The sequence below is a fragment of the Crocodylus siamensis genome, chromosome 1, assembly GCF_052110815.1.
Source record: "Crocodylus siamensis isolate JL-2025a chromosome 1, ASM5211081v1, whole genome shotgun sequence".
In the NCBI taxonomy this organism is placed as follows: Eukaryota; Metazoa; Chordata; order Crocodylia; family Crocodylidae; genus Crocodylus; species Crocodylus siamensis.
The window spans coordinates 369,050,914-369,284,585 of record NC_143395.1 but is presented as its reverse complement, the minus strand read 5'-3'; the positions used below and the strand labels follow the sequence as shown (position 1 = coordinate 369,284,585).

Below are 233,672 nucleotides of genomic sequence, written 5' to 3'. Positions count from 1 at the left end.
CAGAGCAGAGTTCATTCGTTCTGTCTTGCGGAGATTGCCCAGTCTGTCCAAGGTAGACAGTGGAGGGGCACTGTAAGCAGGTAGTAGCTTACATAACATTTCTGGAGTTGCAAGTGACTGAACCTTGAATATTACAATAGTTACAATATATGTATATAAAGGCAACTGCTAAGCTACTTTCCTTATTGTAGAGTTTAGATGTAAATTATAAGATGTAAATGTACTGTCTGCAATACGAATAATTTATTAAGTACAAGTATATAGCACACACACTACTCAGGTGCCTCAACATTTATTTAAATATATAAATGTCTGTTATATTTATAAAGCATCATCTTGCTTACAATTTTAAGTATGTTGGGAGGTGTGGCAGAAAAAGCTTTAGTGAAATTTGTTTTGCCCACTGTTCATATTGATTTTGTGGGAGTTGTGGTCTAGTGCCTTTGAAAAATCACACTGCTTATTTAGGCATAGAAATACAGGCTTATGTTATCTGAGTGGACCAGGAAGATAAAGCATCTAAAAACAGTGAATATCCCTTACCCCACCCAAATACTGAAAAAAAAGCAATAAATTGCAGTTAGCAAGCTATCCAGTGATACCTCTGGGTCCCCCCACTCTCCTTTTGTAAAAGCCACTCTTTTGATCAACTTGCTTTAAAAATCCTTTCCATAGGCTAGTGTTGGTCCATGATGTTTTAAGCTTCAAAGGCAGACTGCCATTTGGAATGCTGTCAAAAACATTCAGGAAAGCTAGATAAACATGTGCATTGTAACTTGGACAATTTTCTGGAAAGCAAAGAATAAAGTGTTATGATATTAGCTAAGCAAACCTATATACATCATTCCAATTTAAATAATCCAGCATAGACATTCCTACTAACATTAATTCCTTTTTCTGTCTGAAACCAATAGGTATGCTATTTCTTTGTGTAGTCATGACCTCTCACTTTTGGGTATTTGTAAGAGATCTTTCTTTGTTTCTACTTTCTTGGTGAGGATGGGGAGGGCGGAGAGGGCAGGAAGGGTATGTTTTGTGTGTGTGTCTAGTTCAGAACAACAGAATTTGAACAAGACCAGAGTTGGCTCAGTTTCACCACTAAAAAGGCAAAGCACATCAAGAGGCAGCTATGCAAGCTGTTCCACCCTTCTGCAGAGAACAGTCATCTCCGGTGATGTGCCTCAACCCTATCCTCAAGGGATTAGAAGATAACATAGCCTTCCATGCCAGGGCAGGCCTTGGCCTGTCTGATTAGCCTGGCAACAAGAATCCCAATTAGAGGCAACAGTGCGGGTGACCGATGTGGTCATATGTGCTGTAGGAAATGGACTCAGGCCACTTGCGGATTTCACATTAGATCACATCAAGCATTAGAACTGATGCGACAGCACAGCCATGTGTGTGAAAGGGATAATAAATCACATCCCACTAACCTTTTTAATACAGAGTTTGTAAAATAATGTTATTAAAGGACTGAGACATTCACAGGCAGTAGCATAACTAGGGGTGGATGAGATAGGCACCAGCCTCAGGCTCCAACTTAGGAGGGGCATCAGAAATGCTCTTGCAGCAACAGCAAGGTGCTACAGACACTGCATTACTGCTCTAAGAGCAACAGCTAGAGCAGGCAGACAATGCTGCAGTTGTGGCAGCAGAAACAGCAGCAGCTGGGGACTGAACTTTCTGAATCCCTGGCCTAGGTAAGACTCCTGTAGCATACCCCACTGCAACCATGTCCCTTCAGCGCAGGGCGCAAACCCTGATTGTTAAGCCTCTTACAACAGAATACTCTCCTGGGAACAAAAGTCCTGAAATTAAAGCTCTGTGGAGTTCCTAATGTTGAAATCAATCTCACTTGTGCCACCTACATTTAAAATCTGAAATATCTGATATTTTACCCAGGCATTTTACCCTCTCTGGGTAAAAGAGAGATAGTAAAACCTGGCTGTTTATTTTACTATTAATATAATATTTTGAACTTCTGCAGTGCCTTTGATCCAAAGCTCCAAAAGTATTTAATGAACAGTAAGAAATTTATCCCCTGAGATTAGGCTCAAGTTACAGAATCAAAGGTAGGGCCAAGAATAGGATCCAGATCACCTAACTCCCAGAGCTATTTTCACATTTCCTCCAAAAACAGTTCCTCCCCTTTATCATTCACCTTCCCAAAAAGGATTCAATCCAAAAGTCTGTGGTGATGACTGTGATTACATTTGTAAGGCACTTAGATAGTGGAGTAATGGCCTCAAGATAAAATCCAAGGTGAGATGATAAAAAATGCTGATTAAATTAGCATATAACAAGCATGCTATTACACCGTGAACTGTCATCTAATTTTTCTAACATGCTGTCCAAATTTCCACAAGAACAGTATTTTTTCATAGGAATATTTTACCAAAGCTGATCTCTCATCAGGCATCTGGTTAGCAGCAGATAAATTGTCTAGTTCCTTTCCGTTAAGGCTGGTTTCCCGGGACAGTATTAAACTAATAACATAAGGGGATGGTGAAAAGAGAGAACAAATGAGCACTCATTTAGCACAAACTCATGATGCTGAGAACAAAATGAACCAAGACATCAAAGGACGTGAGGAGAAGAAACTCTTTAACCACCTATACACCAATGCTACCCGCCTGCATCGTAAACAATGGATTGATGCTCATAATTGAGCAATTCTGATTTGAACAGTGTAGTATTTCTGAAACCTAGTAGGATGATTCACATGACTGGAATGTTAAAATCAATGGTTCTAAGCTATTAAGGAGAAAAAAAAATCAAGGAGGGCACTCCATGTAAAACATGGCATCACTCAGTTCTGAGTCACTGCCAGCTTAAAAAAAATGATCCTGAATGCTTATGATCAGTCTGCAACAGACAAAACACAAGAGGGGTTACTAGCTGGTGTCTACTACAGACCACAAAATCCTACTGGAGAAGAGCATGACTAGCTCCTGAATCACTTATCTATTCTGTATTAGGGAAAAAAAAATGCTGCAGTATGATGGGGCACATCAGCCTTAGTGACATACGCTGGAAATCTCATGCTGGCAGCGTTAAAACATCCTTAAACTTTCTAGGTATTAGAGAATATAATTTCCTAATTTAAAGTGCAGTATCCAATGCAGTGGGAATCCACATTAGATCTCAGCTTGAGCAATCAAGAGACATTAATCACAGAATTAAAGTGAGTGACCATGACTCTATTACATTTGTTATGTGTGGATAGAATAAAGTCCAAAACAGTGGGGATGTCTACACATGTGCTTTAATGCACAGTAGCCTATTTTACTACACATTAAAGTGTCATGTCAAAAATCATGCTAATATGCTAATACACAGTAAGAATAGGCTACTGCACATTAAGTGTCACTAAAAAAGCATATGCTTTAGCTAGTGCACATTAGGGCAGCCTAATGCACATTTATTATCTCACAGTAGAGGTACCAAGTTTAATGTGTAGTAGCAAAAGTACATTAATGAATGTGTAGATGCATCCAGTAATATGTATACTTGGGCCCACGACCTATTTTATCTTTAGGTATCTAATTGCTATTTAGCAGTCTAAAAGGTGATGGGCAAGTGGCAATTAGTGCCACTTAACATAGATTTTAGATCCTGTTTCCAGCTGCATGACTTGACATGTACTTCTGAGCATGCTTATAATCTCTGTGGCAATCCTGTTTTGCCTGGGAACTTAAATTTTGTGTACACTGCTGGGGAAAGGGGGAAAACTTTTAACCCAGTAATTTAGGGATTAGGGGACTTGCCCATGAAGTGAGAGAACCAGATGGGGTTTGAACCTGGAAATCTCACTTCCCTGTACCATATCCCAACTGCCAGACCATGAGTTAGGCAGGGGCAAAAGCACCTTCCACTACTTCTGTTCTAACTGGTCCACTGGACAGCCAAGTGGTGAAAATGTTGGGCCAGAACGAGCGTGGACATGTAGTTCAGTGAGCTTGCTCAGTACTACACTCAATGAAGGGTGCCCTTAGGTCTGGCTCCTACCCCTACCCCAACACCATTTCTGTATTTTGCATTAAATAGTCACTGGATAAAATGAATAGACACTTTATAAAATGGATAGTTTCGTGACTTGGACTTTGTTACAACCCAGCTTTGCCTGGGAAGCACAGAACTCTGTAAATGTCTATACTGAATCTGTTCTGACCATGTTTAGAAGGAAAGGCCAGTAGTACAGGAGGAAATAGGGTCTAAAGTGCCATTTGCAAACCTATTGTTAGCTAAATAGCAGTTAAACCCCTACAGGTCTAAATGGGATTGGGCACTGGTGCTACAGTTCCACAAACATGAAAACAATTACGAACCTCATCAGATGAGAAAAAATATTATCAGAAATAATGTGAATGATAATTGAAAATTATTTAAAGAACATTTAAAACATCCTGAGAAAACAGGCTGCACTGGCTAAGATATCAGCATGACTGAAAGTGGAAGTAAAGCTATAGAAATGAACTATTATATATTAATACATTATACATAAAATAGAAGAAAGGTAAAAATGAGAATAATAAACAAATTACAAACTAGGAATTTTAGAATATTAATAAGGGAAGCAAAATGACACACAAAAAATGTATGGCTAGAAGAGTTAAAGAGTTTTAGAATTTTCTAAGAATATCTGGAACAAGAAGCATCCTAACAATAGTATTGGTCTTACTAGATGGAAGCACCACAACTACAATAATAATGCAAAAAAGGCTCAGAACAAATATTTCTGTTTTGTTTTGGGGGGAAATGACAGACATATTTCAGGATGATAAAACACTTATCATTCCAATACTAAGTCAGATAACATTAAACAGTAGCTATTGAAGTTATTAATTTTTAACTCAGTACAGTCAGATAGCCTGTAACCAAGACTTTTTAATGGTGAATTTCAATACATCTTGGAAAGCTGAAGAAGCTTCAGAAGTCTGAAATAAGCTGATATTGTGCCAGCGTTTAAAAAACAGTAAAGAGCACAATAATTTGGAAGGGAGTAATATAATGAAACTGTGGGCTCATGGATCCTGGCAAACTTATGTGGTATCTTGATCTTGGATGAGATTACAAGTTTCCCTGATAAAAGTAATATGTGGTATATTTAGATTCCTATAGAGCACAATTTTTGGATACAGAAACTAGACCAATATACAATTAAAAACTGGTCTAATACGCATTTTTAAACAGGAAATCTTCATCTAGTAGGTGCATCATGAAGATCAGCTCTTGGCCTCATGCTATGTATTTTTTCATCAGCAACCTGGAAGAAACTGAAAAATCATTACTAATCAAGTTTACAGACAACAGAAATACTGGAGGAAAAGATAATGATTGGAGGGGGATGAGTCACAGTGATCTTGATCACTTGGCATACAAGGCGTGTAAGTGTTTTAATACAGCCAAATATAAAGTTACATTGTTTGAATACACTTATAATACATGGAATTCTATCCTGGATGGCTGTGATACTTGGAAGGACTTGGGAGATCCTGGTGGACGGTTAGTTGAACCTGAACTTCGAATGTGATCCTGTGGCCGAAAAACCTAATGCAATCCTTGTATGGATTAACTGGGAGATCAAGAGTCAGAAGCAGAGACGTATCTGCTTTGTATCTGGCACTTATGGAGCCATTACTGGAATACTGTGTCCATTCCTGATGCTCACAGTTCAGTTATACCAATTGATTGAAAAATGTCTGTAGAAAAGCCACAGGAATAACTAGAAGACTGGAAAGCACATCTTTTAGTGGGGGATCCCAGCTTTCTATCCATTTACTTTGAAAGAAAAGATTAGGAGATGAGTCTGTTGATCTCTCAATTATGCCTATATGAGGAGCAAAAAATTAAGTGCTAGATTGATCAACATACCAGGGTTGAAGTGATTTCCCATCACTAGCAAATTTTAAATCAAGCTCAGATGTTTTTCCTAAAAGACATACACTAATTCAAACAATTAATTCAGGGAAGTCCTGTGACCTGTGTTATGCAGCACGTCAGACTACAATGTGATCACAATAGTCCCTTTTGGTCTTGTAATCTATGATTCTATAAATAGGTTGGAGTCCCTTATGAAAGTCAGCGATTATCCTTATCTTGGGTTTTCCGAAAGAATTACGGGGAAAAAATTGGACTGTAGGAAGATCAAAATTAACCAGTTTGCAAGAATTGTTCCTAGCAAAATTAGGGCAAGATTCCAGAAGCCAAACTATATTTTAAAGCTATTTTGCCATAAAGCGGTTAGAGAGAATACACCTTTGCAAATTAAGGACCTAGATCTGGAGTTCTTCTCCCTTAGGCAGAATTCCAAATTAAGCAAGCATGAGTTTTGCCTGAATGAGAATTTTAGATACTGTCCCTAAAAAAGTGCATTCAGTGAAGGAAAAATATCATATTTTGTCATATTTTGTCAACAATAAGGAGACAATTAATTGCTATACATATCAAAGTAGTGAAATAAGGTACAGCGGCATGGATATATGCGGTGATTTTTTAATGTGATCATTAGAAACCTTTTGGTTTCTATAGGATATATAAAATGTGACTGTTTTACCACACTTTGGCCCCTGCACACTTGCCCTCTAAAGAACATCTAGTCCAATCCCCTACAATGACACAGTATCAAACATATCTAAGTTACCAACTTTAAGAATTGTATACTATAGAAAATCATCTTGAGAACAATAACCCTAGAATGCCGTATAATAGCACGGCTGTAGTGTAACTGAGTGGGGACCAGGGTAGCAGCTTTGGGTGCTGCCTATGTGAAGGGGTGCAAAAATAGTCACCACAGCAGCTGCGGCTGACTATATTGTTGCAGTGGGGGAACAATAGCCAGGCAGAAGCCTGCAGGCTGTACATTAACCCTTCATGGGTTGTATCTAGCCCGTGGGCTGTAAGTTAGAGTTGTGTTCTAAATGAAACTATTCAGTTAATTCAAGTTGACAAAAACGGTAGTTTTTGGTACATAAAGTACTACTCAAATAAATATGCCCAATTTTAATTGAAAGCCTACCGATCAACTGGAAGCAGACTGCCAATTCTTGGTATCTAATCCCATCTTCAGTGAATTCAGTAGCAAAGTTTCAGCTTAATTTCATAATGGGTACAGAATCAAACTTCTGGATAGAGCAGTCTTGAATATTTTTTAAAAGCTTACTGTTAGGGAATTTGTAGATGATAATTTGCATCTTACCACCAACTGTTATGAAAGAGGTATTTCCAAAGACACTGGAAAATATCCAAAAAACCTTTGTGCTGAATGCTAAAGTCAGTGGAAACCATGTCAACCCAGAGAATAGAAAAGCATATAGCTCTGCAGTACCATACGCTTCCCTTTGAAGGTGGAAAAAGGTTACATCACTCAGACAATAGGGCTAACAAAAACACAAAAAGAAGGTAGGTATTAGAAAGAGAGGACACCTCACAGGCAAACAGAGATTTAGTGGGACTGTGTTATAAACATGAGCCACAGGAAAAATAAGACACATGAGAACTTTGATACAGGAATAAGGAGATGCCACACATAGCTAAAAAGACAAAAGGACTGTATTATTGCAGAAGCCTTCTATACTAAGTTGATATGCTCTTCAACAGGGGTCAGTCATATATGGTCCATGAAGCCACGAGATCTGGCTGGAGGAGCTTTGCCCATACTGTACCCAGGCAGCAGGAGTGGGGGTATCTTGCTAGAGGATCTTGCTCTTCCACTCAGGGTCAGTCCAATTAGTCATATCTGGAGTCTGGAATGAATTTTACCCCAATGGGTAAAATGGTCAGATTATTGTGAACTGTGGAGATTTTTGCCTCTCTAGCAGTGCCATGGCCCTTTTCCTGGGATCCCTCAAGTATGTTTTAACAACCTTTGCAACAGTAGGACAGATGTTGGTTGCTGTAGTCTCACCTGCATTATCTGTGGGACATTAGGGTGTTAGGTCTCGTTTTGTGTCTGGCTTGACTGCATAGTTTTGCTAGATTAGATAATAGATTTGTATAGGATGGTCTGCTTAGGGATAATCCTGCCTCAGGAGGTTGGACTACATGACCTGTATGGACTCCTACTTCTTTGATTATATGGTGTTTGATAGTTTGCTCCTACCAGACTGCCAGACCTATGGCTTAAAATCCCATCAAAGGATACTAAGGGGGAGGGGAAATCAAGTTAAGATAAATTTATTTTTTTTTGCTGGCAATTATTTTCTAATACAGATATTTAAGTTCCAAAGCAGTGACATAATTTAACTCACAGACGTTCCTCCCATTGAAAGGGGAAGGTCCTGGGGAAAGGCCAAGGAAGCACCATAAGGCCAAAGCTAATCTTTATGTTGTGTTGTTATTGCTCGGCTGAAACAAATGGAGGGTTCTACCCAAATTTCTCAGTGTAAGGAACACAAGGCAGAAATTTACTTGACATTACCATGTTTTTCCAGAGGGAAACTTGCTGCTTTATGGAGAAGGCTTCATCCTACCAAACTGGTGAATCCTCTTTGACATGTCTGCATACCAAGGAACATGCTAGTAGAGCATGCATTCAAAGGCCCTTTTTGTCCAACTTTCAGCCTCTCAACTCTTCTTGAAGGGACATGGTTTGGAGAAAATTGTGCTAATCTGTACTACGCTTTCTTTTGGAGAAAGTGGGCAGACCAAGAACAAAGTGCAGTTCAACTGGCTTCTTCGCTACCAATAGGTCAGGATCACCATAAAGCCCAAGCAGAGAAGGCACCAGAGGGCTGAGAGGAAGGAGGCGAATTCCATGACTCTCTCCAGTATATTCCTGCTCCTGCCAGATCCATTACTTAGGACTCGACTCTACTTAAGGAAATGCAAGGGAAAACAGTGCCTGAAGGCAGCTTTGAGTGAAAGCTAATTTTTGAGATGCAGAAGACAACAAATTTATATCAACTGTACATGGGGAAAACAGACAAGTAAAAAGTAATAATTTATAAGTTAACCAAAAAACATGACCATGTTTATCTCCAATTGGTGAGTTCAGTAGCATCAAACCTTTAAGACTATCCAAACAATAATAACATTTCTGAAGGTATTCAAACAATTACAAAAAATCTCTCCTTTCTTCTTGGGGGTCATGGGGAAATGTCAAAAGCTTGCTTAAATCCTGTGATCTTCAAGATATGTAACTACTGTAGGATTCCACTAGTTGCAGAAAGTTGGAGCTGTATAAATTCATTCTGAACAAATGCATGAAAAACTATGATATGCAAAGGTGTATGCTTGCAGAGGCACAAATGGAGGAGTAGAGATGTTCTGGACAGCCGGAGGGTCTCCCTGGAGGACCAAGCCTACGTTTGTTCCAGTGACGCTATTGTAGCAAGTACCACATCACTTTTTTCTCTGGGTTATTTATTTTTTTTGCTACTAGGAAATCCCAGTAGCAATTTTTGTCCCCATGCTGCAAATTTGCAACGAGGCACATTTTCGTGTTCCACGCATACAGTTTGTGGTGGCACAAACTGCGCATGCCCACAGGTGGTGACACGACCCCCGATTACTGAAAACCGTGAGAGTTTTGGTTCTATATCAAATTCCATAGCCTGAAGACATGTAAGTTAACTAACTGTTTCTCCAAGACAGACACAGGATGGATGTATCTAAGGAATTACGTTTTATTAAAGTGAAAAACAGTTAATGATACCACTGAACAGGATGGAGTAATGGGTAAACCAACTACCCTCAACCTGTCTAAAGGAGTGGGTGGGAAGTCACAAAAGCAGCAACATAATGAACATAATGAAATGAAGGGGGAAGGACAAAAAAAAAAAGAAGGGAAGAAATCTTCACTCACTGTGGTTCTGGGTCAGTATATTTAGCATAAGTTGTAACATAGTATACACCATGTTTTCTAGATTTTCAGATCATAGGTTATTTGCTCTTACTCCCAGGTTATTTATAAGTATAAAGAACTCTGGGATTCTTAATCCCAAATTTGGGATACTCTCTAAAAATGTTTTTACAGTCTTCGGGACAAGGGATCATTGGTTATTTTGTTTTGTATACCTCAGGAAGTACCAGCATCAATCCTCATTTATGCGGATACGTGTATCTAACATGAAATCACAGAGACACAATATGTGCTGAAGTTGGAGTGTATACAGAAGAATCTCACTTTTTCTGAATTTTGAGAACACACAGGCAGTAAATCAAATGTTCTTCGTGCTCTGTATCTGTCTTTGCAAACAGACCACAGAGGATATTTCCTTCCTTTTCTTGAAATGGAAAATCAAATCACATATCAAGTAAAGTATGTATGACAGCTATCCAATTTGAGATAATAACATGATTCTGACTCTGGGGTTCCTATTACCTGCTGGAGGGCCCTTCTTCATTCCTACAGGATCACTCAGCATTTGAAATACCTGAGGACTGTTCTACCTCACAATATGCATCATTGTCACAGTTTGATTAATAAAACAAAATCTTAAAATCAGGACTATCTGAAGAGCTTTATCTCTCTGATCCCTTGTATTTAGTGATTACATGATAAATAGGCATGAACTACAAAATCATTCACTTTGTGTCATAAATAGATTTGGATAGAATCGCAAGCCTTCCACTGAATCGTCTCTGCAAAGATGTCCCATCTTTTCAGCTAGAAGCAGCCTGGAGAAAAAGAAAGAATGTTTGTAATATCAGTTAAGGAAAACATGCTGATCAAAAAGGTATTACAAATTATCCGTATTATTTACCTCTCTTTGGCCAAAAGAACAGACATTCCCACCAGCTTGGCAAATTCTTCAGCTGTGAGAGAACCCTTTTCAGATACCTATCAAGGAGAAATTTAAAGCATTAAGATTGCATTGATGTTTTCCTCTCTACTACTGAATGAAACAATTTCTCAATTCCTTTATTACTTTAACCCTGTGAACTGGAAGTGGGCTAAATTGGTAACAAAACCCTAATGAAAACTAAGAAGTGTATCTGCATTTTCTGTTAAAAAAATAAGCAGTTTCTTTCCATTATATCAATTAGTGCCCTGACAACTTGTTGAATATGAAAAAGAACAGGAGTTACTAAAACAAATGACATTACAAAGCATTTTTTTTCCAGACTCTCTGAAAAGATATCCTAGGAGAAGTGGGTGGGTAAGTTAATATAGCCCAGAGACAGCAACACAGATGTGCAATCAGTATTTACACTGCACAACCACAGTAAGCAATTTTGTAAATGATGACATTTAGGCAAGGAACTAAAAGGCAGCAGAGTTGGAGGGCTCATCAATTTAGAAATTGTAGTCACTCATGAAGAAAGCAGAAAATTGGAGCTGATTAATTTAAATAGCTCACTCCCAATACCAACTTCTGAAAACTACCATTCTTCCCCAAGTCTCAGGATTTAAGTATAGGAGAAGGGATGGTTTCTTGCTAATAAATTGTTCTGTTCTTTCTCCATTTTTGCAGATCCAAGCAGTTTTCTGTACATAACCAATGCGTCTTCTCCTGGCACCCACATAAAATTTGCAGGGTCTTCTTCTGTAGTATCCTCAACAGTTTCCAATTTTGTTGTAGCCTTCTCAGGGCAAACTGGACCTCAAATCTAGGTTTTGTAAAAGCAAACTGCTAAAAGTCAGTGTTATGAGTAGTTTGCATAACTTAACATGAACTGTGCATTATTATGATTTTCCTTCTCTAAATGTTAGCCTAATCTGGACTGACTTAACCTTCCACGTATTTTTGCCTTTCTACCTCACCTGCTACTCAAAACATTTAACTTCTCTGAAACCTCAGAGTGAATTCCTTTCCTTTCCCTCAAACATTTTCTGTTACTATATCTTACTGTACACTGGGAAGTTAAGCTAGAGCAGGGGTAAGCAACATTTTTAGGCAGGGTGCCAAAAACACCCACCACCTTGACTTGTAAGATGTTGGAGTGCCAGGGGTGGATGGTGAGGGAGCCACAAGGGACCACATCCTTGTTGTCACTGCAGCCCTGGCCTCTTCCCCACGTCCACCCCAAGGCCTTCGCGTGCCATATTCTGGCACCCATACTGGAGGTTGCCTACTGCTGCATTAAAGTGTGCTCCTGGCTACATGTTTTATCACATCTTTTGCTTTCCCTCTTATTTCAAATTATTTCTCCCCCCACTCCTCACATTTGTTCCCTTGGTATCTTTCTACTTTCATTCACATCTTCTCTAATGCTGCTACTTATGTCTGGGACATCATTTACCTGGATACACTAATATCCAGGTTTATTAATTCAAACCTCATGTGTAAAAAAATATTTGTTTATGAATCCAAAGCCTAGTTTTATGTTAAAAATACGGCCAATCCATCATCTGATCAGCCTGTGTATTATATGGCTAACCTTATTTATAATGTGCTGGCTTAAAATGGAAGTTTCTTGACAAGCAATCCATTTTGTATAACACTGAACAATTTTACTAATGCAACAAACAAATAATGAAATTGACTGAAAATCATCTAGGAACAACAGTAAAACTGACTAGGCAATTTTCAAGAAATGAATTAAAAAATAAAAAATATTTTAGTCTAAATTCTTACTTGTATTATGACATTTCTTTTAAAATTTTGCAAATTTTGACCCCCAGATCCTTTTAATCAAGTAATGTGGTTCTGCAGGTTTGTCTCAATACATTTGGAGGAGTCCACTTCCAAGGTATAATTAATACATCTGGTAGCACTAAATGTCTTTATTTGACAGAATTTCCTTCTTTTATATAGAGTGACTTACTACTGTTTTTCATAAAGTGAGCATATATATGAGCCATGCCCAATACCTTGAAGGGAAAAAAACTCTACCGCAGATGATATGGTAATTAAGTATGAAAACAGCATACGTGACACAAATTACGCAAATCGTACCACCACTTTCTGACTAATCCAGATTACTTTTATGAACTGCCCTTTAAAATGGACAGTTTCTTCACAAACTGGATATAAAATATACATTGCACATACAGGGCACATCCAGATGAGTGTGCACATGTGGTTCATGGTGCTGTAGACCTGTCTGCGTTGCTGCAAATCATACGTGTTGCACATGCAGGCATTAGCAGAACTAATTTGCAGCATGGTGGGTTTTTTTGATACCAGGAGATCCTGGTGTCAAAAGAACCTGCACCAGAAAAAAAACCAGGCAGTGCATACGGTAGCAGTGTGCGTTGTCCAAAACTGGAGCCTGGCCAGCCAGAACCAGGCTCAGTTCACTGCCGCTGGAACCCCAGAATGCCCCCAGATAAGGCTGCTTAGGCCAGCCCAGGTGCTAGCCCCAGCCTCTCCTACCTCACCTGGAACATTTCTCCCTGAACTAACGTCACGTGCAGGGGCGTGTTGGGGCAAAAAGCTGCAACATGAATTTGTGCCTCTGCTCCACCCCTCCCCTCCCCTGTGGCAACCACACGCCCCTGACTGTGGGAACAATGGGCTGTTATCATACCAAACCAAAACAAACAATCTATACCTACATTTAAAATTTTTCAGATTTTAAAACACGTGGTTCACAATCGGAAATGCAATTTTGCTAATTTATGGGACCTAACACAAATAAGATGTTCCTCCTATGCAAATGGTTTGGAGAAAGATTTAAGGTAATGAAGTTTGAAAACCCTTCTAAAGAGACTTGCTCCTTAGGCAGTGACCAGTGACTAAAATTAATGTCTGCATAGCAAACTGGAGATGAAAAGTACTATTAACTATAGAAGTATTATTGTTACATGATCTTGCCAGCACAGAATTCTGTACTTCAAAAGATCAAAAGGAAATCCTGAACCTTAAGCTTTACACCTAATGTGCCTAAGTTTCTCTAGCAGACAGATTAGTGAAGGCAATGAGGGTCACATACTGTTTCTAAAGCAGAAGCAACCATTTCCTCTTCATTGTGAGATTGGAGTTCAATTACCATCACACCACTGTCAAACACACAAAGTCTGAAATCAAAACAGAAAGACAACACAGCTAAAAATGTGTGTATTAATGACCTGTAGTATCTTCCTAAACTAATTAAATAAAATCATAAGAATATTTGATATAACAGGTAACTGAACTGAGTAAAGAGATGTATTAATGTTCCACCAAAGTTTGTTTCAGTCTGAAAATATCAAATGTAGTCAATTGGTAAAAGAAAAATAGCAACTTAAAACATATTTTTAATTTGAAATGATCACATAATTTAGCTTTCATTAAATGTGAGCGGACCATACTCAGACTATATACTGATGGTGGAGTTATGCAAGTTTTGGTGCAATTAAACACCTCTTCAGAGAAACCTTCTGTTAGGCTACAGGGACAGCATCTATAGACAGGAAATATGGTCCAGTAGTGAGGATGCTAGACTGAGACAAAGGATCTACACCAGGAGTGCAAAATGCAGCCCGCCAGGCCATTCTATCCAGTCTGCGGGGCCCCTAAAAAATTTAGAAAATTAATATTTATCTGCCCGGCTGCCTGTCATGTGGCCCATTGATGGCTTGCCAAAAATCAGTAAGTGGCCCTCTGCCCAAAATAATTGCCCGCCCCTGACCTACACTCAATTCCCTGATCCTCTCCTCTGCACACTCTTTGTGTAACATGCACAAATAGTTTAAACCAAGTTGCTTAAATGCATTTAAGGTTCCTGCATGCTTCAGGGGATCTGGGCCACAGTTTTTCTGTCTCAGTTCCTCATGTGGAGCACATATGTATCTACACTTACAGTGAAAAAGGAGCAATAAAAATTGAAGAGTGGAACACACTCAAAAACTAGAGCAGTGAGGACCACAGAAGTAGAGTTAACCGTCACTTTTTACCTATCAAATTTAAAATATACTAAATAAAATGCTGATATACGTCTACATTTTGCATCAAAATGATTTTGAAGGACGGCCATTTAAGAATAGCTAATTTTGTTCAAAGAACTGCAGGATTCATGACCACTTTTTTATAGAAATACCTTGAAGACAAATCTTACCGTATGGGTAATTTCAATGACACTAACATCTTACACGCATTTACTAAATCTTCAGGTGAAAGTAACTATTTAAAAAAAAAAAACAACACAACATATTTACTCACACTTTATATGGTATATACTCTTGTGTGCATTAAGAAACAAAATGAACAATTCTAAATACAAAAATAGTAGCATGTACAGGTATGTAGTGGAAGACAGTTTTTGGACTGATTTCTTCATGTCATTCCTTATTTTTTCTAAGCCTTTTAACTCCCTTTTCCAGTTTCTCATTAGTTTTCTTTATATTCTCTCTCATTGTGGCTTCTCTCTTGAAATACTTTATTTCATTAATATTTTCTCCTTTCTTTTAGGATTTAAAAATCTGTCCCTTTAGTGTTCTTTCATATGAGGACAGACTCCCCCTTTTCAGATGTTTTGTTTTCTCACGCTGGCTTTCATCCTCCTTTCTTGGCATTACAATAGTGCCTCTTCAGTATGACATACGATGGAGGAGGGTGAAGAGTAAACAATGGAGGGGAGGGAAAAGGGAAGGAAGAACACACCTCAACGTTTTTCATTACAAGACTGGCAAAACATTCATCATTTTATGTCATTAGGGGGAGAGTCTGATTTATCTGACACTTATTCTTTGAAGTAGTTTAGCAGGCAGAGTTTGTCAAAATAAATATCAGTGAATCAGTTCATTACCTCCAATCCTCGAGCACGATTTACAAGACAGTAAACCTCTGTAAGTGACATGATTCCCCCTCGTTCCTGTGAAAACATGAAACTGCTAAGTGAGGTATTATTTATCTAGAACAGGAATGTCAAAGATATGGCCTGCAGGATGGATCCGGGTCCTGGAACTCTACAATTCAGACTGACTCTACATACCACATACAGAGCATACCAGCCCTGGCTCCGCTCACTACATGTGGTGCATAGAGCTATTCTGGCAAACGCTACATGCAGCATGCAGGGCTGGACCCAGTGCTACAGGCACTGCATGCAGCACAGGGGGCTGGTCCAAGGTGTGTGCTGCATGCAGTGCCCAGCTGGGCTAGCCCTATATGCTAGTTTTGGAGCTGGTCCAGATCAGGTCCATAGATCAGCCCCATGCATCAAAGCCAGTACACAGGACTGGGTTGGCGTGGGTGCTATATGCAGCATGTGCCCTATGAGACCTCTAAGTGAGGTATTATTTATCTAGAACAGGAGTATCAAAGATATGGCCTGCAGGATGGGTCCATGTATGAGCTCTGAACAAACGGGCTGGTGCATGCTGCACACTGTACTGGTTAGGGGCTCTCAATGCACGAGGTGCCCATGCTGACTCTGGTGTGTGGGGCTGGTTGGTGGCTTGAATTGGCTTGCAGACTGGCCATGGGTTGCACCTGATTTAAAACATATAGCATGCTATCTTGCATATGCTTGAACGGTTGAAATCACTAATTGGTGTATGAAAGATCAAGCAGGGAATTTAAATTATATGCTTGAATCAAAAAGCTCCACAGACAAGACCAAGTACTCTGAAATTACAGGTCAGTGTTCAAATTGTCTCTCTCTAATAATTTCCAAATCATCAGCTCTAAAATTCAAGGACTGCAAATTATTTCAAGGTTTAAAAACATGTTAGGCTAAGAGAACAGTGTTATTATACTAAATCTACGAACAAATTAAATCAAGTTTTAACTTTAACGGAAAGTGAAAATCTAACAGGTAGCATGCAAGTTTCTTTCTCTCTCACTCTCTGCCGTCCTCCACACCCCCCGAGCCCTCCAAATGCATATGCCTGTTTTCAGATAGTCAAGGCAGTTTATATTTTTACAGTAAGCTCAACCCAAATTTTGTAGCGAGGACTCTGGGTTCTATGTGAATGCAGCGGAAGGTCTGCAGCAGCTTTAGATAAATTAAAAAGGGAAGCTTTATTGATTATAAAAAAAATTATAAAATCTGTATAGTAGCCTGTGTTGAGACAGAGACCTTTTTAAAGTTAATAGTCTAATAGTCGTTTTTAGGGATTAGAGTCAATATCCCAAGGCACATAACTAAGAATCCTTGTCACTAAGCATATATAACCACAACAACAAACAACAGGGCCTCTTGCCCCTCTGTACTGAAGAAGACAACCCTTAATTGGCTTATATGCTCTTCACATTTTCAAAACTGGTATCACAACCATAAGTTATAAAGAAGGATTAGGGGTCCCCCCCAAAATAAGAGCTTAAATTTGATGACAAAACATGAACACTGCAACTGCAAAATATACAAGAGCCTACAAACAGGAAACAGACTGCTGAGTGCAAATTTTGAAGAAGTGCCCCACATAGTACATCCTTTTTAGGATGAGAAACCAGTACCACAAATTAACTCCATGTAATACTTTAAGTACTCAGCCCTGTAAGAGAACCAGCATTCTAAAGAGGCAAAGAGATGCCTCCTCTAAAATAATAGTATGACCTTTCATATTTTGAAGCATGAAACCTTAGGAGGCATATTCTCAAGATCCACAATCATGGAAACACATTTGCATTGAATATCGTCAACATGCACAGAAAAAACAACAGGTACTTTACCTCTAATGGTGCCTGTAGGATGCCAGCTAGTTGTTTTGCCAGTTGCATATGGTAATATGTACCAGATCCATAGGTTTCCCTGGTGACTGGATTAGCTATACCCATGCTCAATAAATAGGATTTAAACCTGATAGTCTAAACAAAAAGAAAAACAAGTTTCATCAGTAACTGTACAGTTCTATGTTTTTTTACTTAAACCTTTATTCCTATAATGGATTTTGGTGTACTACTGTGAGACTAGAAAATAAACAAACATCAATTATTAGGAACAATATATAATTCATCAAAATGGAAGCAAGCTCAAACCCTGAAGTTTTTAACAATTTACAGGGGACTTATTAATCAGGAAGGAAAAGAACAAAACAGTCACCATCCTCTACATCAGTGGTCTCCAAAGTGGCGACCACTGGGGTGGGCAAGGCCTGGGGAACCAATGGCATAGGCAGCCCCTTGGTTACATCGGTTTGGACACATATTTTAACACAGCTGTCAAATATCTTCTGGGGCTGCCTTCAAATGGTGCTCGTAGTAGGCAGAAGGGCGGACCCAGCTGTTGGGATGGCTGGTCCAGGACATCACGTGCTGTAGTTTGTCACTAGCTGAGCACAGGTGGGAGTTTATGCCGGCTTTGCCTTATTTCAGGCTTGTCCAATATATGGCCCCCGGGGTGATAAAATATGAATATGGCTTGCCAGCCCACTGTATGATAAAACATTCATGATCTGGCCCCACATTCAAAAAGGTTGGACACCCCTGGACTAGAGTCTTCTCTCTCTAATGCCTTGAAACTTTTTCATTAAGTAAAAAGAAACAACTGCACATTAATAAAATGTTCCTTATTTGCATTACAGCTACTACCACAGTACCCTTTTAGTTGATATTTCTTTTAATTCCAAAAAGAAAGCTCGCTTACCTCATCTTCTGTGATGTCACCTTGTTTTTCTTTAATTTTGTTAGCTATTGACTTGGATAATTCCACCATTTCCCTGGCCTATCAAGATACACAAGCAAATATATAAACTTTTGGCAGTGCGCATTTGGAGAATCTGGTTAAAAGTTAGATAACTCATAAATTCAGAAACATAAATGATGCATCCATACCTTTACCATTAGTTTACTGAGGTCTTCAAAAGCCTGAAATGGAACATGGACATTGTAAAGTTGTCTGCCTAAAGAAATAAAGTGCTCTAACGACTGAATTTTCCTAATTCTTTTCCCAATTTTCCCAGAATGTCCAAGAGTTCTGACATATATCAGATCACCTAATATTTCAAACAATATATCATTAATAATAATTATTTATGTAATAATGCATACAATTATGTTATACAATTATGCTCCACATGACAGTTACTTTTCCTTCCCAGGGATCACAAGATCAAAATTAGAAAAGAAAAAAGTATACAAGAAAATATTAAGTCCCTACGATTTTCTGTATGGACGGAATTTACTAAATTTTTACTTGATACTGATGTACAAATGCATATTGGAGGAAAGCTAATAAGAGATCAAATTCAACAAGGTTACTTACCCCTCCCCCCACCAAAAATAGGTATATGATTTATGTTTCCTACAAATATATGTATTTCTGGCCAGAAAAGAGCCAACAGTCCAGTTTTTGAAATGTTCATAATGACATCACAATATCAGCATTAATGGTATGTGTTGCTAAGACAGAAGGACAGCAGTCTATTTGGAATCACCAATGGAAATGGTATGCTAGGTTCATTTAAAAGTACTTTTAATGGAAGAAGCAATCCTTTGAAAATTATTAATTGACAAAAACCCATGCATATATACATCTTACTCAGGGAAGCATTTATGAATACAGATGTGTAACTGAGTTAAATTATATTACAAAAAAAAGTCTCAGTTAAAGCTAGGTTAAACTCAGGTCCAACAAGTGAATTATTAGATAAAAGGCACCCCCTGATAAAATAGGTAATTGCTTGACCTAATAAGACAAATGATGTAATAAAATAAGTGGAAAATAACAGTATTTCTGTGAAATATCAGATTTCCACTGTAATGAGTACTTATGGAATTTGATAAAGAACAAATGTTTGTATTTCAATTATTTTTTAAACACTATGAATTTTTAAAAGGAAAAGTTATTTTAACCAACTTGTGGAAGTCACAAATACATCATTTATGCTCTAAAGACCACAAATCAGACATAGGAGAAAAATGAAATACTTATTTCATTTAAAGGAAATTATATCAACAAAAATAATAAACTACTGTTAACAAGACAGAGACATTTAAAGTTCCATATCTCTTTTTTAAAAGTACTTTTTCAACGATTTACTCATTTGCCAAATTCAGTAATTTACAATACATCCCCCCAGTCACTAGTTAGAATTAGGGACATTCTAATGTATTTTAATACTGTATCAAATAAAAACTCTACCCAGGATTTTAGCAATCTCAGTAATATTCATGGAAATATCACACATCTGAAAAACCTTGGATTTAGCTAATACATGGTAAGTTGTGTATTAATTCCCTCTGACCAATTCACTCAGGGTTAGCCTGAAAACAAAGGGGAATGTGCACACACCTAACAGGAACTTCCTCAGATAAACAAAAGGCTAAAGAACTGGATTCTTATCAGCAGTGAACAGCAGATGCAGGAAATCTTTTTCTGGAACCCAGGGCACCATTTTTAAAGCAAATCATTTATAACATTTAAAGCTGGAGGAAGTCAGGATTTCACAAATCCTGCTTCTTCTGTGCTCATACCACACACACAAAAGGACTTCTTTTAATTCCTGTCAAAGTCACAGAGGAAAAAATAACCAAACGATATCTTTTGAACCACACACACAGCTTCATTCATTACACTGTACATAAAAGAAAAAACATCTTTAATGCTTGCAATAACTGAAGGATCATACTATTCACAAAGTAGGTAAAAATTTCTGGCAAATCAGCTCTGAAAGATTTCTTTTTATTCTGATGTACTGTGAGGATCACAGATGTTTCCTATTCAGGAATTATTTAGTAATGAGTTAATTTGTGACAAACTTTGATGCTTAAAAAGTAATCTTTATTACTCAGACAGATCAAGTCTATTTTCTCTTTTAAGACAGTCTCCTGCTTGGGATATCCATTAGCTGTTTTGTTGAAATGACTTCTGGTACAGAAAGAAGAGTGCAGAGGAGGGAGGATCAACATTCTATTGCTCACTACACATCATTCATATCTTGGCCAAACAGTTTTGCAGAGATTTCTATAAAATCTTATTATTGTTGTGTGTGTTATTATACATATTGCCATAATCATAAAACAGATGCATTTAAAAACTGAAAAATGAATGTTAGACATAAATGAGCTGTAAATTTACTATACTGTATTCTTTGAATATAGAAAAAAATCTTAGACCAAAGGATCTTCTAAATCACTGATTCTCAAACCAAAGTGTTGCAGCACCCTGGAGTGCCTTAAGATAATTTCAAGGGCAACACACAATGTTAGCACTGTTAGGTGTGCAAACATAATTCACAAAATAAATCCAGAGGTTAGGAATTTATAGTGTTAAAAGGACTGTGACTGGGTGTGGTCTTTGAATTATTTGCAGTAGAACTGCTCTTATTTTTCTGTACTAAAGAATGAGTGAAAAATAAGAGTTGACATTTTTGAGGGGCACCCTGAGTCTAAAAAGGTTGAGAATGACTGTTCCAAATAAACATCTAATCCTCAATTAAACTTTAATTAATTAGCTCTTCTTTGAGAGAACAAATAGTATTCTGGTTCCTTTCTGCAGAACACTGTTTGTTCTGCTTCTCCCAATGAAAGGCCATTGAACTCTGCCTTTCAACTCTATTGAAATTCATTTTATAAGCACCCAAAAACATTTGGCTTCTAAGAATGTCTTTCCTGAAAGAGATTAAGTGAAATATTCTTAATTACCTTGGATAAGCCTGTTAAATAGAGTACATAACTGTAAAGGATGCCCCTGTAATTAGTGCAGATTTAAAAAACTCTATATAATGAAATATTCACAGCTGCATCCAGAATAAAGTATGAATGAATGAAAAACACTTCTGACAGGTGGCTGGCCTTGAAACTTGAGTAACATTTACCTCAGAAATATTTTTGTCAGTCTCTTTTCTCTTTTCTTCTAATTTCCTTTCAATGCCTACAATTCCTACAGCCCTTATTCTTCCTGCCTGCAAAAGAAAATAGTTTAAACAATCAGAGGGGAAATATTAAATTACCCACCTCACTATGTTACTGTTTATATTTACAGTGGAGGAAAACTTCCCACAAAAGAACTAATCAAATGTAAAGATTGCCAGTGTTACACATTATATTGTTTCCTGAATGACATTCCTGGAGTCAAGGTCATAGTTTATCAATGAACAATGAAAGCTTAGCATGTATAACAGATGTACTGTATGAAGGACACTATCTTAAGTTTTATTTAAATTGTTAATATAATTACAGTACATAACCTATGTCATGCAATACAGAGGCAACTCAATGGCAGCTCAACTCTGGGATAGGGCCAGAGCCACAGGACAACAACAGATGATGCAAAAGGGAAACAAAGATTGCAAACATGCTGAAGGATGTAAATGCAATTCAGAGGGATCTCAACAAATTGGAAAGTTGGGTGAGAGCTAATAGGATGAAGTTCAGTGCAGACAGAGAGACAAGGTGCTACACCTCAGAAGGAATAATCAAGAACATAAATATAAAATGGGTGACACCTGGCTGCACGGCAGCACTACGGAAAAAGAACTGGGAGTCTTCGTGGATCGCAGGCTCAATATGAGGCTGCAGCATGATACATTCACACAAAATGCATTAATAGAAACATTAGGGCTAAGGACAGAAATTATACGTGAACTGGTATAAGTGATTGGAAACTGGTGCAACCTTGTAACACCAGAAGTTCAGTGCATGTAAACCACTTCCTAAATGGCTTAAATGAGTTTAAGATAAGCCTGGATGGATGTAGGATCAGACTTAACCGATTTAGTAGTTAAATGGGTGTACTGAACTTTTGTCTCAGATTCCCAGATTCAAGTTAACTCACAGTCTCCTAGCATCCCAGGATGCTTGGCACCTCTCCCGCATGTTAATTATTTGAGAACTGAGAGCTTCTTGAGCAAATCTGCAGAGGACACAACACTGGAAAGGACTGAGAACATATTGAGGGACAAGAGGATAATTAGAAGGATCTTGACAGATGGGAAAGCTGTGATGGAGCTAACTGGATGAAGTGCACTGGGAACAAATGCAAGGTGCTACACCTCAGGAAGAATAATCAAAAATACAAATACAAAATGGGTGACACTTGGCTGAATTGTAGTATTACAGAGAAGGATCTGGGAGTCTTAGTAGATCACAGACTGCATATGAACCTGCAGTGCAATTCAACTGCACAAAAGGCAAATGAAGTTTTGGGATGCATCCACAGAAGCTTTACATGCAAGGTACTGGAAGTGATAATGACTCTCTACTCTGCACTGGTTAGGCCTCATCTAGGACAGCGTACCTAAAACTGTGGTTCATGACCCAAAAGTGGGTCACAAGAATATATGAAAGGGTCATAAACAAACTTTAAAAGTTATATTCTTTTAAAAGAGAAAAATGTGGGAAACTATGGGTTTCCCCTTGCAGGCTGCCAGAGTTCCCGCCTGTAAGGGGCTGCTTGCAGGTAGATAAGCACAATCAGGCAGGGGGTGCCACATGCATGTGTGCACACACACATGTACATGGCAGCCATGCAGCATGGACAGCAGCTCCCACAGCTCTTTACAGGTCAGTCTATATTGGGTGGGAGGGGCACAGACAATGCATTGCGGGTACAGGTGGAGGCACATGTACCCTTCCCCTCCAGATTTGTGCACCCACAATGGGCACAGGGCTGCAGTCTGGCTCTGGACCAGCACAAGCAGGAGCTACCTCTGCAGCCCAGCAGGCAGGACCCTGCACAAGGGGAGAGCGGAGCAGTGAGACACAATGCTGGGACCCTTGCACCAGCCATGCTGCCAGCAACAGAAGTAATGGACTGGGGAGAAGAGCGTGTGTGTGTGGGGAGGTGGGGTAAGGGGGAGCTGTGCTGCCCTCGCCTCCTCCCTCTACCCTCTTGCCATGGCCCAGCTGTTGCCACCACCCCCCTCAGGCCATAGCTCTACCTCAGAGGGGATGTGTGGTGGCAGGCAGTGCAGGTGGCCTGAGGGGAGCAGCGGCCAGGCTATGGCAGTGGGACAGAGCAGAGCCCAGTTTGCAAGCAGCTGGCAGTGGGAGAAGGTAAGGGCAATGCAGCTCCCCCATCTGTTACTCCTCCTGCTACTGGCAGCAGTCTCACTGTCCACACTGGGTCTTGCCTGCTAGGCTGCAGAGGTGACTCCTGCCCATGCCAGTCCTGCCAGGTTGCAGCCCTATGCCTGTTGTGGGTGCACGAATATGGGGGGCATGCACCCCACACACCCACCCCTTGCACCACACACTGGAGGTCTGGGGCCTAGGGGTTGGGGGCAGTGGGTCAGGAGTGAGGGGCACCAGCACAGCTAAGGGGCTATTTTCTACTTAAACTATTTTCTGGGTCAGGACTGGCCAATGTTTACAAATGGGTCCTGGTACAAAAAAGGTTGAGAACCACTTATCTAGAAGATTTAGAGCAGTTTTGGGCTCCACATTTTAAAAAGAAGGTGGAAAAGTTAGAGGGAGTTCAGAGGTGGATGACAAAAGTGATAAATGATTTAGAAGGCAAGTCATACAAGGAGAGGTTGAAGGAAACAGGCATGTTTAGCTTGCAAAAAAAGAGCTTAAGAAGGGGCACGAGAGCAATATTCAAATACCTGAAGGACTGTCTGATATACAGTCTGGCAGCTTGAAGAGCAGTATCTAGCTGGTAAATGTGTTGTGATGGAAGGAGTGGGGGGAGGGAAGAGGCACGGGGGGAGGCAGATCGAGGCCTGTAAGGGAGGGAGGGAGTGGGGCTGGGACAGGTGCTGCCCAGCTAGAGCAGAGTGCGGGGCAGAGCCATGAGCAGCTTGTCCAGGGGGTGTGGCTCCTGCCGCTGCATGCACTCCAAGAGGGCATGTGCCCCCAGATCTGTGCATGGGGTGAGGGCGGGTTAAGGCTGGGGTGGTGTCAGTCTCTTCCCAGTGGGGGTCTCGGCCAGGCTGCACATGGAGCAGCGCTAGGAAAGGGACTATGGGCAGGGCTGCAGCCACCCCAAAATTTGCCATAACTCCCCCAAGCCCCTCCCACCACCACCACTGCCCATCCCAGGTGCAGCGCAGTCCAGCCCCTCCCCCCGTCAGGAAGAGCTCAGCACAGCCTCGGCTGTCTGCCAAGGCAGGGGGGCATAACTCTCTTCCTTGGATCTCTCAAGTGTATTTTAACAACCTTTGCAGCAGAAGGACGGTGGCTACCGTAGTCTGCCTCCTTTACCTGTGGCAGAATATAGAGTCTTGAGGTTAGGTCAGGGTGACTGTGTAGTTTTGCTAATAGGTTAGTCAATGTATTTGTATAGGATGTTTTGAATAGGGATAAACCTGCCTCAGGCAGGGGGTCAATTTAAATTACTTTGGAAGTTCATTCTAGCCTACTTCTCTATGATTCTAACTGAGATGAGCAGATTCCTTGCTAGTTTAGATGAAACAGGGACAAAGGCGAAGACAACAGACAGTGAGATACAGCAACAAGGAAAGCAGCTCAGTCAGGGGTATCTCAGTCTGATTATATTTAGTTTGGGGAAGACTTCAAAAGTATGTAGCTGGATATGCAACCAATTTGTAAATTACATCATTTTAGCAATGCATGTGTTTATAAATACAAGCCACACACATGTAGAGGTGAAATTTATTTGGAAAATAGAAAGGTTTATAATCTAAAAATACTCAGATAGATCAAGAATGGAGGTAAGTAATTTAACAGGAACACATCTTGAAGAAATTCCCAATAGTAGAAATAATCCACTTAACACGTAGATAACCATGCACTTGACATGTTGCAAACGACTCTACAGCAATGTTAAAGAGTGTGCCTAAATGAAAGGAGTATACTGTTAAGGCTGAAACTCAATCCTTTCTTCTCGTTATGTATTTTATACTGTTGAAGACTGTATACAGAATGGGTGATTATTTTGTTATGTGTTGGAATAATTAGGTACAATTAAGTGCTCAAAAATGGCCCAAACCAAATACTGTAGTAAGTTTTACACCATTAGGAAAGTACTTCCTTACACAAGGTAAAGAGAAGGTTCCCAGTTGTGTCTGCATATGCTTGGACACAATGAAAGGGGCTCAGACCTGAACAAGTGGGAAATGCATAGACGGTGGAGTAGAGGAAGGACAACCTGATGCACAAAGTGGTTATGTGAGCAGCTCTGAACCAACTTGTTCAGTTAAAAGAATCACAGTGCACAAAAAGATCAGTAAGGTAGCAAATACCTGTGCACCCTTGTTAATTTGAAGGCTCTGAGAAACTGGCATGTTCTCCCATCTCCGTTGTGTAATTTCTTCTGATAAGCGCCTATAGAACTGCACATTAAAAAAAAATAGAATAAGGTTACCCTATGCCATTTAGATTGAGTATTATTAACATTTAATTGATCAGAGAAACAAATTTCCCCAAAAAAACAAACACTATAGTGCTTGCATATTCATACTGCACTTTGTATTCATTTTGGAGATCAAACAAACCTATGCATTATAAAAAAAGTTGCAATAGTTACCAGGTAAGCTTGCCTGACTTTTATTTCCATCTACAAGCGTCTTGAGATTTATAACTCTTCAAGACATAACAAGATTGCAATTTCTCAGGTTCCTTCTCGATTATAAGTATTTTTTAAAGAAGAAACTTGACACAACTGCCACGAGATTATAAATTATATGCAATTTGTATAACAAAGCCTAAATTCCATTAATTTATTTTGGATTAATGCTAGTTGGCAGTGATAGACTTACTGACAATGATCTTCTGGATGCTTAAGATGGATTCAATTCTATCACCATCATTTTTCAATATGCATGAAACTGCTCAGGTTTTTATAAAACAGCATGATCAGCAGACCAACTCAGAGACCCATCAGGGATAATGCAGCTGTCACTCTCCATACCACCACATTCCCGTTGTATGGAGTCTTGTTGCAAACGCAGTTTAGTAGAGGTAGCTTGAGTGGTGGCAGTAATAACCCCCATGACTCCCTGAGCTGACACAGCAGCTCAGGCAGCTTTGGGGGTTAATACTGCTGCTGCTCACCCAATGCCAGAGGTGAGTCCAGCTCCAACCCACAAGAAGCCCCATGGTCTGGATCCAGTCCAGTGGGCCAAACAAGTTTGAGGCCCCTAATCTACAACAGTGGTGACCAAATCTGTGGCTCACAGGCACGTTGCCTGCAAGACCATATACTGCTGCTCATAGTACTGGAAATGTTGCTTTCTACACATACAGGTTTCTTCAGGTTGACAAGGAAAGCAATGTATAAGATTGCTTGTAGTGACCTACTTGCTCAGTACTATTGACCATGAGCCAATAAGGCTGGGGACCACTCCTGTTCAGTGTGTCAGAATCTCTTAGTAAGCATCTATATTGGAGAATTCTCTCTTTCCCTACGTACTCTGGAGTTAACCTGTGGCATTGTTTTAGTTTCCCTTTTAACTTTGTGTATGAAGGACATATGCTAATTTTTGCATTTGTGGGGACATTTTCCCACTGAAGCACAGTTTACCTAGGATACATTGCTCAAGTAAGAATTACGGGCTTAAATTAGGTTTCCTTGGAGTGTTTTGGACTCTCAACCATATTACTTACTCAACATGTATATAGGATACACTTAATTTTTTTCTAGATCTGAAACAATAAAAAGGAAATTGCTTAGAGGTTAAATGACTGCTGAAAAAGAGGTTGCTTGCTCTTATGTTTCCTATTTATAAAATAGGAAAATACAAAAATCACTGACCAAAAGCTTCATTTATTTTGTTAAATAGTCCCAACATATCTTAAAACAACCAAACTATTTTCTAAACTACTGTAATATCTAATTAGAAATCTAAAATGAGACCTAAGATACTTTAAAATAATAACATAAATGTTACTGTGAATTATATTTTCCAATGTTTGGGACAGTATTTCTACAGTATTCATGTGTCTATCAAAACTTGATAATAAGCCTTATTCATAACACAGGATGACAAAGTAAAAAAGCTCACAGCCCAAAAACAAATAGTATCAACAGTACAGGGTGAGCAGAAATATTTGTCTCCCTTCTCACTTATTTGAGTGTATGTAAATTTACCTCAATCTGACCATGTTCTTTGAAGGAAAGTTTGATGTAGGAATATATGCTGCTCTGGAATGGACCAAGATCTTTGTTTGAAGAAGTTGGGTGCAGATGAACCACAATTTTGGCACTAAAGAAAGATATAGGGAGAAAAATGGGAGGAAGAAAAGGTTTTCTCCTGTATTTATAAAAATATATTTCTTAAACATGCAAGTCAGATTTAAGAATTTAACCTAGTTCTGTATTAATTACCCCATCAAAAATTTAGGCTTTAATAGTATTTTATTAATAGATTGATAAGAACAGAATACTTTATATCTTTACCTTTAAAAAGGTAACAACAGTAGCCCCTAAAATGTGAAAGGCTTCACTAATGCTAAAACATACATGCGTATCAATTTTTAGAAAGGAAATGTGACTTAAATTTTACGAGTTATAAGAACAAGAACTTCTGAAAACGAATACAAGCTGCACACTAACTGTCAGGTGGTGCATTTGATCAAGGTGTTGACCTGCAACCTAAGTCCCAAAGGCTTTGTAGTGACTCCTAACAGCTGCCAAAACATATTAACTTTGTCATGTGAAAACACAAAGGTTTCAATGTCATGTTTAACTTTTCTCATCTGTGTATGTCATTGAAGAACACCATGTGAATCCATCCAAAACCAACACTCTAAGTGAACATGTGTTGAAACAACATAGTATGGTACGATACTGAACAGCAAAACAACTCTTGAAACAATGCTGTTTTTGCAAATATAACAGCTGAATCTCATTTTATTATATTAAATCTATTATTCCTGTCCTGTTTTACAAACACACACACTTTTCCATGTTAGATCTCCCAAAGCTGCTTTATGCTTGTAACAATTGGTATATAGGCTGCCAAGGGGCTGAAGCTACACAATGTGAAATTCAGGCCACAGATGGAAGCAGAGGTAGATCAGACATACTTCTTCACAAAAGCTTTCTCTTCTCATGGTAATGTCTGTATTGTTTCATAATACTCTAATTATCTTCAAAGTGAGACAGCTTTCATGAGCCTCCTGTAAGGCCTCAGCTAATGGTTTCCCCAAGCAGTTAGCTGGTATTGGGGTAAGCTACATCAGTTGCCATCTGAGTATGGTTCTTACCCCCAACCAGTTTTAAACACTAAAGCTGCAAATAGAGGTTGCTTTTCTGCCACCATAAACATTTTTATGGAGGCAAATAGATGTTGATGCCCGGTCATGCCACAAAAGCCCATGTGGCTATGACAGTGTAGCTTGTGCTACCTTTTTAAAGAGGACATATGTTTGCTTGTGGCATGAAAGTCCAGGCAGCCTGGGGCTTCATTTATTCCTTGGGCTTCAGGGGCCTAATTGCATGACAACAGCCTTGAATGCCTTGTTTCACCCTGTGGCACATGTCCTAGAGGCTTTCCTCTATGTGTTTGCAGACATGCACCCTACGAATCTCCTGCAGGATCAGGCCCATCCACTCCTGCAGACACACCCCAGAAATTCCCTTGCAGATATGGAACAGAAAACTCAGCGTGTTCTCCTCCTTGCACATGTTGGGCACAGCAGCACGAAATGCCCTGTAGGGGATTCCCAGCATGCATTAGTTTTATGCTACCACATTCCAGGTTAGAGTATAATCTGCAAGCGCAGAGGGTAGGACTTTCATAGATTTCATAGACATTAGGGCTGGAAGGGACCTCGGGAGATCATCGAGTCCAGCCCCCTGCCCAAAGGGCAGGAAGTCAGCTGGGGTCATAGAATCCCAGCAAGATAAGCATCCAGTTTACTCTTGAAGGTGTTCAATGTAGGTGCTTGAACCACCTCCGCTGGCAGACTGTTCCAGACCATGGGGGCTCGGACAGTAAAGAAATTCTTCCTTATGTCCAGCCTGAAACAGTCTTGCAGGAGTTTGCGACCGTTCGACCTCATCATCCCTTGGGGCGCTCTGGTGAACAAACGTTCCCCCAGATCCTGGTGGTCACCCTTGATAAACTTATAGGTGGCCATCAGATCACCCCTGAGCCTGCGCTTTTCCAGGCTAAAGAGTCCTATGGCTCTCAGCCTGTCATCGTAAGATCTGTTTTCCTGACCTCTGATCATGCGCGTGGCTCTCCTCTAGACTCTCTCAAGCTTCACCACATCCTTTTTGAATTGTGGAGCCCAAAACTGGACACACTACTCCAGCTGCGGCCTCCCCAAGGCCGAGTACAAGGGGAGAATGATGTCCCGGGATTTGCTCGAGAAGCACCTATGGACGCAAGCCAGCGTTTTGGTTGCTTTACTAGCTGCAGCATTGCATTGCTTATGGGAACCCCTCACTCCACATGTACAGATGTGTGCTAAGGATGTAAGTATTGTTGAAAAAAATATTTATTTAACCTCTTCTACACATTGGTTAAATGGTTAACCAGTAATACATACTTAGTCCTGGCTGGGGGGTGCAGAGCCCCAGGCCGGCACCTGCCCTGTCCCACCTGACTGGGTGGGGATATGGCTGCTGCTGGGAGTTGCTCCCTGGTGCCTCTGACAGGGCGGGGAGCCCATGTGAAGCTGCAGATAGAAGCAGCAGGCACGTGGCAAGGTGCTTTCCCAGGCCACTTTTGCCACTGGCGCACTGGGAGGGAAGGAGCAGGCAGTTTGGGTTAGGGACAAGTTTAAAATTTAAGTAGCCTGCCTTGTTATCTCCCTCCAGCCAGCTTCTCGGCACCACCTGTGAACAAGCAACTAATTGCTTAAATGACAAGTCACTGTGCTGGCTATTTTCCTCTAACCTCATAGGCTGTAGGTACTAGTCTCCCCTCAACCCATACTCATGTCTTCTCCCTCTCCTCACTCCTTCCTTCCTCCCTCCCTCCCTCTTGCTTGTCTTGCTGCCTTTCTATTCCTGAGGCATCATGCTGCTTCCCTTGCCTGCTGAGCTGTGCTCCATGCAAAACGTTAACTGCTAATGCTGGTATAAATATATTTATTATTTAAACATTTTAACCTTTCACATCCCTAATGCGTGCCCTGGATTCTCTTAGCTGCTATGTGCTGCTGTGTACTGCCATTCTCCAAGTCACGGTGCATCACCCAGGGCCACTGTCCTGTGGGGTTAGGCCCCTGCAGGCCCAGAAGTGGAAGGGTCCCTGCTCTGAAGGACAATGGCCCTGGGTGACGCCACAAAGTGGATCAGCTGTACCAGGACACTTCACTTTGTAAACATCAGCTCATAGCCTAAGGCTAGCGTTCAAATTAACATTTGAGATCATTACAATGGCGTCACTGATAAATCAAACACATACAAATGCTTGTTACAAAGTGCCAGGCTGAAACACAGATGTATTGACTGCAGTGCTTACATAGCCACTGACTTTGATTAGTTACACACACACAATTTTTCATAATGATTCCCCTGTCCACTTAACCCGTGCATCTTAAAAAGTGAATGGATAATCATATCCACTTTTGAATCAGGACATCTAGGTTAGATTCTTGGCTCTATCACAGACTTCTTGTGTTATCTTAGGCAAATCATATAACATACGTGTCTAAGACTCCTTCCTAATTATGAGAAAACATATATGACATCTTACCTTTTTCCTATTCCAGCTGCCTGCTCTTCGATGAAGACAATTTGAGAAAGAGGAATAGCAATGCAGTATTCCTAAAATAATCAACACAATATAACAAACAGAAATTACAGCTATGTTTTGGAGAAGCTTCAAACAATGTATTTTTTTCTTTCAATTAACTAACAAAGTGTTAGCACTGATCTTTCTGGGGCAGGTTCTGCCATAAGCCAGTTCATATATACAGTTATGGTTACAAAAGAAAATTAACTTCTGAAGGGACGTTATACAGAAAATGAAAATGAAGTTGCATGAGTTAAACAAGCAGGCAAAGACGGAACAATATTCTCAACTTAGCCACTTGGGGCTAAATTGAAAAAAGGTCTCCCATTTTAAGCACTTAAATCTGAAGCTTGGGTCCTCAACACCATCACTTAGCTCCAAGTTACTGCTGGAGATGCCTAGAAGTCTATAGGTACCTAAGCTTTTGACTGTGAAGGGCCTTAGGTCTGTTGCTGAGCTTAAAGAAACATCTTGATGATCCTATGCAGTCTGGCACTTATGTCTACAAAGGGGATTTAGGTACTTTTATGCCTACTGAAAGAAATGGTTTAGGTGCCTAATTCCCTTTCAAATTCTGTCCACAGCTAATGTTTAAGCCCTGTGGGGACTGACAAATTAGATATTCCATTGTCTAGCTCCCCTTCAGGGCCCAATTACTAGGAATTCTCTATGCAGACTAATTGACAAATAGGGTCTGATTCTATTTAGATTAGGTCTTATACAAAACACACCTAAACAAAGGAGGTGGTAGTGCCATTAGCAGTGTCCTCTTTTGTACAAGCATTTGTGGATTAGAGCAAGTCTAGCCAACCTGTGGTATGTGTGCCACAAATGGTATCAGCAGCCTCTGTGTGACATGCATCAGACTGGGGAGGAGACAGGCAGCTTAGCAGCTGATAGGGCAGGGAGCAGAAAGAGCAGATCAAATGAGGTGGGGAAAATCAGAGTGGCACAAGGAAAGTAGGTGGGGCTAATTTGTGGCACACCTGCCAGAAAGGTGGGTGAGAGCACTTAGTCACAATGTGGAAGCTTCCCTCCTTTGTGGAGGGAATTTAAACATCTTTTCCCCACAGTCCTTCCTGGAACTAGAGCACAAGCGAGCGATTGTTTGGGCTGAAGGGCTGCTTAACAAGTTGCAGTGAGCTGTTGAGGGCTGGGGAGGGAAGATGCCAATTGATCCTATCCGGCCCACCGGCTGCCATTGAAAGCCTGAGGAAGGAAGGCTACGCCACATGCCACTCCATTCTACTGCAGCCACGGCTGAGCTAGGTGATACAGCACAGACTCCTCTGCTTCCACCCTGACCCGCCATTCATCCTTCCTCAACCTGGCTTCATGCTGGCACAGTGCAGTCCTGGCACGGAAGGTACCAACAGCCAAGCCGGCACGGGACAGGGCACAATGCAGCATGCTGACCGGCTGCCCTGCCTGCCCACCATGAGGAGCCATTGCTACTGTGCCACACCAAGAAAGTTGGTGGAAACCACATTTGATCTAAATATGCATCATAGTGAAGGATGCAAAAATAAGATAGGAGAGTGCTTCACATCACCATAGGTGTGGGCAGCTTTTATAGAGCAGAATCTGACCTCTGAATGACTGTGTCCTTATGTCACACCAGTATTTATGTTTTCCCTTCACATGCCCCTTGACCAGCTTCCCTCCCCTTAGCTGTTTAAACGACTGTTTTTGACAGCTAGTCCCAGTCTGTGCTGTCTGTGTGGGTGGCTCAGGAGGCAGCGGTTCAGGTGTCTGTCGATGCTCTGTGCAGCGTCAGGGACAGCTGCGCTGTTCTGTTAGGAGGCCAAACACTGGTTTCATACGGGCACTGGATTTGTACCCAATGACTAGGATGGGGCAATGCTGCCTCAGGCTGGAGGCTGGACTAGATGACCCCAGCAGGCCTCTTCCAGGCCAGCTGGACAATGGTTCCTGAACAGACGAGGCTGCTTGTAACATCCAAACAGTCTCCAACAGGACAGCAGGCCCCGCTTCGGTTTTTCATCACTGGCAGATCCACGGGGGTCCGCTCCATGCTGGCCCTGCGCCCTGGAGAACCCGAGGCAAGTGGCGGCGGGCAACCTACTTACGTGGTTCTTCTGATCCCGCCAGAGCAGACGGTGGGTGCTCAGCAGCAGCACCCCGGCGTCCAGTTTCACCTAGACCGCAACATCGGGGGAAGTTTAATGGCACGTGCCCCGAGCCGCCGACCGCGCGAGGGCCGGGCTTAGGGGGAGATCCCAGCACAGCCCGGGGCGGGGGGGGAGGGGCAGGGCCCGCGGGGCCGGGTAGGGAGCCCCTGCCCTCACCCTCACCTTCTCGTCGCCGTCGTAAAGGCGCACGCCGCGCTGCTGGAGGACCAGACTCTCACCGATCTCCAACAGCCCGCTGCTCCACACGAACCGATCCATAGCACCGCCTCCTCTCAGCCCGCCGCCATCTTGGGCCCCCCCCCCCCGCACAGCAGACCCAACCCCACCCCCTCACGCCCGGCGCGGCAACAGCAGCCAACCTTCTTCTCTCAGCCCCGCCTCCCCCACGGGCGGCTCTCTCATTGGCCAGTTCAAGTCCGCGGCCGGCCAATCGGGGAAGCGGCGGCGCGGGCGTGATTCGAACGGCACAGTTGCCCGCTCCCCGCATAAAGCACGCAGCCATGACCGCGCGGGTGCCGCAGAAGCTTCCTACTAGCCGCCGCCACCAGCCAGGGTACAGAGGTAACAACTGTCTGATCTCCCCTGGTCCCTGTGTACCTGGTTCTGAAGGGAGTCCCCGTCTACGCTGTGTGGACAATGCTAAGCGTGGAAATAGGACTCCAACGTTAGGTATCTTGGAAAAATAGCCGGGTGGGGGTGGGGACAACAAATAAGCCCTCAAAACTTCAGAGTCCCTTCATCATTGTCTTTTAAATCAAGCTTTCAATAGCAAGCCAATACATCCCTTCAAACCAAGGTGATTTTGTTCATTTAGGCTGAGTAGTGTTTTAGCCAGTTCTGCAAAATCTTAAGCACGTCTAACTTCTATCTTGGGGAAGATCTTAGAAAAGTTTATTAAAGAGGCCATCCTTAATGGACTGGCCAACACCAACATCCTGAGGAATAGCCAGCACGGGGTTTGTTGTGGATAGATCTTGCTTGACCAAATTCATTTACTTCTATGACTAGGTGACCTATCACCTGGACAAGGGAGAAGAGATTGATGTCATATATCTTGACTTCAAAAAAGCCTTTGATCTGGTATCCCTTGATCACCTCTTGGCAAAACTGGCCAACTGTGGCTTTGGGTCCACCAATATGCTGGCTGGGAAATTGGCTCTGTGGTTAGACCCAGAGGGTAGCAATTGATGGCAGTTAATCACATGGTGTCCTGTGACCAGTGGGGTCCCCCAAGGCTCTGTCCTTGGACCTGTATTGTTCAACCTCTTCATTAATGTGGACATTGGTATCAGAAGCGGACTGGCTAAGTTCACCAATGACACCAAACTTTGGGGCAAAGCATCCACACCAGAAGATAGGCGGGTGATCCAGGCTGACATGGACAGGCTCAGCAAATGGGCGGATGAGAACCTGATGGTGTTTAACACCGAAAAATGCAAGGTTCTCCACCTTGGGAAGAAAAACCTGCAGCATCCTTATAGGCTAGGCAGTGTTACACTGGCTAGTGCTATGGAACAAAGAGACTTGGGGGTCATCATTGACCACAAGATGAACATGAACCTGCAGTGTGATGCTGCAGCTAGTAAAGTGACCAAAACACTGGCTTGCATCCATAGATGTTTCTCAAGCAAATCCCGGGATGTCATTCTCCCCTTGTACTCGGCCTTGGTGAGGCCGCAGCTGGAGTACTGCGTCCAGTTTTGGGCTCCACAATTCAAAAAGGATGTGGTGAAGCTTGAGAGAGTCCAGAGGAGAGCTACGCACATGATCAGAGGTCAGGAAAGCAGACCTTATGACGGCAGGCTGAGAGCCATGGGGCTCTTTAGCCTAGAAAAGCACAGGCTCGGGATGACCTGATGGCCACCTATCAGGGGTGACCACCAGGATTTGGGGAACGTTTGTTCACCAGAGTGCCCCAAGAGATGATGAGGTCCAACTACTGCAAAACCATTTCAGACTGGACATAAAGAAGAATTTCTTTACTGTCCAAGCCCCCAAGGTCTTGGAACAGCCTGCCACCGGAGGTGGTTCAAGCACCTACATTGAACACCTTCAGGAGTAAATTGGATGCTTATCTTGCTGGGATCCTATGACCCCAGCTGACTTTTTGCCCTTTGGGTGGGGGGCTGGACTCGATGATCTTCTGAGGTCCCTTCTAGCCCTAATGTCTGTGAAATCTATGTAACTTTTAGCACAGCTTCATATTTAAATCGGTGGCACCGTGGATTCATGTGAGCATATGTACGTATCTGCTGAAATATTTGCAGGGCAAGGGCTTTCCGCTCTAGCATTTTGTTTGGTGCCTCTAGCACAGGGGTAGGGAGTTATCTTGGCTGTAGGGCTGCTTAACAGTTTTGGTGAGGTGTGGAGGGCTGCAAGGGTATCCCCCTGTCAAACTGCTAAGCCCTACCCTTTGACAGGTGCCCTGCCCCCTGGGATCAGGAGTCTTACCCTTGACTCTTGTCCTTTGCCAATGGAAGTGCTTCCTCTTGACCTGTGTACCTGCTTAAACCAAAACAGTCAGTGTTGTTTTCTGCCGGTCTTCCACTGCCTGGGCATAGGTCCTCTGGGCTACTCGCTCACGGGAAGACTCCCTTAACTTGCTCACTATATCTTGATCTCAAAAAAAAAAAAAAGTAGGAGCAGGGAGGATCCTGTGATGGTACAGACTACTGTGAGCGTTCCCAGTCAATGGTGTTTCCTTGGGCTCCGCCTCCCCTACACTCAGTCTACTTGCCAACCAACTCTTGATGGCTCCAGATGTTTCAGTTCTCAGCAAGGCATAGCCAGGGTCTTTCTTTGCCTTTTGTTTTCAGTTATCCCGTTGAATAGAAAGAATATACAATAATTCCAAACTTAAATAATTAGTTCATCATATTAATCTTCACTTGCATCGACTGCCTAGCATCAGTTAAGCAAGAAGGTTAGTAACTGGCAAGGGAGCAGGGAGGAGTGGCTCCCATTTGAAGTCATCCAAGACATTTCTTCCCTCCTTTTCTTCTGTGATGCTGTCGCTCCTGGGTCTGTCTTGCCAAAAAAAAAAGAAGTTTGAGGCTTCTCCTATTCCTTAGTACTGAAGCTTGGAGGGGAGGGGAAGGGGGGAGATAGTGAGGGAGTTGGGGAGGGAGTGGCACCAAGACATGTAGTAGGATGCACGAGGTAGCAGCTTGACCGCCCCCCCCAATGCCCTCCAGCCCCCTGAACGGAGGGGCAAGTGGGCAGGGGAAGGCTCCCAGATGCAGAGTTAGTGCTCCTCAGCCCTACTGGTGGGGGGGGGGTGTCCCTGATCAAGGGGGGGCAGCATGGAGTAGGGCATACACCTCCCCCACACCCTCCTCATCTCTAGGGGTAGGGGCTGTAGTGGGACTGGGACCCCAGGGGACCTGCTTGCCCACACCCATGCACACATCTCCCTGCCCCTTCCTCCCTCCCATTGCTGCACAGAGCATCAACGTTTCTTGTTCTCCTTTCCCAGCTATGGTGAGGGGGGCTGGTGCGGGATGACAGCTTGGCAGGGTGGGCACGAGGGCAGGAGCATTAGGCTTCTCGAGGCGAGCTGGTAGGTGGTGGCACCAGGTGGTGGCGAGCAGGCAGCCTCTGTAGCAAAACGATGTAGGGGCTGGGACTGCTGCACAAGTCTACACATGGCAGCATAGAAAACAGGAGCCCCTCTGCAGCTGTGAGTGTTGGTACCATGGCATTGCTGGCATGGCACCAAATAAAAAGCCCTTTGCATGTTGCAGTATTTCATTTAAGCAAGTCATTTTCTATGCTGCTTAAAGTGACTATACATCTATGCAGCTCCACCAGTGCAAAACATTAGAAGTGTTAATATGGCCTTTACCATTGTATTTCAGACTTCTGATTTGGTGTTGTCGTAACTCCCTTGTGTGCTCTCCATACAAATTCCTCAATCCCTGCTGTCAAAAGCAACTGCATCCATGCTACAGCAACAGTAAAAGATCTGAAAAATCTCAGGCAGGTGAAGGGTACACAATCCCGGTCTCTTTTCCTTACTGAGAAGGCCCTGGGATTTCTTTTGCTTAGTGGTTAATTTAGCAAAACCACTTGTGGAATATTGTAAAAGCAATATTGAATGTATGCAATGCATTTCATGCAACACCAAATGGAAAATGTTCAGTGTTGACATCAAGACTCCTGTGTATATTATTAACAGCAGAATTTCTGGTGTCTGGAGGCATTATTATATCAATTCATCTTTTCATTTCATTTTTTTCTTTGATCTTTTAGAGCAACGACGACAAAAGGTTGAAGAATACCTATCAAGAAGAAAGACTTTTTCTGGCTTGTTCACACAGCAGAAGGAAACGCACAACAGGTTAAGATCACTATTTATAATTGTAGCAGGGTGGCATCCTCAGGGGTGGTCATAAGTCCCTGGAGGCCCCCCAGAAAGTCCCTTTTTTCCCTGCTTGCTCTGAGAACAGTCTCCCCTTTGCTCACCTGCCACACCATGATGTCTTTTATGATTATGAAAGGGAGGCTGCCCCAGGGCTTCCTAGACCTGGTTTTGTTCTAATGACCACTTGGTGGCTGTGGTTCTTTCCCTCATGGGCTAATTGCATTCTTCCGTATGCCCCCTGCACCACATCCCATGCCTTGTAGATAGCATCATCGTTGATGTTTTGCTGCATGTCTATATTCCTTTTCTGGTCTCTCAGCCAGGCTGTCTCTGGGCTGCCAGGCTCTTTGGTCTCTTCATTTGTCACCTTGCTGGGCTACTGGACTCTTCTGGTCCCACTGCACTATTCCCAGCCCCTCGCTAGACAGCTGGCCCCTCTGGTCCTTCCCTTGCTTTTCTTTCAGGGTGTGCTCTCCTAGCCTTTCCCCATCTGTGGCAAGGCAGAGGGGGCTGAGGTTTTAGGGTGCTCCAGACTCGCCTTTCCTTCAGGTTTGGCCTTGGTGGCACTTTCTAGGGGCTGCTCTGCCACAAGCAGTTGCATCATCATGACCCCAAACTCCAGTAGGGTGCAGTTTTTTGTCATACCCAGGATGAGCTTTGGCCCTGGTCTCACTGGCTGTCATGCAGTTCCCTTCTGTGATCAACTCTCACTTTCCTCCAGGCTACCTCTGGCCCTGGCTCTCCTGCTGCTGGGCTCCCTGGTTTCAGTACTGTCTTGGACCCTCCTCTACCTCTGGCCCTGTCCTAGCCATCCTCATTCTGGGCCTCAGTTTCTCCAACCACTTTCTGGCTGTGGACACACCTGTACCTTTGGTTTCTCCCAGGTCTTCCATCTCAGGCCAGTGGAGAACCCCAGGCCCTCTCTGGCTCCAGTAGTCTCCCACTGCAGCTGCCTCTGCCCTTCGGCCTCTCTGAACCCTGGTCCTGCCAGCAGGCCAGTGAGATTCTCTGGGTCGATCTCTCTACCACCTTCTCTTCTGGGCCCTCCTACTCTTCAGATAGCCCTGGCTCGACCAGGGGCTGGGGTGAGTGGGGACAAGCGGGGAGCCCCTGGGGCTCTGCTTGTTTCCACTTACCCCACCTCTTGCTGCAGTGGCCCTGGGAATGGCTGACAGCAGCTGCAGAGGAAACTGTCAGTGGGTGGAGGGTCTGGGAGCTGTGGCTCTTGCTGCTACATGCACCCCGGGAGGGCTGGGGGGCTGTGCTGGACCCTTCCTGGGGGTTGCCCCCAGAACTGTGCACTGGATGAGAGCAGGCTGCTGCCCACCCCGAGCACCAAGAGAAGCCCAGTGCCCCTGCCAGCCCCAGCCTGCAGCAGCAGCCTGCTCCCACATGTAGATCCAGGGGCACGCACCCCATGGGAAGAGCCTGGCACAATCCCCCAGCCTGTGGCCCTTCTGGGGCGTGCATAGCAGCAAGAACTGTGGCCCACACCCACTGACAGTTCTCCCCGACTTTGCTCCATGCTGCATCCCTGGGAGCGGCCAACACCACTTGCCTGCAGCCCTTGGGCTGCTCTGCGCCCCTTCCCTAGCTCCAGTCTCCCTCCCTCCCTTCCTCCCCTACTGCCATGGGAACATCCCTATTTGTTACCTTGTAAACTGGGTTCTCTTTATGCAAACTTGATTTACGTGCAGTTTTCTGGGAACGCATGTACTGCATAAATCAAGGGAAACCTGTAGTAGTGCTCATATTGAATTTAATAGTTCTATTTGTACTTCTTCAGTTAATTTATGCCATGGTTTCTGTGGGGTTCGTTTGTGGGGTCTCTTGCCTATCAGTATAGGTTGAGCATAAGACTGAGACCTAACACTTAGACTACAATTGTCCTTCATCCTTCATAATTGCTGTGGTAAAGTTCCATGACCTGATGTCTTACTAATGTAAAAATAGTGACAGTAACTAGTACAGTCATGACAATATTTGACACATCGACTGCTGCTCCATCTTTTGTTTGCTAAAACCTCATTCAGATAAGTGCTGGTTGAAGGAAGAGAAGGTGTGGTGGATCAATAAGATCCTCTTCTACTTGAAAATACCATGTGTGAATGGTCTAACTTGGGAACATTCAGTTGTGTTGCCAAATGGAACTGTTGCCACTTACCTTATACTCTGTGGCTTGGAATGTTTTATGTTGGGGCTAAATTGCTAGTAGTGCTTCCTTGTTAATCTAAAATTTTTAGTTTTATGATATAGGGAAGCCACCAAAATGTACTTTTAGTGTATCTGATTGCAGTACTCCTTTGAGTAACTCGTAACCCCTTGTTTCCATCTATCTTAAAAGCAGCAACAGAACTGGGAAAGTAGCTTGTGATGAACTGCAAGGAAAAGTAAAGGGCTTAAACTCTGCAAAGCAAAAAATGGTGAGTAGTTTTGGGTTTTTTGTTTGTTTTCCTCTTCCCCCCCTTCCTTCCCTCCCCATTTTAAACTGATAATTAAATCCTAATCGAACTTGTTTGGAATTTGTAGCTGCAAAACTCAGACACTGTTGTATTTAACAGGTAATATTTTGTTTCACAATGTTTATATATAAATATAATACAAATATAATATAAATATAATTTTAGATATAAATATAATTTTGTTTCACAATGTTATATATATATAAAAAAAAAAAGCTTCCTTAGATATGAATTAGATAGCAGTAGAATAGACTAGAAGATGAATAGATAGCATATTCTTTTATGAATAGAATATGAATAGATAGCAGTAGAAACACATTACTACTGCTGTCCAGTTCCTTTAGTGCTTTAGAGCCTTGCAAAACTCTCCTTGAAGATGTGTGTATCTAATGTGATTTTAAAAAAGTGTCCTGAACTAAGAGGTGGGAAGAATGAAGTAATGGAGAAAACTTAATTCTTTTAAGCATGAGGACTGTAGTTCAAACTGTAGAATAGCTTTTATTATGAGTATGAGAAGACGGGGTGCTATAACTGGAAAATTTCAACTAAGATTTTTAACACTTGGCCTCTGACTAGTTGCTTTCTCTATTTTTCTAAGTGTTTCTATTTCTTTAATAATTTATTAAGGAAGTTGAAAGGTCTTCAATTTGACAGCAAACAGGTGATTAAATGAAACTTGGCACTGATGTAACTGTAAAGTGCTTCCAAATGCTATACCGGGTGCTGACAAACGCACTAAGCATGTTTAGAAGGGACGAAGTAAATCTTTGCAAAGCCGAAAGCAGTTTTCCCTTTATCATATTTCTTCATATACCTTTTCAGACCAGATGGGCACAGGTTTTGCTTGCTGCCAGGACAGCTTATGAGAGAGACTTAACTTGCAAATGAAATTCCTTCCTATGTGGTATAGGGGAAGTGGGGAAGTATAGGGAGCCAAAGGCACAAAGAAACACTGATTCAAATTCTAGGGTTTTCAGTTTGAATGGTAGAAATCCCAAGAAGGTGAAGAGAAGATCCCAAGGTAACAAGAAGGTAAAACTTAAAGGTGATGGAACTAATTTAGAAGGAAAGGTTGAAAATGTTAATACTCTGTTTCAATTCATAGTTTCGTAATTGGTAGGGTCGGAAGGGACCTGAGCGGATCATCAAGTCTGACCCCCTGCCATGGGCAGGAAAGAGTGCTGGGGTCAAATGGCCACAGCTAGGTGATTATCTAGCCTCCTTTTGAAGACCTCCAGGGTAGGAGCAAGCACCACTTCCATTGGAAGTTGGTTCCAGATCCTAGCCACCCTGACTGTGAAGTAGTGCCTCCTGATATGTAGCCTGAATCTACTCTCAGTCAATTTATGGCTGTTATTCCTTGTTACTCCCGGTAGTGCTTGGGGGAACAGGGACTCTCCCATTGCCTGCTGGTCCCCCTTGGCAGTTTATAGGCAGCCACCAGATCCCCTCTCAGCCTTCTCTTGTGGAGGCTGAACAGGTTCAGGTCCTGTAGCCTCCCCTCATAGGGCCTGCCCTGCTGCCTCCGATCATGCGAGTGGCCCTCCTTTGGATCCTCTCAGTGCTGTCCACATCCCTCCTGAAGTGCGGTGCCCAGAACTGGACACAGTACTCCAACTGCGGCCTGACCAGTGTTGCATAGAGGGGGAGGATCACCTCCTTGGACCTGCTTGTGATGCATCTGGATGAATCACAAGGTGACTTTGTGACCTTCCTGACTGTGTCCTCGCATTGGCAGCCCATGTTCATCTTGGAATCAGTAATAACTCCAAGATTTTTTCTGCTTCTGTGATGACAAGAAGAGTTCCCCAACCTGTAGGTATGCTGCTGGTTCTTCCTCCTCAGGTGCAGCACCTTGCACTTGTCAGTATTGAAACCCATCCTGTTCTCATCCAGCCACTCCTGTAACCTGTCCAGATGTACTTGCAGCCTGTCCCTCTCCTCCAGCGTGCCCACTTCTCCCCACATCTTAAGTGTCATCACAAATTTGAACAAGATGCTTTTCACCCCCTTGTCCAACTCGCTGATGAAGATGTTGAACAATGTGGGCCTGAGGACTAAGTCCTGGGGAACCACACTGCCCACATCCCTCCAGGTCAAAAATGACCTGTCCACCACCACTCTCTGGGTGTGGCACTCTGGGGTGAAGATCGTCAGGACCTGCAGATGTGAACACGTCGAGTCCCACCAGAAGTTCCCTGACTAGGTCCTCACTGACCCTGAGCCTAGCTGCACCTCCCCTGGGTCTTTTGGGGTTCCTGGTGGGAGGGGAGGGGGATGACTCAGTCCCTGCTCAGAAAAATCAAGGCAAAGAAATTGTTAGAGGTAATCTTTGTTGTCTGGTGCGACAACCAGATTTCCTAGCATGTCCTGCAGAGGAACATTACCCAGTACTTTCTTTTTACCCCCTATTTATTTTAAAAAAGGACTTGTTGTCCTTCTTGTTATCTTTCATCCGGGTTGCTAGTCCCAGTTCCGTCTCCACCTTAGCCTTCCTAACAGCCCCCCTACAGTCTTAAGCAATGGAGGTATAATCCTCCTTGGTGATGGCCCCTCCCTTCCATTGTATACCCCTCCTTTTTAGCTTTGAGACGTTCCTGGATGCTTTTGGTGAGCTGTGGGGGCTTTTGAGTACTCCTCTCCCCTTTGATCCATGTCAGGATTGTCATCCTTTGGGCTTGGAGGATCATCTTCTTAAGGAATGGCCATTCTTCTTGGACTCCCAACTCCCCTCCCCTCTGGGACCTCGGTGTCTCCCCGACTAGTCCCCTTACCTCATTGAAATCCAGCCTTCTGAAGTCCAGGGCTGTTGTCTTGCTCTAGGCCTTTGCCACCTGGTGCTGGATGGTGAATTTCTATAGGCGATGAGTGCTATCAACCAGGTGGTCAAGAACCTGCAGTTCACCTGTGGCCAGGACCAGGTCCAACAAGGCATCTCCCCTGGTGGGACTGCACCTCCTGGGTTAGATGGAGGTCCTGTAATTTGGCTAGGAACCTATGTGAGCGGTCAGACCTGGCTGACTGCTCTTCCCAGCAGATGTCTGGATAGTTTAGGTCACCCATGATGACCACATCCCTTGACTTAACTGCCTCCGCGAACTGATCTGAGAATTTGTGGTCCAGCTCTTTCCCCTAGTTGGGTGGTCTGTAGTAGACCCACACCGTTATGTCCCTTTCCCCCTGACCCCCTTGTATTCTGACCCAGAGCACTTCAGTCTGCCCCTCCTCTGACCCAATGCTGTTTGTTGAGGATGTGTATTGCTCTTTGACATGGAGCACCACACCCCTTCCTTTCCTTCCCGTTCCATCCCGCCTATACAGCCTATAGTCCTTGATGTTTACTACCCAGTCTTGTGTTGGATCCCACCAGGTTTCAGTGAGCCCCACTATGTCTGGATTTGTATTAGCAGCAGGAGGGTGAGTTCCTCCTGCTTGTTCCCCATACTATGAGCATTAGTGTAGAGGCATTTAAGGCCTGAAGGTGTTTGCACCACCCCCGTAATCTCAGGACTATCTGGGTCCCTGTCTCTTACCTGGGTATTATTTGTGCTTGTCGCCTCAAGTTCCAGTTATTGAAGAGGTGATGGAATTTTTTCCTTTTATCTGTTGTTTTAGTCTTAAACTGATAGGGGGATAAGCATAATATGGGTCTTAGATCGCTACTGTCTAAAGAACATGGTTAGTTTTAAGTTCTAAAATTTACTTTTAAAATCTCACTTTAAAACCTAATTCAGCATAAAAAGAAACATATTTTAAATGCGTTAGAACCTTTGCAAACCAAAAGTATCTTGAGCAGTAGTGTGCAGTCCTATAAGGCTGCTGCTTGTGATACTTTTCTATCTCGAAGGTGTGTTAGGGTACTAAAAACAGTGTCTCTTTAGTTGAAGTGACATTTATAGGAATTAATTTTACAAAAGCCATATTTCTAGTATTCCACACAATCTGCTCTTACTCTTAACAATCCTTTAACTAGAAATATATTAGTTAGCAGTCACCTTTTACCATTTCACTACTTCGATCTTTCAACTTTCCATAAATTATAAAGCGTGCACAGTGCTGAATTGGTTGCTGTAGGGAAGAATGCCTCGTCCATTTGGAGGAGAATGTCTATGTCAGACTAAATGAAATTAAACATTCAAAGCTACATATTCCCCAGAATGCACGGGGAATCTCCCACTAATGTCTGTAGGCTTGTATAGAGATTAAGAGGAGTATGCAGTAATGACACGTGATATTGACTGAATGCTTTTATTGCATTTGATAAGGAAAAACTGCTCTTCTGTGTTTCTCTCTGGTCTTCCCTCCCAGCTTCTGCCTTTTGGGGGGTTTGCTTTTACAATGTTAACTATTCTATGACTCACTGTTAGTTCTTGGATTGGCAACTGTTGGCACTGAAGGAGGGATGGGGGGTTTGCATTTTAGGATTGAACTTCCCCCCCCCCATATCCTATAAGATAATTAAATGATAACTCATATTTGAGTTAATTTCAGGTTCCTGGTAGCCTCAAGCAGAAGACTTTTTATATTCATGTGTGCTTAGTTCAGATTTAAAACTCCATCTGTTGCAGTCATAATGGCTACAAATATTACCAGAAGGTTAGTTTCTGCACAAGTCTGCCCTAGTAGCTCTACACTGGCCTCTTCTAAACTGGATCTAGGGCTGCTTTAATTCTTGTTAAGTGTTTGGGTGAGGATTTTTGCATAGTATATTTCTTTTGCATGTTCTACAAGGAGGATTTCCTTGGGTACGATTAGGGACCTACCAAACTTATGATTCATGATTTTTGCAGAAACTGACTTGGGTCCCCACAAAAAAACATGGGAACCATAAAAAAAACAAGGAAATGGGGTAAGGGAGCTGCAAACAGAGGTGGGAAGCCCTGGCATCCTGAAGCATGGTAGGGAGGGGGCACCGTTTCGCGGTAGAGCACAGCTGGGGCCCTCAGAAATCTCACCATCTGTCAATCTCTGAGGAGGGGTGAGATTTCTGAGGCCCCTTGGCCAGTCAGTGGGGAAGGGGTGCTGTCGTCTGCTGCAGAAATGGTGCTGGATGTTGTGCCATGATGGTGAAATATGGAGGTAGCCTCCCTGAATTAGGTAGGTCCCAAGGTATGATGCATCTCCACTTTAAGACCACTTGCGGTGTTTATTTCTTTTTCCTTCCCCCCACAGGCTCTGCATTTCCTTTTAGTGACTTGTATGTTGCATGGCATTAGTGTATTTTTGATATCTTCATGAAAATACTTCTGTTTCAGGAAAATAAAGAAAATGCTGAGAGCTCTCCAGGGAACAAATCAAGCAGAACTTTGGAAAAAGGCATGGCATCTTTAAATGACATAAATGTGAAGGCTACTACCATATTAACAGAATCTAGTGCAAGAGCAAACTGCAGTTCTGAAGATCTTAGTCCAGCTGTTAACGCTTCCAAAAATGAAGCTGTTGAAACCCAAACCCAACTGATGTCATTTAGCCAATCCTTCCTGCACAAAAGAAGCATCAAAGAGAAGAAACTGATTGCAGAAAAGCAGATATCTGATGCCAGCCTTCCAAAGAAACCTGTGCTTGGTTCCTATCGTGGCAAGATTATCCCATCCAAGATAAATTCCTTCTGGAAAACACAAGATGATACAGATGGAAGGAGTTCTTCAGCAAACAAAAAGCCTGTGGTTGTCTCCCAACTAAAAGTGAGACCATCACTTCCAAGCAGTAATAGTGCAGTCATGAAAACCATCAAAGCAACAAACTCAGCTAGTGCAGTGAAGTTGAAAGGTACTACCCCCTTCCAGAACAGGCCACCTGCAAAGGCTTCTATTAGCCATTCACAGTCCACTCAGAACAAGGAGAAACAAACATCTAGTAGTGTGTTAGGAAGTACTACAACTGTCCAAAGAAAGCCTAGTAAAAGTGTGGCGCTGCCATTAAAGACAGCTTTTCCCAGCGCTAAAACTCTTTTTGTGGCTGGGGCAAAGAAAACTGAAGCTTCATCCAAAGATGTAAGATCAGGTGCTTCAGCCAAATCTGTTTCTCTGACTTCTGGTGCCAGTTCCACTCAGGATAAAAAAGCTGTTGGCAACAAACTTATTCTGCCAAAGGAGTCAGCTGAAGACAGAAGGTAATGTAATTAATAAAAGATTAAGGTTTCTCTGATTGCAATAGGCAGGTCTAAAGAGATTTGAATGGCTGTGTCTGTTGTTGTAGGTGCACTGTCACACAGGTGAATGCTCACTATTAAATGCATACTTAACATTTTGATCACTTGGAATCTACTTTCTTTCAAACACTACATTGAAAGCTAAGAAGCTGATGCAATTAAGAGCTGAATTCAGCTCTTTAGGCCATCAGCTTGTCCTGCTTGCAACATCACAAAGGCATATAGTACCAGTGCATCTTTTAGCTCTTTTGTGTGGTGGTGATCTTGCTAAGCATGGCATTAATGTGTATTTAATCAAATTACATATGTGTGTGCAAAATAATAGTTTAGTGTAAGATGTATATAGAAGTGAAAGTAACGTTTGTAATAAACTAAGTATTTTAAGATGGGAGTGATAGGGGGTCAACAGCATGGCTAAATTCAGTAGTGGAAGAGTATCTTTCAGTTCAAAGTGAAAGACTGTTGTTTTTTTTACTTAGATAATTGGTAATAGGCCTTACTGGATACTTGTTTGTGTGGTAGCCTATGTGCAATGGGTTGGTATTCTTGATGCTGTGTCTAGTAGACATTGCCAGTTTGGAATATAGATAGTCCCAGCATAAAAACAGTTGAAGTGGCTGTCGTTCAGATTTGACATGGCTCTGGAAGTTCTTTCCAGATGCAGCCAATGTATCCTGCTCTAGGGAGCATCTGTTGCTGTTGCCTGTACTTTTCCTGTTCTGAGGCTTGGGGGATTCAGTATTCAGACCATCTAGTACAGGGGGTGTCAACCCGGGGTACACTTACCCCCAGGGTTACTTTGAAAGGGGCTAGAGGGTGTGGGCAGGCAGGGATGGACAGAATGCTGCCACCCACTGCCCTGTGCCCCTGCTGCTTCTCGGGAGCAGGGCTGGGGGGAAAGGGGGACGGCAGCAGCTCCCCTCTGCGGGCAGTACTGGCCAGCTGGATGCAAGGGGATGCGGGGGTAGAACTTGTATGCAGTGGTGGCTGCTGCTGCCATTCAGCACCCCGTGCCGCTACCACTGCTGCATGCAAATCCTCCCCCCTTGCCCCTCCTGCTCCATGTCCGGCCACTGCCACCCTTTCCCCTAGTTCGCTAGAAATGTACCCAGAAATGGTATGCTCCTTTAAAGGGTTGAAAACCCTGGTCTTGTATTTATGACAAGTACTAAACTCCAGACTTTTTCTCTAAATCTTCAGGGCCCCTCCAGTAATTTAGAAGTAGTTCCTTTGCACTATACAGAAAGAGGCTGCCTGGTGGTCTTGTGTTTTTGGTTTTTCCTGTCTCTTTTTATCTCAGTCTTATGCTTCTGCTGGGATGGACAAGATGGGCATGTACTGGGTTATTCAAACTCTCTAGCAGCTGAAATAGTGTCCAGAGATTTAAAGCTCCTATCCATGGTTATAGATGTACATCTTGAGGATTAGTGAAGGTGAACAAAGGGTCCTATAAAGATTCTTTTCTTGTCTATACCCAAAGTATTCCTTTGTGTAAACTACTTTGACTGGCCCTAATTTTTGTGTTTATTAAGTGCTACTCTGATTTTAATTCCAATGAAGAATTCGTCTAGCTGAATGGAGGGCATCCAAAGGAAAAGCATTTAAGAAGCCACTTCCTACTGCTGTGCCACTTACCAAACCTGAGGGCAGCACATTACACACAACCTCCCAAAAACCAGTTGAATCTTTTTGGACTACAATAGAAGAGGAGGACGAGGAAGGAATAATCAGTGAAAAAGTCACCAAGACTCTTGCAGAGTGTCTCCATTCAACAGAACAGGTACCAGTTCTGTGGCACGAAGTTCCTAATTTTGCAGACCATTAGGGCCTGGGGATCTGACTGATTTAAAGGGATTCATGTGATCCAGATCTACATAACTATCCACTGAATTATGAAGCAAAGCTTGCACTAAAATGTCGTGACCTCTTTTTACACAATGTTTGTGTTGGGAGGAAGGAATTAAATATGTAGTCACTTCATTGCTTTGTTAGCTTACTTTTTGCTAAAAAAAATGCCTATAACTTTTATGGATTATTAGTTATATTCTGCCAAAGGATTTGCCTACAGTGATTCTGTAGGAGATGGATAGGATTCAACTAATGAAGAAGAGGAACTCATTTTATATTTCAGTGTATAGACAAAAGCTTAATTTGTTGGAACTTGGTACATGTCTTAAGATGTTAATCTTAATATACTACCAGAGTTTAACAGTATAAATATATTTATCAGTTTCATCAGGATAACTCTTGAAAAACATAAGTAAACAGGTTTTCTGGAACGAGTATATTTCTGTTTCTTTGGAGAATGGGTTCATTTGAGACTAAATCTTCTTTGCTATTTTATGTTCCCTGTTAGGGGTGTCCACGGGATAAAATACATGCCACTCTGGACAACCTAATTCAGTGTGTTCCAAAGGCAAAAAAAATTGCTAAGTATTGGGTGTGTCAGATGCGTCTTGAACAGACGGGTCCCATTGAGAAGATCATTGCTGTTTATGAGGAGGCTATTTTGGCAGGAGCAGAGGTGAGGAACATAATTTTGTGGTGTTGTGGAAATGGATGAAAAGGGAAGACAAACTTTGAATTTACTTGGAGCAGAGCTTCCATATATTAACACTAGTTGACTTCAGCAGAGAGGTAATCCAGTCACACTGACTTGACCCAAGCTCCTGATTTTGTATTTGCTAGTCTGCATGTGCACTTCAGTAAATACTCAAACACTGCTCTTAAGAGGGAGGGAAATGATCGCATGTCACTGACATGTAATGTTCAGCCTAGGGGAAATTTCTGACTAAAACTAATAACAAAGTCCTATTTCTTGATGCTTTTAGTCTCCCCTGCTGCCCCCTCCCCTCCCGACACAAATTGTATAGCTTCTTATGTTACTCAGAGTTGCCCATCACGATTAATTTTTTTTTTTTGATTAATAAAAAATTACCCTTTTAGAACACAACTTCAGAATGCAAAAATTCAGGCTGCAGTAGCAATTATGCTATTACATAGTACAGGGAACATCAAAAGCAATAGAACAGTAAATGGTGGTTCAAGCCCCATTTGCAGTATACAAGAGTAAAACTTCATTTTGTGCTATTATGGGATCAACTCTATATACACAACAAAACATATACATCAGGACAAAAAATATATATTTTTTAAATAACATTAAAATAGACTATTGTAAATGTTTAATTTTTAGTATATAATTTGTGTTCTTCTGGTTCCAAAATGGCAAACCTGCTTCCTAAAAGGGAGTACTTCTGGAGGCAAGGGTAATTCTTCCAGTTCCAAGATGGTGACCAAGGGGCAGGACACCTGCTAAGGGATGGGGCCACCCTTGCGGCCCCCAACAGCTCACCAAAACTTGTTAAATGGCCCTCCAGTCAAAATAATTGCCCGCCCCTCATTTACAATAAATAGGGAGCATGAGTGTGTTTAAATGGAAGCTATACTAATACATTTCTGTTCCTTGTTGGAATTTGCTCTCTGGAGTTAACAGAAGCCATTTTTCCCAGCCTAAACAGGAGTTACGGAGTACAGTAGCAGATATTATGAAGAATTCTGAGTGTCTTTCCAAGTCACAGCCTGGTAAGTTTGGTTCCCTTACCATCCCCCAATTAATCTTAAAATACCTGTCTTTAAAAAAAACACCCTGCATTATTCCAGCAAAAGTTGCTTTTGTTAGTCATATGTCAAGAAAACTTGTTTTGGCAATCAGTTTTAATGCCTAAACCCCATCTCAGCTGCTAGCATTTTACGAAGACTGACAAGTAACACCTGTCAGTTCTTCTCATCTTTTATTCTGCAGTAACTCTCAGTATTGTCTGACCTCTTTAGCACCTACTGTTTTAATAAGGTTAAAGGCTAAAGTCAGTTCTTTGGGTTACAGATATTCAAGGGTGCAGAAGTAGCAGCAACCATCTCAAAGTCACTGTTGAGAAAATACCTTTGATCTACTATACTAATTATCTACTCTTCATAAAATATTGAGTGCCTAGAATACAAGATGCTACACAGAGGGCTTTGTTACACCTTTATGCTGTGACCTGAACAAATGTTGATTGGCTTTATTGCTAGTTTGGACTAGTCATACCCTTTAGTCTAGACCTTCCTGCTCACCAGGCCTAATGGGAAGTCACAGCTATGCAGGGACAGCTGCCTGCTGGGTGCAGATGGGCTTCCGGCTGGCAGCAGCTACCCAGAGGCTGCAGTTGGGAGGCTCCAAACAGCCGTGCTGGGCTCTGGTGCGTGCACCCATGCATTGGAATGGTCGGTGGGGGAGAAGCCTGAGGCAGCGCAGGTCTGGTCTCTCCCCTCCTGGCACGGCGCTGGTGACTGGGTTCTGGAGCCTGGCCCAGGCTGACTGCAAACAGCTGCGCCCTGGGCAGCTGCAGCAAGCAGGCTGCAAACAGCTGTGCTGGGCTTCACAGCTCCAGCATCAGCTCCATGCTGGCGGCAACTGCACAGCACCTCACAGCTGCACTGCCCCACTGTCCACTGAGGTGCGTGCACAACTGCAAACAGCTGCATCGGGCTCTTGAACCCTGCTATAACCTCCGTGCTGGGAGCAGGGGAGAGACTAGGGCTGTGCTGCCTCAGACTCCTTCCCCACTGCCTGCTCAGAAATGCGGGTGTACGCACTGGTACGGAGCTGATGCCGGAGCCCAGCACAGCTGTTTGGAGCCTCCCGGCTGCAGCTGGCCCCAGCTCTGGGTAGCTGCTGCCAGCCAGGAGCCTGGGCTGCTCCCAGCAGGCAGCTGCGATGCTGTAAGCCCTGCTGGGAGCAGCCGGGCTCCGTCACTGGCAGCAGCTACCCAGAGCTGGGGCTGGCCGTGGCGTGCCAAGCAAAATGGTCTCGCGTGCCATGCTTGGCACATGTGCCGGGCGATTGCCGACCCCTGGCCTAGAGGCTCCAAATTCTGCAGGTGGCCATGGCCCACGCACCTGATAGCCCAGTGGGCCAGATAAAGATATGGCCCACACTGTCATTCTGACACCCCTGTTCTACGGTATATGAAATTGAACATTCAGAATTGTAGTCAATTTTGAAAAATGTAGGCCATTGCTGTCTGAAGAGACTTGGCATGCTTGTAGGTAAGTGCTCTTTGCAGGGTGGATTACAGTGAAACTACATCACTGAAACAATTCAATTAATTCAGTTTCCTTGGCCATGCTGTAGAAGCTCTAGGATTTCAAAGACTACCTTTAAAAGGGCCCATTTATGGGTCCAACTGCCATATTCTTGATTTCAACTGCCACCCCCCACCCCTTCCCACCATATTGCACACTGCTGCTGTTGTTTACTGGATCTTTAGTTGTGATTTAATCATGACCTGCATTTTTATTCTGATACACTTTTTCAGAGATGTGTGTGAAGGAGGAAGTTGATTTAAATAATGATAGAGACGAAATCAACAATGAAGCTAACTCTTCTATTGGGAAGGTAGAGGAGACCTTCCAAATGCTCAACCTGAATGATGACGAAAAGCCAGAAGTGACAAATGAAGTGAAAAAAGAAGAAAAAATTGTTTTGGTTTCAGAGATGAATGAAGAATACTCATCTAAAGAAGATGAACACAGAAATAAAGAAAAAAGAAAGAAAATGGTAAAATATAAAGATGACCAGGATAATAATGATGCAGTAAGGGTGCTGCCCTCAGAATCTAGGACTCCAGACAAGGAAAATGAAGCATCTTATGTAATTAAATACAGTGTGTCAACTACTCCACACTTAGAGAGGTAAGATGATCTATGGTAAGTTTGGGACATGAATACGTGGCCTGTTTATGCTCTCAACAGCAACCTCAGGATCTTCATGAAACTCGCAAGCAGTTATCTGGTCTTAGCTGCTTGTACAAAGCGGTGTTACAGCATCCTTCTCCTGGGTGGTGGAGAGCATATAATAGACTGTTCTGTCAATTGGCTAATGGGTAACCTGAGGTGGAAACAGATGATGCACCTGTAACCAGTGTAGATTTACTGCAGACTTTTTTCCCAGAATTAACTTGCCCTGAACTAGAGGCATTTATACTAGTACAGCTGTTAAGAGGCAACATGGGTGGCTTTTTTTCCTGGCCTAACCACTTTTTTTTCTCTGAGTGACTTAGCCCAGTCTGTCCTTGGACAAAATGAATTTGGAGCATAAGTCTACGGAAGCATGTGTAAAACTGTCGGTTGGGAGAGGAAGCGGAGGAATGTTTTCTTTCCTTTCGTTGGGAGGATTGGATTGTGTAAAGCGGGGAACATTGCTTTCTATGTCAGTAGGTTTGGGGACTTTCAGTTGGATGGTGCCATGCAGCAGCAGTTTTAACACTGAACGGATGTGTCTACACATTGCCATATGACAACATATGCTACAGCACTGCTTTCTTTTGGAAATTCTATGGTGCAGCGCAATAACTGCCTATACTGCACCGTGCATGCGGCGGACAGTTAGATTTTGCCGCTATGTTGTCATAGCAGCATACTACAACGGGGGAGTGTGCTGCTACGGTAATGTAGCTGCTGATCACATGCAGACTCACATGACTAGTACATCACTCTGCCCCATGTTTCTTTAGTGACACGCTACGTCGTGCTAATGTGTAGATGTTCCCAAAATGTCTCAAAATGTATCTCTGACAATAATGCTTGCTTTTTTGTGTGTGTGTTCTGTTTCTTAACACTTAGAGAGAAGAGAAAGATGCAGTGTGTGGCAACTGGCTCTGCGGTTAAAGATCTAAGATTCCTGACTCCTGTGCGGCGTTCTCGACGTCTTCAGGAGATGAGCAAGCTAAATATGTTTAAGGATCATGATCCCATGGTTTCTTCACTTGAACAGCTGAAAGAATTGGGATCCCAAAGCAATGCCTTTATCTTCAGAAAGAACAGTGCACTATAATCTACTGCAGGAATAGTAAAAGTAACAATAACTTTACAAAGAAGGCACTTGCCCTCTTTAAGAGAAGCGTTGACTCCTTGCTCATTTGTGTAGCTGATATAATACAAAACTTGCAAAGCTGGTTTAATTATATCTAAAGGCTGTAGTCAAGCTTTTAAACTAATAATGTGTGTATACTCTCTCAAGCTGTTGTGGTTTAAAAAAAAGTTTGGTCTGTTTTGGTATTGTAAATTATTCAGGTCTTGTTTAAATACAGTATGGAACTACAAATTAAGGAATAGGTTAACATACTCAGTTATCTCCCTTGTTCCTATAATGAATTGTTAGGACTACCCATTGCTTTACATTGGTGAATCCCCATAAGACAAATGTGTTTCATATTGCATGCAATTTTAGATTATTCAGTTTTTTTTAAAAGTGTTCCTATATAAAGATGAAATATCTAAAAGATGGTCAATAGGAAAGTAAAGTCAACCTCTCTGTTTTGTGTTGGGTTTTTCTGTTTTGTGGTTTTCATCTTGTTGTGACATTTTGTTTTTGCATGGGTTTGTCTCTTTTGGTTTTTAGTACTTGTTTTCAAAGAAAAACAGACTTTCTACAAGTGGTACTAATGGAAGCTTTTCTATTTTAAGAAGCTGACATAGCGAGGGACTTTTAATTCCATTGTCTAGGAAACTACTTAGGGCTTCAATGTTTTGTGCTTTGCATGGGGCCCCTATACACTAATTTTCTGTATTTAATGTTTTAATATAGGCTTGTATTAATCTGTTCCATGGTAGAGGTTTCTATTAAACTGATCAATTTGAGTTACAGTTGCTTTATTTGTATTATTTATAGGTTAAAGCATGGTAGTTATTAGTAGTTATGACTATCCAATTTCCAAAGTTAGAAATTTGGGAAGAGTGGATTTCTCTTTTTAATAGCTGATTCCAGGAAGTTATCAGTAAATGGGAAATTATCAGTATCTTCCAAGTTCCAGGCAGATTTTGCATTATATCTCTCACTTCAACATAATAGTAATAGAATAATAGAAAACTAGGACTGGAAGGGACCTCAGGAGATCTAGTCCAGGGGTTGTTAACTGGGGATACGCATACCCTTGGAGATACTTGGGAAGGCCCTAGGGCAGGGGTGGGCAATTATTTCAGGCGGAGGGCCACTTACTGAGTTTTGGTAAGCCATCGAGGGCCACATGACAGGCAGCCAGGGGCAGATGAATATTAATTTTCTAAATTTTTTTTTTTTTTTTTTTTAGGGGCCTCATGGGCTGGATAGAATGGCCTGGCAGGCTGCATTCAGCCCCTGGGCCACATTTTGCTCACCCCTGCCCTAGGGGGTACATATGGGCAGGTGGGGACATAGTGGTGCCACCCCACCTCCTCCTGGGGGGGGGCATGAGGGCCAGAGAAGTGGTGCCCTTCTGTGGACCCCACAGGCACCAGCCAGACATGGAGGTGGGAAGAGGAAGTTTTCATGTGGTGGCTTCCACCATCCACCACCCCATTCTGTTGTTGCTCTGTGTGCAGCTGCTGTCTGGCTTGGTCATCTGTACAACTTTTTCATACATTAAAAAATCACAACAAAAATGCATAAAGAAGCAGTGAAAAAAAGGAAATCTAAAACTGTCCAGTCTTAATACATCTGCCATAAATTCAAATTTTGTCAGAATATCTGTTGGAAGGCAGAATCAGTCCTCTTTCCACACCCACCCTAAACTTTGAGGCAAAAGAACCATCTCTGCTGACATGCTAACATATTTTGTTAGAGATCTGTAAGTATAAAAGCCTTTTGCCAGTATAAGCTGTCTCCAGTAGGCTTGCTGGGAGAGGTAAGGCCTAAAAGCAGGGTCTCAAACACTTGAGTTGAGGACAGCTAGCTTTAGTTCAAAAGCTGTTTGAAGCTTAGACATAGATTTCATGACTGGAAAGTAAGTCAAGCCTTGCTGTTCCTCCACTTCATGAAATTATTGGTTATACCTTTTCAGATTCAAAACGGCGAGGGCGGGAAGGGCTGCCCTCCCGCGCGGCTTCCGCGTGCGGCCTGGGAACGCCAACCGCAGAGACTGCCGCGCCCGCTCGCCTCGGGGCGGGGCCTGGAGCGGTGTGCGGAAGCTGCTGCTTGGGGTGCGGGTGCGGGGCCTGCCGCCGCGGGACGGGGGGTGTCTGGGCCGCGCTGGTTGCTGAGCCGATGCCCCGGGCTGGGCTGCGTCCCGGTCACTGACCTGCCCCCGCCCCCACATCAGATGTGTTTGTAAGCCTTTCCATGCTCTTAGAGAAGCAAAACACTTGGTTTTAGTCCTCTAGGCAGTTCAAAGAAGGCTCATCGTTCAACTGAGGCTGAAGAAATATCCAGGTAATAGCAGAAAGCAAGCAGGGATCACTGAGCCAGCATCCATTCTGCTTACGGTTTTATTGCTAAATGTTTTCACTGCATCACAGGTGTGCACAGTACACAATTATAAGAAGAGGCTTAATGTTTAAATAACGCTGTAACACAAAGGAGTAACAGCTGCAGCTGCGAAGTGAACAAATACAAATCTTAGGGTTTTAGAACATTTTATTTTATGTTGCAAAATTGTGGCTGAGTCTGAGTCTGATATAATTCCTTCTTTTCCCTCCTTTTCTTTTAAATGAGAATAATACATTATATCTTATAACTTGGGAAGAGACAGAGGTCAGTTATGTTTAACCCAGCATTATACACGCGTTGAGGATAAGAATGCAAAAGATTGGCTTCTTAAGCTTGCCTGGTACTATTCAGTTCTGCTCTCATGCTGACTTTATTTTCTCTGTGAGAATAAATTAAAATCTCCTTCAGTGCCTCTTACTGAAATTGTGATGCCAGTTGTGATGTTTTGAACTGTGTTCCTGCTAGATGTTTCTGTTCTGCAATGTATGCCAAGATGAAATGTGACATGCTTTGTAAGGTGGTTTGTGAACTCTGTTTTATCCCATTTTGTAATAATCTTTTTCAATATTTATTACACAACTTATGCCTTGTCTTGGGAAGGGTGGTTTTTATTTTAAAACTATTATTACAACTACTAATTATTCTTTGGGCAAGTATAAATTGTATCCTTTAGGCCACTCAGTTAACTTGTCAAGCCCTTAAATTTACTTTCTTCATTGCATGATATAAATACAGTTTGGGAATTCAGTTGGCTGTTCTGTGTACATGTATACAAACTGATATGGACATCCTCTGCAGTTGAATTAAGATTGTTTGAACTGTGTATCAGTGAAGTATCAGGGCTATCCTAGGTGAATTCCAATACCCCTTTTGTAGCACACCATACCAGCAAGTTTTTATGAAATAATTTACCAAAACACTGCTACCATGCTTGAAAAAATATGATTGTTTTTCATATCCCTCTGTCTGTAAACCCAGCTGCTTAGGATTCAGCTACAGCAGAGGTAGAGGAAGATGATGGTGAGTGGCAGGAAACTGTAAAAATGGCACAGATCCATTACAGTGTGATGTTCATGGTTTTTAAAAGGATTTTGAGAGTTCTGGGTACAAGATGCTGTTAATGTACAACCACATAGTGAGTGGTAGCACTCACTGAAAATATATTCAATTAAGCCATGTTAAAATTAAACAAAATAAAATTTGGGATAATGCTGAACAGTTGGAACTGCCATTATATATTTATTGCCCATTTATTGTTACTTTGTCATTTTCTCTCATACAGGTAGCACTAAACAAAAGCAATGCTGAAAATTTTAAGCAAATGAACCAAGTTCACAATAAGGTTTGGAAGAAATCCCTGTGAAATACAACATTTTAAAGAACTATTTGAGATCCGGGAATACAAAATATGGAAGAATACACTGTGTTGAAAGTACTTGGAGAGGGGTCCTTTGGGAGAGCTCTTTTAGTCTGTGATAAAACCAGCAGCCAGAAGTATGCAATGAAGGAAATAAGACTTCCCAAGGTAAGGATTCTACTCTACTTCTGTTTCTGTTATCTAAAAGTTATGAAAAACTCACCTTACTCTTTGATGTGGGCAGAGAAAGTCTGTTCTTGAAATAGAAACATTTCAGAATTTAGAACCCACTCTTCAGTGACTCCATTGGGTGTTGAGATGTCTGAGCACTTTTTAATCTAGCCCTTAATAAGTACTCTGGGATCTTACTGGTAATAAGTGAAGACTTTTCATAGTGGTTCATACATTTTCTAATGTATGTCACATAGGAGGACATACCAAGTAAAATTCTGGTTCCACTAAAGTCATTGCCAAAGCTCCCATTGGCTTTACTGGTGCCAGGGTTTCAGCCTCAGCATTTAATTCAATGTAAAAGGAGCAAGGAGTCGGGTATTCCGATTTGTTGCTAGAACTTAATGATTTCAGACTGTTTGCTTTTCATTTAGCAAACAGCTCAAAGCACATTTTTGCTGGAGGTCTTGGTTTCACCCAGATGGAAATCAGTTTTATACTGATATGTGATCATCCTTGGACAGAAACGCCGGTGAATTGTCACCTATTCCAAAAATCATGAAGCGATGCATCCAAAGGGCTTAACAAATAGACGTAAGTCTTTTTTCTAGTGAAACTATTATGGGTAGGTTATATTTTTTTTTAGCTACTTTTCACATCTTGATTTCACACAAGCATTTGGATTGTTCAGGTTTCTAAATTTTTTTTAAACATGTCAAGAAAATAAAATGAAGTACAGCACTTCAAACATAAATCTGATTCTTAAAATAACATTGTATGTATGAAGATTTATTAGGGCAGTATTTATAAAAACTGAACTTTTTCACAATGTGTTTTTAGTCTCCGTCTGATGTAGAGAACTCTAGGAAGGAAGCTATTCTCTTGGCTAAAATGAAACACCCAAATATTGTTGGTTATAAGGAATCATTTGAAGGTAATGTATGTATTTTCAAATAATTATTTGAAGTATTGACATGTGACCTGTTACTTAGCTTGTAAACTCTTGGGAACGGGGACTTTGTTTTTATATCTGTAAAATGCATAGTGCATTGTTACTACATAACTTATAAAATATTTAGCATGCTAACTATTAATTAATCTTAAATTTCCTAAAATTTAGCTGATGGACATCTGTATATTGTGATGGAATATTGTGATGATGGTGATCTAATGCAAAAGATTAAACGCCAAAGAGGAAAATTGTTTCCTGAAGATACGGTAAGAAAGAACATAAGTTAAAAGCAGGCATTACTAATTTTTAATGTGAATTTATAATAAATCACATAGTACATATTTCTTAAAAAGAGATTGACTGATTGCCAGGTAGTCCAAGAGTGTTTTAAATGTGTTCTTCCTTAGTACTCTGTCAAGTATGTGAGGATAACATCTTTCTCTGGTACTGTTGTCCAAAATAAGTGTTTAAATATGGCTTTTGGGAGAATCGCCAATCAGTAGTATGGCAAACTCAGTATGGGAGGAAGCAGTAGTGGTAATATAGCGCGACATCAAAGCACATACATAGAGTAGCTACAGGGGCAACACTATGTTTTTACACGTATCTGTAGGTGTCTGTATGGTTATCTACATAAACTACAGTATTTCCAAGGTTATGGTTATACAGAAATAATGCTGGACTATAATAACACACAGACACACTGTAATTTCTATAGAACCATTCCAAGTCAGAGTGGTACCACTCCAAGGTACAGAATGGTTCTACTGAACTAATACTGGAATTACGTGTGTGTGTATGCATGTGTTTTATTCCAGCATTACCTCTCTCTCTAATCATTCCGTATAACCATAACCTTTGAATTAGTGCAGTTTATACAAATATACATATACAAGAGTGAGTGTGTGTGTGTGTGTGTGTATAATTCCAGCATTATTTCTGAATAACCATTACTTAATGTAGGGCAGTGGCAATAACAACAAAATAAATTGGCAATAATGAGAGTTGCTCTATGCTATTTACCAACAACATACAGACTATAAAAAAAAAAAAAAAATGGAGTTTCATGTTTCTGTTAAGTATCTGAACACACCAGCAAGACTATAAGTTAAAGTTATGAGGTTACATAGCAAATGAATAACAAGTGAAGCATTTTGTAATACAAATGGGTACCTCCACAAGGCCAAATGCTATCGTATCATGAAGTAATAAAATACATTAATGAACTATGAAACCTTTCATATATTCATCATCACTATAATAAAATATATTCCATGCCTCAAAGTAAACCTTTCTATGGCTATAAAATGACCTTACTGCAGCATGAATTTAAAACTCTGTAGTGTCAAGTTAGAGGCATCTTTTTCGTTAAAACTGGACGCCAGAATGTGTTTTTTTATCTACAGTTGCTAGAATACCAGACTATTCCCCAAAAGTCTACTGAGTATATTTAAAAAGAACATTTATTCTTTTAAAAAGAATGTAATATCTTGTTACAGTTTAAATATTCCAATTTACTATGAAATCATAATTTATAGTGCACATAATTTATTGAATAGAACAGTGTTCTCCACTGGCTATACACCTCATTTTATGCTAATAATGAGCATCTTACCTGCCACATTAAAAAGTCACATATATTAGCAGTTAAATCTTTATGCAGTATAGTCTGCAGTCACCTTAAATTTATGACTGGTTGAGTTGGGAGGCTCTAGACCAGTGGTTCTCAGCCATTTCAGAGTCAGGGCACCCCTCCACAACCTTTTTGAATATGGCAGTATCTCCAGTTGAGAACTGTTTTTCTCAACTTAGCTCAGTGGTTCTCAGCTTTGCGCTACTGCATTGCACCTCTTGTGTACAGCCAGACAGGGCATTGGGGCTCTCTGATAACCCTAAAGCAGGCAGGAAAGCCAGCTTGTGTTTTCCCTTGAATCTGCATGGCATTCCGCAGAAACAGAGGCAGAAACTGTCCTGCGCGCCTCTATTTCCAGTAGGAGCATTGGAGGATGTAGACTGGGAAGGGCTGCAGCACAAGCCAGCTCTCCTGCCTGGTTTAAGGTTATCAGAGAATGCTAATGCAGGAGGAGCTCACATATGCCCCTTACACAGGGCTGTGGTACATCATGGCACCCTTAAGTGGGGTCAAGCAGCACCCTGAGGTGCCATCACACCCAAGTTGAGAGCCACTGCTGTAGATATTGTTAATACAGTATGTTTGTTTGCTGTCTCTCATTTTTTATTCCGTCATTGAAGTGTGCATAATACATATCATTTTACTCTTGTAACACTCTTTGCAGATCCTTTGCTGGTTTGTACAGTTGTGCCTGGGGGTGAAATACATTCATGACAAACGTGTTCTGCACAGAGATATCAAGTCCAAGGTGACTGGAACATGTTTAATGGCTGTTAATACAACTTACTAACAAGTCCTCTTCTACTTGAAATCACTTGTTCTCTGCAAGTGCTGTGTTTCATTGCAAAATCTCTAATGTAGCATGAAAACTGTTCTTCCCATAATTTTTTTTTAAATAGACTAACCTTGGAGCAGCTGCAGGCTTAATATCTGTCATTTTGTTCCTGTTTCCAAATCCTTGATAAGAAATGTTTTGCCTAGTTGTAGACAGTTTAGAATGGTAAGGGAAACCAGGTGCTTAGTTCAAAATTCTCTTTAACCAGACAAACGATTTGTGCAGTACAGGTGGGGGGCATCGCTCGGCCTGTGTGGGGCTGTCCGGAGTGGGCACAGGCAGCCCTATGCGGGCTGCAAGCAGCTGCAGCAGCGGGCATGGGCAGGGAGGGGGCTGCTCCCTCCCCCCCACCCCGCCCCTGCACTCCTTCCCTGCCTGGGGGGTTCCCCACTTACCTGAGCTTCCTGCATGGGGCAGCCACGTGTTCCCAGCCCAGAAACCCTGACTGGGGCTTCCGGCTGGGGGGTGGAGCCAGGCAGGCCCACTGTTGTGGGAGCCCACCAGGCTTCCCCTGGGTCCTACTGCCTCTGGTTCCTGTAATTTTTTACAGGAACCAAGGGCAGAGAAATATTAATTTTCTACATTTTTTTAGGGGCCCCACGGGCCGGATAGAATGGCCTCGCAGGCCGCATGTTGCCCACCCCGTACTAGGGAATCTCTGGCTTCAGGAGAGTGACTTAACCTTTCAGTTTCCTCTCTAAGCTAAGCTTAGCCTCTAATAGCGCTTCTAAAGTACTAGTTACTATGTTATCTATATAGCATAAATGCAGAAACATTTGTTAGATATTTTTAAAGTAAATAAACTGTTATCCTTTTTTGCAATATAGAATATCTTTCTTACTCAAAATGGCAAAGTAAAATTGGGAGATTTTGGATCTGCACGTCTTCTTAAAAAGTATGTGGACATTTCCCCTGGATTCAGGGAACTAAATTATATTTTTTCACTATTGCTTAATTACTACAGAGAACCTATTTTTTCTATATCTTTCTTTCTTTTTTATTTGGCAAGCGCAACAGCATATGCCTGTACTTATGTGGGAACTCCTTATTACGTGCCTCCAGAAATATGGGAGAACATGCCGTACAACAACAAAAGGTATGCACGTAATTACTTATGAAAATAACTAAAATGATGAAAATGAGGCATATTATTTAATATTTGTGCTATATAGGGGTGAACCAACAAAGATTTTTTGGGCTGATGCTGATGGCTGATTATTAATGAGCCATAATGGCTGATACCAATCCGATTGCTGATATGCAGCCCAGCAACTTGGAGAGCAGTGTCTGGCTGGTAAGCCTGTTGCGGGGGAGGAGTATATGGGGGGTGCATATGGAGGCCCCTGCGGTAGGGTTGCCAACTTTCTTTGAATTTATTCCAGGAGTTTCATCATATGATATAATAACTTTACATCAGGAAGGCAAATGCACATTATGATTACATTTTAAAAACCCACTGGACTACTATATAAATCAGATTCAACATTTAATATTTATTTTAATGAATGCCCTATCATTTATCTCCTGGGGATTTATATCTAATTCCTAGAGTCCTGGAGGGTTGGCAACCCTACCCTGTGGGGTGGAAGGGAGTGGGGCTGGGGCTGGGGCAGGTGGAGGTGCTGCTCAGCTGGGGCAGGGCGCAAGATGGAGCCCTGAGCAGTTCGTCTAGTGGGGCGTGGAGTGAGATGGGGCAGGGGGTGTCTCCTGCTGCTGCATACACCCACTAAGGGAGACATGGGGGGCGTGTGCCTCCCGATCTGTGCATGGGGCAAGGGTGGACTGCCACTGTGTGCTGGGGCTGGGGGCAGCACTGGGCTCTTCCCAGTGAGGTGGGACTGGGCTGGGGCTGCACTCAAGGTGGGCAGCAGTGGCTATGGGGTGGGCTACAACCACTCCAGAATTTGCCATAGCCCCCCCACACCCCTTCCAGCACTGCTGCTGCCTGCCCCAAGTGCAGCCCCAGCCTGGCCCCACCCCTGGCTCCGCCCTCGCCTCACACAGATCAGGGGGCACATGTCCTCCGTGCCTCTCCCAGGGGGTGTATACAGCGGTGGGAGCCCCACCTTCCTCCTCCACTTGGCTCCATTCCACACCCTGCCCTGCTCCAGCTGGGCAATGCCTGCACCTACCCAAGACTCCCAGCTCCACTCAATTGCTCACCACGGGGGTCCTCTATGCCCTGCCCTCCCCCCCTGCATGGCCCTTCCCCATAACAGACTTACCAACTGGAAGCTGCTCTCCATGCTGCTGAGGCTGTGCCCATGCACGCAGCATTTATCGGTCGTCGTTTTCAACCACATCAGACAAAAGAAAGCTGATTGCCAGTATTGTCAATTTTCCTTTTATTAGTGCCAATACAATGTGGACCAATGTACTGGTGCACCTCTAGTGCTATAGGTTGGTTGGGTGGCTGATATTGGAAGGGTTGATCTTAGTTTTTAAATGAAAAGGCCTAGGTTGTGTGTTTGTTCAGTAATCTAAAGTGTATTTTTGCCAGTTCTGAAAGATCAAAAATCATGAGTCAGGTCTCAAAATCATGAGGTTTTTTTGTCTTTTCCCAATTGCAAACTCTTGTTTGTTTGTTTGTTTTTTTAACCTCCCCCTAGCTTAGCCTCATTGGGTGTGTATACATGTACTAGGTCAACTTAAAATACAGTGACTTAACTTAAGCCATGAGCCCCAAGCACTCCTGCCTGCTGCTGCTGCCACAGGGGGTCTGTTCACCATTGTGGGGGAGTGTGTGGGGGTTGCCACACCCCCCCACCCTCCTTCACATCCCCCCCCACACTTCCCACACCTTGCCATACACATACCCGCACCCTCAACCGCACCCCGCACACAATATACCAGAGAAAGACTTTTATTTTTGAGTTATTATGCAGTCCCCTCTATATATAATACACAAACACAAATCACGACAAATATTTTTTGTAATGAAATTAAAATATGTTAGAGTATGTGTTTGACTTTTAATGTGTGATGTTTGTTTGGTTTTATGGTTCCAAGATGGCACTCTCCCCCCCCCTCCCCCCCCAGAGTACTTCCAGGGGTCAAGGGGAGGGACTTCTGGTGACAAAGGTCAGGGGTTAGGGAGCAGGATTTCTGGTCCCAGTATGGTGACCAAGGGGCAGGGCAACTGTCCAGGGGCGGGGCTACCCATGCAGCCCTCAACAGCTCACCAAAACTTAAGTGGTACTCCAGCCAAAATAATTGCCCACCCTTGTGCTTGAGTTTCTTAAGTTGTCTTCCAGACCAGGGTCAGATAAGATAAGTAGGACCTACCTAAATCGCAGCAGGAGTGCGTGGTAGCAGCTCCCTTAATCTTTATCTTCTCGCCATGTACCACATGCGTGCGCGCACACACGCACACAATTGGCAGAGGGGCCCCAGTGGTCTTACCACTGGCTGATTGGCCTCAAGGGCAAAACCATGGTTTTACATACGCTGCGATTTTTGCCTCTGGGCTGATCAGCAACGAGCAGCAGGGCTGCTGGGGCCCCTCAGCCAATCAGCATCAGGAGGCAAAAACTGTGAAGTGCTTAAAAACTGCAGTTTTTGCCTTCTGGGCAGTCGGCAGCGAACAGCGAGGTGACCAGGGCCACCCAACCAATCAGCAGCTGCAGGGGAGGCGCACATGACAAAAAGAGCAAGATCAAAGGGGCTGCTGTGCAGTGCACTTCCATTACGATTTAGGTAGGTCTCTAAAGATAAGCAAGAATCTTTAGTTTCCTCACCGAAGAAGCTGAATATGTAGCGTAATATCATATAGTCTATAATTCTTTGTCCATTTTTATTTTACATTTATTTTATTTCCTTCATATAGCTGAACACATGCATAATTAATTGAACTGAAATCTTTGAAACATTTCTTGTTTTGACGTGTTTGTGTATTTTTGCAGTGACATCTGGTCCCTGGGATGTGTTCTATATGAGCTTTGTACTCTTAAACATCCAGTAAGTGGGGGTTTTTTCCCTGTCAAGCTTTTCTAATTTTGTTGTGTTTGTACTAACTTCCAAGTACTGAATTCTCCATAACTTCCTAATGGAGTAGGAACTATCCTTTTTCCAATTAAAATTAAATGCAAGCTGCAGAAAAGCCATTGGGGGCTTGGGTCATTTCAGCGCTCTCCTCTTCCTGGCCACACACATTGTCCCTATTCCACCCCACATCTTGCTTTTTCTGTGAAGTTTTGGAATTTATCTAGTGTTATTCATGTGCCTGGCTTGCTTCTGTTCTACCTGGGTGTCTGCATAACCAGAAGGCAGCAAATAGATTCCAAACTGTGCATAAGAAAAAGAAATTGCAGTTACGCATGCATGCTACTTAAACATGTAAAGGTGAAATAGGTTTTAGTCATATGTTTACTGATTAGCAGATTTTAGTTTCTTGGCTTGCTGCTTCTCTGAAATAGGTTAGGAAGAACCCTTGGAGACAATAGGAAACTTTGTCCCTACTGTTTCCTCGTCATTAGTGGGTACTAGTAGATTTCACATCTGCATGGGAAAGTGACACTTTCTAATGTTGGATTAGGGGATCTTTCTCAAGCAGCTTCCAAGTATTGGATCAGTACTTTTCAAATCTCTGTCAGCATCTACTCTCTTGGGAGAGGAGGATTTTGCAACCAAGTTTTATTTTTCTTTTAACAATTGCCATAATCAGGTCTTTTAAAAATACTACTGAGTGCTATTTATTTTGCAAAACCTAAAAGAGGATTGTTACATTCCATTGTTATACACTTAGGAAACCTCACTTATGCTGTTTAAATTAGCTAATTCAAGCTGAAGTAGATAATTACTAGAGGTAGTAATATATATTAATATTGTTCTTGTGTTAAATCAACTTGTAATCCTCCCTTTCCCTCAAGTTGTCAAGACTTTAAAATTCATTTTTTTTCTAAATGTAGTTTCAAGCCAATAGCTGGAAACATCTCATCCTTAAGATATGTAAAGGATCCTACAATCCACTTCCATCTCATTACTCCTACGAACTTCATTATTTAATAAAACAGATGTTTAAGAGAAATCCCAAGAACCGTCCTTCGACCAGTACTATTCTTGCAAGAGGCTGCTTAGCCAAGTTCATTGAAACTTGTTTGCCAGCAGAGGTATAGTATACTTTTTATTTTATCACCAATTAGCAGAATTTAAAAATAGGTCCTAGATTCTAGAAGCTAATTCAGATATCTGTATTGCCATGTCATGTTATTGAAAAATGATGCCAGTACTATTGTATCGGACCGTAATCAAAGAGTGTTAAAAATACAAAATTCTCAGAAAGGTGAATTTTGAGGATGTATTTGTAATAAAAAATAAATCATTCTTCCTGTTCATTTATTTTAGGAATTTTATTTTATTTTGTTAATTATAAGATGAATTTATTTCTGTTTGTTAATTTATTTTAACATAAACCTTGAGTAATATGCAAAATATGTGTAGTGGATTGAATCTGCATCCAATTTTCAGGTGACAGCTGGGATTCAACAAATATTAAAGGAACCAAAGAGGCACAAAAGGGATAGAGGAGATACAAAAGGTAATTTTTCAAAAAAAGATTTTAAATACTTTTAAAAAATCTATCAAAAGTGACTCTGAAATGCATTATTCTAAATCCTAATATTAAAGATGATGTTCACATTATACTGTTGAATCAAAATAAAAACTTGTAAATATGGCATTTTAAAGGCATTAGTGAGCTACTTAGTTTCAGTTTGTAGAGCTGAGTAGGTGTTTTGATTCTGGAGGCTACAATTTTACTCTTTACCATAAAGAGAACCAATATATCAAATATTCTTTAGTACAAAGTAAGAATCACTTATTTTATTTGCAAGCGGTACTCTCCTTTCTATCTCCAATGGTGATAGTATTACTCTCTTCTGAGATCGGAATTAAATTAAGTCCTTTTTGCTAGTTCATAACTTTGAGCACTTGAATTTGTCCCATTGGCTTCAGATCCTGACTTCTGAATTCACAAAGCAGCTGAATATTTTTTCTTCAGGGGTGAGACATTTTGGTTTTGGGAAGGCTAGTTAGTTTACCAGCCTTTTACTGTGAAAGAAGTTGGTTCATATACTGTGATATTTTTCTTCCCTGTCAGTATTCGCCTATCATTTAAATCTCTGATTTAGTCATAGCACAATTGACAATGCTTTTCTTTCAAAGAGAGATTTGGGGGAATGGAAGAGCAGTCGTGTCCTGAATTGGGACTGAGATATATTGATAGAACTGGAAAGAAGCTTTCATAGAATTTTCTTTCAGAATTTCTGTTTCAGAGATGTTAGTGGCTGGCCCTCATGACCAGCAGTTTACACCAGATGTTTGTAAAACATTTGGATTTAATTCTTGAATCTGCCCATTAATTTAGCAGGTGCTAGAAGCAGTGGTGGAGCAAACAGTACTCGGGTAAGTACTCAAATACAAATAGACATACAATTCCTGTTTGTTTTTGTGGGTTTTTTTTAAAGCTATACAAGATTGTTTTTGCAAGTTAGTTAGTGTATTGGCTAATAGCCATAGCCTACTAGATCAGCAGTCAGGTGAATTGTAATGATGTTTACATAAAGATTTCACTACCCTATCTGCTGTAGGTAAACTTGCAAAGTTATCCTATACAATGTAAATTTTACACCCATGTAGCTTGCAGAAGTGCTTGGGGGCTGATATATTCCATGGCTAGTTTACTAAGTTTTACTTTAGTCTTGGTGAACATCCCTTTAATTATTTTTGAAGTATGGAATAGTGGATAGAAATGCATATTCCATTTGCTTCAAAACTAAATATAAATTGACCCCACAATCGCATAAACAGTTTGGCATAGATATGATCCTCATTGAAAATTCATGTCCATGCTTGATTTGGCATGAAGGTAGTTTAATTGAAATAAGTCAGAAGTGGCTGAAAACAACTTCTGAGTAAATTTTAGCAGTGTGCACTTCATTCCTAGTGACTGTATTTTTCAAAGTAGAAATGATACCTCTAGCCAGTGGGGTGCATTTCTTCTCCCTTAACAGAGCTGTCAATATGGGAAATTTCCTATTTAGTGCACCTGTTTTTCTCCAAGCTTAGTGACTCTTTTTTTTGTTATGTTACTGCCTTTTAAAGCAAAAAAGGCGCAAAGCATAAGTTGCCTGAAGTCATTAAACTTAAGCTTTCTGTTAGATATCAAGATAGCCTATTATGAAGAGGCATATGCTGTGAAATGAATATAATAAATGCAGCGCAATTGCCTGTTTATATCACTGTATGGTTGGTTACAATTGTAAATTTACAAATGTTAACTGTCTAATTTTTCAGAATGTAGCAAAATGAAAATAATTAAAAGACATGTATGAATTATTGTTCTAACGATGTAGGTAATGATTAATACTGTTCTTGAAACTTTTAAAGCAAAATGAAGATCAGTGGAGCCACTCGGATCTGAAGAACACTACAAAGATTTTGAGTGGAAAAACACTGAAGGAAAGAGGCTCCAGTAAAGAGGGTAATGTATGCAGTATTCCAAGGCTTGTGAGTTCTCTTCTTTATTGCATTCTGCTGTATATACATCTATATACATAGACATGTACAGATCAGCATCTACATATCATTAATATATATATGCAAAATACACAATACTTTGAATCCAAAGAAAAAGGCATCAGTGCATCTGCATTCAGCTTCTTAAAAATATGATCATTTTACTGATTAGTTGAGCCTAAAACCTCACCTGCAACTTTCAAAAAGCAGTCTGTTGATAATTGATGCAGTAAAAACAAATATTAGATATCACATTGGAGTTGCATCCACTTTGAGCTTCTTGGATCCAAATTTATCAGTGGTGTTCAGTCTCAATATTGATGAGGTACTTTTTTGTTCACTATAGTCATTTACATGGACAAGTTATACTCCTATTTCTTTTTCATGGCGGTTTACGCAGAAAAATATGAAGTCCTCACAAGAAATACTGATTTGCCACATCTCCAGAGAAGACAATGGGAAAGAGGTGCACCCAGTGCAGTGGTAAATGTCTTAGGAAGTGCCTCCTTGCTTTCTTCTAGTTTTACAGCCGAGGAAGAGAAAAGTAAGATCAATTAAATGTATTTACAGTTTATTTGTGTATGTTTTCACACAACTATTATGTGCATTATTTCATGGTCTTGTTTAAAATAACCAAAACTACATCATTTTAAAATGCCCAGTTTGCAAGGGGTGCCTAATAATGATGAAAACCACCATGTCACTAAGCATTAAATGTTGTAAGTGATGAAAAACTGAAAATGTGTGAGAGAAACATCTCAGTCAGGTTACAGCTGAGCTAGAGATAGCCAGAAGTAAAAAACAAAACAAAAACAAAGCAGCATTGATATCAACAGCAGTTGTGGAATGATCACTGTCTCCGTTTGACTGGGTGATTTGTACTCGTACCACAGTTAAGGTGCTGTTACGCAAGGCTAATCAGTTTTAATATACTCTACATTGGGCCAGCCTTACAGGCACTTATAAGATTCAGCTTGGGCAAAATCTACTTGTACCTCGTTTGAGTAGTGTAGTCTAATGGGTGTGGATTGCATATGTACTTCAGCTTCCGAACTTACCAGTTAATTTGCAGGAGTAATTGACAAAGCCTTAAATGGTGTAAACTCTGGACATGTCAGGCTCTTTGGGTGCATCTAGATGTGCAATTAGCACGTAGCAATAAACTCCAGTGCAGTTCATGCCAGAGTTTAGTGCTGACAGGTCCAGCATTTACATGTGCACTTGGGACTACAACACACTGAGCCAGGGTGGAGCAGCCCCAGCTAAAAAGGGGACTGGGGGTCAGGGTCCCAGCTCAACATGCTGCAGAGAGGCTGGCTGGGGCACAAGGGTGCTACAGTGTGGGGCTAGCCCTGCACTGTAGCAGCTTCTTGCCTCAGCCAGGCCAGGTCATCTGCATGTGTGTTTCAGTGCATGCAGCTACTCTGCTGTAGGATAATATTTGTGCTTGACAGTACTCCTACTGCACCCTAATATAGGCGTATGTTAATATAGGCGTATGTGCAGACAGGGAAGCTTTACTGTGGAGGTACTTAATTAGCTCCCCAGTAAAGCACACGTGTAGATGCACCCTTTGTCTTCAAAGTAACATTCTTTAGGAAAAAACACTTCAGCTGAGTGAACATTTTAGAAAAGGCCCTTTTTTGTGAGAATATTTTGATTTAAACTTGCATATGCCATGATGAGGGATGTTACATATGTAAATATGAAAACTATCATTAATATTTATATTAAGAAATCAAGATTTTAACAGACAGAGAAGACTAAAAAATCTCAGGTAAATAATGTCAGAGTAGTGAAAAGGAAACTCTACATATTCTGAATTGTGACATTTTCCCTGGGTTGTTTTGATATGGGAGCGAAATTTTCTCTTGCAGAATTGGCCCTTGAGATTCACAGAGGTACAGGATATCCATTCAGTGAGTCTGGGCCCCCACGATAGGTCATGGCTTCTCCCGACACCCTGTCAGCATCCAAAATTTGATGCTTTTTGTACTCTCACTCTTCTGTATTGTCTATATCATCAGTCTTAATTCAGTATCCTTTAGAACAGTTTCTTGGGAAGAAGATCCGTGTCTCCATTCTCAAACCTCCTGACTTTCCATATTTCTCTATTAGAATCTCTCTAATTCATGTGGATAATATTATTTAATGTAAATAGCGTGTTTCAGTTTATTAATGATTTGATTGTGATTTTTTTTAACTAGGTGGTTGTGTCATAAAATACAGTGAAAATAATCCACGTAAGCAGTGGATCAAAGAAACTCCTCAAACCTTGATGAACATTCTTGAGAGTGCTGATATTAGCTTAGCATTTAAAACATACACAATCTATAAAGCAGGTAGGTCCTTAGTCTGTGGGCAACCTGACTTTTTTGCAACATCAGATCTGTATTATTACCAGGTTTTAAAACTTAATGACATTTATGTAGTTTATTTTCAACATCACAGAAGTTTTATTTTTAAAATATTATTAACATTTAAATTATTAAAAACAAGTGAGAAATTTTGCCACAAAACTGCAAGTATGTAGACTCAGAGCTTTCACCAACAGCTTGATGTGTGGGTATGTGTACAACACCCTTACTTGAACACAGGTTCCTGAAGGAAGAAGAGATAAAAGAATGTATTTCAATAGAGTTGTTTTTTATTTAGCTCAAACTTCAGATTATTTGCACAGAAAACTGGTCCAAGATTCTGATCTATATGGCATTCTCCCTTCAAATGGCTTTGCTAGCTTTGCCTGTTCATTTAATTAAATATGTAATAGCTTGTAATTAAAGCCTGCTAACTATTTGGAGTAGCATTTAAAACTTGAGTTGTAGGAGGGAAACTGGGAAGAAGGCACTTAATTTTGACTTTGAAACACTTTAGTTTTCTGTTTTTTGCCTTTTATTCCTTAAACTAAACAATTTTTTCTTACCTTTTTAATATGCCTTCAAAGCCTCAGGAGACTTACTGAAAGGTCCGCTTTCTGATGAATCCAAAGCATCTGATGAAATAGATGGTGACCTTGAGGCCATTGTCACAGATTCTGAAAGACTTGAACCTAGATCTGATGAAGAAGACACGTATGTTCATACACAGCTTGAAAAATATATCCGACTCTTGTGGTTTTGTTTGATTCTTTAACTTTATTGTTCCAAAATAACTTTTCTTGGTCTTTTTGTGATAAATAATTTTAGTGTGAGAGCATTTAAGTCCCTGAATCTAATTCAGTTAAATTCTGTTAAATCATAAAATCTCTAGTACCGTGTTTATACAGGAGCTGCTGTTTGCTGTTGGTAAATGTGTTTATGTGCTGACTTTCCATCCCATGTCCTGATCTTCCAGTCAAGTCAACAGTGATGGATCCTTACGCACGTGCAGATCCCTGCTGATGTAAAGGATTTGTTGCTGAGGGTCTGATTTGACTTGCAATAAGATTTTGTTTTTATAGCTGCTTTTTGAAAGAGAGTTGTCATATACTTGTTGCTCAGCTGTTCATTGTATTTTTGGTATATGGCCACAGCCTTATTCTGATTGTGCCTATTTCAGCACAAGCATGCATCAACTAAGTCTGAACACGGATGCCTACTGCATTGGACGGAAGTTTGTGTTTTTCTTGTCAGGGGCTCAATACATTCCACTTCAGTTTTTATTGTGTATGTTCCTCTCTTGCTTAGAGAATATTGTGCGAGTAGGTATTGCTATAATTTGTCTGCAAACCAATTCATAGAGTAACAGCATGTGAAATAGGTTTGTAGTCAATTGGATATGCTCCTCATCTTTTTTTTTTCTACCTAGTGAAACTTCTCACTGAAAGTTCCTTAATCTCAAAGGTGTAAGGAAGAATCTTTTATAATTGGGTTGTTCAAAAATATATTTTGCAGTAGTCTGTAGGATAATTGTAAAAGAGAATGTATAGTAAAACAGCATTTGATTGTCGTCTTTTAGCTCTGAAAATTGATTGATTTTTAAAATTTCCATTTTTTTTTTTAGGGACTTTGAAGAGGAGGAAGAGCCAGATTGGGTAGCCGAACTGAAAAAAATGGCCAAAATACAGTGAATGGAAGATTGTTTTATTACTGTGTAGTTGAAGAAGATAACACTTAAAAAAAATTAATCTAATCCCACCCCCTGTTCAAAGAAGGACCATTTCCCAACTATATTATCCCAGCCAAAACTTTGTCTAACTGGGGGTCTTAAAAACCTCTAAGGAGCACTTGTTAAGCCGATCTAATCCACTGTAGGTTTCTAGTTGGTTGATGTCAAAGCAGTGAGGGTGATGTGTATGTTTTCCATACAGTGAGAGGAAGAGGCGTGCGCGTAATAAAATACCAAGCTGAGCCTTTGTTGCTCAGAAATCTGAATTGTGAACATGTGCTCAACCCAAGACTGTCTCTGTGGGCCTGGGGAAGGCAGTGCCGTGGGTATGATGGGTATGGCTTTTTCTGAACGCAAGTTTAGATGTTGGGTACAAGTGATGTGAGCCTGGCCCATGGGCGGGATGAGTGGCATGGCCCCAGCCTGGATTAGACCTGCAGACCCCGTGGGCTGCCTGTGTATGCAGTACCTGCTCTGGCTATCGTTTATTGTATACGTTATGACACCGTTAAAATATCCCCCTGGTTCTCTGGCAGCAGCACCTACTGAAGGAGATGGGGAGGTTCACACCATGGCTATGCTTAAGTGTCTCCACTATTGCCCACTCGCATCCTGACCCCCATCTTAGTGGGACCGGGCATGTTTGCTCCAGAAGGAGCCCGGCCTCCTGGGCACTTCAGTTACTGCTGCAGGGACAAACGTACCCTGCCCCCAGCGCCAGCAGGGTGGCAACATCCCCTAAGGTAGCTAGAGTGGGGGCAGAATTGGGCAGGTGCGACGAGGGGCTGGACTAGGCTCCATGGGTGGGTGCGTGACGCAGTGCTGGAGGGAGAGGAGCTGGCTCTGGCTGAGGGCGTGCGTGCGCTCAGCCAGTTGTAACAGTTGTGGTGGGCGGGGCCGGCCCAGGATCCGCACCGGGCCCTGGCCTCCCGCAGCTGTATCGGCGCCCGGCACCGCAGGTATCCGCGCGCAGTTCCGCACCGCTTCTGATCCCCTCTCCCAGCTGCCGGGGCCGGGGAGCGGCGCGGTGGGGCGGGGGGCCCGGGGCTAACGCGTCCCGTCTCCATGGCAACGGGGAGGGAGGGGCGCGGGGTGGGGGCGGGGCGGCAGCTCCCTGCAGCGCCTGCACGGGCGCAAGAGGCACAGACCCACGCAGAAAGATGGATACCCCCCTGCGTTCACACACATGCACACACCCCTTAGCCCTGGTCCTGGTGCATCCAGAGGCTCCTAACAGCGTCCAGGCCCCGTCAGGGAAGAGGGAGCTGGCCCACAGCAAAGGCAGCCTGTTCTGCCCAGCTCCTGGGAAGCCTGGTCCTTCCCACATCCAGCCTCCTGGGGCTGCCTCACAACTGCAGACAGTTTGTGTTGGAGGGGACCTCAGGAGCTCATCTAATCCAGCCTCCTGCTCGGAGCAGGACTGTCCCCAGCTACCTTGTCCCAGCTAAGACTGGTCTTAAAAACCTCTAAGGATGGAGATTGTGCCACATCTCTGGGTAACCTGTTCCAGTGTTTTACTTCCTTCCTAGGGAGAGTTTTTCCTTGTATCTAACCTAAACTTCCCTCACTGCCACTTGAGACCATTTCTCCTTGTTCTGTTTTTTGCTACAGCTGAGAACACTCAAACTCCCGCAGGGGGCACAGAATAAGCACCTCGCTCCAGTCATTTGCCTCTGGGCGCACTTGAATTACGGTTTCAAGCTTTCCCCTGAACCACAGTGCCCAAAACTGTATTTGGCAATGGCAGCTGCGATTTGCAGTCACTGTGGGGGTTGGGGTTTGGAAGGGGAAGCCCCTTCCCACTAGCATGGGGTTCAGGATGTGAGTGGGCAACACTGGAGACCCTTAAGCATAGTTGTGGTGTGAACCTCCCTGTCTGCTTCAGTGGGTGTTGCTGCCAGAGAACAGCGGGGATACTTTAAATGCTGTCGTTAATTCAGTCGTTCATGTGTACTGTCCTAGCGTATACAGTAGTGTACTTTTGTTAACTCTGTCACTGCTCGGAGGTAGTAAGAAAAGAGAGGACCTGTTGTATTATTACGTTTTTACCTAGTTCACGTTTTGAGATACCACCTTTGCTCATTTTGAGGAAGCCTCTTAGAACACGTGCTGGTCTCTGGTATCAGGGGGGAGATGCAGTAGGTTTTATTCTCCAGAAGGGGACTCAACTGTCTGAAGTCTGAGATAAATTGGTGTAAGTCTGATTTTTCAACCATAGTGCTTTCAGGGGTGCAACCATGGTGTTAGCACTGTTGGGTAGGCAAGCATGATTCAGAAGATAAATCTAGAGATTTCAAGTAGGAATCCAGAGTGTTAAAAGCATTCTGACTTGTCGTGGTCTTTATGAGTTCTTTGCAACAGAAGAATTGTTTTATCATTTTTGAATAGCCAAAAATCAAGCCAAAATTAAACTGATATTTTTCCAAAGGGTGCCTTGAGTCCTAAAAGGTTGAGAACAACTGGTTGAACTAAATACATTTTCCACCAACCCATATTTCTTGATTATGACAACTTCTGTGATTGTAATTGCAAATCTTTGACTTCACCAATAGATGAGAAATTTCTGGGATATTTTCCGAGTTGTGATTACCTGTAAAACACTAATGTTGAGATTTTTTATTTTTATTTTTTTTGTATTTTAGACCCTGCTTTAAGAGAAAAGCATCATGGATAAATATGAAATAATTAAAATGATTGGGGAAGGAGCTTTTGGCAAAGTATTTTTAGCAAAAGGAAAGGTTGATAACCAGAAGTGTGTTATCAAAGCGATCAGTTTAACAAAGGTAACAACAAAAATAATTGTTACTTATTGGTTTTGATACTCTAAGTCTGTATTTAACTACAGTGTGAATTGGGTTATTTTTTTCTGCTTTTGTATAATAACAAGTTGCTAAATAAGCAAGTTCCTGTGAGGTAAGCCAGGACTTGAATTTAGCACCTCAGTTACTCCTTAGTAACTCCCAAATTACACACTGATGCTAAGATAACTGGTAGGCAACTTACTCCTTTAAGTGAAATGTTGACTCTGGGAGATCTTGGGGTCAAAAAAACCCACACCAAAAAACAGGGTGGTGCATGTGGAGATGGTGTGCACCACCCAAAACTGGAGCCTGATCAGTCAGAGCCACATTCCGGCTACCGGCCAGGCTTCCTGCTGCAGCTGGAGGCCCTGAGGCCCCAGGTGAGGATAGTCGCTGGCCCCAGCCTCCCCTGCCCCACCTGGGGTAACCTGCTGTGCGCCAGAGCATGCATGACATAGGTGTTGCTCTGGGAGAAGTAGCAGCAGCCCAAGATGTGCCACTGCTACTTGTCCCTGGGGAAGCAAACATCCATGCTTGTCTGGATGCACCCTAAGAGTATTTTGGAAAGTTTACTTTTCAAGAAGCTGCTCAGTTTGCCTATTAGTTAAGAGAGCTGGTTAGCCACATTAGGCTGAAGTCAGGCAGAAGGTAGAGTTGTTTGGCACCTTTGCAAGCTAACTATATGTTATCATAGCAGCTGACAAAGTATATTGTTGCTTATGAAACCTCATGCTTTTTCTGAACCAGTTAGTTGCTGGGTACCACCCAGCCTTACCTTCTGCCTATTAGTTTAGTAATTTTTCAAGCATGTTTACGTGCATAACTCAAGCTTGGCAAAGTTACAGTACAAGAATGCAGTTTCCATAGACCAGTTCTGAACATCTTTGTACAACTTTCAGATTCAAAACTGAAGGATTTGCAAACTGAAAAATAACCTGTTCTATTTTAATGTACGCTCACAACAATAAAATATTTTATAGACTTTTGATGAACACATTACCAAGATATTGAAATGAATAAAATAGTTTGACCATCCTTAAGTGTCCATAAATTAGAAGCTGGATGCCAAAAAATATTAGATTGGCTTTAAAATTATTAAGGTTTTTTACATAAACAGAATTTAGATTCCTTTTATTTGTTCTCAATTTGCATGCGTTGGTTACATTTTTAAGATTTTTCAACAACCACTGGGACTATAAATTAATTTTTATCTGAGATTCTCATGAAATCATTTGATTCTTGGACTCTGAGCATTAAGAAATACACCTTGGGTGATTGAATTTTAGAAATCCTGTCCCCACCAAAGCCAGTGTTAATTTTGCCAATGACTTCAGTGAGGCAGAGATTTATCTCCAAATATTACAAGACTTTGTATTAAAATGACTCTCTTATATTTTGTTCTTTTGAAGTTAACCATGCCAAGAATGTAAGTCTCATAAGCCCTGATCTTACAGACACTTAAGTGTGTGTAGGGCTTACTCTAACTTGACTTGTGTGAGTCATGAAGTTGTCCTAACAGAAATATAAATGTGTAAATTTACATCTCTTATACACTTGCTTAACTGTTTGTCAGATCAGAGGCTAAAATGTCATTTCTTGTGGTTTAAGTAAAAGGGCCGATACGTTTTCAGTTATTTAGACTGAGCTTGTATTTTTTACTGGCTGTGTTACAGTTTTTAATATTGGGCAATATCCTTTAAATAGTCTTTTGACACATTTAAATCCATTACTATGTATTTAATTTTTCTTCAGGTGGCTTGTTTGATATCTCAATCACTACATATTGAGAGTATGTAATAGGAAATTACCATTTTACTCTTTAACTCACTTTAGATGCCTACAAAAGAAAAAGAAGCATCTCAGAAGGAAGTCATTCTTCTTGCTAAGATGAAGCACCCAAACATAGTAACATTCTACAGTTCTCTTCAAGGTTTTATTTTAGTTTTGGTATTTTATTTATGATTTTGGTATTTAAAAATGAAATATTGATAAAACTCAACCTGTATTCCCTTAGAAATTACATAAGACTAAAATATTACAGTACTTGAGTTACCTGAGAACCGCTGATAAGTGAAAAATATACACCATACATGTTTACTATATAAAAATATCTTCCTGGACTGGATCAAGTAATTATGTATTAATTGTGTATCACCGGATATTATACTGGTTTCCTTTGCTTTATGCTGTTCATATGTTCCTGGAAAACAACACATAACTGAAATTCACATAAAAGGAACCTACTTTACAATGTAACAAATAAGGATTACATTCCAAGACCTCAACTGTACTGACCCCCAGGCCCATTTCTACCACTTTTACAAGACAATTTTGGTACTCACCAACAGTAGACAGTACACATAGGGCACTATGATAAGGGGGATGGCAACTACAGAAATGTCGCAGACAATGAGCGAGGAGCACAGATCCACATGGGATACTATATTTTGGTGCACATCACTCTCACAACACACTGCAGAAAGCAGCTGACTGCAGGCTTCTACCACACTGAATGCATAAGGGTGATTTTACCTCGCATATAGTGATTTTTTTGGCATGAAAGAGTCATTGCATAACAGCAAATTCACACATACAGAACCCACATAAAGCAAAGGAAACCTGTGTAGTGCCTTGTTGACAAATTGCAAAGCCAGGTCCCATTGTAGGGGGCTGCCAACCTCACTGAACTACTGAAACAATAAAAAGAAGCTGCAGAAAATGTATGTGCCAGACATCTTTTTCTTGTTCCCCTTTTTCCTTTTCCTTCGACATGTAGGTTGAGTGTGTGTTTTGTATTTTAAACCCGGAATGTTTGCTGCTTGCTTATGGTTTAGTTTTTGCCCTTGTTTGGTTTTTTTAATTGTTGTCTGTTACCTCTTGTTTCTGTTTCGCTTTGCTTTGTCTGTTCTGCTGTTTCCTACTACAGAGAAATAAGGTTTGTTTGGTGATATATTTTATTGGAATAACCGGTAATCCAACTAAGCAGGGTTGAACTGAGCACTAGCCCCAGACACTGTCTTTAAGGGGGCATGAGAGTTGCCTCCACACCCCAGGAATCTTTGCCTTGGTAGGAATAGCCCTGTTTTGCCTGGCTGGAGGAGCCAGACAGGTACAACTCCTCACCCAGTAGTATCTGTGGGGAAAGAGGAAAAGCAGAATGGTGCTCCCTTGGGGAGTCTTTGCCATGGTAGTCACAATCCTGCATCCAGTAGCATATTGAGTGGGGTGGGGAAGGGAGAGGGAATAGAGCACTAGGGGCAATTCTTACAAGCCCGCACAGTGGGGCTGCTGCAGCGAGCCTGTCCCCCAGGGGCAGCAGTCACAGCAGTAGCATCCGCTGCTTGAGTGCAGGTAGCAGGGACAGTTAAGAACCTGTCTCCTACCCTCTCCCCTTGCTGCTGCTCTCCAGTGTTCAGCAGAATCCTCTCTCCTCTACCTACCCTGGTTGCTGAAGGAGCTCACTGCACCCCTGGGCCCAACTGTATTGTTCGGAAAGATGTTAGATGAATTGGGAAAGATATAAAATGAGCATTTGGATGTAAAGCACGCACATCTGAAGAAGGGTGTTTTGTGCCTGAAAGTCTCAAACATATCTCCCAGTTATACAGATAGTCCAGGAAAAGATATCACTAAAAAATCCTTGCTTCTTCCATATTCCCTTGGACCATTATGGCTCCAATACCCCAGCTCCTCCATTGCAGAGTACTTAATGCATAAATATATAATCTTACATATGATGCTGGAACCTTGCTTATAATCAATCAGATGAGTAAATATTGCAGATTGATGTAGCTGGCAGTATGTTATCTTCTGAGGATTTTTGTGTGGGTAGATGAAGAAGAAGAATTACCGGACAGGGGTAACTATCTGTGGTGTGTTTCTTTTCGAAGTAATATTTTATTGATGAATCAGAAGCATGAGATAATTTACTATCAAATACAACTTCTTCATCAGTTTGATAATACTATGGTTGTTCTCTTTTTCATAAAATCTGTGGTTTTATAGAGCATGTCACAAAAAAATAATGAGATGAATACCTAAGCAGGTATTCATTAAGGAATACAATAAAAAAATTACATGTGGAAAACTCAAGTTAAAATAAATTGGGAAATTCATATCTCAAGTGCCAAGATGCTGTCTTAGAATGAACTACTGGGTTCAGAAGATTTTCTGCGCTTGAACAAAGGACGTACTCATGGTTGTTTTCACTCTTGCAGAGCTTTATTTAAGGACTTGCAGAGGCAGGTGGTACAACAGAGCAGAGAAGACAGTTACTTCATGTTAGCTTTAGGTGGCAGCCGTCACCCGGTATGGTTCCCCTGGCCTCAGAGTGTCCTGATTCCGGGGATACGATAGCCTGCGCCGAGGCTCCGTGCAAGTCAGAACTCTTGCCAGAGCTGAAGAACTTATCGTAACTTAAGAATGTACAACTTATATAGTCTAGAGTAAACATCGTTATCTCGAGCTAAAAATTTAGTTATTACAAGCTAAGAATTTAGAAATAAGTTGTGATCTAACACACTTAATTTTTATTACATTCTACTGTATTACAACATTCTACTATCTAAGTTCATAGCTCAGTCACACTCATGGAGCGAAAAACTTCGTGCCGCTTCACAAGCTTACTATAAAATCAACATGCAAAACTCTTGCTATTAACAAAGCTCTTACTATTACAGATGCCAAGGACAATACTTGATAATTATCGCAATTAACTGACAAGTTCTTAGAAGACTGTGTCCAAGCTTTTCAAATAATTATGCAAGGCACAGATCCAAAGAGAACAACAGACTGAAAAAGAAAACTGATGCAGAGGAATTTAAAATCTCAGATTTTTAACTGGGCTGTATTTTGGACTGGTGATATCCTGATGGGCTAGTGACGTCCACAGTGAAGTCCATGATCTGATGGAGAGAAGGGTGCATTACAAAACGCAGCAGTTGTCAGCACTGTCTGCAGCCTGTACGTCAGCATTAACTTGGATGTTTAAAATGGAAGCTTTCTTTCATTAAAAAGTGCAACAAATATGCATTTAATGCATATAGTGACTAATATGCATTTAATAGAGAGGCACATGCATTTTTTAATTTAACTAATGCATCTGTCTTAGATGTCCTGAATCAACAACCTGCATTTTGAATTATCAGAGCTTTTTAAATGCTTGCTCAGTCTCTTGCACTTTTAAAACACCCTACAAGAATACATTTTTTAAACAAAATGCTGAAGGGGAAGTGGAGTCCCTCTAAAGAGAAGGTTTTGTGGGTATGGCTGTGTGGGCCCAAAGACAGAATAGTTTATTATTTGAAACCAGTATAACCTTTATCTTTGGTTCTGAAACACTGGACATGGTAGGATGGTGGGGACACTGATACAATATGTTTTCTCCACCATTGCTGAGGGGAAAAATTCATTCTGGCACTATGATGGATAGGCATGATCATCTTGAGCAAGGTAGAGGATCAGAAGCTAAGGTAATTTAGTCAAAATAGCATTAGCTGTAACAGAAATAGTTGCTGAATCTATAAATAATGGAATAATTGTGGGAAAATAAAGAACTAGCATGTTTATTTGCAGAAAGGAGCAATCTGTATATCATTATGGAATATTGTGATGGAGGTGATCTAATGAAGAGGATAAATCTGCAGCGTGGAGTGCTGTTTGATGAGGACCAGGTAAAGTGGGTTACTTTTAGAGGAAAGGATTTGTACCATAAAAAAAAAAGTATGAAATACTACTTAATAGGAATATGTAGTAACTTGCTTTAAGTGTTACAGTCACAAGGTCTATGTAGATAAGGCTTTGTAACTGTTTTACAGAAGATGCTTAAATGAATGATTAATGGCCTAAAAGTGAAATATTAACTGTACTTTGACCACTGATTTTTATTTCTTGTCCTACTTTGGAAATTGTGTGCCTTCATACTACTAATTTTCAGTTAAGTTTTGGAGAAAAGATCTTTTAGATTAGAAGCTGCATTTGAGATGGCAGGTGAGAAGTAAACAGGATTGTGAATTAAACCAACACACAAAAACAATCCCAGGGTGCTGGCAGCCTTCAGAGCCTATATCAGCATAGATTAATTCAGTAAAATACATCCCTATTTTAATTGACAGTAAAATACATCCCTATTTTAATTGACAGAAACTCTCTAATATACTGGCATCTTGGACTTAAATACAGAACACATGTGTTAGGTATTCGGACATTGATCTCTGTTTTTGCAGATGCATTTGAGAACTTGGATATTTTATGATCTAAACTTGTTGCACTTATAAAACTGTATCTGCACAAAAATGGATGAAAGTTAAAATGGCTTGAAAAGGTGATTCTCAGTTCATCCTGAAACTAATATTTAAATCAACCATATACATCTCTTAACTTTTTTCCCATTTAAATGAAGGAACCTGCTGCATGGGAAACAGTTAGAAGCAACTTGATGGTTTAGTAACATAGGACTTTATGACCCTCTGGTTCAGACACTTACTAGAGACACAAGGAAGAGAGTAAAATTTATAATAGAGGACAAATTCACAAATCAGAAAAATACAAACCAATAAAAGTAAAAAAGTCCTGACAGCAAAAATAAAAATAGAACCAGACTAACAAGAAACTTGAATGTCAGAAGGAAGTCAAAGAAAGAGACGGAAAAAGGGTGAACAAAACCAAGAGACATATCCCAAAGCCAAGCAAGGGAAGCATGTTAATCAATTACATTTCTTCTCAATTGTACATTTACTTATTTGAAATTTATGTTTGAATGTAATGTTCATAGAAAGACCAATCAGAAAATCAGTCCTATTCAGAGAAGCCCTTAACCTCTGAAGAAGAATGTCTTGTAGTCAAAAGCTTGTCTAACTCTGTCCCAACTGTGCAGTTGGTCCAATAAAATACATTACTCAGAGAAATCCTTGCCTGTTGCTTAACCACTACTTAATTTAAATGTATGCAGGTGCTAGCCTGCTTTCCTGAAGACAGATTTCTGAGTTGCAGAATTTCATGGCCACCAGCTTCTCACAAAACTTCACAAAGTCAGTGGCCCTTGAACATATGCTTAAAATTAAGCATGTGCTTTACTAAATAGAGATTAATTTAAGCACATGCTGATCTGCGTCTCTAAAATAAGGCCAAAAATCCATGTCAAAGAAAGTACAGATTTGTACTTAGTGCAAGCACATGCTTAAAACTGTTTCCTGGATCAGGGCCAGGGTGAAGATTTAATAGACCTTGTTTAAGTCAGGGATAGTGCGTGCAGTTGCCATGCAGTTTCCTTTTACAATTCTGTTATTTAACCACATTTCTGATCTAAACTGAAGTCTGTAAATACTTCCAAAGCTGTATAGTACTTTTATGGCTTCCATCAGTGAAGAGGACTGCACGGTTCTTTTCCAGTTGTGTAAAGTAAAAGGCTGATGTTCTTTTCCTGCTTAGGGACTGATTGTATAGTTGTTACTCAGGCAGAACTCCCATTGCAGTCCGTAAAAGTTTTTTCTGGAATAAGGAATGTAAGATTACGTATTTATTTCCATTTATTTTCTAAAAATGTTAAAACGATGGAAAACTGATTAGTTTAATTACTCAAAATTCTATAAACTTTTCCCCCCTTGATTTGTGTATATGCAGTGTATATTTTAGGTTTGACTTTTGTTTTTGTTTTATGTTTTTAATAAGACAGTGTAACTGTGCATTTTATCTCTCACCCTAGATTCTGAGTTGGTTTGTTCAAGTCTCCTTAGGATTGAAGCATATTCATGACAGAAAGGTTTTACACCGAGATGTAAAAGCACAGGTAGGAGTTACAGGTCTTCATTTTACGCTTTCAAAAATGCATGCCTGTGAAATTCTTCCGTGTTTCATCATAGCACATCATTTTTTCTTTGCTTGCAGAACATTTTTCTTAGCAATAATGGAATGATAGCAAAGCTCGGGGACTTTGGTATAGCAAGAATGCTGAACAAGTAAGCATTTCCTTCTATTTCGTTTGGTTTTTGTGACTAAACCAACCCTGAAAATGTCACCATTCCTGAAGGTTAGGTGCTGCTTGAAACTATGTTGTATTTAGTGAGCAAGTTCAGGGTACTAAGGGTGTGGCTATATTGCTTCCATGACCCTCTCAGAAAGGTATGCTTTCAATAATGCTTTGTCCATCTACTTTTGTTTGTATACAGTATACACCTAACTCAGAAATGTGGCACGGGCTTTCTCAAGACCTCTGTTTCCCATGTGTTTGGGAGTGCCTGTGGAGAACACCCTGAATCAGCCTCCTTATATTTCTAGATTTGGTGTGAGTGGCAGTGAATGGGTGGGGTGTGCTTAAGAGTAGCCTTCTTCAAGAGTGCTGGGGACATGGTTTAGACATACCCTACAGGTTCAGCACTACCTGGGATAGCTCAAAGAGAATCATAGACATTTCTGTCATTGACTTTAGTTGGAGTAGAAACAAACTTTAAGACTTTACATTGTTCTGTGGTGTATTTTATTTTCCTTGCAGTTTCTGTTAAAACAGGGTGTCAAATTAATCTGGCCAATGGGCTTACAGACCCTAGACCCTCTCTTTCCACTCTTTTATGCTGGATCTAGTGCCCATGGCACCTGCTTCGGCTTCTTCAGAAGCCACACATCCTGCAATGCCCACGTTGACCAGACTGCACTACCCACTGTATCCATTCCAGCTGTTCCAGGATATCCAGGGGTCTAATTTTCTCCCCACACTGCAAGTTTGCAGCACAGGGAACATATTTTCATTTCTGCATATGCCTCTTGCCCCGCCTCAAAGGGGTTTGAGGCGGGACAAGAGGCATGCACGTGCTCATCTGGATGCACCCATGAGCTCATCGGGTCTAGCGCCGCCCCCTCCCCCCCCCCCCCCCCCCCCCAACCATAGGCGGGAAGTTGGCTGGGATCAAGTGACCCCAGCAAGAAATAAGTCCACCTGTTTTTTGAAGGAATCCAGAGTAGGTGCTTGCACCACCTCTGGGGAGAGTTTATTCCAGAACCTGGATACACGCACCATAAAGAACTTTTTTCTTATGTCTAGTCTAAATCAGCCTTCCTGGAGTTTTTGGCTGTTAGATTTTGTTATCCCTTGTGGAGCTCTGTTGAACAGCTGTTCACCCAGGTCCTGATGTAATTGTAGGCTGTCACCAAGTCCCCTCTGAGCCTTCTCTTCTCTAGACTGAAGGAGTCCCAAGTCCCTCAGCTTCTCTTTGTATGGCCTTCCCTCCAGGCCTTGGATCATACAAGTGGCTCTCCTCTGGATTCTCTCAAGCTTCTCGACATCCTTCCTGAAGGGGGGGGGCAATACTGGATGCAGTAATCCAGTTGTTGTCTCACCAGGGCAGAGTAAAGCTGGAAGATGACTTCCCTGGTTTTGCTTGAGATGCATATATGTATATATATGAGATGTGTATATTCTCTGTGCCTCAGTTCTGTATCTGTAGAATGGGTCTACAGCAGGGGTCAGCAACCCAAAGCCTGTGAGCTGAATCAAGCCCATGCAGCCTTTTGATTCAGCTTGCAGAGTCATTGCTTTGGCAGCAGGGGGCTCTGCCTGCATTGTGTCATGGCCAGGTGCCAAGTACTCTGGACAAAGGGGTCTTCCTTTGCCATGTCACAGTTGGGTGGCAGGAAGAAGGAGTGGAGGCAGCCAGATCCTAGTGCCTGCCTTCCTCACATCCAAACTGAATAATTCGAGATCCATGCCAGAAAACATTGTTGATCCCAGATCTATAGTACGTCCCTTACCTTGTAGTGTGTTGTGAGAATATGTGCACCACAGATTGTGTGGAGCTCAGATAGTATAGTAATAGAGGCTAAATCGGAGCATAACATGGATAACAGATGAATTCTAAGCTTTGTACAAATGCAGATGTTTTCTAGGATATTTTAATAGCCCTTGTGGAGTGAAAAAACATGGAAAATTACCTGGACGTTGACATTTTTTAATACAGAGTGAGAAAGCTTTAATTTTGTCTCTAGGGGGTTTGAATTAATGCACTGAATCAGTATGAATCTATTTTACAGCAAAAATAATAGCCTCTGTGGGATCTTTTCCTGGTTATAATCTTTTCCCTCAGAGCTAGTGCTACATTAAACTCTTCTGTATAATGTATTCTTCTTTTGTTCACTATTTTCCATTAGCACCATGGAGCTTGCCCGTACCTGTGTAGGGACACCCTATTACCTATCTCCTGAGATCTGTGAGAATCGACCATATAACAATAAAACGTAAGACTTAAAAGATGTATTTGGTTCAATGTCTTTCACTGCCCCAGTGAAATAAAAAAAGTTCAAAGATAGCAACAACCAACTTTTTTGGCAGGAGTACTACAACATCGCCTATCACCCTCCCCATATGTCACTCTGATCCCTTTCCCTTTCCTGATCTGCTGCTCTACTTTCTGCTTCTTGCTTTGTGCTTCCTGCCTGATCTTCTGCTCTGATTGAAGAATTACATATTTTGGATATGATGTACCCTGAAAGGTTTGTCTGCTCCTGATGGGTTCTGATGTAGGATTGTCTCCAGCTTAGATTGTGGCTACTTGACAGGTTGGTCAGGTCCCTTGCTCCCAGTCATTTAAAAGCAGGCTGTCCTTCCATTATTCAGGGATGTAAGGGAGACATTCCCTACTCGTAGCATCATGACCGCCAGAAATGGCAAGGAGAGACAGAAGTATAAGGCAATTGATATGTACAGGGATAGTTTTGGTATGGAAAAGTACACTGAATAATGGGCTCAAGCTTTAAAATTGGACTATAACTCAGTCACCATCTCCATATGGATTAGATTCAGTTAATTCTCTGCTGGTAAACCTGAGTCATTAAACTCTGACCAGAGTCTGCCTTCAGTGAAGAAATAGGTCAGGAATGGGTTTTACCATTACAAGCACAACTGAAACTGGAGGCAGTTTTTTATGTTTATGCATTCAGGCAGGCACGTATGATAGGTGAAGAGATCCGCTACCAACTAATGGTATTTATTACACCTCTAAAATAACAGTTTTCAAAAACTATTTTACTTTGAATTGTGAACTGTTGAGCTAGTTCATATTCTACTCGTCTGGCACACTTAAAAGTAGTTAATACAATTTTGGCATGATTACAATTGCATAGTAATAATGCAACTTAAACACCAAGAATGAGGGGCCTTGTTACATACCAGAGACCAGAAAAATAAAATCCAGTAGTTATTTTTGGCACAGTTTGACAAAACCTTGCCAAAGTATTAACCTTTTAATAGGATATTGTCAGATAGTTGAAGTGCTGAAGTAAGGACACTGCTTATTTGTATGAAAACATGACATGCTTTCCTCTGAAATTTGAATTACTTTCATCCACAGGGATATTTGGTCTCTTGGCTGTGTTCTCTATGAGTTGTGCACTTTAAAGCATCCTGTAAGTACATAATCAGTTAGACCATTAACTTGTTATTGAAAAAGGTATTAAACTAGGCAGAAAATAATTGCAATGGGAATATTTCCTAGATACCTGTTGGAAACAGATATTTTGCAATTTAAATGAGTATGCATTAGGTCCTAATGATTAGGATATATTCATCAGTTCTTTCACTTTAATTTCTCACACTTTGCCTGTTTCCTGCATATCGAAATGAAGTCAAATACACTATATACACATATAATGTATTGTTCTTTCATTGAGCACTGCTACATTAAATCCATATGTGGCTGTCACCTCTCCTCTCAAGTCAGATCTGTTCCAGAGCATTACATTTTAAAATTAATCTTTTAATTAAACCTCCTTCAGTTATAGGAATCAGCCATCAAACTAAAGGAAGAACTGAAGCCAGGTTTCAAACTTAGGTGCTTAAGTGTGGATTTAGGTACTTCATTTTACTTGCCCAGGTTTGAAAATCTTGACCTAAATTTACTGAAGATTTTGAAGTTCAAAATTAGGTAGAGTCCTTGGAAACATTCAAGTAAATGTTGATCTAATTTGGAAGCAATTCAATGCCAGTAGAGTCTTAACTCCGTACATTTCAGAAAGGAACATTTCTGCAATTGGTTCTCAGCACAAACGCTTTCTGTTGAATAGGGAGCAAAGCACAGGCTGGTCAGTGTGTCTATAAGTGGACCACTTAAACTCCCCCTCTGACTTAGCAAGGAGGAGAAAAAGATTGATGGAGGCTGACTTGAGGACACAGGAGTGCTACCAGAAAAAGTGCCAAATTTCTTGGACTGGGAAAATACCTAATTAATATTGATAATAAATACATGTGTGCTTCTGTTTCCTTGTTCAGTTTTCTTTCACTGCCTTCATGAACTCAAAAGAGTGGAATCAGTCAGGAGCCCATGAGTAGCCTAGACAGGGGATGAAACAAGAACTAAGAGATAGGACAATCTTAGATACACCTTCAAAGCAGCTAAGAAAACAGTGGTGTTTTTGTAACAAAATGTTACTTTCAGATTTGTTTTTTTTAGACTTAGTCTCTAAAAAATGAAAAGACTTTACAAAGAGGAGAGAAAATGGTCATCTGTGGGAGGCTAACCCAAAAACTGAGCAAGGGGGCTGCAGCAAGCAGGCTATAATTTCATTCCCAAGAGAGCAGCAGACACTAAGGCTAAATAATCTCCACTAGGGGTTTGGGCAGAATGCCAAGTACAAAAATCTTTGTATACGTCATTTTGGTTTTTAAATCTACCATGTAGAGGTGGTACACCTTTTAGCAAAATGAATCATGAGTTGCTTTGAAGAGACTTATTCTGGGTTACTGCACATCATTACTTATCACAGGATCTCTAACAATTTCTTGCCCAGTGGGCCGATTGAATAATATGGCTGATAACCAGGGGAATGTAAATCTATAAACAGACATTTCATTTGAGGTTTTGACTTGGATCAAAAGAGGGGTGGCAAAACCCTCACCCATAGCCTTCTACCTTGCATTGCTGCTCCTCTGCTGATAGGTGGCCAGGGAGAGCACAGAACCTGATAGACTTTGCCTTGGAAGGAAATACAGTTAAGTTAAATGAGCCACACTCAGACCCAGCTGAAGTGGCTGGGTCACCTCTCCTCACCCTGTCCTAAAAATGAACCAAATGGATACATGACAGGAATGAGAGAGAGGACAGTGTACACCAGGAACTTAGCCATCTTGCTGCATCCCCATGTCATTCATCATTGTTCTTAGCCATTTTAAATAGTCACAGTCCATTACCTCCCATACCAACTGCAGTAACTGTTATTAATTGATTGTTATATTTTTCTGTGTCAGTTTGAAGGGAACAACATACATCAGCTGGTGCTGAAGATCTGCCAAGGACATTTTATTCCTGTGTCTCCAAAGTATTCATATGACCTGAGGATCTTAATTTCTCAGCTCTTTAAAATATCTCCAATAGATCGACCATCTGTCAATTCAATATTAAAGAAGCCCTTCTTGGGGAAGCTCATTGTCAGATATTTACCCCCTGAGGTGAGATTCTGATTTGGTTCCCTGCACTTTAGCATAATCTTAAACAAGATACAGTAAGGCAGTTACATCAGAAACCCTTTTTTGTTGATAGATAATACAAGAAGAATTCAGCCACACTGTTATACACAGAAAAAGACCTTCGGTAGCACAGCCGGTATCCAAGCTGGTACAGGGTAAGACTTGTTTAGTGACAGTAATATACTCAGGCTTAGTCCTACCCTGAGATCCTTATGGGCAATATATACTAGATGGATTTAACTTTTTCAGCGGATGAGAACTCTACCAGCAGAAGCATTCAGCCTAATGAGGAAGACAGGCACTGGATGCACCACTGCTCTATTCATATATTCCACCAGGAAAGGCAACTTTCATTTAAGTCTGGTCACCATAGAAGTTTACTGCTGGAAGCAGCTATAGGAATGTTCTAACCAGTCATTTATAGTTCAACCAGATAGAATTTACTATGGAGCTAATATGATTGCCAAATAGAAATAATTCAAGGTCATTAGTTTTCAAACATCCTTCTTTGACTCTGCTAAAGTACCCTTCATATTAGCCTGCAAAATACATGCAGTTGCAGCCCCCAACCTTTCTGGAGTACAAACTGTTATTTGTCTTAAATTGCATCATGATTTTGGTATATCAACTAATTAATTAGGGAGTACCAAACTCACCCCTTCCACACTGCCCACAAGAGAGTTGTTGTTGTTGTTAATAATAATAATAATAATAAACTCCAGACCTTTAAATAAAGACATTAAGTGCATGTGCCTGAACAGAGTTAACAAAAAATCTTTGTTGCTGTAAAACTTGCCTTTTCTGGTTTTATCCATTCCTGTTGCTATGTCTAATATAAAAGAGTAAGATTGTCAGAGCAGGGGTGGAGTAACGCTGTGTCAGATCATGCTAATGTTCCTGCTCCCTGTACACTCAAAACAAAAATATAACTTAGCTGTTTTGGGGCCATGTCCATGGTTTGCCCAGTGCAGCTATATTACAGTTTTTGGCACTCAGTGCACACAAAATACAAGCAGGCAAGCATGCATTTTGATGGTAGTGCTTCCTAGGATGGTCCAGTGCAGTGTAGATGTGCCAATTGGTTCTTTAGAGTATTAAGTATACTTTTGTGCCCTTAAAAATGCACAGATAATAATCTCGTGTGTAATAATGATCCAGGTTGGTCACTGATACTTTAGTAGTCTGTTATTTTAATAACCCACCCCACATGGAAACACATATCTGAGCTGTGGTAGAGTCTGTTGATCCTGGATAAGCCTCATCAGCCATGTTCAAACACATAGACAAGATAATCTTAGAAGACAATCATCCTCAACTTCAAGGGATTGCCAAGATTTTAATAATTAAATGTCACAGACATTTTAATAGTTAATTATTGAGGACCTTAATAGTCAGCTACATTTTGTAAATTAATATGGATTATTGGACTTGATTTTGACACTCACTGATAAATCAGCTGATGCACACAGAGTCTTCAAAATTGAGATGTCAGTCTGCCCTAACATCTGTGATACTGCAAAAACTCTGTTGAACAAAAGTAGCTTGATCTCTTTCTAATGATCTGTTGTTCTATATATTTGAATTACTCCCCAAAGTTACATGTGGAAATGCAGAAGCAATTTAAGCATTCTTGTGGAGGCAGATCTGGTTAGCTGTGATTTTTATGATTTTTTTATGGGTAAAATTTTCAAAAGCTTCTAATTGAGTTAGGAGCCCAAGTTTCATTTTCAAATGTTGTATTATCCTTCATGTCAAATCAGTTTTTCAGCTTCTTTTTTTTAGAATCAGAAAACAGCATTTCACAATAGTTCTTAGTGGTGATGATTATTAAAGAGGAATGATGTAAATGGGCATTATGAGCCTGCCCAGCCTGTCAGATATATCCGTCTTAATGTAGTTTACAGTGATCACATAATAAGCATTGTTGTAGTAACTGCCATAAAAAAGAGAAGATCCACATATTTTTTATCATTAAATAAGCTCCTAAACTTCAGAAAGTGAGAGTTGAGGAACACCTTTCTCCAAGATCCAAGGTGGCGGCACCTGCCAAGAAACAAGAATTATTACATCGAAATGAATGGAAACCTCCTTTGCGAGTTCAGCAGCCTCTTGTCCAGGTACTGTGTCTATAAGACTCTCAGATCTCCACAACTTTTTGACATCTTTATCACTGTAGGAACTCAGAACCTTCCTTTTAAAGACAGAATTTTGGGTAATTAGTTTGGTATTTGGGAAGGGAGGCAAACAAATGTAGTCTGATCCCATTTAAAAGATGTTAGGCTTATTTCCACTCACAGCTATCTTGTTATAAATCTAAAGCAAGTCCACTAATGCTAGTGCAGTTGTTTCAGGTTTACTTTGGCATAACTGAGATTAGAATTTCCAAAGTATTTTAACCTACTAGCTTGGTGGTGTAACTTTAGCTTCCCAGTTCTCTAGGTAACCAAATGAGAAAATCAGCCTGAAAGGATTGAGGCTACATCCACAATATCACACCAATTTCTTTGACAAATGATATCCATGGAATTGCCACTGAGGGACTTGTTTCTCTCAATTCGCAATCCTACTTTGAATTTGTTCTTTAGTTTTTTATGACCAATAAGCTTCTCTTTGTGTGGGTGATTCCACTTTTTAAATAATTTTTCAATATATGTTCTCCATAACTCTTCTATCAGTGAATGATAAAATGTACGGCTTCTAGTGCTAACAGTTCCCGTGCAGCATTGCAGTGCCATGTGCGGAAGAAAATAGCACTTTAAAATATTTATATGCTGTGACCTGGAATGTACAAGATGGAGATGAGTGGAGTCTTTTTCAGTGTTCCTAATTAGGAATACAAGGAGGTAAAACTTAGCACATTTAACACTTAAGAGAATGATAACTACTAATTTTTCAATTAGTGTGGAGAATAAGTTTAAATATAGCATATTTCTAGCATAGCACAGTGCAGTCTTCACTTCACCTACTTTGTAGCATACAGTAGTTACTTTAGACTATAGCAGATAGATGTTCCTTATTTTTCTGTTCTTTTCACGAGAAACGGAAAAGGCATATATGGTATAAAGCAGAAATAAAGGAATGTTTCTGCACAAAGTTAAATTTGGGGAATGAGAGACAAGTTACTGCAGGCAGGAAATAAAAGAGATGGTGGTTTGAAATAGCAATGTTCACAAGAGAGCAGCAGCAAGAAGATGTGTGTTGCCCGAGTCTCTCTATGATCCCTTTGCTCGCACCTGTCTTAATAAGCCGCTCTTGGAATTTGCTCAAGGCTCAAGTCTTCAGTTATGCAACTGGAATTTATCACAGTGGTTCTAGTGGATTTTGTTTGTTGCTTTCACACAAACAGCGTGAATTGCCTCTTAATTAAAAGAGGCGAAGTAATTGGAAGTGCTGCAATAGGCAGCATGAGCCTCTGGAAGCCTCTGGCTTAGGTGATAAAACATTTGAGGAAATTGTTTTTAACAACTATCATGGGACTTAGTATGAAGGGTAGGATGGGAACTTGCCTTATAAAATGTAACTAATATCCAGTTTATGATACCCTGGTTTAAGAATGAATCATTTATTACCTTTATAATTCATGCTGTTGTATATATTTTCAGCAGTGGAGCCCCAGATTTAAGATGGCTCAAAGGCCAGAAGGAGCCGGAGTACGTGGACATTACGGTCACTATTATGATAAACTTGACAACTTGCAGCAGGAAGCTTATGTACAAGATGACTTTTCTCACTTCAGCCAGAGAGTGGAAGCATATTATAAAGTAAAAGGACAAGTTCCACCCCCTCTGCCCCCTCCTGAGTGGTAATTGTTTTTCTCTATTTAAATATCAAAGTATCACAAATAGCTTGACCCGTCATCCTTTTCCATCACGTAGCAAGATTCAGATGTAGAAGCAGAGTCCCTCATGCAATTTAATCGCTTTCCTAGTCAGCATATGATGTGGTTGTCAACAAGAAAGAAAATGAAATGTCTGTACCGAATGCAGCCCTAGAGATACACTTTTGAATCTAATTTTATTAATGTTGAGATTTGTTTATTGTAGGAACTTCTCCTAGACCTCTGTATAGCTCCTAGTCAAAATTCTGGGACTCAGTAAAACTCATTCTATCTTCACACATGCTATAGAATACTTCTGAAACTTTCAAACCATTAGTCAAGGATGGAGGGACTTTTATAAAATAGGCCAGGTTAAGAATGCTTTGGAGCACCAGGTTTACATAGTGCCTTGTTGGGAAGCTTCAGTTGAAGTAGGCTGTGTCAGAGGGTTTTGCGTAAGAATGGCATGGCTCAGGATGTCTTAATTAAGAGGGATGGATGGCTGAATATAGAATTATTCAGTTAAGGCAAGACTCAATGTATGTTTTCACTGTAGATTGCAGTATAGGGGGAATCCCTTAGCTAGCTTTAAAATGAGCTACTGTGGGTTTTGGTGGCTGTGTGGCTGCAGATAGATGTCAGAGCAGCCTCCAAAGCCCATGCAAGAATCAAGGTAAAATATCCCTCATGGAGGTCCATGCTGTCATGGCTGGGGTGCTTCTAGTTCCCAAACTAGTTCATTTAAAGTTGAGTTGAGTGTCTGCATATGACTGTGAAGTTTGCATTTTGAACTATCAAGAGTGCAGTTTCACTTACCGACCAACAGCAATAGACCAGATTTTTGAAGTCAAATAGTTACAGATCAGAGAACTTTGCTAACTGTTTTGCACTTACAGAAAAACTTCCACACTAATGCACAGTTAAGTAAAAAGTCAGGAAGTTAGGGTTGAACATATAACCTTGATTCTGGCAATTCTTCCCCCTACGTGTGAATGCATTACAAAATAACGTTATTTTAGTAACATTGCTCACAGGCTATTTCTCAAATAAAAAAAGAAACTATGGCAGATTTTACAGACTCAGCAGAAGATTAGTATAATCAGAGAAGTGGAAAGGGCAGAGGAAAAATATAAACTGTCTTTATACTTCATTGCTGCAGTGTTATTGTTCTCTAAGTACATTCTTTTTACATTTCACGTAATGTAGTGACTTTAGTTAATAACATCTGATAAAGGAAGAAAGATGCAAGTGAGTGGGTGGATGTAGTGGGTGGGTGTAGGGGACCTCCCTGTAAATTATTTTGTTGAAAGTTGTTAACACAAATACCAGAGATGAATGGCATGGTTTTTTGTTAGGGCTGGAGAATATCTTCAAAGACGGCTTGAAGCCCAACAGTACAAGATGAAAGTGGAAAAACAATTGGTAAGTAAATACTGGATCAGAGAATAACATTCATATAATGGGAGGTGATGAAGCCCAAGAAAGTGAACCCAAACCTTTCTCATAGCAGAGTATAACCTTGGCAAGTAGAAAATCTGTTTCTGATGTTTTTGTTGATTTACTTTTTCCAAAGTTGCTCAGAAGGTTTTATTTTTTATTGTTAAAAAAAATCTGACAGCGTAGAATGTTTCTACTTATTTTTTTATTTTTCTTATGGCCCCTTCAAGGTGAAAGAGTGAGGATGAATTGGGTGAACTTGCCCAATGGAAATTCTTTTGCTCTGTGAATAATCTTGTACATCAATAGGGGCTGCGACCATCCTCTGCTGACATACATTACAACCAGATTCAAAAGCAGGAAAGGAAAGAAGAATGCCTCAAAGACCATCAGCAGGACCTTGTTAGAAAAAACAAATTAAAGGAACAGGTAAAAGACATGTTGATCTTGGTTGGCCAGAGCTGTATTATGATACCAATTTGTAGTGGTATTTTCTTTGTTAAAAGCCACATACATTCACATGTCCATAAGTATTAGCTAGATTTGTGCACAGGTTATGTAGTACTGCTGCCAGGTTTGATAGGCTAGTAAGACAGATATGCAGGAGCCTGATCCTAATTCTCATGTCACTTCTATTGAACTAAGTGATGTCCAGGGATCCTGGTTTTCTCTGATTTAAAAAAATCCCCAATTTTCAGTTTAAAAAAAGTAATCCCAAATCCACATTTTTCCATGATCACAATGAAACATCACTAATATATGGTGTTTCATTTTAATCACAGAGAAATGTGGATTTGGGGTTACTTTTTTAAACCAAAAATTGGGGATGTTTTTAAGTCAGAGAAAACCAGGATCCTGGGTGATGTCACATCATCGTAAGAATAGTAAGAGAGAGTAGATCCCCACTTTTACAAAGCAAACTAGGTATTAGTTTCTTATCTCTTAACTCAATTTTGCCCTGCTGTACAACAAAGAGGCACGTCTACATGAGATGCTTCATTGCAAGTACTAAATGACTGCCTCTAAGGAGGTGTACTGCTCCCTTACGTGTAGTTCTTTATGTGAGAGAGCAGTACACCTCCTTGGAGGCCGGCATTGGTTCCAAAGAAGAGCAACTCGAAACCCTCCGGGTTAAACTATGGGGGGAGGTGGGGCCTGGTGAGAGAGACCGTAGGTGTATACTACAGACCACCAAACCAAGGGGAGAAGTTCGATCTGCTCTCTCTAGAACTGGCAGAGGCTGTGCACGCATGGGACATGGTCATCATGAGTGACTTCAATTACCCAGCCATCTCTTGGGAGGAACACTTGGCTAAGTTGGATCAGTCGCATTGCTTCCTGACCTGTATTGAAGAGCTCTACCTGCCTCAGGAAGTGCACGGGCCAACTATGCACGAGCCAACCACTGGACCAAGTGCTTGGTCCAGTGCTTTTTCAACATCTTTATTGGTGATGTGGACGTGGGGGTGAAGAGCTCACTGGCCAAGTTTGTGGATGACACCAAGTTATGGGGGAGCATGGTCACGCTTGAAAATAGACTGCAGATACAGGCAGACCTAGACTGCAGATACAGGCTGAGAACTTGGGTGGATCGGAACCAGATGGAGCTCAACATTGTGAAGTGTAAAGTGCTCCATCTGGGGACAAAAAATCCCCAGCATACTTACAGGCTCTGTGGTGCTAAACTGACTAGCACCATGACTGAAAGTGACCTAGGGGTAATAATAGACCATAGTATGAACATGAGCCAGCAGTGCAGTGCTGTAGCCATCAAAGCAAACAATACTCTGATGTGCATCAACTGATGCATCTTGAGCAAAACCAAGGATGTGATTCTTTTGCTTTACTCAGCATTGGTGAAACCATAGCTGGAGTACCACATCCAGTTCCAGGCGCTGCACTTCAACAAGGACATGGAAAAGCTTGAGAGAGTCCAGAGAAGAGCCACCTGTACAATTAGAGACTTGCAAGGCAAGACATATGAGGAAAGACTGAGGGCCTTGGGTCTCTTCAGCCTAAAAGAGAGAAGGCTGAGAGGGGACTTGGTAGCAGCTTACCACTATATCAGGGGAATACATCAAGGGCTCAGTGAACAACTGTTCACCAGGGCACCCTTAGGAAAAACCAGGACTACAGACTCCTGGAGGACTGCTTCAGGCTTAACACTAGGAAAAACTTCTTCACAGTTAGGGTTTCCAGACTGTGGAATAAACTTCCTCCAGAGGTGGTACAATCACCTACTCTGGAAATCTTCAAGGGGAGACTGGATGATCATTGTTACAGCAACGGTTAGAAACAACCTGTGCGCTGCTAAAGCAAGTACTAAATGACTGTGGAGTACCAACCGTGCAGTCGGGGGCATGTGTAGACATGGCCACAGAGATCCTATTTGCTTGATATATTGAAACCTATAAAGTTTACTTTTATTTTATAAATATTGATATTGTAATGAGTTCTGTGATCCTTTAAGATAGATAAAACATTTAATAATACTTCACTTTCTAATCAGTACTCAGAAATTAGTATTCTAATGTATTAAGCATATTAGTTGTCAAAACAAATGTAGTTGTATTATCTCGGAACTCGTGTATGCATCTGTTACATGCTCAAAAGCTGCATGAAAGAAGCTTGTGAAGTCAAATGGTAACTTTTCTTAAGGAACATTCCAGAGCAACCTTAATTTGTCTATTTTGTGCATGTGTATTGTAATACTGTCTTTAATTATACAATCACATATTGATTGTTCCAGAGGAACCGCTGCCTCTTTTGGTGCAAATGATAGGCAGTTCTCAACTAATGAACAGCTATTTGATATCTTGTTTTCATCTCATTGTCCATTTTATGGCCCTAAGTTTTCTTTACTGTGTGCTATTTAAACCCTGCTGTGAAGACAGAATGGCTAATTTTCTCAAGGCTTTTCCTATTGTGCTTTTAGTATGTGAGCATTTCATGAATAATTTATCTTTACAATATCCTTGTGAAGGAGTAGTTTTATCTTCCTTGTACTGGTAGGGAACTAAGGCACAAGATTAAGTTAAAGCATCCACTAATTATGGGTGTCTGGTTTGAGACGCGTATTACCTGATTTTTCAGACTCCTTAGTATTGTACTACAAAGTTCATATGTTGCAAGGACACCTCCCATTGACTTCAGCTGCAGGTGAGAGTGTTCAGCACTTCCTCAAACCATGTCTTTTCATCTCCAGCAGGGACCAGAAGATACAGCTAAAAACAGTCAGTGACGCCTATAAAGTCTGGTTTTAGTGACTTGACTAAGAATGCAGTGGGACAAAGATAGAATCCAGTTCTCTAGGACCACATTCATTACCTTAATATACCATTCCCTGCCCCATTTATTATACATCTTCCAACTTTTGCAACAAAAGAAGCAAGTGTCTTACAGACAACAGCCTCATTTAGACACAACCTCAGGGAAAATTTATCCTGTGGAATGAATGAGGCAAGTGTACGGTGGGGAAAATAATGTGCTCAAGACTGTATCATAATGTATAAATACAAGGGGACTGAATTAAAGTTGTACGGAATCTACTAAATGCTTTACTTTGCAACCATGCTACTTGGGTCATTAGCAGGACTGGAACTTATAGATCTATTGTACATACCTCTTATATTTGAACAAATAGAGTAATCAATAGCAGTAATAGATTGGTATCATCTGTGTGGACCAGCACTAGGGAAGAATAAAACATTTTACTAGGACTTTACTGGTATTCACTGACAGCAAAGAATGGATGACTTCGGCACCTTTTGTTGCATTCCAGGCTTCAGAAGAATGAGAGTTGGTGGTCTGCGTATGTTTTGCCTAAGATTTGACAACTTTTGCACTGTTCCCTCCAATCTGTCCCTGTTTCAATACCTAGCTCAGTCCCACTCACAAAAATTTCCTTGCCTAGCTAGCCTAACATCCCACACCTCATCTTTTTAATTCTAGAGTCCTTGCCCAGCTAGTCATAGTCTCTCACACTCGCTCACTCTTCTTTGTTCTTCCAGCATCTGTGCCCAGCTAGTCCCTGTTTCTCCTCTTCATTAGTCATCATTAGATTACTATTTTCCTTAGGCGTGCACTGATACAGATTTTGGGGGCCGATACTGATAGCCAATTTTTAAGGAGGCATATCAGCCAATACTGATCTGATTTCTGATACAGCTGCGTCCAGCTGGTAAGTCTGCTGTGGTGGAAGGGAAGTGGGGAGGGAAGGCGCGTAAGGGGCGGGGGCCAGAACAACGCCCCCTGCAGTGAGGGATGGAGTGGGGCAGGCGGTGCCTAGTCAGGGTGGGGTGGGGCACAGGATAGAGTCTCAGCTCATCCATGGTGGGGTGGGACACCCCAGGAAGGCATGGTGGGGGGCGTGTGCCTCTGGATCAGCGTGGGGTGGGGCAGGTAGGAAGGCTGCAGCTGGGCTCTTCTCGGCAGAGGCTGGGCTCGGGGTGGGTGGCGGCAATGCTGGGAGGGGGTTATGTGCGGGGGTTATGTGGGGGGGTCTGCAGCCACCCCAAATTTAACCATAGCTTCCCTCTATGCTCCCCGCTCCCAGTGCTGCTGCTGACAGCCCTGGCTCTTCCTAGCAAGTGGGTGGAGATGGGGGTTGAGCCGAGGCTGCACCGGGCAGGCAGTGGCAGCACTGGGAGGGGGGGCCATGGGGAGACTATGGCAAAATTTGGAGTGTCTGTAGCCCTACCCCCATAGCCCCCTCCTAGCATGTTGCCACCTGCCCCAAGCCCAGCCCCTACTGAGGAGAGCCCGGTGTAGCCCCAGCTCCAGCCTGCCTGCCCCACCCAGGTAATCCCCTCTCTGTGCCCTCTGGATGAGCCATGGCTCTGTCCCTGTCCTCCCTCACTGCGGGGGGTGTTGATCTGCCCTCTCCGTGCCCCTTCCTTCCCCCATCCCCTTCCACCACAACAGACATCCTGGCTGTATGTAGCTCTCCATGCTGCTGGGCTGTGCTCTGCGCTGCCTGCATGTTGCATTGCGGCTGTGTATGCACAGCATTTATCGGCCAAACTATCGGCTGCATCAGGCTGATTTCCGATACAGACAGTTTTCTTTATATTGGTGCTGATCTGATGTCAGACCTCTAATTTTCCTCCTTTTTCCAGTTTCTAGTCCTCTGCCTCTCTTTCTCCCAATCTATTACCTCCCAGTCCAAGCCTCTAAATTCTTTCTTCCACCTTAGTCCCATCCCTTTCTTCTACAGCTCCTTGTCTGAGTCTCCCCACAATCCCTTATGTCCTCATCTATTCTCAGTATTTCCTTCTTTTGTTTTGAGTCCTAGTTTCTTTTGGATCTTATTCTACTTCCTTGCCCTACCAGTCAGAGCTGCCCCCAGAGCTTTCAGTGTCATTTGCCTGGTTCAGTCGATTCCAGTCTTCCAAGATGAGTCTCCACCCAACCTCCAGTCACAACTTCTTTCTTCCCAGTCAAACAGATTCCTTGTCATACTTTCTTTCTTTCTCCCAAGTCTGGCTCTTGTTCTTCCTGCCTTTAAAACATGTGCTTCCTCTTCCACACTGCCAGGGGAGCCTTGAACTAGAGCCTGACCCACAGCTTTTAGTTCTAATCCTGGAGTGTATCCAGCCCCATTTAACTATGAGTAGCAGTTACAGAAAAAAATCTTGTTTTGCCTGTGTAACCCCATTATATGTGGAGCACGCTTAATGGGAATGGCATGCGTGCAGTCTGGTCAGCACAAGACCTGTGAAGGACTGGAGCATGCTTCCTGTGCTCAGAAACTTTGGAGCCTTTAGCTGTTAAACTCCACGAAGTCAACTGTCCAGGTGCGAAGTTAGATTTTGTGAAGCCAAACTTAAGTAAATTTCCATGATCAAAGCAAAGGGTATGTCTCTCACACAAGGGTTATTCCTTTTTTCAAATTTCAAGTCCTTACTCTGAAATGTTAATGTGGGTTACCCTACTTACTCTACCCTACTACCATGCTCCTGCCTAGTAGCCAGCCTGTTTCCACCCTTGGCTCTACCATCCCAGTTTGAGCCTTTACATTATAAAGTTCTGGTGGCAGAGCCCTGTTGGCTAGATGTGAAAAGACAAAGCATCAGGATGAATGCAGCTCTTGCTAACAGAGCTTCTGCCATGTAGGAAAGCTGGTGTGACTCTGGTACCAGAAAAACTGTCAGCAAAGCACTCTTTACACAAGGGTTCTCCATGGCTTTAGCTCTCCGACTGCAGTTAAAGCAGCAGCAGCCCCTGTAGAGGAGGTGTAGCCCTACAGCCAATGCCCAGCCAGTCCCTAGCTGTATTTTTGGATATGGCTGCACATGTTGTCTAAAACCTTCTAAACATTCTGCTGCAAACATCTGGCATGGGAAATTTCAACCAAAATTTGACTAAGGCAGGGCTGATCAACTGGTAGTCTGCAGACCACATGTGGTCCCTGAAGGGGTAGCATGCAACCTATGGGCTCCCACCTGCCCATCATTCTCCCTTCCCATTTGCTCCCTTTGCGGTAGCTGGGAGGAGGCTGGAGTGCCAGAGCTGCACACTTGTCAAAGAAGGGAGATGGTTTGTACCACAGGTGGGTGGAGGGGGTGGGACACATTGCTGCATGTCCTGGGGCAGCCTGTGTGGTGCACACCGCTGGGGAAGGGGGAGCTGAGCTGTGTGCAGTCCAGGGTGGGGGGTGTTGGGCAACCAAGCTCCATCTCTCTGCCTGCTGCGCGTGCAGCAACTGTCTCCCCTGTGGCTATGCATGGGAAGCTGGGCTGCTTGCATTGAGGGGAAGGTGGGGAGCCTACCCACATAGTTCACATGGCTGGGAGGTGGGGTGGCACTGTGTGTACAATGGGGTGGGATTGGTCAGCCCCCCATGGTGCATGTGGTTGGGAGTGGGTTGGAGCCAGACTTCTTGCACTGTGTGGGGGTAGTGCTGGTGGAGGAGTAGGAGGGGGTACCCACAGGGTGGGGCTTCTGAGTCTGTGGCATGTTGCCCCTGGCTGGCCTGAAGTTGGACTGCCTTGAACTAAGTTATAAGCAACTGAAAATAGGGTCTTGTAATGGAAAGTATCAGATGATCTTATAATAGCTGGGGCTACCGGTCTGTTTATTAGTAGGCATATATTTGCATGTAATTAAAATTGTTTTGTCTAATAACAGAAATTCATAATCTAACTGAGGTGCTGTTTAACAGGAATACCTTCAGCAGTTGCAGAAAATTAGGCAACAATACCACAATGATGTAAAGGAACTTCAGTGTAGAGCAGGAGCCCCACAGGTAAGAAAACCCACACACAGACAAAGTACTAGAAACGATCATTTGACATTAACATTCAATTTATGCAGTAACTAAAATGACTATTTTGCAAACATGATCATTAGGAGAATCAAAAAATACAAGACAAAACCTACCTTGTGAAAGAAGGTAAAGCTGGGAACCAGTCTGATTCCAAAGAGACTCCTGCAAGAAGAGAAGAACCAGTCCAGGTACTAACAATGAAGATGAACAGTGAATAGTAGAAATCATGGAAATAAGGCATGTGTAAATAACTTAGATCTGATATTGATGCTTGTGCTGTATGTGAGAAACTCTCTGTGCTCTATTTATTGTTAGAAAGGTTCCCTTTATTTGGTCCAAGTTTGTTCCTACGATGTTGTCCTTCATGTATCTGTTATGGCACTGTTTTGCTTTATTTGAAGTCTGATAAATTTTCTTGATTTACTGGTTAAACACAACAGATTGACTTTTATTAGTATATGTTTAGGATTGTGAATCCACAAAAGATGACAAAGCTGGTAGGGAAATACAAATCGCCCGAGCGAGAGACTAACATTAGAGGGATGGGGTGAGGAGGGGAATGCAACTAGGTTACAGAAAATACAATGTTAGCCAACTGAACCCCGGGGTGGCGAAAGGGGGGATGGGGGAAGGGGAGGGACGGAGTTCCTGACAGTGAGAGAGAAAGGAGATAGATGCACACAAACCCATTACAATGGTCCACAATGGTGGAGGAAGTAGTTCAAAGAAAGTGTCTCAGTCCATATAGAGTCTCATTGCAGGGGTCCTCTTCGGGTGGAGCAGGGTCATCCATTGCTGAAGAATCCTCTCTAAGTGAAGTCCATCTGGTGCAGCGGGGGGCAGTTCAGGAGGTCCCCTCTGGGTCCAGTCTGGCAATGGTTTGTCTGGGGTTGCAGTACTGGCAGTGGCCTGTGATGTGTTCCACATAGATGTCATGGGACCAGTGGATGATGTTGGACACCATGAGGCAGCGGATCAGCTTGGCGTAGCGGCAGGAGACACGGCAGGCAGGACGCTCTTGTTGTTGGGGTCCCAGGCTCCAAGCATTCCCATGATGAGTGCATCGACCGTCACATCGTAGACATGGCCCCTCTGGATGTTGGCCAGTGGGGCATACTTCTCCCACTTGTGAGCCCGGGCTTGGCGCCAGTTCTCAAAGGGGATGGTTACCTGACCTTCTTGGCCTCTTCGTTCGTGAAGGCGATGTCGGGTCGCATCTGGCTCTCGCAGCCCGGGACAGTGCGGTTAACAGAGATCTCCCCCAACTGCAGCTGGGACGGCCCTCACCAGGTGGTCCTGGACAGCGTTGTGGTGGAGCTGCCAGGCTCTGGTGTGCGGCTTGCAGCTGCACAGCATGTGGGGGATGGTCTCTACCGCTTAGCTGCACCATCGGTACCTCTTGTCCTGGTAGGTGAAGCAAACAGCCCCATTCAGAGGCAGGCAATTGAGGTGGAGGAAGCGCCAGTCCGCGAAGCGCGTGAAGATCCCACTGGGCATGAAGTGGTTGCTGGAGTCCCACTGTGAGGTGACGTCAAAGACCTTGCCCTGGTGGGGTTTGGCCCTCAGGTCACTGGCGTACTTGTTTCAGATGGCATCCTTCAGGAAACCTCTCCAGGAAGGTCCTCATGTGGGGCGCCGGTCGGCATGCAGGGCTGGTTGCAGGGAAACTCCCAGCTCCCAACACTCCTCAGCCCAGGTTCAGGTGTAGCCAATGTGTTTCCCGAGGCAGTGCGTGGTGCTGTGGGCTTGGCTCCACAGCAAGGCAAAGTCCCCACTGTATCTGCTGAATTTGCCCTCCAGCAGGCCGCTGAGAAAGGTGGCCAAGTCACGTCTGGTCGGCTGTCTCGCGATCCTCTTGCGGGTAATCTCAAGGACACTGGCAGTGATGATGCTTACTGTGGCATCCAGGCAGGTCAGGAGGTGGAAGTCATGGGTGACCACCATGATGTCGCAGAGGTCTCCCATGCGGGCGACATTGGCATCTCCCTATCTACTAATGGGGGCAAACGTTGCTGAGTGCAGAGGACTCTGCAGAAAAGGAGAGGTAGAGTTTTGTTGTGGAGAGGCAAGATTTAAGAATGTTATACTACAACCCTGCCCTGTGGTCTTCTCCTAGGAGGAGGCTTGGGAACAAGCTGGGGGGGCGGGAAATGAGAGACAGAGAGTTCCCAACTGTGTGCACCATTTACTTTTTTCTCACCAGGAGTTGCCATATTCACCTCTTCTGCAGGGCTAGCAGCATCAGTGTAATTTTAGTCTCAAGATAGAAGCAGATGTTGCCTTTCCTCACCTTTTTACCACCAGAAACATTTTATAGCATCACAAAGCAAAAACAAATAAACATCCGTGTATTTTGTTGTGCCCCCAATACCCAAATCTTTCACTTCACAGCTCCAGTGCAGTGGGGAACAAGATGTTTCATCCTTTTTTGCCAGTGGTGTTCTACAGCAGCTAGCTTATTTGCTGGAGATGAGGGTTGGAAAAAGGATTTGGACCATGGCAAAGAACCATGCGTTGAAACAATGTTCAGAGCGAAACAGAATTAAAGTCAATTTGTTTAGCAGCATTTTAGTTTGCAAAGTGCAGCTCCAGTCATACAAAACCTCCAATTTTAGGCGATTTGCTCTCTGAACAATCCATTTGTGTGTGTGTGTGTATGTATGAATGTATATGTTACACCCTGGGGAATTACACAATTATGTGCTCATGCAGTTTTGTGCATAAAATGCATAACTGCACATAATTTTGCATAATTTAATTGGGGTGAGCGTTAGCCTCCACCTCTGTGGGGCTCCTGGGACTCCAGCTGGGAGGAGGCACTGGCAATCATTCCACAGAAAGATATACAGGGTAACTTTTTTAAAATCAATTTCTCTCTCCCTCTCTCTTTCTTTCTCTCTCAAGCAACCTGCTTGTCAGAGCTGTTGTTACCTAAGAGGACATGGGTGGGCAAAATATAGCCCATAGGGCTATCCAATTCCAAGCCATGATTTTGTTCTAAGTGGTTTCCTCATTATGTTAGAGACAATGATTTGTGTTGAAATATTGAAACTGTATTGCAGCTAAGACCTGATCCAGTGCCTATTGGTATCAGTGGCAGACATTCCATTGACTTCAGCAGACTGTAGATCAGACCTGTGCTAAATAGCTGGAGGAAGGGGACCTGCAGATCTCTTGACTGGATAGACTGCAGGATGGGAATACCATAGGCTCAGCCAGTTTAGTGGAAGTGAAGGTTAAAACAGCATGGAAACTTACTTTCTCATGACATTTAATAGTAAAGGCCTGATACCACAGTGCTTGACCTCAGATGAGTTCACGGACATCCTCCATCCACCTGAGAAATTGTTCCCACTTTTAATATTTAAAAATATTAAACTGTTTAAATTGTAATGACCTTTCATTAGGGAGATGATGACATGCCTTCATGCATGGGACTCCTTAAAATATTGCATTGTTTTCATTTTCTCTGTTTGTTTGGCAGTTATCTAATAAAGACCTATGTCCTGGTTCCTGACCCAGGTGTAATTGAATAACTGTGAAGTGTTTCCAGGAGACAAGCTATTACAGGGAGTGATTAGTCTTTCAACAGTTAAGAGGGTTACTAACTTCCATTTTTTTTATTATCTTCTAATATTGGAGCTAAAACACCTTGAAATCTGTTGCACATGATTCTCTTACAGACAAGTATTTTTTTTTTTGGTTTGTTGTGAGTAATCTACCAAAGCTTAGCAGTTTGAAAAATCAGCCTTTTGCAGTCTTTGGAAAGGCTCCTAATTTATTTTGCCAAGTTAGCCAGCATTGTCACTTACTTTGCTGTTCAGTTCTAATTACCAGCGAGGCAATGAGTGAAATATTTCCACAGAAATGTGCTTGTAGGAAGTTAACGACCGTATTTTCTCTATAAGCCAGACATTTTATAGATATATTATATCTAGTCTGGTTCTAAGGAGTGGTTGTATACTTATGCTTCTTGAATTTAGTATACAATGTGTTGTTTTTTCTCATAAAGGACCTTGAACAAAACTTGAAACAAATCAGACTACAGAACTGGCAAGAGAGAAGAGTCCTGGAAAAGAAGCATAAAACGAAGGTAACTGAGGTCATTCTCTAACATTCTTTCCCTTTATCATTTTCCCGTTTGCTTCAAATGGTTCTATTACGGGGTGGGTAATTATTTGGGCTGGGGGGCTACTTAGGGAGTGTTGGTGAGCTGTTGCAGGCTGGATCAGTACCCCTCTGCCTCCCTGGCCTGCAACAACTCATAAAAACTCCCTTAATGGCTCTCCATGGAGATGACCCAGGGTATGGGTGAGCAGGGCATGCTCTGCTGGGCATATAGGATGGGGCTGTGGGCGGGTGGGGAGCAGTGTCTGGGAATGGGATAGGCAGGGTTCGGGCTGAGATCACAGGACACTGACAGCACAGGGCCAAGTCCTGGGGCAGAGCCCCAGTCTGTTCCCAGCATGCCCCTGCCTGCAGAACCGATGCCCGTTATACGGACATGTGGGTAGTGGATCATGGCTCTACCCTAGCTCTGGTCCCACACTATCACTGCCCTGTGATCCTGCTCTGTGATCCTGGCCCTAGTCAGGGTTGCACCTTGGAAATGTTCCTTGAGGGGTGAAACTTTGGAAACCACTGTCCTTAAACAGTGATAACATCTGCTCTTAGGCCTTGTCTATACTAGGCTGCTCTGCTGTCATTATTTCTGGTGTCAGGCAGCAGCTGCTACAGGGAAGCAGTCAGAATTTGTTTATGTTCACATACTTGCAGTCCTTTTTAAGGTACATATATTTTGATAAAGTATTTTAGTAGAGTCTGTGAATATTCTTTTCTTAGGGAGGAGTAAAGTTTGAAATTAATTTAGACGCATGTGTTCCTGAGGAAGACACCATGCAAGAAGAGGTATGTTGTAGTAACTTTAAAATACTTTTACTTCAGTAGACTGAAGACATGATAGCAGCTCCACGATTTAAGTTGTAATTAGGCTTCTATTCCTGTCTCATTTCCTCTGTTGTTAGAATAAGTCCATTCTACCCGATACTGTATAATTTTCTACCTGAATAAGATTCTAAGCGAGAAGTTTGATGGTAATGTACGATGCTCCCATGAGATAAGAAACAGTTAAAGTGGAAGTTATATCACTTCTGTAAAAGTTTTTTGGGAACATATCTAAACAGTGGATTTGTTTATAAACTACACACTTGGCTTGTAAATGACTTTATTAAAGGTACCTTTGAGAGTTAGTGGAAAATATTAATGGTCATTCCTGGAGTTATTACAATAGACATGAATCTGTGGTTGTTCCATGGACTTCAAAAGTGCACTGCATTTCTGAAAAAAATTATATAAAAACTCCTTATCAGAAAAATTCCTATCAGTTTATAAACTCAGTCCCTTTCATATTTATAATCTCTGTAGAGAGAGACCCCCCCACAGGGCGTCAGTTATGTTCAGAGATTATAATTTATGCAGAATCAAGGCGGAGCAGTGGGACCAAGAGCCCATCTAGTTAGACTGAATTTATAGAAGTGAACTGCACAAGCTCCAGGACCTGATCCTGATTGGTCTGTCTTGATTCATTTTATTTTCGCACTATGCACTGCCATGGCCCAGACTCTTGCAGCCTTCGCGAGCTTAACTGGAACAGAGATCATTAGACCTGGTAAAAGAATGAAGCCTATACAGCTTTGCAGAATTAGGGATGTACTCAGGACTGTCTTACATAGCTTTGGTGGGGTCTGTACCAGAGCTACCATACATTTTGTGGTTCAGACAGCTCATGTTCACCAACCTAGGAGTTAAGTCATTTGGACAAGACATCCTACTGTTCCCTAGTTCAGGTACTTGATACTTTTTTCCTAAAACTCTGGTATAAAATTGCTCAGAATGCAAAAAAAAACATATCCTTTTTGGTGGAGGGTTGAGCTGGCCTGTGAACAAATGTAGAGGAGAACAATAATCATTCTTCATCGTTTTATTGAAATAAATTCAAGAAAAATAATATTTAAAAGATGGGCCCAAGTCATTCATTACTTCATTGCTCCAGTTTGCTACCTGAGTGGCTCCATTTTTATTACAATGAAAGCTCGCCAGCACAAAAAAGGAATAAATCAGGTGCGCTATGTTTGGAAGAAATTAAATGATCCTTTAGACAGCATAGGGTTTTCATTTGTTAGAACTTGAACTTTTATAGCCATAAAGTCAAGATGTAGTTATGATCAATATCTATTAATTTAGGAGGTTATGGATATCTGTACTTTAAAAATCCTCAAATCTCAAAGGAAAACTTCTGTCCAAAACATGTCTCTTCATTTATTAGTGAGCCATCCACCAGCTAGTCTTTTTACATGTCTGCAAAGCTCTATGAAAACCAATGTTATACCAATAACAAAGTATGTTCTGCAACTCCTGCTGTAACATTTGTTACATTCTGAATGAGAAAAAAAATGGAAGTGATTAAATGTTTCTGTTCTGATTCTTAGTAAACTCCATTTTGTTTTAGGAACCAGATAAACTTAATGAGACTCTAACTTTTGATGACAGTGAGAATCCTAAGGAGAAACTGGTGAATGTGTATGAAGAGCACACAGACAGAGCTTTGGAAGAACTATGTTGTCAGGAAACAGGTATTTTATAGTGCAGGTTGGATCAAGTGAGTATCTTAATTTGAACATACAGGTTTCCCTTGCTTTATGCGGGTTCTGTATGTGTGAATTCACTCTTATGCAATGACGCTTTTTATACCAACATTTTTTTTATATGCGAGGTAAATTCACTCTTATGCAATCGGTGTGATGGAAGCCTGCAGTCAGTTGCTTTGTGAGGTGCATTGTATGAGTGATGCACACCAAAATACAGTCTCCTGTGTGGATCTGTGCTCCTCGCTCATTGTCCGCGACACGTTTCTATCGTTGCCATCCTCATTGTGATAGTGCCCTGTGGTTGTGTGTACTGTCTGCTGCTGCTGAGTACCAAATTTGTCTTATAAAAGTGGTAGAAATGGGCCTGAGGGTTAGTACAGTCAAGGTCTTGGAACGTATCCCTATTCATTACATTGTAAAGTGGGTTCCCTTTACGCAAATTCGAGTTATGCACCTTTTTCCAGGAACACATGTACAGCATAAAGTGAAGGAAACCTGTACTATGTTCAGTCAGTGACTGCTACCATTTCATAGATTTCATAGACATCAGGGCTGGAAGGGACCCGGAAGATCATCGAGTCCAGCCCCCTGCGCGACGGGCAGGAAGTCAGCTGGGGTCATAGGATCCCAGCAAGATAAGCATCCAGATTTCTCTTGAAGGTGTTCGATGTAGGTGCTTGAACCACCTCTGATGGCAGGCTATTCCAGACCTTGAGGGCTCGGACAGTAAAGAAATTCTTCCTTATGTCCAGCCTGAAATGGTCTTGCAGGAGTTTATAACTGTTTGACTTTGTCATCCCTTGGGGTGCTCTGGTGAACAATTGTTCCCCCAGGTACTGGTGAACATCCCTGATAAACTTATAGGTGGCCACCAGATCACCCCTGAGCCTACACTTTTCCAGGCTAAAGAGTCCCATAGCTCTCATCCTATCATCGTAAGGTCTGTTTTCCTGACCCCTTATCATGCACGTGGCTATTCTCTGGACTCTCTCAAGCTTCTCCACATCCTTTTTTTAATTGTGGAGCCCAAAACTGGATGCAGTACTCCACTTGCGGCCTCACCAAGGCTGAGTACAAGGGGAGAATTACGTCTCGGGATTTGCTTGAGAAGCATCTATGGATGGAAGCCAGCGTTTTGCTCACTTTACTAGCTGCAGCATCACATTGAAGGCTCATATTCATCTTGTGGTCAATCGTGATCCCTAAGTCCCTTTCATCTGTAGTGCTAGTGAGCCTATAAGGATGCTGCAGGCTTTTCTTCCCAAGGTGGAGAACCTTGCATTTTTCGGCATTGAACACCATAAAGGTTCTTGTCCGCCCATTTGCTGAGCCTGTTGAGGTCAGCCTGGATTGCCCTCCTGTCCTCAGGTGTGGATGCTTTACCCCAGAGTTTGGTATTGTCAGCAAACGTGGTCAGTCTGCTTCTGACTCCAGTGTCCACATCATTAATCAACAATATAGGTCCAAGAACAGAGCCTTGGGGGACCCCAGTGGTCACAGGGCAACATGACGATTGTCTTCCATCAACCACCACCCTCTGGGTTCGACCATAGAGCCAGTTCCCTAGCCAGTGGATCATGGTGGCCCCAAGGGTGCAGTTGGTAAGTTTTGCCAAGAGGTGATCTTGGGATACCAGATTGAAGGCTTTTTTGAAGTCAGGATATGTGAAATCAATCTCCCCTCCCTTATCCAGGTGATAGGGCTCCTGGTTGTAAAAGGAAATAAGACTGGTCAGACAAGACCTACCCACAACAAACCTGTGCTGGCTATCCCTCAGAATATTGCCATTGGCCAGTCTGTTATGAATGGTCTCTTTAATAATTTCTAAGACCTTGCCCAGGATAGAGGTCAGGCTCGCGAATAATAATTCCTCAGGCACACATTTTTAGCAGCACCAAAGATGTATGTGCAAATAGGGTCAGGGCAGAGACAGAAAATCTCAGATTACTCTGAACCACCGAGGAAACCCCAAACCGGAGCTTATATACCCTCTCTCCTGAGCACATGGGCAGAAACAGGAACTCTTACAACATTTTCCGGTTCATACAAGCATATATGTTAATGACGTCACGTCATACATCCCATGTGCATTATAATTAACTATTTAAGTATGCGGGGTGGGTAGGCTTATATGCATCAGCTAATTACGCATGCCCAGAAAGCCCTCTAGGTCACCAAAGGTTGAAAATCCCCCTTCCTTCCCCCCCCCCAAGGAGTTAGTTGATTGAATTACAGTGTCTGTATCCTTCATGTGGATTGTCAGGGGAGTGTGATTTAGCATAGAAAGGCTGACAGATTGGTCAATACAGTAGAAGGGAGTGTTACTTTTTAGCACAATGGGTTTTTGATAGTGTTTCCCTTTATCAGATATGAGGCAGAAACTGCAGACCGTGCAGTTTCAGTGACACTCTATATTCATTATGCATTCCTAATAATAATATTTCTAACAATATCCCCCCTCAAGATGCTTTCTGCTCCTCACTGTTATTTAGGCAAATCAAGATAATTACGAGGAATTTTTCTGAGGACCATGACTTTTGCTGCAATCTGTGCTTTAAGGGGGACTGTTGCAACTTGCATTCCTTCTACTGTGGTGGTTATCAATCTAGTGAAACAAGGAATAAGGCAAGGGATAAAAATTAAACCAGTCAGAGCACACAAAAGCATAAACCCTACTTTTCTCCACCAGAGTCCTCCAAATAATTTAAACCACCAGTCTTTATCCCATGTGTTTTCCCACGTTTGTATTGGTACATGGGCTATTTTCCTGATCTCTTTGGCCATCTCTAAGACTACTTTCCCGTTATCATCTATTTGGAGGCAACAATTAGAAAGGTTGAACTTTCCGCAGACTCCGCCATCCTCTGCGAGTAAATAGTCTAAGGCCATTCGATTTTGGTATATGGCTGCTCTCATCTGAGAACTCTGTCGGGCCAGTAACTCGAGAGCAGTGGCAGTCTGGTTAGTAATTATTTCCAAGACTGCCTGCAACCGGATGATTCTATTTAGCATGTATATTGGTGTCCGGTATCCCCAACTCCCACCATTAGCCCATGTAGCTGGTCCATAATACTCAATAATCCTTTGAGGAGGCCACTCATCCTCCTTCCACTTTTGGGAGCCACCCTGTGTCAAACTTACATCAGTGCTTCTCTTGGCCCTTTTCCAATCATCATACAAAGAGACTCCCAGCTTATTTCCAACCTCAGACGGTAGCAAAAAGAAAGCTGGTACAATTACTCCAATATAGCAAGTTCCTGTCCACCCTTGTGGTAGTATTGTATACGCCCATCGTCCGCAAATCCAATAGTATCCTCTTAAGGCTCTATTTTCTCTATTAGTGGCATTTGGAGGGGCCCAACCATAGAGCATCTCGGGAAACCCCAAGCCTCCTTCTGGACCCAAAGGACCAGTGGCTGTGAGGCCTTTTTTCATGGAACATTCCCATAGCCCATCCTGATTCTAGTCTGTACAATCTGTCCGATCATTACTTTGATTTGTGGCACTCCAATACTTATTAAACCATACAATTGTTCCATTAGGATGCTGCCACACTAGCTGATTATACCCTGAGCTGTTAGGATAATAAAGCTGTTCTAATTTTGTAAGGTTCATCCATCTTACTTTTAAAGTCCATATGCAACTGCTGTGTCCCAAACTTTTTTCTGTACCAGTATTACTGATGCAATACTCTCCCAATGCCACTTGGGAAAGCTCCCAGCTGCGGTTCTCATCCCATTCTTGACTAGTACTCTTAACATCTGCCTTACTACTCACTAGCCACTTTGGGGCCAAAGGAAAAGCCCTCCAAGGCCTCCGGCCTCTTGGAGCCCCCCACAGGCCCAGCAGTTGGTAAGATTAAAAGTACCTGCAATTCTTTCCATCATGTCAAGATACAAATTTGTCCCTGGGGGAGCAATTGGGGAAAGCGGGGGTATAAGCCGGCGATTAAGGCTGCTCAATTCTGCTTCTTTCACTATACAGATAACAACAAGGCATATTAAGATTCCCACCATATTTTCCCCTTTCATGAGATCAAATACAGCCTAAATGTTTCCCTTTTTACTTTCTTGTCTGATTTTCTGAACTTTGATTAAGCCGTCTCAGGCGCACTTGGAGATCACCAGTAGGTTCACAGCTCCACTTGCTGGCTTCTTGTTCCGAAGACGACTCAGCTTCCGGAGTGAGCTCGTCTTGGGAGTTGATGTCCTCTGACGCTCGTGGATGTCGTTTCACACGGGTATGGTGTATCCAACAGTAATGGCCAGCAACCTTTACAGCGGTGTGGGTTGTTAGAAGTACCTGGAAAGGGCCACTCCACCTCTCAGTCAAAGGTTCCTTTTTCCACCGCTGCACCAAGACCCAGTCTCCCGGGGAGAAGTCATGTACCGGTACGTCTAAAGGCAGACGCTGAAAGGAGGCTGCATACCTGTGAAGAAAAGACAAGACAGACTGCAAAGCAATAACATACATATGAAGCTCACTATTACCTAACTCAAAAGTTACATTTTCTCGCATCCCAGGGGGTAAGACTGGAGGTGGTTTGCCAAACATAATTTCATATGGGGTCAATTTGAGGCCCCGTCGGGGAGTGTTTCGAATGCAAGTAAGAGCTAGCGGCAATGCTTGAGGCCACTTAAGGCGCGTTTCAATACAGATTTTGGTGAGCAGAGTCTTCAAAGTCCTATTCATGCGTTCCACTTGTCCTGAACTCTGCGGTCTCCATGGTGTGTGTAGTTTCCAAGTGATCTTGAGAGTTTGCGCGACTTCTTGAACCACTTTTCCCACAAAGTGTTGTCCTTGATCCGACTCGATGGACTCAGGCAGGGAATACTGGGGAATGATCTCCTGTAACAACTACTTCACTACTGTAGCCGCAGTGGCAGTCCTGGTGGGCCAGGCCTCGACCCAACCAGAGAGCTGGTCTACCATGACAAGTAAAAACCCGTGATGTCCGGACCGTGGGAGCTCGGCAAAATCAATCTGCCATGCCTGTCCAGGGTACGCTGCCCAGGGTCTACCTCCCATTGGCACAGGGGGTTTCCTTCGAGGGTTTACTTTCTGGCATGTGATGCACTTGGTAGCAATGCGCTGAGCTTCTACATATAGCCCTGGGGCTACTGCTTGGCGAATCACTAGATCACCCATAGCCAAGCCTCCCATATGGGTTCTTGCATGGAGCTGTTGCAGCACCTTCCGAAGCAATGGCCTGGGTATCATGACCTTTCCTCCCGATACTATCCACCACCCCTGGGAGTTCTTTCCTGCACAAGCTTTCTGTGCAAACTTATCTTCTTCAGGGGAATACTGCGGGACTAAATCCTGGACGTATGGCCATATGGCATGGGACATGGCCTGCCTGGATACCTCCTCCGCTTCTCCCCCAATAAATGCGGCTTCTTTTGCTGCTGCATCAGCCTTTGCATTTCCAAGCTTATGCTTTTCCTCAGCAGCCTTCCCATGGGCCCGCACATGAATGACTGCTACCTCTTTAGGCTGGTGGAGTGCCTCTAGTAGCTTGATAATCTGGGGGCCATTAGCAGTTTTATTCCCAGAAGCCATAATGAAACCCCTTTCTTTCCACAATAGTCCGTGCGCATGGACTGTAGAAAAAGCATAACGAGAGTCAGTGTATATATTAACCTGCTGGTCCGTCCCCAGCTGTAATGCTCGGGTGAGCGCAGTGAGTTCCGCGGCCTGTGCCGACCATGAGCTCGGCAATGACTCCCTCCATACTACCTTATCCAAGGTTACCACTGCACATCCTGTTCGTCTTTTTCCATCGATGACAGAGCTGGAGCCGTCTACGAAGTATTCAGCATCTGGGTCTTCAATTGGATCCTCAGCAAGATCAGGCCGCACCTGTGTGGTTTGATTCAGGACCTCAAGGCAGTCATGCGTCGGTTTCCCTGGCTCTGGCAGCAAGGTTGCAGGGTTTAAGGCTGTAGTATGTTTGAAAGTAAGTCCTGGATTAGAGAGCAAAAATATCTCATACCGTGATTGTCTGGAGGGGTTAAGAAACTTTCCTCCCTCAGTCCCTAGGATCTGGGGAACTCCATGAGGGGTGAGTATTTCCATATCCGCACCCATGACTATCTTCTGGGCTTCTTCAACAACCACTGCTGTGGCTGCCACAGCCTGAAGACAGGCTGGCCACCTGAGTGCAACTGGATCTAGAATCTTTGAGTAATATCCCACGGGTCTCCAGGTCGGGCCTGATGGCTGTGTCAGCACCCCTGATGCAACCCCTCGATTTTCATGAACATACAGTCGATATGGCTTTTTACTGTTTGGGATGGCCAGGGCAGGGGGCTGAATTAGTGCTGCCTTCAGCAGATCAAAGGCATGCTGCATTTCTTTATTCCATTTCCATTTAGTGAGACTTTCCTTAGTCAGTGAGTCATACAGTGGTCTAGCCTTTCCACCATAATCTGGTATCCATAGTCGACAGAACCCAGTTAGCCCTAGGAATGCCCGCAACTCCCTGGGTGACTTAGGTGCGGTTAGACCTTGGATTGCCTGTATGCGAGCTGCACTCAGGGCCCTGACTCCTCTTGAGAGCTTATATCCCAAAAATGTGACTTCAGGCTGACATATTTGGGCTTTCTCTCTAGAGACTTTATATCCTTTTTCCCCCAGAGTGTTTAGCAGTGACCTGGTGGCTTCCTCGCAGAGCTGCAAGTTTGGGCTTGCAACTAGCAGGTCATCCACATACTGGAGGAGAGTCACTGCGGGGTGTGATCCCTTCCACTCCTCCAAGTCCTTCTGAAGGGCAAGTCCGAAAATATGGGGGGCTGCTATGAATCCTTGTGGAAGAACTGTCCACATAAGTTGGGCTTTGTGGAAAGTATCTGGATCCTCCCATTCAAAAGCAACAATTTTTGACTCTCTCGGTGAAGGGGAATAGAGAAGAAAGCATCTTTCAAATCTAGCACTGAAAATATTTCAGCTTCCCCCGGTACTTGTGTCAAAATCGTGTGAGGGTTCGGGACTACAGGATGGTCTGAAAGGACCTTCTTATTTACTGCTCGTAGGTCTTGGACCAGTCTGTATGAGACCCCATCTGCCTTCGGCACTCCAAGAATGGGGGTGTTATAGGGTGAGGACCCTTCCACTAGCCATCCGCACTTCTTGTATTTCTCTATTAATGGCTTGAGTCCAGCTCTGGCCGCTCGGCTGAGTGGGTACTGTTTTACCCGAACGGGCTCCTCCCCATCCTTGAGTACGATCCTTACCGGGGAGACCGACTTAGCTCGCGCAGGGGTTCCATCAGCCCATACCGAGGGGTCTACTCCAATCATGTGATCTTCCGGACTTACTGCAGGGCGTCGGTCCTCCAGGAGAGCCATCTGATAGTTCGAGCTTTGCTTGACAGGTAGCTGGACCACCATCTGGTCGTCTCTGAAAAAGATCTCAGCTTGCAATTTTGTGAGTAAGTCCCGCCCAAGGAGTGCAACCTGGCAACTTGGAGAATATACAAAGGAATGCTCGAGCAAATGGTCCCCCACTTTGGTGAGGAGTGGTTTACAAACAGGGAGTCGGGATTGCGTTCCCTCAATCCCTTCCACAAGTACATGCTGTTCACTAGTTCCTGCACAGGGGGGTTTTTCTGGAATCATTGAAAATGTAGCCCCAGTATCCACCAAGGCTTCAAAGTTTTTGCCACCAACCCTAATGGTTACCATGGGATCTTCTCGGGCTCCAACCCGAAAGGTAGTGGTCTTAGATCCCCGTCCCCTTCATTCTGTGTCCTCACCCTTTTCTTCTGCCCGCATGAGGTGTCCTCTCGGTTCCCTCTCTCTCTTCTCCTTCAGTTTTGGGCATTCCCTCTTCCAATGTCCTTTCTCTTTGCAGTAAGCACAAACGTCTGCTCCCACTCTTTCTCCTTTCCCCTTCTGTATCCCAGCCTTTCCAGGGTTACCTCTAGTTATAGCAGCTGCCAGTGCTACCATCTGTTGCTGAGCCTTTTTATCTTCCTTGCGCTCCTGTACTTGCTCACGATTCCCATATACCTTATATGCAATTTCCACCAGCTCTGAAATCGGTTTCCCAGCACCTCCCTCAGTTTTCTGTAACTTCTTACGGATATCAGCAGCAGATTGACCAATAAACATAAGATTTACCATGCGTTGATTATCTGGGGCTTTTGGATCTAAGTCCAAAAACCTGTGAAACACCTCATACAGCCTCCCAAGGAAAGCTGAGGGATCCTCCTCTCTTCCCTGTCTCACTTCATACAACTTAGACAGGTTAGTAACCCAAGGCACTGCCTTTCCCATTGCTTCCACTATAATCCCCAGATACTGTGCACTCAGCTCTCTTCCTCCTGCAGTATGATTATCCCATCTCGGCTCCTCAACAGGGCAGGTATCACGCAGAGTACGACCAGCAGCTCCCTCTGACTCAAGTCTGGCTGCTGAAATACGCTCTGCCATCCCCAACACTAATCTCCTTTCCTCCGGGGTCAGGAGGGTCTGGAGCATCATCTGGACATCAGCCCAAGTGGGTCGATGAGTCTGCCCAATAGATCGAAACAGGTCCCTCATCTTTTCAGGGTCTTCACGAAAAGAGGGGCTCTGATTCTTCCAGTTAAATAAATCTGAAGTACTAAATGGGGTGTAGACAAAAGTTGCATTGCCCCCCTCTCCGATAACCTCTCGCATTGGACAGTTCAGCACTGGCTGTGACTCTACAGGCTTGCGCAAATAATAGCCCTTATTCCCTGATTCAGATGGGGCACTTGGCTGAGGCTCACGCTCTGAATCATTAGGTATGCATTGATACGCCGGTGGTGGTTTCCCTAGGGAGGGAGCGGTGGTGCAGAGGGACTGGATCCCGAGGAGGTGTTTGACTCATCTTCGCTACCTGACAGGGCAACCGGAGCGCGGGTCCGATACTCAGCCAATTCAGAATTCCCCCCCTCCTTAGACTCAGGGAGTACGGGCGGTCCTCCTCGAGTCTTTTCTTTAACAACCATCACATGAGACTTTACCAAATAATTCTTAATCCAAGGTGGCTGATTTTGAACCACCCACAACCAACAATCAATATAAGGAAACTGATTCCAATACCCGTTCTGCATAACTATTTCATGGATAGCTATCACTTCTTCTACCACTAAGGATCCTTTCAGGGTCCAGTGGACCCCAAATGTTGGCCACTCAAGTTGACAAAACTTAATTATATCACCTTTTTTCATTTTTACTCCGTAATCGGCCAGCTTTGCGAACTTATTGAAATGACACAACATGTATTTTAAGGGCGTATTTGAGTTTTCTACACGGGAGCTAACCGTACCCATTTTGCCCACAAGAGTGCGCCCAAGGCACACCAAATACCAAAAGATCCTTACAACAGAAGGTTCACTGAGCCAAACGTTTCTCAGCGATCTTTTACCCCCCTTATTTTGGATCCAGAACCAAATTGGGCAAAGGGAATTCGTATACTCACTCAGATACCCCAGAGATCTCGATCAAAATATCGAAATGTGTACCTGGCGATTCCAGAAACTAAGAATTTGCACAGGAGCCTTTAACGTCCCGACTATCCCGACTCACGTCACAGACTCCAGGGGCGAGCCCAAAAAGTTGGCTCGGTGCGCACTGCCCATGATGCCGGAGGCGATTTGTCGATGGATTTCGGGGTCGTCCAAAAGGGTCCCTTCGTGGTCGCCAAAATTGAAGCAGAAATCGCGGTTCGTTTCTTTTGGAAGCTCGTGAATAATAATTCCTCAGGCACACATTTTTAGCAGCACCAAAGATGTATTTGCAAATAGGGTCAGAGCAGAGACAGAAAATCTCAGATTATTCTGAACCACCGAGGAAACCCCAAACCGGAGCTTATATACCCTCTCTCCTGAGCACATGGGCAGAAACAGGAACTCTTACAACATTTTCCGGTTCATACAAGCATATATGTTAATGACGTCACGTCATACATCCCATGTGCATTATAATTAACTATTTAAGTATGCGGGGCGGGTAGGCTTATATGCATCCGCTAATTACGCATGCCCAGAAAGCCCTCTAGGTCACCAAAGGTTGAAAATCCCCCTCCCCCCCCCCCCCAAGGAGTTAGTTGATTGAATTACAGTGTCTGTATCCTTCATGTGGATTGTCAGGGGAGTGTGATTTAGCATAGAAAGGCTGACAGATTGGTCAATACAGTAGAAGGGAGTGTTACTTTTTAGCACAATGGGTTTTTGATAGTGTTTCCCTTTATCAGATATGAGGCAGAAACTGCAGACCGTGCAGTTTCAATGACACTCTATATTCATTATGCATTCCTAATAATAATATTTCTAACAGGCTGATGGGCCTGTAGTTTGCTGGATTCACTTTCCTCCCTTTCTTGAACCAGTTTATTTGGTAGGATCCTGTTTTACAAGTTCTTGCTTCTGATTTCTGACATATCATTATTAACATTAGAATTGCACTAAAATCTATTTAGAAGGCAATTCAATTATTATTCATCTTTTTTTACTTTGTGTAGCAGGGACCTAAGGTTAACCCCCATTACTTATATGGTGATATAGGCAACTGGGGGAGAGCTAAAAGCAGGTTCTGCAAAGTTGGAGAGAGCAGTTGCAGGCTTGTTGCAGAACTCCAGGCTCCTGATAGTGATGCTCAGGGATCCGGGTTTTCTGTTTCCCATGGAAAAACAGAGAAAACCACGAATTTCCTTATGTCCAGCCTGAAACGGTCTTGCAGGAGTTTATGACCGTTCGACCTCGTCATCCCTTGGGGCGCTCTGGTGAACAAACGTTCCCCCAGATCCTGGTGGTCACCCTTGATAAATTTATAGGTGGCCATCAGATCACCCCTGAGCCTACGCTTTTCCAGGCTAAAGAGTCCCATGGCTCTCAGCCTGTCATCGTAAGATCTATTTCCCTGACCTCTGATCATGTGCGTGGCTCTCCTCTGGACTCTCTCAAGCTTCTCCACATCCTTTTTGAATTGCGGAGCCCAAAACTGGACGCAGTACTCCAGCTGCGGCCTCACCAAGGCCGAGTACAAGGGGAAAAGGCCGGTGCCATAGGAGAGTGGTGGGGTAGGAGCTCACCCAGCTGTGCCCTGCTCCTTTCAACATCTGCCACCACTTCCCACTCTAGGCCCATTCATGAAGGGACCAGGGTGGCCCCTGTGACTCGGGGGAGGTCGGGGGTTGAGTTGAGTTGAGCTGAAAAGCCTGGTTTGCCTGCAGCAGAGCATGCTGCTCAGAATGTGACAGCTGGCAGCGCAGATGTGCTGCAGGTTGGAGGGCAGTAGCAGCAGCAATTCTCAGAGGAGCAGCTAGAGACACCACTGGTTTGCAGCAGGGATGGGGAGTTAATGGTGCGGGGAGGAGAGTGCTTTACTCCTTACACACTAGCTAGGTGCTGCAGAACCCCTCAGGGGATCTCACAGTGTGCCATAGAACCCCAGTTGAAAATCACTGTGCTACATTTTCCCTTAGATGCTGATGTGGTAGATAATTTCCTGGAAAACAGAAAACAATGGCAAGCTGAAGCCCCACAGACTGTTCTGAATTTTTTAGCTGATGCTGAGGTCACATCTGTCTGCCCTACAATGGATGGAGATGAACTTGGTATGAACTTATTTTTATTGCTTACTACATGAATACAAACACCAACTAAATTCTGTCAGTGGGTTATAGGCACTTAGGATGGTGCTTGATTTGGGAGTTCCACAGTAAACCGTGCCTTGGATCTGACATGTTTGATTGGAATAACTGAAGTTATCACATCTTAAATCAAAGGATACAATAATCTTCCATTCATGTTAATGTGTCAAGCATTTTGTGCCTCTCACAAAGAAACCCAAAAGCATTTCACATCTCTTATCAATATTTAACTAATGCTGCAATCATGAAAAAGATTGGGGCTTGCTCTACATACGTGTACAAAGCTGGGACAGAGGGTCAGCAGCTGTCTTCTTTTCCTTTGAAAATGTGCTCGAAAGAAACCAGACTTAGGCCTGGTGTTCCTGGCATATAAAGATCAAGGGGTTTCTATAATAGAGTCCCCCAAAATGGAGTGAGGTGGTCTTGTCTGCACTAATATGCTGTAAAGAGGCCTTCCTGAAAGTCCTTCTGATACCAGTTATCTCACAATGCCAAGTCTCTGCATTCTCTAAATTAGCTAAATATCTGGGACTGCTGCTGCTAATGCCAGAATGGGGCCCTATAGGTTGAATTTTTGCAGTGCCTCTATTAGTTCAGGCACAACTGAAAGCAGTTTCTAAGTGAATGAAGTTCTGGGCTCCCGTTACTTGTACTTGTGAGTGAAAACTCCGTGAGCACCACTGGCTGTTGAGATTAGGCCCAGCTAAAAAAACCAAGGCGTACAAGTTTTCCTGGAAAGACTGCTTATATCAGAGCCTTAACGATTTTCCTCTTCCTTTACCTCCAAGCTTCGCATTTTAAAGACTTGCCTCATACCTACCATTCCCTTAACCAAGGCAAATTTGTACCAGATTTCCATTGGAGCCTGTTAATCTGTAGTTGTCTAGAACAGTGGCCCTGCAGGCCAGATCAGTCCTGGGGGCCTGGAACTGCCACCTCCAACTTCTTGCATGCTGGGAGTTGGTTCCTGGCAGCCCAGTGCTACCTCCTGTCACCAGGATTAGGTCCAGGGTGCCCAGCACCACCTCTCCTGCTGGAATTGGGTCCCAGGGGCCCAGCACTGTTCTTCCCCACCCAGATTGGTTTCTGGGGGCTTGGAGCCACCCCTTCCCATGCCAGGATTGAGGCTTGGGGGACCACCACTGCCCCTTCCTGCTGTTAGGATTGACTGCCCCCTCCCATCCCACCTGCCAGGTTTGGGTCCAGAGGGGACAGTGCTTCTTCTAAACTGAGCATTGCTATCCCTACATAAAACTGCTCCATGTGCATGCTGCACAACTGTCCTGGGAAGGGCTGTGGCATGCATGCACTCCTGCTTCATTAAAGCTTTGTGAAAACCCTAAAGCAGAAAAGTAGGCATTCCTTACAGTATCAGTCTGATCAAATACTTCAGACAAACAAACAATCCTTAAAAAGGAAAAATCCCAGAAGGAAAATGACTTGAACTTACCGGGAGCCAAGGAAATTATATACTCCCATATAAAAATGAAAGAAGTGTTGAGACTGGCAGACAGAATGATGATGCCAGATCAGTCATGGCTTACTGCATACAGTGACCTTCAGTATCTCCTATTTCAAGCTGGACAGATTATTGTCATGCCTGAAGAAACCCCAGAAAGCAGGAAACAGTGGAATCGAGAGACACCAGGGACTCTACTGAATATATTAGGAGCAGCAGAGCTGTCTGAGGACTCCTTTATCTGGACTGAAGGGGAATTTGGTAAACGTTTGCTTTGTGAATTAGAGGAATTGTCCTAAGAATTTCTAAAAAAATGAATGATAAATATATGCTAATTATGTCATAATGATATACATAAGACTTTCAGCATATCCATAAAGAATTTTTCTTTGGTACATTATCCATGTGACAGGTGACTTGTGAACTGAACACAAACTTTTGATCAGCTGGAATGATATAAGAGTCAGTCAAAAATTAAACCCTCCCCCCCCCAAAATTGGTGTCATGCTGAAATATATTTCAGTGTAGCCTGTTGTCACTGATTGCTGGATCTACATAGTCTTGCTGCTTGTTGATTAACATCTGTCCATATTTCATTAAGTCTCTCATTCTAGGTGAAAAGGTGACTTGGGCTGTTCATGAAGCCATGATAGTTCTACATCCCCCACCGCATCTTTGAGTATGAATCTTTTTCTTAGGGCTTCCTTTAGAGGATGTAGCAGGTCACTTAGAGCCCTACGTTTTCTGCAGGGCAATGAGAAAAGACCTCAAATTCAAGGTTTCTGATGGTTACTTAGGGTCATGCAAGCAGAACGTGGAGGAGCTTCGCAATGGAGGGGCAGTTAAAATGGTTGGCTTCATATTCTTGCTGAGCAAATTGCAATTCGTCTCAAGTTTTAGGCAAAGCAGAAGTGCTCACAGCACAGCTCTGACAGATTCCAATGAATCTGCTAAGTACCTTGTCACAACAAGGACATAAGACAAGAAAGGAAAAGAAGTGGACCCCTTGCTTAAGAAGTAAGCCACACAGTTGCCTTTGATACCTCAGAAAACCAATAGAAAGATTTCATTGCCATTCAGTCCCTCTGCCAACCACAACAAAAATAGAATAGAACTGTTCCTTGATGCAATTAAGATTCTAGCTGCCATTTTCATAACTGCTGAAGCCAACTGAGATGGGACCAAAGCTCATAATTACAGTCTGACTGGTACTAACATTCAAGCTAGAGATGGAATATATTGCTAGCTGAATTGCAGCCATAGATAACCTGGGGTTTCTGGTTTTTTGTTGTTTTTTTTTGGGGGGGCGGGGAGGGGTTGACTGACCAGTGTGTTTATAATTGACCTCCTTTCTTTTAACTTTTAATAGATGAATAGTCTTTTAGAGATAAAACTTTAGGACACCGGGTGAAAACATTCAGTGGCAGATGAAATACAGTCTCTTCACAAAACCAGTATAGCTGAATGGAAAGGAATTGATTTGATACACTTGGCAGATTTTCTTAATTATGGGATAAGGACTGGTCATGCTGGGAAATGCAGCCCCTAGTATTTTAAAAATAATGATCTCTGGCAATCAATGTTTTATCAAAGTATTTTCCAGTTTTGAGAAAATTTGATCTACATTACAAACAGAAACCTGTTTTTTCCATATGCTAATATAAATTGCTGTATATTTTTTGTAGCATAACAACAGCTGGCTTTAGGCCCCTACCATGCTGTATCACAGCTTTCTGACATCAGATTTAAACCCTTAATAATCCATATAGCAGCATTATGATGCACTACTTAAAAATTCATAATAACATTTTAAAATGTCTAAATTTTGACAACATGCATTTTAAAGGGTGACTAAAATACAAACTCCTATTCAAAGTAATGCTTTTGTAAAAATACTTTAACTAGGGCAGTGGAAAATAAATAAGTTTTGCATGCACAACTGTAAATGTCAAAACCTAGCATTTTAAATAGATTATAAGAAAAATTCATTCAGTTAAATAACCAAAGAACTTTGATTTGTTGGAGCAACCCCGTTCTACAATAATGTGACTCCCTAACTATAGTTTGGTTTAAGTGTCTTAGAAGTATAAGACCTGACTACTGAAACTAGGCAGGCCCTGAAACTAATGCTCATAGGATAACAACCATACCCAATTTATCAATTTAAACCAGCGAGTACAATATTTTGAGCACACTTTTAGGACTTTTTTTCTTCCAGCTTGCTTACACTTGAGTTACTCAAATGATCAGGTTAACTTCCATCAAATCATTTGGAATCAGGTCTCTAAATCAGGGGGTTTCAACCTTTTTTAACAAGTGTACCCCTTTTGGTGGCAGCTGGATGCAGGATGTTCCTTGCACGTGGTGGCCGCCACCTACTGCTGTACCCTACTTTCCCACAGCTGGTTGCATGTGCGGTTCTGCGGGCTGCTGATGGGCCTCGTGCACAGCCAGTCGTGCACCTCCCATCAGCAACACGCAGAGCCGCTGCTGAGCAGCGCCTTTGTGGGCTGCAGAGGGATACTGCTGCTCTCGCCCTGCCTAGCCCTGCTCCTGGGAGGTGGCAGTGCAGGGTGGTGGGTGGCAATCACCACGTGTGAGCACTCCAGCCCCACATCTGTTTGCGGAGGGGTACTGCTGCCCTTGCACTCCCCCGCTCCATCCCCATCTGCCTGTGTGTACCCCATCACCTTTCCAAATACCCCTAGGGGTATGTGTACCCCCAGTTGACAACCCCTGCTCTAAATAACAGTAGAACAAGCAGCTTTTTCATATTTCAGTATCTACTTAACTTTCAGATTTCTGTTCCCTTCTACTTTCAAACACAAAGAAGAATATACCTAGTTAGTGAGTTACTGGGCATGTCTACACGTTCAGTTAATGTGCTTTTGATAATGCGCATTAAAGCTAGTACCTCCATTGTGAGGTACTAGAAAAATGTGCATTAATTTATTTTGATGTGCTATAGCTAAAGAGCACCATTTTTTTGTGACACTTTAATGTGAATTAAAAAAGCCTAATGCATGTTAAAGCTCATCATGTGTAGATGCGCCTACTGATATTTATATTTTTCTGTGAACAGGAGCAGTGGCAATCAATGAAGTACATTATGTTTTAAAGAAATTATTTTCAAGGTTTTCTGTATTGGCTATAATTCACCTACATATAAAGGTACAGTTTCTCCTTCCTCTCTAGAAAGACTATTAACACCTCGGTTGCCAAAAGAGGATAAGGAAGATAACTCAGAAACAGGCTCTTCTATTGATGTTGATGAAGACAGACTGCAGCCAAGATCAGATGACGATGACACGTAAGTTAGTGACATTGATAAGGTGCCTTCAGTCATGTTATTCCAGCATAGAAAATAATTGTATCAAATGTAGTTTCCTTCTTTTATGAGAATCTGTCTCACAGGCAGCCTTTGCCCTTGTCCCTTTATAACATGAAAGTAAACAGAGACTCTTCTTAGCTAACACCCTGTATTTTTAAACTTGTCACTGTTGCTTTTTAGTTCTGTGGTTTAATTTATTTGTGAAAACCTGCCACTCCTGCTGTCTTTTACACTATTAGTAAACAAAAATACTAATACAAAAGTGATATAATACCAGCTGATTGACTCCCAGGGCATCGACAGACATGAATCCCCCTCCCCCTAACACTTTACTAAACAAGGCAGCATGTTAGCTTGACCCATCTCCCCAGCATCTGTATAGATCTAAAGCTGATTCAATCATCTATTAGATAGAAGTGCAAAAAAGCCCCATTTAAGCGTGTGATATATACAGATGTTGAGTGATCCAGGTCAAACTAATATGATGCCTCTTCTAGGCATGTGCTGCACTCAGTGTGGAGGTACACTGAGCTCAAGTAAAACACTGGGGGTTTTTCCCCACATCTGTAAGCAGCCGCAATGATTTACAAGTAAGAGTAGTGGGGCTTAATCTAACAGTGGCACAAGGACAGGGAAACACTTAAATCTCAGACCCAGCTTTTATCCTTCTCACAAAACAATTTAAATGAAAGCCATGTGGCCTCAGAAACTAGAACAGCATGAGGCAAGGATATAGGTAACTGATATTGGTGTCTCTGTTCCTATAAATGTAGTAACTTTGAAGAATCAGAGGATGAATTGAGGGATGAGCTGGTGGAATCCCTGGAAAAAGTAGTAACTTCACCAGCAGAGGAAGTTAAAGAAGTTCCAGTACATTCAACAAATGAAGACAAACCAAAAGAAAAAGAAAGCCTGGCAAGCGAAACACCTGGAAGCTCCGATGAGGTTTTAGACAATTACCCTGATCTATCTACTGCTACTGTGTATAACAAAGAAGATGGAGACAAGGCAGGAATCAGCTAAAACAAATGGGTAATTGCTGCTTCAGGACTTCAGTTAAGTTACTGGGCGTTACAGGTACCAAGATTTCAACAAGTGCCTAATGTTAAACTCCTAAATAAGTGTCTACTCAACAACTGCTGAACACCCATTGGAATCAAATGAAATCTAGGAGGTGTTCTGCACTTTTGAAAAAGTCAGGGCATTTGTTCAAGAACCTCAACTCATTCTCTTAAAGCCTTATAGATTCATAGATTCATAGATGCTAGGGTCGGAAGGGACCTCAATAGATCATCGAGTCCGATCCCCTGCATAAGCAGGAAAGAGTGCTGGGCCTACATTACCCCAGCTAGATACACATCCAACCTTCTCTTGAATACCCCCAGGGTAGGGGAGAGCACCACCTCCCTTGGGAGCCCGTTCCAGACCTTGGCCACTCGAACTGTGAAGAAGTTCCTCCTAATATCCAATCTAAATCTGCTCTCTTCTAGCTTGTGGCCATTATTTCTTGTAACCCCCGGGGGCGCCTTGGTGAATAAATACTCACCAATTCCCTTCTGTGCCCCCCTGACGAACTTATAGGCAGCCACCAGGTCGCCTCTCAACCTTCTCTTGCGGAGGCTGAAAAGGTCCAGTTTCTCTAATCTCTCCTCGTAGGGCTTGGCCTGCAGGCCCTTAACCATACGAGTGGCCCTTCTCTGGACCCTCTCCAGGTTATCCGCATCCTTCTTGAAGTGCGGCGCCCAGAATTGCACGCAGTACTCCAGCTGCGATCTGACCAGCGCCCGATAGAGGGGAAGTATCACCTCCTTGGACCTATTTGTCATGCATCTGCTGATGCACGATAAAGTGCCATTGGCTTTTCTGATGGTTTCGTCACACTGCCGACTCATGTTCATCTTGGAGTCCACTAGGACTCCAAGATCCCTTTCCACTTCCGTGCCACCCAGCAGGTCATTTCCTAGGCTGTAGGTGTGCTGGACATTTTTCCTCCCTAGATGCAGCACTTTGCATTTCTCCTTGTTGAACTGCATTCTGTTGTTTTCTGCCCACTTGTCTAACCTGTCCAGGTCTGCTTGCAGCTGCTCCCTGCCCTCCGGCGTGTCCACTTCGCCCCATAGCTTAGTGTCATCTGCAAACTTGGACAGAGTACATTTCACCCCCTCGTCCAAGTCGCTGATGAAGACATTAAAGAGTATCGGTCCAAGGACCGAGCCCTGCGGGACCCCACTGCCCACACTCTTCCAGGTCGAAACCGACCCATCCACCACAACTCTCTGGGTGCGACCCTCCAGCTAATTCTCCACCCACCGGACTGTGCAGTAATCCAAGTCACAGCCCCTTAACTTGTTCACCAGTATGGGGTGGGATACCGTATCAAAGGCCTTCCTGAAGTCCAAGTATACGACATCCACCCCTCCTCCTGCGTCGAGGCGTTTTGTAACCTGGTCATAAAAAGAGACTAGATTGGTCAGGCACGATCTACCTGCCACGAACCCGTGCTGGTTTCCCCTCAGCATAATTTGTCCTGCCGGGCTCTCACAAATGTGAGCCTTGATGATTTTCTCAAAGATTTTGCCAAGGATGGAGGTGAGACTGACTGGCCTATAGTTACCCGGGTCCTCCTTCCTCCCCTTCTTGAAAATGGGAACCACATTGGCCCTTTTCCAGTCCTCCGGGACTTGACCTGTGCGCCACGAGCGTTCAAATATTCCCGCCAGTGGCTCTGCAATGATGTCGGCCAGTGCCTTCAGTACCCTCGGATGGAGCTCATCCGGGCCTGCCGACTTAAAGGCATCCAGTTCTTCCAAGTGACCCTGCACCACCTCAGGGTCCACGCATGGAAGTCTGGTGCCTTGCTGCTGCCTCCCTACACTCCCAGTGAGAGACTTGTCATGCCTCTCGCTTAGGAACACTGAGGCGAAGAACTCGTTGAGGAGTTCAGCCTTGTCCCCTCTGTCCGTCACCAATTGTTTCTGCCCATTTAGCAGGGGTCCTATTCGTCCCTGGGCCTTCCTTTTACTCCCTATATATCTAAAAAAACAATTTCTTATTGTCTTTTACTTGGGTTGCCATCCTCAGCTCCATGGTAGCTTTGGCCTGTCTAACTGCCTCCCTACAAGCACGAGCAGAAGAGGTATATTCCTCTTTGGTGATCTCTCCCTGTTTCCACTTTTTATGTGCTCCCCTTTTGGCCCTTAGTCTGCCCTGGATTTCTCTGGTCAGCCAGGGAAGCCTCCTGACCCCTTTCCCTCTTTTACCTCGCACGGGGATCGTCTCGCTTTGTGTGAGAAGGATAGCTTCCTTAAGGCACAGCCACCCTTCTTGGGCTCCCATCATTTCAAAACTACTACTCTGCAGTGCATCCTTCACTAATTGCTTGAGTTCGCTGAAATCAGCTTTCCTAAAGTCCAGCACGTTCACCCTACTGGTTACCTTACCCACTCAACGCCTTATGTTGAATTGTACTTTTAGGTGATCGCTGTCCCCCAGATGGCTACCGATCTGTAGGTCCCCTACTATGTCATCCCCCGTTGCCAATACCAGATCCAGTAAGGCATTCCCCCTAGTGGGACCATGTACCTCCTGCGTCAGGTGGAGGTCCTGTACACAGGTTAGAAACCTGCGTGAGCAGTGGGACTTTGCTGTCTGTGTCTCCCAGCAGATGTCCCGGTAGTTTAGGTCCCCCATGACCACCGCCTCTTTAGCTTTTATGGTCTCTGAGAGTTGCCTCAGGAGCCCCAAATCTATTTCTTCCCCTTGATGTGGGGGTCTGTAGCAGACCCCTACCACCAAATCCTTTTCTCCTTGCCCCCCATGTAGCCTAACCCACAGTCCTTCTACTTCCTCATCCTTTGATTCTGTCTTGATGAGGGTTGATGTATATTGCTCCTTAACATAGAGCGCAACCCCTCCCCCCCTTTTCCCCACTCTGTCCTTTCTGTACAATCTATAGCCCTCAATATGTACCGCCCAGTCGTGGGATGGATCCCACCAGGTTTCCATCAGCCCCACTAAGTCGTAGTCGTTTAGTGCAACCAGGAGCGCTAGTTCATCCTGCTTGTTCCCCATGCTCCTAGCATTAGTATATAGGCACTTGAGCCCTGTGACTGGTGCTTTTGCTACCCCCTCGCTCCAAGTCCTAAAGGGCTTTTTGTCTCTAACCTTCCCGTTCCTTACCTGTGCCGTATTGCTGTCCACCCCCTGTCTTTCACGTTCCCAAAGCTCTCTTTCTTCAGGCTGGGCTGTCCTTGTGGGTGCCACCTGGTTTGGTGGTCCACAGCTTCCCCCACCCTCATCTTCCCCTCCCCCTGATGAGCCTAGTTTAAAGCCTAGACTGATAGGCAATTCCTGCTTAGCTCTTCTAGGTTGCCTCTCTGGCATCTCTGCCAAGCCTTATAGTACATTTCTGAGTATGTGCCTTCTTCTTTTGAACTTTCATGCAAGAATAGTGTCCTTGTTAGGACACTCCTATTTCCTTATCTTAAAACCCATCTGTTGGGAGGTTTCTGAGTCGTCATCAGGAATCCTGTTTTTTGCTGATAAATCCTCCCCCCACCCCAATTTTCAGATTAAAAAAAAGTAACCCCAAATCCACATTTTTCTTTGATCGAAATGAAATATTTATGTAAGTGGCGCTTCATTTTAATCATGAAAAGATGTGGATTTTAGGTTACCTTTTTAAATCTGAAAATTGGGGATTAAAAAAAAGTTAGAGAAAACCAGGATCCCTGCTCATCCAATATAGAGTTGCAACTCATGCTCTTAAGTCCTTTTCTGGCAGAAATTTATATTTTGACATGCCCTGCTCTCAGTGCATATGTCATTGTGTATTATTTAAGTTGTTTTATTTCCATCAAAACAGTGGCAGTAGATTTCCTATGACTGAAGTATAGGGGTGCACCGATAGAAATTTTTTAGGCCGATACTGATGGCTGATTTTTAATGAGCCATATTGGCCAGTACCAATTCAATTGTTGATATGCAGTTGGACAGTGTTGAGAGCAGCCGGGTCCAGCTGGTAAGTCTGTTGTGGGGAAAGGGAGTGGGAGGGAAGGAACGTGGGGATGGCAGATAGAGGCCCTGGTGGTGAGGAGGGGAGGGACAACCCCTGCTGCTGAACACAACGTGGGGGGGCATGTGCCTCTAGATTTGTTTTTAGGGCAAGGGGGCCTCTATCTGTCCTCCCCATACCTCTTCCTCCACAACCCGCTTACCAACATGACGTGGCTGCCTGTGTGCTGTGCTGTGGTGCGGCTGGAGGTACACATGCAGCATTTATGAGCTACATCAGGCAAAAAAAGCCAATTGCCAATACAGTCAGTTTTCCTTATGTTGATGCTGATTCGATATGGGACCAATGTATCGGTGCACCTCTACTAATGTATATGGATTTCTAATTATAAAAAAGTATGCAGGAATGAAACGCATAACAGGACAAAGCACAAATGAATGATTTCCTGCAGAAATAAGAGATTTTATTTTATTTTTGTTCTTTTTTGTTTGGATATAATACTTAGAAGCCCAGAATAAAAAGCACCACGCCACCATCAAATTGACTTCATTGGTTTTTTGCCCTTCTCCAACAGTTTCTCTGTTAAAATATAAAGGGAAAGCTTATATGAAGTCATAAGAGCCTGGGTCTTTGTTAGTATCTTTAACATTAAAAAATGAAATTTGTTACTATAGTATTTTAATTAATTAGTAAATTAACTAGATCAGTGTAGTATTAGCAAATATTTTACAGTAGACAATGTCAAGTCTGTTCCCTATTTAAACATGCTTTTTCAGCTGAGGATTTTAACTTTCCTGAAAACTTCAGTAGAGGACAGGAAGAATAGTCGGGGAAGCACTGAGGTCCTGGAGGGGAGGGGAGCCAGGTGTCCAATAAGAGGGGTCACGCCTTAAGGAGACGATCCTCCAAGCCCAAAGGGAAGTAATCCCAACATGGATCAAAGTGGGCAGGAGGGTGCAGAAGCCCCCATGGCTCATCAAAATTATCTGAGAAAGTCTTCTAGCTAAAAGGGAGGTGTACACCCAATGGAAGGGAGGGGCCATCACCAGGGAAGACTAAACTGCAGTTGCTCAGGGATGCAGGGTGGCAGTCAGGAATGCCAAGGTGGAGATGGAACTGGGACTAGCTTCCCGGATTAAGGATAATAAGTCCTTTTTTAAATACATAGGGGGCAAAAAGAAGGTTCTGGGTAACGTGGGCCCCTGCAAGACACGCTAGGTAATTTGGTCGTCACACCAGATGACAAAGCTAATCTATTTAATGATTTCTTTGCCTCCATTTTCCTAAGCAGGGATCGGAACAGCCACCCCCCCCCAGACCCCCCTTAAACTCCAGGGGAGGCAAACCTAGGCCAAGGGTTAGTGAGGAACTAGTTAGGGAACTTCTGGAGGGAGTGGATGTATTCAGGTCAGCTGGTCCAGATGATCCCCACCCTAGAATACTGAGGGAATTAGCTGAGGTCATTGCAGGACCCCTGGCATGGCTTTACGAGCACTCGTGGTGCTTTGGTGTGGTGCCAGAGGACTGGAAGAGGGCCAGTGTGGTTCCCATCTTCAAAAAGGGGAGGAAGAAGGACCTGGGAAACTATAGTTAGTCTTACCTCGATCCTGTGTAAGTTTTTTGAGAGAATTATTCTGGCACATGTCCACGAGGGGCCAGCAGGGGATTTCATGCTTAGGGGCAACCAGCACGGGTTCATAGGTGGGAGGTCCTGTCAGACCAACCTGGTAGCTCGGTACTCGGGCCTACACTGTTCAACATCTTCATCAGCGACTTGGACGAGGGGGTAAAAAGCACCCTGTTCAAATTTGCTGATGACACTAAGATGTGGGGGGGAAGTGGGCATGCTAGAAGGAAGGAATAGGCTACAATCAGACCTACACAGGTTACAGGGGTGGGCGGATGAGAACAGGATGGGATTCAACACTGACAAGTGCAAGGTGATGCACCTGAGGAGGAACAACTGGCAGCATACCTACAGGTTGGGGAACTCCCTTCTTTTCAGTGCAGAGGCAGAAAAGGATCTTGGAGTCATCATTGACTCCAAGATGAACATGGGTCGGCAGTGTGGGGAAGCAGTCAGGAAGGCCAACCGTACCTTGTCATGCATACACAGATGCATCTCGAGCAGGTCCAAGGAGGTGATCCTCCCCCTCTATGTGGCACTGGTCAGGCTGCAGCTGGAGTACTGCATCCAGTTCTGGGCGCCACACTTCAAGAGGGATGTGGACAACATGGAGAGGGTCCAGAGGAGGGCCACTTGTATGATCAGGGGGCAGCAGGGCAGGCCTTATGAGGAGAGGCTACGGGACCTGAACCTGTTTAGCCTCCAAAAGAGAAGGCTGAGGGGGGATCTTGTGGCCTGTTATAAACTAGTCAGGGGGGGGAATCAGCAGGCACTGGGGAAGTCCCTGTTCCCCCGAGCACTGCCAGGAGTGACCAGGAATAATGGTCACAAGCTGGTAGAGGGTAGATTTAGGCTAGATATCAGGAGGCACTACTTCACGGTCAGGGTGGCTAGGGCCTGGAACCAACTTCCAAGAGAAGTGGTGCTGGCCCCTACCCTGGGGGTCTTTAAGAGGAGGTTAGATGTACACCTTGCTGGGGTTGTTTGACCCCCAGTACTCTTTCCTGCCATGGCAGGAGGTTGGACTAGATGATCTACTCGGGTCCCTTCCGACCCTAGAAACTATGAAACTATAGACCCCCCAATCAAAGGGAGGAGCTGGACCGGGAATTTTTGGGCCAGCTTGCAGAGGCACTTAAGGCGAGGGATGCAGTTGTCATGGGTGATTTAAATTACCTGGACATCTGCTGGGAGGAACAGTCAGCCAGGTCGGACCATTCCAGGAGGTTCCTGGCCAAGATACAGGACCTCCACTTAATTCAGGAGGTGCACAGTCCCACCAGAGGAAATGCCCTGTTGGACCTGGCCCTGGCCACAAGTGACGACCTGGTAAGGTCCTTGACCACCTGGGTGATAGCGATCATCACTTGCTGGAATTCACTATCCAGTGCAGGGTGTCAAGGGCCTGCAGCAAGGCGGTAGCCGTAGACTTCAAGAGGGCCAACTTCAACGAGTTGAGATTAGTGGGAGAAGCACTGGGTTTCTCGAGAGCAGGGGAACTCAGTGCCCAAGATGAGTGGTCATTCCTTAAGGAGACGATACTCAGGGCCCAAGGGGTGACCATCCCAACAAGAAGCAAGGGGGGCAGGAGTGCCCAAAAGCCCTCTGGCTCACCAAGGGTGTCCAGGAATGCCTGACTGCCAAAAAGGTGGCGTACAACTGGTGGAAGCGGGGTGCTGTCTTCAAAGAGGAGTATACCTCCTCTGCTCAGGCCTGTAGAGGGCTGTCAGGAAAGCTAAGGCGGACATAGAGCTAGGACTAGCGTCCAAAATCAAAGATAATAAAAAGTCCTTTTTCAAATACATAGGGAGGATGAAGAAAGCACCGGGAAATGTGGGGCCTCTTCAAGATTCTCTGGGCAATCTGGTGGTTGCACCAGAGGAGAAAGCAGACCTCTTTAATCAATTCTTCACCTCCATTTTCTTGTGCAGAGACTGGGGCTTCCCCACTGTGATGCAAGGCGGACTCAAGGGGAATGCCTCCAGACCTCAGGTTGGGGAGGACCGAGTTAGAGAGCTTCTGGAGGGGCTGGATGTGTTCAAATTAACAGGTCCAGATGCTCTCCACCCCAGGGTGTTGAGGGAGCTAGCAGGGGTTATTGCAGGGCCTTTGGCACAGCTTTATGAGCACTTGTGGTGCTTGGGCCAGGTGCCAGATGATTGGAAGGTAGGCAATGTGGTCCCCACCTTTAAAAAAGGGAGGACCTGGGCAACTATAGGATTGAGATAAGACTGATGGGCCTAAGGAAAGTCTTTGAGAAGATCAAGGAGCACATCTGTGATGGGTGGGCTTCAGGGATGATGCTCAAGGGCAACCAGCATGATTTCATTAGGGGCAGGTCCTGTCAGACCACCTGATTGCCCTTTATAGCTTCATAGTTTCTAGGGTCGGAAGAGACCTGAGCAGATCATCTAGTCTGACCCCCTGCCATGGCAGGAAAGAGTACTGGGGTCAAACGACCCCAGCAATGATCAGGTCACAAAGGCATTGGATTCAGGTGTCACCGTGGACGTAGTCTTTCTGGACTTCAGCAAGGCTTTTGACACCGTCTCCCACCCCATCCTCATTAAAAAACTAGGTGACTGTGGCATTGATGCCTACACGGTCAGATGGATTGCAGATTGGCTGAAAGGTTGTACTCAGAGGGTGGTGGTAGACAGGTCATATTTGACCTGGGGAGAAGTGGGTAGTGGAGTCCCCCAGGGCTCACTCCTTGGGCCCATGCTGTTCAATTTCTATATCAGCGATTTGGATGACTGGGTGAAAAGCAACCTGTTTAAATTTGCTGATACCAAAATTTAGGGTGAGGTGAACACGCTAGTAGGGAGGGAAAGACTGCAGCAAAACCTGGATAGGTTACAGGGGTGGGCTAACAAAAACAGGATGCATTTCAATACTGACAAGTGCAGGGTGCTACACTTGGGCAGTAGTAACCAGCAGAACCTTATATGATGGAAAACTCCCTTCTTGAGAGCAGGGAGGCAGAAAGGGATCTTGGAGTCATTACTGACTCCAAGATGAACATGGGCCGACAATGCGAGGTCACGGTTGGCAGGGCTAACCGCACCTTGTCATGCATCCACAGGTGCATCTCAAGCAGAGCCAAGGAGGTGATCCTCCCCCTCTACGCGACACTGGTCAGGCCACAGCTGTGTCCAGTTCTGTGCGCCCCACTTCAGGAGGGATGTGGACAACATTGAGAGGGTCCAGAGGAGGGCCACCTACATGATCCAGGGACAACAGCAGATCCTACAATGAGAGACTGGGACCTGAACCTGTTTAGCCTTCAGAGAAGGCTGAGGGGGGGACCTAGTGACCCTCTATAAACTCACTACGGGGGGCCAGAAGGGTTTGGGAGAGACCTGGTTTCCCCTAGTGCCCCCTGGCATAACAAGGAATAATGGCCACAAGTTGTTGGACAGTAGGTTTAGATTAGACATCCATAAGAATTACTTCACAGTCAGGGCAGCTAGGATCTGGAACCAACTTCCAAGGGAAGCGGTGCTGGCTCCTACCCTGGGGGTCTTTAAGAGGAGGCTTGATGCCTACCTGGCTGGAGTCATTTAAGCCCAGTTTTCTCCTGCCTGGGCGGGGAGCGGACTTGAAGATCTACAACATCCCTTCTGACCCTAGTTCTGTGATTCAGATTTGAGATTTAGGTTAGATATCAGGAGGCGCTTACTTGACAGTCAGGGTGGCTAGGATCTGGAACCAGCTTCCAAGAGAAGTGGTGCTGGCTCCTACCCTGGGGGTCTTTAAGGGGAAGCTAGATGAACACCCTGCTGGGGTCATTTGACCCCAGTACTCTTTCCTGCCATGGCAGGGGGTCAGACTCCATGATCTACTCGGGTCCCTTCCGACCCTACTAACTGTGAAACTATGAAAAGGACAGTGAACTATTTATACCGTCAGGGAGAAGAAGAAATAGTTAATACAAAGGACAGCTACAGTATCCTACCTTTTGTTTAAAGCACTGTAAGCTGATCCTATATTGAGTACTAAGAACAAGATACTTCCCATTGAAACCTATCTAAGTTTCCTGAGGAACCTTGCGTTAGAAAATGTAAGCAAGAGAGACCCTGACATAGATCAAATTACAATCCTTTGCAAAGTAACTGTACCATACCAATGAGTCAATATAGGAAATATATCTATGACAGTTTCTTTTTGTGTCAAGGATGATTCTGCCATTTATTAAAAAATTAAGGTTTTGATACCAGAAAGGAAACATACATCTTGCCTTACAAGAGACAGCCATCATTGGAAAGTACAGAATGATGTTTTGCCATCCAGCCCATAGATATCAAATAAACAGTTGAAGCATGGGAACATTCCCTGTTTAGATGTTAGCAAAGAAAGAGATTAAATCACTACAAGAGAGCATTCATCTTCAAAAATAGGATCCAGTAATAAGGGGTGCCATAACAGATAAGACAAACCTGAATGAACTTAATGCAAAGTTGTCTTCAAAATGCCGAATGATTTACAAGAGACAAGTTTAGGCTGTTGGCCAGCCCTACTTTAGAAAAATATTATTAGATGATAAAGTCATATATAGAATACTTTTTTATATAAATACACATACAATTTATTTAAATAATTGCTCCACAGATGACAGGAATGCAACTTCAAATTCTTGGTCAGAAAATCTCCTTACAGAACAACGAGCATTTTTTCTTATTTCCAGACTCTTTTCAGGTGACAAAGACAAGATGAGAGCCAGGGTCTCTGCATAAGTGTCCTCATTTTCTGCCAGAAATCCTGTAATATTTCCTTCATAGGGAACCACGATATCTAGTTTGGGACCACCAGAATTGTGAGCCAGGATAATCGTTCCAGCTGCCATACATTCAACTATTCCTGAAAAGATACAGAACATGTCATTATGAATGTTGCCCTCATATACTCTAGAATTATGGATGGTTTTCATTGGAAATGTTTTTGTTAAGATGAAAAAAAAGAACAGAACTGGTCATATAAAATTTGTTTTAATTAACTATTTCCATTTTCTGTTGGGGAAAAAAAACCCTTGATAAAAAAACCTGTAAACTAAAATTGTCAGTTTTTGACAACTGTTGAATGGGTGGGCAAGAATTTTGAATGAAACCAAAAGTAAATGTTTATCTGATATGCTATTTTTCCTCTTTTTTTTTTTTTAAACTGCCAAGGTTTTTTGTTTTCACTGTTGTTGATTTTTTTTCTTCTACGCTCTGGAAGATTTTCTAGAACAACTGACAAAATTAGTTGTTTTCATTTAAACTTGAGGGGAAATACGTCCAGTGAATATGAACATTTAAAACTGTAGAGGAGAGAAACTTAACAGAATATTCAGCTAGAGTTAGCTTCTGATATTTGATGTGTTGAGTTGAAACTCAAGTTTGACACAGTAGGTGAGATTATAATAAAAAGAAAAACTGGAGCTGAGATTTTTTTTTTTTTTATGGTTTAAATGTTAATTCCATCTTCCATGAAACTTGAAAATGAGAACCTAGAATTCCAAGATTACTGGGCAAGCTGGAGTGAATTCATTCTAGCTGGATAAGTTAGACTTAATATATTAGTCTAATTTGTACAAAATGCATATAGTTTTTTTTTTATAGAAATCCCATCATAAAGAAGAAAGATTACACTTTTATTTATAGTATTGCGAATAACTATTTTTTAAAATTTTGCAATAGGGTTGCTGCAGCTAGGCAGTTATGGAAAAAGAAATCTTGGGTCAAAGTGTTACATTCAACCCAAGAGGAATTTTTTTTTTTTTTTAAAGGGAAACAGGGAAATTTTGAAGGGAAAGCCATTTTTACTCGAAACCCAATTTAAAAAACCAAATATTTAGATAAGCAGTTCAGTGAAACAGATACCAAAGAAAGGCTTCGGTCACCAAATCAACATTTTAAGAAAGAAAAAATTGGCATGATAGAATGAAGTTAAGTTTTACAGAAATTTTCCTCCATTAGTTAAAGAGAGCATGTGTCAGGCAGTCACATCACAATACGTTTTGTTTATATTTCAGTGACAATTTAGTGAAACTTATTTACCCTGATATCAATATTAGTTTATGGAAGCTAAAGCCAAGTGAACAATCCCTCTATTAGAATGCAACTGTCTTGCATTTAGCACCCCTTATAAATGAGACTGACTACTGCACAGTTTCGCCCAGGTGCAGAAAGAAAGCAAGTTATAATTGCTGTAACCTGACTCATCAAGTCCTTACCAGCAGTATATTTGAAACCCAAAGCAAGATCCTAATCCTATTCTGATCACTAGGCCAGACTGCTTCAAGTACTCACCAATCCCAAAGTGCTCATTCCACATGGTGTGCAGACCAATTGTTGCATCTGCCAGGTACTTCTTTAACTCCTCAAATGGAATATTGACTTTGAACTCCACATTTCTATTGACACCTAGCTCTTCACAAAGCTTTTTAAGTCCATTCACACGCTGCTCGTCTTCCTGGTTACGACAGCCCCCAATCAGAATGAGTTTCAGCAAAGGCTGTTGCCCCAGAGTTTTCTTTTCCAACAACTTTGCAAAGGCTCTGATTTGCAAGGGATGGTCTTTTTCAGGTCTAAACTGGCCCACAGACACAATGGAATGTTCTGCTGTGCTCTTTTCCTTGTCTAATGGAATATCCAGGTATGTCTGGACATCACAAGGTGGATACACAATACTAATGTAAGCCCCAGATTTCCAAAGGGAAAGGATGTGATTTAGGGTCCATGAAGAATTAACCATAACAACATCACTGCAAGAACCAAACCATCCATACAGGAACGCAAAAAAGAAGTAATAGACAAGTTTAAGTTTGCTGAGAAAAGGATTCTTTGTAATGAAGGCAGTATTGTTGTAGCTGGTATTCTGATTCCTAACTACAGAAAGCATGTCAGTGCTGATAGTGGGATAATGCACATAACACCCCACAGGACAGCCTCCTAAGTACTTAAATAGAGGAAGTGTGAAGGCATAACCCATTGTGTCAATGTAAATGTCAGGAACACATTTTAGTAGAGCTTCCCAGCCAAGAAACATGGATCCTAAACTCTGACCCAGCAAAGTGAAATATGGGTAAAGAGAAGCTTCCACAAGATAGCGTTTTTCTAGAAACACAAACTTCACAGGATGAGTTAATCTGATGCTGAATCTTCTGAAAGCACCATTAACAATCTCTTCTTCAGTGACCTCTTTGTCACCCGTATAAACAACATAAGTTGCATCTTTGTATCTGAAACGGAAAATAAAGAATGTCACTTTTTTTTTTTTTATAGAAGTGTCTTACGTCACTGTGAAACTTGTATTCTTTGGGTAATTTTGAAAATATTTAAAGCATACTTTTAACCTGAATCTTAGATATGTTACTCCTCTTAAAAAATGTATAGTTGTTAGTTTAACTGAACCAATTAAGGTTCCTTCTGATATGCAGAAAATGCACAGTAGTTGTTTTTATTTGAATTAAATGGATTTCAGTGTTACTCTATGCAAGTCGATTTCTAAGGCACAACATTCCCATTGAAAAGAAATGTAGGACCCCAGAACTATGCTACAAAGTCTTTCAAAGGCAAATCACGAGTATGTTGGAGGAAGACTGTAGGACAGACCAGGGGATGTCCCAGTCAGTTTAGGTTGATACTGGGTAGGTTGTCTTCTACAATGAGAAGCAAACGTTTGGATTAGATGGTGCCACCTTAAGTACATGAAATGCCATAGGGCAGTGGTTCTCAACCATTTTAGATTTGAGGCACCCCTCAGAAAATGCCAGCTCTTATTTTTCTGTAGTCAAAAAACCAGCAATTCTTTTGTTGCAAAAATCTCATAAAGATTACAGGTCACAAAGCTTTTTACACAATTAATTCCTATTTGAAGTCTCTGGGTTTATCTTGTGGGCTATGTTTGTTCAAGGCACCCCAGGGCACCCTGGTTCAGAATCACTGCCATAAGGAGTTACACAGCAACGTTCAAGCACTAGGCTGCAAAGTAACGATGTGTACTTTGATAGGAGTGTACACTCACTTTTTCTGCAGTGTCTTTAGGGCACACCACAGCACTCTCTCCCCGCCACCGCCTGCATTGCAATACGGGTGAAAAAAGGCAACCACCAGCTGACGCTTTCCATCCTGCCCTACAGAGGTCGACTGATTTTTCCTGTGCTGCAGCCACAGCCGCACTCCCCACAGCAACACGACCAAACAGAGGCACAGGGCTCCACCGAGAAATAACCCGGGGATAAGCAATGACCACAACAGTCTGGAAAAAAAAAAAGGGAAAAATGAAGACTCCAATATAATAGTCATTTGAAAGAACTGGTGTCTATCCAGACACACCTACTAGGAGAGCCCCCACAACTAGAACTAGCACATGACCCTGTTGTCTACTAGGAAAGCTGGTAAGCCCAAACTTTGCCCATGCTAGTCTCCAAGGAAAGCCTCCAAAACTAGAACCAGTGCCTGTCCATGCACATCTGCTAGGATTGTCCCTAAAGCCAGGATGCATCCACGAAAAAAGCCAGCAAGCAGCGGGCCACATTTCCATGGTCACTCCCTGGTTACCTGGGTGGAGTGGGGTAGTGCTCTTTCCCCTGGGGACCCAGTGCTGCCAGGTGTACAATAACTATCGTACAATAATTCCAACCCTTGACCAGCATATGATCACTAACAGTAAACATGTTCAAAACTGTACAATCGTTTTTAAGGCAGCAGGTGCAAAACCCAAGTCATTCTCTGGGAGAATTAACTGACTTCTGGCCTTGCTATCAGCCCTTTCTTACCACAGCTCGCCTCACAATAGTGTTTCAGCTCTGATGAGCCAGTTCTCACTCGCTCACTGGCAACTTACAGGGAGCACAGAAAGTAAATTAGAAAAAGACGTATTTGCATATTTTTTCAGCGCCCAAGTTTTTCAACAAATAGGATAATCTTGAGCTTCCAATGCGATAATTTCCTATTTAAGACCTGGCAACGCTACGGAACCCCTCCCTGTGACCGCCTCGGGCGGGAGGGGACCTCCCCCCCGGCTCTACCCTGCAGTGCAGCCGCGGACGGTACCGGGGTTGCGGCTGGGGCACGCCCCCGGCGCCGCGAGCCACGGAGACCCCACCCCCCCGCGGGCCAGGCCCAAGTCCAGCGCAGCCCGGGCGGGCGGTCAGCTGCGGGTGAAGCAGGGTCCCCGCCGCTCCGCGCGGAACCCCCCCCCCGCAGCTGGAGCCGAGAGGAGGCGAGCGGTCGCCCGGGAGAGCCGCACCGGATCAGCCTGCACACACACAGCCACACCGCCACCATGTCAGACAGCACCGCATCACCTCCCACCCGGAAGCAATCGCTCGCATCCATTCCGGAACCAACCGGCAACGCCTCTTCTCCTCCATTGGCTGCCGAGGCCAGATTGAGGCTCGTCTGCGGGGAGTGGGAGGGGCCAGAACGCGAGAGCGACGGGGAGGGGCGGGCTGGCTGTGCCGGGGGTGGAGCGTCTCAATAGGGGGCGGGGCTACGAGGGCGTGGCCGCGGTTATCCGTCAGTGGCCCTGTGCTGGCGGCCGCGTGGGGTATTCCCTGGGTGCGGGCAGGTAAGGACGGGCCGGCGCGCGCGGGATCTGCGCCTCCGAGCCTGTATCCCGGGATCCCAGCGCAGCCACGGACGGACGGGCGCGGGGCGCGGGGCTGCCCGCAGAGAGAGCAGGGGGCCGGGGCAGGACCGGGAGCTGCCTCCCCTGCCTTTTCTCCACCCCTGTCCCAGGCTTGGGCTGTCGCCTCACGGCTCTGGCTCACGAGAGGCACTTTCCTGCTTCTGTCCCCGGGGCTGGGGCTGTGCAGGCTCCTGCAGGGCCGGGCGCGGTTCAGGTGGAAGGGTCTAGCAAGCAGTGTTGTGTTTTTAGGGGAAATGTCCGACCCCCTTCCCTCCCAAAGTGATTGTCTGTTGCGGTCTAAAACGTAGAGCGCATAGTGCAGCGTCGCACGAGGGGCTCTGTGCTGGGTCCTGTCCTGCCCAGCATCCTTTGTCATGCCCTGGGGACTGTCCTGGCCCTGGTGGGCAGCATTTCACTAGCCCCTTGGGCTCATCCGAGTGTCAGTGGGCACTGTCCAGTGTGCTCTGCTTGGTGGAGTCTGCATCCTCATGCTTTTGTTATTTAATAATCTTCCTTTCTTGCAGTCATTATTTCCCTGCTTGTCTTTGCAGCAGAGAGACATGTATTTGCTTTCTTTGCTTCAAATCATGCTTTTAATCTTTGACTACCAGATAAAACTCTCTCTAAGCCAACAAACAGGGGTATAGTCTGACTGCAAAGTACACATGTAAATGATGCTTTTAAATGCATAGGTGTGCTAGACAGACAAGGTTCTTTGGGTAAATCTGATCTCTTTTATTAGACTAACTCTGATAATTGGAAAAATTCTTCTTTGCAAACTTTTGGGTACAGATACCCTTTGTCAGGCTGAGGAAGCACCTGCAGTTGGCATGTGCTTTTCCTGGATGGAATGAATAGTAAAGAAGCCAGAGGCTTGTAGGCATGCAAGACAGGCAGACAGTGAAGATGTAACTTGAGGAGTCAGTGGGTGAGAGGCAGGCTGGGGGGCAAAAGGAGGATGAATGTAGCTGGTAAACAGTGGAGAGGTACCTGGGGAATCAGATGTCAGGCAGGTTATAATGTGTCATAAATCCAGTGTCTAGATATGCTAGAATATTTTTGTTTCTGGTCCCCACACTAAATAGATGCACACAGATCTCCAGTGGTGATTTCTATGAAGGGTGTTTTTAGACTGTCTTGTTGCTTGCTGTAGGGTTGGAGTGTGTTTCTTTTATCTTCTCTCCCATTTTGTCTGCATCTAGAGACAATATACACAGATCAAAGGTCAGAAATGAATTGGAATGTGAAAGGGCGGTTGTGCCATTTACTGCAGCAAACTTCAGCTTGCAGAGGAGGAGAGCACTGAGGTCACGTAGCTGTAGATAAGATGATTTATTTTACTAAGTGCAGTCACAGTATGGGTTTATAATAGTCCATCACAAGCAAAACAATCTAAAAAATCCCCGTCTATTTTTTTTTTTTAAAGCACATCTTGAGAAAACTTAGGAAGAGGTAGAATTCTCTCTCTCATAGCAGTGACTGCATGTGTTTGGAAAGGGGCCCTGAGCAGGATACACATGTGTAGCAAAGTTTGTGAGCAGGGGGGCTGGACCTGATGATCTCAAGAGGTCCCTTCCAGCCCTAAACTTCTGTGAATCCCCTGCATTCAGCCAGCCAAAGATCCCTGAGGATTCTTCAAGATCATCACTTCAAGCCTTCACACACAACAGAAAGGCCAGCAACTCCAGGCAGCTTATCATAGGCAATTAATGAGCGTTTGTTAATTATTTCACAGTAAACAATGGGAAAGAATCCTCCCTACCATCTTGCCTGGGGGGTGTGGGAGCAAAGGAACAAAGCACAGTGGCAGAATTCACAGGTAGAATCTGGTAATTTGCAGCATGACTGTTCTGAAGCCCTGTGCTGCAGTCGTGCTGGAGCTCAAGATTTGTTTCTGTGCCTCTCCTGTAATATCTATGGTGGCTTCTCTTGCTGGTAGACCAGTGGTGCCCAACCTTTCTGGGCTGTGGGCCAAATGAGTTTTGTGGGGATCTATGAGCTGGATCCAGTCCCAGGCCCATACTTAGGATTGGGCCATCATGTTGGTTCTGGGTACACCAGATTTGGCCTGCTGCCCCAACTGCAGCCCCAGGATTGGCGCCGCTAGTCTGGCCCTATGCCCCAGCCCCATCCAGTGCAAGGGACCATGTCATCTGTCTGCAGGGTTTGTGAAGTTTGTGACAAGGAAGCAGTGGCAGCATTAATTGCCACCACAGCCTCATCACCAAATTTCCAAACCTGTGGGTGAGATGACACGGCTCTGTGAGCTGGAGGTTGAGCACAACTGATAGTGCATTCATTGCTGTCTCCAGTATGTTACAGAGTCAATTTTTTTTTCATATATTGGAGAGTTTTCATACGACTTTGCAATTTGAATCACTCCTGCACACATTGATCTGTTGCCCTAGATGTAGAAATCGTTCTTTGTCATGACCAATCTAGCTTGCTAGTATTCTGGAGCTGTCAGTGTACTCTGAGCCACAAGGTCAGGAGTTGGATTCAAGTATTTCCGAACTGAAGAAAGACAGTTGGAAAGTACTGAAGTATTGTGACCATTGGCATAGACTAAGTAAGAAGGCTGTGTCCCTACTGTCTTTAATGCAACTGTTTCAGAAGGAAGTGCAGAAGTTCATGTCATATGTCATACTTTGAAGTTTGGGGGAGTCTCTGGTAAAATGGAAATGTCTTAAGTTCTCAAAATTACTAGATTTTTTCCTCATTTGGTTTTTATCTTCAGGGGAGAAGTGCCAGCCATGACTTCACTAAATACTCTCCTAATCTTGGTAGCACTGACAGAGGTTTTAATGGGATATCTCTGGTCATTAGCTTTGCTGCTTCATTTAAGTTATGCTTCCCTTATGCTTATTGGCTTTTGTCATAATCAGTAATCTGCATTTATGCATGAATATTTCCTGTATTTGTAAGAATAAAGTTTTTTTCTGTAACTGTGCTAAGTTGGCACCAGAGTTATAACACTACTGGTTACCGGGTTTTAAAAAACGTACCAAAAAGATGGGACAAATTGGATGATCCTGTTAATGCCTCACAGGTGTATACTGTCTACAGAACCTGATTAGTACAAGATGTCTTTCAGGTTGCTGCTGCTGCTTCTTGTGTCTTTGTCATAGACTAGATGGTTTTTCAGAATCATGTCCAAATGATGGTTCTTTCCATTGCTGCAGTGAGATCTCTCCAAGGAGTTAGCAAACAAGCAGGTGATCCACAGTCTGTGCTTCACCACACTTGCATGTATTCACGTTATTAGAGTAGCCCCATTTGATCATTGTGACAGGCCCACGGTGTGCGCCTGGGCCCATCATGACCTGTTGTTCTACAGTGTCTCTCTGGAGGTGGTGCTCAGTGGTTCCTTTAAGGGCTCAGGAGCACCTCCCTTGGCATGTCTTCTGTAGGGATCCTCCACCCCCCCATCCAACCCCTTTCCACTCACGTGTCATGATGGATCTAGACAGCAGACCCTGACATGGTCTCAGGTTTCTTCATTCACACGGCAGTTTGGCAAGTGTGGAAAGTTCTGAGCTGTCTGTGATTCCGGGGTGTGGTGAAGTTGCAGATCGTCTCCACTTTGTCTGCCAGTGGTCTGATTGTACCTCTTCCAACCAAAACCCCCAGATATTTAGTTTCCTTTTGAGCCAGGGTGCATTTACGGGGATTGGCTGTCAATCTTGTCTTCTGTAATTCTGACAGAATGGCCTTGAGGGCTCTTTTATGCTGCACCCAGGTTTGAGAAAATATGACAATGTTGGCGCTAAGATCTGGTCCATTAGGGGCTGGAATGTTGTGGCTGCCCCGGGGACCGCGAATGGCATTCAAATAAATTTGTAGAGTCCCCAAGGGGTCCTGAAAGCTGTCTTTGGCCATGGGGATCTGCCAGTACCCCTTCGCAAGATCGAGTGTTGTAATATATTGAGCGTTTCCAATATGTTCCACCAGTTCACACATATGAGGCATAGGGAACGTGTCAAAGACGGCCGTCGCATTCAAATGCCCGTCATTGACGCACAACCACAGGGATCCGTCTGGCTTGAGTACTGGGACCAAAGGGCTCTGCCATGGGTCTCCTGGATGGCTGTATGACCCCTTGTTCCAGCATCTTCTCTATCTCCTTACGGACCTCTTCTGAGAGGTGGTGGGGAAGTAGTCACCACCTTTCCCATACTATGGCACGTGGTAGAGTTTTTATTGGATAATAGGTGCCCTGGATCCATCTGGGTTCCTCGCGGAATACGTCCCGAAATTCCTTCACCAATGCCTGTATTTCGCATCTTTGAAGAATCGACAATTCTTCTCCTATTTGGACTTGACTTTCTGCCCTAGTTGTCCCTTCCTCTTTAATTACCCCTTGAGTTCCAAGGTCTTTGGCATCTAATTCTGTAAGAGTGGCCCATCCCTCATGTTTCTGCCACTCCCATAGGAGATTTATGTGATAAATTTGCCTCTCTTGCAGGTGACCTGGCTGGTGGACCTCATAGTCTACAGGTCCAACCCTGTGCGTTACTTCGACTGGCCCCTGCCACTGAGTTAGTAGCTCATTTGTGGACGTGGGAAGAAGCACCAACACCCTCTGTCCGGGTTCCAATTCTCTCTCCTTGACGTGACTCTCGTATCTTTCCTTTTGGTGAAGTTGTGCCTCCTGTATGTTGTTTTTGGCCAGGTCCTGGGCCATTTGGACCCTCTGTTGGAACTCTTGCTGGTAAGCTGCCGGCTCTTTTGAGTTTCCCCGAGTCCTGTTCCCAATCTTCCCTTAAGGCTTGGAGGAGGCCCCTTAGGCGATGTCCTAGTACCAGTTTGAAGGGAGAATATTTCGTTGAATCCTGGGGAGTGTCCCAGATTGTAAACAATACTAGCAGGAGAAGCAAGCCCCACTTTCACGGATTTTCTTGTACGCATCGACGTAGCATCCACTTTATAGTTCTGCTTTATAGTTCCCTGTAGGTGTGTTCTGGGATTGTGGCTACACTGACGGCGTGCAAGGGCCTTTCCTCTGGGGGTCACCCTTGCCCACTGCCTGCGGGACCCACTGGGTGTGCTCTCCCAGCTCCACCTGACCTGCAGATTCCCAAGTGGTTCTTGGCCTGCAGCAGTGAGTGAGCTCGCAGTCAGGCTGAGCCATCCATTGGTTGGGTTGCGTGGTCTGGTGTTATCCTCAGCTTTCTCTCCTCCACTGGCTGACGAGCCCTTCTAGGTTCGACCAGGCCTTCCCATTCCAGGAACTGTAGCCGGTCTCCAGCTGGCTGGTGGGAGTGCCACCCAGGTTTTAACCTCAGTCATGCCTTGCTGGCTGTCATGTCCAAGGGCGCAACACTGGTTACAAAACTCTTTTGCACTTTTAAACCATTTGGTTACTTCTGTGTGGCCATAGAGCGAATGCCTGGTGTCTTACATTTGCTGCAGTATTTCTTTGTGGCTTGCTGCCTTTCTTCTGATATCAGGTGGTGCAAGGCCAGCCAGTAAGTACAGGCTATTCTTTTGGTGTTGGCTTTAGACCGCCAGTTATTTGGTGACAGCTGTCATTTAGAACCATGTCTGTTTTCTTGACATGAACTGGCATAGTAACACATGGCCATAGAAGTGGTTTGTAATGTAGCTGGGTTCACTTCCCACTTTTAGATGTTAGGTGACCAGCATCTGCAGTATCTTCATGCAAGTATAATGGAAGAGGTCATACAGAATTTTGCCATTAGGATAAAGGAGGACAGATTTTGAACCCATGTGATTGTTGCTTTATTGTTAATGTGACAATAAGCCTTTAAAAGGTTTGGCTGTGGAAACAAAGATAGTTGAAATGTCAAAGGTGTTGTGCTGGCTTCTCACCCCCTCCCACAAAAATAGTTTTTTGCCTCTTTTGAACACATGATAATCTAATGTTATCTGACTAGATATAACTGATCTTTCTATAAGCTTCAGCTCCCTAAAGCTCTCATGCTGAAGTGAACTCCCCGCTAGCAGAGTGATCCTTTTGAAATCAGTGGACTTTCATGTGGGTATAGGGATCCGACCCACATAAAGCTGTTTTGCAGCAAATCTATTTCCTAGAGAAAATGGCTATTTTTCCTTAATAACTTCTATAATCCCTGAATGCAGCTCATGCAAATAGCTTGGGAAGAGAGGGCTACTAGCTAATAGTAAAACACAAGGAAATTGGATTAATTGTACACAAGTATATTCATATGACAGTCATATGGTCTTTTAATTCTTGGTTGTATGGTGGAGTGCTTTCTTTCCTCACTGTATGCCTTATATGACTATGAACTTGGACATTTATTCAAGGGTGTGCTCTCAGCTTCTAAAATGCATGGGACTATACTGAACTGAAGGAATTTTAGATAGTTTTTAAACACAGTTTCCCCCCACTCCTCCTTTTTCTGCATCTGTTTTGACTAGGCATTAAATCCACTTGTAGAATTGTTAGGAGTTACACAGCACTGGGAACATTCACAGCATGGGGCAGAAAGAACATCACTGCTAATTACGAGGTCCGTTGCTCCAAAGGACTTCAGTTTAAGGTGTCATGCTGGTGGCAGGCAGAACTGTACAAAGTACAGGACAAAGAAGTGGGAGTATAAAATGTAACATGAGACTTACATAATTAGGATGAAATGCAGTATGGGGCGCGGGAGTTATCTTTTCACTAGTGTTTTGTAGTAATCGTCTGCAGTTGGTCCAATAAAAGATACTGTGCCCAAAAAACATCCTTACCTCTCATAATAATAATAAATTACTGAATAAAATGTTGGTGAAAAGATTTCTTTAGTCAGGTCTACTTGAAGCCAGCCTGGGCTGGGTCTAGATCATGGGGCTCCTTGGGGCTCTGATCCAACCTGGGGCATAAGGGCTGCTGCAGCAATCACCGCAGCAGTAGTGGCAGTGGCAGTATGGGGTCCCATGGTGGTGGCAGCCACATGGGGTCTGGTGGGGTGATGCAGGGATCCAGTGGTGGCAGTGGCACACAGGACCTGACAGTGGCAGTGCAGATAGAGGGTCTGGGGGGGGCAGGGGCACAGGGTCCAGCAGGGGCCGTGTAGGGTGTGGCAGGAGTGGTGTAGTTGCAGGGTCCAATGTTGCCTGGAGCATAGGGTTAGGCAGCAGTGAGCCAACCTTGCTGATGTTCATGCCTAATGGGATGAGAGGTCCAACTTGTAGTGCGCTTTCATAGTTCAGTGGGCCAGTTAGAGCGGCTCCATGGGTCAAATCCAGACTGTGGACTGAATGTCTGACACCCCTGTACTAGAGGATTTAGGACTTGCCATGTATGCTTGAGGTCAGAAGCTGGCTTTTATGGAGGCTCAGAAGTGATGAAGAATTCAGGCATGTGCTTCTGTGTAGAATATTCTAATATTATAAAAGCCTTTGTTTGTCTGTCTGTCTGTAACACTTTATTCGTGCTCTGATTGGCTGTCTAGGCCCGGCCTTGGAGTGGTGGGGGGAGAATGGCCAAAGCGGCAGGGGTGAAGCGTGGGGAGCAGCTCTGACCCTGAAGTGGGGGCAGGGCTGCAGCGGGAGTGGGCAACAGGGTTGGGCCCACGGCGGGGGGTGGGGGAGAGGAGGAGGAGCGGCCCCTGCCTTGAACCCAAACTGCTGGGGGGGACAGGGTCAGGCCTGAAGGGGGCAGAGCTGGACTAGCAGGTGGGGGGAACAGTAGTGCAGGGCCGAGCGCTGGGCTTCTTCCCCCCCCCCCCCCCCCCCCCCCCCCCCGTCATTTTTTTGTGGACAATTTGCTAGTTACAATATTATAAAAGCCTTAATCTGTCTGTCTGCCCATAATGTTCTATTTGTGGTTTGATCGGCTGACTGAAACAGCCAATCAGAGTATGAATACAGCGTTGGGACAGGAGGTAGCAGCATGGCGGAGCACTGCCATGATGGCGGGGACACAGGGGACGGAGCAGGCCCTGTTTCCTAGAGGGCAGCGGCAATGGAGCAGCCTTGTCCTCCCTGCCATGCTCCCTGCAAGTGGTGACGAAGGAGCTGGGGAGGGGGGTGAGCCTACTGGAGCTGGCCTCGCCCCCCTGCCCCTTTACTTCTTGGAGGTGGCGGTGACGGCGTGGCAGGGGGCAGGGTCAGGATGCCACGGGGTGGGAGGGGCTGCGGCGACTGGCACTGGCCTCAGCCCTCCCCTCCCCACTTCTGTCGTTAATATCATAGTAGCTAGGGTCGGAAGAGACCTAAACAGTTCATCAAGTCTGACTTCCTGCCCTGGGCAGGAATGGATGCTGGGGTCATATGAACCCAGTCAGGTGTCTATCCAGCCCCCTCTGAAAGACTCCCAAGGTAGGAGCAAGCACCGCTTCGCTTGGAAGTTGGTTCCAGGTCCTAGCTGCCCTGACCATAAAGTAATGCCTCTTGATGTCTAGCCTGAACCTGATCTCTATCAACTTGTGGTCATTATTCCTAGTTACCTTATGTGGGGCCCAGGGGAACAGGGCATCTTCTATTCCCTGCTGATCCCCCCCGGTGAATTTGTAGATGGTCACCAGATCCGCCCTCAGCCTTCTCTTGTAGAGGCTGAACTGGTTCAGGTTCTGTAGCCTCCCCTTGTAGGGCTTGCCTTGCTGCCCCCTGATCAGGCAAGTGGCCCTCCTCTGGACCCTTTCAATGCTAGCCACATCTCCCTTGAAGTGTGGCACCCAAAACTGGATGCAGTACTCCAACTGCAGCCTGACCAATGCTGCACAGAGGGGGAGGATCACCTCTGTGGACCTGCTTGTGATGCATCTGTGGATGCATGACAAGGTGCGGTTAGACTTACTTCCTTGCATTGGCAGCTTATGTTCAACCTGGAGTCAACAATGACTCCAAGATCCCTTTCCGCAGGGTGGGTGGGGAAGAGTGGACTCGGGCCAATGCGGCTCTTGCAGTGGGGAAAGGGGAGGAGTGGGCCTGGGCCGACATGGGATGGACAGTCCACCTTGTGTTTAGATTTAGTTAAGGACTCTACATTCATGGTGGGGTAAGCTAGAGCAGCTGGGAATGAGCTTCCCTGATATGTACAGATCATCATGCTTTTCTTGGCCCAAACAAAGCATTAATCAAGCCCAAAGATTTAGTTAACCTCTGAATCTCAATGAATGTAGACCTTAATTTTTGTAGGAAGTGAACGCAGTCAGCAAATAGTGGGAGATGGAAATGAGTGAAAATCCTGGTAAGGAGGAAATGGCAATAGACCGTTTTCTGTAGACTAGACCAGGGGTTGTCAACGAGGGGTACGTGTGACGGCCCCAGGGGGTATGTATGGCGAACAGGTAAGCGGCGCATGGTAGTGGCACAGAGTGGTGAATGGTGGTGGCAGCTGCCACATACAAGCTGCCTATCCCCCACCACTACCATTCACCACTCTGTCCTGCCGGCTTTGTGTCTGTCCGGCCGTCAGCCCCCACCCCGCATCTGGAAGGGTGCTGGTGCCAGCTGGGCCTGTCCAGTTCCTGCTGCATCCTGTAGTCTCGGCCATGCAGCTGGGACGTGGTGCTGAAGTGGTGAGCTCATGGGGGGATAGAGAAGTGGCAGAAGGGCAGTGGTGGCAGACAGGGAGAAGTGATTGTGGGCATGAGCATGGGGCTGCACTGGTGCCTGAGGGCTAGGAGCAGCAGGAGCGCAAAGCCCAGGCTGGCAGGAGTGGTGCAGGGGGCTATGCTTGCCATGGGGAGCTGTGGGCAAACCTTCTCTCTATGCAAGCCACAACCCTCCCCAGCCACCCTCCCCCCACCCCACCCCCTCAAACCCAAACCCACCCACACCATTTATCCACACCCCCCCACACCTTCCCCCACATCCCACATACACACCCACAAACCTATGCCCACCTCCCATACCCTCACCCTCCCACAATATACGAGAGTAAGACTTCATTTTAAGCTATTATGGAATCACCTCTGCATACACTACACAAATGCATGTAAATCGGGACAAAAATATTTTTTTAAATCAAATTAATGAATGCTGTAGTAGGCTTGATAATTTTTATTTATTTATTTTTAATAGTCTTAAAAAAAAAAAAAACTGGTATTTTTTTTCTGGTTCCAAGATGGTGAACCCTTGCTAAAAGGAGTACTTCTGGGGGGACAAGAGGGGAGTGACTTGCAGTGGCAAAAGTTAGGGGCTGGGGTGGGACTTCTGCTCCCATGATGGTGACCGGGGGCGGGGCATCTGTCAAGGGGTGGATCTACCTTTGTGGCCCTCTACAGCTTGCCAAAACTCGGTAAGCAACCCTCTGCCGGAAATAATTGCCCAGTCCTGATGCTGTCCTTTTCTGTCAGTGTTGCTGAAGGAGCCCGTTTTGATGAGTCGGTGAGGCTGTATTAGAATTAAAGATGGCTAATTAACTTTTGTAAAAGCTATGTGGAGGTGTTCATCTCTGTCCATGTAACTGCAACTATAACAGCAGCAATTTGACAACCCCACCCAAGTACCTCTGAGTTACAATACACTGTCACTTGCTGTGTGTCACAATGCAGCTCTTTAAACAGGTAGTTCTACCATCTGAAATAAGTATGTGCTGGCATTTTTTTTGTCCTTGTTTTTTATTTTCCATTCAGCTTTTACAAACCTTTACAAGGAACCAGCCATAATGTGTTAATAAGAAGAAGGATTTGAGTGGCTGTGAAATATTTGGCATCTTAAAGACATTTGGATCATTGATACCTGGGCAAAGGAGGCTCAGTTTGTGTTTTCATCAAAGACTGTGCCATTGAACCAGACAGTATGTTGTTCAGTTCTGTAGCCAGCTAATAGGTTGTAATAGTTCTAGCCCAGAGAATAAAGCAGCTGATATTTACCAGCAGATTTTTTGGTGGAAAGATATTGTATAGCTTGGTGGTTTAACAGGAAATGTCAGGGGGGCAGCTTGTGCTCTCAGTATATCATTTGCATCTAGGGACTGTAGAGTCCCTAGGAAAAGGGGCTCCTTCCTCCTCTCCCACCTGTTCTTGCAAAATTGGCAGTGGGTTGGGGTTAAAGAGCTTGCAGACCCTCTGAGATCAATGCAGCTCTTGGGGTGGAATGTGGGAGGAGAAATGTGGCTTGGGCCAGAGTTACCCTTTCCCTCTTTCAGAGGAACAGCTGGTATGTTAACACTGCAGCACAGGACTCAGAGGATCTAGTTCTAAATTAGCGAGCCTGCGGTACCAGTACCAGTTTAAACAAACAGCATGGAGCTCTGTATATGTGCTGTAAAGCCCACCTGGGGGAGCTGTAGCCTCATGCTGTCACAGCTAAACAGCCAGTTTGTAAACTAGCTAATCTGAGGCTGGTGATCTGCTCAGTTCTGCAGGGACTGGAGTGCAGATGTACCTACTGCCAGTGACTGGTTTTAACTGACTTCAGGAGGTTGCATAACCAAGGAGGCCTTTCCATCACTTATCATTTGCCTTTTTGATTGAATAATTTAATGCGGGGGCCGGCAACCTTTTGCCACTGTGGTTTGGCGCTGCAGATCCACCCCTAGAGCACAAGCTTCCTGAGTATACCTTTGCTGCGGAAACCCTGGCTCCTCTGCAGCAAAGGTAGGTGCAGGCAGGAGGGCAGCTGGGAAGGCTGCAGAGGAGACAGGCAGCTGCATTCTTCCTGATTTATCCTCCACCCCCACCGCAACCCAGGCCAAGTCAGAGTTTTCTGAGCCGGATTTGATGACTTTGTGAGCCGGATCTGACCTAAAGGTTGTAGGCTGTCAACCCCTGAGGGTGAGCCGATCATCCCATTTATTAAAAATAGAAAGGTTAAAGTTAAGTAACAGCAGTATAGGAGAACACTATATCACTCAACTGAGCTTTTAAAGATATAAAAGTTATTTGTCTTTGCATTTTGCAAACATCTTTCAAGGTGAAACCTGCAGCTGTGACTCATGTGGTGACATTACTAATTTTCAAGTGTTATATTTGAATAAAAATGTATTCAGAGTGGCGAAAATGTGAGGGACATATTACTCTCCCTTTGCATTTATGTAGCACAAAACCAGCTCTCCCTCAAAACCCAGAAAAAAATCAGCTCTGATCAAAGGCCAAACACTGAAAACTTTAACTGGTGGAAGGGTCATCCCTGGGTTAAGAGCAACTGCAAAAGGGGCAATTATAATGCAAGTTATGGCAGTGATCCTAACTCGTGTGGGCTGTCAGGTGCTTGTTCTAAATGTGGTGCATCAGAATTAAAGAGGTTGGAAAATACTGACTTGTATGACAAGTAAAAATTTGTCATATGCTGAAGGGAACTGTTTTTTCTACTTAAACTCTGACCTTTTCCTGTGGTAATATAATTGTCAGAGATTCTGGAGTTGTAGGATGCAGATAACAGAGATATTTATTAATAGATCGGCACTACAAAAGCAAAGTACCAAGTCCAGGTAATAAAAAGCCATTAATTTTAGGAACAGTAGGACTTCCAGTCACTTTTTTTTTTTTTAACAGCAGTGTCAGCAAAAAAAATTAGATTCTAGCCTTGAATCATCTTGTAAGTGTGACCCTACTACCCAAAAGACAATAACAACAAAAAAACCCTTGGATGTGTCTCATGTCTTGACTCAGTCCTGTGATTTGAGTGGAAGCAGGGGTGGGAAACACTGATTCATGATTGTTTGCATATACTGATATAGTTCAGTGATGTCTCTACATCAAAAGAATGGGTGAACTACAGATTTGGCAGTCGAGGCCCATGTAGTTATATGGCACGTTAGATGAGATATATACTGTAAAGAGTAAAACTTCTCAGCTTCCTATTTCAGCTGGAACCTGATATACAAGCATCTGAGCCTGCTCCTTTTGCCTGTCAGATTAAGGAAACCTAACTCTCCAGTTTGTCCTTGAACCCAGGCTTCTAATGTTTCACTGCTATTGTTCAGGATGTTTTCAGATTCTTTCCATGTGAGAGCAGCCTAGAGAAATTAGAAATTAGACGGAACCATCTTTTTTTAAAAAACAGAGGGTAGCACACCTGGGAACATAATCCACAAGGACTGTGTGTCTCCTGCTGTGTTTAGAAAACACAGCATATAGTGAGTGTCTCAATTAAATATTTTTTTGAGGCATTTAAGAAAATTCTGTGAATGTTCCTTTCATTTTCAGGTATAGGGTTTTTTATCCTCATAACACTGTTAAATTCCTGCAAAGGGTATCCAAATCTTCCATTTGCCTTCTGAACAGCATACTTCCAAAGCCAAATGATCCGTCACTATTTCTGATCAAACTCATGCATACATGTATGCAAAAAGATGGACATTTTGAACAAATGCATTGATCCAAAGCCTGCTTCCATGTAGCCTCAACAATGCACGCCTTGTAGATATTAACCCTTTATTCCTGGTGACTTTTTCATGCACATGTAATGCTTGACAATATATGTGGCAACTTCATGTTCAGATTAGCATTCACTATTTCCCCTAAAGGAAAGAAAGATGCAGACAGTATTAAAATAGCTTGATTTCACTGCCTTAAAGAACAAATAAACAAAAAGCTGCAAAACCCCCCAGTTTTTTTCTTATGAAAGTAATACACAGGTCTTGCTGAGCTCTAGAGGAGGTGGAAGAACAAGATGAATAGTGTGTGTTTAACACTTAATAAAACTTTATGTGTCTCCCCACCGTATGTGTGCAAGGGCAGATTGATGGGGGGTGTAATACAGCCGTGTGGATGCAGCCCCCTCTTCTGCCATTGCCCCTGGCTGGTCGCAGGGCGAGCTGCAGAGCCGCTCAAGCCATAGGCTGCGGCTGTGCAGGGTGCCAGGCTCAGCAGGGGACAGTAGCAGCAGAACTCAAGTTCCTCCTTCCAGTGCTTGCTTCCTGCCTGCCCCTTCTCTGCAGTTGTCCTCAGTTGGCCAGGAGCAGGCACTGGAGGGAGAAATCTGTGAGCTGCCATCAGTGTCCCTGGCTGAAACAGGCATGGGGGGAACCCCAGAGCCACCCCTGCCCCAGGCTGAAGGGAGCAGCTCTGTGGGGAACCGGGCAGTCGGGGACAGCAGTGGCAGAATACAGGTTCATCCCTCCAGTGCCTGCTCCTGGCCAGCAGAGAACACCAGGGAGGGAGCAGGGACTGGAAGTAGGCAACTGCATTTATAAGAGAAATACTGTGCTATTCTGTGCCTTTTTGCCATATTTTTTCTATCAAGTAAGAGTATTGCTTTCTTTTAACATTAAAGGACACACTAGAACAGTGTAATGTTCTAAATGTAAAGAGCACAGTATGTACAGTTCTCTCTGCTACAGCAGCTGTTTTAAGCTGACTTCCAGGGAAATGACTTGCAGATGGACTACAGTGGTGTCTTTGTTCAAAGTGTATAGATAAAAATCAAATTAATAAGGAAAGACCTTGCAGTTGCAAAATTATTGGCACCCTCCCCTTGAATACACCATTCAACAATACTGTTATTATCTGGGCCTGAAAAAAATGTTTGATTTGTATTCCCAAAACTCACGTCTAGGTGCTGTGATAGAGTCATGAACATTTTTTGACCAGATCGGCTGACACCGAAGTTGTATAGTTTCATTAGCCAAGAAAGTTTGTATTTCTAAATGTCCAGGGAAGCTTCTTTGGGTAGATGTGATATATCTTTTATTAAACCAACTTAGTAGTTGGAAAAAAGTTGTTTGCAAGCTTTTGGGCACAAACACCCTTCTTAAGTATTTATAAATGTTAGTCATATGGGCTAGGAAATAAAGAGGGGACTGCATTTCATCTAGGAAATTGTTGGTAATTTAATAATAAAAGGAAGTAGATTACATAGTATTGCCAAAAAATTACTTTCTAGCTTTGATTATGCACATGGCCACAAAGGAGCTGATGGTTGGCTGTTTGAGTTAATTATGCACTGGGTTGCTGCACACAGGTCATGTTTGACAAACTTGTGAAAAGCAGACTTGGCTGAGCCAGCTGAAATGCCGTGTGCAAAGATCAGTAGTGTTGAATGCAGTTTAGTGAGTGCAAGGGATGGCAGTTGGTGGGAAGTATTTAAACTGGGTGCAAGTGTAAAGAGCTGAGTGCAGTGTGCAGCTACATATAAAGCACATGGATTAAAATTGGGGCCTCAGCGTGGCTCTGTAGGGAGGGCACACTGACTTAAGAGCGACAGCAATTTTCAAGCTGTCGTGGGATCGTTGTGCTTTTAATACTTGGAACAACGTCTCTTGGTAAGGTCTGTTTGGAGCCGGGAAAGAAAATGGAGAGAATATCAGACGGTAATTTGAAATGGGAGAAGTCCGCCCTGGCTACTTTAAACAGCAACAGCATAACCCTGGTGGCTGTTCGCAAGCGGCAGCCAGCTACCGATGTGCCTGAACTACTGATTGTCAGTGAAAAGTCCAAGCCAGGATCTCCTGTAAAGGTGCACAGCAGTTTTCAGAAAGAAGAGAGAGTTTCACAGGGTTGCTCCATGGGGGTATCGGAAGTCAAGGCTGAGCAGGTCAGTGTACTATATTTGAGCTTAAGAAAAATGTGCTGAACACCAAATATAAATCAATAGGCTTCAAGGTTTTATGCTCAAAGTTTGATCTTCTCCCAGGCATGTTGTGGGTCATAAATGCCATACAAACAAGATCCTCTGAAAAGTAATCTGTAAAAGAAGGTTTTTTGTTTTTTTTTAAATAGAAGTAGTATTATGCAACTTTAACTAATAGATGTCCTTACGGGCCAGCTCTGCCTATAATAATGTCATATGTGGGTTTCCAGTTGTTAATAACAAATAAAACATGTTAATCTTTCCTTCTTTTAAATTGTATCATTTCAATGAAGTCATCAGATTGTGGTTAGGTTATTCTCTGGAATGAGAGAAACTGTCTGAATAATGAAAAAGATCATAATTATAGGTAAGTAGCTTATCTATCATTATTCGGTTGATACTGGCAAACATTCTTAATACTATGGCTGTGGTAGCAGCCTTCTCCCTCCTGTCTGGTCCCTAACTGTACCTTAGTTTTGTAGATTAATTATTGTTAAGAGAAAGTTATTATATTTTGAAAGATGTGATCTTGTAAAACATGATGGAGTTTACTACTAGTAGGGATTTTTTACTGGAAGAAGATGCAGAAAATTGGTAGGCACAAGGACATTGATCATTGGACAAGGTTTTTAAAAAAAACTGTTATGTTCAATCAGTGATTCTCAACCAACCAGGGTGCTGTGGCACCCCAGGGTACCTTTTAAGATCCTTTCAAGGTGCACTACGGTGCCAATCAGTGTTAGCACTGTTCAGTGTGCAAACATGATTCACAAGATAAAATCAGAAATTTTAAATAAAAATCCATAGTGTTAAAATGACTCTGACCTGCTGTGGTCTTTCTGAGTTTTTGCTGCAGAAGAATTGTTCTATTATTTTTCTGTAGTCAAAAAAATGGTGAAAAGTAAGATCTTCTGAAGAGCATCTCGAGCTGAATGAGGGTGTCTTGCTTCAGTCTTAAAGCCTGAGAACCACTGCTTTAAATACCTAAAAGGTTGAGAACCACTTTACTACTGTAGCTAAAGTGACTTGAATGATTAACACTGGAGTAGAACGCAATGACCAAGTAAACATAGAGCCTTTTACTGTCTATTTTATGGCAAACATTTGTAATATGAGAAACAAATACAACATCAATTCTGAGAACTGATTTCTTTGATGTATAGAGTTCAGGTATTTAACATGTGAAATGTATTACCTTTTGTATCTGAGCTGTGAAAATTGTGTACAACAAAGCTATTATTTTGAATAAGGAATTAAAAAAATTGATGCAGAGGCCTTCTCCCCTAAACAAAGCTACTTAAAGTAGTCCGTATTTAACTACACTGAAAGGCACTGAATTGAGTCTGTGAGATGCATTAAACATGCAGTATGTGGTTTGTCCTTTCAGTAAGACTTGGTAGAGCTACTTAAACATTCCCATTGCTACACTGAGGATGAGAAAAGTCACCTTCCAAAGCTGTTTTGTGGCTTAATTAGTAAAGCTTAGTTAAGTTTCTCCTTAAGTATTAATTCCACTGAACAACAAATTCCTGGTTTTGTTTTTTAAAAGGACCAAGGGTTGTAAAACTGTATTGTTATTAATAGCTACCAATAATAAACCTTCTATTATTTGCTAGTTATGTTTTGCTGTGTGTTTTTAACTGGGGAAGAAATGTCTATCGTGACACTCAGATCTGACAGGTTCTGAAATTGTTGTTGTTCCTATAAAGGATATTTTTTATTTTAAAAGGCTCCTCTATTAGAGGTGGTGCAGCCCATTGAGAGGTGTTGGTGTATAAAGAAAGAGTCATTATTGCAGTTTGCATGGGAAAATTTGAAGATCCCATCTACTCAATTGAGTGAAAAACAGTAGCAGAAAAGAAGAGGGTAGCGGTTGCGCTGACATCTGTTATGAGTGTTGAGAATGGCAACCTTCCTACCTACTAGAGAGTCCCTTTCCCTGGCTGCTCACGGACATAGTAAGCAGCATGCTAGCAGGGGGGAATAGAAGAGGCACTGATGTAGGGCCAGTATTTTGGAAATCCCGTGGCCTCTGTTCTGGTTTTGTTGGTAATGAGTCACCAGGCTGCCTGTGATGAACGGGAAATGTCTGTGGTATTTTTAGTTAATATTAATGAGTGACTCTTTAGTCTTGTCATGTTGCCTATCAAAGGAGACTGTAAAGGAGTTGTTAAAGGACTGAGGGGGAGAGATAAAACAATGATGCAAATAAGAGAGCCCCATGTACACAACTTCAAAGGAGCTAGGAGGACAAGGACTAGCTTCATCCAGACTAGGATGTTTTGCTTTTGTACACCCCTTGGCTCAAAGCTTTGGAAAGTAGGGAGCTTGCTCTTGACACCTATTAGCGAGCAGGGAGAGGAGCAGCTCAGAGCTGCTCGAGGTCTGCAGGTGGAGAGAGTCTGTACAGGGAAAGGAGGCTTTATGCTAGCATTTGCTGGTGAGCAAGAGGAACGGTCTGGGCCAGGCCTTACTTGTATTTCTTTGAGATGATAGCTTGCGACATTTTATTTAAGATGTATATTTTGAGTTTTGGGGCATAAAAAGGCAGTTACCCGTGTCTACTAACAAAAGGATAAGATGTCCACATAACACAGTGGTGCCCAATCTTTTCACCCTGCAGGCTGGATAGGTAATGCCAGGTCCATTTGTGGGCTTGATCTAGCCAGTGGGTTTGTTCTGGTACCTGGGGCCAGCACAGCAGGGGCCTGATCCAGCCACAGAGAAGCTGCCCTGCGGGGGCTGGGAATGGCTTCCCTTTGGCCTGGGGGGAAGGAGGGGGTGGAGAGAGCCCAGTCCCAGTCATGATGCTTGGTGGTAGAGCAGAGCATGTGACAGAGTGGCTCCAATCCAGATATGCTGGGGAGAGGGGAGGAAGGAGAAGTCCAGCCCAATCCAGATGTTAGAGGAATAAGCCGGGCCCTGATCTTGCTGTGTGGAAATGGCCCAGGTGAGGCTGGATCCAGTTGTGCACAGCTTCCATTGCTGCCCTGCTGCCAAGTTTCCCAACCTGTGGAGATCCCTACAGGCCAGATGGCGTGGCTCCACAGGCTGGATTTGGCCTGTGGGTAGGGGGTTTGAGCATCCCTGGTATAAAGCATGGAGAGGTAGTCAGCCATGTTCATCTGAAGCTAGGCAGAAGGCAAGGCAGTATGGTACCTTATGGATTAACTCAGAGTTGGTTTATCATAGTTGTTCTCGACCATTTTGGACTTGGGGCACCCCTTCCATAATTTTCCTGAAAGTAATGGTACCCTGTTTAAAAAACAGAAAATATTGCAGTGAGTAAAAAATAATATGACTAGAAACACACTTTTCAGGAGAAAAAACTCATAAATAACTACAATATTATAATCAGTGATCTAGAAAGTGGATTATTTTAATGTGAAATTAGATTTCTTATAGGAACACGGGCATTGTGGAAAACCCCATGTATGCTGGAACCCGCTCAATCCACCCAGCTTGGTGGAACCCACTCATTTTCAGATCGTTGCCTACAGTGTGGGGGTGAGGAGGAAAATTAAAAAGAGGGACAGGCCTATAAAATAGGGAGAAGGGAGGCTCTCCCTTCAGGATGGGTGGACAGTGAACAAGGGTCTGTGGATGGAGATGCCTTTACAGGGCAGCCAGTCCACACCATGGGAAGGGGCTGGCTGGTGTAGCATGAGAGGGCATGTACAGGGTAGTAGGACCAGTGGCTTCTGTTGCCAGCTTGCCCTAGGCCCCAGCCACAGATTGCTTTTGGGAAGGATGTCCTGGAGTGGGGGCTGCCACCTTGCCTTAGCCAAGAGCTCCTGCCTGACTTACCTTTGCAGTCATGGCTGGAGCCTGTTACAGGAAAGGGAAGAAAGGCGTACGTCACCCCTGCGTCTTAAAGCAGGTTGAAGCCTGTCTCCAGAACTGCGCTGGTTGAGAATCACTGGTGTATAAGGTACCACCCTGTACTTCACACTGTATAACAAATGCTTGAGGTAAGGTGCTACTCTGACCTAAACAGTAACCTGGCAAAGCTGGATCAGCAAGGAATTACTACTGGGAGTGCCTGTCTCCTGGCAAGGAGTTTTAAGGCTTCTATATCCCCCTGACTGTTCCCTGGCCCTGTACTAGGACTGTGCTGGGGCAGAGGGCAGCACTGACAGTCCGGTGGGTTGGCTGGGACACTCCAGGGAGGGTGGTCTCCTCCATCACCAGAGCTGCAGTTACGTCAGCTGTAATAGATGGTAGAGCCCCCAGGGCAGCCCACCAGCTGGTGGTGAGGTCTGACCTGCCTGAACTTTGACTCTTGTCAATCCTGTGAATAAGCAATGCATTGTGTTTGGATAGGAACAGAGGAGGGAAATGGCCTGTCCTGGAGCATGTGGTGACATCAGCCTTTCTCAGTCACGAGAAAGTCTATTGCCGTGACGCCCAACACGTTTGTAGTTCTTCTGTGTTGTCCTGATGGCATCACCAAAATGCCACTCTGCTGCCACTTCCACTCTGTAGGTGCCAAGCTTGGAAAGGAGGCAGCAAAGAGTCCTTGAGAGCATCCCTCCCTGCTTAACCCTCTGTCCACTGTCCCACCTATCCCCCTGCTGTGCTGCTGTCAGGCATCGAGAGCAGTGGAAGGGATACTCTGCTTCATTCCCAGGTTTGGCTCATGCAGAGCAGGAGCTGTGTGGCCAGGATTTGGCTCTGAGCAGTGCCCTTTGCAATGCCAGAAAAGGGGGGCAGATGCTGCATCAAAGTGTATGCATCAGTGGGGGTGGGGGAAGTCTTAGGAAATAGGTGCTGTGGATTTATTAAGTACTGACTTTCATAAGTTTTATTCTGTGCCCCCCTCCACCCATAAGTTGTGTGTTCAAACCTTTGGATTTAGTTGGTGCTTACTAGTGGGGAAGAATTGTGTGAAGGGCACCAGATAAAATAACTTCCTGGTGTTTTTTGGGTTGGGGCTTGAGCCAGGTGGTAATTTTAAGTTTTTAGGAGGGCTTCTTAAACAGCTGGACATTATCCTTTGTGCTGTTGACAAGCCCTGGTAGCAGGCTACCTTCTTTCTGTAGGCTCACCTGCATAAGGGAGGTAGCTGAATGAGTGGCCATTGGAGCCTGTCTGGTGACTGCAGACAGAAGTAGTGTTAGCCATGTTAGTCTGAAACCAGGCAGATTCATAGCATCTGAAGAAGTAGACTGCCACCCAGAAAAGCTCATGCCTCTCTGAACGAGTTAGTCTCTAAGGTGCCTCCCTGCCCTGCCTCGTGCCTGGTGAGTTCTGCATAAGAAGTGAAAAGCTGGGGGAGGAAGTGGTGCTATGAGCAGAGCCGGTGGTTGGGAAATAAGCCAAACCTGACTACACCCTGGATTAAGAGGGTAAATTTCAGGCAGGTAACCATGCATAAGCCTCTGTCTTGTTCTTAAATTTGGCCCAGCTTTGTACCTGTGGGTGAAAGAGTACATAGTGCTTTGCTTTGTTTGGAGAGCTTGTTATTTTTTAAGTTCTTTTAATGAACTGCTGTCCCACGCTGCCAAAAGGAACCCCTTGCTGCTGTAGGCCTAGCTGAGACCCACCACGGGGCTGTTGCTCAGCATCTGATCTAAGAATACACAAACTGGAGTTTCACCCTAGGAGATGTAAACACCCGAACCCTGGCGCCTGCGGGATGCTGTAGTAAGAGCCTAGAAAGGGACATTTGTACAGCTAAGCGCCCTGTGACACCCCCTCCACCTCCACAGCCAACATACTTTCTGTCTTTTTCCCTCCATATCCCCCAAGGCCTGGGCCTTATTCACAATGCTGGTCACCAATATTTCACGAGGCCTTAGCCTTCTCTTACGTAATATATGTGTTGTGGTAGGGCCCGTGGGCTTCAGCACAGAACAATGCTTCAGGATGATTCAAACTCTCAGTATGAGTTTCTCATATGAATATGAGTATAAGCCCAAACAGCTTAGCATTTAAGCCAGTGGTGCTCAACATTTTGGCCCCATGCCCTAGATGGGTGGCACAGGGTCAGTCTGGGCTGGATTGGGCTCCACAAGCAAGAATCAGGCTTCACAGTGCCTCCTCCCAACCCTGCCCACTGGGATCGGGCCCTGCATGGCCTCAGGCAGCTCCTGTATACCTAGGTCAGGTCCTGTGCCGCCCTCCCCTGGCCCTGAGTGCCAAAATTGGGCCCTGTGAGCTTGCTGCCTCTATCCAGCTCCGTGCACCAGGATCGGACCCTGTGCCAGTCTCACATGACAAGATTGAGCCCTGGCACTTTATGCCACCTCCTCCTGGCCCCACATGTGAGGATTAGGCCCCACTGCCCTGCACTAGCTCCTCATGCTGGGTTTGGGCTCTATGCCACCCCACATACCCAATGTAGCATGCAGGGCCATGGCCAGCCCATGAGTCTCGAGGTTTTAGCTGCTGGGTAGCAGCAATTAATGCTGCCACCACTCCCCCGCACCTTGCCTTTCCCCCTTCCCCAGATCCTAACAGGCAGGATCATTTCCTGGGGCTAGATCTGGCCCATGGGCCAGGGGTTGAGCAGACCTGGTCTAAACTAAGGCAAGACTCCCATTTTCTTATGCAGAATTTCCTCAGTGTGCTAGTTGTTGGAGCTGTGCCTCTCCTCTTTACTAGCCTTCAACTTGGGAGTCATGGCCTCCTTTACCTTTGGCGTAAGGTAGCCTCACATTACTTTGGAGTCAAAGGACCTAGAAAACCTGATACTTTGTGGTGGAGTGGTGGTAGAGGGGAAAGACTAAAGTATTGGTCTAAAATCTAGGGAGTCCTTCTTTTGTTTCAGGTTTCTTGTATACTCAGGGCAGGAGGTTACTGTCAAATGAAATAATAGTTTCTTCACAAGCAATGAGGAGGTGACACACTACCAGCTGGAAGCGCTTGCAGATTTTGGCTGAGCATCAACCACCAACACTCCAGGCTACTCCTGTACAGCACATTAGATTCTACATTTGTGGCACAACAAAGGTGATGTCTGTTTGCAACCTAAGGTCAGCAGTGGCTTGTGACAACAGCACTGAAGGTACATTTGGGAAAATATGTGGTGTGACAAAAATAAGCCTCCCCAAGTAAAGCAGTCAGTCTTTGCTAGCCTTTCTTTGTTCTATCTGAAGACCTCAGGAAGCACATAAATAATGTGGGTTATGAAAACACTATCAAACAAATTAGCCCCATTCGCTTGGTACGATTGATGTAGACAACTGGTCTCTAAGGTGCCACCCTGGCCAGCCTTCTGCTTGATTTCAGGCTGGCACAGCTAACTATCTCTCCTTTTGGAGCATTGGAAGCTACCAGGCAACAAACTATTGGCTTATTAAATAGCTTATAATAAATGCATGTAAAGTCCAGAGAGAGAAATCCAATCTAGAAGTTGTTGGCTCATAACCGCTTTTCAACACTGGATACTGAGACCTCTATTTTTTTCCTCCCATTCTCCTAAACTTTATTTGAATGGCTTTTTATTTCACTGGGAGAGAGGACTGAAATTTCAAAGGGAAGGGGGGGAAAGGTGAAATGGCTTAACAGGAGTTTGAGAGGTGGGGAGGACCTATTTTTTGCTTGCAGATTGTTCACAATCATGTTTTTTTTCTTCATGTAAATGCTACAAAGTGGAGCAGGGGTTAAACAGTGTACGTCCCCACCTATTCTGTCATGCACAGTGCTTGGAGGATGTAGCAAATATGTCTTTGCAAGACAAACATTGTCTTCTAAGCACATTTCGGTGTGCAAAGTGAAATTTATACCTCTGATTAGGACTTGCTTAGGCAAGTGAGGGAATCATTTTTTAACACTTGTTTGCTTGACTTTATTGGAGTAGGTCTTTGTAAAGAGGAGAAGATCACAGGAACATGTAAGCAACCATATGCATATATTTTGTTCCTTGTTCAACATGACGCCTCAAGATTGAGCTTAAAAATACCTGCCAGTTTGATCCTGAATCTTAGTAACAGTCCTGCACATTAGTGACTCACTTCATTGTCATATGGAGCTTCTTGCCATATACTTATGGTTGATTTAAGTAATGTGGTAGGGAATCTGGGGAAGCACAACCAGTTGAACTTGGCTTCAATGTTTGAATTGTTTTTTTTCAAAATGGTATTGGCAGCATACAGGTTTCTGAACCTCCAAATAATTTATTGTTATTAGAAAAGTTAGGAATGATTTCATACAGGATTCTTGTTTATCAGTAGCAGGGTCGGGAGAGTAGGGTAGGGGTCTTCTATTCAAAATGGCATACTTGGATCATTCTTGTGAAGTATGGATGTGGACACTTGCCAAATGGACTGGAAGAAGTGGTGTGCACTTGTGTGAAGAGCAGAAGACAACCACATACAATATAAAGAGCAAAACAAGAGCAGTAAGATCCAGTTGTGTTTTCTAAAATATGTAATGTGAAAGGCTACATATGTACAATTTAGCTTCTGAGGCTTAGACAGTGAGCAATACTAGAAGGGCTTAACAAATATTTGAATGAATGGTAGCCAGTTCTTATCTGCTACACTACTACGCTCAGTATAATAAACCTGGATTCTGTTAGTAAAAGATAATTTGCAGGATTAATAGGAACTAAATCAGAAGCCTCTATTTATTTCAGGATTCCTTCATGTCACTTCCAGGCAAAGATTCAGATTGTTTTAAGTAGAACAGTTTTGTGACAGGTCTAGAACTTGCTGTATTGAAGCCTCCTTCTACCTTTGATACTTGAAGCCTGGTGATGTTTGGTTCAAGACTTGGGATCTATTGTGAATTTAATATAACAGACTGTGATAAGCTCCTCTGGATTTAAGGAGTGCAGAGCAGGGACTGAAGTGAAAGTGAATTGCTTGTGTTGTATTTTTTCCGTGTTGGTCTTTGCCCAGACATCATTATTCCCAAGCTGTTTGCCCATAAAACACAGTTCATTAACATCTAATGAACTGGATTCGCTCTTGTGTAAGTAAGTGGCCTAAATGATTCTAATACAAGTATTCATGGTATGAAGGAAGTCTATTTTCCCATGTAATAGAAATGTGGGAATTGGCATGCTGGTTCAGACTCAAACACCACCTGCCTAGTCCTGTATTCTGTCTCCAATAGTGCACAACATCGGAAGGCGTGATCTCCACAACACATGCAGGTGTGAGAGTCTGGCCTGCATATTAACTCATACCCTGAACTTTAACAGTTAAGAATTGGTTTGTGCCCAGAACATGGGGCTTAATATTGCTTCTGCAAAAATTGTTGTTAGCTGTGACAACTTCTCCATATCCCTTACATCCACAGCTTCCTGCAACAGTGTTTCACAGTGGAATTATGTAGTGGGTGAAAAAGGGTTTTTTGTTTTTTTTTCAGTTTTGAATCTGTCACTCTTCAGTTTAATTGGATGCACTAAACTACAGAATCCTGGCACTTTGAGGTCACAAGATTCCATTTATGGTATTAATGAGTGATTTTAAAAAAAAATTGGATATAGCAGCCTGAAAATTAGTATGGCTTTGATTTATGGAGATGTCTAATCTGATATTTGGCCTTTAATAAGTGCTTCAGAGGAAGCTGAAAGAAACCATGTAGCAGACATCCATGGAATGACTTGTACTTTGTGGGAGTTTTTCCATTATTCCTATCAGTTAATAGCTGATTTATCTTCTGAAGCACAGATTTATACCCCTTCTTAAAAAGTGACCCTGCTAATAAGAATGTAAAAAAGGGCTCTTGAACCTATACAGTTTGCCTAAGCTATGGACAGGCATTACATTTTATGCCAGGAGAGAAGCCTTTCTTTTGGCATAAAGAGAGAGTGTGCGGCCATTCAAGGGCTTTTTTTCCTGGAAGAGGACTGTCTCCTGTGAAAAAATGACTGCATCTAATGAGGAAGATCTCTCCTTCTGTGCCAGCTGCAGCACCTGTGCACTTCTGATAGTTGAATACTCCCAGTACCACATATCTTCCCCTCTCTCTCACTCTTCCTCCCTCCAAGAGGGAGGTAATGTGGGAGAGCATAGGCTTCTTGCTAGCCTGCCCAGTGTGAGCTGGCAGGGAACTCTATGGCGATATTACTGCCACTGAACAGATGGGGGGGGCATTCCCCTGTGGCTCCATGGGTCAAGCCTTGTGGCAATGTCCTGTCAATCCAATCAGCTGAGTGCCAGAAAGGGACCAGGAGGCTTTTTCCTACATCTAGACATGTCCTGCAGCTCCAGGATTGTTTTAGCTGTGGGGTGTCTACCTCCCACCCTTGCAGTTCAGGTGACCCTGAGGTGTACTCAGGCTGGGGGGATTCTCCTGCTCCAGGGGAGTGTGCTGAGGGCTTTAATTTTAAATAATCATGTTGAGGATTTCTAGGTATTAAAGTCAGCACATTCAGGAGAAATAGCTGAGGGTTAGATAGTCAGCTCCAGCTCCAGTTATTGATAGCGTTTGATGTTACGTATTTTGATGGCATCCCTTATCTTTGAAATGCTTTGAGCTCTATAATACTGTTGTGTGAGAACTCAAAAGGTACATCATTTGTATGTGTTTGTCTTGCATTTCAGGCTTTGCCTAAGACTAGTACCCCTGCAAGTTGTGTACGGAAGCCAACAATGAAGCAGAATTTTGCCTTTGACAACATTGGCTATGAAGGGAACGCTGAAAACCTGCCCTCTGGGTCATCTCAAATGGAAATGGTTACAGTCAATATTTTGGGTATGACGTGCCAATCTTGTGTGCACTCTGTAGAGGGCAGAATTTCCAAGGTGAAGGGCATTGTGAGTATTAAGGTCTCTCTTGAGCATAGCAATGCTGTGCTTAAATACATAGGGTCAGAAATAAGTCCCATACAGATTTGCCAGGAAATTGAGGACATGGGTTTTGATGCCTGCATAGCAGAAGGAAAATCTATCCCATCATCTTTAAGATCAACAACGTCTATAGCAGAAGCTGTAGTTAAGTTTCGGGTAGAAGGCATGACCTGCCAGTCTTGTGTCAATACCATTGAAGGTACAGTTGGGAAACTGCATGGTGTGACAAGAATAAAAGTCTCCCTGAGTAACCAAGAAGCAGTCATTCTTTACCAGCCTTTCATTGTTCAACCTGAAGACCTTAAGAAGCACATAAATAACCTGGGGTATGAAAGCACTATTAAGACCAAATTAGCCCCACTAAAGCTTGGTAGGATTGATTTAGAAGGCTTACAGAAGGTTGCAGCTGGCCTTAATAGTGGTTATGTGGATCCATTGGTGGACAAGATGAATAATACAGCAACTGTGACTCTAGGGATAGAAGGCATCCATTGCACATCTTGCATCAAAAATATTGAAGGAAATATATCAGAGTTTCCAGGCATACAATGTATTAAAGTGTCATTGGAGCATAAAAATGCTGTTGTACAGTTTAACCCTAACTTAATTACCTTATCATCTTTACAACAATCCATTGAAACCCTTCCGCCTGGTAACTTTAGAGTATCCTTCCTTAATGGAGCAGAAGCAAACAATGGAGAGCTTTTATCAAAGGCAGCATCTTCATCCCATTGTTTTCTCAGCAAGTGCTTTGGAGATCAACTGCCTGTCACAACTGTAATTGGCATTGGTGGAATGAGCTGCAGTTCCTGTGTACAGTCTATTGAAGGCACGATATCCCAAAGGAAAGGAGTACAACACATATCAGTTTCTTTAGCTGAAAAGACGGGGACCATACAGTATGATTCAACTGTAACTAGTTCAGAAGAGCTAAGAACTGCTATAGAAGACATGGGATTTGATGCTTCTATTCTAACAGGTACTGTGCAAATTTTCTTTTAGTAATGTAAGCTAGGTCAGGTGGTATCCTATTAGAATCTCGAGAGAAAGAGAGAGAGAGAGAGTAAAAAAATAGGACTTTTTTAAGGCCAGAAAAAAAAGTTATGGTCTAGTATAGCTTGCATATTGCAGACCATAAATTTCACACAGAATGTGACTGCTGTTGGGAAAACAGTTGGGAAAAGTTACAATATGCAGTGAAAAGCCTGACAAGTGCTATAGTGATTTTTTTAAATAGCAGACAATCTCTGAACTTCTTCAATGACGTTTTCTTCTCTTATTCCTATAGCCTGGTACAGATACAAATCTAAACTGAACTTGCTTGTTTTTCCCTAGGAATTTTAAATGAAAAGCAGACATTTCCCTAACTGGAATATCCTGCTGTATCTCTGGTCCCTCAACTTTTAAGCTGTTGTACAAAGGGCCTGTATCCTGCTGCTCATGAGTTTAGTGCCAAAATGCCTATTGATTTCAGCTGGGGTAGTAACATTTTCTGTATTTGTGTAAGTCAAGAGCAGTGCTATCAGTACATTTTGTTCATGGGTTTAATGGTTTAGATATTGCTATGGACCTGATCCCATTTATTTTGGTGGGGGGGTTTTTAGGAGCAGGGTTAGTTATCTACTTCAACTCAAAACAGTTTTGTTTTGAGCTACTGATGTAGGCTTCAGTTTACCGGGAGTTGAGCAGTTTTAATACATGAGGCCAAATCCTGGTAATCTTTCTCAGGGGAGTAAACCTGCTGAAGCCACTAGGACTACTTATAGATGAAGATGACTTGATCTATTGTGCTTAATTATGTATTTTAAAAAATACTACTTGTTTTACAGCTAGCAGCTGTAATTGCCTTGTGGCATTTTGACATTGGAAATGCTGATCTCCACCAATATTGTCTGCCTGCATAAGTATGGAATTGTATACTACCTAGGGTATTTTTTAAACAAATCCTACTTGCATTACTTTTAAAACATATGGTTATTTAAGATTGAATTCTAATGTAACAACACTGTATATTACCTTATTTAATTCTTTGCCATTATAATTGTAAATATAGCCAGAGGTGGTGCCTCCCTGAAGTCAGTGTATAATTTTAGTTTTCATCACGGTCACTGCAAATTACAGTGGTACCATAAAAACATAAAGAAACTTGTCAATCGGACACATTGGGGAAAACTGTATAAAGCATTACTAAAGATGAGCTCTGCCTAATACTTTGGGATACATCATTTTAGATCAAACAAAGGGTGAGACCCTGGCCACAACCTTAATGGGAGTTTTGCCACTGTCAGGGCTTCTTGAAATAAATTTTCCCTTCTCCGTGCTCTAGAGGGCCCCCTTCTCTATGTTGCTCCCTGTACAAAGCCATTTCCACCTTTGTAAAACAAATCAGAATAGCAGATTTTCAGGGCCACTTTGCACAAGTGAAAATGATTGTGCATACGGCACATGCTATGGAGAATTAAGAGCAGTGGTGAGAACTGTGGTGGGGTATTGTGCAAAGGCTGGCACTTCAGGTTGTGCAGAGTAACAAAAGTCCAACTTAGCTTGTTATGCAAAGTCAAGTGAGTCAGCAAAACTCAGGGACAAATATCTGGTACAAATGAAGCTATTTGTTAAAAGGACTATGCTGAGGGGACTGGTGAAGACCCAGTTTGGCCTGCAAGTACAGTAAACTGAATGATTCTACGAATGGCAGGAAAACGTTTATAGCTGAAACTGCTGGAAAGGATTTCAGTTTAAAGTTAATGGGGGAGGCTTCTGATCTCTTGGGATGCTGTTTGGGGGGTGGGGGGGTGAGACAAAGTAGGGATTAGAGATGAGTGAACAGCAAGAAGCAAATTTTAGCACCACAGTTTTTAAGCTACCTGCACCTACCCTCTTCTGGAACCTCAGGATCCCATATGACACCATTGGACATTTCTCATCCTGATCGTAGTGGGCATCTTGATCTGACCGGGCCACAATGAAGGAAGTGTTGATTTCTGAACCTTCACCAGCTTTGGCTAAGTCTCCCAAAATACCTTGAACACAAAACTTCTAAATGCTGATGCCAGCATTTTGAATAGCTGGCTTTGTAAAGAGGAGCACACATAGCTCTTAAAGCAATTGAGAGCGAGTGAGCCAATAAATGCTACAGCAACTACATTTTTAAATCTCTGGAGTGGAATCTGAAACCCCATGCTGGGTACTGAGATTCCTTACACAGTGCATGGGCACACTTAGCACCTGAGAGAGGAAATGCTGCTTCAGTCTGCAAGGGATCTATAGTCATGAATCTTCTTCTGAGGGTCGGTACGTACAACCCTTTTATGAACTGAGCAAAGCTCTTTCTCAAGTATAGTTCAATACAACATAACAGAAGAAGGAAGAGGTGGGGCGTCACTTGTCTCTTACATTGGAGCCTAGTGGTTAGATCACTCCTAGAAAGTGGGGGAGGAAGAATAGTTTGTGAAAAAGAGGTTGTTTGTGGATCTGCCTGGGGCTAGGGTTTCTTTATTGGGTGACCCACTAGTCTACTGCACAGTGCCCAACAGGAGGAACAGCTGATTAGACGGTGCCTCATCCTGAGAGATCTAAATACTACAGTGTGGACTGAAGTGAGTTCTCTATGCCTATATCCTTCTACATCATTGTTTGGTTCACAGTTTATGGAGAGATGTATCACTTGCTACTGTCATAATGATCAGTTGCTGAGAAGGAGATCAGGACAGCTAATTAGGCTGCATTCTCCTTAGTGATTTAACTGCTGTGAAGTCCCCCTCAAATAGTTTTGTTTTTAAGAGGACCTAGCTACAGATAGTAGTATGTATACAGTTAGGAGGGAATTTTGGTCTTTAAAGCTGGAGCACTGAATAAAGCAAAATAGTCTTGTAGCACTGCAGGCACAAGACAAGGTAAGTCTGGATTACTTTTGCTAAAAGCCAAGACCACAGTGTAGTGCTCCTGACTTGTAGAAGGCTGTGCACAGTTCAGTCACTGACCATGTTTTGTTGCTTTGAAACATTTTATCATGCCATAAACCACATTCATTCTGTTCATGGGGTGTTTTTTTCTCAAGAGACCGCTACAAGCAAGCACAATGATCCACCTATTTCTGAGCCTGCTGAAATACAACATAAAGCTCTGGAGTCAACTTGCCAAAGAGTGGGAAATATTCCTGAACCCTCTCATCGAAGTTATGTCTCAAATACTCCACCAAAGATCTCTTTCCTAGAGGCTCCAAAACGGCCCAGTATACTGACAACTGAGAAGTGCTTTATGCAGATCGCGGGCATGACTTGTGCATCATGTGTATCAGCCATTGAAAGACATCTACAAAAGGAAGATGGTGAGATGTTTGTTTGGCATTCCTACAGAGAGCTTGTAAGGGATCTTTGGCCCCTTCTGAATATGAAGGGTCCACTATGTTGTAATTATAAGGCACAACTAATATGCAAAGTGTGTTCTTGAGGCTAAATGTAATTAATAGTCTTTTTCTTACATATTTAGGTAGTTCCTAATTAGGATGAACAGAATGCTGCTATACAAAATCTACTAGTGAGCTTGCCAGTTGACAAGTATACCTGATGTCTGTACAAATTCCTGGAATTTGATATTACTTTAATATGGTCACCGCTGTAATAAAGCTTTCATTCAGCCTACCTTAGAGCTACTTGTGCTCTTATAAGTCTTTTAAAATTCTTATGAATACATGCATCAATTCTACCCCAATACTGTGAGAGTGCTAAAACAGACTTTCGAGAGACCTTTAACTTTTCGGAGGCCTTTGCTTACTAATTTTTCAGCTCCCAACTCTAACGCTGGAGAAAAAGTTATAACATTTCTATTAATAATTCACAAATATCAAATATTCTATCTTTGCTGTATTTCTTTGCTTTGTGACTCTACACTGAATTGCAGATTCTCTTCTCTTCTCATGCTAGAAGCTTTCCAGACTTACAGGGCCTGATTCAAAACCTACTGACCTGTTGACATCTCACCCACTGGGATCCCAGTCTGATTCTTCTGTTCAAGTCATTCTAATGGGAATTAAATCTCTCTAAAAGAAAACTACTTATATGAAGTGAAATAGATACAGAAGCTTTTGTTCTTTCTTGCTCAGGGAATTATGCTCAGGGAATAACCCTGAAGGGAAGGAGTGAGGGAAATTTTAAAACCATTAAAGGTTCCCTAATTTCTCCACTGTGGCACATGTTGATTATCTCTTGTATTATATATTCTTCAAAGGAAAGGAAAGACAGTGTCTAATATAATGGCATTATTGCCATTGCAGGTATTGTTTCAGTGCTTGTAGCTTTGATGGCAGGTAAAGCAGAGATAAAATACAAGCCAGAGAGCATACAGCCTCTTGAAATAGCACAGCTGATCCAGAGTTTGGGCTTCGATGCTACAGTCATAGAAGATCAGGCTGATGAAGAAGGGAGTGTGGAGCTTGTTGTGAGTAATGTGGATATGAAATTATTTTTGTGGTTTGTTTTATATATTTAACAGAAACAATTTTCTTACAGCTAAATCTGTTTAAGGGAGAGGGGAAATTGAACCATGTTGACTCCAGCTGATGATGTTGCTTCTCTCATTACTCTTCAGACCAAATTAATTACATTAAAAGTGTGCTTGGTGCAGTCAGTTTCACCAGTCATCCAAAGATTTTTTTTTTGCATACCTCTGAGGAGCCCTTAGGCTGTAAAACATCAATAAAACATATCTTCAGACTTGCTTATATTTTATAGGCAAAATACTGTTAATCAAATGCATAATAATAGTGTCTGACATTTTTATCCAAAAATCCAAGTTTCTATATGAATTTAGCCAGCAGAACTCTTTCCAGTCTCTGAAATATAGCTACTTCCTTGGGAGAAAGTGGTTGCCATTTAGTAGTAAACAGCTAGAACAGAAAATGGAAGTGTACCTTATTGAAAGTACAAGAGGGTACTTCCCAGGTAGGGTTTGGCTACAGCCTTATTAACATTAGAGGTGCAAAAGATTTTATTGGCCAATAGTGATTATTAACCAACCATATTGGCCAATGCTGATCTGATAACTGATATTTAGTAAAAATGCAAGACATTTTAAACTACTGACATAAACCTTTTTTTGTTTGTTTTACATTTTATCTCTCTTGCTCACATGTGTTCGGGCGCGCACACACACACACACACACACACACACACACACACACACACACACACACACACACACACACACACACACACACACACACACACACACACACGCTTTAGTTCAAGTGCCCCCACCACCATTTCTAAGCATGAGGATGCTGATACAGGAGATGCGGCAGCACTTTAATTAGAGCAGGACCCAGAGCCGCTCTAAATAAAGTGCTGCCCCCTCCCACCCCCCCACTCCTGGAACACATGTAAAAGTGCCCATGCCAGTTGCAGTAGACAGGGTTTGCCTAGCAGTGCCTGCAACTTGCTGTTAAGGTTGCCAACTCTGACTGGAGCTATTTTGGGAGATTTTTTTTCCCTCCAACATGACATAATGTCATTAATTGTACCGTTCAACTCATTCACAGTGTCAATCTCCTGGATTTTTTTCAATAGTCACTAGGAGATGGATGCCCATTCCAGTAGACATCTGGCCAATCCAGGAGGGTTAGCAGCCCTACTGGCTGTGCACAGCCCTTCAGCCTCTGCTCTTCCACATGATGCCTTTGAACCCCAGCCCAGGAGCAGCTGCCTGAGCCTGTCCAGCAGGGCTGATGGGGAAGGTGTGAGCCTTCCTGGCTGCCCAGGGCTGGATGGCCTCTGGGCCAGGCTCCCCGCTTTCCTCCTTCTGCCCAGGGCATGGCCATGGGACCATTCTAGCCCTGGAGAAACCAGGCCACCCCTTCCCTGCAGCCGGACCCCAGGTCCTAGGCACTGGACTTCAGCAGGGGAAGGGACCTTTCCCTTCCTGGTGCTGCTGCTGCCAAGGGCAGGGCAAGTCCCTATGCCCCACTCAGGCAACTGAATAGACTCGGACCCCCTGGGCACTGTGGGTTGAGTTATGCTGGGCTGGGCAACTGTCCGCTGCTCCCCACCCCAGTCATGTTTGTGGCATTCGGAGCCTTTTACAGTGCCTGCCCCAATCCGCAGCCTATGCTGCGCCAGCACGTGGCACACTGTTGCAGCTGTTCTGCTCTGCTGTGCTCCAGCCTGGTCCGGCCTGTTGGTGAGGGAATGGGTGTGCATCTGGGGTCACCCTGGCTTGTGGGAGGGAACCCAGGTGTCCAGGGGCCCTGGCCACATGGGTGAGAGGGAACCCAGGCATCCAGGGCCCTGGCCAGAAGGCATAATTATTGGAAAGCATTATTGGCTACAATGGCCAAAAAAGCCAATAGCTGATAATGTTATTTCCCTTCTAATGGTGTCAATCCAGAAGGCACCTCTAGGTAACCTAGTTGCTCCATGAAAAGCGTTATGAGGTCTTAAGTAATAACAGTGCCTCCATTTTCCATGCTATTTATAAGATGGTCCTTCCAGCTACACAGTAGTTGGTAGCATCTTCATGCTGAGGCTTTTGTTCAGAACTAACAGAGTTAATCTCTTAAAACCCAAACACCTTTTGCTGTAGAACCTGTAATTTTTCTTCTGGTTTCTCTCAGGTGGGCCAATTTAATTTGCATTTGTACATTTTGACAGTAAAGGCTCAGGAGAAATGCCCGTAAATTTTATAAGCTTTATGCTTTCTGGATGGTCATTGAATTAGTATAAATGATAAATCTCTACAACCACTGGTGCCTGCACTTGTGTGTTTCATCGTTTTAATCTTGTTAGTGTCAACCAACAGCAGCACTGCTGGCAAGAAAACTACTTACCAGTTCCATCTCAGCATGAGTGTTGAGAGTGGAGCCTGTTCTTCACTCCACAGACCACTAACTACAGTCTGTTCTTTAGATTACAGGGATGACTTGTGCTTCCTGCGTCCACAACATTGAATCCAAACTAACTAAAACTAATGGCATTTTATATGCTTCAGTGGCACTTGCAACTTGCAAAGCTCATGTCCAGTTTGATCCTGAAATTATTGGACCTCGAGATATTATAAAAATTATAGAGGTAAGTTTTAACTTTTTAAAAACTTTTCAGTGGAAGTATAAGGTGATGTTAAAGCACATTCAAAATGATTGTTCTCTAAAAGACTTCCTGACTTTGCAGCTAATATGCAACTTACCAGTACAGGTCAAAATTTATGTTGTTGTGTTGTAGCTGTGATGGTCCAGATAATATGTAAAAAGTAGGCAACCTGAGGGAAGGGTGTTTTGTGTCTGAAAGCTTGCCTAATGTCTGTCTCCACTATACAGTTAGTTCAATAAAAGGCTGGACCAAATAAATCATGTTTCTTGCAAAATTAATAATGTATGGTCAGTAAAAGTTTCAAACTTCAAAGGGCTGTGTGGCATCTATGGATATTAACTGGTCAGTGTTTCTATAAAGTACCAGTATGTGGTAAAAGTGTGATATATCATAGAAAATTAAGGTTGGAAGGGACCTCAAGAGGTCATCTTGTTCAAACCTCTGCTCAAAGCAGGACCATCCCCAACTAAATCATCCCAGCCAGGGCTTTGTCAAGCCAGGCCTTAAAAACCTCCAAGGATGGAGATTCCATTACCTTTCCAAGTAACTTGATCCAGTGCTTAACCACTCTCCTAGTGGGAGAGTTTTTCCTAATATCCAACCTAAACCTCCCTTGCTGCAACTTGAGACCATTGCTCCTTTTTTTGTCATCTGCCACCACTGAGAACAGTCCAGCTTCATCCTCTTTGGAACCCCGCTTCAAGTAGGTAAAGGCTGCTATCAGATCCCTTTTCTATTCACAGACATCAGGGCTGGAGGCTCACGTTCATCTTGTGGTCAATGATGACCCCCAAGTCTTCTTTCTTCTGCAGTGCTAGCCAGCGTAGCACTGCCGAGCCTATAAGGATGCTCCAGGTTTTTCCTCCCAAGGTGGAGAACCTTGCATTTTTCGGTGTTAAACACCATCAGGTTCTCGTCCGCCCACTTGCTGAGCCTGTCCAGGTCAGCCTGGATCATCTGCCTGTCTTCTTGTGTGGATGCTTTGCCCCCAAGTTTGGTGTCATCGGTGAACTTGGGCGGTCTGCTCCTGACTCCAGTGTCCACATCATTAATGAAGACGTGAACAATATGGGTCCAAGGACAGAGCCTTGGGGGACCCCACTGGTCACAGGGTATCATGATGAGTGACTTCCATCAATTAACACCCTCTGGGTCCGACCACGGAGCCAATTTCCCAGCCAGCAGATCATGGTGGACCCAAGGCCACAATGTCAGTTTCGCCAAGAGGTGATCATGGGATACCAGATCAAAGGCTTTTTTGAAGTCAAGATATATGACATCAATCTCTTCTCCCTTGTCCAGGTGATAGGTCACCTGGTCATAGAAGAAAATGAGATTGGTCAAGCAAGACCTACCCACAACAAACCCGTGCTGGCTATCCCTTAGGATGTTGGCGTTAGCCAGTCCATTAAGGATGGCCTCTTTAATAAACTTTTCTAAGATCTTCCCCGGGATAGAAGTCAGGCTAGTGGGCCTATGGTTAGCCAGATCCACTCTCCTCCCTTTCTTGAAGATAGGCGCCACATTGGCCTTCTTTCAGTCATCAGGCACTACACCAGAGCACCAGGAGTTTTCAAAGATCTGTGCCAGGGGTTGGGTTATGGTGCTCGCCAGCTCCTTGAGTACCCTGGGGTGTCCATTGTCAGGGCCGGCTGACTTGAAGGTATCCAGCTTCTCAAGATGTTCCTTCACGGGGTCAGCATTAATGGAGGGCAGGGGATCTCCCTCACCCAGACCTCCCTGTCCCGTGGTGGGCATGGGCGTCCCATGGGACTGATAAAAGACCGATGCAAAGTACCCATTTAATAGGTTGGCTTTTTCCTGGGTGTCAGTTGTCAGTTGCCCATCTGGTTCAGCAGAGGTCCAATGTTGCCCTTGCTTTTCCTCAGGCTCCCCACATTTCAGAAAAAGGACTTTTTATTGTCCTTGAAGCTCGAAGCTGGTTGGAGTTCAGTTGCAGTTCTTTCTTCTCCAAACTAAATAAACCCAGTTCCCTCAGCGTCTCCTCATAAGTCATGTGTCCCAGCCCCCTAACCATTTTCGTTGGTGTCTGCTATACTTTCTTCAACTTGTCCACTTCCTTTCTGTAGTGGGGGACCCAAAACTGGACACCGTACTACAGATGTGGCTTCACCAGTGCAGAATAAAGTGGAATAACGACCTCCTTCAATCTACTGGCAACACTCCTAATCCAGCCCAGTATGCCGTTAGCCTTCTTGGCAGCAAAGGCACACTGCTGACTCGTATCCCTTTTATTGTCCATCGTAACCCCCAGGTCTTGTTTAAAGAGATGCTACTTAGCCGGTCAGTCCCCAGGCTGTACCAGTACATGGGATTCTTCTGTCCTAAGTGCAGGACTTTACACTTGCCCTTGTTGAACCTCACAAGGTTTCTTTTGACCCAAACCTCCAATTTGTCTAGGTCACCCCAAATCCTAGCCCTACCTTCCAGGGTATCTATTACACCCCCCCAGCTTTGGTATCCTATATCCTTACATTGCTGCTTCATGTGTACAGCAAGTTAAGCCTTTGCACTGCAGTTAGTTCAATAAAACTTGGCTGCCTCTGGAAAAAAAAAGTTGCATTCTCCTGCCACCTAGAGACTCTTCAAAGAAGCTGTGAAATGAGGGACAGAAATTCAGGGAAAACACCACTTCAGAATGTCTTCCACTTACTGCTGTGGCTGTTCAAAGCAGATTTTTTTTAAAGCAAAGCAGTTTGTCAGACTGTTTCAAAAGAATAAAGCTAGTTGAGCATTAACCACTGTGTTGATGCCCCTAGTGCTAATGTTGCTTTTATTTTTTAATCTTAGCAGGGAGGCAAGGTAACTTCTCCATGTGAACAACGTGGCAGAAGGTAGTAATCCAGGAGAACAAAAGCCATGCTGAAAGCTATCACTTGCGTTTTAGGCTTCTGAGTGTTCTTCCAGAGTTGCTCTGAACGGCAGAATTGGTAGAGTTTCAGTAACTTGCTGTGTTAATGGCAAGGGGCAAAAGATATGGAGGGTTACTCTGTTAAGTGACTCTCACCACTGACCAGTTACTAAGAGTACATGTGCTGTGCTTGCACTGTTTATATTCCTGTAGCACTCTGAAGTTCCAAGCAGAATTGCACAGATTTAATGCATTGTTGCTTTTCCTACATGCTGCTGTCCATTGTTTTATGTTCTCAAGCTGTTTCTTATTGCTTTCCATTGTGGCTTGATAGATATCTGCAGTGCTGTAGTGACATGGAGAAGTTTTTTCAGCTTGACAAAGCCACCGTACACCTTCTAAACCTCTGTATGACCTTTTAAGGGTTCTGATTTCCTTCATTAGTTTATTAATGAGGTATATTACTATGAGGACTGGAAATCCAGCTGCCATTGAGAAGCACTCACCACCATCAAACTCAGGATGTCTTCCTTGTTATGACTGGGCATGTGCTTAAGCATAGGAGTTGTGTATGATCAACATTTGACTTCTCCAGAATGTTGTTGGAAGTCCTGTAAGTCTGGCAGAACCATAAATTAACAAAATAATCTAGGACAAGTCTCCTGTTCTTACATTTCTTTTGGCTTCAGTTGCATTCACTTTTAGATAAAATTTCCATCCATTTATATATTGTATATCTCAATTAATCAAATACTTTTTGTTTGTTTCATTTTTAATTAAAAGAACCTCGGCTTTCAGGCTTCCTTGGCCAAGAGGGATCCAAACAATCATAACTTGGATCATAAAAAGGAAATAAGACAGTAAGTATGGCTGTATTGGAGAGGGCCTGCACATGTCCAACAGTACACTGCTTCCATGATCCAGTTTTTGACATACTTTTATGCAGCATATATTGAATTTATACCTCTGCTGATTCTGTTTTAAAATTCACTTAGTTTAGGGATTTGAATCGCTTCAAGATTTGAACTGAATAAATTTATGCATGGGGGTAGTGGAATTGGACAGGGAATCCTGGTTTAACTCAGTGAGTGTAATGTGGCATCATGTGTTTCTGGTCCCCAGGCTGGGGAGATAAGGTAGCACCTCTGGTATGAAAGGTATTTGGTAAGTCCATGCATGAGGGCTTTTGCTTGTCATCAGTTGGGGAATTCCTCCCTTTTGTCCCAAATACTACTTGCTTCGGTTTGGTTTGGTTTGGTTTGGGTTTTTTTTGACCACCTTAGATATATGCAGTCCTCAAACTTACAACACACTTGACTTGGTTCCTGAAAACAGCATCTTAAGTTGAAAAGCTGTAACTCGGAACCAATTTTCCCATAGGAAACAATGTTATAAATGGAGGATTGGTTCCTGAACCAAGGCCTGATACCCTATTTTTACCAAAAATAATCCAGAATTTTGTACTCAATCAATTACAGATGAGTAATATAGCTACATTACTGTATTTGAATTGTAAATATCAATCAGATTGATTTGGAAGAACTTCTTTGAAGTGACTTTTCTGAACTTTTTGAAGGGCTCTTGGTTGGACTTTTTGAAGGGTTCTGGGCTGGAATCTTCTCAGGAATCTTGTCTGCAGGTTTTTCTGGAGTCTTGTCTGCTTTCTTAAAGAAAGTACCCAAGGATGTTCTCCAGGGAGATGGGTGAAGCAGCGAACTTGTTCGCTGGTGTGGCGTGGCATTGGATCAAGTGTTGTAAAGTTGAAACTGATGTCATAAAGTTGAAACAGGGTGTCAATTTATAAATGTTGTAAGTGCAAAACGTTGTAACTCGAAACATAGTAAGTTGAGGACTGCCTGTACATTGATTCATTGGCCACAGCTAAGGTGGGGACAAAGGCTGACTGAGGTATGTTTATGTTCCTTTCAGTACTTAAATTCAGACGTTCCTGCCTAGAGTCCTGCTGTTCTCATGGTCGTGCTAATGGCCAAATTTGGGGTCAGGAAGTAATTTCTGTGGTGTGCCTTGTTATTGTGTGTAAGTTTTGGGGATGCCTTCGTTAAAAATGGCCTGTAAATGCAAGGGAATTAACCCAATAGTCCAGGAGGCCCCTTCCAGTCCTATGTTCTTACTCATAAGCAGTAGGATGCAGACCTGGGTCTTGGCCAATTTCTGCCCAGGGATGAGTGCCCTCACCACAATGAGAGCTGTGTGATTGCAGTGTATGGCCTTCAGATTCCCAGAGCAGGCTAACACCATGGATTCACATCTTCTGCCTTTCAGATGGAGAAAGTCTTTCTTGTGGAGCTTAATATTTGGTATACCTGTCTTAATCTTAATGATTTATATGTTAATACCGGCTGGCCAAGGATCTGGGGTCCTGGAACAGAATCTCATTCCTGGATTGTCTCTCTTAAATCTTCTCTTCTTTGTCTTGTGCACTTTTGTTCAAGTAAGTACACATTTCTTGAACATGTTCTTTTTAGTCTTTCTTGATATAATCTCATCTAATAAAAAGTTGGGAGACAGTAAAGCCTGGTTGGACTGAATCCATCCCACTGTATGTATATCTGCTAAAGTGGTACTTATAAGCTGGCCTTGATTATTGATTAATCAATCAAACAAACTCTCCCCACAGTGTTCAGTCTAAACCAGTGATGCTCAAGTCTTTGGCTCTGCAAGCCAGATGAGTGGTGTAGGGCTGATCCATGGGCTGGATCAGATTTTGTATGCAGTATTGGGCCTGCATGTACAGATTGGGCCCCATGTGGCCTTGGCTGGCCCTGCACACCAGGATAAAGATACAAGGCCCTGTCCCACTGCCTCAACTCAGTCCCATGCCCCAGCCCCTCACACTGCCTCTGTCTGGCCCCACATCACCTCTACCTGGCCTTGCAAGCCAGGACTGGGCCTTGGAAGCCTGTGCTGCCTCAGCTCAGTCCCACATTCTGGCATGCCACCCTGCATACCCAATCTAGTTGGCAGGGCTACAGCCCATGGGGCTCCCCAAGGGCTGGATGATGTGATGTTGGAGGTAGATCTGGCCTGTGGGCTGGGCTTGAGTACCCTTGGTTTAAACAGATGTCAGATGGCAAGAGAGGATAAAAAGTAACTGTGAGGGATGACCATAATGTTAGAAGACACATGAGGACCTGATTTTTGAATCCTGACTTGGTCACCGTATTGCTGAGTGGTCATATAGAAGTCCCATCACCTTTCATAATTTGGTTTCCACTTCACTGTAATAAAGAGAAAATAATAATCCTTAGCTCAGAGGGATATTTTGATAATTAAATACTTGAAGTGAGAGGTTAAAGATGGGGTATGGGTGCAACATGGAGCAATGAGAGGGTGAAGGAAACCGAAGTAAGATAGCGGGACAGAGAAGGGAGATGGGGGAAAGATGCAACTGATTGAAGAGGGGAGTGGTATGGGGAAGAAAGCTGGCTGAACAGTGACGTTGTTACTTTCTCTTATCATATTCTTATACAGTTTTTAATAATTGTTTAATAAAAAGTTAGGAGACAGTAAAGCCTTATTAGACCGAATCCATCTCACTGTGTATATCTGATAACATGTATATCTGATAAAATAGCACTGTTAAACTGGCATTAACCAAGCAATCAATCAGGCTTACATGAGTGAATTTTTTTGTTATGCTGTGCGATGCTGTGTTATGCCATATATGCTATGCTAATTGGTTTTAGCGAAGTTTTTAAAAACATTCCTCTCAGTACTTCCACAGCATAGCTACCTTTTATGTATTCAGAGCATTTTTCACTTAAGTTGATTTAATACCATCTCCCATACACTGTAAATCAAATCTCTCCACAATTTGTAATTTGTACTGTGGTAGCACATGGCATCTATTCTATGACTGGAGACCCTATCTACTATGCTGACAAATACAAAACAAAATGGCAGCATGCTACGTCATGGATAAATACTAATACGTCAACATTTTGAACCATAATTAAGAAAATTTACTTTAATTAAAAAAAAATGTCCAGTGAGGTCCTTTAGTTATCCATGCCATGTTCCAGGGGGAAAAAAATCATGTTCAGTTTCATAGCAGGAGCCCAAGCTCTTCTCAGAGAGTTTACTATGTAAGTATAAAACAGCTCTGTGGGAGGCACACCACTGTTAAAACACAGCAGAATCAGGCTTATTATCTTCTGTTTGCAGACTGTACTAAATATGTCCTACTTCTTACTACTGATTAACTTGCATTTGTACATCCTCTTGTCAACAGTTCCTTGGTGGATGGTATTTCTATGTGCAAGCTTACAAATCACTGAAGCACAGAACAGCTAATATGGATGTACTCATAGTGCTGGCCACAACAATTGCTTATATATACTCTTGTGTGATCTTAATAGTAGCTATGGCTGAAAAGGCAGAGCAAAGCCCCATCACGTTCTTTGACACACCACCCATGCTATTTGTCTTCATTGCTCTTGGGAGATGGCTGGAACACATAGCAAAGGTAACTGGTTTCCTTGTTAAACACTTGAGTGCATTTAACAGTGAAACTGATATGACCTTCCTGTGACCAGAAGCTGCTTGAGATGCATTTTGTTCGAGCTATGTCAGGAATGGATTGTAGAAGATACCACAAATGTTTAAAGAATCACAGGCGGTTAAGTTAAATGCACAAATGTCTAGTTAACATCTCAAGCGTTTATCTCTGTCTCATAGAGTAAAACATCGGAAGCACTTGCTAAACTAATATCTCTTCAAGCTACAGAAGCTACTGTGGTGACTCTTGGACCCAACCACTCTGTCATCAGGTATATGCTATTCACAAAAAGCCCTTCAGCTTGCTGGGATATACTGAGTAGACCTGATGCCTTTAATGGTAGAAACATCTTTAGTTCTATGAACTGGCTCTGGATTAAATGATTGAACTCTTCTATTTGTGTGTGTGCCTTTTACAGGGAAGAACAGGTGCCTGTTGAGTTGGTTCAGCGGGGTGACATTGTAAAGGTTGTTCCTGGTGGAAAGTTCCCAGTTGATGGAAAAGTTATTGAAGGCACCTCTATGGCAGATGAATCTCTTATTACTGGTAATTCCCTTCATGTTAGCAGGAATTAGCTGCTGGCTGGTATACTTCATAAACAATTCAAGCTTTATTCTTCAATTTTTTCCTGACTGGAGAGGGGGCCTGAACCAAAACCAAATCTAGCTTTTAGGAGAGCTCTGATCCAGGAGCAGACTTTGTGACTGACCTTTACATCTCTACCAAGTTGAGTCAAAACCCTGTGTCTGAATACCCCTGAGCTTTGAGGAAGGTCAGATTGTATGCCTCTGGATTATTTGCCTCTATGTCAGGGATGGGCAAAGTCTGGCCAGTGGGCTGGTTGGCCCATGGTGGACTCCATTTCCCAGCAGCCTGTGTCCATGTTGCTGTGGTCATTTTCCCTGGAGATCCTAGGAGTGGTGGCACTGTGACAGCGTGGGGCCACAGTTTCCATGGATACTGTCCCCAGGCAGGGGCATGCAGGCAGCAGATCATGTCTCTGCTCCGGCTCTGGACCATGCTGTCACCACTGCAAGATCCTAGCTCTGGCCCTGGAGCAGCTCCCCACCCAGCCACGTGCCCTGCCAGTGCTGCTGGGGCTGGTCTCTGTGGAAACCTGGGCCCCGTGCTGTCATAGCACCACTGCTCCTGGGGTTTCTGTGGAAACTGGCTGCAGCGACATGGGCAAGGGCTGCTGGGAAATGGAGTCTGGCTATTAGTTGGACCTGCTTTTTTGTCTACCTGGGCGCTAGATCAAACCTGTTGGTCAGCTACTTCTGTAAACCCTCTAGCTTTGCTAAAACTTCAGGTTTGGTGAGGTCTAGATACCATCATCTTGGCTCTAGAGGGTGATGGGGGGACATGGGGAAAGTTTTCTTTGGAACATGTTTTGCAAAAATAGTGCAGTTTTAGAACTACTTCTTCACTGGTGAATAGGACAATTTCACAAGTCTGTTAGGAGGCACGTGGTGTGGTAATTGTTAAGGACAATCTCAGGCAGTTAGTAAAGGACCAGGGCAGAAGGGAGAGTCTTGGATCTTGATGCTGGCTAGGTCCACTGGAATTGCTTCCACTTTGGGGAAATTTTCTAAAGGAAAGCTGTGATTTTTATTTACTTTCAGTCTGGATCCTGTTATAAGTGCGCTAAAAGAAATAAAACCTAGAAGTTTATTGGCTCGTCTGTTTTTTATTTGATTGGGGGGGGGCAGTTTTCCATTTTGAGAGAATAGGACACAGTTTTGCATGGACAAATATTTTAAGAAATGCAAATTGTGGTACGCTGCAGTAAATTGAGAGCCAGTGTGAGCATGGGAGCTTTCCAAAGTTTTGCAGTTTCTCTAGTTTCTGTTGTAAGACGCACAAAATTAGTCAGCTTGCTCTTAGATACAGAAGTAATGGAGTTTTGAGGTTCTTTGTCTTGTAGCAGCTTTAAGGGAAGCAGTTTGTTCTTGGCTCTTTTGAGGTTTTGTGGTGGGAAGTAGGTAAGGAGTCAAGGAGGCCTTCCTGTTCCCCCTGTGTGCTGTGCACAATGGCCAGGGCAACTTGCAGTTTTGGTGCTTGGAGGGGAGTGGCTAATGAGAATTTTCCTTTAACTCATGGAGCAGGAGCCTACAGTGCTGGAACAGGAATATCTGAATTCCCTCCCCGCTAATCTGTTGACGTTCAGAGTAGTCCTGCTGTGTAGTGGTGTCCAGTGTAGTCATGGACTTGTTGCAGCATAATAATGCATAATATCAGCTAGTATGAACATACTAGCTTGACAGAACAAGGAACAATGGTCTCAAGTTGCAGCAAGGGAAGTTTAGGTTGGATATTGGAAAGAATTTTCTCACCAGGAGGATAGTAAGACACTGGAAGAAGTAGACACAGATAGTATAGTGGATGATAGTAAGACACAGAGAGGTGGTGGAAGCTCTATCCTCGCAAGTTTTTAAGGCTTGGCTAGACAAAACCTTGGCTGGGGTGATTTAGTTGGTGATGGCCTTGATTTGAACAGAGGGTTGGACTACGTGACTTCCTGAGGTCCCTTCCAAGCCTCATTTTCTATGATTTCTAATATAAAATGAGCCTCGCCATGCTGAATAAGAATGTGTGGAGTGAGTGATTCGTTAGTTGAGGCACATGATTAAAAAGAACATTCAGGAGAACACTTTATGTGCGCCAGTGATAGTTATCCAACTGTTTTTTGCAGCCCTTTTTGGCATTTGCACAGTCGATGATCTTGTTCCATCTGCAGTGTGGAGACACAAATATCTATATGGTAACTGAAGATGCACAGTAGGCTGCACTCTGGCCAGGCAGCTACACAGCTCTGTACATGCGTGTCAGGGCATAAGTCCCCAAGATGTAGCTAGGCAAAAACCTTGGGATCTGGGAGGAAGAGGTATATATGGTGCAAACTTGAGCCTGGTCTTTAATAATCATTATATAAAATGCATGGAAAGGAATGGGAAGTGTCTACCCTGTTGGTAGCAAGGAGCCCCAGACCCTCTCCCCTTCAGGAGAGCAGCCCCTTTCCCCTTCAGAGGAGCACTAGGGCATGCAACCTCTAGCTTGTTTTCTTACTCCTTGTCCCAATGTGTCTCTGTTGGCTTCCTAAAGGGCTAGATTCAAAAGGAGGGCTGAAAAGAGGACAGGATAATGGTTAAAGCACTGCAGTAAGAAGTTGGAAAACAATAGCTTCAAATACTGCAGGGAGGTTGAAGGGCCTAGAATCTGGGTCTTCTGCTTCTTGGGTGCAGTAACAACAAGGCTGTCGGGGTGAAAAGGTGGGAGGGCCCCCATTTTCTTTCTCCGTACAATTTTGGGACTTAAGCTCACTGAGGCATGTGGGTATATGACTCTGTGTAGCCTATTGAACATGCTAGGTAGTTATGTGGAAGCTTGTGAATCCACGCTGCGCACGGAGTAAGATCAGAAACTGTGCGGGTACCAAAAAGGGAAGTTGTGCACCTGGGTAAGTACCACTTGGGCATATTAAGTGAAATAGGATTCTGCCTAAAAGCTCTCCTTTGTTTCAAGGCAAACAGTTCATGTTAAACATCTGCTGATTCTGATCTTTGGCAGGTTGAGAACAGAGACTTTTCAAGTATACAGGGATTTATTCCAGGCTCTAAAACTAAATGATAGGTTGCAGTTTATGGGTTCTACCAAAGTCTGTTGGAATCAAAGGGATGGACCTCCAAACAGCTTTGTATCAGGCCTTTAGAGAAGAGAGAATGAAACTCTTGAACCTGGAACAAGGTGGAAGAAAGAGACAGTGGGCAGTTGCCTGGGTGGCTGCTGTGAAATAGAACATGCAGAACATTTCCCTGAAATATAATGCAACTTACAGAAGGTTTCTATTGGAAACAGCATTTAATTTTTTTATTTTTTTTTCAAATTGCAATTCAAAATGTTGACTAGTTAGCCAGCATGCAGTCTGCTAGCTCTTCTTACACAGCTGTTCCCACACATGGTTTATTTAGATAGTTTCTTAACCCTGTTGTTTATATTTCTTTTCCCCTTAGGGGAGGCCATGCCTGTCACTAAAAAACCTGGCAGCACAGTGATTGCAGGATCTATAAATGCACATGGCTCTGTTCTTGTTAAGGCAACTCATGTTGGCCCTGACACTACCCTGGCACAAATTGTAAAATTGGTGGAAGAAGCTCAGATGTCCAAGGTAAAAATTAAAATCTTACATTTTTTGACTGAGGAGAAATCAAGAAGGCTTCCCTTTTTTGTGACATTTGTATATTACTGATTTTACAATAGAATTGAGAAGAAAAATGAAAAGTATTAGATTCTAAGGTTTTTCTTTACATCCTGCCTCCGCTTACCTTTCATACCTCATTCCTAAAACAATTTTAAATCTCTTTTGTTATAGGCACCAATTCAGCAACTGGCTGATAAGTTTAGTGGCTATTTTGTTCCATTTATCATCATTATTTCAACAGTAACGTTGATTGTGTGGATTGCAATGGGCTTTATCAATTTCGATGTTGTTCAGAAATTCTTCCCAGTAAGTAGCTTTATTAGTACCAATATATGTTCTTACATTAAGTAATTAATGTGTTTTATGTGCTTTCCCAGACAGCCTGATACTGAGGGTGGTAAGCACCCTTGTCCCAGGAACATATAAGGGTTCTCAACAGTGTAGATAAGTTCCACTGGCCCAAATTGCCATGCCAGCTCTGCAAGGGTTTCTAACAAAACTGAAATCAGTGGCTTTTCATGAGAATGAATATTGTCCAGTGACTGGATTTCAGGGAGCAGAGAAAGTACTGACCAAAAGCACATATGCATATCCCTGTTTCTGTTGCCAAGTGTTTTGTTTGGCTTTAGAAAGATGACTTGCAGCTTAATCATGTTTGGAAAGTGTCAAGTGTATCTGCCAGACTCCTAGCTTGTGGGAAGCTGTGCATCCCAAAGACAGCTTACTCACTCAGGAGTGGGGAGGGCAGAACATGGTAGGTAATGCGAATGCATGGGAGCTAGTCTGCAAGACAGTGATTTTCCATTTACATTACTTATTCATTTTGAAGGTGGATTTGTGGGTTATAAGTAAGTCAGAGAAATGTGAAAGTGATGGATTTGCCATTATGGGGACTTGTCATCTGTGCCTTTTCTGTCCTTTATTAGCTTTTTCAGCAGACACTTTTTCTTTCCTTTTTGCAGCATCGGAGCAAAAACATCTCTAAAGCTGAAATAATCATCAGGTTTGCATTCCAAACTTCTATCACTGTGCTGTGCATTGCATGCCCCTGTTCCTTGGGCCTGGCCACTCCAACAGCAGTTATGGTGGGCACAGGAGTGGCTGCTCAAAATGGTATTCTTATCAAAGGTGGAAAACCTCTGGAGATGGCCCACAAGGTTAATATCTCCTTCCTGAAACATTGTTTTTACTGCCATGTTCAAGTTGGCTGTGCATGGCTTTCACATTATATGTATTAATCAAGCACAATACATTTCTTTCAGATAAAGACTGTGATGTTTGATAAAACGGGGACCATCACCCATGGAGTTCCTAAAGTCATGAGAGTGCTTCTGCTAGGGGACACGGATACCCTGTCTCTCAAGGTGGTTCTTGCAGTTGTGGGCACTGCAGAGGCCAACAGTGAGCATCCCTTGGGAATGGCTATTACTAAATACTGCAAAGAGGTACTGCTTTAAAAAAGTTGTAGATACTGCTCAAGGGTATACTGCACTGAATTAATTAGTGCAGTCCAATAGGCCCAATTTTACAAGACCTGCCTAATTGCCCAGCTTGATCTAGGTTAATTACAAGATTCCAGAAAAGTGGTTTCAACTGAGATTCTACACAATATGTCACAGAGCTAATGTTTGTCACTAAGATCAAGCAAAGTGCTGCTTTTGTTGCTGACAATCAGACCCGCTCAATAATCAGGACTGAGAAGTGAGAATCCAAAGTCTGAATTTTTAGACTTTTTAGTCTAAATCTTTCAGGAGAGGCTCTCTTGTGGCTTTCAGCCCTGGCTGTGGAGTGGGTGTGTGTGCCAGCTCTTTGCTTGATCCAAGTGACAAACATTAGCTCTATGACATCTTATAGTTTCATAGTTTCTAGGGTTGGAAGGGACCTGAGCAGATCATCTAGTCCGGCCCCCTGCCATGTCAGGAAAGAGTACTGGGGTCAAACGACCCCAGCAAGGTGTTCATCTAACCTCCTCTTAAAACCCCCCAGGGTAGGAGCCTTCACCACCTCTCTTGGAAGTTGGTTCCAGACCCTAGCTGCCCTGACCGTGAAGTAGTGCCTCCTGATGTCTAACCTAAACCTACCCTCTGCCAGCTTGTGACCGTTATTCCTGGTCACTCCTGGCGGTGCTCGGGGAAACAGTGACCCCCCCAGTGCCTGCTGATTCCCCCCCCTGACTAGTTTATAACAGGCCACAAGATCCCCCCTCAGCCTTCTCTTTTGGAGGCTGAACAGGTTCAGGTCCTGTAGCCTCTCCTCATAGGGCCTGCCCTGCTGTCCCCTGATCATGCAAGTGGCCCTCCTCTGGACCCTCTCCATGCTGTCCACATCCCTTTTGAAGTGTGGCACCCAGAACTGGACGCAGTACTCCAGCTGCAGCCTGACCAGTGCCTCATAGAGGGGGAGGATCACCTCCTTGGACCTGCTTGAGATGCATCTGTGGATGCATGACAAGGTGCGGTCGGCCTTCCTAACTGCCTCCCCACACTGCCGGCCCATGTTCATCTTGGAGTCAATGATGACTCCAAGATCCTTTTCCGCCTCCGTGCTGACAAGAGGGGAGTTCCCCAACCTGTAGGTATGGTGCCGGTTGTTCCTCCCCAAGTGCATCACCTTGCACTTGTCTGTGTTGAAACCCATCCTAGTCTCATCTGCCCACCCGTGTAACCTGTCTAGGTCTGATTGTAGCCTGTTGCTTCTTTCTAGTGTGCCCACGCCCCCCCACATCTTAGTGTCATCAGCAAATTTGAACAGGGTGCTTTTTACCCCCTCATCCAAATCACTGATGAAGATGTTGAACAGTGTGGGCTCGAGGACCGAGCCCTGGGAGACCCCACTGCCCACGTCCTTCCAGGTTGAGAAGGACCCATCCACTACCACCCTCTGGGTGCGGCCCACCAGCCGGTTGGCGACCCATTTGACTGTGTGGGTGTCGACACCACAGCCCCCCAGTTTCTTAATGAGAACAGGGTGAGAGACAGTGTCAAAAGCCTTCCGGAAGTCTAGGAAGACTATGTCCACTGGTACCCCTGCATCTAATGATCTAGTGATCTGGTTGTAAAAGGCCACCAGGTTGGTCTGACAGGACCTGCCGCTGATGAACCTGTGTTGGTTGCCCCTAAGCATGCAGTCCCCTGCTGGCCCCTCCTGGCTGTGTGCCAGCATAATTTTCTCGAACAGCTTGCCTAGGATCGAGGTAAGACTAACTGGCCTATAGTTTCCTGGGTCCTCCTTCCTGCCTTTTTTGAAGATGGGAACCATGTTGGCCCTCTTCCAGTCCTCCGGTACCACTCCAGAGCACCACAAGCACTCGTAAAACCATGCCAGGGGACTTGCAATGACCTCGGCCAATTCCTTTAGAACTCTAGGGTGGAGATCATCTGGACCGGCTGACTTGAATACGTCCAGCCCCTCCAGAAGGTCCCTAATTAAATCCTCGCTAACCCGTGGCCCATGTGTGCCTCCCCCGGGGCCCGAGGGGGCCCCATCAGGGAGGTGGCTGTTCTGGTCCCTACTTAGGAAGACGGAGGCAAAGAAATCATTAAACATGTTAGCTTTGTTGTGACAACCAAATTTCCCAATGCGTCCTGCAAGGGCCCCACATTACCTGGGACCTTCTTTTTACCCCCTTTGTATTTAAAAAAGGACTTCTTATTGTCCTTAATCTGGGAAGCTAGTCCCAGTTCCATCTCTGCCTTGGCCTTCCTAACTACCCCCCTACATCCCCGAGCAACTTCAGAATAGTCCTCCCTGGTGATGACCCCTTCTTTCCATGGGGTGTAAGCCTCCTTTTTAGCAAAGAGACATTCCCAGATGCTTTTGGTGAGCCATGGAGGCTTGTGTGCTCTCCTGCTCCCTTTGATCCTCATTGGGATTACCTTCCTTTGGGCTTGGGGGATCGTCTCCTTAAGGAGCGACCACTCTCCTTGGGCACCTGGCTCCCCTCCCCTCTGGGACCTCAGCGCTTCTCCAGCTATCCTCCTTAGCTCGTTGAAGTTTGCCCTCCTAAAATCTAGGGCCGCTGCCTTACTGCATGCCTTTGCCACCTTGCGTTGGATGGTGAATTCCAGCAGGCGATGATCGCTGTCACCCAGGTGGTCAAGCACCCGCAGCCCCCTCACCAGGTCATCACCCGTGGCCAGCACTAGGTCCAACAAGGCGTCTCCCCTAGTGGGGCTGTGCACCTCCTGGGTTAGATGGAGGTCCTGCACTCTGGCCAAGAACCTACGTGAGTGTTCAGACCTGGCTGACTGCTCTTCCCAGCAGATGTCCGGGAAATTCAGGTCCCCCATGACTACCACATCCTTAGCCTTCACTACCTCTGTGAGCTGACCCCAGAATTCCTGGTCAAGCTCTTCTCCCTGGTTGGGAGGTCTGTAGTAGACTCCCACCGTTAAGTCTCTTTCCCCTCGATTGCCTTGTACTCTAACCCAAAGCACTTCAGAGTGCCCCTCCCCTGACTCGTTGTGTAGAGTCTGAGTTGGAACCACTTCTCTGGAATCTTGTAATTAACCTAGAATAGTGGTTCTCAACCATCTTAAGCTTTAGGCATGCCTTGACAATTGCTAGCTTTTAATTTTCACTGGTTTTGTTGGCTATGTAAAATACTAGAGTAATTTTTCTATTGCAAAAAACTTGTGAATCATGTTTGCACATCTATTAATGCTAACATTGTGTGGCACCCTTGAAACAGGATGCTTCAGTAACCGCTGTATCACTGACCTAGAGATTAACGCGCTGTGTTCTTGCTGTAATGCAAGTTAAGAGATGCTTGGTCATTCTTACTCACTTTCATATTTTAAACTTTTCATGGGTCGAATTCATCAGAGATCGCCTTTCCCCTTTAGCTTTGTCAGAGCCTGATTTTAGTGAGCTGTGGGGTAGAATGAAACACTTATTTGTTTAGGCTGGGCTTTTGATAACATTTACAGTAGTGAGTATTTGAGTTGGTAGACTGTGTGAGGTTTGCAACTGATTAAAATTGTGAGATTGCATAGTCCAGCATACAGGACACTGAGCAGGAATTCTGGTTCTGATTCAAACTCTGCCATTGACCTAAGATGCGGCACTGGTAAAGTCATGCCACAACCCTGTCCCTTTGACCTTTGTCTGTCTTTCCTACCTCGTTCAAAGCCCTTCAGGAGAGAGACTGCTTCTGTATGGTGCAGTGGGGTTTACAGTCTCAACTCATACCTTGAGGAACTTTAATAATAATTCAGGTGTCTTGACAATCAGCCCCTAACACGATTTTGTAAATAGACGTTCCCCTAAGGTAAAGCAGGAAATGGAATTTTCTTATGTATATATAGAATAAAGTAACTGTGAAGAAGCCTGCACAGTGTCTTCCCACACACTGTCCAACTGTAGCCAACTTGATTAATCAGTCATTTATCACTAAATTTAGACAGAAAGTTTTAAAGAAACCTAAATATTAAAATGTGAGCCCCCGGGTTTGAGAAATTAATTAATAGCCTGTGAAATTAGTAATCTGTATGTAGATCCACAAAGGTCATTGATGGCATGTGTTCCTCAAATGCTTCAGGAAGGATGAATCATAGGTTGGAAGGGACCTCTGGAGTTGTCTTCTTAAACCCCCTGAAAGTGCAATTGGAAATAAAAAAGAGGAAGGCAGTTGTAAATAACAGCTGATTGTTATGCTTACATAAATGTGACTGGGTTTCTGGCCAACATTGGTTGAAATGATTATAAAATGATAAATTGGCAACAAGATGAGTATTCAACACATCTGTTAGAAATCTTTAGAGGTAAAATTTAGAAAATTTAAAATGTGTATTTGGAAAGAAAGGAATTCTGTCTGGGCAATGATTCTGTCTGCCTGCCTTATTTTAAACTCACTTTCCTCTGATGGTTGTTGGTGGTCAAATCATCTACTTCTTACTGAAACAGGTTGGGCACAAGATCACATGCCTCAATCTTCACCTGACCACAGCTTGTGTGAAATGCTGATTCTTTATCTTTTTACAAGTATTACTATTACATCCACATGCTTTTAAGCTATCATAAAACTACTCGATAAGCCAAGGGTAGCTCTGACCTCAGCATAACTCCTCAGAGATTAATTTTGTTCATCAGTCTTATAACTTCCTGTTTTCCCCTCCTTTATATCTCTTTAAGTTTAGAGTTCTAAAAAATGTTCTTGGCAACCCCATTCTTAAATGTTGTGCCTATGCAACCACTTCTCTCTCACTTAATGGCAGTGGTTACTGTCAGAAGATTTTTTGTTTAAAATAATCTTGAAAACCATCAACTTTTAGCTCATTCCTAGTCTCATGGTCAAAGCAAGCCACTCCAAGAACTGTGTGTGTGTGTGTGTGTGTGTGTGTGTGTGTGTGTGTGTGTGTTTATGGTAGTAATATGAAACCTGTAGTAATATGAAAATCCAGCAGCATCTATGGCCAGCTATCTTTTTCCTCTGAAGAACTGTTTATTTCCATTATCAGAGACCAAATGCCAGAATAGGCGGACCTGGGATCTGACCTAGTACAGCAATCCATTTCTCATAGTCTAGTCATAGAATTAAAAAGATTCCTGACAGGTATTAAAACAATGGCACAATTGAGATTTGAGGAATTTTATGCCCCATCCCGAACATCACACATCCTGCCCTACCAAATATGCATGATTGTCTGAAGTGCTGGCCATGGACAGGCTTCTAGACTTGAAGCTGTCTGGGGCTGGGCTTGACAGTAAGTTCTGATGGGCCTGGTGGTGGTAAGTCTCTCCCAGGGTTCACCTTAAAGACCCTGTCCTGTAGCTCCCACAGGGCAAAGCAGCCAAATGTTGGGTTCTGACAAGCTCGCATCTTGATGCCAACAGTCAACAATTGTCAGCATCAGAACCAGGGCAGCTAGGTTTTAGACTGGAGGCTGCCCAGGTCCCAATACTGACAATCAGCTGATTGTTGGCATTGGGATGATAAGGCATGCCACACATTCAATTTATGGCACCATGCAGACCAACCATAAACATGTTCCACATTTTATGTAGCATCTCTGTGTCTGATTTGTCATTTCATGGCACCACTAATTCAATGAACATGTGGCATAGTGCTATTTATGGCCTAAATGACACACAAATCATGCTATAAAAGTAATGTGCTTGGGCCTAAGTAATTTCTGATCTCCAGCTCTTGTTCTGAAATTGTTCCATGTACATGTAAGTAAATCTCAGAACATTTCTGCCTGTTTCTTCCTCTGTAAAAAGGGGAGAAGACGCACCTTTTTGTAGTGTTGTGGGTACAAATAGTCAATATGTGTAGCATTTTGAAGATTTAAATTGTTATATGTTGTAATTGTTATGTTTGCAGGAACTTGGTACAGAGAGCCTGGGGTATTGCATGGATTTTCAGGCAGTACCAGGCTGTGGAATCAGCTGTAAAGTCAGTGGTGCTGAAGCTGTCTTAGGCCAGAAGGAGCACAGTCTAAATGAGCGGAATGCTGACCTGAATGGGGACAGCACTGTTTCCCTGAAACACAGCTCATTGATCATGATATCCGAACCTGATGGTAGGTCTGTCCTATTGGCTCATAGTCCATCGCAAGTACAAGTGGGCTAAATCAAAGATGCAAGGAACTGCAAAATAGCCATTGTATCTGGAAACTTAGCAGAGAACTTAGACACCACAGTGATGGGGGTTGTAGAAGCATCTACAACAAATGGGTAATGAGATGTTCCTTACTCAACCACATATTTAATTTAGCAGAGCAAGCCTCCGTGGAAAAGAATGACAGGGAAAGAGAAAGCAAAACTGACTAGTTAGCATTGTAATTCCTTTGGGAACTGGAAACTTTGCCCAATCATCTTGCTTTGTCACCCTTATCGTGCTAGTTTCTTAGATGTATATCAATTTGGATGAAGTTTTATATTTTCATCTATTCAAATATCCTCTGGAGGTGCTTATTAAAGAAATGTATTTAATGGTTGAACAAATATATTGGGAATTAATATATTAGGGCTCCTATAGATGTGCAGGGAGCCAGCTCTGACGCACAGAAAATCCAGCTGTCGGAGAAGACTTGATTAATTGAGTCTGCTGGAGCACGGAAATTATCATGCTCCATCAGATTCTAGGATCATGTGTATCAGCATCCCTGTGCTAAAGACTGGTGGCAGGGCGCTTTGAACTAAAGCTCATTTGATAAGCTTTAGTTCAAAGTGCCCCACCACCACCATTTTTCAGGTGGGGGTTGCTGATGCACATGACAATCAGGTGCTTTTAATTAGCACAGCTCACGAATTTAAAGCACTTCCCTGTGCCTCCTGGCGCATGTGTAAAAATGCCCTTAGAAATACAAAATTCACTTAAGTGGCTTAAATTTGGATGTTGACAAATTTGTGATTTCAGTGTAGGATGATATATAACATTCAAAGATGCTATGGGTTTTTTTTCAGGCCATGGGAGCTACCTTGTTCCTTTTTATAAAGATTTTCAACATTTTCCACTAACATGTCACCTTCTCTCCAATGCACAGTCTTCACTTCCAAGATTGCCTGTGCTAGGACTTTGTAGAGAAACCACTGGAATCGTTGAATTAATTTAATCTTTGCACTCTGACCGTTACCCTATCATAAAAGGGGTTGACATAGGATTTCCCTACCTATCACATAGGATTCTTGAGCAATTCAAACTTAAATTACACTTCATTAATTGCTGCTGTGTGGCGTTTGTTGGAACATTATTACTGTATATGTGGGAGGAAACCTATGGTTTTACACTAAAGGAATAAAATATACACCCCTTAAAGAACATTAGAAATTACAGAAAAGTTTAAGATGACATTTTATGAAGCACATGCATGCAGTGGGTGGTCACTACTAAACGTGAAACTTGTAAAGGTGCACTATTGTCCATGTGCATGCATGAGATCATAGGACTGCTTATCTATCTAATGCAGTGAGTCAGTCTCCAAGATACCACCCTTCCCCACCTTGTATATGACTTGCATGAAGAAGTGCTTGCAGAATTGCAGTCTAAGGTCAAAAAGTGCTTTCTAATGTATACAAATTATGTTGTAGGAGGCCTAATAATAGAATGAGTGTGAGACACATTTTAGTTTTTGTTGCTAAACAAAAAAAACCAAGGCAAGTCTCAGGCCACTATAAGAGCTTCAGGAGATGACCGTTACCTAACAGTCCAACTGTATCATCCCAAACAACTTCACATGTGTTTTTAACTAATACAGGTTTATGATCATTTCCATCCTAATCTGGCTTTGCCTCCTGTCACAAACCTGTCTGGGGCGGTCCCATGAGACCTGAATTTCTCCCCAGTGTACTGCCTCTTGCCCCAAGGAACAGACTGAGGCTGTCCTGAAATGGGTCCCTTTCCCAGCATCTCAGTTCTTCTGCCCTTACAACAGACTCTGCAGCTAAAGATCTGTCAGCCCCAAGTGTCCCCCACTTTTGGATTACGGAAGAAATTATAGGTTCCCTCTCCATGGAGAGAGTCACGTAGAATATTACTTGCTCAGAAATCACTCTTTCTATTGGCAGTCAGTAAAGAGTCAAACAGCAAAAGGATTTATTTACATAGGATGAAAGAATTATGTAAACAAAACGGGCCATAGATTAGGAGACAGGACAGTAAAGCAAGTACTGGTTCTTTAGTCATCTGGCTACCCCTAGTCTTCCATGGGAGTCCTTGCAGAGTTATAGAGATCAGCCTTCCTTCCAGCTTTCCTGTCCTGGGAACTGGGGCCAGTGAACCTGCAAAGCCTGAAATTCAAAGACAGATATTCTAGCCTAGCTAGGCTCTTTAGAGCATTATTCTAATTTTTATGAGTCATCAGAATCTTTCAGAAAGTTATAATCGCCTTCGCGGGCTATTTTTTCCAGATGCCTTTGCTGTTATAGAGTCAGTTGTCCCCATCGTAGGTGGATAGTGTGCAGGAATGTCCATCCAACCTGTGGCTCCTTCTTTGTGTTAGTGTAAGTAACAATTGTCCTGGCCCTAGAGTACAATGGCACGGGATAATTAGCAGTTCTGCCCATTCCCTATGTTCCCTGGCTGAACCATATCCAAAATGATACAGATATAGCTAGAATAACATAATCCATGCAGTGATAACAAGAGTAAAAATAGATACAACATAACATGGGCTTCCCAGTGAGACCAAACATGCCATCTATATCAGCACAATAAAATACAAGAAAACAATTATGACTTGCTCCAGACCCAAAACATAACAGGATTGGCTCCTCCTCAACAGTTTCTCCTCAGGCTATTGTGGATGCTAATGAAGTTCCTCATCATTCTTACTTCTGTTCACTAAGGTGCAGCAGCCCCTCACACCTACTTAGTGGTGATTGGAAATCGTGAATGGATGAGACGTAACGGTTTGCATATTTCAAATGATGTTAATGATGCAATGACAGGCCATGAAACAAAAGGACAGACAGCTGTATTGGTGGCTATAGACGGTAAATAATATTATTTGAAATGACTTAGTGGGAATGCAAATACCATTTCATGGTGCCTGGATGCTGACCTTGCAAATACCTTGTTTAGAAAGTCACCTTTCCTCCCAGGGTAATAAATATTTGATGTACAACTCAAAGGGACAAAATACAAATTACCTTTTTTAGATAAGTTATTTGTGAATGTGAACTAAAAAGAAAAAAACCTGTCACTGTACAAGTCAGAGGAGTGGAATGGGAATGAAATCATCTTAGCTTCTGTAGGCCACTTTGCTTCCTATGTCTATCTGCAAGTTTTTAACTGTTGGTGTTTCTTTGAAGGTGCGTTGTGTGGGATGATTGCAATAGCAGATACTGTCAAACAGGAGGCAGCACTGGCTGTGCACACCCTAAAAACCATGGGAATTGATGTGGTTCTTATAACAGGGGACAACAGAAAAACTGCTAAAGCCATTGCTACACAGGTAGTCTGGTCTGTATTCAAATAGATCTTATAGGCTGTAACACCGCTTAGCCTGATGACCTGGAAAGCTGATTATTTTAGCTTTTGCCTAGATGTTCATGATGCTTGGAGCAAAGGAAGGACAAGCTCTGTCCCAATGAGTTTCCACATTGTGTAGGATTATGTAGATTAGTTTATGTAAAACTGGATTAATAAAGCTGACTAAAATGCCACTGAAAAGTAAGTGAGCACTCACTGTACACTCTGTTCCTTGTGGTAGTTCATCCATCCCTGTACTTTTTTTTTACTTAGGTAAGTGCCCCGAGCAGCGTAGTAATTTTGGAAAGCGATTCTGTTAACCCTTAGAGCATTGACATTTTACCTTCTGCCAAAGAAATCCTACCACAGCATATCCAGAGCAATTCCTGAATCAGTGAAGCATGATTTACTGGTGTCTGTATTCTCTGCAAGCATCCTCTCTGCATTGAAAATGGGGCATAGCTCCAGTTAGTCCATTGTGCAGTACATTAGCAACTTGAATGGAACATGAAAAGGTTCATAAAATGTTACGAGCCCTTTTAAAGCTTTTTCTTCCATGATAAAGCTATAATAACCAGTGTGCCTTATTTTCTCTCTTTTTTTTTTTTCCCTCTCCATGCAGGTTGGCATAAAAAAAGTGTTTGCTGAGGTTCTTCCTTCTCACAAAGTTGCAAAGGTCCAGGAACTCCAAAATGAAGGAAAGAAGGTAGCCATGGTTGGAGATGGAGTCAATGATTCTCCTGCACTGGCCCAGGCTGACATTGGTGTTGCTATTGGAACAGGCACTGACGTTGCCATTGAAGCAGCAGATGTTGTTCTTATTCGAGTGAGCTAAGTTGTTTAATGCATTTTTTTTCTATTTGGGTTGGTTTGGGCTACTCAGAAGTGTATGATTGTAAGGGTCTGAAGAATTTTGTCTCACTGTTCTTGTGTCTTTCAGAATGATTTACTGGACGTGGTTGCCAGCATTCATCTATCAAAGAGAACTGTACGAAGAATAAGAATAAATCTGGTCCTTGCCTTAATTTATAATCTGCTTGGGATACCCATAGCAGCAGGTACTTGACTGCTAAAGCTCAGCTTATAGGAGAAAGAGCTGTTCTGTACTGTATCTCTCTCCCAGTTCTGCTCAAGAAGCAAAATGAGGAAGTATATGGAGCTCCCTAAGAGTCTGTTAGTAACAATTTGACAAAGAAAAAAGTCCCCATAAGCTTCTGTGAGCATTTAAAATCATTGCCCTTTCCCAATTTTTTAAACCTGTGAGAATCATGAATAATTCTATAAGATGTTTACATCAAAGCCCATTCATTTTTACTTGGGGAGACAGCAACATAGTTGGATTTGTCTTCCTGTTTTCAAAACCATTCTAATCACAGAACATAGAGACAGGGCAAGTTTATTACCATTTTTTTATCTGATCTATCCATATTCTAAAGTAATAGTGCTTTTTTCACTGTAGGCTTCTATGTACTTTGTACACACTAGTTTTAATTGTATCAAGTGACAGGGCTACAGTCTTACTGGCTTAATAGTAGCCTACAGAGCTTTTAACATGAACTATTACAGTAATATGGAAATAAGCTGCCATGTAGCTTTAACTTCAGTATAGCCAGAGACAATGATCACTACAGACTAGCAGAGGCTTGCTGTCTAGTGGATGATGTAGGGGCCAGGGACTTCTGAGCCCTGCTCTCAGTTCTGATTCTAGTGTACTGCGAGGCCGTGCAAAGTCGCAAGCACCATGTACTGCAATAATGATCACAATCTGGCCCCCTGACATAACTTGAGTATTACAGCACTTCGAAAGTACAAAGACCTGATGTGCTGAGGTTGACACTTCTGGCTGCTTTTACATATGTTGTAGGCTTGTGTGCGTGTGGCAGTAACTGGGCCCAACCTTTACACTTCCCTCCAACACAAAGACATGGAAACAATCCTTGCCTCAAACAATTTTCATTTGAAATCAAATTGTAGGTAGGGCTGCTACCAAAGACATTCATTTGCATTTATTTTTGAAGGATTATTATAAATAGTGTCCCATCTATATCCATCAACCCAACTATCATTAACTGGCTGAATGTCAAATACTGAGTAAACCACATGTGAACATTCCACCTGTTATACATTCACACCTTTTTTTTTCCCTCCCCATCAGCCCTTATAGTGGTGTGAATACAAATTCCACACTGACCTGCACAGGGTTAACAAATTGGCCTGGGCTCACTGAGCTCTGCCAAGGTTTCCCTGCTAACAACAGACTTGTGGGAGAAAAGTTTTTTTTTTTTTTTTTTATATGTTCCTCCTTAAAAAATCTTCAAGCTGTCCTCTCTTTTCATAGCCACCCGTGATATGGATTGTCACCCCAGAGTGGCAGGGAGGAAAGAGTACTTTTATGTTTGGTCACAGCTCTGAAGCTGAATCTATGCAGAAACAGTTCTTTACTTCTGAAGGCTTGTGTTTAGAAGGCACTGTATGCACATAGGTTGATATATCTTTGTTTATTGAGATTCATAGATTATAGAGTCGGAAGGGACCCAATGGATCATAATGTCTGACCCCCTGCCCCTGGCAGGAAAGAGGACCAAGGTCAGATGACCCCAACCAGGTGATTGTCAAGCCTCCTCTTGATGACCTCCAAGTTAGGTGATAGTACCACCTCTCTTGGAAGCCCATTCCAGACTCTGACCACCCTTAACGTAAAAAAATTTCTTCCTAATGTGTAACCTAAATCTACTCTCCACTAGTTTGCACCCCTTATCCTAGTTACCCCCTGGGGTGCTCTGGTAAACAGCGCATCCTCAATTCCCTGCTGTCCTCCCCTGATAAACTTATAGGCGGCTAAAAGGTCACCCCTCAGCCATCTTTTGTAAAGGCTGAAAAGATCCAGATCTCCCAACAGCTCCTCGTAGGATCTTTCATGGAGACCACTAATAATGCAAGTGGCCCTCCTCTGAGCCCTTTCCAGATCCTCCATGTCCCTCTTGAAGTGCAGCACCCAAAACTGGACACAGTACTCCAACTGCAGCCTGACTAATGCCGCACAGAGGGGGAGCATCACCTCCCTTGATCTGTTGGTCATGCATCTGTTAATACACAACAAGGTGTGATTTTGCTTTGTTGATGGCTTCGTTGCACTGCTGCCTCATGTTCATCTTGGAGTCCAGCTATGACTCCAAGCTCTCTCTCAGCCTCCGAGCTGCTGAGGAAGTCATCACCAAACCTGTAGCTGTGTTGGGGATTCCTCCTTCCTAGGTGGGGTACCTTACATTTATCATTGTTGAATTTCATCCTATTTTGTTCCGCCCGTTGATCTAACCTGTCCAGGGTGGCCTGTATCTGCTCCCTGCCCAACTTTGCTCCATAACTTGGTATATCTGTGAACTTGGAAAGCATGCTCTCCACACCCTGTCCAAATCACTGATGAAGATATTAAATAACACTGGTCCAAGGACTGAACCCTGTGGGACCCCACTGCCCACCTCCTTCGAGGCCGAGAACAACCTATCCACCATCAGTCTGGGTGTGGTCCCTAAGCCAGTTGGCTACCCAGCTGGCTGTGTAGGCATCCACTCCACAGCCCGTTAGCTTCCCTATGAGAATAGGATACGAAACTGTGTCGAAGGCTTTCCTAAAATCCAGGTAGATGACATCGGCCTCAGCTCCTGGGTCAAGGCAGTGTGTGACCTGGTCATAAAAGGCTATAAGTTTTGTCGGGCAGGATCTACCTGTGACGAACCCATGCTGGTTTCCTTTTAGCATCATTTCTCATGCTGGGCCTTCACAAATGTGTTCTTTGATTTTTTTATTTTTTTTTTTCCCTCCATTATTTTTCCAGGGATAGAGGTAAGACTGACTGGCCTAAAGTTACCCAGCTCATCCCTTCTCCCTGTCTTAAAAATGGGAACCATGGTGCCCTTTTTCTAGTCCTCAGGCACCTGGCTGGAACACCATGAGAGCTCAAACAGCCATTGCCAGTGGCTCAGCAATGGCACTAGCCCATTCCTTCAGCACCTGTGGATGGAGGTCATCCGAGCCAGCTGACTTGTACCCATTCAGCCCCTCCAAGTGCTCTTTAACTAAGTCAGCACTAACCTTAGGCAGTCTGGTGCCTTTTGGACATCTGGCTGTGCTCAAGGTGGGGGAATTGTGTCGGTCAGTACTAAGGAGTACTAAAGCAAAGAACTCATTGAAGAGCTCTGCCTTTTTCTCTGTGTCAACCACCAACTGATCTGAGGGCTCCACAAATCATGCTTTGGACTGTCTGGCCATTTTAATGTTACAGTGATAAATCACTCAATCTTAAGACTGAATTTGGTAGTAATGTGTATATGTGTGTGTGTGTTCATTCTCCTTTTAGGAGTGTTTATGCCCATCGGTATCGTGCTTCAGCCATGGATGGGTTCCGCAGCCATGGCAGCTTCATCAGTGTCTGTGGTGCTATCTTCCTTGCAACTAAAGTGGTAGGTTTTACACCCGCCAGTCAGTAAGTGTTGACTGTATTTCATTTGGGACTCTTAAGGCACTGCTTTAGGCTATCACACACTTAAAATAACCAAGCAATGCTATCTTTTGTGAGTGCTTGGTTCCAAAAATCAAGGAGGCGACATCAGGAGGCACTACTTCACTGTCAGGGTGGCTAAGATCTGGAACCAACTTCCAAGTGAAGTGGTGCTGGCTCCTACCCTGGGGTCTTTAAGAGGAGGCTAGACAAACACCTTGCTGGGGTCATTTGACCCCAGTACTTTTTTTCCTGCCATGGCAGGGGGTCAGACTTGATGATCTGCTCAGGTCCCTTCCGACCCTACCAACTATGAAACTATGAAAAGGGATGCCCATCATTATAATGAGCAGACTTGATATCTATTCCCATTCCAATTATCCTTTAACTAGAGGCTACAGTTTTGACTGGAACAGCTGTGTTTGAGATCCACTTAAATACCAAATGAGATGATGATCAGAGTTTTTTCTAGAGAATACCTCGTGATATCAGATCATTCAAATGTGCGTTCCATCGTAATTCATCGTTAATTGAAGCTTTTCAAAAAAGAGTTACCCATGGCCTCACACTAGCATTTCTGTCTTTAATTAAATGTTAAGTTAGTAGAGAGAAGAGGGGAAGCAAAGAAGTGGGTTTATTATACTTCACTTGGTAGCTGACAATATATTGCACTACATTTCGATGGAAATGATTCAATTGCTGAACCATAAGCAGATTGTCGGAAGTGACTAATGGGGGGAGGGGGAGAGGTGTGCGCCAGAGGGGGTGGGTGCCCAGTTGAGATTCTTTTAGTGGCTTGAGTTTCAGAAGGTGCTAAACACCCACTTTGTGAAAAATCAGGCTCCTTTTATGATGCCTGCAGTTGCCTTTAGTAAAGCTTTGCATTTGATAATGGGTAAAGAACATGTCAACCTCAGCTGTGTTCTGGAAAGCTTTATTATTATTATTATTATTATTATTATTATAATAACTTCTAATATGGGAAATTTGTTCTGGCATTATGACCCTGATGCTGCAGATGCTTCAGTATTTACCCAGCTTAGCTCAGGTAAACAGGCCCGTTGACTATTCAAACGAGTCAAGTTCTATGTAAGCTTGAATCGTGGCAGAATCAGGATGTGTACTTACAGGATTCCTCCCAAACATTTCTTCGGAAAGTTATCCAAAACCTCTGGAGTTTCTGTAAGGCTTTTCATTGTTTTCTGTTTTTATTTATTCTTATGGTTTTATATGTTATGCTAAGAAATTATTAAGGTCAAATGTTGGGGAGCCATCTAAGTCCTGTTTGATTCTGGGCTCAAAGGCACAGTATTGGCTTTTACTGTGCAGGGTTATAATTTTTGTAACCAGAGGGGCTAGGACTTAATCTTTTTAAAATAAAAGCTTAGATTCATGAAAACACAGCAACAGCTGGGGAGACTTCGAAGTCCAGCATGTCTAGGCTTTTCTTTTCCAAGGGCATCATGGTGGAACTGCACTGTTGAATAAACTGCGAATGATAGTGCCTGTGTTGTCGTAAAATGTTTTAGTGTTTCTTCTGCAGTGCAAGTAGTAGATGAGCATTAGAAATGTCTTCATATTTTCTAATACTGATATAGCTCTCTGCTAGTGCTTCACACAGTGGTTGTTTATAAGCTCTTCTGTCTTTCTTTTCTCAGTTACAAGAAACCAGATGCAGAAAGTTATGAAGCCCAAGCTCAGGGCTGTATGAAGCCACTGACTCCTTCTCAAATCAGTGTTCACATTGGGATGGATGATAGGAGACGGGATTTGCCCAGAACAAGTGCCTGGGATCAGATTAGTCAAGTGTCCCTCTCTTCTCTGACTTCAGACAAGCTGTCTAGACGCAGTGGCTTTATAGAGGAAGAAGGGGACAAGTGGTCACTGCTCATTAATGACAGAAATGAAGAACAATACATTTAACATGCATTTCCGAGAGCCAGATAGTACGGTGAGATACAGTTCTTTGCCAGTGACAGCAGTGACTAAACCACCAAGAGTTTCATAATTACAAATGGATTCTTTTATGTTTCTTCTTGCAAAGTAACTGGAGTTCAATACGTCAGCTTTGTATTGTGTGAATGTTGATTTGTCAGGCTACAAATCACTTTCAGTCACTAAAATGTCTTGAGGCCCCCTAATGAATTAAGCCCTTAACTGCACACATTATTCACTATGCACAGTATGATACAGGAACTTTCAAAGTCTAACATAACTGCTACCTCCTGAGTTGTTTGTGGGGAACCAAAATCTCATTCTTCTCCATCTCGCTCGTGTGTCTTAAAGTGATTCCTATAAGAAGCATAGACACTTTCCCCATATGCCGTATTTCATTACTACGTCAAAGTGAAAACAAATGTGCTTGACTTAGAGCCCTGTGTTTAGGGATCTTGGATCTTATTCTTGGTTAAAATAAAAAAATCAGAACAAGCTGTGTCAACATGGGGGAAATTTTACAGTTTGGACTGTCCTTTTCCTTAGAGTCAAAATATGTGTTTAAAGATTTTCCAGAGCATAAATGTTTTGAAATTCTGTTTTAAAGGTTATCATTTACCTCCATGCGTTGCTGAGTCTTTTGACATTGATCTCCATTTTACTAAGTTTCCTCTCAGTACCTAACTGCTCTACTTAGATGTTCCACTTGAATCCTGCAGCCCTTTTCTTCCAGCAGAGTCCCACTTCTCCGCATTTCTTACATGTTCCATTTTCCCCTGTGGGACCAGATCTTACAAGCCAGTAGAGACCCCTCTGTCCTTCTGAAATCTGTGAAGTCTGAGCTCCCTTCAGTTGTCTGCACTAGTAAAACACTTTATCTGCAAGCACAGTGCAGATTCTCTGAAAAATGTGGTGCTCAGCTATTTGTCTGTGTGGCAGGGCACTGTAAATACACAATTGTGAACCATCCTAGCTGTTCAGCTATTGACGTATTCATGCTGCTGCATTCAGAGAGGCTTTCCATCATGAGTGCTTGTTCTGTGCTCTGATTTGAACACAGAATGAGGCTTTCTCACCAATGAGAGAAGTTAATAAGCATGGCTCTTTGGGAACTTTACAGAAGTGGTTGTGCAGTAGAAGTGGAGATTCAGTGAGCCCTGTGGATCTGGAGACTGGCAAGCAAAAAGAAGTAGTTTAAAGTGCATCTATAAATCCACTTAATCCCTCTTAATATCTTGTGCCAGAGCTGGGTAGTTAAAAGAAACCTTTTGCTTGGATAGTAATTCTGTCCCAGGCAAAAGAAAAAGTTTCATTCTTATACACATCACACCAGGTTAAATCTGTCAGTCTTACTTCAAATTTCAGTTTAACAGTGGACCTAATGAATAAATATGTCCACAAGGAGGAGACGGTAACTTGACTAGTATAATGGGCTAGGCCAGCTATTCCTGCGATTCCAAAATGACAGGTGGGAATCATGGGGAAAAGGTATTGAGCTTAATTGTACTTTGTATGTGTGGTTGACTGGTTGTTTGGGGTTTTTGAATCGTGCAAGACAATGCAATTTGTGGGTCAATTACATGAAAAAGCAGTAAAAATGAAAAGAGTAAAGAATAGGTACAGGGCACCCATTCACTATGGCAGCACAAATATTCAATTATTCTTCAAAGCTGTTCTTAACCATTTAATCACAGGTTTCAGGTACTTCTTTGAAGGATAGAAGAGGGGATCAAATTAAGAATGTTAGCAATGGACTTGGATTTATATGACAATAAGCTCTAAGTAATTCTACTGCTTGGTCAAGCATAGTAACCAATCAAGATGGAAGAGAGAAAAATCTTCCACTTCAATGCATGAGGTTAATTCCAGGGACTTCATCTGCTTCGCAATGCCAAACTAATCCTCTAGCATTAGTCTCCCAGGGCACTTGGATTTGGTTGCTTCAGTGAGCGGAGTTTGGAACTGAAATCTTGATCTCAGTGATGTTAATAGTAATAGGATTTAAAAGATGAGGGAACCAGAATTTAGTGCACTGCAGTGGTGACGGAACTGTTTAGTTTATTTTTAAAGTCTAATACTTTCTTCCCAAATCTTGTCCCTTCCAGACTGAGAGTCCAGACACTTCAGTGGAAAGAGGACTGTATCCAAATGGTAGACGTTTCCTATCATAACGTTTTCACCTTTTCTTGTCTTTTTCATCTATCTATCTACCTATCTATCTATAGAAAGAGAGACGCATGCGTACACACGTGCCAGTTGCCTGTAAAGAATGACCGGGGGGGGGGGGAGGAGGGATGGAATGCCCCATGCTTACTGCTCTTCTGCCTCTTGCAGGGAGCGGGGCGGGGGAGCCGAGGGCAATGCTGCTGTCTTTGGCTCCCCCACCCCCTCTCCAGTCCTCGGCACAGCTTCAGAATCATGGTGGCGCTCCCCCAGGCTTGGAGCACTCTGACTGGCTGTTTCTGTCACCCAGTCAGAGTGCAAATAAAGTGTTATGAACAGACAGACGGACGGATTTAGGCTTTTATAATATTAGATGGAATATCTATTATAGAATCTATAGAATATCTATTAGATCGATCTCTCTCTCTCTCTCTCTTTTATTTTTATATATATATATATATATATATATATATATATATAAAAACCTAAGTCTGTCTGTTCATAACACTTTATATACATATATATATATATATATATAGAGAGAGAGAATATATATCTATTAGATATATATCTATGCATATCTGTATCTATATGTGGATAGATGGATGGATGGATAGATACAGATCTATCTATCTATTAAACCACTATGCTGGTGTAACTTGGAAGATCATGGGACAAACTGTGCCATTATAAGATAGACCAATGTAAGTGCAATGCATATACTTCCATCCTGGAAGAGTCATTTGCTACTAGCAAACAGGTTATTTATTCCAAGTCTATGGCCAGGTACTGTAATGGCACCAGCTGTGAACAGCTAGGCTGGAATAGCTGCTTGTCTGTTCACTCTAATTCCTAGTTTAATTTACGTGGGTGTATACATGTGATGTAAATTAAGTTGATGTAAATGCGTTATGTGTCCTGACTCTAAGAGGCCTCCTGAAAACATTCAAGTTTGTACATCTCAATAAATTAGATGCAGATAGTCAAAGGAAGCTGGTGCTAAGCTTTTATTTGGACTTTTTCTGATGTTTGGGTATTTTATATTGGGACAACTGGAGCAAGTTTGTATTTTTAAATGTATATTAGAGATTATACTTCTTTTGTAGTGTAATAAAGAAATAATTATAAAGTCTGTTTCTTGTGAGACTTTGACAAAACTATTTCCTTGCCCATGATATTGCTATGAAACATTTTTGGCACATTTAATGTTACTGTAAGATGTTATCCTGTCCATTCTGTGTTTTCTCCTTTTACAGGAAATGTAGGCAGAGATTCCATTTGAATTCTGCCCAAACTGACTCTGACTTCATATGGTTATGCAATCTTGCCAGGACCTGTATTTTCTTTTAAAGCATTTGTGCGAAGAAAAGGATGAGTAGGTGGTAAAATGATACAACAGAGTGCAAGTATGTTACATCGAATAACTTTTTAAAAGAGGAAATTAAATTGGGCATTTCAGTGATGGCAGCAAAAGAGACTTTTCTCATTGGGAGATTATTGAAAACCACAAGAAAACAAGGAGTGGTGAGGAATAAACACCCTGCTCTTTGTTGTGGATCAGATAAACAGGCACAACAAGAGGCAGACTAATGTCTGTCCGTGTCTCTTCTGGAGATGTAGCTTTTCCATAGATTCTTTGTGCAAACAACTGGCCAAGCCTTTGTATATCTTTTTGCATGACGAGTATCTTGGGAAGTCTCCTTTGGGGCTGCAGGTAAAGTAAAAAAAAAATAAAAAAAATAAAGCTGGGTGTGTGTGTTTTCCCCTTCGGAATTCATCAGCTCATGGCGTAGCTGAAAGGGAAACCTAAGGAGCAAATATTTGAGCTATCTTGTACCATGACTCAGATGCATCCTTTTCTGGATGTTGATTGAGGAGAGGACCCAGCCTTACTAGGCTCCTCAGAGTGAACACCATTCAAATATAAGGAAGGGTAGATTTGCACCTTACAGGGCACGTCTACATGTGAAATGAATGCGAATCAATAAATTCCAGTGCATATTGCACCAGAGTTTATTGCTCCCACGTGCCACATTTACATGTGTGTCTGGGACTGCAGCACGTTGAGTTGGGACAAAGCAGCTTCAACTGGCAGGGAGTCCCAAGAGTCAGCCTGCCAGCCTGGGGCTGCTCCAACCTGGTTCAGTGTGCTGCTGGGGGGATGGCTGGGGCACGAGGGTGCTTCAGTGCAGGGCTAGTCAGCAAGCAGCCTCCACGCTGAAGTACCCACCTACTCCAGCCAGCCCTGTCAGCATCTACACATGCTGGTTGCACAGTTAAGAATTCTGCGGCAGGATAGTACTTGTATTTGTAAATGCTAACCTATGGCAGATTTAATTGCTTTACTGTGGCCTAATAGGGCCACATATGCAGATGCTGAGATTTTGCTGCAGAGCTAATCGTGCAGCTCCACAGTAAATGTCTCATGTAGATGAGCCACCAGACTAACAAAAATAGATATATAGCACAAACTTTTTGTCTAGGAACAGACATTCAAAAAGCCTGAGCCTGAATTGATTCATTCTTTACAGGTTAGTCTAACCTGGCTAGGCTAAGTCAGTTTGTAACCCAGACAGACATCCCAGAAATGCAGGCACATGCCTGCAATGGCTCCGGCTAGAAGCTGGGGCGTCCTAGAGGGGATCCCCCCCCCCTTTGCTTCCACAGGGCAGAGTTGAGAGGGGCAGGACACTCTGGTTATTCCCTCCCCTCTGGAGCTGCCCACCGGGGAACTCAGTGTTTATCAACCCATTAAGAAAACAAAGTCTCTGTCCATTAACTAATGGAGCCCTTCTTAAACAGCTCTTCCAAGTGTAGCCCAGGTAACTTGGGTATATACTTTCTTTCTCCAATTGAAGGGGATTGTTAGCTGGCAGGTATGGTGTGGGGGAACTGCAGATGCTCAGTTTCCCTCCATGCCTATAGAACCAGGCCAGGACAGTCAGGGAAAATAATATGGATATGTTTTCTCTCTCTCTCTATCTATCTATAGATATAGATATAGATATAGATAAACAAGATAGCTAAACAAGTAACAAACAATACCCTCTGGAGAAATGACATAAAACCTTATACCAGTGCAGGTAAGTCACAGGTAAGTATCTGATCTGAAACAGATAACCCTCAAAATAAACACAGATAGATAAGTATGGGTGAACAAAAAATAAGCCACAAATAAATACAAATAACAACAGGTGAAATAATAGCAACGGCAAAGCCCTATGATGCTACTTATCTACTAGTTTACAAACATGAGAGTTCAAAAATATAAGGCATGCCATCACACCACTTATGGTGCAGGAGCCCCAAAAATTAACTTAATCCCAAGGGGAAGCCCCAATGCCCTTGGGCTTTTCCAAAGCCCTACAAGGAAGTTGGTAACTTTAAGGGAGCCCTACCAGTGGGACCTCCACTTTCGGGAGGACTTAACTAACCAGCAAGGACTCCCCTCCCCCATGGGAATCCTCTTTTCCCTGCAACTCACAGCTCCCAGGCCTGGAAGGTGGCCATTGTCCTCTGTGCCAAGCTGCTCTTGCCTACAGTGGGCTTCGGGGCAGGGGCAATTGCTGTCCCCTGGAACAGGGCTCCTCTGTGCAGGGCTTCTGGGGCCTGTGGCTTGGCCCTGTCAGCTGGCTCAGGAGCTCAAGTACTGTCTGGATCCCTGGACTGAACCTTTTGCTATGGGTCAGAGGCCTGGGCTGCCTCGTGCAGCACCAGGCTCGGTCTGCTCCCGGACCCTATGTGCAATGCCTCCTGCACCGAGCTCCCAGTCTCGTTCTGGGGGTTGAGGACCTGAGCCGCCCAAGTGCTCCAAAGGTCCTGCTCCGTGCTCTGGCCTGTGCACCATGTCTCTGGCTGCATGCCAGAGGTTGCAGACCTGAGCCACCTCACGCAGCTCCCAGGGCCTGGGTGCCATGTGGCATGCTGTGCACTGAGAGCCTAGCTGCTGGAGCCGTCCCCTGCTGATGGAAGTCTTCAGGGGCACTTCTGGGCTACTGCTTCGCCCTGCTGAGCAGCTCTCCTCAGCTCGTCTAAGCCCTGCTCTTCTCTCTTCTCTTTCCCGGATGTCTTCCCCTCGTGCTGGGCACGCAGCTCCTTTTGTACTCTCCAGGGCTCTGCCCCTGAAGTCCTCCAGACCTCACAGTGTTGCAGTCTTCAGTCAGGTCCAGGGGGCGGGGGGAATTCCTCTTCCTTTCCCCTCAGGCAAGGGGCATGACTTAACTCTTCTTGCTGCCTCCTGATTGGTGGATGGGCTCCACTAATTAAAACAGCAAGATTTCAAGCCTGGGAGTCAACCCAAGCTCCAAAAGGCAAGCCTGCTGCACAAGGAAGGGTGTTAAGCTATCTGTTGATTAGCTACAAAAAGCCTGTCTGCCTGTCATCACCCACAGCATGGACCATAGCCAGTGTGTGGTCTGTTAGCTAATACTGAGGTGTCTGCGCAAAGCAGAGGAGGGGGGGAATAATCCCTGCTTGGCAGGGAGAAGCCAGGCAGATACTCTGTGCCTGCAAATCTGTGCTGAGCTGCAGCCAGGAAGCAGAGGGGAGAGGCCAGCCCTGCAGTGGAGCAGAGAGCCCCGCCCAGCCCAGCCCAGAGAGCATGCTGGGATGCTGGGGGTGTCTGGTTTATCTTAAACCAGCAAGGGGTCTGGGAGAAACATTGCATAAACTTGTTTGAGCCAAATCAGTTAAATCTGATACTACATTCAACCAGGTTTATCTCAAACAGGTTTCACCCATTTTCAAACTGGTTTATGTGCACTGAACATCTGTTCTGTTACAGGTTTAAATCAGTTTCTGATCACTTAAACTGGTTTATATGTAATGTCTGTCTCTAGCCTTGTAGTCTAGAGCTCATTGCCCAGAATAACCACCAGATGTCACTACAAGTACAAACACACAGCAACCTACCAAGCAGAGGTTTGATTAATTTCTTGATATATTTTCTGAGCATCTGAAAAACTAAAACATCTTAATTCCTGGGGAGGGAGAAGTGCAAGGGGGCAGTTTATGTCAAAGAATGTAGTGGATCTAAAATGCCAAGTTGATCTGAAGTTATAGAAGCTTTTCACACTCTTTAATTGCCTGGAGCTAAGCATTGCTACCTTGTTTGTATTATTTGACAGACAGATGTCTCCTGAGCTCTGCATGTGCAGTCTATTGAAATTATCATCATCCTTTCTTGACAAGCTGAGATTTAGAAAGAAAAGCACAGGAGAAGGCAAATTTGAAATTCAAGTAGTGTAGAATGCTATTGTACTCTAAGAAGAGAATCCTGACCTTACATTCTAGTTTTAAACATTTTTTTAACACTAAAACAATCCCAGATTATTTTAGAATCTAAAATTTCAAAAGAGAATCTTTTAGCAGCATCCAACTTGAAACTTAAGTTCTAAATCAGGAAAATATCTCTATTCAGGAAAATACTTAAATACAAGATTAAATCCTGTTGGGCTCGATGGCAAATCAGCACATGTGGAAAACAATATTTTAAATGCACTTTTAAAACAGGGCCTTAGGCATATCAAGTTGGGTATGAAAAATTAATGGATATGTATTTGAAAAATTAGACTATACAAGACTCCTAAAACTGCCCTAAGGTAGAAGGATTTTCTTACTGAATCACTTATCTTTTATTAAGAGAGAAGAATTATGACCAGACAAATAGTATTAAGTATTACTGGTAACATAGGATGGAAGTTAAGGTAGTTTAGGTTATAGGATGCAGTGAACATGACTGTATTGCTAGTCTATTGCTGCTAAACACCCTAGTCCTTTGTTAATAGTTAAAACATTTTTCTGAATCTATGTACTGCAATCCAGGATGATCCAGGAAACCAGGACCATCTCTAAGAGGTGACTTCATCTTCTACTTCTCACCATCTTAGCCTTTCGCAGATATTCTAATTCTCTGGCAGGTGGTATTTCTATGAACCCCTAAATTATTGTGACACTGGATGCAAATTCAGACATAAGATGGCGAAGCCTTGTCAAATAGGCTTTATTGATTGTGACATAATTAAAGGTTACTTAATGAAGGCCAAATACCCTCTTCCCCTTCCCCTAGTCACTTCTAGAGTAAAAACCTGCTCTCAGTGCTGTCTATCCAGTGACTATTTCATGCAAAACACATAATCAGTGTTGGCAGAAAAGCCCAGCCCATTTCCTCCCAGGACAGTGACCATGTCACTTGGCCACAGATTCAGATTCCTGCTTGAGTGCTCTCCTTCTGGCCTCATGATTCTTCCTTTCCTTTCTGCTTGCTGGCCTAGCTTCAACAGGAGAAGGATCAAGAGAGCTCAACCCTGCCTAGCTCAGAGCTTGATGGTGCTTTAACCATCATGGGAAGTGAGCACTGTGTATTTTAAACCCTGTCTGGCTGTGGTGGATCTGCAGACCAGATATCCACTTTCTAGTCAAGTGCTCTAACTCCTAGGCTTCTGGGAAGAAGGTGTGTGATTGTCATCTTGTTCTCCCTTCCTTTTTTGGCTGGGTTGGAGGAGCAATAAAGGTTTCCTAGGAACTTGAAGAGGGTGGAATAGCCCTGGACACACCAAGAAACCTGGACATCTAACAGCCACCTGTGTATAGGCTATGTCTGAATCTATATTTAGGGTGATTCTAAGGGTTGCCTTCTGCTACCCCGAGGGACCGAAGCTGCCCTTTCTCACCTAGGTGACCTTGCTGCTCTTCACAGGCACAAGCACAGGAGAGAGAAGCAGTGGGCAGATTGATTCATATCAGGTCTCTGCTGGACAGGAACAGGAACTGCAAGCTGGATGCTACTCATAGAAAGGCTCCATAGTTACCTCTGTCTGTAGTTAGAATAAGGTACAGTAGCAATGGGCAGTAGGCTGCTGATGGACTTCACGTGCACCGGTGAGCACCAAGTGTAGTGCAGGGAAAGAGAAGGACTGGAGAGATGCTCAGCCTAGGCAAGGGGAGCTAATGAGCTGTGTGGACGAACACGGAGCTATCTCAGGGCTCTTCTGTGTCATATTGGTAGTAGTGTGTCCTGGACAGGATGGGCCCAAGCAGCTTCCACTCACACCTGTGGGAGACCCTCTAAATGGCTACTTGTTAGTGATGTCACTCTGGGTTTGCCCTCAGTAGCTGCTACCTTCCTCTCCTCTCCTCTTATCTGCCCACTCGTGAGCTTCCAGGTTCAAAGTGTGTGGGTGGCCAGGGGGTGCTTGAGCCAATCCTGGGTTGTCTATACACAGCTGCTACATGTCAACCTGCCCTGAGAGGAGGAGCGGGATCTGAGTCTGTATTGTTATAGTGGGGTGACCACTTAAACACTTCTTCACTGAGGTCTCATGGGCTTGGCCTTGTTTGGGAATCCCAATCTTGCCTGTGGAGCCTATGCCCATAAGTGTTGTCAGAGGAGGCCATTAGGATCAGACCACTTTTGCCCTTACAGCTTAGTGATAAGAGCACGTGACCGAGACATAGGATAGCTGTGTTCAAATCCTTTCCCTGTGTGAGAAGATGTGCACTTGGATCTCCCTCATGGACTAACCCTCAGGTTGTATGGTAGTCTGCAGTGGACATAGCATCTATAATTTATCTCCAAGTTGTTCCATTTTGCATGTAAATATTCACTGAGAGAGAGGCAGAGAGTAACTTATGTCATTAGAACAAGGACTGGAACTTGTATCTCCCCATCCTGAGTATCCCTACTGCTAGGCTACAGAATTGTGCTCCTTCCCTCTCCTTAGCCTGGTCATTAGGGCGGTGCAAAATTTCGCTGGGTGTTTCATTTCGAAGCTGTTTCAATGCATTTTGAGCTTGAAACAACAAAATTAAAATGAAACAAAAGCCTTCAAAACAGCTTCAAAATGAAACAAGCGCTCAAAATGTTTTGAAACTTTTGAAATGTTTTGAAACTGGGCTAACTTGGCTTCGACACCAGTCCCAGCCAGCAGCAGCAGCCTCCTGTCATCTGGTGCAGATCTGGGCCATGCCCTCCCCAGGAGGATTCTGGCACAGCCCCCAGCCCTCCCGGGGGTGTGGGCCCCCGGATCTGCATACCGGATGACAGCATGCTGTTGCTGCCAGCTGGGCTCAGGAGCAGCACCAAACTTCCTGGCGCTTGGCATGGGCTGTGCCCAGTGCCGATCCCAGCCAGCAGCAGTAGCCTCCTGTGATCCGGCAGACAGATCAAGGTTTGCCTGTGTGCCTGGGAGGGCTGCAGGAGCTGTGCTGGACTCCTCTCAGGGGTACGAGCCCCCGATCTGTTTGCCAGATGACAGGAGGCTGCTGCTGCCAGCTGGGAGCGGTGCTGGGTGCAGCCTGCACCCAGTGCCGGGAAGATTGGTGCTGCCACTGGCCCCAGCTGGCAGCAGCAGCAGCCTGGCCCCAGCTGGCAGCAGCAGCAGCCTGTCATCCAGCAGGCAGATTGGGGGCCTGCCCACACCCCAAGGGGGAGTCCAGCATGGCCCTGCAGCCCACTTGGGGGGTGCAAGCCCCCTATCTGCCTGGCAGATAACAGGAGACTGCCACTGCTGGTAAGTGACAGGAGTTTTGCTTGTTAACAACTTGAGGTGCAGTTTCCCAGAAACCTCTACACTTATATCCTTGAAACTTGGCAGGTGTCATGCCCTCAGAAGGGGCTACCATCTTTGCAAGTTTCATCTGAATCAGGCAAGAAATAACAAAGTTTTAGGCATTTTCATGATTCCCCATTATAGCCTATGGGTGAAACATTGAAACAGTGAAACAGTTTTGATTAAAACGAAACAGAACAAGGCTTTCAAAACAAAACTCAAAACAAAACACTGTTCCGACGAAGCATTGACACAGAAGCTGAAGCAGAGTGGTGCTGTTTCACACCACCCTACTGCTAGTTGAGACTGTCTGGCAGAAGGCCTGACTTCAGAGAGACTAACTCTGGGAGATGATATCATTGGTGCAAATCTCAAGAGGAGGAGAGCATCCCCTTTCCTACCCTTAAATCTCCATGCATTGTTTATGGGACCCAGGCATATAACTTGGGGTTGTGGCATAAGTAGAGCATAAAGTAAGAATTTCAGGTGTTGAGGTGCAGAAACCTTTTTGTGAATGTAGCTCTTGGTTCCATGGAGCAGACTCTGCCTCCCTGCGTGCTGACACAATACCCCTTTCAATACAGCTCTGATCCATTTTGGGCAGTGCTGCAATAGGAAGAATAATGACAATTTTCTGACAATGTTGCATGAAAAGATGTTTCAGCCTTAACATCACAGTTTATTCTGCTTATTCTGCCTTACGCAGCAACCTCATTGGCTGTATTTCTTAGTAACCAAAAAATGCCTTAAAATAGCTAGGCTGGTTTTTGGGTTTTTTTATTATTAACAAAATTCAACTGACAGGTAAAGGAAGTGATGCTTATTTTGATTTCTTTATATGCTGATCTTTAAAACTTTTCATTGGAAAGCACTACATTGAGCTAATTCTTTTTCATCATTACGAGAGAACTATAAATATTCCAGTCACGCACAGTGTGCAAATTGTTAAGCATTCGTAATTCTCCTGCCTTAGGATGAATGGTATTAATTACTTGCCATACTGCTTAAGGTTTCATTGAACCATCAGCCCAAACAGTGGATTAGTTAAAAATGGTGGCTGTTTATTACCTGTTGAACATTAGGGCCGTATCCAGATGTGCAGGGGCATGAGCCTGCAGAGGCACAAATAATAGTGGCACAAATTTGTGCCACTACTTTGTGCTGCAGCACACATCCCTGCAAGTGTCCCACAACAAAGTGCACACTGTTCCACTGTGGGCAAACGGCCCTTGCCCAGCTCTTCCTGGAGCAGCCAGGAGGACCAAGCCTCTGCTTGTTCTGGTGCATGCTATTGTAGTGTGCACTGCACCATTCCCCCCCCCCACTTTTTCTTTCCTACTGGGAAATCCTGGTAGCAAATTTTGCCCCTGCACTGCAAATCTGCACTGCAGGGCACGTTTTAACATTCCCTGTGTGCGGTTAAATGAACTGCACATGCTTGCATGTGGGGATATGGCCTAAGAGTCTTATTCTACAAATGCTTGATAAAACAATTAACTGTGGCAAGTATCCCTTTTGCCATTGCTGGACTGAACTGGGAACCTCTAAAGCTAAAGCCATGAGGCCCCACGACCTGAACCAAAGGGAAAAGGTTCTAATATAAGAAGGGATTTTAAGCACATGCTTACCTATTTAAGCATGGAGGTCCAGATTCAGCAAAGCACTTAAGTTCAATCTTTAGTCAATGAAAGAATCTATTTAGCATCGCATGCTTAAAGTTTGGGACATGTTAAACTTTATGTCCCACGTTTAGCTGAGTTCAAGCATCTCTTTTAAAGTTAAGAATATGCCTCAGGGCTTTGCTGAGCCAGGGCTGTGACTAGTTTTACTGAAATGCCACATGCTTAATGTTACACTGAGGGTTAAAGATAAAGTGTTCAATATGAATTGGAAGCTGTAACAGCTTACAACTTTGGAGTATCAACTATAGAAAGGAATGCATATAATATACACTGCAGGGTAGAATATAGAGCATTTACTTGCCTGTTTAGGAGCTTGTTCCAGATCCTCAGAACAGGTCAAAATTTACTCAGTGAAATTCCTAATATGAAGAAGAATTAGTCAAGAGACTGACCAAAGGCCATTAGTCAACAGGAACCTTTTCAGTGATTTCAGTAGGCTTTAGATTAGGCTTCAAACGGGGAAGTTTGCAGAATCCAGCCCTACATTTTGCTACACAGTTCCAGTTTCTTGGCCAAAAGAATATGCCTTTAAAAGAGTTAATGTGATTTTAAGATACTTCTGCAACCAGCTGCAAATCTGAAACTTGGAGGGAGGGGAGGCAGGGGGGACCTGTTCAACAGGAAACAGTTCATTAAATATATACTGTCACTGATTTATAAGAAAGCACAGAGACAATATAATTACTGTAATTATGTGAGATACATGCTGCAGAATTGCCATTTGTGTTGGGGAGTTTTTTCCTCTTTGCATAGCAGTTGAATGAAGAACTACAACTGCCAATTTATTAATGCTACAAGTAGAAGTAAATCACTTTTTATCTGTTGCTCAGTTGTCTAGTTCAGAGTAAATGTAGCTCATTAGGTACATGGTTCTGAGGACAAGAGGAATAATTTTTAATCGTGCTGTTTTCTTCATCTGTGATGCACATTTTGTGCTTTTCCTCCGTGCATGTGAGCTGATCAACCTACTACTAACTGTGAGGCCACGGCAGCCCTAGAAAACTCTGCTGTTGACATTTGTGCTGTCACCTTGCTGCTGTTTCACTAAAGCACATGCCCACTTGTCTGCTTTTGCTAGAGCCATGTGTCTTCTCCACAAGAGACTGAATTGGCAAAAGACATGCTGCGCTGAACACGGGCATCCCAGTGTTGTCAGTGCCACTGACTAGAATGTCGCCTCAAGGCAGAGCTGGCCTTAGGGGTGGGCAATGTGGGTGACCACCCAAGGCATTGCGGTGAGGGTGGGTTGCCGTACACAGACACTGTGAGTGGCAGATAGTGATGCTGGCCTGTGGCTTGGGGCCTTGGTGGGGTGGGCTGCCCAGGTTTCTGTACATGGGAGTGGCAGCGGCACCGGTGCCGCCTGGGGAGAGACATGGCAGTGCATACAGGAATCCTCAGGCTGGCGGCCCATGGATGGGAGCAGGGGATGATCCCTATGATCCCTGCTGACTTCCTGCCCCTGGGGCAGGGGGCTGGACTTGATGATCCTCCAAGGTCCCTTCCAGCCCAAATGTCTATGAAGTCTCTGAAATCTATGGAAGACTCTGGTCAAGTCTCACCTGCACGCAGCCAGTTGCATGTTAGGCCCTGGAAGAGCTCTGTGGTGGCCACAGAGCACCAGAGTCCCTGTGCCAGCGATTTCTGGCTGGTCATTACAGACTCCTGCTCCCTCCGCTTCAGCTCCACAGGGCTGCAGCCAGTGGTCCCTGGCATAGGCAGATGCCCTGCCCAGCTTCCCAACCCATCAGACAGAGCCCCCCTGTGGCAGGGCAGCAACACTGGTGACTTGGGTGAGGGGGCAGGGGGGGTCAGCGCCAAAATACAAGTTTGCCCAGGGTACCATTTTCCCTAAGGCCAGCTCTGCCTCAAGGGACGTATTTGCAATGCATTGTAGGATACTGGCACTCTGCTCTCAGGACTGTGGAAGCTCGGGTTCAAGTTCCCACAGCTCTCTGACTCATCCTGTAATTTACTTTTTCAGACCCACTAAACAATCCCTGCAATCCTGCGGTCAGATGTGGATGCTGAACAAACTGAGAGAGCATTTGAATGCCTGAGTTAGAATCAGAGCCTCTGAGTCTCTTTTGTCTTTAGAATTCAGCCACTGCCAGGGATGCTAATTATGCAGCTGGAGAACTGGAAAAAACGAGGATGCAGTCACCAAATACTATTTGACAAGTACTGCAGACCTTCCCAGCCCACTTGCACACAGCAGAGCAGTGCTTCAAGAGCTCTTAAGTGAGCTTCTGGTGATGGAATTGCTGTGGGATGCCCAGCTAAATAGATGGCACCATGTGAAGTGGATCACCTGTGCCAGGATGTGTGCGAGCACTGATGATCTGCTTCACTGGGCAAAATATGCATCAGCCGTTGTGATGGGCCATTGCCCTGGACCTGGGGCTTCAGCTGCTCATCCCACTCTGCTGCCTCTTCAGTTAAACCCAAGGCTGGATGTAGGTGGTCAGAACCTGATAACTGGGCCTAGCCACCTACCCCTTCCCTGCAACTGGAGTGGCCAACCAGGTCAGATGACTCTTCATCCCTTCCTATAAAACCCTCTGAATTGGAAGGTGAAGTGTCTGGGCAATGAGGCTTAATTGTATATTTGATTTGCTTCACCCTTGGCTTGTGCCTCTACTGGCTCTCTGATGGACTCTTTGCCTACCTGCCTTAGCATGCTTATAGACCTGGAGTTTAGCCGGATTCTTTGTCTTCCTAACTTGACTCTGATTTAATCTCCTGCATACCAGCTTGGCTGCCTCCTGACCCCGTGCTCTGCCTGACCCTCTGGATCTCTAACTTAGTTCCCCTGACCGATCTCCTGGTCCTGACTTCCTAGCTCCCCTACATGTGGACATGGCACACTTCCCCTGGACCTTGGTTGCTTGTTCTGGCCCTGGGACTGGTTGTCCATCGCTTAGCATGACACATTGATCTTGTGGGGCAACCAATGATGTGTTCCCTGCTTCCAGAGATCTGCTCCAGCAATCTCTGGGATTCCTTGAGATTGCTGGGGTGCCTCAGCAAATAGTAAACCCTAGCTCTCCCTGCCTCCAGAGATGCATCTCCAGAAGTTGGGAAAGCTGTGTAGGTGCTCCTGGGCCTGAGGGGCCCAATCTTGTGTAGGAATTCCTGGGACGTGCAGGGCTGAGCCCTGGAAGACCACCCCAGGGTAGTGGGAGACTGCAGGCAGCTCTGGCTGTCCAAGATCTCCTGCCATAAAGGAAATAGACATTTGCCATAATAAAGTGGCACCATTTATTATTACCTTTTGTTGTAGCCATATTGTGGCAGGGCAAAAGGTATGAATGTCTACCTGCTATTGCTTTGTGTCTCCATAAAAATGTTTATGGCAGCACAAAGGCAAGGAAAGATGATGTCTGTTTCCAACCTGAAGACTTTCCTGCAGAAAGGCATATTCCCTGGGCCAGTTCTCCAGTGCAGAGAGAGCTGCATTGCTGAAATGGGGGCCACGTTGTTCTGGGAGCTTGCTTTCAGCTAGTAAGTGGGCAGTCAGCCAGCTGCTGGAAAATCTCTGCTAGAAGGGGCTGCTACCATGCAGGTATATGAGAGGTTAAGTGTGCCCTGCTGCACAGGATTGTGACTTGGGTGGACATTCAGAGAATAGCATGCCAGGCTGACTGTTGGAATACATACCTGATTCTAGACTGTCTCTCCACTCCCTCCTCCCTCCATACCGTGGTTATGCAAGCTTAGGCAGATGCCTCAGGATCACAGAGGAGCCACAGGGGAGTGCAGTGGTATGACTGCACTGCACTTGTAGACAGGACTGTGTGCTGGAGCCTTTGGGGACTTACAAAGTCCCCAGAGCAAAAGAGAATCCCCCTTTCTCCGTCATGCTTAGAGGCACACTTCCTCCCCTGCCCTCTTGTACCTTTGCAACCCAGCTGGAGCAGCTCTGAAGCTTCCCTATCCCTTGGACAGCAGGAAAGCAGCAGCAGCTGGAGAAGGAGGGGAGGGGATGTGCCTCTGACCATGACCATGGAGGGGAAGACAGTGATGCTTACCTGCTTTGGGAACTTTAAAAAGTCCCCAGAGGTTCCCACAGTGCAGTCAGTACAATCTGAAGATCTGATTCAAATTGAACTGACCCTAGGGCCATGTCCAGATGAGTGTGGTCATGCAGTATGTGGTGCTGCAGATCTGTCTGTGGCATCACACACCACACATTCAGGTGCTCTCCACACTGCAAGGCAGCAGCGGGGGTGGGGTGACCCTGGGAGATCCTGGGAGATCCTGGGGTCAAATAAACCCACGGGGTGCACATGGTGTTTTAGTTCAAACACCTTCAAGGTGTTTTAGTTCAAAAGCACTCTGCTGCCATTTTCTGCGTGCTGACCTGCATTTCACCACTTACACAACTACATACAACGTAGCATGGTGCATGTCAGTTCGTGTGGATCTCCAGTGCATCACAGGATGAAAAGGTATGTGTATAAATGCCTGGAGATACTAAATTTAATGTGCATTAGAAAAGGCACATTAATACATATGTAGGTGCACCCACTGACAAGGTTTAAATCAGCTTTTACTCCTCAGGAAAGAGAATATAGACTCATAGAAAAGTGGAGCTGGAAGCACTCTCAAGAGGCCATCTTTCCAGTGCTCTGCCCAAAGTGGGATTGCCCCCGTTGAAACTTCCTAGATAGATGCTAGTCTAACCATCTGAGGATGGGGATGCCACAACTTCTCTTGGAGCCATTTTTCATAATTCTTTTAAATATCGTCTCAACGTGCAGCCATAGTTTTAAAAAAACAAAACAAAAAAACCCCTAATAGAATTATTTTGTTCTAATATGATATAAATCCAGGGTGATGCTTTGGTTCCCCCATCCTATTTTTAAGTTATAGTAAAATGTAAAAAAGGTACAGAGAAGGGCAACAAAAATAATCAGGGGTATGTAATAGCTTCGGCATCAGGAGAAACTGAAAGGCTAGGTGAGTTGGGTAAGGGTGCGGAGTATCAGGTCACAATCTGGGAATATATTCAGCCATATGGAATCTGCTCCTACGGCAAAAGATCAATGAGGCAATCATAGGGCCGTGCAGGGGAAGTTGGTCTGCCCCTTTTTTTGTTGACTACTTCAACTTCAGCCAAATCCCAGTATTTGGCAAGGAGAGATGGGTCAGGGTCAGTGGGATACATACTTTCTGCTGAATCTTCTATGGTTGGTGCAGGTAACTTAGTATCTTCAGCTCTGCTTTCAGCGAGGTCCCCTCTAAACATGAGTGCCAGCAGTAAGGTGAGTTGAAAAGGAGCTGCCTTAGTCCCCACACAATGTCGGGATTATGGAGGGCTAGGCAAGGGGTAGGTATCCAGCATAACTGAAATGAGAGGAACAGTTTATATTAAAACAAAGAGACTCTTGGTGATCAGATCACAGATTGAGACTCCTAGAGGACTGTCCTGCTGGTGATGGGGCCCAAGGAGAGAGTTTCTGATACTTCGGGATTCTGTTTTGGCCTGACTGGTATCTGATGTCAAATCCATGAAATTAGTAGAGGATCCTGTGTCTAAGAGGGTTAGAACAAAGATGTCTACCTCAGATGGATGCTGTAGGTGAAGGGTGATGAGCAAGGGTGTCTCTCAGGGCTTGGTGGCGCTTGAGAATTGGAGGGGCTGGTTGAATGGTCAGTGGGGGGTCTAGACAATGCCCCTCTACTGAAGCCAGACGAGAGTTTCCTGAAGAGGAAGTGGATATTCCTTTCCTCAGGCAGATCTGGGCAAAATGCCCAGACTCCCCACAATATAGGCAGAGGCCTTGGGTGTGTTGATTCAATTTCTTCTCCAGAGGGGAGTCTTTTCCTAGCCACATCTATCACCAGGCTTCCACAGAGGCAGTGTTGACTTTTGCCTAGGCAGCCCCACGGGTTTAGTTCAGCTCAGCACTCCTGTTGTTGCTCAGACAGATAGGCATCAATATAGAAACTAAGATCAATGAGGCCATTCAAAGTAGCAGAGAGCTCCACCCAGGCCAACTCATCTTTAATGGAGCCCTGAAGCCCTTGGCAGAACTGGAAATGTTAAGTCACCTTCTTCCACTCTGTGTCAGCAACCAACTGTCTGAATTTGGTGGCATAACTCCACACTGGGCAGTGCCCTTGTCTGAAGGTCTGGAGAACTCACTCTACAGTATGTATCCAATGCAGGTTTCCCAAAAATTTTGACCATGGCCTGAATAAAGTCTTCAGGGTTGTCAAGGAGAGGGTTTGCTGATTCCAAAAGTGGTAAATCCCAGGCCAGGATGTCGCCACTCAAAAGACTGATGATCAGACCCACCTTGGCCATATCTGAAGTGTACGGTCTGGGGCAGAGATGAGAAGTAAGGCAGCACTGATTAATGAACCCCAGGAAGCAGTAAGGATTTCCCTTGAATTTGTCAGGCAGCAGGGTTTGGGGTTTGGGGTGAGTCAAGTGGGCGGCTACTCTGGTGGGCACAAAAGCATGGTTCTTTTGGGCTGGCAGGGCCGTAAACTGGGCACGCAGCCCCGTCGGCTCACCTCCAGAAATCTGCCCTAGTGGTAGATCCAATCTGCCCTAGTGGTAAATATCATTAAAAAAAAAAATGTTTAACCCCCTCTAATTATATCAGTTAAACCAGTGGTTGTCAACTGGGCGTACGCATGCCTCTAGGAGTACTTAAGTTCATTAAGGGTATGCAGAATGAATGAGAAAAAAAATACGGTTTTAAAATTATTAACTTCATTGTATTTAATTTGATCTTATAAGTGTACATTATCAGTTATTTTTTATTATATGTCATGTGGTATATTTTTAATTGTTTACTGTACACATGAATAATGTGTGGTGGGTGTGTTGTTTAGATACTGTAGCAATTTGGCCCTGCTGGCTCAGATGGGGACGGTGTTGGTCATGGCCTCAGAGACGGCCACCCAGACGGAGCCCATGGTTCTGGGCTCCACGCAGATGGAGCCCCTGGCTCTTGGCTGCGGGGGCTGCCTGTCCCTTTTTCAGGCTCTGGGGCCCAGGGAGCATGGCCACCTCCCCTTGCGGGGTCTGCTCCCTACTGGGGTCTCTGGCGCGCCAGCTGGAGGAGCTCCAGGCCACAGTCCAGAGACTGCGTGCCATCAGGGACTGTGAGCAGGAGATAGACTCCTACTGCCAGGCCCTTCTCCCCCGGGAGCCGCAGGGGAGAGCTCCGTCTCCCTCCGCGACTAAGGAGGACTCTGGGACCTCCCGCTCTGCCCAGTCAGGGGCATGGACCAAGGTGGTCAAGGGCCCCAAGGCCCGCCGCACCAAGGCCCCTGCCCCGCCGGAGCTTAGCAACAGGTTCGCACCTCTTGCAGCCCCAGCAGAGCCCATGCAGTTGCCAGCTCCTGCAGGCAACCCAGGTTCGACTGCAGCTACTGGCCCCACTCTCCCCAAGACAAAGCGTAAGGTGTTTGTTGTGGGAGACTCCATCCTGCGGGGCACTGAGGGGGCAATCTGCTGCCCCGACCCCTTAGCTCGGGAAGTCTGCTGCTTCCCGGGGGCCTGCATCTGAGACATTGCGGAGAGGATCCCGCAGCTCCTCCGGCCCACAGACCACTACCCCATGCTCCTTATTCATGTGGGCACCAATGACACAGCTCGGAGCACCCCCAGCCAGGTCATGAGGCGCTACAGGGAGTTGGGAGCGGGGCTTAGGGGTCTGGGAGCTCAGGTGGTGTTTTCCTTGATCCTCCCAGTCTCGGGCTATGGGCTGAGGAGGGAGAGGAGGATCCACGCGGTGAACCAAAGACTGCGGAGCTGGTGTTATCGGGAAGGCTTTGGCTTCCATGACCACAGCCTGCTCTTTGGAGAGAGAGGCAGCGAGCTGCTGGGAAGAGATGGCCTCCACCTCTCTCCCCTGGGGAGGAGGCTCTTCTCAGCCAGGCTGGCTGACCTGCTCCACCGGGCTTTAAACTAAGCCCGCTGGGGGATGGGGGGACTACTGCCCCTGCTGGCCCGCTGAATGGCCCTTGCAAAGCCAGCGGACCAAGGCACTTAAGGGGGCACTTAAGGGAGCCCACCCCTGCCCCAGCCCTAGGCACAATCTGTGGGCAAGGCAAGAGCCCCAAAGGGCACACTTGCCTGCCTGTACACTAATGCCAGGAGCCTGGGCAACAAGCAGGACGAGCTCGTCCTCCTGCTCAGTGCAAAGAAATATGATGTCATTGGGATAACAGGAGACCTGGTGGGACTCCACCCATGACTGGACCACGGGTATAGAGGGCTATACCCTATACAGGAGGGATCGTGTTGACAAAAGGGGCGGGGGTGTAGCTCTCTATGTGAAGGAAAGCTACATGTCCCTGCAAGCTGATGTTGGCAACCAGCATGGACAGCTAGAGACCCTCTGGGTAAAAATTTGTGGGGAATTCGGCACAGGGGACACAACGGTGGGAGTCTACTACAGACCTCCCACTCAAAGTCCTGAGCTTGACCAGGAGTTCGCCCGGGAACTGACTGAGGCCGCTTGCTCCAGGACCTTGGTTGTCATGCGTGACTTCAATTACCTGGACATCTCGTGGGAAGATCACTCAGCTAAATCTGAGCGGGCGCAAAGCTTTCTCTCATGCGTGGATGACCTCTACCTGACTCAAGTAGTCTATGGGCCAACGAGAGGCAAAGCGCTGCTTGACCTGGTACTGGCTACGGGGGACCTAATCGGCGACCTAGTGATCGATGGGAAGCTGGGTGACAGCGACCACAAGCTGATCACCTTCACCATCCGCCATAAAGCTGGCAAGTCAGTCAGCAACACAGAAGTCCTTGACTTCAGAAAAGCCAACTTTGACAAGCTCAAGAGGCTAGTCGGTCAGGCCGTCAGGGACCATGACCCCAGGGAGATGGGAGTTCAAGAAGAGTGGTTGCTTCTCAAGGAAGCGATCCTCAGTGCACAAGCTAAATCTATTCCAACACAGAGGAAAGGCAGCAAGAAGGCACAGCAGCCCCCCGGCTCTCCAGAGACCTAGCGGACCTCCTGCGGCTAAAAAGGAAAGCCTACAAAGGATGGAGGACGGGATTCACCTCCAAGGAGGATTACTCCGTGCTGGTCCGGTCCTGCAGGGACCAAACCAGGAAAGCCAAGGCTGCAACTGAACTCCAACTAGCTTCAGGCATCAAGGACAACAAAAAGTCCTTTTTCAGATATGTGGGGAGCCGGAGGAAAAGCAAGGGCAATGTTGGACCCCTGCTAAACCAGATGGGGCAACTGACAACTGACACCCAGGAAAAAGCCAACCTATTAAATAGGTACTTTGCGTCAGTCTTTCATCAGTCACACGGGATGCCCATGCCTTGCTATGGGACAGGGAAATCTGGGTGAGGGGGATCCCCTTACCCTCCATCAATGCTGATCTCGTGAAGGAACACCTTGAGAAGCTGGATACCTTCAAGTCAGCTGGCCCTGACAATCTGCACCCCAGGGTACTCAAGGAGCTGGCGAGCGTCATAGCCCAGCCCCTGGCACGGATCTTTGAAAACTCCTGGCGCTCTGGTGTAGTGCCCGAAGACTGAAAGAAGGCCAATGTGGTGCCGATCTTCAAGAAAGGGAGGAGAGTGGATCCGGCTAACTACAGGCCCATTAGCCTGACTTCTATCATGGGGAAGATCTTAGAAAAGTTTATCAAGGAGGCCATCCTTGAGGGACTGGCCCAGGCTAACATTCTAAGGGACAGCCAGCACGGGTTTGTTGCGGGTAGGTCTTGTCTGACCAATCTCATTTCCTTCTATGACCAGGTGACCTATCACCCAGACAAGGGAGAAGAGATTGATGTCATATATCTTGACTTCAAAAAAGCTTTTGATCTGGTATCCCATGATCACCTCTTGGCCAAACTGGCCAGTTGTGGCCTTGGCTCCACCACGATCCGCTGGCTGGGAAATTGGCTCCTGTGGTCGGACCCAGAGGGTTGTGATTGATGGCAGTCACTCATCATGGTGCCCTGTGACCAGTGGGGTCCCTCAAGGCTCTGTCCTGGGACCCATACTGTTCAACATCTTCATTAACGATGTGGACATTGGAGTCAGGAGTGGACTGGCCAAGTTGGCTGATGACACCAAACTTTGGGGCAAAGCATCCATGCTAGAAGATAGGTGGATGATCCAGGCTGACCTGGACAAGCTCAGCAAATGGGCAGACGAGAACCTCATGGTGTTTAACACCGAAAAATGCAAGGTTCTCCACCTTGGGAGGAAAAACCTGCAGCACTCTTATAGGCTTGGCAGTGCTACGTTGGTTAGCACTACAGAAGAAAGAGAGTTGGGGGTCATCATTGACCACAAGATGAACATGAGCCTGCAATGCGATGCTGCGGCTAGTAAAGCGACCAAAATGCTGGCGTGCATCCATAGATGCTTCTCGAGCAAATCCCGGGACGTCATTCTCCCCTTGTACTCGGCCTTGGTGAGGCCGCAGCTGGAGTCCTGCATCCAGTTTTGGGCTCCACAATTCAAAAAGGATGTGGAGAAGCTTGAGAGAGTCCAGAGGAGAGCCACGCGCATGATCAGAGGTCAGGAAAACAGATCTTACGATGACAGGCTGAGAGACATGGGACTCTTTAGCCTGGAAAAGCACAGGCTCAGGGGTGATCTGATGGCCACCTATAAGTTTATCAGGGGTGACCACCAGGATCTGGGGGAACGTTTGTTCACCACAGCGCCCAAGGGATGGCGAGGTCGAACGGTCACAAACTCCTGCAAGACCGTTTCAGGCTGGACATAAGGAAGAATTTCTTTACTGTCCGAGCCCCCAAGGTCTGGAACAGTCTGCCAGCGGAGGTGGTTCAAGCACCTACATTGAACACCTTCAAGAGTAAATTGGATGCTTATCTTGCTGGGATCCTATGACCCCAGCTGACTTCCTGCCCTTTGGGCAGGGGGCTGGACTCGATCTCCCGAGGTCCCTTCCAGCCCTAATGTCTATGAAATCTATGAACTCACAGGTGAACTGAGGTTAATTAATGTAAAGCTATAGCTGCACACTTCGAGAAATACACACATACACCATATGCAGTGGAAGGCCAGGGCTAAGGGGCTTAGCCCCCCAAGCGTGGGGAAGTGAGTAGGGCTGCAAGGCAGCTTGGCCACGGGCTCTCAGTGGCTGCAGCAGGGGTGGGGAAGGGCACACATGCAGCCAGGACTGCACCCTGCATGTAGACCACTGGCTGCCTAGCACAGCAGGCAAGTACCAGCCTATTCTGTAAAGGGAAAGGTGTTGGAAGGGTGCGGGGGCATATCGAAGTCCTCACAGTGAGGAAGGGAGTGGGGCACAAGCAGGGGTGGGGGACTGGGGTGAATGAGGCCGTGGCTGGGCCGGGTGGTAAGACAATCGGAGCCTGGGTGGCTTGTCCAGGGGCACGAGGTGGGGAGGCTCCCGCCACTTGGCACACCTCGGTGGAGCCCCAGGGGACACGTGCCCCTGATCTGTGCATGGGGTAGAGGCAGTTTCTGCTGCGTGCTGAGCTTTGTGCCCAGCTGCAGCTGCCCCAGGAGTAGCGTGACACAACATGCCTGCCACCCCGGGCTGCGCCACGCCCCCTGCACCCCCGGTGGTGGGACACATATGGCATTGCACTGCTCTCAAAGCAGTGCAGTGCAAAGTGCAGCGCCAGCTGCCTCTGCCTCGTCCACAGATAAGGGAGCATGTGTCCCCTGGGCCTCCACCGGGGTACACACAGTGGCAGGAGCCCCCTTGTGCCTTGGCTCCGATTGTCCCGCCACCCAGCCCGGCCAGGGCCCCATTCACACCAGCACCTGCCTCTGCTTATGGCCCACTCCCTCCCTCACTGCAGGGGCCTCAATCTGCCACCCCCGCCCCTTCAATTACAGACTTACCTGCTGGGCGTGGTGCGGTGGGAGAGGGAAACACATACTTTTGGCTTCTTTTTGGATATTTTTCATTGACTTTTTATTTTTGAATATTTTTAGTTTTAAAATATTTATTATTTTGATGTTAAAGGATTTAAGTCACTGTACAAGTATTTTAAAGGACAATCATAATAACTTTGTCATACAGAAACAAGTTTACGCAAACACTTCATTAAGAGTTGCAATATTTTAATATACTAATCCAGCAGCATACCAGGCCCAAACTGTTCTGTTGTAACTATGATGTATATATTTGATGCATATATTAATAATGCATTAAATGTTAATTAGTGTAGCTGGCCTTATATCTCATAATAGGTAACATTAAAAACAAGAAAAAATACAAAGCAGTACGTGAGCTGAAACTTTGAGACAGAAGGGGTACACTTGTTAAAATAAGGTTGAAAACCTCACCAAGTTAAATGATTAACTGACAACACAGCAGCTCAGACACAGCTGCTGCTGAGAGGTGCTGCAGGCTCCTGGAGCCCTTTGACTGAAGGGGGGAGGAGAAGAGGCCAGCTCAGCCAAACAACACAGCCCAGGTGCAGCCCTGTACTGGGAAGGAGGGAGCCAGCATCGGTGAATGAGCAGCTTAATTGATAGTTATTAGGCTGCTCCCTGTTTTCCTCTTAGGCTATGGGTACTAGGCCACCTCCTCCTAACTGCTTCCCTCCTCCTCCCTCCTGCCTGCCCTGTTGCCTTCTGATTCCTGCTGGAGCACCCCATGACTTCCCTTCCCCCCCAACCCGACTGTGCCCTTCCTGAGCTAAAGTATTACCAGTAAGCTAGTTGGTTATCACTGCACTTATCAGTTAAGCAATTAATCATTTAACCTTTCATGATCTGTCCCTAGATCCAACCCCCTGCACTGCTGCAGGTCTGCGAGGCACACCTTGCTGTGAGGGTTCAGCCAGCATGTAGGAAGCCGGGCCTACACGTAGGTCTTGAGGAACAACTAGGAGGTCAGTAGGTTACTGAAGCATCAGGTTGGGGTCTGGGTCAGTGGAGCAGAAAGTGTGGGAGCAAGTACCAGGGGAGCCAAGAGAGGAGATCCAAGAAATGTAGGCTGGGATGCAAGCTAAGGCCAGGAGCCAGGGGTCAGAGAACAGGTGCCGAGTTTTAGGGAAGATTGGAAATCAGGGGTAAGAAAACTAAAACAAGTCAAGAGCCAGGAAGACCAGAGAGACCAGGACCAGTACTGAGTTTCTGGAGGGTCAGGAAGAGCCAAAGCCATGTCAGAAGTCAGGAGAACCAAGGAAAGCAGTGAATGCGAGGCTAGGGCAATTATATTAGCCAGGGATCAGGGCAGGTGTGATAACTCATGTGCTTGACCCAGCTAGGCCTGCTTGACCAGAGAACCTGACACAGGACCTTTCAGGTTGGTAAAGAGTCATCAGAGGTGAGGGATATGATAGAGGTCTATAAAACTATGAATGGGGTAGAAAAAAAGGAAAGAGAGAACTAAGGTTCACTGCCCCCCTCTACACATTACAGATATCACACAATGAACGAAGACTAGCTACACGTGCAAAGTACCTATCATGCTGTTAAAAGTTATAAATGTGTACTACCTTTATTGCTGGTTGGTACCCAGCTTTAATTTGAATATGTATATGTAGCAGGGTCTGCCCCTGTGGCTGGGAACACCATCAGCCTGTTAGAAATATTATTAGGAATGCATAATGAATAGAGTGTTGTTAGAACTGCACAGTTTGTATCTCGTACCTGATAAGGAAAAAACACTACCAAGGACTCTTTGTGCTAAAGTATCACTCCCTTTGCCAATCTGTCAGCCGTTCTTACACTAAATCACTCTCAACCCTTATACTCCTCCAGTCTCTCTCTGCTTTTTATCATGTAGATTACAGAAGTTGTAATTCAAATGACTGTGTCCTTGAGAGAGAGAGGATTTCAACTTTTGGTGACCTAAGGGCTTTTCAGAGCATGCGTAATTAGCTAATGCATATATGCCTATCCGCCCCGCATACTTAAGTAGTTAATTATAATGTACATGCGACGGATGACGTGACGTCATTTCATGTATGTTTGTATGAACCGGAAATGAGTTGTAAGAGTTCCTGTTTCTGCACACGTGCCCAGGAGAAGGAGATAAAAGCTAGCTAAGAGTTTTCCTCGGGGGCAGAGTGGTCTTTTGTCTCCACTCTGACCCTATTTGCAAATATACCCTTTGTGTTGCTAATAATGTGTGCCTGAAGAATTATTATTCGCGAGCCTCCAAAGAAATGAGCCGCGATTTTCCCATCAAGCCGACCAGGCTCCCAGCTACAGGGGTGCACCATGTGCAGCCAGGGCTAGGAGTCCCACAGCTGAAGAGGGACTCTCCCTCCTGGCAGTGCCCCATGGCTGCAGGGACTAAGAGTCCCACAGCTGCAAACTCTTGATCCTGGGGGTGCCCCATAGTCATCAGGACTGAGAGTCCCATATCTGCAGACTCCCAGCCCTGATGGCAGTCCTACAGCTACTGGACTCTCTATACTGGTTGGTACCCTGTGGTGGGACTGCCATGGGGACTGAGAGTCTGCAGCTGTGGCATGGGACTCTCAGTCCTAGCAGCTGAATGGCACACCCCTGTGTGTGGATTGTTAGCTATGAGACTCACAGCTGTAGGAGCTTTTTATATGCCAGTCTAGGGGAAGCCATTGTCATCCCAGGCTCCCCCTGCACCAGCAATAAAGTGTGATAGGATCTAATGCTGGATCCCACAATCATGTGTGGCATGCATGGCAAGAGGAGCAGTTCTGTGGATTGTACTTCAGATCCTATCGTACCTTTACCTGAACATCTGGAGGGACCCACTGTCACATAATACAAGAATGAGTGGGAACTTGATGAAATTCAGGTGAAAGTTTTAAAACAAACAAAACAAAGTCCTTGTTTACAGAACATTGCTATATCCTCTTGCATACCACATGCACCCCAAATTAGACACACGCCTTGGTTTTTGGACAGTAGAATGTAGGGGGAAAAAAGATTTATCTAGAGTGATGAAGAGGTTGTGCAGCAAAACAGCTACCTCTTCTCTCTGCTCAGCCAAAAGCTACTGACAATTCAGTAGCAGCTGTGAAAAAGGTGGACTCTGGACTCTGCCCCCTTGCTTGCTGTCTACTACTGACATTACCTTATCACACTTCTGTTTTAGCAAAGAAAATCAGCTTCTTCGAGGATGCACCACAATTTTGGAGGGCTGATTTTTCAGGGAAAGGTGTGTGCAATATGCAAGTAAATGTGGTAATTAACTTGCAGAACTCATTCCTTCATGACATGGGGAGAACCAATATTATAAGCAGGTTAAAAAGGGTGGGGCAGTTTCAAGTCATGAGTACAAAAGTACAGTATGTGCAGGAACATATGTATTTGAGCTCCCATGCCTCTCTGCAGCGAATTTTGTCTGGGTTTGGCTGGATTTTGAAGACCTCCTTCTTCTCCATGCACCTTGCACCTTCTGTATCCCCTTCTCTACTATGCTAGTCTTTGGCCTGCGTTTCCTGAATTTCTTCCTTTAGGTCAGGCTTGTCCAATGTGTGGCCCGCAGGCCGCCATGCAGCCCGCCAAGCCATTTTATCTGACCTGAGACACCCGCTCCCCGCTCCACGGCGGCAGCGGCAAGTCAAGGCGGGCAGGGCCGGTCCGCAGGCCCCAGCCGGCAGTGAGGGGAGGGGAGCTGCTTACCCCTGCGGGGCCAGGCTCATCAGTGAGCCAGGTCCTGCTGCCGCTGACCCAAGGGCTGCATGGCTTGGGGCCACCCCAGCTGTGCCTGATTAGAGGAGCTGGGGACAGCATGTGCAGCTTGTTCCTTGGCTCCGCCCCTTGCCCCGGCATGCAGCCAGGGGAGCTGCAGCATGACCCGTGCCCTGCCCGCACGTGTGGTGGACAGAGGTAAGTTCCTGCATGGTGCTGGGCCAGGCTGGGCTGGGGCTGGGGGGCACGTGGTTGCCGGTGCCTATACCCTGCGCTGCCAGAGCGGCCCCATAGGGGAGGCCAAGCAGCGGCCATTGGCACTGCCGGCCCGCACCTGCCTCCTCACCCATCCGCCCACTTCAAGCCAGCCCCACTGCCCTGCCCTGCCCTGCCCTGCCCTGCCCCATAGCAAGGCAGCGCCTGCTCCCCCGGCCAGTCTTCCCCGGGTGCTGCGGCTCTCCGGGCCCGGCTGCCTGCGTGTGAGGCCCCGAGGGGGCCGCTTCTCATGTGCTGCTGGGGACAGGAGGAGCCCAGCTGGGTCTGCACCAGGCAGCAGAAGCCGTGGCAGAGCTGTGTGCTGCTCAGGACAGGACAAGCCTGCACTGGTCAGTCCCGAATGGCACATGGCTCCGCTGCCGCTTCTGCTGGCTGGTGCAGACCTGACCAGCCTCCTCCCGTTCCCAGCAGCACATGGGAAGCCAGCTTCAGCTGCATGCTGCTTTTCTTGGCTGGTGCCCACCTGGTTCTGCCCAGGCGGGTCCTGCAGTACCATGTCAACTTGGGCATGGCACCAGCAGGCCAGGCGGGCCCCAGGTTAACCCCGGCCTGGCCCCGTAGCTTCTCCATCACCAGGTCAGCCCAGTTGTACCCAAGTGGCTCCTGCAGCAAGCACCATGTCAACCCCTGCAACTTCATTGATGTCATTGGTCACGTGATGTGATACCACTTCCTGTGATGTCTTTGAACATGGCTCACCGGCCCACTGGGTGATAAAGTTTGTGATCCGGCCCCACATTCAAAAAGGTTGGACACCCCTGCTTTAGATGTTGCAACCACTGTCAGCGGCAGCAAATGTGGGAGCTCCTACCCAGGATACAGGCAGTCGTTTCAAGTGGCAACATTTTGCACTTACAACTTTTATAAATTGACACCCTGTTTCAACTTTCTGATGTCAGTTTTGACTTTACAACACTTGATCTGACACATGCCATGCCAGCAAACAAGTTTGCTGCATCGCCCATTTCCCTGGAGAACATCTGTCCAAACTTTCCTGGACATTTTTTTTTTTAAAGAAAGCAGACAAGACTCCAGAAGAACCTGCAGCCAAGACTCCTGAGAAGACTCCAGGCAAGAACCCTTCAAAAAGTCCAGCAAAGTCACCTCAAAGGAGCCCTTCCAAATCAATATGATTGCTATTTACAATATAAATACATTAATGTAGCTATATTATTCATCTATAATTGATTGAGTACAAAATTATGGTTTATTTTTGGTGAAAATGGGGTATCAGGCCTTGGTTTAGGAACCAATCCCCCATTTATAACATTGTTTCCTATGGGAAAATTGGTTCCAAGTTGCAACATTTTGATTTAAGACACAGTTTTCGGACCCAATTATGTCGTAAGTCTGAGACTGCCTGTAGTATCAAGAACTGCATGTGGTAGGGGTGGGGACAGTCCCAGATTGTTCTCTTTTGCCTCCTTCCCTGTTCGGTAGATCTGGTATGATTCTTTTCCCTTTGCATGGCTTTCCCCCATCACACCCCAGCTCTTTCCTGTCCTTAGCAATATTGGGATAGACATCTTCAGTCCCAAATAAGTTCTGAATCCTGATACTCAATATCCCTTCCTCCCACAGGGTGAAGTAGCCTAAGGCTTCTTTCCTAAACCTGGCTGCAGCCGGAGGCTACCTAAATTTTTCTTAGGAGCAGCTTTACATGATGCCTTACTTGTGCACTGTTGGCAAAGGTGGGCTTGCAAATATTGTCTATTAAGAAGAGAGTCATTTCCAACATGCTGGAGATTTTAAATGTGGTAGACAGGCTTCTGACCACTGTGGCCCTTGGGCAAATCTGTGACCAGAACATTGTCTTGGAGACAGGGTTATTGTGGGA

General features: G+C 43.9%; 6 protein-coding genes across 14 annotated transcripts; 4 read left to right on the top strand and 2 right to left on the bottom strand.

Moving 5' to 3' along the window:
- Positions 1-9,606: 9,606 nt before the first annotated feature.
- Positions 9,607-33,796, bottom strand: VPS36 (vacuolar protein sorting 36 homolog). 2 transcript variants are annotated; one of them, XM_090026844.1, is made up of 14 exons: positions 33,661-33,796; positions 33,436-33,504; positions 31,307-31,377; positions 27,745-27,859; positions 25,898-25,987; positions 21,569-21,655; positions 18,585-18,617; positions 18,397-18,474; positions 17,484-17,618; positions 15,616-15,681; positions 14,926-14,990; positions 13,822-13,906; positions 10,707-10,783; positions 9,607-10,620 (listed from the first exon to the last, which is right to left on the bottom strand). In XM_090026844.1, the coding sequence occupies exons 1-14, from the start codon at positions 33,754-33,756 to the stop codon at positions 10,524-10,526; spliced, it is 1,164 nt and encodes a 387-aa protein (XP_089882970.1). In that variant the 5' UTR covers positions 33,757-33,796; the 3' UTR covers positions 9,607-10,523. The 2 variants fall into 2 exon arrangements, with proteins under 2 accessions (XP_089882970.1, XP_089882981.1); XM_090026855.1 differs by lacking the exon at positions 27,745-27,859 and having other exon boundaries at positions 33,432-33,504.
- Positions 33,797-33,928: 132 nt separating this feature from the next.
- On the top strand, positions 33,929-54,157 carry CKAP2 (cytoskeleton associated protein 2). Of its 4 annotated transcripts, none has more exons than XM_090026827.1 (9): positions 33,929-34,059; positions 37,750-37,837; positions 40,209-40,284; positions 45,579-46,435; positions 48,035-48,254; positions 48,831-48,998; positions 49,987-50,059; positions 51,835-52,210; positions 53,141-54,157. In XM_090026827.1, the coding sequence occupies exons 1-9, from the start codon at positions 33,999-34,001 to the stop codon at positions 53,349-53,351; spliced, it is 2,130 nt and encodes a 709-aa protein (XP_089882953.1). In that variant the 5' UTR covers positions 33,929-33,998; the 3' UTR covers positions 53,352-54,157. The 4 variants fall into 4 exon arrangements, with proteins under 4 accessions (XP_089882953.1, XP_089882945.1, XP_089882936.1 ...); XM_090026819.1 differs by having other exon boundaries at positions 40,206-40,284; XM_090026810.1 differs by having other exon boundaries at positions 33,981-34,167.
- A 1,282-nt stretch (positions 54,158-55,439) lies between these two features.
- Positions 55,440-72,582, top strand: NEK3 (NIMA related kinase 3). Of its 2 annotated transcripts, none has more exons than XM_090026774.1 (16): positions 55,440-55,703; positions 57,043-57,285; positions 58,129-58,222; positions 58,409-58,506; positions 60,538-60,621; positions 61,536-61,603; positions 61,718-61,804; positions 64,611-64,665; positions 65,616-65,816; positions 66,175-66,244; positions 67,076-67,110; positions 68,095-68,188; positions 68,624-68,767; positions 70,431-70,565; positions 71,168-71,294; positions 72,205-72,582. In XM_090026774.1, exons 2-16 carry the CDS (start codon positions 57,169-57,171, stop codon positions 72,269-72,271), a joined length of 1,476 nt encoding a protein of 491 aa, XP_089882900.1. In that variant the 5' UTR covers positions 55,440-55,703; positions 57,043-57,168; the 3' UTR covers positions 72,272-72,582. The 2 variants fall into 2 exon arrangements, with proteins under 2 accessions (XP_089882900.1, XP_089882891.1); XM_090026765.1 differs by having other exon boundaries at positions 55,441-55,703; positions 67,073-67,110.
- Positions 72,583-73,436: 854 nt separating this feature from the next.
- Positions 73,437-131,439, top strand: NEK5 (NIMA related kinase 5). Its single transcript, XM_090026789.1, has 22 exons — positions 73,437-75,092; positions 76,944-77,040; positions 80,685-80,782; positions 82,813-82,896; positions 82,995-83,065; positions 85,248-85,334; positions 86,447-86,501; positions 88,339-88,539; positions 88,631-88,712; positions 90,538-90,674; positions 92,160-92,359; positions 93,730-93,796; positions 94,121-94,240; positions 100,974-101,057; positions 101,162-101,266; positions 105,091-105,171; positions 105,921-105,986; positions 107,587-107,710; positions 119,180-119,311; positions 120,927-121,067; positions 124,002-124,116; positions 124,911-131,439. The coding sequence occupies exons 1-22, from the start codon at positions 74,976-74,978 to the stop codon at positions 125,158-125,160; spliced, it is 2,514 nt and encodes an 837-aa protein (XP_089882915.1). The 5' UTR covers positions 73,437-74,975; the 3' UTR covers positions 125,161-131,439.
- A 3,902-nt stretch (positions 131,440-135,341) lies between these two features.
- Positions 135,342-140,086, bottom strand: ALG11 (ALG11 alpha-1,2-mannosyltransferase). Of its 2 annotated transcripts, XM_090026750.1 has the most exons (4): positions 140,013-140,086; positions 138,786-139,019; positions 137,069-138,000; positions 135,342-135,638 (listed from the first exon to the last, which is right to left on the bottom strand). In XM_090026750.1, exons 1-4 carry the CDS (start codon positions 140,048-140,050, stop codon positions 135,367-135,369), a joined length of 1,476 nt encoding a protein of 491 aa, XP_089882876.1. In that variant the 5' UTR covers positions 140,051-140,086; the 3' UTR covers positions 135,342-135,366. The 2 variants fall into 2 exon arrangements, with proteins under 2 accessions (XP_089882876.1, XP_089882865.1); XM_090026739.1 differs by lacking the exon at positions 140,013-140,086 and having other exon boundaries at positions 138,786-139,982.
- Positions 140,087-140,274: 188 nt separating this feature from the next.
- ATP7B (ATPase copper transporting beta) lies at positions 140,275-206,183 on the top strand. Of its 3 annotated transcripts, none has more exons than XM_090026725.1 (21): positions 140,275-140,333; positions 166,325-167,549; positions 170,628-170,897; positions 171,843-172,006; positions 174,469-174,630; positions 178,304-178,380; positions 179,804-179,972; positions 181,773-182,006; positions 182,219-182,310; positions 182,458-182,585; positions 186,050-186,204; positions 186,409-186,543; positions 187,200-187,394; positions 187,500-187,682; positions 193,562-193,760; positions 196,528-196,674; positions 196,993-197,135; positions 197,775-197,978; positions 198,093-198,210; positions 201,510-201,612; positions 203,309-206,181. In XM_090026725.1, the coding sequence occupies exons 2-21, from the start codon at positions 166,373-166,375 to the stop codon at positions 203,571-203,573; spliced, it is 4,320 nt and encodes a 1,439-aa protein (XP_089882851.1). In that variant the 5' UTR covers positions 140,275-140,333; positions 166,325-166,372; the 3' UTR covers positions 203,574-206,181. The 3 variants fall into 3 exon arrangements, with proteins under 3 accessions (XP_089882851.1, XP_089882834.1, XP_089882843.1); XM_090026708.1 differs by lacking the exon at positions 140,275-140,333 and adding an exon at positions 155,388-155,789 and having other exon boundaries at positions 203,309-206,183; XM_090026717.1 differs by lacking the exon at positions 140,275-140,333 and adding an exon at positions 164,028-164,169.
- Positions 206,184-233,672: the final 27,489 nt, after the last annotated feature.

Excerpts from the sequence above, each read along its gene's own strand:
- NEK5 (XM_090026789.1), top strand. The coding sequence starts at position 74,976 with ATGGATAAATATGAAATAATTAAAATGATTGGGGAAGGAGCTTTTGGC. Across the intron at positions 86,502-88,338 it reads TGTGCACTTTAAAGCATCCT|TTTGAAGGGAACAACATACA; the intron begins GTAAGTACATAA and ends TTTCTGTGTCAG. Across the intron at positions 124,117-124,910 it reads AGATCAGATGACGATGACAC|TAACTTTGAAGAATCAGAGG; the intron begins GTAAGTTAGTGA and ends CTATAAATGTAG.
- VPS36 (XM_090026844.1), bottom strand. The coding sequence starts at position 33,756 with ATGGATCGGTTCGTGTGGAGCAGCGGGCTGTTGGAGATCGGTGAGAGT. Across the intron at positions 21,656-25,897 it reads AAATTAACAAGGGTGCACAG|GCAGGAAGAATAAGGGCTGT; the intron begins GTATTTGCTACC and ends TTTCTTTTGCAG. Across the intron at positions 10,621-10,706 it reads GTTCTTTTGGCCAAAGAGAG|GCTGCTTCTAGCTGAAAAGA; the intron begins GTAAATAATACG and ends CTTTTTCTCCAG.
- CKAP2 (XM_090026801.1), top strand. The coding sequence starts at position 33,999 with ATGACCGCGCGGGTGCCGCAGAAGCTTCCTACTAGCCGCCGCCACCAG. Across the intron at positions 34,168-37,749 it reads AAATAGGACTCCAACGTTAG|AGCAACGACGACAAAAGGTT; the intron begins GTATCTTGGAAA and ends TTGATCTTTTAG. Across the intron at positions 50,060-51,834 it reads TCTTTCCAAGTCACAGCCTG|AGATGTGTGTGAAGGAGGAA; the intron begins GTAAGTTTGGTT and ends ACACTTTTTCAG.
- ALG11 (XM_090026739.1), bottom strand. The coding sequence starts at position 139,066 with ATGACTATTATATTGGAGTCTTCATTTTTCCCTTTTTTTTTTTCCAGA. Across the intron at positions 138,001-138,785 it reads CTAAAGACACTGCAGAAAAA|ATACAAAGATGCAACTTATG; the intron begins GTGAGTGTACAC and ends TTTCCGTTTCAG. Across the intron at positions 135,639-137,068 it reads GAATGAGCACTTTGGGATTG|GAATAGTTGAATGTATGGCA; the intron begins GTGAGTACTTGA and ends GTATCTTTTCAG.
- NEK3 (XM_090026765.1), top strand. The coding sequence starts at position 57,169 with ATGGAAGAATACACTGTGTTGAAAGTACTTGGAGAGGGGTCCTTTGGG. Across the intron at positions 60,622-61,535 it reads ACAGAGATATCAAGTCCAAG|AATATCTTTCTTACTCAAAA; the intron begins GTGACTGGAACA and ends TTTGCAATATAG. Across the intron at positions 64,666-65,615 it reads TTTGTACTCTTAAACATCCA|TTTCAAGCCAATAGCTGGAA; the intron begins GTAAGTGGGGGT and ends TTCTAAATGTAG.
- ATP7B (XM_090026708.1), top strand. The coding sequence starts at position 155,547 with ATGGAGAGAATATCAGACGGTAATTTGAAATGGGAGAAGTCCGCCCTG. Across the intron at positions 178,381-179,803 it reads CATAAAAAGGAAATAAGACA|ATGGAGAAAGTCTTTCTTGT; the intron begins GTAAGTATGGCT and ends TCTGCCTTTCAG. Across the intron at positions 182,007-182,218 it reads GGCTGGAACACATAGCAAAG|AGTAAAACATCGGAAGCACT; the intron begins GTAACTGGTTTC and ends TCTGTCTCATAG.